The sequence below is a fragment of the Ochotona princeps genome, chromosome 13, assembly GCF_030435755.1.
Source record: "Ochotona princeps isolate mOchPri1 chromosome 13, mOchPri1.hap1, whole genome shotgun sequence".
Lineage (NCBI taxonomy): Eukaryota > Metazoa > Chordata > Mammalia > Lagomorpha > Ochotonidae > Ochotona > Ochotona princeps.
The window spans coordinates 46,206,632-46,487,106 of NC_080844.1; the positions used below are offsets into that span (position 1 = coordinate 46,206,632).

General features: G+C 51.0%; 9 protein-coding genes across 18 annotated transcripts; 7 read left to right on the top strand and 2 right to left on the bottom strand.

Moving 5' to 3' along the window:
• Positions 1-52,207: 52,207 nt before the first annotated feature.
• On the top strand, positions 52,208-98,523 carry SLF2 (SMC5-SMC6 complex localization factor 2). Its single transcript, XM_004579954.3, has 20 exons — positions 52,208-52,655; positions 55,422-55,465; positions 56,304-57,034; positions 59,130-59,187; positions 61,478-62,463; positions 63,657-63,727; positions 68,094-68,216; positions 69,606-69,773; positions 70,942-71,044; positions 73,893-73,968; positions 74,849-74,990; positions 77,074-77,176; positions 78,921-79,097; positions 81,557-81,654; positions 82,201-82,288; positions 84,837-84,968; positions 85,923-86,000; positions 88,941-89,027; positions 92,663-92,731; positions 95,281-98,523. The coding sequence occupies exons 1-20, from the start codon at positions 52,516-52,518 to the stop codon at positions 95,314-95,316; spliced, it is 3,510 nt and encodes a 1,169-aa protein (XP_004580011.2). The 5' UTR covers positions 52,208-52,515; the 3' UTR covers positions 95,317-98,523.
• A 4,359-nt stretch (positions 98,524-102,882) lies between these two features.
• On the top strand, positions 102,883-114,731 carry SEMA4G (semaphorin 4G). 4 transcript variants are annotated; one of them, XR_009246545.1, is made up of 17 exons: positions 102,883-103,009; positions 103,144-103,349; positions 105,790-106,286; positions 106,393-106,541; positions 106,778-106,840; positions 108,643-108,741; positions 108,833-108,926; positions 109,072-109,185; positions 109,326-109,498; positions 109,590-109,759; positions 109,959-110,103; positions 110,224-110,446; positions 110,657-110,772; positions 110,887-111,047; positions 111,184-111,245; positions 112,843-113,899; positions 113,988-114,731. XR_009246545.1 is itself a non-coding variant. In XM_058671924.1 (16 exons), exons 3-16 carry the CDS (start codon positions 106,163-106,165, stop codon positions 113,673-113,675), a joined length of 2,526 nt encoding a protein of 841 aa, XP_058527907.1. In that variant the 5' UTR covers positions 102,883-103,009; positions 103,144-103,349; positions 105,790-106,162; the 3' UTR covers positions 113,676-114,731. The 4 variants fall into 4 exon arrangements, 1 of the variants encoding a protein (XP_058527907.1); XR_009246547.1 differs by lacking the exon at positions 103,144-103,349; XM_058671924.1 differs by having other exon boundaries at positions 112,843-114,731.
• Positions 114,732-116,084: 1,353 nt separating this feature from the next.
• On the bottom strand, positions 116,085-116,778 carry MRPL43 (mitochondrial ribosomal protein L43). Its single transcript, XM_004580240.2, has 3 exons — positions 116,627-116,778; positions 116,443-116,549; positions 116,085-116,332 (listed from the first exon to the last, which is right to left on the bottom strand). Exons 1-3 carry the CDS (start codon positions 116,755-116,757, stop codon positions 116,112-116,114), a joined length of 459 nt encoding a protein of 152 aa, XP_004580297.2. The 5' UTR covers positions 116,758-116,778; the 3' UTR covers positions 116,085-116,111.
• A 75-nt stretch (positions 116,779-116,853) lies between these two features.
• On the top strand, positions 116,854-121,575 carry TWNK (twinkle mtDNA helicase). The gene is made up of 5 exons (XM_004579952.2): positions 116,854-118,634; positions 118,795-119,035; positions 119,204-119,311; positions 119,594-119,735; positions 120,439-121,575. Exons 1-5 carry the CDS (start codon positions 117,392-117,394, stop codon positions 120,703-120,705), a joined length of 2,001 nt encoding a protein of 666 aa, XP_004580009.2. The 5' UTR covers positions 116,854-117,391; the 3' UTR covers positions 120,706-121,575.
• Positions 121,576-124,131: 2,556 nt separating this feature from the next.
• LZTS2 (leucine zipper tumor suppressor 2) lies at positions 124,132-133,851 on the top strand. Of its 6 annotated transcripts, none has more exons than XM_058671929.1 (6): positions 124,698-124,757; positions 129,683-129,808; positions 129,902-130,132; positions 130,599-131,261; positions 131,645-131,893; positions 132,499-133,851. In XM_058671929.1, exons 2-6 carry the CDS (start codon positions 129,725-129,727, stop codon positions 133,180-133,182), a joined length of 1,911 nt encoding a protein of 636 aa, XP_058527912.1. In that variant the 5' UTR covers positions 124,698-124,757; positions 129,683-129,724; the 3' UTR covers positions 133,183-133,851. The 6 variants fall into 6 exon arrangements, with proteins under 6 accessions (XP_058527908.1, XP_058527912.1, XP_058527909.1 ...); XM_058671928.1 differs by lacking the exon at positions 124,698-124,757 and adding an exon at positions 126,712-127,410; XM_058671925.1 differs by lacking the exon at positions 124,698-124,757 and adding an exon at positions 124,132-124,276 and having other exon boundaries at positions 129,683-130,132.
• A 241-nt stretch (positions 133,852-134,092) lies between these two features.
• PDZD7 (PDZ domain containing 7) lies at positions 134,093-149,812 on the bottom strand. Of its 2 annotated transcripts, none has more exons than XM_058671923.1 (16): positions 149,458-149,812; positions 145,567-145,707; positions 145,125-145,299; positions 144,423-144,599; positions 144,186-144,333; positions 143,135-143,195; positions 142,417-142,812; positions 141,762-141,959; positions 140,709-140,756; positions 140,046-140,221; positions 136,748-136,839; positions 136,555-136,646; positions 136,393-136,464; positions 135,373-135,945; positions 135,149-135,249; positions 134,093-134,749 (listed from the first exon to the last, which is right to left on the bottom strand). In XM_058671923.1, the coding sequence occupies exons 1-16, from the start codon at positions 149,681-149,683 to the stop codon at positions 134,387-134,389; spliced, it is 3,039 nt and encodes a 1,012-aa protein (XP_058527906.1). In that variant the 5' UTR covers positions 149,684-149,812; the 3' UTR covers positions 134,093-134,386. The 2 variants fall into 2 exon arrangements, with proteins under 2 accessions (XP_058527906.1, XP_058527905.1); XM_058671922.1 differs by having other exon boundaries at positions 140,709-140,759.
• A 697-nt stretch (positions 149,813-150,509) lies between these two features.
• On the top strand, positions 150,510-158,727 carry SFXN3 (sideroflexin 3). The gene is made up of 11 exons (XM_058671930.1): positions 150,510-151,330; positions 152,634-152,797; positions 153,333-153,507; positions 153,758-153,852; positions 154,176-154,251; positions 154,408-154,493; positions 154,707-154,834; positions 154,990-155,039; positions 155,942-155,991; positions 157,297-157,344; positions 157,514-158,727. The coding sequence occupies exons 2-11, from the start codon at positions 152,637-152,639 to the stop codon at positions 157,608-157,610; spliced, it is 966 nt and encodes a 321-aa protein (XP_058527913.1). The 5' UTR covers positions 150,510-151,330; positions 152,634-152,636; the 3' UTR covers positions 157,611-158,727.
• Positions 158,728-177,568: 18,841 nt separating this feature from the next.
• Positions 177,569-181,542, top strand: KAZALD1 (Kazal type serine peptidase inhibitor domain 1). Its single transcript, XM_004579945.2, has 5 exons — positions 177,569-178,843; positions 179,237-179,791; positions 180,892-181,052; positions 181,132-181,279; positions 181,437-181,542. Exons 2-5 carry the CDS (start codon positions 179,290-179,292, stop codon positions 181,526-181,528), a joined length of 903 nt encoding a protein of 300 aa, XP_004580002.2. The 5' UTR covers positions 177,569-178,843; positions 179,237-179,289; the 3' UTR covers positions 181,529-181,542.
• Positions 181,543-236,287: 54,745 nt separating this feature from the next.
• Positions 236,288-241,560, top strand: TLX1 (T cell leukemia homeobox 1). The gene is made up of 3 exons (XM_004579944.3): positions 236,288-237,126; positions 239,001-239,202; positions 241,338-241,560. Exons 1-3 carry the CDS (start codon positions 236,532-236,534, stop codon positions 241,558-241,560), a joined length of 1,020 nt encoding a protein of 339 aa, XP_004580001.2. The 5' UTR covers positions 236,288-236,531.
• The last annotated feature ends 38,915 nt before the right edge of the window (positions 241,561-280,475 follow it).

Consider the following 280,475-nt stretch of genomic DNA (forward strand, 5'->3'; position numbering starts at 1 on the left):
CCCTTGTCTCCCAGCCATGAAGAACCTTGCTGTTTGGGGACAGAGTAAGAGTAGAGGACCACCCAGGGTGCCAGGCACTGTCTCTGCCCTGTTCTGTACCTTCATCAACCCTCAAAGGTGTACCCAGGGACCACTGTTGCAGCACAGATGGTAAAGCTGCCACCTACAATGATGGCATTCTTTATGGAAACTGGTTCAAGTTCCAGCTGAACTCGGTCAACATGGAGGGGCGATGCAACTCCCTGCTTGTGTGCCTGGGAAAGCAGAAGATGGTCCATGCACTTGAGTCCCTGCATACACGTGGGAAGAAGCTCCCGTCTCGTGACTTCAGCCTGACACAGCCCTGGCTATTATAGCCATTTGAGAATTGGTGAGTGGAAGATCTCTTTCTGATTCTGTAACTCTGTCTTTCAAATAAAATAAATAAATCTTTTTTTAAAAATACCATAAAATGTTCCCAGAGGCACAAGGAGAGAAAGACAGGGGCAGGGAGCCGAACTGTGGCAGGAAGTTAGACGTTGAGTGGCCAAGGGCAGGTGCCTCATGAGGACACAGAAAGGGCAGAAGAACAATGAGAGCCCAAGCACTGCCCAGGAGCCTCAACACACATGGAGCCCACAGCTGGGATTAGGGGGTAGGGTCTTGGAGAGGTGGGAGAAGACATCCATCTTCCTACCCTCTGCAGGTGCCAGGCCCCCATCCTGGGCAGGCATCCCAGCCCAGGCTGTAGCCAGCATGCGGCACCCAGCAGGGGGCAGATGAGGCTGCGAGATGTGAGTGCTGGGCACCAATCTGGGCCCAGATTCACAGCATTTGTGGGGGCGGGCTTAGTTTTGAGACTGGGTAGGAGGGCAGGCAGCGCCATGGGGAAGGTGTCTCCGTAGAGAGGCAACTGTCTTTTCTGGGCTTCCAGCACAGTTTAGGTGAACAGTGACTGGGAACTGCAGCCGGAGGGAGGGACCTGGAGACCGGACCCTGTGCAGGGCCTAGGCATGCACACACACACACACACACACACACTCCAGCCTGCATGCACTCTTTCAGCCAACACTAAGCAACTAGTATGTTTCTCTCTCAGTCACTGCTCATGCAACCCTCAAGCCATAACCCACTCCACCACCCTCAACCCTAACTCACACACCCACATCCTAACGTGCCCACTCCACCCTCATACTGGCTCGCAGTTTCCAATAGCCAGTGGCCCTCTGTCACCCCCTCAGCTCAAAGCGCAAGACAGGTGATTTTGCACAGATGACATCCATTCTTGTGGTTTACCAGACATCCCTATGCAGAGACCCACGCAAGGTAAGCATCCACGCAGGCACCTAGGAGCCCAAGCACAAGGTGCTAAGTCTGACAAAAGCAAAGTGCCAGTCCAAAGTCTTGCTTTGGTCCCTGGGCTTGTGGAGGCAGATCTGATCCGCAGCTCTCCCCGCACCCAGTGAGGTCAGCCACAAGCCCCAGCTCTCTTGGGGACACTGGGCCACTGAGGCTGACTCAGGCCCCACCCACACCGTCTCCAGACATCCTCCATCCACCCTGCCAGGGTCCAGTCCCCTTCATCTCTCCAGTCAGCCCCTCCCTGGCCCCCTCCTGTCAGCTCATTCCCTTTCCATCTGCATCCCTTCTCCTCCCCCCCAACCCTCCATCCCCTCCCCGCCCCCAGCCTGGGTGATAAAAGAGCCAGATTGGAGCGGGTGCCACGCAGCTTCATTCCCCACCATATGGGCCCAAAAGCCAAATCGTCAGCTAAGCGATTAAATCAAGTATGTCGAACAAAATGTTATGAACTGACATTATGGGTATATAATTTTATGCCATTTGTTGCCATCTGTTTATCTAAACAGCCCCCGTTCCACGCAGACATACAGACTCACACCTTCCCTCCAGTCCTCCGCCCCTATCCCCACCAGGGCTGGAGGTCGGGGACCTGGAAGCTAAGGAATGGAGAGCTCTGGGGTCCACAAGAATCAGAAGGGATTTGGGGAGCAGGAGTCCCTGATTTGGCAGAGAGAACAGGAAAGTGGAAGTCAGGGGTGACCCACTGGCCTAGGGGGGAACAAGGTCCTCAGGGTGGGGTGCAGGTAGTCAGGGAATCAAGCATCCTGGCATGGAGACCATGGCTGGAGCCCAGCGCAGGGCCGTGGACCAGGGCCAGAGGCGCCTTCTTGGCAAGCCTCCAGCCTGACACGTGGCACAGACATGTAGGGGCAGGCAGGAGGGCGGCAGCTGTGCACATCCGTGGCTGTAAGGGCTCTCTCCTCTAACCCCTGTCTGTCCCGGTTAGGGGAGGGTACTGAGGCTGTCAGAGCCTAGGAGGGGAGTGCTGGCTCCTCTTGAGGCTACAAACTGGGGCCAGGGGTCCAGAGGCGTAGCCTGGAGTGACCCAGGTCTCCTCCTCAGGATGAAATTAAATAGCAGATGCCCCTCCAAACCCCAAGGCTGGGGAGCTCCTCCTTACACTCCCCGTGCCCCAACAGCTTCACTGCAGGGAAGGCCCCCCACCCCCATGCTGGGCCTGCCACCTGGTTGAGTATGAGGGCGAGCTCGCATTCGCAGGTGCTCAGCCTCCCACCCTGCTTGGCTCCAAGCCCTGCCTGGCACTGTGTATCTGCAACCCTCTGCCATGGTGAGTCCCTCTGTGTCTTTCCCCTCCAGGGGAGGTTTTGGTCTCTATTTGGAGCACAGGAAGGTGCAAGCATGGGCTTCCTGGATGTCTAACAGAGAGCTGGGGTGGATCCCACAGAAGGGCCCAGACTGCTGCAGCAGCTAGGCTAGCACAGAGAGCAGAGAAACTTTCAGGGACTCTGTTGGTGGACAACCATGTAAGCCCAGAACAGTCACCACCTGGAAGCCCTCCAGGAGCTGGAAAGGGAGAGGCCTGCAGGTAAGGAAGTAAAATGAAAGTGCAAGAATCCTCAGCCCAGAAGAGGCTGACCTGCAGGCCAAGGCCAAGGAGCAGGAAGCCCCAGTTGAACTGTGCACTGAGCTGAGTGAGCAACCTCTTACAGGGCCCTACGCCACAACATACACATACATATACACCTATACACACACACACGTGCACACATGCACGCACACACACAATCACAGGGTCACAGTGCCACTTCCCACAACAACGTATCACCTACTGACACTGTCAATCAGGGAAGCCCACAGCATGCAGGTGCCAGCCGGATACTCTGAGGCCAGCCTCTTGCAGGGTGTATCCAGGCCTGGGCTGCCTGTCCACCAGACAGCCTTGCCCACCAACCTGTCTCTCTGGTCCTTCTCTATGGCAGGAAGAGACTGAGTGACACATAGGAGCTAGAAGGGAGTGACAGAATCCTAAGTAGGAGCAGGAGCAGGTGGCCTGCAAGACTCTCAAGAAAACTGAGGCCATGGGAGAAAGAGAGAGAGAATGGTCAAAGGACACAGAGAGAATGAAAAGGACAGAGAAGAAAGTTAAATGAAGGTGGCCAGGGAGGAAGCGGGACAGCCAGTCCTGCAAAGGGGACACTGCGGGCAGGCAGTGGGGGGGGCGCACGGGCCACCAGAGCCAGGCAGGCGCGGGTGGCGGTGGCGGCCAGGCTAGAAAAGCTCATTTTGCTGGTAATTTACTCTCCTGCTTTTGGGCCGCTCCGCCTGCCGCTGCCGCCCGCCCGGGCTGCCTGTTCCAATATTAGATATAAACAAGTAAACTGTGTAATGGATCACATTAAGCAGGCCTTGCGTCTTGAGGCAGGATTTAATTTGCATGCCAGATTAGCTTGTCTACCCAGCAAGGCACCCCGGGGCACCCCGAGCTGTAATAGGATCCCGCCTCTTAGAGCCCATTAAGGCAATTGAGAGTGCCTCCTAATCTCTCTCCCCGCCCCACACCCGGCACCCTCTCCTGCCAGGCCACTACAGACTGGGGTGGTCAGACCCCATCCTCCCACCCTCAGTGGTACTCAGCTGGGTTGCTCCGTCCCCACCTCTTGCCTCAGCACCCAGTCCTAGAGAACTTTCTTGTTATACACCCCAGTGGTGCCTCAGAGTCCCCATTCACCTTGACCCAGGACCCCCAGGCCTCGGAAACTTCTGTAAACTCTAGGCCAGTACCCCAACCTTCCCAACTTTCTAGGCCTGATGGCCTAGAACTTTGCACCGCTCAGGGAGCCACCTCTTAGCTGAGGTTAGGACTAACGACGTGCCCCCTGCTTTCTTCAATGATTCATTTCACAGGATGCTTTCGGAGCTCCCTGTGCCCTTAACAAGATCATTGCCAGGATAGGAGGCCAAGCTGGACTTCAAACCTTCAGAGACAACAATGTGCCTGTCAAAATTTGGCTGCAAGTTGCAGCTGAGCAGAGGGGTTCTAAGGTCTCTGGTCTGCGGAACACTTGAGCTTGTCAGTGTTGTGCCTGTTAGATCATCAGTACTCAAACAGCACGTTTAAATCAGCCCCTTTACAGACAAGGAAAGCGGGGAACACAGGGGAGCGATGGCTCAAGTGGAACAAGTGCAAATGGCAGCTCTAGGCTCCAGCCCTCGTCTTCCCAATACCACCAGCTGGCTCTCTGCTGGTCAGCATCAGCCTCGGGAGGGGAGCAGGATCATCTGTAGGGAAGGACCACCACAGGGCCTGTCTCTGTAGAAGGCCAGCCAGGGACACACATGCCCTGACCCTCTGCTGACCATGGCCCAGTTTCCTCCTTCATCTAACAGAACTGCTCCTGCCCTTACCAGATGAGTACCTGCTAGAGGATCAAACAGCCAAAGACTGACAGCGCAGGGAAGCAAGGAAAATAGAAGGAGACCAGGACTGTCCACCGTAGGAGCATCAGGCAGGGTCCCCTCTATGCTGGAGACCACCCTGAGCCAGGTTGGACCAGGACAGAAGCCCTGGAGCCCGTGAGCAGGGACATGGGGCCCGAGCTGGTGGGGAAGGGACAGCTCAGCCCTGCTTAGCTCACAAAGGGTCCTTGTTGTGGGTAATGGGACTCTCCTGGCAGCTTTATTTGCTGTCAGTGGCTTTTATTAAAGTCTCCAGTTTCAGGCCCTCCAACCTCCAGCCATTGTGTATGCTTCCCCTGGGCCCTGCCCCCAACCCCTAGCTAGGCTGACTCTGAAGGCCACCTCCTCATGTCGCCCCGGGGTCCCTGGGGCCCCAGGGCCCCCTGGCCACCAGCCTTCCACCTCTACCTCCCAGCAAGAGGGCAGACAGGCAATGCACTTCTGGGAGGGGGTTGCATTTCAGCCTTGGCCTCAACACCCTGTAGTCCCTGACCTCCCAGATGACAGGGGCTGGTGCCGGGGACTGACGGCAGGTGATGAGTCAGCCCGAGCAGAAATCACCGAGTGGTACACACATGTGCACATGCATGTGCAGCCATGTGTGTCCTTGAGGAGTGTGCACCCCATCTGTTCCTTCAGAATGTTTGCGATGGGGAGTTGAGGAGGGTTGGCAGCTATGGTTTGATTCCAACGATATTTAGGGCCACTCTCCACTCCCAATAGGCACCAGGTCCATGCGCTGGGGTGGGAAGATGGAGGAATATCTCCTTCACCTGGAGTATTGGCTCCCTAAACCACCCCCCTTCTACAAACAGGAGAAATGATGTGACCACTGACCTAGGGGGAACACTGCAAACTAGCCTGAGCCTTGTCCCTGCTTAGGAAGGACACTTGCAAAGGAATTGAATTTCAGCAAGAAGTTTGACCTCGCTTCATCCAGATGCCAGCCCATCCAAGGCCTGGAGCCCTGGTGCCGAGCTCGCAGCCCAGGGACAAGTGGCCAAGGCCTAGCCCTTTACACACTTCCTCCTTACACAGCATATCTTTGGCCGGGAATGCAAACACCAGACTTGGTTCTTCAGAGCAAACCCCAAAAGATAGCAGTTTTGAATGAATACAGGGCTACATTCCAGGAAATCTTTGTGGGTTTCCCTGCATTACCCAAACACATGAGCTTTTTCCTAGACATAAGTGCAAATGCATGGCCAGTGACAGTGAACATGAGCAATGGGCCATGGGCCATGCAGAATCTGTAAATATATGTGTATGTGTGCATGATAGAGAGTGATTGGAGTCCTTGTGAGTGAGAACATTTGGAATTGGGGTCAGCATTGTGGTGCAGACAGTTAAGCCATTGACTGCAAACCTATGTTCCATGTGAACACCAGTTCCAGTCTCCACTGCTCTACTTTCCATTCAGTTCCCTACTAATGTTCCTGGGAAAGCAACAGAGGATGGCCCAGGTACTTGGGCCCCTGCCACCCATGTGGGAGACCCTGGTAGAGTTCTAGGCTCCTGGCTTCAGCCTGGCTCAGCGCTGACCACTTCAGGATGACTCAGTGGATGGATGATCTCTCTGTGTTCGCCCGAACACACATAACTCTGTGTTTCAAATAAATAAATAAGTCTTAAAAAATAATAATAATATTCGGAATCCAGCAGGGTTTCCACTGGTGTGCGTCTGCCAGTGCAGGGGGTGGGGCCCTATTTTGGGGCTTACTCTGTGGTGTGTGAGAGAAAACAGAGTGGTGGCAGGTGATTTCTTGCATTTTCTGGAAGGTGGCACATAACAGAGGGAGACCAGGGTGTCCCACAGCCTCCCGGGGTTCCCGGAGCTCCTCACTTGGCCTGTGTCAGGCCATTTGGGGAGCGCCCGTGCTTTATGGTGCGCGGGTGAAAAATGGAAATGCTAATAAGCAGTCGTTAAGTTGTCTTGCAAAAATGTTAGATGATAAATTGGGTAATGTTATTGTTGAAATGAAATATGTAAAATAAATGAGTTATTTATTTCTAATAAATATTTTGTTTACGATATATTTGTAGGGGTGTTAATTATTTTCCCCCTCAATCGGGGCAACCTATAAATTCTAATAAAGTGCAGGCTGGGGGGAGGCAGTGGTGACAGGGGTGGCTCCTGCTGAAGGACCTCGGCTTGGGAAACACGTGCTGCAGGCGCCCGTCCTTGCTGCGCTTGCTGCTGCACCACACACTCAGATGTGGCCTGACTGCTTCTAAAACTCAAAACAGAACAGAAGGAAGGGAGGAGGGTGTGTGGGATAAATAGAGGGTCCCCCAGACCAGGGTCTCCATTGTGAACTAAGTTCCTGGCGGCTGGGTCTTGCTCCTCAGCCATTAGCATGGGCCCTTGGGCACTGTTCCTGTGCAGACCTCGCTCCTAGGAGGAAGCAATAAATACATAAACAAACCAAGCAGCCAAGAGAGGTCACATCCCCTGGCCCCTCCAGCGGCCTCCAGCACCCTAGGCCCAGCACCCTCCATTGGTCCTGCCCTCCTAGGAGCAGACACCCCACTTCCCATTGCTTCTGACCCTGACCAACCACGCCCTCAGTCCTCTGCCCTGCAAGGGAAGCCCCATGCATGCAGTGTCATGAGCCTGCCCCTTCTCTCTCCACTGCCTGCCCTCCTCTCCTCATGGCCCTTGTGGGATCCCCAGGACTGCACAGACAGCCTCTACAAGAACCACCCTCATTCACTCCACTTGGGATCCTAAATACGGGTCCAAGCTTGGGCTGGCTCAGAGGCTGGCAGGGTCATTTCCCCTTCAGGATAGGCTCATCCCCCACCTCCCCAGGGCATTATCTCTCATGGATAATAAAACTATTGAGGCAGGCTGGCCTGGTGGGCAGGGACAAGCAGCTTGGCCATGGGCACAGGAGAGACGCAGTGTCCCTGCCCCAGGCACCCTCCAGCCCCTCTCAGCCACACTTGTCCACTCAGGCTGAGCAAAGCTATGAGTTCCCACAATGCAGGCTGTCAAGCACTGTGTGTGCTGCTGCAAGCCACAGTGAGTACAGGGGTCCTGTGAGGCCTTTAGAGTTGGGCCTGGGGAACCATTTCTCCTAGGAGGGAACCCCGAAAGTCCATCAGAAGGGTGGGTTTGCACCTCTCCCACCTCTTCCCACCACTGGCGTTGTCTCTGAGAAAGCATCCCTGCACTGGTGTGCCTTGTACATGTGTGCATGTGTGTGTGTGTGGGTGCCAGTGTGTGTGCAAGAGTAGCAGCAGTCAGCCCCATTGTAGCATGGGGATTAACAGGAACCAACAGAATCACATCCACATGCACTGCATTGCACACTTCCAACTGGAAAACCTCCCCAAGGCCAAAGTTGCATCGGTACACTTGAGGAAAGTGTGACTCAGGTCCAGTAGAGGGGAGGAAAGACCACACACAAAAAGAGCTTGGAACTCCTTGTCTGTCCACCAGACTTTGCTTAGATGGAGGGAGCAGGGATCAACCCTGGGTGAGGACACCCCCTGCTGGCTGGAACAGGTGTTACCGCCGCCACCTCAGTCATTCAGGTCTGCTGTCTTATCCCCTTTGTACCAAGACCTGGAACTGTGGGTAAGTCCCAGCCAGGCTGCATAATTCTGAGCTCTTTTCAAAACATATAAAAATCTTTGACAGTCATTTGTTTAAACTATATAAATAATCTACCCGGTTTTAATAGGATTTTTCTATGAATCGGCAACAAAGCATGAAATGTGATATTTTCACCATGAGTAGTTGGGAAATTAGTCACCTATGTCCGTGGCTCTCTGCTGGCTGGAGACCTCCTGGCGGCCTGGTCTTTCTCTCCCCTCTCACTCAGGCCATCCAGGGCCTTACTACACATGCTACTCTTTTCAATTCTGCCTTTCTGGGTTGGTGAAGAGGGGCAGGATTCTGTGGCATAGCCCTGCTGGTCATCTCCTGGTCTGAGGGCCTTGAGCAGACTGCCCTGGTCCCATTTGTCAGAATCCTCATCTAGGATCTCTGTCAATATGGGCTCCAGGGCTGGGCTGGGTGAGGCTCGAGGATGCGTAGTGGGTTTAGGAATAGTTATTTAGGGCAGGGTGGTGATCTAAGGGCAGAGAGTTGGGGTGACTCAGCATTTCTCTTCCAGAAAGATCCCACATTTGCTCGTCCCCAGGCTGCTTCACATCCACCGGCTATCCCATACATGCATGTGCTGTTCCGTGCACACACGTGCTACTCCACACCATAGAGCTAGGACCATTGCATGCATCTCTCCACAGGTGCTGGGGGAAGTCACTGATGCTGAGAGGGGGGCCGTGGTGGAGTGGGCAGGGAAATAGAGCCATCAGAGGTGGGCTTCAGCGATGGGAGCTGACCAGGGAGCCAAACTCAGGCAATAGGAGATGAGGTCGGTGTCAGGGAGTTCAGGAATTGAGGGGAGATCACCCCCAGTGTTCAGGAGATGCCTTCCACCACATTTCCAAATGGCTCCTAACCCCAATCCCTGCCACCAAGGACAGCAGCCCCGGAGCACTCCTCCTGGTCTCAGGGTCCCACAGGTAAAAGCCAGCAGCCCACACCAGTGACTAAGAGCCTAGGAAGAGGAGCAGGCCCGGGTCACCCCACCAGGCTCTGGGCCTCCCAGGTCTCAGGCCAGATCTTGGTGAGGTGTGGCCTCAGAGATGGGCACAGGGGGATGGGGTGCCCTCAGAGCCTGAACCACAGACCACGTGCTCCCAGCCTAGTGGGCCCCCTTCCTTTCTGCCCCCTGCCCCTGGCCCTAGATGAATACAAGTGGGGGGGGGGAGGAACTATTCATGGAGGCAGAGAATGCACAAGCTGCCCAGCAGCCCCCTCTCATTATGGGACCCCCGTCAGGTGGCGCTCATTAACTTCAAGTTGTCTCTTGTTTTAAAACTCGGGTGAGGGGGGCAGGGTGGCCAGGCACATTGTCTGGCTGCTGCCCCAGAGAGATTAGGCGCCCAGGAGGAGGGGGCAGGCAAAGGCCCTTTAATTAGTTACTTTCAAAGGCTCCCTGTCCCCTTTCTCTCGGGTCCCCCTCCAAAACCCCCGGCTGGGCCTGGCTTCGAGGGGGGCGGTCTTTTCTGCTTGGCAGAGCCGCCTGGTCACTCGGCTTAAATCCGCAGCCTTTGTTCCTGCCTGGACAATGGGCCCAGCACATCGGCCCTGGAAGCCATGCAGGAAGCCAGACCTTCTACAGGGCCTGGAGCATGTGCAAAGGGGTGCAGCCAGGGTGGCAGGGGGACGGGCAGGGGACTGGCTGGGCACCATGGATCCTTTCCAGGCTACAAGGAAAAGGGCATGAATACAGGAGCACACCCAGCTTGGCACCTCCCACCCCGTGGGGGCAGCAGAGGGGCTACATCTCAGGTCGGGGTCTCCTTCACACAGGGTCTTTCTGAGGACAGGAGTGGGGGCTGTCTAGAACCTGGCTGGAGGTTGGGGCTTCTCTTCCATCTTGCTCCTGCTCTAGTATGACCAAAAGAATGGCAGATGTGGCTCCTAATTCCGCCCACGCTGCTCAAGAACAAGTAACTCATCGCTCAGTTTACCTCATCATTAAAATGGTGGAGATGGCGTGGTAATGTGGCCTGCCTCTAAGGTTGTGTGGATTGAATAACCCGAGTACCAGCATATAACAGTGCCTGGCATGCGGGAAGCACTTGGGTGTGTTTCCTTCCTCTGGCACAGTTCCTGCAGGCAGACTGGCGCCCCATGTTCTGCCACCACAAATCAGGTGTGTCTGGCCCTTCCTGCTTCATGGGTGCCCTGGGCAGGCAGGCCTAGGTACCGGGAAGGACACGTGGTTTGGGAAGTGGTAGGGATGTGAATGAAATGGAAGGAGCATCCCAAATTGGGCGTGATGGGTGCCGGAGGAAGGGGGGTAGGCGTCTAGCAGAAAGGGCAAGGGGGAGCAGGCAGGAGTGAGCCAGGGCCAGGCGGGTGGCCCAGGGGGGCAGTCCAAGAGGCCTAGTGGCAGAAACAGTGGCTGATTTGCCTGGGTCAGCAGATTAATGGCGCTAACGAAGTTTCCGCAAGCATGGGGAGTTGGGGGCTCGAGGGCGTCCATGTGGAAAGGCACATGACTAGGGATTGATCAGGCTGAAGATGAAACAGAGAAAGCTTCCCGGGCAGCAGAGGTAGGAAACGCCAAAACCAATTACTGCCCAGCCTCTCTGACCTCCTGCGCCCTCCCCCAGCCAGGAGAGAGAGGGCTGTGACCTCTCTCGGAGGGTGCGTGCATTTCCAGGCACACACACGGGGCTGGGACACTCACATGGGTAGGTGGCATGGTATGCATACAGCAGAAGGCCTGCATGCCGGGACGGGCGACATTGTAAGCACTGATCTGTATGCTCTCCTGCAGCGTTGGGCCAGCAGGGTGGGGGTCTCCTGATTCTTCACCAATGCCCTCACATCTCCCCTAAGTGTTCCTGTCTACTCAGCACATGGGTCAGCTGGAGGAGCTTAGAGCCGGTGGGTAGCTCAGGACTCAGAGCCAAAATGGATCAAAGTATATTGTCAACCTTCCAAGTCTGCCAGGTTCTCAATCCGCTTTGGCCTTGAGCTTCCTTCCACCTCCACAACTTTGTTGGCTTAGACTTAGCCCTCGTTTCCAGCCAGAGGATGCCTCGATAGTCATTCAAATGGCTGGCTCCCCTTGCCGACAACTGACAACTCATCAGCATCTAGGAGGTAACCAGCACTGCACCCCACTTAGGGAAAACCCACCTTTTCGGAAATAATCAATTACACCCTGTTCCTTTTAGCAGCCTCTGATGTTTGTTGAACGAATAAGCATGACAGATTGGGTAGCCCTCTCCCTCTTCCACGTTAAAGAATTCACAAAGGATATCAAAGAACCAGATCAAAGGGCGAGCAAACATCCCTTAGAGAACCCAGAGAAGCTCTTGGTTAAAAATCAACAGTGAAGAGGTGATTGAACCTGAGATAAGGGCCCTTGGGAGTGACTCCCAGTGCTAATCCAGGAGTTGCCTGCCTTAGGGGTGTGTCAGGGAGGAGCCAGGAGCTGGGGTGGAGGAGGCAGGGAGCCCTGAGTTCAGCTGTTGCAGCTGAAGGGGCCCGCAGTGAGTGCTGTGCAGTATTTGTACTTTGGAGACAGGGCAGAATTTGTGTTTCATGCCATATGTCGAATGGTGTTATTATAGTTATTAGCAATTACGGTTTATCATAAAATCACTTTTCCTTTAAATATGTGAGTTTAAAAAAAATCAGCTATTCTTAGAGTGACTTGTACTCTATCTGCTGCTCTTGGAAATTGCTTCTAGCGCTGTAATACAAACAGGAGGGACACACTACTAACATACACAGGCACAGGGTCCACACCTGTGTCCACCCAGGCTCCTGCCTGGGTCCACACACTTGTATGGGAGTCGTGCCTGCCCCTCCTCCACTCTACAACCCCACCATGCAGTCAGTCACCAGGGTGCCTGACCAAGGATGCCTCCCCCACTCCCTAGGCGCCTCCCATCCCCACCCGTGCCCTTGCAGTGTCTACCAGAGAGACTGGCTCCTTCGGGGCCTGCAAGCTTTTGTCGGCGTTATGTGAGCTGCAAGTGACAAGGGCCCTGAAACCCAACTCGGCCACACTCATAAAAGGGGTCACTGTCTCTTTAATTAAAGTTCCCTGTTTGGAGGTTAAAGACAAACCCGTTTGAAGGTGCAGGTGCGTGGAGGCGGGGCGGGGAGCAGGGTGGAAGGGGCTGGGCAGAAATGGAATTCTATCCTCAGAGAGAGCAGGCAGAGGCCTCACCGGGGCAGACTGGCTGACCTACGGGGAGGTCCAGCAGAGGGTCTCAGGGTCCCCAGTGTAGTGAGGGTGGCCAAGGGGGAAAGTGGGCATGATCAGAGTGCCCAGGGATAGGCACATGACTTGGTCTCCTCTGAAAGGCACTCACTCTGAGCCCCCAACCCTGCCCCCGCCACTCCAGACCTACTCTGTGACTACTCCCCAGGGTTGTCTACTTACCCCAACCCCTACCCCTACCCCGCGGCTCCATCTCCAAAAATTCTCAGTTAAAAGAGGGCCTGGGGCCTAATCTCATCTTCACACAGAAGCAACTTCATCACAGTTTAACATAAAAAGATCAGCTGGTATCGACCCGTAATTTGGACCCGTGCCACGCTATTGGCAGGAAGACAGAATAAGTTAGGGTGGCCATGTTTCAAAAATTCTCTGTGTGCACTCAATCACGGGCCAGGGAAGGCGGGCGGGTGCGTAATAACCCAGCCGCGCTCTCCATTTCCCCTGTAGATCAATGCTAATACCAGGAGGCCCCGGAAGATGGATGGAACCGACAGGAACCTTGAAATCCCGACACGGGGTGGGGGGGAGGCTGCCTCCACCGATAAAAGATTTCGTCGCTGCTGGGGCAGGGACACAGAAATCCCAGGGGCCAGGGAAAGCCAGGCTGGTGGGCAGCGAGGGGCTGGGGCTAGGAAGCAGCCTCTTTCGCTCATGTACATGGACCCTGACATCCGTAAGCTGATTCCTGGCACCTGCTATTACTTGCACACAACCCAGTCCCCAGCACCAGCACCTCTCCCCCAGGGAGAGCTTGATTCTGCGGGGTGCTCCTGTGGGCCCAGGCAAGCACATATACACATGTCCTCAAGTCCACATGGCAGGAGCTGCATGCCATCCTGCAAAGAAACCCACATACTTGCCACGGCCCTTCACACACTACCACAGTCACACACCCCTGCCTCTGTTTCCTGTCCCTCCAGCCAATTTCCACTCCCATTCTGCTCAGAACCTTGCTGGCTGGCAGTCAGCTGGGGAACTTTCAGAATCTACTAAAAGTCAATTGCTGAGACAGAGGCATAGCAGACACCTGAGCATGAGGACACACACAACGCTGGCTGGGCTTGCAGGCAGGAAGCTGGGGCTAACTAGCCCACAGATCCACTATGCGGTAAAGCAGAAATTGCACTGGGACATGGCTAGGGTCCCCAGGCAGGTCCCAGCAGGAGTGGCTCCTGGCCACACACCAACATAGACAACTCTGGGTGCCCAGCCTGTGGGACCTGAAATCATCTACAGCAAGCTCTTGCATTCTCTCTCCCTCTCTCTCTCTCTCTCTCTTCCTCCCTCTGCCCCCCAGCCCTATCTCTTCTCTCTTACACACAGAAAAGCACCTGCTGCAGCATGCTCTACCCAGCAAGGGTACCTCAGCAGAGACAGCAGCTCCCCCTTTATCTCCCAGAACTGGCTCTCAGGAAGTCTAAACCCACTCTTCTGGAAGCAGAGAGTTGAGGACAGAGTGAGAGATAAACTTGTCGTTAGTTAAGGAGACTGAGGGAGAAGCCGAGCTGAGGCCACTTGGCAGTGCTGCCCTGGGGCCAATCCCTTGTCTGCCTCTTAAACCAAGCCCCAGGACAGGAGCCATTTCCACGGCCTCACACTGACATCTTGTGGCCATCTCTAAGATTGCAGGTATGGAGTGGAGCCACTGGTTCCCCAGAGAAGCCAGAGAAGTCTGTCCCCTTGTACCCTGTGCAAGCCTGTGGATCTGACCCCTGGAGGCCCTGCCTGCACTGTCAGGAGGGACACAGGGCCTGGACCTCCCACTGAAACAGGTGAATGACACGAAGCTGCCTTGGGAAACTTTCAGTGTCACCTGGTGACAAAGAGGACTAGGAAAGAACGCAGGCTGCAGGGAGTTTTGGTCCAGATCTAGCCCTGGGTGCCACAGCCTCAGTCTAAAATACAAAAGGATGAACTTAACTCAGGAGACTGCAGATGAGAGAGAAGCTACAGCCTGTCCAGGGGAACCACAACAAAGCACTTTGTGGTCCTAGCCTCAGAAAGGAAGGTAGGGAGCAAGGGATGCGCCAGGGCATACCCTAAAGCAGCTGATAATCTTGCAGAGGAAAGCCCATGCCCCTTTAGGGCTGAAGGACAGTGGCAGGCCTTATCTCTCCTGCCAAACCCTCAACTGAAAGTTGAGAGAGCCAGACCTTGGTCTGAATTCATAGTCTGAGGCTGGGTGGAAGGCTGGGAGGGGAGACAGGACCCTCCAGAATCAGCCTTGTGCCTTCTGGGGTGTGGGTAACACACCTCCTGGATCCTCTCCAAGGCAATGGTACACACCCAGGAAGTCCTGGGCTGAGTTCTTGCCTCTGCTAGGTAGTCTCCTGCTGCCTCCTGCAAGGTGACCCAGCATACCCAAGGCACAGGCCATGGGATCCAGCCTGGAGCGGGGAACCCCTGGAGGTCCTGAGCTTGGGAGTCTGTTATAAATTAGGGACTTGTTAAGACAAAGTGAGAAGAACTCAGTAACAGCTTTCTGGGCCCATCTTTTCGATTTCTTGTTCGGTTTGTTTATTGCGATTGTTCCTGTCTCATAAGCTTATTGCAAAACCAATAAAAATGATCTATTCTGAGAGGAGGAGCTGCTCTTCGGACTAGGAAGCTGCCGCTTGGTCCTGGGCCCCATGCCTCCCCCTCCCGGTGGCTGCAGCCCTAGCCTGGTTGACCAGCTGTCTCCCGCCGCAGGGTCAGCAGAGGGTGCCAGATTCCTGCTTGTCAAAAACTGTGTCCACCTGCCATACAGCCACCCTGGGCAGGCCACAGGCCTCCAACCTGACACCATCACACCAATGACCCTTGTACCCCAGCCCTCTAGCTCACTTCCGATGGACATACTAGGGTCAGTCCTGGAAGCCAGGAGGCAAGGGTAGGAGCCAAGGATGGTTACTGAGGCCTGGAAGTTCAGATGGGATATACGCTCAGTTTTTGGCCAGCACCAGTGAGTCTGTGCTCTTAGCCCAAGGGTTCCCTGCCCTGACAGCTCCTGAGGGGGTCAGTGGATAAAGCAGAGAGGCTCTTGGGCATCCCCACAGCTGGAGTCCTGGCTTTGATCTTGAGGAAAAAGCCTCTTGCCCTTTGGAGCAGCTAGCTAGTCACAGTAGGCTTGGAGACCCAGGAAGCCCCAGCTCCAGGAGCCTACTGTCATAGCCTCACTGCTCTCAGTGGCTCTCAGCTTGCCTTGGGCAGCTGCTGTTGGTTTCAAGACTTTCAGGAACTGCAGCGGGGAGCAAAGGACTGAAAGGGGGTTTGGGAGTAGCCAACAGAGTCTTTCACTGACTCAGAATTCAGAACATCAGACCCAGGAGGGACTTCCAACAACATCCTGTCCCACCCCTGCTGGTCCCAAAGACAGAGTCAGGCTCACACTTCCAAAGTACAATAGCTGAAGTTGCAGAGCTGGCAGATCTGGAGCCCACGGCTCTGTTCATCATCCTGCTGTGTGTCTCCCTCTGTCCTGCTGGGGCAGAGAGCTCGGCCAGCTTCCTCAAGCCTCAGTCCCTACAGCTAACCCAAGAGCCAGCCAAGCCCTGGCTGCCCACTAGCACCAGCAGATGCCATTTCTGTGAAGCAGAGCAGGTGTCTTGCCTCAAGGCCGCTGCACAGCCCTGCCTGACGCCCGGGAAGCAGCTCTCCAGAGAGGAAACTCCAGGGGCTCTCGCTTTATCTGTTGACTTTGGTCTAGGGAGACAGGGGTGAAGGTGAACTAGAGACAGCACAGCCCCTGGGGAGCAAAGCCTCTCGAGGACCTGGCACCCCTTCAGAGAACCACCCAGCCCTTCTCTTGGATGTCTTTGGATGGATTTACGTTAACAAGCACTCAAGCTAGCACTGGGCATGGTTCTAAGCACTTTTTATATCTTATTAACTTATTAACTTATTTTTAAAAAAATTTTTTTTGAGATTTATTTATTCATTTGAAAGGCAGTGAGAGAGAGAGATTTTTCAGTCCCTGGCTCACTCTCCAAGGCCCCGACAGCTGGGAGGGGACCAGGCTGAAATTAGAAGCCAGGGACTCCATTTGGGTCTCGCTCATGGGTGGCAGGGACCTAAGGATTTGGGGCCTTCTTTTGCTGCCTTCTCAGACACCTTAGCATGGTTCTGGATGGCAAGTAGAGCAGCCAGGACTCAAAACAGTGCTTTGATATGGGATGCCAGAGGAGCAGGAGGGCAGATTAATCCACTGTGCCATAAGAGTGGCTCTCTAACTTAATTTCATAGTTTATTATATGTCAGTTAATTGACTAACTATTCTTAATAATAATCTATGAAGTAGATGCTGATATTAGCCCCACTATACAAAAGAGAAAGCTAAGTCACAGAGAGGAAAGCCACTTGTCCAAGGCATCACAGCAGCAAAGTCAAACAATCTGAGTGTTGTCCACCCTGTCAGAGGAAGGGTCAAGGACACTTCCTTCCTTGCCCAAAGCCAGGAAGGCACGCAGGTCTATTCTATGTGTGCGTACAGGACTTTTGTAAGATAGACGATTACCCTGTGACTAGAGTTTCTCAACCACACAGCAAAGGTTAGGAGCTTGGGTGCTCCTGCAGGGTGGACATGAACTTGGGGAGAGGGGCAAAAGTTGTTAAACACAGTGGCTTAACAGGCTAACCTCCCACCTTCAAGTGCTGGCATCCCATATGGGCACTTGTTCGTGTCCCAGCTGTTTCACTTCCCATCCAGCTCACTGTGTATAGCCTGAAACAGCAATGGAGGATGACCCAAAGCCTTGGGACCCTGTACCTGTGTGGGAGACTCAGAAGGAGCTCCTGGCTCCCAGCTTTGGACTGGCCCACCTCTGGCTCTAATGACCATCTGGGGAGTGAACCAATTGATAGCAAATCTCAGTCTCTCTGACTGCCTCTGTGTAAGTTTTTCAAGTGCAACAAACATTTATTTTAAAAAATAAATAAATAAAACAGAAAAAAGATAAATAAATAACTAAAAAAAATGCACATCAGGTATGGCTTAATGGCTAAACCTTCACCTTGCAAGCGCCGGCCTCCCACATGGGCTCCATTTTGTGTCCCAGCTGCTCCACTTCCCATCCAGCTCCCTGTTTGTGGCCTGAGAAAGCAGTAGAGCATGGCCCAAAGCCTGGGACCCTGTACCCACGTGAGACACCCAGAAAAAGTTCCAGGCTTCAAATCAGCTCAGTTCTGGCTATTGTGGCCATTTGAGAAGTGAACCAGCGGATGGAAGATATTTCTATCTCTCCCTCTCTCTGTAAATCTGACCTGCCTTTTCAATAAAAATAAATAAATCTTTAAAAACACACACGCCACAATCAGTAATTGCAAAAACATGGAAGCAGCCAAAATGCCCAACAGCAGAGGATTGGATAAGAAAGCTATGGTTCATCTACTCCATGGAATACTACTCAGCTATTAAAAAAAACAAAATGCAGTTCTTTGTGGCCAAATGGGCCAAACTGGAAACCATAATGCTAAGGGAAATGAGCCAATCCCAAAAGGTTAAATACCACATGTTTGCCTTAATTTAAGATGATATGATGTTATGTATAACATGTTATGTTATGTATGTTATATGTTATATGTTGTGTATAAACTAAAATTGAAATGTCAATGAGGTGGTCACAGAAGGTGGTTAAGAACTAGCATTTATTTTTAACATATTGGCTACTCATTACTATGTCAATTAATTCCATAATGATGTAAATTTTTACTGATGGTATGTTGGAGCTTTTAATTGATCGGGATGATACTCTGCTGGCTCTGTCTTCAAACCAGAGAGGGTATACCTAAGAAGCCATTGAACTTGACTGGACAATAAGATGCTGGACTCTATGTTTGGTATATGCTTGCAATGAGGGAATCTCAACTGAACTTGAACTGTGGTTATGCAACAAGGTGGAGGAATCCACCATGGTGGGAGGGTTTGGGGAGGGGTGGGGAGAATCCCAGTACCTATGAAACTGTGACACATAATACAATGTAATTAATGAATTAAATAAATAAATAAATAAATAAATAAATAAATAAATAAATAAAAACACACACGTCAGCATGGATTCACTTATAACTTACTAGGTGGGACACAAAGATTAGTTACTCCTCACTAGGGTATTGAAGATTTCTCTGCATACCCCTGCTAAAACTGTTCTGCACCTGAACTGTTGACACACATCTTGTTAGAGTTATAGAGTTAGACTACCCAAAAAACAACCAGGTTCAGCAAAATTATGCTTCAACGCTATAAATGCTAAATACTATAATGAAAATAGACATGAGACAGCTGAATAGTAATCCATAGCCATTTTAAGGTGTATAGAACCCGGTTGTATAAAAAAATTGAAATGTCGGGCCCGGCGGCATGGCCTAGCGGCTAAAGTCCTCGCCTTGAAAGCCCCGGGGTCCCATATGGGCGCCGGTTCTAATCCCGGCAGCTCCACTTCCCATCCAGCTCCCTGCTTGTGGCCCGGGGAAGCAGTCGAGGACGGCCCAAGGCTTTGGGACCCTGCACCCGCGTGGGAGACCTGGAAGAGGTTTCAGGTTCCCTGCATCGGATCGGCGCGTACCGGCCCATTGCGGCTCACTTGGGGAGTGAAACATCGGATGGAGGATCTTCCTCTCTGTCTCTCCTCCTCTCTGTATATCCGGCTTTCCAATAACAATAAAATCTTAAAAAAAAAAAAATTGAAATGTCAATGAGGTGGTCACAGGATGTGGTTAAGAACTTGCATTTTTTTAACACATTGGTTACTCAATAGTATGTCAATTAATTCCATAACATTATAAATTGTTGCTGATGTTATGTTAGGGCTTTTAATGGATCGGGATGATACTCTGCCGGCTCTACCTTCAGACCAGAGATGGTCTCCCCAAGAAGCCGTTGAACTTATCTGGACAATAAGATGCTGGACTCTATGCTTGGTATATGCTTGCAATGAAAGAATCTCAACTGGACTTGAACTGTGGTAATGCAATATGGTGGAGGAATCCACCATGGGGGAAGGGTTTGGGGAGGGGTGGGAGGAATCCCAGTGCCTATAAAACTGTGTCACATAATGCAATGTAATTAATAAAACACACACACACACACACACACACGTGCCTGGCGTGGTAAGCCTAGTGGCTAAAGTCATCACTTTGCATGCACCAGGATCCCATATGGGCACCGGTTTGGTTCCTAGCTGCTCTATTTCCCATCCAGCTCCCTGCTTGTGGCCTGGGAAAGAGTAGAGCATGGCCCACATGGGAGGCCTGGAAGAAGCTCCTGGCTTCAAATCGGCTCAGCTCCTGTTGTTGTGGCCACTTGGGGAGTGAATCAGCACACAGAAGATCTTCCTCTCTGTCTCTCTTCTCTGTATATCCGAGTTTCCAATTTTAAAAATCTAAAAACACAACACACATCTCAGGGTGGACTATTTTTTATTAACTTTAGAGATAGACAGAGCTGTCCCCCTCCACCTCCACTCCCTGCATTCACAACCACTGCCTCATGCACCAGTTACCAACAGCCAGAACTGGGCCAGAACCAGAGCCAGGAGCTGGAGCCAAGCCCTTCAGGGTGGCATCTTAGCTGCTCCAGGCTGGAACACCTTAAGCACTGCCCTGAGGGGGAGAGGGCAGGCTTTAATCTCCCACACTACAGACCTTCTCTGTGCAGAACCAGCAAAGCAAGGGCTGGTTCGTCCATTCTAACTCTTGCTAACCACCCTCTGTGTCTCCCTGCTCCAAGTCTCTCTGAAGGTCAATATTCTAAGATTGGGGTGACCTAAGTAAACACAGGGGGCCTGAAAGTGGGCCCTCCTGTACAGGCACACCTCACTCGGCAGGGCTGGGGCGGGGAGCTGCTGAGTTCGGGCAGCCAGGGGTGTGGTGCTGAGCGCCCACCGCCTGGTGGCTCACACAGCCCTCCTCCCTCCTCCCATGCAGCTGTACATTCCCTGACATCTCTGAGAGGCCCTTTGATTAAAGAGACAAGTGACTTTGCCCATTCTATTGATCAGAATAAATTACTAGAAACTAATTTATGGGCCTCCCCACGGCCGATGACATGGTGGATTGTGCGCTATTGGTCAGTAAATTGGATTGTCAGGCTAGATTATTGGTTCGTATACAGTTATCTCTCATAGCAATATCAGGCAGCCCAGGTAGAGGAGTGAAATCCCTTTTTCTGCTGCCAGATGCCAGGATGTCAGGGAGGCCTTTTCCAGGGCTGTTGGGGAGGGGACAGGAGAGGGGAGGTGAGGAGAGAGGAGAGGGGAGGCGAGGCGAGGCCTCCGTGCAGTATGCTTATTAATTAGTGCAGCATCACAGCATTAAAAGAACATTAGTGTGGCGGCGGCAGAGGGCTGGGCAAACGACGCTGTGGGCCTCCTTCTGGTTCTCCAGCTAGGGCTCCGCTGGGTGGAGGCAGGGAAGGGTTGATGAGCAGATGTGGGGGGGTGGGATAAAGATGGAGGGTGGGGTGGGGAGTTTCTACGGGACCTCCAGGCAGGGAGGGGAGAAGAGAGGCCACATTTGCTGGGAACTGCAAGCTGAGCAAGCTTGCTAAGTGCTAGTGTCGCTGAGCTCTGTGCACGGGGAAATGGAGCAGCCGTTCTGCTCGGTACATCACAGCCAACGATGAAAAGTTCTAGAGCTGGGATTTCTCAGGCAATTTGGCCAGTGATGCATGGGGCAGTAGATCCTTGCGCTCTCTCCCGTGCTTCTGCCAAGCCAGCAATAACAAAAACTTATTTTTTTGCCAGGGAAACGGATATGAGTCAGGCAGCCCATCAGGAGCAGCGGGTGTAGGGGGGACGGCTTCACCACGCCGCTGCAATTTGTACCGCTCTGCTGTTTCCCCCTAGCTCTAAAGACCTGCCAGGAGGTGACAAAGGCGGGACAATTTCGAGTTCACAGTCCTGCGTCCTGGAAGCACAGCAGAATGCCGGGGAGACAGGGACCCTGGGGCAATGGGCCGCAAAGTCAGCCATCTCTTCCCCGCCTCCCCTCCCACACACACTCCCCTGGGGCCCACTGGGGAGAAGAAGCCTGCAGGTTGAGGAGGAGAGTCTAGCAGAGGCCATAACACCCCAGTTCCATCCTTGCAGGGGTGTGGCCAAAAAGGGGAGAGTCAGGTGCCTTTAGTCAGTAACCCCAACAAACTGGGTCCCTTGAGGGCCTGCAGAAACCTTACCTGAGGACTTTCTCTGAGTTAGAGTCTGGAGCATACCTGGCCTGTCCCTCGGGCCACAGGCCTCAGGGAGATATTAGGCCAGAACAAGGAGCCCTCTGATTGCAGCCATTGTTCAGCCAACACTGCCAGCAGCCCAGCAAGCAAACACCCACCATCAGGGCCTCGCTGATGCAGCTGGCCTGAGCGGCCACCAAGAACAGCAGCTAAGAGGACTCCTCAGCATCTGTAGAGACACCAAGATCACTGTCCCCTCCCCCGAGCCCTTGGTGTCATTCCATACACAGGGGACTGGCAAGACAGCACCAGGTACTAGAAACAGTCCACATGTGCCAAGGGTGCATAGCTCTTCCTCCAACCTCCAGCCCAGGGAACTCAACTCTGCAGAAGTTAAACTCTGACCTTTGACCATTTCAACATGAGCATTCATCCTGGGCGCTTTCTTCTTGCCTGCCTCTATTTGTCTATATGAAACCGAAAGGGTCAGACTCTCAAAGTCGCAGGAAAGAGGCCCAAGGCAGGACTCCCTCCTCCAGCCTGGCTCAGCTGTGGGTGGGCTACCCCTGCAAGCTACTCTGCAAACGAGCACACCATGAACACGCAAGCCCCCCAAACACCCAGGTCTCCAACATGGAAAAGTTGGCAAAGCTTCGAAAAAGAAAAGTGGGCCTGCTAGGTGGTCTATAAATTAGAGACTCATTAAGAAGAGGCGGGAAGGGCTTTGGGGGCCTCTGCTTTCGATTTCTTGTTGAGCTATTTTATTGCTATTGTTTCTATTTCATACGTTTATTGCAAAACCAATAAAAATTATCTATTAAGAGCAGGAAGCTCATCTTGTGACTTGTTGGTAGAGGTTTCTACAGAATAACCTTTAACTGGTCTGAGAGCCTGCAGAATAGGAGCAGGCCCCTATAGTGACTTGCCGAGGCCCATCCAGAGCCGAGGAGGAGGGCACAGACACAGAGACAAGAACACCCCATCTGGAACTGCCACCACCGGGGAGTGAGCACCTAAGACAGAGCCTGGAATAACTGGGTTCAGTTCCTGGCTGAAGCTGTGCGTGTCAGCCTTCCAGGAATGCAGATCCTGGGAGCAGCAGCAACAGCTCAGATAACTAGGTTCCTGCTACCTGCATGGGAGACCTGGCTCACAGCTCTAGCCCTGGGTATTGTAAGCATCTAGGGAGTGAACCAGTGGATGGAAATTCTTCTTTCAAACAAACAAAAATTAAAAAAAAATGTTTAAAGGTAGCTGCCAAGAGCGGAGGTCATGACTAACCAGTGAGAGCCAGCTCATGCTTCACTAATTCCACATGAAAAAATGTTTCATTTTTGAAAGCATTTCAAATTTGAGACAAATGGACTGGCACTGGAATGCAATTGGTTTAACCTCTGCTTGCAATGCTGGCATCCCATATCAGGGCACCAATTCAAGTCCCAACTTCTGCTTCCAGTCCAGCTTCCTGCTAACGTGCCTGCAAAGGCTGAGGAAGAGGACCCACATATGAGACCAGGATGGAGCTCCTGGTTCCTGGCTTCTGCTCAGCCCAGACTAGCTGTTTTTGCCGTTTGAGGGGTGAGGTAACAGATGGAAGGTCTCTCTCTCTCCCTCTCTCTCTCTCCTTTCTCTTTTTCTCTAATTCTGTCCTTTCTATTTTTACTTTTTAATTTATTTGTTTGAAAGGCAGAATTACACAGAGAGGAGAAACAGAGGTTTTCCATTCTCTGGTTTACTTCCCAGAAGGCAGCAATGGCTTGAGCTAGACCAAGGTAGAGCCAGGACCTTCCTTTGGGTCTTCTATATGGATTCAGGGAACCAAGCGTTTGGGCCATCTTCTGCTGTTTTCCAGGTGCATCAGCAGGCAGCTGGATCAGAAGTGGAGCAACCCAAAGAAGAACCAGCACCTCTACAGGACGCCATCATTATAGGTGGCAACTTAACTCATTGAGTCACAATACCAGCCCCACTGCTCTGCTGTTCAAGTAAACACATGTTGAAAAAAAAAACTAAGATTTTCCATGTAAACATGCTGATATCTGCCTTCTCTTTAACATGGAAGGAGCACATAGACCTTATTCTTGCCTTAAAATTATGATTTTCCAGGAAAGAGGCAATGATTTCCTTTTAGCAGGGCATGTGCTCTCTGTCCTCACAGTACCCAGTCAGCTTGCCCTGTGCCACCTGCACAGCTCCAGCACCATCTCTGCTTGTAGCCTTGCTTCAAAGGACAAGGACAAGGTTGGGCTGAGGAGTAAAACATGGAATGTGCCCAAGGATTCCCGAAAGAATTTGCAAGAATGTTTCTAAATCCAACAAGCAGAATTTCTTTTCTCAAAATGCCAGAGGGAAGGCCTGGGTCTTGTCATATCAAAAAAGAAGGAAGCAGACATTTGCTGCATGCTTGTGTCAGGCTCAGTACTCCACACTTAACCTGTGTGAGCCTCATTTCACCAACAGGAAAACTGAAGTCAGAGATGTGCCTGGAGCAAAGCATAATATGACCCGAGAGGAGACAGCACCCATCTTCCAGTTCAGAAGAAAGAACAGCAGGTGCCTGGGGTTGTTCTCCCAGGCCTCTACGATGCCCTTAGGGAAGATTCACAGCCAATTGACAGAAAATTCACCCAACTGTGACCCAAGTTAGAACTTGCCTCCAGAGTTACCAACACCCCTAAATCTAGTGCAAGGGAGCCACAGGGTATTTAATAACCATTCTGTCAGGTCACAGGATGGTGACTAATGGGCCTAGAGGAGGAGACGGTGAAAAACACTCTAGGAAATAAATTTGGGTGATTAAATTTCAAGGCAGTTCATGGAACAGCAACCTGAAGCCTAAACTAAGCCATCAAGTTACCAAGAGAATCAAGATTTCAATTTAACTGCTGCTGCCCAGGAACCAAACCCAAATCTACGAAATCCTAGTGGGTTAGGAAAAAGCACCCCAAAAAACTTTCTGAATAACTGACACCTTCCTCATCTCAGGCATTCCTTCTCAAGGGCCAGCCAGCAATAAATCAAGTCATTATGATCTTTCTCTAGTTGCTACCTATTTCCAAGTCTGTAAGGAAAAAAAAAATCATGGCTCACCCAGTGAGGGGAGGGCCTCCAACCAGACCCAGGCCAGAGCTGTGCACAAACCTCCGAGAGACTCTCAGCTTACTGAGCTAGCCAAAGAGGCCCAAGCCAATCCAAATCCATGCTATTCCAACAGAATGCATGGACGTTGATTGAGTCTTGTTGCCAAATCATCCCTGGTCTGGAGCCTGGGCCATCAGCCCCCTCTGGCTGAATCACAGCCCAGGTGCTAAGAAACAGCATTGTGTTCTTCCAACTCAAGGCTTTAAGGTGAGAGCAGATCTGATTTCCCATCAGATCCTGTCCCTGTTCACTGTCCCCTAGGTCCGGAGGCATCACTTCAAAACTTGTTTGTGAGTACAGCCAGGGTGGGTGTAGGAAGAGCTGGAGGCCCAGTGGGCCTCTGATGGGGGAGCCAGGCAGGAAGAGCTTAGCAACTGCAGCTGTTCCCATCCCTCTCTTTCTCAATCTTCCTCTCTTGAGATTTCACCTCCATCTGCCCTGGCTCCCCCAGCTGTTTCCTGCAAATCCAGCTGAGACAGCTGCTAGCTCTACCATGCTAAATTTCCAGGGGCCCTGGAACCCTTTGACTGCTTTGGCCCAAAAGTGGGCAAATATCAGGCATCAGACAAAGCTGAGATTGTTCAAAATGTATTTTGCTTGGGAAACTGGGGGAAAAGCCAAAAGCAGAAATTACAAAAGCAGAAACAGACAACTTACAGCATACAGATGCTTTCCCCAGAGTAATTCATGTGTAGTGCCAGAAAAGCTCATTGCAAGAACAGGAAAATAGGGACCAGCATTGCAACATGCAGGTTAAGCTGCTGTTTATGGTGCTGGCATCCCATATCTGAGCGCTGGTTTAAGACTCAGTTGCTCTGCCTCTGATCCAGCTAATATGACTGGGAAGGCAGTGGATAGTGGTCCAAGCACTTGGACTCTGTAACCCATATGGGAAGTTCTGGACTCCTGATTTCAGTGTGGCCCAGCCTGGTCCAGCTCGGCTGTTACAATCATTTGGGGAGTGAAACAGTGGCTGGAAGAGCTCTCTGTCTCTCCCTGTTGCTCTGCTTTTCAAATAAACAAAGCTTTAAAACAAGAAATCTCTTCCTATCTGCTTCTGTGTTTCTGTTTCCCTCCCTTTCAGACAAAAATGAAGCAGTAAATTTTAATTTTAAAATAATAATAATAAGCAAATGAGAAAGGGGTTGCAGGAGATTCAGCCTGGCAAACTCTCAGACCTCACTACCCTCATTCTTCCTTGGGCCTTCAGGGCATGCAGCACGAAGATGCTCACACTTTAGCCCCAACCAGGACCTAACCATTGGCATGCTACCTCTCCCTAAAGCAAAGGTCTTGGTCCCTTGGTCTGCATAACTGCGGGGCTCTTGGAATGATAGCTGCCTGGCAAGGAGTGATAAAGCCATTATACCAGGAGTTTTCCTCATTGACCATCTCCTTGGTGCCCTGTTCTAGCCTATCTGGTTGCCTACTCTTCCCGAGGTATCTGTCCGTCTTTCATCACCACACTCTCGGCCAGAATTCAGAAGCTGTGATCTTCAAGCACCTTCTGAAGAGGGGATGCATATGCCAAATCAAGCTTCCACTTGCCATCTCCAGATTGTAGCTTGGCCAAACTCCACTTCCACAAGTCCCATCATTTGCCAGGAATTTCCATATGATTGATCCATGAACACTCCAATATCCATTATGCAACTTGCCCCCAACCCACCATCTTATTACATGGCCAGGCAGCCATGACTTTGGGTTCACTGTCACTTGTTAGCTGATCTGCTTTCTCTGTAGAGACCAGTGATTTGCAGCTACCTCTCATGACTGTAAGCCATCTAGCACTTTTCCAGAAAGTTCATCTGCACAGAGCAAAGGTGACACCTGTAGGATCATTCTGGGTCCATGGAGTAGACTTCGAGCTTCATTAATACATGTTTGCCACCAGGACAAGGATCTATTTCTAGTTGCACAGAAAATGGGTTTCTGTGCCTATGAGGGTTAAGCTCAGACTTCGGATGGGAGAAAGTTCTCCAAATGGATGGTTGTCCCCTGAGAAAGCCCCGAGGAGAGGGCCTGTTCATTAACCCCATAGCAATTGGTCACTTCTGTATCTGCCAGCCCTGGATTTGCTGCCTCTTCCCGGTTGGAATTGCTTTGTGCTGGGGACAGGCTTCCACATACAGCTGGTGCTTAGCGTCTGCTAGCTTTGTCATAGGGTGGGAGGGTGGACAGTTGAGCGGGTCACCCAGGAAGAAGCAGTGGTGGCCTAGCAACCAGGGAATCTGCCTAGCAACAAGGGAGGGAGGGAGGGAGGGAGGGGGAGGGAGAGAGAGGGAGAGGGAGAGAGAGAGAGAGAGAGAGAGAGAGAGAGAGAGAGAGAGAGAGAATATGGCAGAGCCTGCTGGATCCCTATTGCCAATGACTAACAATCAGGCAGATGGAAAGGGGACCTTTCTGGATTTTATCAACCTGGGATCTCAGGGCCAAAAGAGAAGGAAGAGCCTACAGAACCAGAAGTGTAGCAGGCAGGGCAGGTGCAAAATCAGCCTCTAGGGAAAATGTTACAAACCCCAGGCAGCCTTCTCAACGTGGGTGTCAAAGAAGCAACAAGAAGGAGCCGCCCTTGCCCCCAGAGTGGGGCACCAGCCAAAGCACCCACCTTTTCAACTCTCTTTCTTGCGGGGATGTGCAGGACACACTTTCATGTCTGGCACATGTGACGCTCACACAGCAACAACCTCCTGGAAAGGATAAAAACCTAGTGTCACTCCAGAGGAGTCTAGAGACAGACTAAGCAGAGATCCACAACACAGGCAATGAAGCCTTAAGAACTCAGGGCTGGGGTAGCTTAAATCAGTTCCCTTCCTCCCACCTTTCTACCCAACCCAGGATAAGGGCTTGGACATCCTCTCCTGCGAACTCTCAAGACCCTCCCCTGACGAGAAGAAAAATTGTCACCGGTCTTTGACCTGATTAATAATTAAAACTGCTGAGTTCGAGCTGCCCGCAACAGCGAGGTGCCCCCAAACCCACACAACCTTTAACAAATAAGCAGCTCGCTCAGGGGCAAGAGGAAGCTGTTTTCACTAGACAAACTGACAATTAGCCGCTATTCAAATCCCCCTCTAGTGTTAGCATATTGGTTCTCCTTTGAAAGTGGCTCAGCATGGGGTAGAATTTTTGGCCTTGAGTTTGGAACTACTGTGCATAAAATCAAAGTGAGAAAGCCAGCAGTTGAGAGAATAGAGGCTGTTTGGGGGGATCAGTGATTTCAGAGTTCTAATAATTTGGTGAGCAGTGGGTTAGGAATGTCCTCCAGGAGCATTAGGCAGTCAGCACTGTGGGACATGTCCTCACACTGAACTGGAAAGCAGTGAGTCATTGCCCTAGAGAGTGGAAATACAAAATGACATGAAATAACTGTACTCAGCAGTGTGGCATCCTAATCTTTCTGTCACCACTGCAGGCTACAACCAGTGCTTGCCATCTCTGGGTTACATGTGAGGCTCCGAGTTTGGCTCAAAGTTTTCTCCCAAAAGAGCCACAACGATGGGCAATTCCCACCTTCCCAGGCTTGCCCCCCACACCACCACTGCCGACCTCCTCACTTCAGGCAACACATTTATGGAGAACAAAGGGAGGAGAGTGGATGAGATGCGAGAAGGCAGGAGGAGGGGGCAGGCATTCAAACTGCTCATTTCCCCCTAGGAAGCATAAGGCCCAGCCACTACGGTGGGTGAGCAGAGCAAATTGGTAATGGGTGATCCAGATTGCAGTGCAGAGTCTTGCCTGTTTCCCAGGCACTTACTGAACTTTATAACTCTTCTGGGGGTAACATACACAACCCAGGCTCTTATTGACCAGTTGGAGAGATGGAGTCTGAGTGAGCTGGTGCAGGCCTGCAGCTTCTCCACAAGACTGTACAACAGCTCATCAAGAGATCACTTGATGAATTCTTCTAAAGTGGAGGAGGGCTGGAAAACTATGACATCAGCAGCTGCAGAAGCTGCGGCAGTTTCAAGACTTCAATAGCCCCACGTAGAAAGTACTAGAAAATTCTGATTGTTGAGACAGAGAAGGCAGAGGCCCAAGATGGCCGCTCATCCTAGGCACTCTCCAGGAGGCTGTTGGTAGGAATTTCTCTTTCATTGCTTTTGTCTAGACTCAAGTATCACTTACAAACAGGAAGACTCAAGGCCTCTGAGGGTGTGGCTTGAGGAATATCTGTAAGGACTCCTCTGATCACTGGCCAGGTCAAATGTGAAGCATGACCACCACCCAAAGGCCCCCTTGTATCCACGCAGTCAGTTTGCATCCACCTGACATCAGTGGCCACTGTTCTGCCCTCGCTCTGAGTAGAGGTCTCCTGCTGTTGAACTTGTTATGAATGGACTCACTCAGTATGTGCTCTTTTGAGCAACCCTTCTTATGCTCAGCATAATCTCTAAAAGGTCCATGTGTGTGGTTGGGCTATCAACGGTTCATTCTTCCTCATGGCTGTGTGACTTTTCATTGTATAAATACACCACAATTTATGCAACCTTTCTTCTGTGGGGACAGTTGCATCACTTGGTGCTCATCTGTGATGCATCAAACTGCTCTGAATTGTCTTAGGAGTGTCTTTGTGGTGGATATCCACATCAATCTCTGTTAGGCATGCACCCAACGGTGAAACTACTGGGCCATTTATTTGTAAACAAAATAACCTGGATTCAGAGAACAGAGACCACGTCTGTCTTCCTCATTGCTACATCCTCAGAGCTTGCTGAATGGAAAGAATGAAGGAGCACGATAAAGAATGGCAATGCTCCAAAATCAAGGTACATAGCTGATGCAATTCTAATTGGACAGCAAGGCAGTTTTTATTTGGAAGGAAAATTGAATACACTTATCTTAAGGTTACAGAGAGGAAAACATGTTTTAGAATGACAAATACAAATGTAAAAAAAAAAAACAAAAAGTGAGCCTGTTCTTCTCAAATATCAGAATGTACTACTATAAAACCACTGTAATTAAATCGATTTGGTATTGGCACAAGAATTAATAAATGGATCCATGGAATAAAATCTAGAGCCCAGAAACAGAGCAAGTATACATGTGAGAATTTACTGTATGACATAGTTGGTATTTCAACTCCATGAAAAAAAATGGATTATTTAATAAACAGTGCCAAGACAACTTCCATCTAGAAGAAAATAAAGCTGGACTCCTATTTTATATCACAAATATAAACTCCACACAGATTAAAGACAAATGTAGGAAAATAAAGTACGACAATAACAATTTTGAAAATTTAGAAGGCTACATGTTCAATACAGAAGCAGAGAGGGCGTGCTTTGTAAACCAAGGCTGGAAATCCAAAAGCCATAACACAAAATACAGACACATTTAATTTAGTAACAATTAAAAAAAACTTACGAATGGTGAAAGATGAAAACAGTGGACAAAAAAATAGGTGTGAAGGAAAATCTTTATAATATACAAGGTTAGACGGAAAACTGAAAACAACAACAAAAAGCCTTATAAATGAACCACGGGAACCAACAGGAAAATGAGCAAAGGTTACTAGAAGGCATCTCCACCTCGCCAATGAGCATGTGAAGTAAAAGAAGCTCACGAACCTAAGCATTCGGGTAAATACAAATTAAAATATAGTGAGATATTATTTTATACTCTTTGAACTAAGTAAAGCCAACTTTAGGGTATATCCATGGCTGGTAGGGATACAGGCAAAGCAGTTTTCATATTGTTTGTAGAAAAGTAGATTTCTGTTCTTGATTTTCTTTTTCATTTCTTCAGTTACACATAAGGCATTCAGAAGCATGTTACTTAACTTCATGGCATTTTTATTTCTTTTTTGCTTGCTGTTGTTGATTTTGTGTTGTGGCTTTTCATTTAAGGAGATGTACAGTAACTGTGTAATAGAAACTGTTATATCCAGTAGTATGTTATTTAACTTCATGGCATTGTAAATTTCTTTTTCTTCCTGTTGTTGATATTATATTATGACTTTTCATTTAAAGGGATGTATAGTAATTGTGCAACAGAGACTATCATATCAAGATGTGAGGATACAATGTAGTATGCATCTTTACTTCCAGATCAAAGATGGACTCCCAATGAAACTGTTAACTATATCTCGACAATAGGATGCTGGACTCTCTGCCATTGTCCATGCCTGCAATGATGGACATATGACTGTTTATGAAGAACTGTACTATAGTCATAATATAGGGGAACTCACTGGAGAGTGGAGGGAACTTGGGGAGGGGGTAAAGAAAATCCCAGGGCTTATGAAACTGTATCATAAAATGGTAATAATAATTTAAAAAATTTTTAAAGGAAAAGTACATGTCTACAACTCTTTTTCTTATACAGCATTATCTTTAGAAACTGAAAATATGCATTCTCTGACCCTTCAATCCCACTCTCATATCCCACAGAAACACAAACAGTGGGACAGCAGGATACATGTCAGCACTGCCATTCTCCCCACTTTCATCCTGGGTGGGGAGTGCAGAAAACAAAATAGCAGTCAAGTGTTGTGCTAGTAAGCATCTGGTTTACAACAGTTTTCAGATTACTAGGCTTCAGCTACTCCCAACATGGCAATTTTAAGTTACCAACCTAATGTCAACCTAATGGCTGGGAAACGATTGAACAAAAAGCTGAGTGCTTGGGTCTATTGTGCAGCTGCAATGCTGGCATTCCTTGTGCAAGCACTGGTTCTAGTCCTGGCTGCTCCACTTCTTTTTTTTTTTTTTTAAGATTTTTTTTCACTTTTTAAAAATTATTATTATCATTTTATAATACAGTTCCATAGGCCCTGGGATTTTCCTTACCCCTTCCTTTTAACTTTTCTTGACTGTGGAAGAATTTTATTTCATTTCCAGAGACAAAGGAAAGCTTTGCTGGGTATATAATCCTGGCCTGACAATTTTTTGCTTTTAGAATCTGGAATATGTCGCTCCATTCTTTTTTGGCCTGTAGAGTTTCCTGCGAGAGGTCTCCTGTGAATTTAACTGACATTCCTTTGTATGTCAATTGATTTTTTTTCACGTGTACATTTAAGGATCTTTTCCTTATGTTTGATTGAAAAGAGCTTAATTATTATGTGTCTTGGTGAAGATCACTTTTGGTCAACCCTGTTGGGAGTTCTGTGCCCCTCTTGGATGTTGTTTCCCAATTCTTTCTCTAGATTAGGGAAATTCTCCCTTATTATTTCATTAAGTACATTTTTAAACCTAGCTTCTCTTTCTGCACCTTCTGGGACTCCCATAACTCTTATATTTGGCCTTTTAACAGTGTCTTTCAATTCTTGAATACTTTTTTTTTACATTGACCCAGATCTTTTCCAGCTTTTTGTTTGTTTCCCCCTGGTGACAGGAAATATCTTCCAATTCTGAGATCTTTTTTTCTGCTTCCTTCATTCTATTTTGGAGACTTTCCACTGTACTTTTAATTTGCTCCATTGTATTCTTAATTTCTGATATATCAGCTTTCATTTGATTCATTTCTTGTGTGACATATTCCTTAAATTTCTTAAACTCCTGTACTAGGTGCTTCTCATTGTTGATAAGAAACTTTATAACAAGTGTTTTGAATTCTGTATCCCTCATGTTTCAATGTCTTCCTCAGATAACTGTGAGGTTGGCAAAGGCTTCTGCACCTTTTCAGGGGAGTCTTCAGTAATATTCATTGTGCCTTTGTCTTTTTTGCTCTTGGTCATTGTACTTCTGGTTAGCAGATTCTTCTCCTTGGGGCAGGTTTCTAAGCTGTGTCACCCACAGGCCTACAATTTGATTTTACTTACTGTGGTTGGTACATGGCTCTTTCCAGTCACTTGTGCCACTCCCTCCAGCAAGATCCAGATCTGGGTTCTTTTTTTTTTAAAAAAAAGGTTTATTTTATTTTTATTGGACGTCAGATATACAGAGAGGAGGAGAGACAGAGAAGAAGATCTTCCTTCTGTTCGATGATTCAATCCCCAAGTGACCACAACAGCCACTGCTGCGCTGATCTGAATCCAGGAGCCAGGAACTTCCTTCAGGTCTCCCACGTGTGTGCAGGAACCCGAGGCTTTGGGCCGTCCTCGACCACTTTCCCAGGCCACAAGCAGGGAGCTGGATGCGAAGTGGAACCACAGGGACCAGAACTGGTGTCCATATGGGATCCCAGCATGTTCAAGGAGAGGACTTTAGCCACTAGGCCACCAAGCCAGGCCCCAGATCTGGGTTCTTATGTTAGACTTCCACCCTGCTTTCCATAACCCCAGCTCCTGGCTCACCACTCTACCTCCTGTGACTTCACACTGAGGCTGCACTACTGTCTGTACAACCTTTCTCCCACTTCAGGTTTGAGCAGTTCCCAGGATTAGGAAGACATCAGGTGTCCTAGATAGCTAGGTTGTTGGGTTGGTGGTGGTGCTGATCTTGCCAGAACCTGTTGGCCATTAGGTCTGGGGGCCACACGGACCTATTTTGACCTATACAATGCCAAAGTTGGTATTATTTTTCCTGTGGGACCAGTGCAATATACTGAGCTCAGTGAGTTCTCACCCAGCTCAGTGCATGTTGTCCCTGTAGTCTTAAAGCTTTTGTCACACTGTACAAGATGGCACCTGATGTACCACTGCTAGAGTTCTTGATCTGCTGGCCGTCAGGTCTGAGGGCTACCCAGACTTGTCTTCGGTAAAACCTATAGGATGTCACGCTCTTGCAGTTCACTGAGCCAGAAATGAGTTCACTCCCAGCTCAGTGCATGCCCAGTACTGTCCCACAGCCTTTGTCTCTCTACACAAAATGGTGCCCGATTGGGCTCTAGGGGGTGGGCTGTGCTGTGAAATTCATGCTATTCTCACACTGCTCATCTGGGACCTGATGCTCTGTCTCTGCTTTTGGTCAAATCAAACAGACGAGCAGAACGCGCAGTTCTTTGTATTCACTTCCTGAACTCCCGGTGAACGTCACTTCCCACGTTGTTGCTAGTGGAGTTCTGGCTGCAGGTGCAGTTCTGATTGCGGCTCACTGAATGTCACTGGGTTATCAGTCACTGCAACACCACACCATGGTGTCTGGGCTTTCTGGTGTCTGTCAGTCTCCAGGTGCCCCTCTGCTGTCATTTTGTCCTCTTCTATTTTCTGGAATGTGCTCTCACTGATTCACACTGGCTAATGTTTCTCTGTGTGTTTAAATGTATCCTTATCCTATTCTGTCATCTTGATCCCACTCTGCTCAATTTATTTATTTTTTTGGAAAGTCAGATATACAGAAAGGACGAAAGACAGAAAGATCTTCCATCCGTTGATTCACTCCCTAAGTGGCTGCAATGGTTGGTGCTGCGCCAATCCAAAACCAGGAATCAGGAGCCTCCTCTGGGTCTCCCATGTGTATGCAGGGTCCCAAAGCTTTGGACTGTCCTTGACTGATTTTCCAGGCCACAAGCAGGGAGCTGGATAGAAAGTGGGGCTGCTAGGATTAGAACCGGTGCCCATATAGGATCCTGGCACATGCAATGTGAGGACTTCAGCCACTAGGCTTACCATGCCAGGCCCTTGTTGCTCCACTTCTGATCCAGCTCCTTGCTAATCGTCCTGGGAAAGCAACAGAGGACAGCCCCACATGGGAGATTCTTACGGAGTTCTGAACTCCTGACTTCAGCCTAGCCCAGCTTCAGTCATTGTGGCTATAGAGTGTGAACCAGTGGATTAAAGAGCTTTCTGCTTCACTGTAGCTCTGCTTTGTCAACTAAGTAAGATAAATTTTAAGAAAGAAAGAGAGAGAGAGAGAAACAGAGAGAGAGAAAGGAAGGAAGGAAGAGAGAGAAGAGAAAAGATGGAAGGAAGGAAAGGAAGGAAAAGAAGGAAAGACTCTAGCGTAACCGCACTTTGAATAAACACAGCTGCATAACCTCTACTGTTATGTAGCCATTGAAGAGAATAAGATGAAGATGGAAGGCAGGTGTGGTGGCACAGGAGTTAAGGTGCTGCCTAGGACATCACATCTCATGTAGGAGTGTCTGGGATCAAGTCCCACCTTCACCTATGATCCAGCTTCTGGCTAACACACACCCCGGGAGGCAGCAGATGATGGCTCAAGTACTTGGGTCTCCACCACCCACGTGGGAAACTTGGATGGAGCCCCTGGCTCTTGGCTTCTGTCTGGCTCATTCCTGAATTCTGTGGACATTTTCGAAGTAAACTAGTGGACGGAAGATTGATCTCTTTCCCTCTAACCGCTCATCCTCCTTCTGCCTTTCCAATAAAAGTCAATAAATAAAAAGAATAAACGTCCCTTGAATTTCTTTTTTTTTTTTTTTAAAGATTTATTTTATTTTTATTACAAAGTCAGATATACTGAGAGGAGGATAGAGAGGAAGTGGAGCTGCCGGGATTAGAACCAGTGGCCATATGGGATCAAGGCGAGGACCTTAGCCACTAGGCCACGCTGCCGAGCCCATCCCTTGAATTTCTAAAAGGTATTGGCTTTTTAAAATATTTTCTTCTTTTTCTTTGGCAAGAGCTATTGTTGAAGTTTTTTTTAAGGCAAGAAGTAGAAAAATGTGTAACAATGATTTTTTGTTAAGATTTATTTTGTTCATGTAAAAGGCAGAGTTACAGAAAGAGAGCATAAAAGATAAAGAGCTAGATCTTGGGCCCGGCACAATAGTCTAGCAGCTAGGTTCCTCGCCTTGCACACACCAGGATCCCATATGGGCATCAGTTCTAATCCTGGCAGCCCTGCTTTCTATCCAGCTCCTTACTTGTGCCTTGGAAAAGCAGTCGAGGACAGCCCAAAGCCTTGGGACCCTGCACACACGTGGGAGGCCCAGAGTTGGCTCCTGGCTCCTGGCTTCAGATGAGCGCTGCTCCAGCTGTTGCATCCACTTGGGGAGTGAACCAACAGATGGAAGATCCTTCTCTTTGTCTCTCTTCCTCTCTATATCTGACTTTCCAATAAAAATAAATAAATCTTAAAAAAAAAAAAAAGACCTAGCTCTTCCAGCTACTTGTTCACTCCCCAAATGGCCACAAGAGCCAGTGCTGGGCCAGGCCAAAGCCAGGGTTCCAGAATTCCCTACCAGTCTTCCAAACAGAAGCCAGCAACCCATGTACTTAGTTCATCATCCACTGCCTTTACAGAAGTATTAGCAGGAAGCTAGATTGGAAACTAATGTGCAGTAACTGGGACTTGAACCAGGCACTCTGATATGGGACACAAGCATCCCAAGCAGCAGTTTAACTGTCTGTACCACAATGCCACCCAACATTTATGTTAAAGCTTTTACAGTGTTTCTGCTGATTCACTACCAATCACCATGGAAATAGACATGGAAAATAAGAATCCAATTGAGGAAGCCATATGCCATTAAGAACTTGCAGGTGTCACAAGGTTTGGTTCCCATATCTGGCTCTTGGCTTCTAATACACTTAGCAGAAGCTTTTGCTGCCCCCCTCTCTCTCTCTCTCCTTGGGTGGCCAACTAAATGTTCATCAAACAAAACCTACTCTGAGATGCCATCAGCGTTACCTGGGCAGGGTCCCAGAGGAGCTCCATGCTCTCAGGCCTCTCCTTTGTCGGATGTTACTCTCTGTATAACACACCAACAAACAGGCCAGACAGGTAATCTGTGTGTCTCCAAGCTAAGGATTAGCTAAAGCCCTCTAAATCCCAGCTGGTCCCAGCAGCCTTTGTTTTCAGGAAGCTCCAGCCCCTGATGACTTCTCCATGTAGGGAAGTGTCCCAGTCCACTAAAGTCCCCCATCCCTCCTGAGAGTCTTATTCCCCAAGCATTGGGATCTCTTCACTGCCAGCTGTCCCTTTTGTCCAGCTTCAACGATACAGCCTTCATCTCTACACGGTCAGAAAATCTGTGAGTTTCCCCTGCCTGGGAGGGGCTGGCCTGAGCCCATGTCACTGTCAGCTCCCATGAGACACAGCTTTGTGCTAAGCATTTCTAATCACTCACACCAACATTTTACATTTATCTAGCTTGCCAGGATGTTTACAAAAGGTTCTGGATCACACGAGAAAATAGCCAGAAAGTCCATTTATAGGGGAAACAGAAATGAGGACTTTTATGAGGAGATCTGGACTGGAATTTTAAGAATCAAATGAATGTCCGCCGAAGCCATGAGGGGGCCCAGTAGAGAGTGTGGCTGGAGGTCAGAGGCGGCAAGGAGGAAGGCAGGATGTTGCAATGATGCAGGGATGAGCCTTCAGGCTGAGCTTGGGGAAAGATTTTCACCCCCTTGGCCTGGCAACACTATCTCCACAGTCTAAACTAAAAGGGAGATCTCACACAGCTAACTATATGACCGATAAGCAATATTTCCTCGACAAAGCCTGTACTTTTTGTCTTATTTTTTATCTTCATTGTTTTCTAGACTTTGTAGTCACTGTAAAATGTCAAAAATTACAGAAATAGTGTAAGGTAGAAATTACAATGGTAGCCCTTAGGGATATAACACTGGTGGAGTTGAGATGCATGTATCCAGATTAGTTTCCCTGCATCTATGAACATTTCCTATACATGAAAATATCTATAAATTTTTATAAAATTACTATCACAAAATCATAGCCAGGCTTACAACTTAGACAACCTTAAGCCTAAAAATAGTTATCATGTCTTCTCCTGCTCATGTGTGATTCAAAATAAAAATATTGAACGATAAAATAAGCAAAAAGTCTACATTGACTTTTTCTCTAATAATTGTTTTGATATATATATATATTTTTTTAAAAAATCGATAAATACCCATTTTTATTTCTTGGTGCTTCAAGCATGTTCCTGGCTTACAAATTAGATAACAATGCATACAATATATATTTTCTTGCAACTCTTTTTTTAACATAAGATCTATCTTGAGCATCTGCATATGTCAATCTTGCTAAACATTATTGTGCCTGGCAGATGTGGGCTGCCCTCCAAAGAATAGCCAAATCCTTTCAAGGCCAGTGCCTGGAGCCAAGAGTCTGGGTCACATAGGCATTTCCATGGCTTTGACAGTCGTGTGACATGCACTGCCAAGGAGCCCTGGCCCAGAAACAAGCAACTGGACTGTTTTCAAACCTGTACGGGAAGAGATGAGCTATGAACTAACTTGTTCACTGATTCACAGGTAGTTCAAATCAGGAACAGACAAAGGTCTTATCACAGAAGTTGGCATTGTGGTGCACTGAGTTAAACTGCTGCTTGCAACGTCAGCATCTCATAGGAATCCCTGGTTCAAGTCCCGAATGCTCTGTTTCCAATCCAGTTTCCTGCTATTGTGCTCAAGTTCTTGGGTCCCTGCCTCCTACATGGGAAATTTGGGTGAGGTTCTGGGCTCCTGGTCTGAGCTTTTGGATTCAGGTTAAAATCAGCCCAGCTGTGGTAGCTATCTCAGGAGTGAATCAGCATACAGATTTCTCTCCCTGTCTTCCCATTTTGTCATTCTGCCTTTCAAATAAGACAGATGAATACAATGTCAACAGATGTTCCTACCATAATTAGGGGTAAAAGTAAAATCCTGAATTCATCACTGTAAGTTTTTCTTTTATTTGTGTTAGAGAGTTTAGAATTGGACTGTGTCTTAAATTGGTTTATTTATTACTTAAATATGATACTTTTGGCACTGAGATTCAATTTTATTGCATTTTGGAAAAAAAGTGGATACCAGTGTATTAGCATTTCGTTGAATTTTGCTGTTGCCTCACACATGGTAATTCTCTGTAATTATTCATGCTCATATCAGTAGCACATATACTAAAATGGTTTGTAAATATTCTGCATGTGAATGAAAAGAACATATATCAACACTGTAGTTTTGTCCACGATCCTGGGTTAAGAAAAAATCAGAATATTAAACTCATATTCCTGTTTGAAACTGAGTAACAAGTCATCCCTTGGTATCCACAGGGGATTGGCTCCAGTACCTGCAGACCCAAATCTGCAGGTCAAGTATAAAATGCTTAAAAGGGCATAATATTTGCACATAATCTATGTACCTCCTCTCCTACATGCATCTTTTAAAGATTTCACTTATTTGAAAGGCAAAATGACACAGTAAGAGGAACTGACAGAGAGAGAGAGACAGGGAGACCTACCATTTTCTTGTTCACACTCCTCAACAGCTGTGGCTGAGCCAGGCCAAAGCCAAGAGTCAGAAACTTCAACTGCGTCTCCCACGTGGGTGGTGGGGCTCAAGCTCTAAGATTACCCTCCCCTGCTTCCCAAGAGCAATAGGAAGAAGCTGGACTTGAAGCAGAGCAGGCAGGACTTGAACTGGTACCCTGAAGCAGGAGTCAACAGCTTACCTGACTGCGCCAAACAAAATGCCAGCCCCTCCGCAAACTTTCGGAAGTACCCCCATATACCTTCCTCCCCACCTGGAAGTATCTTTTTTTTTAAGTGAGCGATGTGCACGGAGAATCCCAATTCACCAGATCTCAGGACAGATTAACTCTGTCCTGTCAGTCACAGTGGCCCCCGAGCGTTTGTTTCAACCAACTTGCAGTTTTTAATTATGGAAGTAGGGAGGCTGCAACATACTATGACTAACAAACAGCCTGAAAATATCAGAAATTTGAGTCCTAAAGCCAGCTAATCCTGAGTGAGTCACACATGACCTGTAACATAAAGCTAGTAGAAGGCATAATTTTCTGAGCTTTGCAGAGATTGGTGTGGGGTAGGGAGAAGGGAAGAGGCTGAACAAAGAGGAGGCAGAGTTCATGACAGAATTCAATCCCAAAGTGAGCTTTGGGTATGAATGCCTTGCGGGTGGGTACATCTGTGGACACCTGTTGTTTTGCCATTTGTTCTGTGGAATTGGAGACACTCAGAATCCCCCAGGCCGATCCCTTGACTTTCACACCTGTCCACAGCTGAATTTTTCATTTGTGATCTAAGCCAGCAGCACTCTCAAGGCCTCTAGAAAATCAGGGGTGGTGCTTGTAGGCTGTGCTCCACAAAACAACAACAATGCATGTTTTCCTGTTCCTGATGACACAGCACAAGTCTGTTTCTGCTCTGGTCATGAGAAGAACACAGAGTGAAATTTTTATGCTTGGAAGAGTTCAGAAGAGAACATTAAGAGCGATTAAGAGCGTGTGAGGCCCCACACGGGAAACCAGATTCTGAGGGAATCTTGGCTCAGAAGGTTTGAGCTTTCCACATGTTGAGACCTCAGACTGTAGCCTGCTTCGAGGAAGAAGAGACGAGGGAAAACGCAGATTTGGTGAGTGGCCTGGCAAGGATGGGATGGCCTGTCCAGGTGTTGAAAATGCAAAGTATGTTCTCAGGTTCATGTAATGTCATGCATTTTTCTTTTACCTCCAGTTGTTTCTGGTGGGGAAGCTAAGTGCTGGGATAGCAGGGCTGGGGAAAGAGGGAGGTAATACGGGCATTACTGATGAAGACTGGAGCCAGAATAAGTAGCCAATAATTGACTTCTGAAACTTCATATGGGAGATAACCAAACATCACCTGGGCTAAGTAACTGGGAAGTTAAGTAACTTCCCAAGAGTAACAGAGCTCTGATTCAAAACCAGCCCATCTGCCTTTGGGGTTCACACTCCCAACCACACTGCTATACTGCTTCATGAAACAGACAGCACTCTGTCCACATGAATCTTTCAAGCTACAGAAAAGTCATAATAAATAATTTCAGTGCAAATTCGTGATTACAGTGGACTCACAGTGTTTTGGGGTTTTAGTAAGTAGCCAGCAGGCCTCTTTTTAGGATGACAGGGAAATTTTTAGTAGAAAAACAAGTGACACTAAAAATGGCTGGTATAAAAGTCCAGAAGCATGAGGGAGCTGATACATTCAAAGATTGGCCATTACCATTACTCTGATCGGTTCCATGTAAGATTCTCAGGGAGAAATTGTGTGATGACACAGCCCAGAGCAGGGCTCCATCAGGGAGCACTTGGGACAGCAAGATGTAAAATGTGTTTGGAGGTTTTGTGACATTTCATGATTGATGATGTTTTTGCTCTGTTTTGTTTTCCGGTGGATAATGAGTTTGGGAGTGCCATGTTCAGATTTGCTTATTATAAAGACAGTTGAGGCTGTGCTGTAGAAAATGAATGAGGAAGAACAAAAGCGAAGACAGAGTCCAACTGGAAGCTGTTGCAAAAGACTGTAGGAGGGACAGACAGGGATTCTCAGTATTCAAAATATGTTTTCAAAAAAAAAATTCAAATCAATCAGAAAAATATAAACAGCTTAGAAAATGAATGGAGGGCTAGGTGGTGTGGCCTGGTGGCTAAGGTCCTCGCCTTGATCCCATATGGCTGCTGGTTCTAGTCCCGGCAGCTCCACTTCCTCTCTATCTCTCCTCCTCTCAGTATATCTGACTTTGTAATAAAAATAAAAAATAAATCTTTAAAAAAAAAAAAAAAAGAAAAGAAAATGAATGGAATACGGAAATAGGCAGTTAACAAAAGAATCCAAGTAACTTTCCCCCCCGCCAAAAAAAAAAAAAAAAAAGCATGGCAAGCCATTCAATCTAGTAATCAAGAAGTTCAAAATAAACCAATAAGAAACTATTTTCAGCCTTCATATTGGCAAAAATGAAAAAGAATGATGATGTCAAATTGGAGTGGACAGGAGGAAAATGGTGTTCTCACACATTGCCAGTGAGACTGTAAGCCAAGCCACTATTTATGGAAAGCGACTGACAGCATACGGTGCGGGTGGTGATGCAAAGAGCCTGTGACCCAGTAATTTCCCTTCTGAGGGAGCTCACAGAAATTCTTCTGTATGGGCACTAAGCAGCAGGTACAGAGGAGTCCATGATGCGCTGTTTGCGTTGAACCAGTAGAATGTGACCTATTAATGGCATCCATTACATAGTCAACATTCGAATATCCTTTAAATATATACAAGATCATCATACACATTTTCATGACTAAATTCTCATATGTATATATGTAAAAAAATGTTTAGTGAACTTGAATGCCTTGGTAGTAAGGGGGAGGGAGCTAATCCGAGTATGACAGTTTAAAAAGAACAATAATGTCTTACTGGAGATATAAAAAGACCAAATAAGAGAACAAATGACAAAGTCTTGAGTCATGAGATTGAAGTGGTGAATGTGTATTTGTAATCTTAATTTTTGTGTTTCTTTGCAATTCTCAAAAAAAAAAAAAAAAAACCAATCAAATAGGCGGTGGATGTGTTCGTCAAAGAGAGAAGAAAGAGCTACTCAAGAACAAAGTCAGTGTGCCCGGTGTGATAGCGTAGTGGTTAAGGTCCTCGCCTTGTAAGCACCAAGATCCCATATGGTCACCGGGTCTCCGGTTCTAATCCCGGCGGTCCCGCTTCCCATCCAGCTCCCTGCTTGTGGCCTGGGAAAGCAGTCAAGGACGGCCCAAAGCCTTGGGACCCTGCACCCATGTGGGAGACCAGGGAGAGCTCCTGGCTGCTGGTTTCAGATTGGCTCAGCTCCAGCTGTTGTGGTCCCTTGGGGAGTAAACCATTGGACAGAAGATCTTCCTCTCTGTCTCTCCTCCTCCCTGTATATCTGACTTTGTAATAAAAATAAATAAATCTTAAAAAAAAAGTCAGCAAGACTTCATGACTAATAACAGTGGGGACCAGGGTGATAGAGGAAGGGGTTATCTGGCTTCAAGGTTTTTGGCTTGGGTGACAGGTTCAAAAAGGAAATGATGAAACTAATCAATGAGATAAAAATTACAGGCGAGGGCATCCTACTTGGAAATGGGGGAGTAAAGATAATGAGGACTTCTTCAGACACACTGACTTAACAAGCCCAGCAGCAAATATTTATGCCACCAAATCCTTGGTCACGCAGCATCGTGGCTGCCACGCTGCCCACAAGCAGCAGGAAGAACAAGGAAGTCAGTGGTGAGCGCTGAGGAAGGGGACAGAGAGGTGAGAGAGGCTACCTGCAAAGTCTTCCCTGAAAGTGTGGACATTTAGCATAACTTTTTAGCCACATCACTGGTCCCTCTTTTTTAAAAATATTTATTTATTTTTATTGAAGTCAGATTTTTTTACGAGATAAGCACAGGTAGGTATTTGTGTATTTCTTTGGAAAAGCAAGGAATGCACCTAGTCAAATATAAACACACATAAAGGGAAACCTCTCTCTGCAGGTAACTATTAAGCTTGTTTTACCTACGAGCAAACTCGACTTTCAAAAGGACCAGTGGTCGGCATCTACCAAAAACATAAAATAGGGGCTGGCATTGTAGTACAGTGGGTTAAATCACAGGTTACGATGACCACATCCCAACCAACGCATTGAAGTTCCAGCTGCTCTGTTTCCAATCCAGCTTCATGCTAATGTCCCTGGAAAGGCAGGGGAAGGTGGCCCAAATTTGGGGGCCTTGCTACCCACATGGGAGACACAGACGGAAATCCAGACTCCTGCCTTCAGCCTTGCCCACCCCCAGCTATTGTAACCAGTTGAAACATGAACTGGGGGATGGAAGCTCTCTATTTCTCTATGTCATACTGCCTTTTGAATAAATAATTCTTAAAAATATACATGTCCTTTGACTCAATAATTTCTCTTCTAATGTGTCTTAGATATATAGTTCTGTGTTCACAAATATGGATATATAAAGGCATCCATTGCAATATTAACAGAACAATTAGGAAACCCAGACTGAGACCTCAGCTCCTGGCTTTCATCTAGCCCAGTTCCAGCTTTTGTAGGCCCTGAAGGAGTGTCTGTGTCTCCGTCTCTCTCTACACACACACATATATCATAGTATTCCACATCAGTTTACGTTATAAATGACTAGCTATAATTACCATGTCAAGCACTGTTCTAAGCACTTCATAACTCATTTAAAACTCACAAGCATTTAGAAGGGAGGTCCTACCATCATCCCCCTTTACACAGGAACACAGAGGCACGGAGCACAAAGACCTGCACATTTAACTATAACACGTCTTTCATCTACTTCAGATTTCTTAACAATAGTCTAGTCTCCAACTGTGTTACTATGCTATCATTTGTGTAACTAGTTCTCCATTCCTGGACTGCTTGTTCCCTTTAGGACTTTTGCTACTATAATGCTGCAACACCCAATCTTTTTGAATATTGAAGTACATATCAAAGATACATTAGAAGAGGAATTACTGGGTCAAAGGACATGTGTCTTTTATATTTTTTGAGAAGGCCCTTTTAAATGTCCATAGGTATTGATAGTAGGTAAAGTCAGGCAGTTTCTCTAAGAACCCCTGAGTGAGAATCAACTATGCTACATAATACTTCTCTGCATACCTAAAGCATTCACTTGCTTCCTTCTCTTCTTGTCTCCAAGAAACATTTGCTTTAAGAGAACATAATCACAATCTCATGGTAGCATAGAAAAAAATGTTAGGGAATGTGTCAAAGCATTGGGGCTGCACATTTTCCTGGCAGATCTGCCCTATCTCTCCCCTCTCTCTCACCTCCCCTTCTCTTCCCCTTCCCCCAGGCCTTGACACTGAGAAGGGTAATACTGATCCTGCATTCCCACGGGAAATTGTGGCATGCAGTGGGGGGAATGTGCCCTCTGCTTCTCCCCCAGTCCCACCTCTCTCCTCCTCAGGGCCGAGTACCAGGTGCCATTTATCATCGTGTTGTGCAGACAACACACAAAGGGCAGTGTGTTCTAATTTGGAGGAATGCAGAGCAGATGAAACGGGTCTTAGAACAAACAGTGCCTGACCCGTAGTTCTCAGTGTCATGGCTGAGAAATATTTCTCTGATCCCATCTCTCTGAAAGTTAGGAAGATGGCCCTGAGGCACTTCTATTATCTTGTGGAAATGCTGGGAGAAGCTGACCCTTCACCATGCCTCTGGAGAGGCAAAAAGGTCCAGGCAAGCTGGAGTCAAGCAGCCACTCACTGGCTAGACGTCCAAACCACGCTTCCCTGCTCCACATGCCTGGAACAGCACCATATAGCCCACCCAGACATATGACTGTTTCAACCAGAGATGAGTGGCCTTCTAGAAACCCCATCTGGCCATCCAGACCTCAGCAATGAATGGTGATCTGAGGTCAGTTTTAAAAATCAGCCCATCAGGCCTGAGTGTTCTTCCTGCAAGCTTGCATCCTAAGTTGCTAGCAGGATAGAGTGGAAACCTGGGCAGGAATATTCTGCATATAAGTCAGGCCTTCTCTCTGCTCCTTTGAAACATACTTTAATTTTTATAAAAAAGGCTGCCCCCTCCCTGGCTTGCAAGCTGGATCTAGAAATAAAGTCTTTCATTTATCCAAAAATCCTTTTTAGTGAATTTTTGCTGACACAAAATGCCATCTTATCTTGTTGAAGCATAAAGCTTAAGGGTAGTGATGGCAAGGCATGACTCTTACAGAGGCTAAAGACAAGAGCCAAGACAGATGTGCTGAACTCTGGGAAGAGCATCACAGAGAAGCAAGATTAGTCTCCCACAGTTCCAGGATGTTGGGATTTTAGTAAGGGACTGGTTGGACAAGAGATGCAAGAGCTTTCTGCCTCTTAGGCAGTATTTTCCCTTCCTCCTCATTTCTTACCTGCAGTCACTAATTATAAGACAGGTCAACGAGTAGTGGTGTGAGCTCAGCCACCCTTCCCATCTAGAGACCAATGCAACTTGAGCAGGGTCAAGGCAAACCAGGAAGAAAAATCACTCTCCTACTAGTCTGTCACAACCCAGAACACTTCTGTTGGCCCAGAAGTTGCAGGGGGCTCTGCCCTCTGGCAGTTCTGCAGCAAGCATCAGCTCGGTCCTCTACAGCTGACACTGTATCATTATCCCAGTAGTTTGAGAGTTCATCTCATGACTCCCACTACCTCAACAAACACCCGCATTCACACACTAGAGATGCCAAATTGCAAGCCCCGGCCTCGGTAACTTCTGACTGACTGGCTATAAATCAGGATTCCCACAACCCCCTTCCTTTTTAGTCAGCTAATGGGCTAGAGTGGCTTACAGAACTCAGAGAAACACATTTCCTGGCTTAGTGTAAAGAATATATTAAAGGATACCTGCAGTGAGATGAGCAGATGCCCCCCAAGTTCTGAAGCCTCAGTCATTGTGGAGCTGGGCTATGTTAACCTCCTGGCATGGGGATGTGTCTTCTTGAAAGCTTCCATGTATCTGGCTCTCCGCAAGCTCCTTGCACCCAGTCCCTTCGACGATGTTATGCAAGCTTCATTCTGTAGCATGGTTGATTAAAGCACTGGCCGTCAGCATTGGCTCAATCTTCAGCCCCTCTCCTGAATCTGGAATCAGAGGTATAAGCTGAAAATTCCAACTCTCAGAGTACAGGGTTGGTTTCTCCCCCAGCAAGGAACTCCCCATCCCACAGCTTAATAAGGTTATGCTAATGAGGTAATTACTTATCAACATAAATGCAGATGTGGTTGGATAGAGTGTTAAGATAAACTCAGATACAGATGAATAATGGTGCTTTAACAAGGTCATCGTATCAACATAAACTCAGGTTTAAAAAAATTGTTACAAAGTTTTAAAAAGGCTTTCACCTTCGTTGTTCTGGCCACACGTAAGAGTTGTGAGCTAGGAACCATAAATGAAAACCTAAGTATACGACTACCAGTTGTTCTGTGGCATCCAGAGGGGATTGGCCGGCTCCAAGCCTCCCAGCTGAAGTCCCTTATATAAAAGGGTATCATATTGCTTGTAACCTGTGTATTTTCTTCCATATACTGCAGATCATCTCTCGATTAGTCACGATACCTAATACAATGTAAATGCTATGTGAATTACCATTACATTGCACTGTTCAGGGAGCAAGAAAGTCTGTACATATACAGAACAGACACAAGCATTGTGGGTCTGACCACATGGTACACAAACAGGGCTTGAGGCAAACCATGCTCAGGCAACTTGTATGACAGTGACCAACGCACTATGCAAGCACTGAAGGCTATGGCAAGGGCTACCTACCCACCTGCTGCATGACACAGCAGGGCACCCCAAGCACAACAAACTGAAGCTTTGCCTTTTGGAATTTTGTGGATTTGTTTTTCCCAACCAGTCAATTTTATCCAAGAATGTGAATGTATGGATATGCTAGGTTGAATGAGTATCATAAAGTCACAGCAAGCTTCTTGGGAAAGATCATCTGGATGTTCATGGTACCCCCTTCATAAGTCTTTCCCACTTCCATAGTGTAGTCACAGAAGAGTAGAAAGAGCACCCAAGTTGGGCCTCTACTGCCTTACCTCCCACAGCAACTAAGGACTCTCATCCCTTTCCCCTCAACAGCTTCTGTTCTTCAAGTGCCAGCCACAAATACCTAGAAGCAAGAAACATGAATACAGGCCATAGCAACAACTTCCAAACATTTCAAAGGCTTTGGGTCACACTGTGGACTGCTGGGATACCTTTAACATCACCTCCACCATGTAAGATGTACATATAATTAAAGAAGTAAAAATTGGGCCCGGCGGCGTGGCCTAGCGGCTAAAAGTTCTCGCCTCAAATGCACCAGGATACCGTATGGGCACCGGTTCTAATCCTGGCAGCTCCACTTCCCATCCAGCTCCCTGCTTGTGGCCTGGGAAAGCAGTGAAGGACGGCTCAAAGCCTTGGGACCCTGCACCCATGTGGGAGCCCCAGAAGAGGTCCCTGGTTCGTGGCTTCAGATTGGCACAGCACCGGCTGTTGTGCTTACTTGGGGAGTGAATCATCGGACGGAAGATCTCCCTCTCTATCTCTCCTCCTCTCTGTATATCTGACTTCGTAATAAAAATAAATAAATCTTAAAAAAAAAAAAAGTAAAAATTTTGCATAAAAGCACATGCTTTTTAAAAAGATTTATTTTTTTTTTTATTGGAAAGGCAGATCAGATTTAAAGAGAGAAAGAGAGACAGGAAAGATCTTACATCCACTGGTTCACTCTCCAAGTAGCCACAATGTTCACAGCTGAGCTGATTGGAAGCCAGGAGCAAGGAGCCTCCTCTGGGGCTCCCACTCAGGTGCAGGGTCCCAAGGCTTTAGGCCATCCCCTACTGCTTTCCTAGGTCACAAGCAAGGGGCTGGATGGGAAATGAAGCAGCGAGGACATGAACTGACACTTATATAGGATCCCAGTACTTGCAAGGTGAGGATTTAGTCACTGAGCCATCATGCCAGGCCCAATAGCACAGGCTCTTATACTATGAGCAGTGTACTGAAATTATCCATTTCATTGTTTTGCTGTTGTTGTTTTTAACATGCTCTGTGACCCATTATGTCAACTCTAAGATCCTTTAACGGGCTTCTGAGTAACAGACACCTGACCATAGACTGGAGTCCCTATCCCAAACAATGTCTTACATTTCAATGTAAATGTAGTGTCTCTGCCTTCCACTATTAGCAAACAAGATAACTGCATAAGAAACTTGTACATATTTCATTTGTATTTGAAAGGCAGAGAGCCAGTGATCTTTCATCTGTTAGCTCACTCAAATGCCAGCAACATCCAGGGCAGGACCAGGCTGTAGAAAGGAGCCTAGAACTCTCCCTCAAGGATGGGCCCAAGAATTTAGGCCACTAATTGCTGCCTTGCAGGGTGCACATTAGCAGGAAGCTGGATGGGAAGCAAAAAAGCCAGAATCAACCAGGCACATGCTCTGATGTGAGCTACAGACATCCTAAGCAACATCTCTTAAAAAAAAATTATTGGAAAGGCAGATATACAGAGAGAAAGATCTTCCATCCACTGGTTCACTACCCACATGGTCACAATGGCCACAACTGGACCGACTGGAAGCCAGGAGTCAGAAGCTTTTTTGGGTTTCCTCAGAGTCCTAAGGCTTTGGGCCATCCTGCTTTCTCAGGCCATAAGCAGGGAGCTGGATCAAAAGTGGAGCAGCCAAGACACAAACCAGTGACCATATAGGATGCCAGGGTTGGCAAATGATTGGCCAGTTGAGCCATCACACCAGTCCCTATTGAAGTGATTTAAAGCTTTCTTCTAAAGTTGAAGAAAAATCACATAAAGAAAAATGACATAAAGAAAAATGTTAAGCAAATAATAAGAAATATTAGATCTTTTAAAAGTCCATGGAAAATGATAACTGTCTTTTAATGTACCTTTTCTCCTACTTTCTAAGGTACCCTTGTATGTTCGACTATGCCAAAAATCACCAGTACGTTTCTCATGCGTCTCAAGTGTGGGAAATCATCTCGCACCATTCCCTAATGAAGTAACAAGAAACTGACTTTGCTTAACACCAGAACGGCATAGGCTATAGCAGAGTTTTATGAATTACTCCCAGGAAGTGTAGGTTACATGAGAGTACATTTGGCATTTATCCAGGAGCCCCTGAAACTCAGCCAGGCGTTTCTCCAGAAGGCCCTGAAACTCCCAGCATTTGTGGAGCAGTTCTGAATTCAGCATCATTTGCAAAGTGATTTGTGTGACTCTTGAGCCTTCATTCCTGCAGACCACCACATGGTCTTTATGTCAGGCCTTAAAGCTAATTATTTCTTGTTTTCCAAGTCTGCTTCTTGTCCCCTTTCTCAAACCAGCCTCACTGCCAAACACACAACCTTGGCTTCCAGCTGCTCTTTGAGTTAACAGGTCTTTCTCATAGCCTGCTCAAGAGAGTCCTCCAACAAGAACCTTGGGATTCATTCCACAGGGTAGTGATTTCAGAGCACAACTTCTTCATAATCAGAGAATCATAAGTTACTTTGAGAGTAGCCTGTAACATTCTACATAGCTTCCTGACCTTTTGTTCCTGTAGTCCCTGGCCCAGAAGGTACAGTGTGAGCTGTCTGCCCAGGCTGTCCTTGCCGATTGCTTAGCATTTCTGCTATCAGTTACACAAAGGACTCCCACGTTCAGCTCAACTAGATTCTCTCAGCAGACTGGCTAGATAGCTCCCACAACAGCTTCCTCTGATCTCCCATCCCTTCCTGTCAAGGCCACAGCCTGCTCTCCTCCCTTTGTCTTCAGCAACTCCAGGGTGGGAAATTGGGCCCAGCTACATCCCCTGGAAGCTTCACACAAAGAAACAATTTCATTCCCATGGTCTTTGGGTCCTCATCCCCAAGCCTGGAAGTTGTCCCAAATTAGCCTTTCAAAGTCACCCAGCCTTAACTTCATCCAATTATTTTTCCAATTCTGGCTGTTTCATCTTAAATCTCTCCCTCAGTCTTACTTATGTGATTCATCGTCCTTTCCCCTTCAGCCTCATCTGCTTTTCTCTACTCTCACTTTCCATACACACACCCCTTCTGGACTCCCACTCCAACAATCATTTTAGTTGCACATGGTATATATACACACATACTGCAAGTGACATAAGGGTTCCAAACACCAAATAGACTGTCCAACACCAACCTGTGGGCAAGAAATGCATTAGAGACTCCCAGCATTCTTCTTAGTATGTTGAACCTGTTTCACCCTGCATCTCAAACCTGTATCACTTTCCAACACATGACTTAAAAAAGGACCTAGATGTTTATTGAGGATTTAGATAACCACTTCCCTGTTAAGAAGAGATTTTTTAAATTGTGTTTTCATTATGACTCCATCTCCATTTATTGATCAAGGGATTTCTTGCCTCACTAAACTCTATAATCTGTTGTTCAGATTAAGAAAATGTAAAAACTATTGTTTGTGGAGTCAGTACAGACTTTCAAGGGATGCCTTAGAGGTTGAGTGATTCAAATACTACCATCCAAGGAAAGCAACTAGCTGATCATGCAGAACATGTTTTCTGTGCATTACCCTTTTTATGGACTGAACATGCAATGAAACAAATCAGATTAAACGTTTTGGAGATGTGCTCTGTTATACACGCAAGCACTATCTGGTGTAGAAATAGCCACAAGAAAGTACTAAGAGCCAGGAAATAATACATATGAGAGAAGCCTCTTTACACAAACATATAAATCATGATTCAACACATCTCAGCACCTAGTTGGCTCTTTTTGCAATACTAGCAGCTGTAGAGTGTCCTTTTATTGTGATATTTCCTTTTCTTGCACTACCATATCCAGCATACAGCTGTGCAAATGTGCTTTATGGATGAGCATCACCTGCACGTTCAGTTCACTTCTATCCTCTATTTGGCCAGCCTGCTGGTCACTTCAGTCCTCATGAATTCCTCCTTGACAGGGATAACTGGAAAGGAAAAGCAGGTGAACTTCAGGTCAGTCAGTCCTGCTTAGCAATTGACCAAAGCAGTTCAATCTCAGTATCACAAACTTGAAAGACCAGTACCAATTCTTTTACATCACTGAAGATTCTGTTCCATCCAATGTGATTGAACAGCCCTGGCAGTTGAAACGAGGACATCCCGTTCCTCTGGTTGCTAAGGGTTAGAGGAACAGTATTTAACCCATGTCTGGAAGATTTTGTAGGAAGTTAATTTCACTCAAACAGTTTAGAGAACAAAAGAAAGGAAATGGAGTCACTCAGTGCAGAGTACATAAAGAGAGTATGAACTGCATGGCTTACAAGGCATATTTCCTGTGTGGTTAGTACTTAACCAGAAAAATGAGTCAAAGACCCATTGTACAGATATGGAAAGTGAGGTTCAAAAACACTCTGATCGCTTAAGTAGTCGACTATCAGCCCCCAAAGCACAAGTCCTTTACTAAGAATGTCCACAGATTGCTGGCAGCTTGCATTAATCCATTAATATGGTCCCTTAAAGTTGATCCCATGTGCCTTCCAAAAATCTCTGAGAGGCCAGCTGCAGAGACTGCATGGAGAACTCGTGTGAAATGAGATGCTTCTATGGCCTAAAAACTGTGCATTCTCCAATGGAGAGTTTCAATGAGGGTGTTGTCCTCAAAAGACAGAGAATAAGCAAACAAGGCTTGGCACGATGGCTCAATGGCTCAATCCTCAACTTGCAAGCACTGGAATCCCATAGGGTATCGGTTAATGTCCCAGCTGCTCCACTTCCCATTCAGCTCCCTGTTTATGGGCTGGGAAAGCAGTGGAGAACAGTCCAAAGCCTTGGGACCCTACACCTGAGTTGGAGCCCCAGAGGAGGCTCCTTCCTCCTGGCTTTCAATCAACTCAGTTGTGGCCACTGTGGCTACTTGGTGAGTGAACCAGCGGATGTAAGATCTTTCCTGTCTGCAAATCTGATCTGCCTTTCAAGCAAAAATAATACATAAGGGACATTTTCAGACCCGGTTGTGCAGACTGAGGGGACGGTGACAGCATCAGGACACTTTGGCAGAAAAGGTTCAAGCGACCATGTCAAGAGCAGCTGGGGTTGCTGAAGCATAAATGTATGACCCGAGAAGCCCAGCTGCCTGCGTTTGCTTTGCAGTCCTCGATGAGAGGCGGCTGTCACCAGCTGCCGCAGCGCCCGCAGCCACCCGCCTCCTCCGCCCCCGCGCGCCTGCCAAGGCCGCCTGGCCCCCGAGACAGAGGCGTGCGCCCCCGGCGCACGTGACACCGCGGGCGAGCAGTTTTCTCTCTCCCCACCCCGTTTCCGAGATCCCGCCTTCTCCGGAGGCTGCATCTTTGTATTGCACCACGATAGGAGTGACTGCCAGGCCAGCCAATCGGGATGCGAATCCTCTGGCAAAGGCCCGCCCCCAGCTGAATCTCAGGATCCTTCCCGCTCACGCCGGAGTCACTTCCGAAGAGAGAACCGCCATGAAGAGAGAAGGGGGTGCCGCCCACCTCTGCTCCGACAGCTTCCCCGAGTCGCAGCAGCAAGACGGCCACCACGCACCCAGCTTCTCCAGCCACAGCTCATGCCGCCGTCGTCAGCGGCGCCGACATGACAAGGCGCTGCATGCCCGCTAGGCCAGGTTTCCCCTCATCCCCAGCCCCGGGGTCGTCGCCCCCGCGCTGCCATCTGAGACCCGATAGTACCGCCCCTGCTGCAGCGGGAAAGAGAACAGAGAGTCCCGGGGACAGGTACCGTGCAAGGGCTTAAGAAGGGGCCGGGTCGTGGGGGCGAGGGGACGTGAAGGGAGGACTGCGGATGGCCGCTTTTCCAGTTCCCGCCATCCTCTGCGAGCTCGGGCCTTGGCGGCCAGGGACCGGCGAGGCTTCGCCCTACCTCCGCGCGGGGGCTGCTGGGAGTTGTAGTTTTCTTTTCTGTAGTTGGGAAGCGGCTCCCGGTCTAGTGGCCAGCAGCCTGGATGTTAGTGGACAACACGCCTTAGATAGGGCTGTGTTTTTGACCTTCACGAGAGCTGGACCCAGGACCCTGACTGCTTAATGGACGTTCAGGTCGTTTTCTGTACGTTCTCACTTCCGATCCTAGTGGTTTTATAGTATAAGCCTTTTCTAAATTGTGGGTGAAATGACCTAATAGTGTACCCGGTGATTCGTTCTTAAAGAGAACATTAGATTTGGAATGTGATGTGTTTTCCAGTAATTTGATGCCTCTCCAAAGAGGGCACTTTTTTTTTGTAAAGATGTTGTGGAAGCTATGTAATGAAATGACAAGTTTCATCAAATGACGTCTGATGACAATAAAATATGTTTAAATTGTTTACGAACTTGGTACTGTCTTTTTATTTTAAGTGTACAGTAAATTTATGTTCTTGTGATATGGTTTAGGTCCACAATCCCTTATCTTCTTTCTGGAAGCCAAAAAATGGTGATGGCTACAGTCTGGGACCACACCAGACCAGAAACTGGCCTGTTTATGGCCTTTATCCCCTGAGTATTAATAGTCATAAATTTCTCTTGAGAGTGATAAACGTGTTGGATTACAGGTGGCAACACAAGACCCCAGTAGGGCCTCAATCTATCCCCTTTCAAGGTCTCCTACGTTCAGTTTACTGAGGCACATTTGGCCTCAGAAGTTTCAGATAAGGGTTGTGAAGTTGTTAGTTTTTTTTTTAATTGATTGTGCTCTGGGCTTGTACATGGAGTTATGTACAAGCCCAGAGAACAACTTAAAGTCATAACACTATTATAGATTTTTTGTGTTTTAGCCAATGGCATTTTTCTGGAGTCTTAATGGAAAAGCAGCTTGGATTGTAATATTTTAGAGAAAGATGGTATTACATTTAGTAATTACTGCAAAAATGCATTTAGTATTATCTTGTTTTGAATGAACTAGCTGCCATTGTTATTCTTTCCCAGCTCTGTTCAGTCAGTATCAAGATGTTTTCCTCCTTTTTGCACTCACTGACTTTTCTTTGCTTTGTGGTAGAGTTAATTTGTCTAATATGATTTATTTTGTGTAAACAATTGTGCATATTCTTTCTAACCTGTCACTTAAATTCATCTCATAACCACTTAGTTTTTCTAGAAATATCTCAAACATGGCAGACTCTCAGTAACCACTAAAGACATGTGCTGCCAAAGTGAACACAGCCACTACAGATGTGTATTGTGCCTCTAACAACAAGGCATAAAAGATGTAGAAGTTTAACCTTCAAGCAACTTGGTTTGTTTAAGTTTCCAACCTTGTGGTAAATAAAATATATATGGAAGGTGGTAATGCACAGCTTACTTTTTGCAAAATGAGAATGTTTTAATATACTTAGAAAATTACGTTTTTGCCTTGCATATGTTGACATTCTGTTTTCTGCAGCTGACAGCTCTAAACATGAGCAAATCCGAATACAAATTCTGGTAATAGCCTTCGTGTCTACATAACAATTTAAGAATTCTTAAAAATTAAATTAAGTGCTTTTTGGCCTAGGAAGTGTGGGGTTTTTTGTTTTGTTTTTTTGCTTTTGTTTTTTAGTAAATATCTAAAAGACTCAAATAAAAATTTTAAATGTGTAGTATCATTTAGTTGTGAAGGTTTACTCTAATTTCAGCTGTTAACTTAGATAAACATTTGCTGTAGTTATATAAAGAGGCTAGGATGAGTTTACTACTTGAACCTTCTGCCTTTACCTTGTACATTCTTTGGTTACCTCCCCAAATCAGCCAAACCATCTGTATTGCCATTAGACTCTTGTTGTGGTGCCCATCCAGGTTTTTTTCTGTTTTTGTAATCTTTTACTCATTCAGCAAATTTTAATTCAGTGTGTAGACCAGTCCATGACTGCAGGTGTCTACACTTAGAATCAGATACTTATCCCCGAGACGTTCCATGCTACCATGTTTACAGTGAGTGTGTCAGTACTAAAAAGCACTTAGTACCAGTTCCTTGGCTCTACATTCCAATCTTATTTTATTTAAAGATTTATCTTCTTGGAAAGGCAGATTACATAGAGAAGGAGAGACAGAGAGAAAAATTTTCTGTCCACTGGTTCACTCCCCAAATGACCACAATGGTCAGAGCTGAGCCAATCCAGAATCAGGAGCTTTCTTCAGGTCTCCCACATGGCTTACAGGGTCCCAAGGTCTTGGGCCATCCTCCACTGCTGTCCCAGACCATAAGAAGGGAAATGGGGCAGCCGAGACACAAGCCAGCACCTATATGGGAATCCCAGCACTTGCAAGGGAAACATTAGCCATCTGAGCCATCATGCCAGACCCTCCAATCTTGTTTTAATAGTACACCTCAGTTATAAATTACTGGAAGTTTTGAATTGTAATTTTCAATTTTTTCATGACCAACTAGTAAAGTGTGATTGCTGTTGTGAGAGCTTCATAAAGGAATGACTTCCAGCTGATATTCTGTAAATCTAACGTTTACATTTAAGCCAGGTTATTAAGATCTTAATGTTTGCTTATGTGATACCATATTGGTTATGCTTTTATTTTCAGGAAACAGTCAATTATAGATTTCTTCAAACGAGCCTCAAAGCAAGGTATGTTGCTCTAATGCTTCTCTCTAACAGGTTTATTTTGGGGACGAGGAGATGAATTCAGTTTTTTAACCTTCTCTAAACTCCTTATTAATTTGATGAAACATAATATTCAGAATAAAATATGGTATAATTTTGTTTTAAGAAAAAGGTAACTTCAAGTTCTAAACATAATTGTCTTTTGGCTATTGTGCTTTATTACATTTTAAGGTAATACTCCAGTCAGTGATTCAATGCTTTAATGTTTATAATGCATACTGGGTTTTTTTATTAGCTTATTTTATTATTGTTTTTATCCTTGTGTCGAGGGCTGACTTTCAATAGATTGCAGCGAGGAAGCTGCTCTGCTGCATATGAAACCCCGACCCAGAAGCAGGTCGTCTACGAATGGTTTAGCGCCAGGTTCCCCACGAACGTGCGTTGCATGACAGGCGAGAAGATGGCCCTTTCCGGCTGTGCCCCATTTCCCAGGACGAAGGACTCTCCGCACCGGACCTCGATCCCAACACACAGCGGGGTTGTGTTGCACACTGCCAAGAACGCATACTGTTTTGATTCTGTAGCACAGTAACTTAGAAATGGAGCCGTAAAGAGGTCACATAATACGGCAAATGGGGAATTTATGAAAGTATGGCTATTAAATAAAACACATCTTTATTTCTCTTATTCTTCCAATAAAACGTGTGTCATTATCCAGATAGCATGAATTTGCAGTTTTGTGCTAGCTTTAAATGAGTAATTTTATTTTGTATATTAAATGCTGATGATAATTAAGTGGTTTAAAACATTTGTATTGTTTTTAGTAATTTGCAAATTGTATGTGCTTTAATTGGCTGTTTAGACAGACCTATGTTGGATTCTCAAAAATCAAGCATCAAATATGGAGGAAGTGGATTATCCGTTACTGGGACAGAGCAGTTTGAAAGGAAATTCTCCTCACCGAAAAAGGCCAAACCCAAAAGGGTGCCATCGGAAAAGAGCCCTATCTTAGAAGCTTTCATGAACGGAGTGAAAGAGCACCGGAAAGACCGTGATGTCCCGGAGTCCCGGCGGCCTCGTGTGTCACTAGCCTCCAAATACTTACCCAAAGGAACAAACATCTACGCTCCTTCTTCATACCGCCTGTCCAAAGAGATGAAAGCACTCAAGAAAAAACACCGATCTCCAGAGAGCAGGAAGTCCGTGTTCCTTCAGGGGAACAGCCGAGAGAAGGATGATAGAGATCGAGGCAAGAGCAGTGCAGACTCCAGAAAGCAGGCCCGGGTCTCAGAAGCTGAAGTCTTCAAGAGCAGCTCCAGGAGTCTCAGTAGCAGGAGCAGCCTGTCCAGGCACCACCCAGGAGAAAGCCCACTGGGAGCCAAGTTCCAATTGTCACTAGCCTCTTACTGCAGAGAACGCGAACTGAAGAAGTTAAGAAGGGAACAAATGGAACAGAGAATCCACTCAGAAAATTCTTTCTCCGAAACGAGCAATCTTGCCATAAAATCCTCTGATATCGGAAGAAAATGCCAACAAAGCAAGGAACAAAGTAAACAGAATGATGTGCCTGGAAAGAAGAATCCTTCAAACCTGGTATGTGCAGTGATTCCTGAATTGGCCTTGCAACTGCTGTATTATATCTAGGGTAGTAAATCTGGAACTGTTTAATGATTGCTAGAATACAGTACCTTTCTTTAAGGAAATATCGATACCTGGTTTATTTAAAAGCTGATTTCATTGAATTTCTTCCAACTGCCCGTCATTGAATTTAGTGAAGAGGTGTTTCTTAACTCTGAAATTTCAGAGTAGTAACAAAGAACTTCTTAATCCTTTTTTGATTAATTACTACTTGAACATTGGAGTGATTGGACAGAAATCTTTTATCCACTGGCAGCCAATCTGAAGCCAAGAGCCAGGAGCTTCTTCCAGGTCTCCCATGCGGGTACAGGGTGCCAAGGCTTTGACTGCTCTCCTAGGCCTCAAGCAGGGCGCTGGATGGGAAATGAAGCAGCTGGACACAAACTGGTACGCATATGGGATCCTGGCTTGTGCAAGGCGAGATTTTAACCACTAAGCTTTCATTTGAAAAATAGGCTCTGCTGGGACCAGGGTTGGGGAAGATCAGGTTAAGTCACTGCCTGTGATGCCAGCATCCCGTATAAGCTCAGGTTTAAGTCCTGGCTGTATATTTCCTTTCCAGCTCCCTGTTAATGTGCCTGGGGAAGATGATGATCTAAAACTTGGGGCTCTGGCCACCCATATGGGAGCTTCTGATTGGCCTGGCCCAGGCCTGGTCTTATAACCATGGAGGGAGTGAACCAACAGGTGGGAGATCTCTCTCTTGCTTCTTCTCTTAACTCTCCCTTTCAAATAAATAAATCAAATTTTTTTAAAGTCCAAACAGATTAGTATAGAAATTATCTCCATCATAGATGTCAAGATGTTAATTTCAAAGCACTTCTGTACATAGCAAGTAAAAGAAAATGAGATGTCAAGAAAACACAAAGATGATCCTATGAAATTTTAAAGATAGATGAAAAACAAGGTAAATGACATTTTAGGAGTGAACAGATTGTTGTATTCCGTATAACTGGAAGATACATGCAGAAGACTTAAAATTTTAAGAAGTTTGGTTGCCCTTACTGGTGAGATTTGTGAGTGTGAGTATTATTTGGTCCATTTTGTAGGATTTCAATGGTGTTACAGCAGACCTTAAGAGTCTTAAAAGTGTGGGCCCAGTGTGGTAGTGTACCAGCTAAAGTCCTCGCCTTGCACAGGCCAGGATCCCATGTGGGTGCTGGTTTGTGTCCCAGCTGCTCTACTTCCCATCCAGTTCCCTGCTTGTGGCCTGGGGAAACAGTTGAGGACGGCCCAAGGGACCCTGTATCCGCATGGGATACCAGGAAGAAGCTCCTGGCTCCTGGCTTTGGAACTGCTCAACTCCAGCCGTTGTGGCTATTTGGGGAATAAATCAATGGACGGAAGATCTTCCTCTCTGTCTTCCTCCTCTCTCTATATTTGGCTTTCCAATACAATTTTTAAAAATATATATTTCTTTAAAAAAAAAAAGAGTCTTAAAGTGTGAGTCACATTTATTTCATGGGTAAATATTAGGTTTTTGTTTTGTTTTTTAAGATTGATTTCTTTGAAAGACAGAGTTAGGGGAGAAGGTGCTTTTCCCTCTGCTGGTTCACTCCCCAGATGGCTTCAATACTCTTTTAACTGGCCAGACATAGCCAAGAGCCAGGAACTCTGTCCAAGTCTGTCATATGGGTACAGGGACCCAAGCATTCCTGCCACCTTCTGATACTTTCCCAGGTTCATTAGCAGGGAACTGGATTGGAAGTAGAATAGCTGGGGCTTGAACCAGTGCTCATATGGGATGCTGGCATTGAAGGTAATGGTTTAACCTACTGTACCACAATGCCAGCCCCGTCTGCTATTTCTTACAAGGATAAAATAGTGTTTAGTAAGATATTAATCTTGAGTTATAAATCTAATATAAAAACTGCCTAAATACGTGACATTTTAACATTTAATCGTATAAATACACTTAATTTTTATGATAAAATTTAAGATCTTTAAATGTTATTTTGGAAGTTAGTTCATTTTAGAAATCCATGTTTGAATGTTATGAAAGATAAATTCAGATTCTTCACTACCTTAATTTTTCTTATTTTCCTGGTAGGAAAATGGACATTTGTCAAGAAAAAGATCCTCTTCTGATTCATGGGAACCTACTTCAGGTAGGATCAAAATTAACTTTATTTCTAAATAGATTTGCGTCTTAAAAACACATTTGCTTACATTTTCCTTTCTAAAGGTGAATTGTGTTTCTCAGGTTAGAGTTTGGTAAAGGGCCCAGTGCAGTAGCCTAGTGGCTAAAGTCCTTGCCTTGCACATGCCAGGATCCCATATGAGCACCAGTTCTAATCCTGGTGGCCCCACTTCCCATCCAGCTCCCTGCTTGTTGCCTGGGAAAGCAGTTAAGGACAGCCCAGGACCCTGCACCTGTGTGGGAGACCTGGAAAAAGCTCCTGGCTCCTGGCTTCAGATTGGCTCAGCTCCAGCCATTGTGGCCACCGGGGAGTGAATTAACGGACAGAAGATCTTCCTCTCTGTCTCTCCTCTCTGTATATCTGACTTTCCAATTAAAAAAAAAAATGTGTGTGTGTGTGTATACACACACATATATATATATATCTTTTTTAAAAACAGTTTGGTAAAATTACATTGACAAAGAATGGGCCTTGGATTTAGTATGTGTACTGTATATGATTGATATTGACTCTGTTCTGCTGCCTTCAAGAGTGCTGAACAATGTGTCTCTTACACTGGTAGTCAGTGTTCCTCTTCTGAATTCTTAAGAAGTGTTACCTTTTATGTGAATTGTAGACTATCTGTGGTCCTGGCATTCTGCTGAAGATGTTTTGTATTAAGTGGAAACTGTTATCAGAACCTAACACAATGTTCCATAATTTTGCAAAGTTACCTTTCTATATCAAATTGCAAGGACAGGTATATGATAATAGCTTGTGCTTTTATATTGTGTTAGTTGAGAAGATACATAGTAACGGATGCTGTAAAGTCAGCAATTCTGGTTTTTGTTTTGTTTTGTTTTTCTTTTTAAGATGTATTTCTCTTTATTTGAAAGGCAGATTTTACAGAGAGATAAGGTCTTCCATCTGTTGGCTCACTCCCCAAATCTGGCCACATCAACCAGAGCTGGATGAAATCTTGACTTTGTTTCTCATCTGTGCATGTCTGTCTCAGCGTCTAAATTTCTCTTATGACGGTTATATTTATATTGCATTGGGTCACACCTTAATGATCTTATTTCAGTTTGATCATGTTTATAAAGACCATATTTCCATACGGTCACATTCTGAATTACTGGGGTTTAAGACTTCATATCATTTTGTGGGACACAATTCAGCATACCTGAAGATATCATACATAAATGATATCTAAATACTAGGGAGAAAGACTTGATTTAAATTTTATTTATTTTTATTGGAACACTAGATCAGATTCACAGAGAGGCAGAGACAGAAAGGTCTTCCATCCTCAAGTTCACTCCCCAAACGATTGCAAGAGCTGGAGGAGCTAAGCCAATCTGAAGCCAGGAGCTTCTTTCAGGTTTCCCATTCAGATGCAGGATCCCAAGGCTTTAGGCCATCCTCTGTTGCCTTTCCAGCTATGAACAGAGCTGGAAGGGAAGCGGAGCAGCTGGGACATGAACTGGCACCCATATGGGATCCTGGCGCTTGCAAGGTGAGGGTTGAGCCATTGAGCCATTGCACCAGGCCCAACTTGGTTAAATTTATTTTTAAATGGAAAATTGTAAATGTTTCCTGCTAGGACTGGTACTATGGTGTAATGGTGCCAGTTTGAGTCCTAACTACTCCTCTTCCAGTCTAGCTCCCTGCTGATAATATCTGGGAAAGCAACAGAGGATGCACCAAGTCCTTGAGCCCCTACACCCATGTGAGAGTCCAGTAGGAGGCTCTAGGTTCCGATCAGCTCCGCTTCAGCTGTTACCACCTTTTAGGAAGTGAACTAGCAAATGGAAGATCTTTTTCTCTGTGTTTTTCCCTCTCTGTTTCTGTAACTCTACCTTTCAAAAAGTAAATTTTTTTTAAAATAAACGTCTGCCTTTCATTTCCAGTTATCCTGTTTTTTATGGTATTGTACATATAAGTCCAGAAGTGTTTAATTTCTGGAACCAGTAGTGCTAGGTTTAAAAGAATTATGTATCTGAAGATTCCATTTGGAGCCACTTAATCATCTTTGTTTTGGAGAGTGACCTCTAATTCTGTTTAGGTAGTCAAATTATAATAGCTTAGGAATGAAAATGAGTGCTTGTTATTATGTTTAAACTTAAGTTACACAACTATTTCCTCATTCCATATGTAGTGAATAGTCAGCCTAAATTTTTAAATATTTCATCCAGTGTTCTAGAGATACGCTGAATAAGCTTTATTAAAATAGGAAAGTATACTTCTCACTAATCTGACAAAAATTAAATTTTACCAGGCTCTAAGCAGAATAAATTCCCTGACAAAAGAAAAAGGAGCTCTGTAGACTCAGATATGAGAAGCACAAGAGAATCCATAATACCAAAAGCAAAAGAGTACTTTGAGAAGCGTCCTGACGGACCACATCAGAAAGAGAAATTTATAAAGCATATTGCTCTGAAGACACCTGGTGGTGTGTTACGCTTGGAAGACATAACCAAGGAACCACACGACGAAGCTGATCACTTCTCTGCAAACTTGGCACCTGCAAGTTCTGGCCACCATTCTTCTAAGAGTAGTGACCAAATCCGTGCAGCAAGTACCAAAGACATTAAGATGCATAAACCCCACTCACCTTTACCTCAGGAAAAATCTACAGTTAAAAAAGCTAGCAGCCTTCAAAAAAATAAAACTGCTAGTTCTATGACATCAAAAGAGACAAAATCTCTACCTTTACCTTCGCATGTTCCAAGTGCTGTTTCCTCTCTGGTACCATTAGATACTAAAAATTGCACTGTTCCAGTTCCCAAAAAAGATAAAGAGCGTTTGTCATCTAAAGAATGTTCTGGGCATTCTGCAGAATCCTCCAAGCACAAGGAACACAAAGCAAGGACTAATAAGGTTGATACTAATGTATCTTCAGGAACAGTGTCTGGGGAATCTTTGCATTCAGAATGTGGCGCTCCTGCAAAGTCTCCCCAAGTGGCTTTGGAAGTTGTGCCATGTGTCCCAAGCCTTCCAGCACCTTCAGATAAAGCCCCTGCAGATAAAGAGAGTTCAGGAAATTATAATACAGGTAGCAGTGCACTGAAAAGAAAGCTAAGGGGTGATTTTGACGATAGTGATAATGAAAGTTTAGGTTATAACCTAGACAGTGATGAGGAAGAGGAAACATTAAAATCACTGGAAGAAATAATGGCTATGAACTTCAAACAGACAACTACAACTACAGGAAAACCTCCAGCTCTTGCCAAGGGGCTCAGGTCGGAGTCATCAGACTATACAGTAAGTACTTCCATGACTGTTCCTTGACTTTGAAGAGGGAAAGATGGATTGAAAAATGAAAGAGATTATTAGAACTTGTTTTAAAGATAGTATTTATTGCAACTGATAGTGAACTGAAAAAGATATAATTCTTGTATGATGAGTTTCCTGTAAAATCAGTGGTCTCCAAACTTTTTTGGTCACACACACTTCTGTTAGTTAAAAAAATTTGAGCATGCACCCCAGTATATATGTATACTTATAGATAATATACATGTGCCACTAAAATGCTGTGTACTTGCTAAAGCATATGCAGAAACAGGATTTAAAAGGAAGAAGATAAAATAAGTATTTTCATATAGAAGTTATGTAGAAGTTACTATAGACTAAGTTCTGCTGGAGTTCCTATAGAAGTTCCATATAAATAGAAGTTCTATTATTTTCTTCCTGCACCCCATCGGATCACCTTGCACACCCCCTGCTTTGGAGACCACTGCTGTAAATGAAGGTAGAGTGTAGAAATGTTGTTAATTGTGGTGTGCAATTTTTTTATTTATGAAGTGCTTCATTCTATCTTGGGAATAGTTGAGTTAAATTCTAAGATGTCCATATGTCTGTAAAAGTTGGTGGGGGCATATTAGTATTCTGTGGTAAGACTTAAAAATCGGTAGTTTGAGTCCACCAAAATAGAACTTAAAAGTAAAAACAGGGTAGCCACAGAGCCTTGGGTGATTTCAGTTAGATTCTAAAGCTAGCAGGATTTTTATAAGTAATACTTTTGCTAGTAGATGGCAAAAATCAAATTGCCTGTAGTGTAACATATTAGAGTTAAAGCATGATGATGAAAATTATGTTTTAAGAAAAGTATTCTCCTTGCCCAGGTTATTGAAATAGAAAATAGTCTTTTGTACTGTGAATATTTAACATTCCCAGTTCTATATCATACAGTAGGATGCTGAACTCTCTGCCATTGTCCATGACCACAATGATGGACATATGCTGTTTATGAAGAACTGTACTATATTAATAATACAGGGGAACTCAGAGGGGGGAAAGGGTCTTGGGGAGGGGGTAAGAGAAATCCCAGGGCCTATGGAACTGTATCATAAAATGATAATAATAACTTAAGAAAGACAGTTACAGAGGGAAAAAAAATCCCAGTTCTTGTGCTAATGTATATTGCAAAATATTTCTAAATGTTCTTATTGTTTTAGGAACATGTTCACAGTGGGACTTACTCAAATACTTTAGAGCGTCTCGTGAAGGAGATGGAAGACACACAAAGGTTAGTTATCATCATGATTACTTTGCTAAACTTAATGTTCTGCTTGTTTGTGTGGCTTAGTTTCAATTTACATTTCATACAAACCACACAAAGCTAGCCTGCATTTTGCATTAGTACCATTGACAGTTCTGTTGTCAACTATGTTAGAAATAAGAAGTGCTGTCTTTCATAGACAAGATCAGAATATCCAGGTTTTCATAATACACAGCATAAGTTAAGTTCCTTTCTGCTTATTACAAGTTTAATTCTTGATCTAAAGTGCAGGTTGAAATTTTTATTATGATAAAATGAATCAGTTTAACCATTTTTGTGTATATAAACTCCTTTTTCTCCCCTTACCTCAATTCTTGACTTTACTAGGTACCTTATATAATTATAATCATATAACACTTTTTCTTTTACTACAGGCTTATAGCAAAATGTGTTAAAATACTCATCCTTTTTAAGGCCGATTGATTATTCCATTGTACTTTGTATATACTGCATTGAGTTTATTCATCCATCAGTGGAACCTTGGTTGGCTTCCACTTTCTGTCTGCTGTGAACATTAATGTACAAGTATTTCTTCCAGTCCCTGATATCAGTTTTGAGGGTTTGTGCCCTTAAGTAGACTTCCATAGAATTCTGCTTAATTTTTTGAAGTACCACCGTGCTGTTATTCCACAGCAGCTCCACCGTTCCCACAGTTCCCATGGTTAGTGCATAAGGATTCTAATTTCTCCACTTCCTCACCAACGTTGATTGTTTTCTTTTAATAACCATCCCAGTGTGGTTTTGATTTGCATTCCACAATGACTACTGATGCTGAGCATCTTTTCATGTACCATTTGAATAGTTGCTTTGTGGATATGTGTATTCAGATCCCTTGCCTATTTTTAATAATTAAAAGTGTATGTATACTGCATCAAAGTTTTGTTCAGCCTAACCAGATTTTTTTTTAGATATCTTTATTTGATTTGATTTGATTTGAGAGACAGATTTTTTTTAAGAGCTATTTACTTTCATTGGAAAGTCTATACAGAGAGAAGGAGATGCAGAGAAAGAGCTTCCATCCGCTGGTTCATTCCCTAAGTGGCTGCAACAGCTGGAGCTGAGTCAATCTGAAGCCAGGAACCAGGAGCCCTTCCGGGTCTTCCACGTGGGTGCAGGGTCCCAAAGCTTTGGGCCATCCTCCACTGCTTTCCCAGGCCACAAGCAGGGAACTGGATGGGAAGTGGTGCAGCTGGGACATGAACTGGTGCCCATATGTGATCCTTGTGCATACAAGGTGAAGACTTTAGCTACTAGGTTACCACGCCGGGCCCCGAAAGGCAGATTTTACAGAGAGAGAAGGAGAAACAGAGATCTTCCATCCACTGATTCACTCCCCAAGTGGCTGCAGTGGCTGGGGCTGAATCAATCTGAAGCCTGGAGCCAGAGCTTCTCTGAATCTCACATGGATGCTGGGGTCCAAGGACTTGAGCCATTATCTGCTGCTTTCCCAGACCATAGGCAAGGAGCTGGGTTGGAAGTGGAGTGGCCAGGATATAAACCCATGCCCATATGGTGTGTCAGTGCTATAGGCAGAAGATTACCCTGTTACACCACTGCACCTGCCCCAAGAAATGATACTTATACATTGAGTTACTCTTTTGAGGACTATGCTTTTAGAATGGTGATGAGCATCCCTACACATAACACACTCACACAAAAATCAGGAAGCTGAGGATCATGGTGATCCTAATGAAATCTCTATGACTAGTTGCAGATTACCTTTGCTAATGAGATAGGAAGAATACTTCCTTGTTGATTCAAGAAATATCTGTGAAACTAATCCAGAGAATTTAAGAACCCGGCTGACTTGATGACATAGAAGTTGTGTATGTAGTTCAGACTTGATAACTGAATAGATAACTGTGGGAATTTTATAGACAATTAGTATGTCAAAAGTTTTTCCCTTTCTGAATTTACTTTGAGAAATTATCTCTATTGTTAAATTCTGATCTGGGATATTTAATCTGAAGTTGTTTATTTAAAGCTCATACCAAAGGCAAAAGTACTGGTTTGAACTGATGACTTAACTTTTTCCAATAATGACAAGGCAATACATGTGCTAGCTGTTTACTGTTCTTCACTCATTTGTTTGAGCTGGTGCTGGTTACAAGAATATTGGTTAAAATAGCTTAATTTGGAGATAGGCGTTACAGTGCAGCAGGATAAGCTGCTGCCTGTGGTGCCAGCATCCCCTATGTGTGCTGGTTTGAATCCCAGTGTTCTGCCTTCTATCCAGCTCCTTGCCAGTGTGCTTGGGAGAACAGTAGAGGACGGGCCAAGTGTTTGGGCCCCTGTGACTCTGTGGGAGACAAAGATAGAATCCAAGCTTTAGACCTTAGCCTAAACTAGCTCCAGCCAATGCAACCATTTAGGTGGGAATCAGCAGATGGAAGATGTGTTTCTCTCTGCTTCTTTCTTTGTCTGTAATTCTGTCTTTCAAATAAAAAAATAAATTTTTTTTTCTTAAAAAAAGAATCAATCTTGAAGAGACAGCATAAGCAAGCGCCTCGGGTTCAGCCTGGATGTTGCATTGTGAATTAAATTCAGAAAATGTTAGCTGTTATGATGATAATGGCAAACACTATAGGTTGATGACACCACCAGACGTCAAATGATCGTTAAGGATTTGAGGGTTAGGCCCAGTGCGGTAGCCTACTGGCTAAAGTCCTCGCCTTACACACGTTGGGATCCCAGTTCTAATGGGCACCAGTTCTAATCCTGGTGGCTCCACTTCCCATACAGCACCCTGATTGTAGCCTGGGAAAGCAGTCAAGAATAGCCCAAAGCCGTGGAACTCAGCACCCATGTGGCAGACCCAGAAAAGGCATCCGTCTTTGGATCGGTTCAACTCCAGCTGTTGCAGCCACTTGGGGGAGTGAATCAGTTGGCAGAAGAGCTTCTTTGTTTCTCTTCCTCTCTGTATATCTGCCTTTCCAATAAAAAATAAATAAATCTTTAAAAATAAAAGATTTGGGGCCGGCGCGACAGCATGGTGGTTAAAATCCTCGCCTTGCACTCCCGGGATCCCATATGGGCACTGGTCCTAATCCCGGCGGCCCTACTTCCAATCCAGCTTCCTGCTTGTGGCCTGGGAAAAGCAGTTGAGGATGGCCCAAAGCTTTGGGACCCTGCACCCACGTGGAAGACCCGGAAGGGCTCCTGGTTCCTGGCTTCTGATCGGCTCAGCTCCAGCCGTTGCAGTCACTTGGGGAGTGAATCATTGGACAGAAGATCTTCCTCTCTGTCTCTCCTCCGCTCTGTATATCTGCCTTTCAATAAAAATTTAAAAAATAAATAAGTAAAAATAAAAGAATTTGAGGGTTAGTAAATCAGTGATGTTTATTGTTACCTTTTTTAAAAAAAATAACTTTCATTTTATTCTTGCCATTTTTGTTTCTCTGTTATCTAAATGACTTGGGCAGGACATGTTTTGAAGTCTTTCAACTGTAAAGAAATATTTGAGGATTTTATGTAAAGGAACACAATTTTTTTTTTCCTAAGATGTGAGTTATATTTTTTATTTAAAAGGCAGTGTTTAGGCCCGGTGCAGTAGCCTACTGGCTAAAGTCCTCGCCTTGCATACGCTGAGATCCCATATGGGTGCCAGTTCATATCCCAGCTGCTCTACTTCCCAACCAGCTTCCTGCTTGTGGCCTTGGAAAGCAATAGAGGATGGCCCAAAGCCTTGGGACCCTGCACCCATGTTGGAGACCCAGAAGAAGCTCCTGGCTTCTGGCTTTGGATCTGCTCAGCTCCGGCCACTTAGGGAGTGAACCAGTGGTTGGAAGACCTCTCTTCTCTTACATCTATTCTCTTTCTCGTAGCTGGACCTCTCTATCTCTTCTCTGTAAATCTGACTTTCCAATAAAAAAAATAAATGATAAAAGGCGCTGTTACAGAGAAGGAAAGACAGATAAAGATCTTCTGTCTGCTGTTGCTGATTCACTCCACTAATGACCACAGCAAGCAGAGCTAGGTCAGTCCAAACCCAGGAGCTTCTTGCAGGTCTCTCACATAGATGCTGGGGCCCAAGGACTTGAGCCATACTCTGCTGCCTTCCCAGGTCGTTAGCAGGGAGCTGGATGGAAAGTGAAGTAACTCGTACTTGAATCATCACCCATGTGGGATGCCAGAGCAGCAGGCAAGGGCTTAGTCTTCTATGCCATACTGCTGGGCCAAATGGAACACTATTCTGATACAGTACTAGTACCCTAGTAAAAGCAGATTTTCCTGTATTTTAGTGAAAATGATATGGTCCATATATTGTTGAGACATTTGACCTATGGAAGTTTTTAGAGTAAACTACGTATTATAACTTTCTTTGAATTCTCAGGCTAGATGAACTGCAGAAGCAACTACAAGAAGATATAAGGCAGGGACGAGGCATTAAGTCCCCAATCAGAATTGGAGATCAGGATAGTACAGATGATGAGGATGGCCTCTTGGAAGAACACAGGTACAGTGTTTTTCATAATGTATATGTATACTATTAAGTTTCTATATTTCTTCCTTTGTTTTATAAAATAAATGGGCCATTGAAGGTTATTTACTTAGTGAATAATCTTTGCTGCTTTGCTGTTTGTAATCTCTGTGTGATCCTGTTAAAAGGCAAATGTTAATTAGAGCCAAGTTACACCTTTTCTTTTGTCTTGGGTACTGTTCCTTTGTAAAAGATACCTTTGGTGGCTTTTGCCTAACTACTAGCAACACAATGCAAGAAGCAAATCATACTCTTTCTCAAGTTAGTCTTCTAACCTGGGATTGACTTTTGGACATAAAGTCTCCTTTGTTGGGGCCAGTGCTGTAATGTAGTGGGCTAATCTTCTGCCTGTGGGTACTGGTTTGTGTCCCAGCTGCTCCACTTTTGATCCAGTTCCCTACCTTGAAAAGTAAGGAGGGTAGGACCTGGCGGTGTGGCCTAGCGGCTGAAGTCCTTGCCTTGAATGCACCAGGATCCCATTTGGGCGCCAGTTCTAATCCCAGCAGCTCTGCTTCCCATCCAGCTCCCTGCTTGTAGCCTGGGAAAGCAGGAGAGGACAGCCCAGCTTTGGGATCCTGCACCTGTGTGGGAGACCTGGAGGAGGTTCCTGGCTCCTGGCTTCAGATCGGCACCGCACCACCGGCCATTGCACTCACTTGGGGAGTGAATCATAGGACAGAAGATCTTCCTCTCTATCTCTCCCCCTCTCTGTATATCTGACTTTATTATAAAAAACAAATTAAAAAAAAAAATCAAGAAAGGTGTCCCAAATCCTTGGGCCCTTGGACCCACTAGGAAGACCTGGTAAAAGCTCCTGGCTCCCATACTTAGACTGGCAGTCTGTTTATAGTGGCCATTTGGGGAGTGAACCAGTGGGTGAAACATCTCTCTTTGTCTCCCTGTTATATAATTCTGACTTTGAAGTAAAATAGCTTAGAATTCTTTTTTTTTTTTTTAAGATTTATTTATTTTATTACAAAGTCAGATATACGGAGGAGGAGAGACAGAGAGGAAGATCTTCCGTCCGATGATTCACTCCCCAAGTGAACCGCAACGGCCGGTGCGCGCCGATCCGATGCCAGGAACCTGGAACCTCTTCCGGGTCTCCCATGTGGGTGCAGGGTCCCAAAGCTTTGGGCCGTCCTCGACTGCTTTCCCAGGCCACAAGCAGGGAGCTGGATGGAAAGTGGAGCTGCCGGGATTAGAACTGGCGCCCCATATGGGATCCCGGGGCTTTCAAGGCGAGGACTTTAGCTGCTAGGCCACGCCGCCGGGCCCTTAAAATTCTTTTTAAAGAATAGTTTAAATAGTTTGTTTGCTGTGGTGTAACTATTTGGTATTCGATTAACATTTTTTGTGTTTCAGGGAATTTCTGAAGAAATTTTCAGTTACGGTTGATGCTATTCCTGATCATCATCCAGGTGAAGAAATATTTAACTTCCTTAATTCTGGAAAAATTTTCAGTCAGTATACCTTGGATTTAAGAGACTCTGGTTTTATCGGACAAAGTGCAGTAGAAAAGCTAATTCTTAAGTAAGTAGAAATTAATATTGTGACTTTTTAAGTATAAAAATACTTCTGACCATTATAATCTTCTAGTTGCGTTATCTTTTTGTTTATTGCCTTTTGCATTTTCTTATTATAAGAAACAGCATAGGAAAGTTGTTTACCTCCCTTTATTAGTTAGGATTACAATCTGAAAAGCAGTGACTGTCAAACAAAAGTGGATTCATTTTGTAAAATTAAAAATTGTAAGAAGGGCCCGGCGTAGTAGCCTAGTGACTGAAGTCCTCTCCTTGCATACACTGGGATCCCTTATGGACACTGGTTCAGGTCCTGGCTGCTCCACTGCCATAAGCTCCCTGCTTATGGCTTGAGGAAACAGTAGAGGATGGCCCAAAGCCATGTGGGAGACCCGGAAGAAGCTCCTGGCTCCTGGCTTCAGATTGGCTCAGCTCTGGCCATTGCAGCCACTTGAAGACTGAAACAGTGGAGAGAAGATCTTTCTCTCTGTATCTGTGCCTTTCCGATAAAAATAATTTTTTTTTAAATGTAAAGTATAAAGTCTAGGGCTGCTGGGTTGGTTTCACTATACAGTTCGTTTTCTCCATCATTCTTTGTCCCTCATTGCTCTGGTGGCTACTGGAGCTCTATTCCTATATGTTCAAATTCCCGGAAATTGTACACATTTCTGCTAAGAGTTAGTTGGATAGAACTTGGTGTGGCCACACCTGGCTATATGGGAGGCAGCCAAAGTGCCCAACTAAAATTGAGATTTGGTTACCAAAAAGAACTGCAAGACCAGATGTTAGTATGGACAACGAGTAATGTCTACCATATGCCCTAACAAATCTGATTTTTCTAGGTGCTTGAAATCTCAGGTCTAGACATTCTATTAGTTGTGGTGCAATTTTATGAAGTAACATTCTGTAAGCTAGCAGTGGCAGTGGAGGTCCTGAAATTCTGCAGGCTCCTATCAACACTGCCAGCAAATGTAGCACTGACTACCAGACAGGTGTGCAGCTGAGCGTGTATCAGCTGAGAGCCATTGCTTGAATTTGTTTTGTGAGTAACCCATCTATATTGGTGTGGAGTGTATCTACATAGCAGGATTTGCTTGTTACCATTTTGAATTGGTGGAAGTAGAAAATATTTGGTGTGAAAGTAATAGTCCTTGATTTCACTTTTTTTTTTTTTTCAGATCTGGAAAAACAGATCAGATTTTTTTGACAACACAAGGCTTCCTGACCTCTGCTTATCATTATGTCCAGTGTCCTGTACCTGTATTAAAGTGGCTGTTTCGGGTAAGAGCAGTGTTTTGGGAGGGTTATGGTTGCCTTCTATATTTCTCAGGCAATATCCAAATTTTTACATGTAATTCTAATCACATATTACTAGGGAGAAAAAAAACAATATACCAAATTCATGATTTCATAGGATTAGAATGATGCAAATGGAGTCTCAGTGCATTATAAAGGAATTGTTAATACAGGTAGTATGCAGGAGAGTTAGTAGTTATTTGTGTCTGAGACATTTCATTACACCACTAGATCACTGCTATAGTTAACAAAAGGAGTCTTCATATGTGTTTATGACATAATGGGTGAAACCACTGCCTGCACTGCTGGCCTCCCATATAGGTGCCATTGTGTCCCAGTGCTCCACTTCTGATTGAACTTCTTGCTGGTGGCCCTGGAAAAGCATCAGAAGATGGTGGTTACTCCACTGCCACCTGCATGGGAGAACTAGATGAAGCTCCTGCTACCTGGCCCCGCCCAGACCATTGCAGCCATGTGAGGAGTGAACCAGCGAATAGGTCTCTGTTCCCTACAGTCACCGTAACCCCAAAACTACGCCTTTCCAAAAAAATGAATCTTTTTTTTAAGAAAAAATTACTGTCTGATATTACATAGCCCACGTTCTATATAGGAGATATGCAATAATATGTGTGTGTGTATATGTAAAAATATATTAGGTCATAAGTGCTGTGAAAAAAATAAAGTAGACTAAAGTAAATATAGTGAGTACCAAGGTGGGAGATAAAGTATCTGTTTAAAATAAAGACATAGTATGGGAGCAAAAGAGAGATGTTTGACTCAATGAGTCACCCTCTATATGGCCACAACAGCTGATTCTGGGCCAGGCGGAAGCCCCTCGTTTCACTTTTAAATAATATGGTGGTTGACAGTGACATCAAATGACTGTCTCCATCCCCAGGCACTGATGTAATCAGTCAGCAAGGAGCGCTTGTGTAGCCTCCTTTGGACACAGGAGGGAAAACTGAAACTGAAAACTAAAACATTGATCTTCCCTACCATATCCCCTACCCTGATCTCCATCCGAATGGAGCCCTACATGGGTCTACAACCCCCTCACCTCTTAAATACTAAAATAAAATTTTTAAATTATTTTAAAAATAGGGGCTCGGCACTGTGGCCTAGTGGCTAAGGTCCTCGTCTTGATCCCATATGGCCGCTGGTTCTAATCCCGGCAGCTCCACTTCCTCTCTATCTCGCCTCTCAGTATATCTGACTTTGTAATAAAAACAAAATAAAAAAAAAAAAAACATTATTTTAAAAATAATGAGATCGTAGATAAAGGCCTTTCTTTGGAGGTGAGATCTGAAGAAGTAACCAGTCAGTATCATTTTCAATTGACACATATTCACATGCGTCTTTTAAGCTCTGTCTTTCCAGCAATTTTTAGTGAGATTTTGCCCACCTGAGGAGAGTGATGTGGCAGAGCCTTGCTGCCAGGTGAGAGAAGAACACTTAGGCTGAGGGGAGCAGCATTTGCTCCCAGTGGCTAGGGAGTTATTATTTGTAGTCCAGTTTAAAGAAAAAAATCTTCCTAGTCCTAATTAAATTAAAATATGCCTTCCTATGGTTTGTCTAATGTTGCTGATTGTCTTCTCCATAGTTTCCCGTAATAAGCCCTAGCCAACAATTTTCCAGTTATTTGAAAATAATTGTCATGACCCTTACCCTTCTCCACATTAAACATTCCCCAGTGCCCTACTATCCTGAATCTCCAAAGGACTTTTAGTTTGTCAGTGTTACTTCTAAACTGTTCCACTTAGCCCCATAAATGGCCATATGTTCCCAAATCTATCTGACAAGCAGAACTTCCAGTGACACTGATACATGTGTATACCACCCACATGTTTCCATTTCTACTACTTGAAATTTCTGAATCACACTTGGGGCTGGTGCAGTAGCCTAGTGGCTAAAGTCCTCTCATTGCAGGTACCAAGATCCCATGTATGGGCACCAGTTCGTATCCTAGCAGCCCCACTTCCCATCCAGACCCCTGCTTGTGACCTGGGAAAGCAGTCGAGGATGGTCCAAAGCCTCGGGACTATGCACCCACATAGGAAACCTGGAAGAGGCTCGAGGCTCCTGACTTCAGATGGCTCAGCTCTGGCTGTTGTGGCCATTTGGGGAGTGAATTGACAAACAGGAGATCTTCCTCTCTGCATATCTGACTTTCCAATAAAATTAAATAAATAAATATTTTTAAAAACTCAAATATTTTTACTAGTTTGCGCAATTTTATTTTTGCCTTGATATGATCCTTTATAATTTTTTGCTTTCATACCATATATATCAGAAAGGCGTTTTTTTAAAGATTTATTTATTTTTATTGCAAAGTCAGATATATACAGAGAGGAGGAGATACAGAGAGAAATATCTTCCATCCGATGATTCACTCCCCAAGTGACGGCAACGGCCAGTGCTGTGCCGATCCAAAGCCAGGAGCCCAGATCCTCTTCCGGGTCTCCCACGTGGGTTTAGAACCAGCGTCCATATGGGATCCTGGCGTGTTCAAGACGAGGACCTCAGCTGCTAGGCCACGGCACCGGGCGCAGAAAGGCATTTTTAAATACATTTAAATGTTAAATTTGTCTAATTATAAATGAAAGTTGTAAAATGTAATAGGAAAAAATCCTAGTTTAGGAATCAGACCTGGATTTAAATTTTTCTCCAAGTATCAACATTTGTCACACCGAGTCCGGCATTTAATCTTATGTGTGATGAATACTACTTTCAAGCCTATTGTGAGGTCTAAATGAAATGCACAGAAAATACTTTTGTGTAGCAGTTGCTCATGTTTTCTTTTTAATGTTTTATGTTATTTGTGTACTTTTGACAGATGATGTCAGTTCATAAAGACTGTATCGTGTCAGTGCAAATTTTAAGTACATTGATGGAAATAACAATTAGAAATGGTGAGTCTGTAAATTTGCTGTGATGTACAGCATGTATTATCAATTGCTAATATGCAGCCTGGCATACTGCTGAATGCTAGTGTATTTGCAAACAGAAAAAATTATTTTTGTAACCAGAAATCCTAAATAAGGAAACTCCAATCAAAATTATGTATCTGTATTTCTCTAGTTGTAAGTGGCAACTTTTGTTAGCAATCGTGGTTTAATTTGGAGGTAAGTAGTCATTGACTTTCTTAGTTTATTTATGTATTGATTTATCCAATTCATTTTAATTGGCTTATTGGTAACCAACTTAATTGGTAAGTGTTGATAATGCACTACAGTAAACTGAAAGTGCTCATTGCAAAACGTAAGTTTTTCACCTCTCAAAGACTGTTGTGATAGCACCAGCTTTAATTTAGCTTGATATCATTGTGCTCTCATTGGCTAAAGCATTAGAAGCATCAAATATGCAGGATTGATTTCCGAGTATTTAATGGCAAATATAGCAGAGAATTTTTTAAAAAGAGCCTTTATAGTAAAAAACAGCTCTGTTTCACTTATGCTGCAGATTGGAGAAAAAGGCACCAAAATTGCACATCTCCTTGTGTTGGCAGTAGTCAAGATTTTGACATCATTATTATTTCAAAATGTATTATTTTCTCCTGAATTACACTCTTTTATCCATCACTCAGCTGTTTTCTTTACTTGTGTCATTTCCTTCACACTTATTTTGAAAAGTTATTGTTTCAGTGATCACCCCCATATATTACTATTGTGTTAGCATGTCATTAACTGTCTTGTATAAACTCATTTTAAGAATATTTCACATGCGATCACCTTGCAAATGTGAGTTTGTGCATCAGTGGTTTTGAGTAATGTGTTTTGTTCTTTTAACCAGATATCTTCAGTGACTCGCCAATTTGGCCCTGGATTCCATCATTATCTGATATCGCAGCTGTGTTTTTCAATATGGGAATTGATTTTAGGTCTTTGTTTCCTCTGGAGAATCTTCAGCCAGACTTCAATGAAAACAGTCTAATGTAAGTTGTCATAATTAACTCCAAAAGCATAAGTTTAAATAATTGACATGTAAAAGTTAACATTAATTTAGTGACTTTCATGCTCTTGATTTAAAAAAAAGTCTCTTAAAGTTGAGATCAGTTTGAATTAGACTATGTCTTAATCTAAAAACCACCATCATGTTTAACATGGAAATAATAGAAATAGTCCCTTACATTGTTTTAGTTTTTTGCTTGTTTGAAAAGGCAGAAAAAGTGCTCCTATCCTGTCCTAGATGCTCACAACAACCGTGGCTTGGCCAGGGCCAGAGCTAGGAACACAATCCAGATCTTCCATGTGAGTGATAGGAACCCCATCTGTCCCAGGATATACATTATCAGAAAACTGGAATGGAGCCCAGAATCAACCCAGGCTGAAATGTAAGAGAGGCATAATAACCACTAGACTAAATGCCTTCTTAAAAATATATATATATATGTAAGATTTATTTTTATTGGAAAGTCAAATTCACAGAGAGAAGAAGAGACAAAAAGATCTCCCATCCTCTGGTTCACTCCCCAAGTGGCCACAGTGGCTGATTGCCTAGGCTGAATTCAGGAGTCAGGAACTACATCCAGGTCTCCCACATGAGTGATAGGACTTGAGCAATCTTCTGCTGTTTTCCCAGGTGCATTAAGAGGGGGCTGGAGTGTCTGGCGCCATAGCTTAGTGGCTAAATCCTTGCCTTGCATGTGCCAGGATCCCATATGAGTGTTAATTTGTGTCCCAGCTGCTCCACTTCCCTTCCAGCTTCCTGCTTGGGACCTGGGAAAGCAGTTGAGAATAGCCTAAAGCCTTGGGACTGTGTACCTATGTGGGAGACCTGGAAGAAGCTTCTGGTTCTTGGCTTCAGATCAGCTCAGTTCTGGCCATTTGGCCACTTGGGGAATGAGCCAGCGGAGGGAAGATCTTTCTCTCTGTGTGTCTTTCTCCATGTAAAATCTGCGTTTCCAATCAAAATAAATAAATCTTTAAAAAAAAAAAAAAAAGAGGGAGCTGGATCAGAAGCGTAACAGCTGACACCAGTGTCCATGTTGAATGCCAGCACTGCAAGATTTTACTTGCTATAACCATTGCCAGCCTCTTTAACTCTGCATTTAAAATAGATAAATCTTTAAAAAAAAAAAAAAAAAGGCAACTACATCACAGGCATCCCATATAGGTGCCAGTTCTAGTCCTGGCTGCTCCACTTCCCATCCAGTTTCCTGCTTGTAACCTGGGAAACCAACAGAGGTTTACCCAGGTCCTTGGACTCCTGTACCTGCATGAGAGACCTGGATGAGGCTACTGGCTCCTGGCTTCAGATCTGCTCAGCTTCCCACTGTTGTAGTCATTTGAGGGGATGAACCAATGGATGGAGGATCTCTGTCTCCTTCTCTCTGTAAATCTGCCTTTCAAATAAAAATAAATCTTTATAAAAAGGGGGGAGGTAAAAATATTAACTTCTGTATTTGAACTGACTTTTTTAAATTAATTTTTTTCAGCTATTTGAGAGACCTAGAACATGTGCCTGGGAAAGAAGTAGAGCCCCCTATCTGCTGTTCCCTTCCCAAATGGCCTGTAGCCAGGAATCTGGTCATATCTTACAAATGAGTGGTAGCACCCCTAAGACTTAAGCTGCTCCCTGCTGCCTCCAAAGGTTACTATTAACAGTGCAATGAAATGCCTGTTGCAATAGAACCTACTCGCTGTTTTTTCAATCAGGGCTCCAGAAACAACTTGTCTAGTTTTGCTGGTGTACATACACTTATACTTTATAGCAAGTTTTCTACACAGGTGGATTTGAAATAAAAATGTTTGCACATGGTTCAGAGTCCATATTCAGGAAGCGAGAATTCAGGTGCTAAGGGATGCTAATAGAACTCTCTTCTTGACCATTGTTCCACTAGAAATACAAAGTTTTAGTCCCAAATCCAAGACATCTTCAAAACTTCATGGAAAGTACATATTATGAAAAATTTGTTTTACAAATTTTCTGCACCAAATTTTCATCAGTTTTTAAACTGAATAATTATTTTGCATCAAATTTCCTAACCATGCATTGCTTTATTCACTTCCCAATAGTTCTGAAACTCAGACAACATCAGCAGAAAAAGATAATGAAGACTCATCTTGTAAGCCAATTTTCTCAACTCTTCCTGAAACCAACATTTTAAATGTCGTTAAGGTAAGAAAAAACTTTTTTGTATTTCTTTAACCCAGAGCTAGAACCATTTTAGTTTTGGCGTAGTAATTAAACAAAAAATCACTAGAGTCTTACTGTATGATTTTACTAATAGCTTACCAAGTGAAAATTATGAGTAAGTATCTTAGTATTAAAGCTTTTAGTTGGTTTTGTTTTTGTTCTGATATTAAGAGTAGAAGGCAACTTTAGGTTATATTTCCTTTTTTTGTTGTTAAGATTTATTTTATTTTAATTGGAAAGGCAGATATACAGAGCGGAGAAGGGACAGAGAGGAAGATCTTCCATCCACTGATTGACTCCCCAAGTCGTAACAATGGCCAGAACTGCACTGATCCGAAGCCAGGAAATAGGAGCCTCTTCTGGGTCTCTCACATGGGTGCAGGGCCTTAAGGCTTTGGGCCATCCTCGACTGCTTTCCCAGGCCACAAACAGGGAGCAGAATGGGAAGTGGGGCCGCCAGGATAAAAAATGGCACCTGTATGGGATACTGGTGTGTGCAAGGCAAGGACTTCAGCTGTTAGGCTACCATACCAGGCCTGTTAGATTTCATTTTAAAGCCAATTTTTTTCCCTAGAGTGGCTGTCTTTTATGCCTGCTTGGTCTTTTTAAATTATTATTTATATGAGATCAAGACAGGGGGAATGTGAACTCTCAACAACTGGTTATTCCCCAAACATTGGCAGTGGGACTGAGGAAAAGGAGCAAAGCCAGGAAGGAACTGGAATTCAATCCAGGTCTCTCCTGTGGGTGGCAGGAGCTCCGTCTCTATAGAGTTATCACTGTTGCTTCACAGGGTCTGCATGGCCAGCAAGCTGGAATCGGGACTGGAGGTTTACAGTGGACCCAGGCATTCTGATATGGGACACAGTTGCCCAGTGGACAGCCTCACTGTTAGGCCAAATGCAATATAACTTAGTGATCAAGAATTCATAAAAATGTTAAGATATTTATTTGCTAAATCAGTGATACTGAACCATCAAAATCTTGAAAGTGGAAAGTATTTTTATTTTTTTAGAATTATTTGAAATGCAGAGTCGTAGAGAGAAGGAGAGATATTTAGAGATATTTTATTTGTTGTTTCACTCCCTAAATGACCATAGCAACTGGGGCCGCACCAGGCCAACACCAGGAGTCAGAAGCTGCTTTTCCTGAACCATCAGCAGGAAGCTGGTAGAGCACCCAGGGCTCAAACCTGCATGCACATGGATGCCAACATTGCACACAGCGGCTGGAAATAGAAAATATTTAACTGAGCTTTAGACATCATGAGCGCTTCTTGCTGCTCGTTTTTATACATCTGATACTTATTTTCTAAATTTTCTTTTGCATCCTGTGCCAGATTTTTTTTTTTTACTCATTTGAAAGAAGAGAAGGAGATAACTTCTATTTGCTGATTCACTCCCACTTTTCTACTCCTAAATGGCCACAATGGGTATGGTTGGCCTAGGCTGAAATGAAGAGTCAGATACTCCATCCAGGTCTCCCACTTCGACAGGGCAAGAGCCCAGATAATTGGGCCATCTTCTGCTGCCTTTCCAGGCACATTAGCAAAGAGCTGGAATGGAAGTGAAACAGGCAGGACTGCAACTGGTACACAGAGTTGGAATGCAGGGATACCAGACAGTGATTTAACCTACTGTGCTAGCCCCGTCAAAAGATTTTTAAGTTAAAATTCCTCAAGTAAAACGTATCTTCTGAAGTTGTCTTGTCTGCATTTGTGTTCAAGTTTCTAGGCTTGTGTACATCCATACATCCAGAAGGTTACCAGGATCGTGAGATAATGTTGCTGATTCTGATGTTGTTTAAAATGAGTTTGGAGAAGCAGCTGAAGCAGATTCCCCTCGTCGACTTTCAGAGCCTACTGATAAATCTGATGAAAAACATCAGAGATTGGAACACAAAGGTAACATTATGTAAAACCTTTGTATAGGCTTTTTGTATAGCATCATGATTTGACTCACCATGTATACAAAAGTCATAATGTTTCTTAGCTCAGTTAATGTCTTTGCCAAATCAAAAGTGGATTGGGGAATGGATTGTTTGCTAGAACTGTATTTAAATTCATACCAGAATCCTTTCAGAAACTGTTCATTCAGCAAAATTGTGTTTATTAGGGTTTTTTGATTAATTAACAGCTGAAATTTTTGAAAGATTTGTTGTCATGAATTTAAATACAATTCTAGCAAATGGTTCATTTCTTTATCTAACATAGGTACTAGAGATTTGGCTGTGAAAAAAAGACCAATGCTCTTATCCTCAGGGGCTTTGTACTTGTTAGAGGTGAAAAGTAATGTGGATTGAATTATCATGTCAATTTATAGTTTGTTTATTTTTAAGGTGTATGTATTTGAAAGAGTGACAGAAAGGTTCACTTCCAGATAGCCTCAAGAGTCAGGGCTGGGCCAGCCACCCAAAGCAAGGAGTTTCTTCCAGGTCTCCCACATGGGTGGAAAGAGTCCCAAGCACTGGGTCGTCTTCTGCTGCTTTCCCCAGGCCATTAGCAGGAAGCTGGATTGGATGGAACAGCCAGGATTCAAACTGGTGCCCAGATTGGATGCAGGCATCACAGATAGCAGCCATCCCCATCAAGCTGTATTGTACTGTAATTTAGAGGGCAGCATGAGTAACAGGGCTGGGGAACCTTTCTTCTACCGAGGAACATTTATTTGTTTTAGCATGATGTGCAGACCATACCAAATTATCAACTTAAAAATATTAACCTGCTAGGGTTTTTTGCTTTGACAGGGCCAGAGCAAATGATTCTGTGGGGTTTATCAGTCAGTCAAAAGCTCCCTATCCTGAACGACAGGCAGTAGCAAGACCAGTATTATGCTGTTGTGTTTGGTGTGAAGCATTGGAAGAAAGCCTTTCTGACACGACCTTAGAGCAGAGACCTAACTGAAGTGATGGATAGAGATCTGCAGCAGGAATTTAAGTTGAACATCTGCAGCCATAGAGAGCAAACATGCATCATCTTTGTTAGATCTTCCTGAAAATCATGTTTCTCAACTTTCTTTGATGGGACATTTAAAACATGTCCATGTTCTCTCAAGAAGAACTAATTAGAGGAGAAGATATGCTGGAGCACAAAATAGGAAAGCCAGGTGGAATTCTGACAAGCGTATCTGTGTGGTCTGTATAAGACCTGTTAGAGGTTGGCATGGTAGCCTAGCAGCTAGTCCTCCACCTGCAAGTGCTGGCATTCCCTCATGGGCACTAATTCAAGTCCCAGCTTTCTGCTTGTGCCCTGGGAAAGCAGCAGAAGATGATTCAAGTCCCCCCGTACCCATGTGGAAGGCCCAAAAGAAGGTACTGGCTCTTGGCTTCAGATTGGCTCAGTTCTGGCCATTGCTGCCTAATTTAGGGAATGAACCAGCAGGTGAAAGATCTCCTTCTCTATCTCTGCCTCTCTGAGGGTCTTCCTTTCAAATAAAAATAATCTTTTTTAAAAAAAATGACCCGGGCCTGGTGCCGTGGCCTAGTGGCTAAAGTCCTCGCCCTGAACGCACCGGGATCCCATATGGGTACCGGTTCTAATCCCGGCAGCTCCACTTCCCATCCAGCTCCCTGCTTGTGGCCTGGGAAAGCAGTTGAGGACGGCCCAAAGCCTTGGGTTCCTGCACCCACGTGGGAGACCTGGAGGAGGTTCCAGGTTCCTGGCTTCAGATCGGCGCGCACCAGCCGTTGCGGCTCACTTGGGGAGTGAATCATCGGATGGAAGATCTTCCTCTCTGTCTCTCCTCCTCTATGTATATATCCGCCTTTCCAATAAAAATACTAAATATTTAAAATAAATAAATAAATAAAAGAAAATTAAAAAAAAAATGACCCATTTAAAACAATCTGTGGGCCCAGTGCGGTGGCCTAGCAGCTAAAGTCCTCGCCTTGAATCCGCCGAATCCCATATGGGCGCTGGTTCTAATCCCGGCAGCACCACTTCCCATCCTGCTTCCTGCTTGTGCCCTGAGAAAGCAGTAAAGGACAGCACAAAGTCTTGGGACCCTGCACCTGCGTGGGAGACCTGGAGGGGGTTCCTGGCTCCTGGTTTTGGATCGGCACAGTACCGACCATTAGTGGTCATTTGGGGAGTGAATCATCGGACGGATGATCTTTGTCTCTCCTGCTCCTCTCTGTATATCTGACTTTCCAATAAAAATAAATAAATCTTAAAAAAATAAAACTGAATCTGTATCTTGTGTACATTTTAGCAGGTTCTAGACTCCATACTATTACTGAAAGTGAGGGCCCTGTATTTTATAATAGTCTTTGTATTAGGACAGGAAGAAATATAAATGATCTATTGGATGCTTGATCCTGCTGTACTGTTTGAAAAAGAAATCTCACTTGTTCTTTTTGGGTCAGGTGCCTGAACTCTGTCGGGGCATAAATGAGCTCTCAAGTCATCCTCACAACCTACTGTGGATGGTACAGCTGGTCCCCAACTGGACTTCCCGTGGAAGGTATTGAAAAGTGAAAAATACTAAGAAAATGTATAAAGGTTACATTAATGAACTACTTTAAAAGTGTTTATTTTCATTCATTCTTTATGAAATCAAAGCCTTTTATTTCATATTCAGTTCATACTTATGGAAAAAAGGCACTAGTGGGCTGATTGTTAACTTGGATCATTCTGTACAATAGTCTTGATTTTTAATTTAGCTGATGACATAATACATGTGACACAAATAAAAACAAATGTACTAACTTGCTTGCTTTAATGCAAAGATTATTCCACTAATAGTATGGTTTTTCTTTCAGTGAATCAACACAAAGATAAAGCCTTTTACTGACTTGTTAAGCTTCAGGCAGCTCTTCCTAACTTTAAATGCAAATATTTTACATAAAATATTTTACTGTTCATTAATAACTTGTGTTCTTACATAGTCTTCTCTTGAAACACTACCTGTGTTTCCAATTAGAACTAGAAGTCTCTTTGGCTTATTGATTTGCTTCTCAGGCAGTATTGATTAAGATACATTCTAACAACTTTTGAATTCTAATTCTAGGCAACTGAGACAGTGCCTCAGTCTGGTGATTATTTCAAAGCTTTTGGATGAGAAACCTGAAGATGTCCCTAATGCCAATAACCTGCAGGTATAAATGCATTTTTTGTTTTGAATAAATGAGAGAGATACTGAAGTATAGAGAAAGTAGCAACTTGTACACTTTTAGATCCTATGGTTTAATATGGATTCGTTCAAGTACTAGTTCCGTAGTGAATATTTCACATATAAACATGTTGTGTGGAAGCTAATGGGAGTCTTTTTTTTTTTTACAGTGATACCGCTAATTGGGATACCCTTTACTAAATTTCAAAACTCACCATAGACTGTGATCCTGTTTAAATTGTAGTTCAAGTTTAAATTGTAGTACTTGGTATTTTCCCAGGTCTTAAGGATTTTATTTTTTAAGGTTTATTTATCTACCTGATGGGCTAGAATTCCAAACAGGTTTCCCATGTTGATGGCAAGGACCCAAATACCAGCCATCCCCTGCTGCTTTCTTGAGTGCGTTGGCAAGGAGCTAGATCCAAAGTAGAGCAGCCAAGACTTGAACCGGCACTCAAATAGAATGCCAGCATCACAGGTGGCGGCTTAACTTGCTGTACCACCACACTGGCTTCAGTCTTCGAGATTAAAAAATGAATGAAGTGAAGACATGCTCTATGAATGAGCTATTGTAAATTAGTCTGATAAAAACAGTGATGGAAGTATGTATACGGTGCTCTGAAGCAATGAATAATGGTGACAGCTGGTTTCTACTTTACTAAAGGTTTTATTCTAGAGCTGAACTACCAGGTTACATAGCAAATAACAATCAGTCCTTTCAGTGACATTTACTGCTATCAAAAAAGATCCAAAGATAGAACTTCTACTGTTTGCCAGTTAGTTGTGTGTTCTTTCCTTTAAAAAAAAAAAAAAGAGAGATTTTTATTGGAAAAGCAGATTTACAGAGAAGTAGAGACAGAGAGAAAGATCTTCCATCCACTAGTTTACTCCCTAAATGGCCTCAACAGCTGGAGCTGATCTGATCCGAAACCAGGAGCCAGGAGCTTCTCTCAGGTCTCCCACATGGGTGTAGGGTTCCAAGGCTTTGGGCCATTCTCCACTGCTTTCTCAGGCCACAAGCGGGGAGCTGGATGAGCAAGCGGGGCCACCAGGATTAGAACAGGTGTCCATATGGGATCCCAGCACTTTCAAGGGGAGGATTAGCCAGTGCAGCCATCGCCCCAGGCTCTCCTGTTTTGTTCATATAAAACAAAACTATATGAATAATTAACCCTCAGTCTCATAATTGATTTAACTTATACAGTATAGTTATGATTTTCACAAAACTTTTTTGTAATGCTTTTTAAATTTTTTTAAATCTATTTCACTTATTTGAAAGGTAGATAAGGCTCTCCATCTGATAGTTCATACTCTAAATTCCCCAACTCAGTCTAGGCCAAGCTGAAATCGGGAGCCACAAGCTGAATCCAAATCTTCCACGTGAGTGACAGGGAACACCACTACCTGCTGCCTGCCAGGGTGCACATCAGCAGGCAGCCAGAAACAGAAGCAAAGCTGGGACTCAAACCAAAACAAACTAACAGGGATATAGGCATCCAAAGCAACATCTTAACTGCTGTACCAAACACCTGCCTGTGTAATGCTCCTCCCCAAAACTGGGCCTGGTGTGGTGGCCTAGTGGCTAAAGTCCTCATTTTGAACATGCCGGGATCCCATATGGACACCGGTTCTAATCCCGGTGGCCCTGCTTGCTCATCCAACTCCCTGCTTGTGGCCTGGGAAAATAGTTGAGGACAGCCCAAAGCCTTGGGACCCTGCACCCATGTGGGAGACCTAAAGGAATTTCTTGGCTCCCAGCTTCAGATCAGTGCAACACCAGCCATTGTAGTCACTTGGAGCACTTGGGGAGTGAATGTGAATCATCAGATGGAAGATCTTCCTCTGTCTCTCCTCCTCTCTGTATATCTGACTTTCCAATAAAAATGAATCTTTAAAAAAAAAAAAAACCTAAGTATTTCTTATCCTTGAAGAGGTTCAGCATTGCTGATTTTCAGATAATTTTACAGAGAAGTCATTTTCTGTCATCTTCCGTCATTTGGTCTCCTAAGCATTTATCCTAAATTACAGATGTTAGATCTCTAATAAATTCATTTTTAAGCAATTCAAACTTGATTTTTTTTGTTTTTGTTTTTGAGGTTTATTTATTTATGTAATTGAAGGAATTAGTGAAAAGGGAGAGAAAGAGATCTTCCCTCCACTGGTTCACTTCCAAACTGGCTGCAATATCCAGTGTTGGGCCAAGTCAAAGATAGGAACAGCTTCTGAGTCTCCCACATGGGTGCAGGGGCCCAAGGACTTGAATCATCCTCTTTTCGTTTTCCAGACACATTAGCAGGGAGCTGGATGTGGGTCTCAAACCACACCCATGTGGGATGCAAGCATTACTGGTAACAGTTTAACTGTGCCACAATGCCGGCCCTGAAATTAAAGACTTAGGTAAAAAGGAAATGGACATTATTGTACTACTAAGAAAACTAAAAGGCATAATGAACAGAGGAGACACTGGAAAACATTGGCAAGAAAGAACTGTACTGCTTAGTATTTACTGTTCTTTGTCTACTTTCTTCTAATAGATATCAGTCCTACATCGCTATCTTGTGCAAATGAAGCCTTCTAATTTGTTAAAGAAAATGGTCTTGAAGAAAAAGGCTGAACAACCAAATGGCACTGTTGATGACGGTCTTCATTTAGAACTTGAAAAGCAGGTATGTAAGACTAAATATCAACAAGTACGTAAGAAAAGAACTGATACCAACTTTAAAATTTTAAGATTTATTTGAGAGTCTTAACAACAGATTTTCCATTTGCTCATTTACTCCCCAAATGGCTTGCAACGTCCAGAGCAGGACCAGACCAAACCCAGGAGCCTCAGATCCCATCGGGTCTCCCATGTGGGTGACAGAGGCCCAAGTAGTTGGGCCATCTCCAGTGCTTTCCCAGACATAGTAGTAGGAAGCTGCGTCAGAACTGGAACAGCTGGGACTCAGCTGGCACTCAGCTGGCACTCATGGGAATGCTGGTATTGCAGGCAGTAGTTGAACTCATTGCGCCACGATGTAGGACCATTGTGAAATTCTTCAGTAATCTTGAAAGTCAATAATTTAGGTAAAAATAGTGGTAATTTAATACTGGGTGGTTTTTGGGGGAGTTTCTTGTTTGTTTTTGTAGCCATTGTGCTACGGAGTGTTGAGGTGGCAGATGGCAGAAAGGATGGATTTCAATTAGAAATCAAAGCCTAGATTAAATGACTGTGTGAAATCAATTTTTATTTGAAAGGCAGATTTACAGAAAGAGAGACAGATCTCCAATCTGCTGGCTCACTTCCCAAATGGCCGCAACAGCTGGAGCTGTGTTGATTCAAAGCTGGGAGCGAAGAACTTCCTCTGGGTCTCCCACCTGTGTACAGGGTGCCTAGGACTTGAATCATCCTCCACTGCTTTTCCAGGCCATAAGCAGGACACTGAATGGGAAGTAGAGCAGCCAAGACATGAACCAGTGCCCATGTAGAATGCCGGCCCTTGGTTAAATGCTTGTCTTTTCCTTCTCTTCCTGGTTACCTTTAGCAAATCCTTTATGTTTCCTGGGCAACATTTGTAATGTATGAACTGGAATAATGTTTACCTATTTCATTGATATTGTTTTATTCATTTCTCTAACAGGCATATTACTTGACCTACATCCTTCTTCATTTAGTCGGCGAAGTCAGTTGTTCTCATTCTTTTTCCTCCGGACAACGGGTAGGTAATCTTTATTGTTGTTATTTTTAAGTAAGTGTCGTTATTGATGGAATGAATGGACATATTTGATTCATTTCTTAATTATTCCATTTCCTACTTTAACACTTAGGGTTAACAAACTATGACCCACAGCCAGATCCCCTTCACAATCTCATGTGACCTATGAACTAGGAGTTGTTTAAATATTTTTTAATCTTTGGAAGAAAATTAAAAGAACAATATTTTTAAGATTCAGTCAGTCCTTTCAGTGACATTTGCTGCTATCAAAAGAGATATGAAGATAGAACTTTAACTATTGACCTAATTTGCTAATCTTCCCTTGAAAGTGCTTATTTTTCATTGACAAGTCAAGTATACAGAGAGGAGAAGAAACAGAAAGGTCTTCCATCTGCTAATTCATTCCCAAAGTAGCCACAACGACTGGAGCTGAGCCGATCCAGAGCCAGGAGCTTCTCCTGGGTCCCCGATGCTGGTGCAGGATCCCAAGGTGTTGGGGTATCCTCTAATGCTTTCGCAGGCCACAAGCAGGGAGCTGGTTGGGAAATGGAGCAGCCGGGATACTAACCGGAGGCCATATCAGATCCTGGGTGTGCTAGGCGAGGGCTTTAGCCACTAGGCTGCTGCTCAGGGCTTAAGAATAGGTTTTAATGACAAGAAGATTATGTGAAATTTTAATTTTGATGTTTAGAAATAAAATTTTATTGGACCTTCTACCCAGTGAAAAACTTACTGTTCAACATGGTAGGAAGGACATAAGATTGGTTTTGCACTTTTATAGATGCTACTGTACTTAGCAAATGCTTTTTTGCTCTTGTGAATAGAAGCTAATATGGTCATTCATTTGGAGTGATCTTTTATAAAGATTTATTATTTTTATTGGAAAGGTAGATTTACTGAGAGAAAGAGAGAGACAGATAGGTCTTGGATCTTCTGATTCACTCCCCAAGTGGCTGCAACAGCCAAAGTTAAGTCTATCCAGAGCCAGGAGCTTCTTCTGGGTCTCCCATGAAGGTGCAGGGTCCCAAGGCATTGGGCTGTCCTCCACTGTTTTCCCAGGCCACAAGCAGGGAACTGAATGAGAAGTAGAGCAACCAGGACACAAACTGGCACCCATATTGGAATCCCAGCACTTGAAAGAGGAAGATGAGCCAATTGAACCATTGAGCCAGGCCCTTGTAGTGAATTTTTTTCTTTATTTTTGACAGTCTTTACATAGTTAATTAGGGCAAAAAGGTTTAAAGACTACAGGAAAATGGGTAAGATTATTATTTCCACTTTTTTTTTCATGTATCTGGGGTAAAGGGGGTGATAAAGGGAGAAGCCCCACCCAGTCTCCCACCCATCCCAGGTTCCTGATGTGGGTCATGCTCTGAGGGTCTTGCTCAAGTGGTTTTGATAGTTCAACAGTTATGAATTGCTGCCAAGCTCGCCATTCCAAGCACGATGAGGTCGTTGAAGAATCCACTAATTGACATAATCCATCTTAGAGTCTCTGTTTGCCCAGTTTTTCACTGCCAACATATGGCTGACGTAATTGACTGACTTCTTGTGTCCTCTGTTTTTTCATGGTTAGGTTAGGTTCTGAGTCCGGCAGTTCGATTGATATGTTCCCATACCAGATTCTTGTGTGTACTTGCAAGTACAGTACTTGGCCCGGTACAGTCCGTCGCCCCAATCAACTGGTGGTTGCAATTGCTGGATTGGTTCTGTTCCTGGCGCTGTCTTCCACTGCAACCAGTGGGTATTGCAGTCCAGCCTGATTCTGTCCAGCACACACTCGGCCCTCACATAAACCAGTGGGAGCTGCAGCCTAGTCGGAACGACCCATAATAACCCCCACCAGGCCCGCCCCCTACCCTGGTTTCTGTGCTTGCCAGTATGTACAGCAGACTAGTCCAGTCTGTCCCACATCCCATTCACTCTCATACATGTCAATGGGCATTGAAGCCTAGTTCAACCCAACGAGCCCGACTATCCAGCCCTCACACATGCTGTTGGGTGCCTTTCTGTCTAGCCACCCCAGCCCCTGTCCTGGTTTTTGTGCCCTCCCGTGGGTGTGGTGACCCAAGAGGGAGGAACTCACTATTTCCCTCCCAGGCCACCCCCACTCCCGGATTATGCACTGTCCAGGTGGTTCTGCAGTTTAACTTGACAGAATTAGTCCCCAGTGCCAGCTTCTGCCAGCTGATGCTGTGGCTAAGCCCAATCAACCCTCGCCCACTCTAATTTTTGTTCCTTGCAGTGATCTTAAATAGCCTTTAATTTTATTTTGTTCACCACAGACTTTTTAAAGTGGCCTCATGGGGCCCCTCACAATAGTCTAGTGGTTAAACCTCGCCTTGTAAGCATTGGGATCACATATGGGCACTGGCTCATGTCCCAACTTCTCCACTTTCCATGCAGCTCCTTGCTTGTGGGCTGGTAAACCAGTAGGGGATGACCGAAAGCATTAGGACCCTGCACCCACCTAGGAGACGAGAAGAAGCTCCTGGCTCATGGCGTTGGATTGACTAGGCTCCAGAGGTTGCAGCCACTTAGGGAGTAAACCAGCAGATGGAAGATTTTTTTTTTTAAAGTGTGCTCATTGGTTTTTTTAAATAAGTGTGATCCACTATTAGTAAAAACTTACTTTGTTAATAAAGGAAAGGTGTTATTTCATTATTCTTCTAGAGAATGTGTAAAAGCAACAGCCTCTTCACATTTCTGAGTATTACAATATCACCTAGTCTGAATTAAGCAACTTGTATTTTGTACTTTTTTAAACTTTAGACCAATAAACCCAACAACCTTATGTAACTGTTTTCACTGATAACAGCTCCTTGTGTGTTGGCTGAGTAGCATCAGAAATCGTTAAATGATAGATTTTTTTAATGACTTAGTTGTTCAAACTGTCATGTTTGTTAGTTTGCTATTTTCATCTGTTGTACTTATTTTACACAGAAACACTTTGTGCTACTCTGTGGGGCTTTGGAAAAGCACGTCAAGTGTGATATTAGGGAAGATGCAAGGCTTTTTTACAGAACTAAGGTAAGTTCCTGTTTAATTTTGGTGACGGTAATATTTGAAGAACAGAAACTTGTGAGCCTCTAAAAGTACATAGTGAGATTGGGGGGCTGGCATCCCATGTTGTAGTGCTTCAGTTTTAGTCACAGCTCTACTCTGAATTTCATATGAGCACCCTGGAAGACAGTAGGTGATGGCTCCAGGACCTGATTCATATCTGGTCCAGCCCTAGAGGGTATTTGGGAAGTTTAACCAGTTTATTGGAGATTCCTCACCCTCTCTGCCTTTCAAATAGTAAAATAAATAACAAAAATTTAAAGATTAGAAATACACATTTGGGCCTGGCGGCATGGCCTAGCAGCTAAAGTCCTTGCCTTGAACGCGCCAGGATCCCATATGGGCACCAGTTCTAATTCCGGCAATCCCGCTTCCCATCCAGCTCCCTGCTTGTGGCCTGGGAAAGCAGTTGAGGACAGCCCAATGCTTTGAAACCCTGCACCCGTGTAGGAAACCTGGAAGAGGTTCCTGGTTCCTGGCTTTGGATAGGCGCACACCGGCCCGTTGCGGCTCACTTGGGGAGTGAATCATCGGACGGAAGATCTTCCTCTCTGTCTCTCCTCCACACTGTATATCTGACTTTACAACAACAAAATAAAGAAAGAAAGAAATCTTTTTTTTTTTTTTAAGATTTTATTTTTATTACAAAGTCAGATATACAGAGAAGAGGAGAGACAAAGAGGAAGATCTTCCGTCCCATGACTCACTCCCCATGTGATCGCAATGGCCAGTGGTGCTGTGCCGATCTGAAACCAGGAGCCAGGAACTTTTTCCAGGTCTCTCATGCGGGTGCAGGATCCCAAGGCTTTGCGCCGTCCTCCACTGCTTTCAGGCCACAAGCAGGGAGCTGGATGGGAAGTGGAGCTGCCGGGATTAGAACTGGCGCCCATATGGGATCCCGGTGCGTTCAGGGCGAGGACTTTAGCCGCTAGGCCACGCTGCCGGGTCCGAAAGAAAGAAATCTTAAAAAAAAAAAAAAAAAAAAAAGGTGAAAGGAAAGGGCCCAACACAACAGGCTATTGGCTAAGATCCTCGCCTTGCATGGGCCAAGATCCCATATGGACACCGGTTCATGTCCTGGCAGCTCCACTTCCCATCCAGCTCCCTGCTTGTGGCCTGGGAAAGCACTGGAGGACGGCCCAAAGCCTTGGGATCCTGCACCTGTGTGGAAGACTTGCAGGAAGCTCCTGGCTCCTGTCATCAGATTGGCTCAGCTCCAACCATTACAGCCACTTGGCCAGTTAACCAGTCAATGGAAGATCTTTCTCTCTGTCTCTGCTCTCCATAAAACCTGCCTTTCCAATAAAAAATAAATAATTTATTAAAAAGATTCATTTTAGGGGCCCGGCGGCGTGGTCTAGCAGCTAAAGTCCTCGCCTTGAACGCACCGGGATCCCATATGGGCGCCGGTTCTAATCCCGGCAGCTCCACTTCCCATCCAGCTCCCTGCTTGTGGCCTGGGAAGGCAGTCGAGGACGGCCCAATGCTTTGGGACCCTGCACCCGTGTGGGAGACCCGGAAGAGGTTCCTGGTCCCGGCATCGGATTGGCACGTACCGGCCCGTTGCAGCTCACTTGGGGAGTGAATCATCGGACGGAAGATCTTCCTCTCTGTCTCTCCTCCACACTGTATATCGGACTTTGTAGTAAAACAAATAAATCTTAAAAAAAAAAAAGATTCATTTTATTTTTATTGCAAAGTCAGATATACAGAGAGGAGGAGAGATAGAGAGGGAGATCTTCTTTCTATCCGATGATTAACCCCCCAAGTGACCACTGTGGCCGGTGCTGCACTGATCCAAGGCCAGGATCCAGAAACTTCATTCAGATCTCCCACAGGGGTGCAGGGACCCAAGACCTTGGGCTGTCCTTGGCTGCTTTCCCAGGCCACAAGAAGGGAGCAGGATGGGAAGTGGACCTGCCGGGATTAGAACTGGCACCTGTATGGGATCCTGGCGCGCTCAAGGTGAGGACTTTAGCCGCTAGGCCACTGCGCCAGGCCCAAAACAAATATTTTTAAAAAGAAAGAAAATGAAAGGAAAAGTCTCAATGCAAATACATCTTTCTTTGTTTTGTGGTTTTAGTTGTATTTATCTTTCTATTTGAAAGGTAGATTTACAGAAAGGAGAGACATAGAGAGGTCTTACTGGTTCACTTCCCAAATGGCCACAATGGGCAGAGCTGAGCTGACTTGAAGCTGGGAGCCAGGAACTTCTCCCAGGTCTCCCACATAGGTGCAGGGGTCCAAACATTTGGTCCATTTTTCTCTACTTTCCCAGGCCAGGGAAAGTAGGCAGGGAGCTGGATCGGAAGTGGAGCAGCCAGGACTTGAATCGGTGCCCATATGAGATGCTGGTACTGCGAACATAGAATTAGCCCACTGAGCTATTGCACCAGCCCCAGCTTGTTTTTTTCTTAAAGGTTTTACATTCTCAAAAAAATAATAGAAAAGCCAAATATATGAGGCTGGAGTAGGGAAACCTCCTTAGTATAAATTAGATATGAAAAGAACTAGTTTTTCCTGAAACATTAAAATGAATCAATAATTCTGAACAACTTTTTTTTAAGTCTCTATTTTGGCTTTTGTAATACCCAGCTGATACTTCGTGACTCTTATGTTTGCATAGTCAGTGAATGTAAAACTCAACTTTGTAACTTAATATCTTAACATAGATTAGTTATAAACATTAATCATTGGCACAATGCCTATTTGCATTTGGCATATGTATGTATCTACGCACATCTTAGCCAGTGGATGGAAGGCCTCTATCTCTCCCTCTGTAATTCTACCTTTCAAATAATAAATCTTTGAAAGAAAATGTATTCTTTTGAAGGCAGGGAATGTTCTTCTGGATGATCTTTAACAGCTATCAGGAAAATTGAGTTCTAAGCAGTCAGTATTTTAGATGATGATGATAGAGGAAAGTTTCATTAATTGCTGTTATTTGAAAGCCCCTCCAGAGACCCCAGCGCGATAGTGTAACACTTAAGTCCTCACCTGGAATGCACCAGGATCCCATATGGGTGCTGGTTCTAATCCTGGCAGCTCCACTTCCAATCCTGCTCCTTGCTTGTGGCCTGGGAAAGGAGTCAAGGACGGCCCAGAGCATTGGGACCCTGCACCCATGTGGGAGACCTGGGAGAAGTTCCTGGTTCCTGGCTTCAGATCGGCACAGAACTGGCCATTGCGCTCACTTGGGGAGTGAATCATGGGATGGAAGATCTTCCTCTTTGTATCACCTCCTCTCTGTATATCTGAATTTCCAATAAAAATAAAATAAATCTTTAAAAAAAAAAAAGTTCCTGGCTTCTGATTGGCGCAACACCGGCCATTGCGGCCACATGGGGAGTGAATCATCAGACGGAAGATCTTCCTCTCTGTCTCTCCTCTCTGTATATCTGCCTTTCCAATAAAAATAAATAAATCTTTAAAATAAATATGAAAGCCCCTTCAAATGATAAATGATGTGTTTTCTCTTTCCTGACAAAAGCCAAATTGAATGTGGGCCTGTCACAGCTCTCAGATTTTCTGAATGCAGTGTTACATTGATGATGATGGAAATGTTTTGATCTGATCCCTTTCCCCTTTTTGATATTTTTAAGGTGAAAGACTTGGTTGCCAGAATACATGGAAAATGGCAGGAAATAATCCAGAACTGCCGGCCTATTCAGGTGTCATTAAGTTCTTTTATTTATTCTTAATAGTTTTGATAATGATACTCTTTGCACTGTTTGAAACTAAGTTTAACAGGACACTTGCTTCTAGTTTTAAGATGAACCGGAAATGCCAGCATAAGGTACATATATCGTTTGTTTTTCAGTTTTGTTTGCTTTGTTTCCAGAAGTGACTGAATACAATTTAAAATGTTACATTTCATCAGGTGGAGGTTATTTATGGGAAATACTCCTCTTAAAAGCACTATTAAGATATAATTAAATAATATCATACTTTTCACCCAGTTAAAGTATATAGTAATTTTGAATATAATCAGAGTTGTGAATGCCATCACATTTAGAACATTATGTCACCCAGAAAGAAGTCACATTTGCCCTCCTGATTCTCGCCAAGCCCTGGGCAAGCACTGTTCTCCTTGCTCTGTCTAGATTTGCCTAATCAAGATATTTCCTGTAACTGAGATGTACCTTTTATGACCAGCAGCTGTCATTTAATGTGATTGATAAGTGAATACATGTAATACATATGTGCTTTTCATTGTCAAAAAATATCTCATCATATGGCTATGTCACATTATCCATTTATTAGATAGATGTGTAAGTTTCCATGCTGGCTTTTACAAATAGTGCCTTCGTGAATATTTGAACACCAGTATTTATGTGAGTAAAAATTTTCCAATGAAAGTATTGAGCATACACTTGAGAGTGAAATTGCTGAATCATACGGTAATTGTGTTTTCTGTGTTTTAAGGAACTGACAGATGTATGAATATTATAATTTCTTCACATTGTTCTTAGCACGTACTGTGGTTTCAGTTTGCATTTTTTTACTGTTTAATGATACTAGATATCTTCTAATGTGCTAGTCGCTATTTGTAAGGCTTTGTATTGTAGTGTTTATAAACTCCAAGTTTTTTTTTTTAAGACATTTTATTTTTATTGCAAAGTCAGATACACAGAGAGGAGAGACAGAGAGGAAGATCTTCTGTCCCATGATTCACTCCCCAAGTAGCTGCGATGGCCAGAGCTGCACCAATCTGAAACCAGGAGCCTGGAGCCTCTTCCAGGTCTCCCACGAAGGTGCAGGGTTTCAAGGCCTTGTGCCGTCCTTGACTGCTTTCCCAGGAGCTGGATGGGAAGCAGAGCTGTCGAGATTAGAACTGGCTCCCTTATAGGATCCCAGTATATGCAAGGCAAGGACTTTAGCCACTAGGCTACCGCACCAGGCCCTCTCTAGGTTCTAATTACAAGTTCCTTATAAGGCAAATAATTAGCAAATGTTTGTTTCCCATTCTGTATGTTGTATTTTCATTGTCTTGATGGCATCATTTGTAGGCATCATTTATAGTACAAGTTTTTAGTTGTAATGGAATTCACTTTATCACCTTGTTTTTTGTTTTGTTTTGTTTTGTTTTTGTTTTATTTTTGTCAGTTACATCTTTGGTGTTACATCTAAGGAAGAACCTTTGCCTGAGAGGTATTTTTAACATATGCAGAATCAGTTTGCCATCCTGTTTACGAACCAGCTAGTGTGTGACTGTCTAAGATGATGCTTGCTACAGGCATCAAGTATGGACTTGCAGACATGCAGGTTCTGACTACTGAGGACGCACTTGGGACTTGTGGCACTGTGCATCTCTGACAAGTCCTCCAGCTGATGCCAGCATTGCTAGTCCAGTGACCCAGCTTTGAATAGCCAGGCCTTGGAAGTTGCCTCTGCATATAGCAAAATAACAGGGGCACTTAATATTAACTAGGAATCATAACCTCCCTATAACTCTTGCTGTGGGTGACCTTCACAAGATACACACATATAACCTTATAGAGGCTTCTTAGAGAAAGCACAAAATTATGTGTTATTTTCTTAGTTTCTATTGTCAATAGATGTTTTTAGGCTGATCATCTGTATTGAGATGGCGTCAAAACTGAAAAAAAAAACAATGACAAAACTTGGCACTGATCAGTTTAAAATTTTACTTAAGGGCCTAGCGCTGTGGCCTAGCAGCTAAAGTCCTCACCTTGCATGCACCAGGATTCCATAAGGGCACCAGTTCTAATTCCGGCAGCCCTACTTCCCATCCAGCTCCCTGCTTATGGCCTGGGAAAGCAGTTGAGGACGGCACAAAGCCTTGGAACCCTGCACCTGCGTGGGAGACTTGGAGGAGGCTACAGGCTCCTAGCTTCGGATTGGCTCAGCTCTGGCTGTTGTGGCCACTTGGGGAGTGAATCAACAAATGGAAGATCTTCCTCTCTGTGTATCTGAATTTGCAATAAAAATAAAATACATCTTTTAAAAAATGTATATATTTTTTAAATTATATTTACATGTGTTTAAGTGTACCCTGTTTGAGCAGGTGAGAAAAGCTTGCTGTACTTATTGGTTAATTGTTAACCACAAAATGTGAAGTTTTAGTCAGATTTTTAGAAGTATATAATATTGTATTACTTTCATTATCGAGGCCAGATTTGTCTGTTTATTAGTTTCATAAGGATTCATAAATCAATTAAATTTTCCTTTATCCTGTTTTCCTCCTTTCTTTTTCTAGGGGCAGCTTCATGACTTCTGGGTACCAGATTCCTAACAGGAGTTGTAGCAGCCAAAATGTGAACCAAGAGAAATTCAAAAGAGCCTTTCTGAAAGGAGTAGAAAGGATTGCTACAGAATCCAAAGGGATGCTACAAAAACGTACAGCACATGTGCCATATGAAAAGCTGGTAATGAAGAAACTGCCATTTCTGAAGCAGATATGAATTGGTTCTGCTTAATTTTTAAGGCAGCTGACCCTTTGGAAGAACAGTTCTATACGAAGAGGGTCAGTGTTGCAGTAAATAGTCACTTACCTAACCTGCCTTTAATAACTTCTCTTGTTATATTGGAAACCTGTCATCTCCTTTTAGATAGTATGGTAGCACTTGGATAATCACAGGAAATGTGGATGAAATGAATTTGAACCAACCTGAGTTGGACTCGAAAACCAAGATTAAGTACCAGTTGGGTTTAATTTTCCCACCTGGCTATTTCAGAATACAAGGGAAAGCGTAGACAAAGTTTAGTAATAAAATATAAATCTCTCCTGTAATTCTGGTAAATCGCAGAGAGGTTTGACTCCATGCATTTTATCCACTATTCAAGACTATAAATGATAGGTTTTTAAAATGCATTTAAACAGGCTGAAGCAGAAGTTTGGTATATTGTCAGATTCCTTTAAGGGAAAAAGTTACTCTATAAAGTAATGGCTGTTTTTATGCCAAAACATCCTTACCACATTTGTTTTATATTTCTTTTAAGTGCATATATATATTTTTTCCTAATACTGGTTAAATTTTAAATTTTGTTTTAGCATTCTGGCCCTTGCAAACCATATTACAGAAGTCTATATTGTAGATGTTTAAAAATCTGGGGAAGTTCAAAAAAAAAAAAAACTTTGTTCCATTGAGTATGTAATATTGGCAGAAACCTGGGCTAGGTAGTGTTTATTCTTTGGGATTGTGTGTGTGTGTGTGCGTGCATGCGTATGTGTGCAGTCGTGTGCTTGTGTCTTGGAATTGTTGCACTTGAATACCACAGCTGCTCTAAATTCTTAAACACTGGAAAGCCATCCTTTGGTTTCAATGGCGGTTGGTTAGAGGTGCACCTGGTCTTAGGCCAAGGGACCTTCAGAGCCTTTGGCTATAGCAGACTCTTCCCAGCCAACTGAAAACATTTCTCTTATTGACCACCCTTTTGAGGGGGATTTGTTGCCTGAAAGAATGCCACCTGTTGTTGCTGTTGTGTTGTTCTTTGAGTGTTGGCTGTGGTGCCCTGCTTTCTTGAGCATTCTCATGTCTCCAGGGGGCAAAGATCGTGGAGAAAGGAGGAGCCAGATCTGATGCTTATGATTTGAGAGGGGGAAAAATAAATTTTGAAAACTCACTTTCTACCTCTAAATTGAGGCTTAAGAGTAAAAAACTTTTTATCTTAAGTTTATCATTTAAAATAGTATCAGTAATTTTTGAGCTCATGTTAAGCATTGGGCAGTTAGAGATTTTATAGGGAAGACTAATGAAGTTTCCAAGAGCCCAGGCCCAACTAAAGAGGCTCCAAGAGTCAGCCCAACAAAAGATTTTTATTCTGTGCTGAGTTTACTGGTAAGAATATTATCTTGATACTACCTCTCAAGGGTATTGTTACAAAATGCCACTTAAGGTTAAATAGATAGATCCAAAGAGTTGTATTTGACAGTTGCTTGAAACTCTGGCATCTATCTGCCCAGCAATGGGAGCTTTCACGCTGTAATTTAAGACTTTGTAGATACATTATTTGTGTGTAATTTTGTAAGTGTTCATATTTTTCTCGTTTTGCATTGTGTAAAGTGTACAAAATCTCAAAGTATAAAATACTGCTTATATTGCTTATAATTACAGTGTGTAAATATTTTCTAATCCTGTACATTAATGGGGGACAAGTGGGTTATGCAGGTTTTTTTTTTTAAGTGACCCTTTTGTATTGCAGTTTCCAGAGGTAACTGCCCATCAGTTTAAAACCACTTTGATACATTTTTATTTAACAATTCCAGTAAGAAAAAAGAATCTATTTTTACTTGTCTTCATCAAAGAAAAATCTCCATCTGTCCCTTTAAAGCCAACGGCCAGACATCAGGTTAGGCCTTTGCATTTCTGACTTGCGGGTGGAAAGTTCCAGTCTCCAGGTCATAGTCCAGTCAGTATTTACATTTGAGTTCTCATGAAAATTACGTGATTCTCTGTTAGCACAAATAAGCCCATGTTTTTCCTCCCAAATCAAGTATTTTCCTTCTCCCTCTTGAGCCCCCATTTTTGTCTCCCTTCCGCTGTTGTTGCCCAGTGAATGGGACAATGGAGGGGGAGAAAATGTCCATTGCACAGAAAATGTCAGGCCCACTTTTAGGACTTGGCAAACAAAGCTTGCACTGAGCGGTTGTGTGTTTGGCAGTGTTACTGTGCCAAAATATCACCTTGTCTAATTTTTTGGAGCTGTATGTCAAGCTTATTACCCTTACTGCAAGCTAAAAATTAAGGTACTTGTGCTTATACTTTTGTATGTAACTGTTTGCCTTTTTGAAACTGCTTTTCTTGTATCCGAAAATAGAATTCTCTTAGTGATACCAAGTTAAGAGGCTCTTCATGCACAAAATGCATCTAGGAAGCAGCAGAGTGACAGCATTTGTCCATTTTCCATCAATCTCCTGATGGCACAGGTGCCTTTGTCACCTTTTTGAAGGCTGGCATTTTAGGTGCAAGTAGTATCTTCCTTTGAACTTTACAGAAATCTCCCCAGATTTAGAAGCTAGAAAACAGCATGTTGTCATCCAGGCTTTTGGGTTTTTTTTATCAAAACAAATAATAGTTGGTGGGAACTGGCCAGTAGTAATTATGTGTGGAATCTTTAAAGAAAGAATAATTCCAAACTTTAAAACCTAAACAACTGTAAATGCTCCGTGGATGAGGGTCTCAGTTGGGGAATTCGAGGCTGACAGTCCTGGTTTGTCTCCTGGGAGACAGTGGGGTCCAGGCGCTGGGTGTGTAGAGAGCCAGCATGATCTGTGGTGGTGATTTCTTACTCATCAGCAGTGTTGGTGCGCCTTCTCGTCCATGTGTTCATTTTCCCTGAGCAGTTCTATCAGCCATTTAATCCACCAGCGCGCTTCAACAGCCAGTAATTGCAGATTTCCTTCCTCGTTCCTTTTTTTTTTTAAGATTTTACACTACATCTTGTTGAAAGTCCTATGAATGTACGCGTGTGTTATTAAACTGCTTTTTCTCAGTTTGAACATGTGTTTGGTAATATTCGTTGGGAAGGGAGATGAGAAACTACTGGAATGTCTTACTCTTCTCTTACCCCATGCCCTAGTTCTAAAACAGATTTTCTTCTTTGTTCCTATTGCTGTTGATTCTCCGGTTTCCAGCTTATTGTCTTTTATTGCTGGAAAACATAAAGCCACAGTTGCACACAGCTCACTTTTACATAACCACTTAGTTTATTGTATACCTTGCAGTCAGAAATTGAGTATTCTCATTCTTACCTCATTTGCTATGTCAATTAGACACTGGTTAAGTGCCTGCTGCATGCTAGGCACTCTTTATTTTTACTTTTTAAGGGTTTTTTGTTTTGTTTTGTTTTTAAGATAGATTTACAAAGGGAGATGGAGAGACAGAAGGACTAGTCTTCCATCTACTGGTTAATTCCCCTAGTGACCAGAGCTGAACCAAATCCAAAGGAGCTTGGAGCTTCTTCCAGGTCTCCCACATAGGTGGAGCCACCCAAGGACCCATCTTTCACTGCTTTCCTAGGCACGTTAGCAGGGAGCTGGACTGGAAATGGAGCAACCAGGATTCAAATCAGCACTGTTAACGGGATGTTGGCATCACACACACACCACATTAACTTTGCCGTGGCGCCTGCCCCCAAAGCACTCTGTTAGGTTTCAACAGATTCATGGTGAATGAGAACACAGAGCTCATGTGAATCTACCTGTTTCTATCCAAAGTAAAATACCTTGTTGCTGAGGCAGCCCTAATGGGTAAAGTATTCTTGGGCTGAGTCCTTTGTTCTGAAGTCCCCAGTCAAGAGGAGGGCTTGGGGACACATCCACTCTCAGGCAGATATGGTCCTGGCCACACCATCCTTGAGGAGACACAGGTTGCCATCCGCTCAAAGGACAAAATGCTCAGCGCTCATGGAAGGGGTAGACACCATTGCCAGAGTCCTCAGCTTCCACAACCACATCGGTATTTGTCTCTTCTGACAGGCTGGTTAGGAGCAGATGACATGTGACACATTTTTCTCCAGCATTGGGATGGTGGAATGGGGCAACTCGGGCCAGGCACAAGCGGAGATGTTGCTATAAGTAGATAATGGAGAGCAGGCAGAATAGTCTTGAACAAGTTGAGAAAGCATAGTGCTGGGCCCAGCACAATAGAGTAGCGGTTAAAGTCCTCGCCTTGCACGCACCGGGATCCCATATGGGCACCGGTTCTAATCCCAGTGACCCCACTTCCCATCCAGCTCCTTGCCTGTGGCCTGGGAGAGCAGTCGAGGACAGCCCAAATCTTGGGACCCTGCATCGCGTGGGAGACTCGGAAGAGCTCCTGGCTTCAGATTGGCTCAGCTCTAGCCATAATGGCCATTTGGGGAGTGAACCATCGGACAGAAGATCTTCCTCTGTCTCTCCTCCTCTCTGTATATCCGCCTTTCCGATAAAAATAAATATTAAAAAAAAAAAGAAAGCATAGTGCTTAGCCTATAGCAAGAAACCAATAAATGCTAGCTGTTCCTAGTTAGCCCTAACCTGGTTCCGCAGATAACAAAACTTAAGCAGGCACTTTGGAATATACTGACATTTCTTCAGACACACAGAGTTCCAGAGGTTTCTCTGTTCACCTCTGTCTCTGCCAACAAATTAAAAATTTGGTTTTAGACTTTTTTTTTGAAACCCAGAATACTGAAGCTGAGAAAGCAGTGGTAGGTGGTGGTTTGCCAGCATTGCGGACAAGTCCTGACACTTCCTTTGCCTTGCCAGCCATTCCTCAGGCTGGAGTCAAGAGAGGGCAAACCGGAAGGGCCAGCTTTGGGTTGAGCTGGCTGGGAGGGAAACTTCAACAGGGAAAACTGGCTTCTGAGGCACAGTGGAGCAGCGAGACTGCAGCACTGGTGATGATCCATTGAGAACAAGCACTTCCACTTTCCAGCTAAAATAAAAACCACACCACCTGACATGCTGGGCAAGGCAGAGGTGGAGAGGGCACAACCCAGACAGAAATGCTGCACAATGAACAGGAAGCAGGAGAAGTCAGGTTTTCTCACCTCAGGTTCCAGTCCATGCCTTCCCCCTTCCCCTAAGATCTCAGCTACAGTGCAAAGGCTAGAGCCCCCAAACCCTGAACTATCGGAGGTTGCAATCTGGTGCCAAGTAGCCAGCAGTACTACCCTCAGCCACTCCCTGAGTGTTATGAGAAAATCAGTTTGCAAAAATGAAACCTGCTTGTGTTCTCTTTGCATGAAGTACAGCAGAGGTTTCCAAATAGGCTCTGCCTAGAGCCACCCTGAAAAGCAGCCAGATAGTGCCTTTACAGGGTGACAGACATCCTGCTCCAAGAATGACCTGCCAGGATCTCGGGCACAAGATCATAGCTGGCTTACAATTCACTTCTTGGTTTGACTTTCTGAATCTTTTCTGTTGCCAGTATTGTCCTCATAAATATTGTGACAGTTTGATTTGTAGAAAAGAGTATGTCAATGGGACTTCCTCTGACACCTTTGTGGAGGACAGCAGAGAGAAGTAGATTGTGTTTTGAATCTTTACTGTCAGAAGTAGCTGCCCAGTCACAGTTTAGCAAGTGCCATATTGGTAGTTGGCATGGACATGAGAAATTTTAGAAATGTGTGAGGTCCTCCATCTGCCAGCGGAGAAGGGCTTGCCTCAGAGGGTGGTCGGGTGAGATGCAGAGCCTGCCTTGACAGCTGACCTGCTGGTCACTCGTTCAGTACCTGAAGTCACTGGGGCCACTGGGCCCCTGCAGCTTGATGTCCTGGCTAGCACTGTGTAGCCATCAGTCAGCTACTCCAGCTCATTTTCCCACAGCAACTCTAGCTGGATCTTTCTCAGCCATGTCTGCTGGTCTTCCAGCTCAGACTTCCTTAGTCTGTCAGCTCATTCAGATTGGTATTGTCTTCCCAGCTGTTAACCCACTGTTGTGTTGTTTCCTGCTTGAAACCCTCTTGACTCATCAGCCTGAAAACATTCTCCATGCCCTTTCCCTACCAACCCTTCTGCCCCACCCCCCAGTACAAGTCTGTGTACAAAGTTGTACCGTGTTTGAAGGTTTATTTATTAATTTGAAAGAGAAAGATAAATATTTCAGTTGCTAGGGTCATTTCCCCAAACGTCTACAACAGCTGGGGGCAGGACCAGACTGAAGTCAGGAGCCAGACTTCATGTAAGCCTCCAGTGGGGGTAGCAGCAACCACCCAGGTACTTGAGCCACCACCTGCGGCTTCCCAGGAGCCTTAGCAGGGTGCCAGATCAGAAGCAAGGGAGCCATGACCTAAACCGACAGATCGAGGCATCTTCCCCAGCAGCGGTTCCACATTCGCCACAGTGCCGGCTCTAAACTTGGCCATGTCTGACTGGCAACGTCATCCCTTCAGGCTTAGTCTGCTTCCTTCTTAGATTTCCAATCTTGATTGTCCTTTCTGTGAACACAACAATGATTTTCAAAGCAGATTCCTTTAACCTCTCAGACCCTGCTGTGCCATCTATAAAATGGGGCTATTGATTCCTCAGGGTGGGATGAGGGTACAAGAAAAAGAAGCTGAGCAGAATGTATACAATGTAAGCATTTTTCCCAGGCTACTTGCCTCCCCCTCTACACACACACACAATTTGCAGAGTGCTGGAGGAGGTGGAAGTGTGATGTGGGCCCTGCTGTCTAGCAGCCTGCAGTCACACACGGCAGTCCAAACTACGAGATTGTATATGATAACGTGCCAACTTGTGTAAACTCTGGGGAATCCAGAGACGTGGCCCCCTCAGTTAAGGATGCTACTGAAATGCTGTTGTGATTCCTAGATTCATGCCTCAGTCAGTTACATACGTGGCCCTGGTCACTTTCTTGCTTCTCAGAACATAATGCTTCTCAAAACTTAATAGGTGGTGAGGAGGATCAACCACGGTCACAGCCAGAGCTCAGATTTCGTTCAGACCCTAATGCTGGGTTCCCTGTAACCCACTCACCTGAACAGTTAGGCTGCAGGAACCTTTCAGGTGGAAATCAAGATCCAGTCTTGCTCCTGCGCTGCCCAACGCGTGGTCTCCACCTGTAGCCCCACCCCCGCCTCGTCATCCTAGGCCGATGGCAGCAAGAAGTGAGGCGGTCAGAGAAAGACCCCGGAGCAGGCTTGTTAGAGGAGAGGAGCTTGGAGGGGCAGGTGGGTTCTGAACCTGTGGAGGGCGCTTCTGGCAGTGAGGCCACCACCAGAGGGCGTTGCCACAGCGGGAGGAGGCGGGACCCCCAGACGTCCAAGGGCTGGGTACGAGCCTCGCCCTCAGCCATCTCTATTGTGCTAGGGTGGGGGGCGCGGAAGCAGTGCCCTTCTCTGCGCCCCGCACTGCCGGTCCCGCCTTCCAAGCCCCCGCCCCCGGCTCCTCCTCCACCCCTGCCCCGCCTCCGGCCGCGGCCCCTTTCTCCCGCAGCTGTTGCCGTAAGGCGGAGGAGTCCAGCATCGCCGTCTCTATGGCCCCGGATCCCAGCGCGAAGGTGAGAGGAGGCAGGGAGTGCGGGCGGTGGTGGAACCGGGGGGTCGAGGCAGGGCCCGGGCCGGAGGCCAGGCAAGGCCTTCCCCACATCTATTCCACCCTCCCAACTGAGCCAGGCCTTTTCTCCCTGCCAAGTCCCCCGGCCCCGCATATCGGCTCTAAAGGGGCGCGGGCCAGGCCTCGGGCCGCGCTGGGCGCAGACCCCCCGCCGCGGAGCCGGTGGCCAGCGCGGGGCGGGGACCGGCGTGGCAAACAGCGTTGCCCGGGATCTGGGTCATGTCTCCCAGCGACAGCGGTATGGAAGGAGAGCCTGTCCTCGAGCTGCAGCAGTAGAAACTAAGGTTAGACCTGAAGGAGGGGGACAGCCGCGGGCCGCCTGGGGTTAATGGAGGAAGGGGATGGCGGGGGAGACGCCCTCTCAAGCAGGTGGACGTCTGGGATGAAGGTCGAGAGAGCGGGCCAATTTTCCATCGATCCTGTTTGGGGGGGTCTCTCTGCCCCAGGTCCCTTCACCCCAAGATATGAGAGAGAGAAGGCGGTCAGAGTTCACTGGGCTGGCCCTGGGGAGAAATCCGAACTATGGAGCTCCGGGTGAAGAGTGGGGTGTGAACTGGAGACCTTGAACCCGCTTTACCACTGGGGGAAAGGGATAGCATGCCTCGCCCCGCCCATCTAGCTCCACCCTCCCTCCCAACAGGTTAAATAGGGGCCCAGCCCGCCAGCCCAATTCCCACATCTAGAACTGCACAGGAGGGCTATGCTACCCATTTCACTCCATCTTCCCTTTGCTGAAACTAAAGACTACAACTGCCTGACTTGGTTATTCCCTCCCTCCATCACAGCATAGCCTGGGTTCATGTGCCCATGACATGTGAAAATCCTAGCTTGGAAGCCCCCCCCTCCTCTCCCTACCTCTTTTCCACTCCACCACCCTACACGCACACACACACTCCCTTGGAATCTGGCCTTAGAATTGGCACTTCCTGAAAGGGAGGCAGGGCCCTGCTCTGCATCTCACCCCAGTGGCCACTTGCTCCAAGCCTGCAGCAAGAGCAGACTGCTGTGTGCATGTGTGTTTTGGTTTCTGCATGCACATAATTGTGTTGGGGACTCCATCAGCATGTGAGTCCTGAACCATTTGTTCAACAGGTTTGGGTGTGTGTCTCTGTACACACAGGGGTAAGCTCAGGGCACTTCTGTTGAATAGATGTGTAGTCCTTCATATAAATATGCATGTATGACTTCATAGCCCTCTGTGTCAACCTTTGAGGCCATATGACCTGAGTATGTGTAGCTGTGTGTGGCCATGACCAACCCTGTGCACATGTGTGCACAAACCTACCTGTGTGTATATGTACAACTCTCCTGGGAACACATATGCTCACAACTCTCTTTGTGAGCTCATGTGTGTGTGCACCTGTGCGCATGCATGTCAACTTCCTCCATATCATGTGACTCATAAAGTAAACCTGTGGAAGAGTGCCATATGCTACACACTGAGTGGCACCTTGAATCAGGTGTGTGTTCCTTCTGCCCAATGCCAAGGACTGGTCCCTCCTGGTGATAGGGCTTCCCTCCACCCCCCACCTTCCATGCTAAGCAAATAGGAGGCCCCAAAAGTAAACAGGTGTGCCTCCCAGTGAGAGGTGGGGCATGGGCAGCTTGCCTGGATCCTCCTGCTGCCCTGGCCCCCTCGCCAGGAGCTGATGGCTTGGCTGTGGCCCGAGAACCCTTGTCTCTCCACTTACTCCTCTGCCTGCCCCTCTGGCATCTGCCTACCATAGTGCTGACCTTCACCTCTGCTCTTAAATGACTTCTCCAAATCCCTCTCATCCCTCTGGCCAGCTCCTGATCCCTCCTCTCCCTTCAAGGCCAAAGTGTTAATGTTTAACTTGGAAGGGAGAGGAGACGGCTTGTGACACTGCCTATGGGTGTCTAATGAGATGGCTCGGGTCAGGCCTCCTCCAGCCTTCAGGAGCTCTATCCAGAGGTCAAGAGGCCTGCCCCCTGCCAAGCCCCCGCGGGTTAGCTTCCAAGAGGGTCTTGGTGTGGTAGTGGTCTCCCAAGATGTATCCGGCGAGGCAGCTGAGAACTCAAGCTGTTGCTTACATCTCCATGAGTTGACTTTGCCCACATGCTGCTTTACAGGTGTGACATCTCCTGTGCAGACCCAGGTCCCCAGCCCTCTCCCCTCTCCCCAGCAGGGTCTATGAGTACCTGCTAGCAGGTAGAGGCACAAGCGCATGTCTTGCCAGAAGGTGCAGTACAGACTCGCATGGGCAGCGCAGAGATATGCAGAGGAATGCTGAGGAGGAGCCGTGTCTAATTAAGGAGAAATTCCAGAGGGAGTTCTCAGGCCAGCGAGACGAAAAAACAAAGGGAAAACAGGACCAAGTTAACAGAGGTCTGTTAACCACCTCTGCCGGGGCCTACCTGAAGGAGACACCCCCACAGGCAGTGAGCAAGGGCTCCCTGTAGACAGGAACAAGCTCAGAACCTCAGCTCACCCCAAAGCAGGACCCTTCCAACTGGCCCAGGGGACTCACGTTGCCTGGGTGTGGGAAGGAGGATGAGTTCCACCCCAGCCCCATGCGTCAGAGGAGAAAGCTGACCGGAAGGATGGAGTCCGGGTAGGCAGGCGTGGAAGCCCTGGGGACACCAGCTTCTACCTTTGAACCCACCCCCACCCCCGCCGAAGTCTGAGCTTTGCTGCCAGTCTTCCACCCATACACAGGTCCATTAGCTTCCCTTCCCCCTCTGTATGTTTTTTTTTTTCTTCAGAAAAGTGACCTTAGAGAACACACTGGCCCTGCTGTGGGAGTCAGGACAACCCCATCTGGAACCTATACAACTCTCCCCGGATGGAATCCGCATTTCCTGCAGACTGGCCTGTGACCTGTCCATCCCTCTGACCTCTTGGCTGGGATTCCATGGCCAGACCACCCTGTGACTCCATGTCCCCCCCATTCCAGGACCCCCCCTGGCCCCATGACTCTGTGACTTCCATGGCCTCATGACCCCTGACCTCCCATGTGACCTCCCTGAACTGTGATCCCCGTGACAGTCTTCCCTTCACCTCCACCCTCCCCTGCCCCCAGGGACTTGGGTCCTGGCTCCCCTGTGGGGTCCTGTTGGTCTGGGCCTCCTCAAGAAGATGTTGGGCACGCTCTGGCCCTTTGTTCTGAGCTTCCTCATATCACCTGCCATCTCTGGACCCTCAATGCGACGTCCATCCAGAGAACTGGATGCCACCCCTCGGATGACCATCCCCTATGAAGGTTAGATCCTCAGCCTTGATGGCAGTGGGAGCCAGAGCTGGGGGCAGGGAGGCAGGGAGGCAGGGAGGCAGCCCTGGAGCTGGGTTCTCTGTCCCACCCTCTGCAGAGCTCTCCGGGACCCGGCACTTCAAGGGCCAAGCCCAGAACTACTCCACACTGTTGCTGGAGGAGGCCTCGGGGAGGCTGCTGGTGGGAGCCCGTGGCGCCCTGTTCTCGCTCAGTGCCCAGGACATAGCAGATGGTGCTCACAAAGAGGTCAGCCTCTGGAACCTGGGTCACATCAGGGTCTGCAGCCTCAGTCAGCTTCCCTCAAACCCTATCAGCCTTCCATGGGCAGTGCTGCTTGGCACGGAACAGGCCTCCCTTGCACCCAAGGATCCTCCTGATGACCGCCCCCCCCGCACTGTCCCTGTTCCCTGGGGTCTTGGCACCTGGGCCTAGCTGTAACAGCTGGAGTCAGTGCGTCAGCCCACTCTTTCTATCCTCTCTAGATCCACTGGGAAGCCTCCCCAGAGATGCAAAATAAATGCCATCAGAAAGGGAAAAACAACCAGGTATGTGGTCTACCCTGTTCTCTGCCCCTTTCTTCCTCTTCTTCCTCATTTTTGGCTACTGGGCTTGGTGAGGTCCCAGATGGGGTGGTGCAGACCAGGTAACTACAGCAACCTTCAGTGCCTAGTTGAGGGGCCCCCTTTGACCCTTTAGAGACTTTCAAACTTTAATGTACACTTGAATCATTTTGGTATGCCCTAAAGGGAAGCCTGCAGGAGGGTGTGGAACTGTGTAGTTCTTAGGAGTTCCCAGGGGAAGCCAATGCCACTGGTGCCTGGAGCACACTGGGTGGCAAGACTTTAGGAAAACGTTTCCCAGAGAGAGTCCTGAGAAATGTTCATTTTCAAAGGAGGGATATTGATGGGAATATTGATCTGGCCCCAGACACTAGGTGGAAGGAAAACAGGGTGAGTCTGAAGGCAGAAAAAGCCATGGGGAGGTTGACAGCATCATATGGTTGAATGGAAGGAGCCTGAGCAGCTGGTAGAAGGGACAGAGGCTGGATGCTACAGCAGGTGGAGGAGAGGACTCTGTGGATCCAAACTCTCAGTGGCAGGAGGGGGAATCATTAACAAGGCAGAGAAGTAAAGAAAGCCGTAGGTTGGGGCATTTGAGGGACAGAGAAGGCCCAGGCTAGAGTGAAGTGAAAGAGGTCAGAGAAAGGGGCAGGCAGAGCCCAAGTGCGCAGCACCTGGGGACTCTGTACATGGCACTGGTGCTTTGCATTTGTTGGCAGGGAGCAAGAGTCTATTGACTGATACAGTATGAAGGGAAACTGCAAACCATTCTAACAATAGCTGACCTGGGAGACAGGGATGAATAGGAAACCCTTTGCTGACAACATATTCCTTTGTACTTTTAAAGCTGTTTTACAGATTTATTTACTTGAAAAGCAAAGTAGCAGAAAAGGATCTTCCATCTGCTGGTTCATTCCCCAAATGCCTGTAATAGCCAAGGCCGGGCCAGGCTGAAACCGAGAGTCAGGAATTGCATCTAGATGTCCCACTCTGGCAGGAACTTAAGTCCTTTAGCCATTACCCATTGCCTCCCAGGCAGGAAGCTTGATAGGAAACACAGGCTAACTGAGACTTGAACTAGATGGTCAAATATGGGAGCTTGGCATCCCAAGCAGTGGCTTGATTCATCATAATACCTGCCACATAGGTTTTGAAATTTATACTGCAGGCATGGACTCTATCCACTGAGTAGTTTTTATCAAGAGTGGCAGAGGGCTGTAAGGCTGTCAGGTGGCTGCTGCAGCTGAGGGAGGAGGCAGTGCAGAAGGTGAAATGGATCAAGGTACAAACCATTTAGGACAAATGAGTCATAGAGAGGGACTTGATTGTGGGGGCGAAGGAGAGAGAAGCACAGGATGACTCCTGGTTTCTGGACTCAACATTAGGATGAACAGAGGGGTGAGGTGGGACACACTGGATGAGCAGGTGTGGGAGGAGGTGAGTTTGAAGGGTCTGCAGCTGTCAGGTGGAGACAGAGCTGGGCCTGAGGAAGGATTGGGGAGGATCCCCCGGTAGGGAGGAGCAGGGGGCAGGAGCAGGAGTAGGAAGGAGCTCAAAGGAAGGGAGGGAAGCATTTCAGGGTGATTCAGGAAGCCCCCGGAGCTCCTGGACTAGGAGGTGGGGATTTTCAGGAGATGCAAGAGAGGCTGATAAAGCAGAGTAGGGTCCCCTGAGGAGTACAGGAGAAAAGTGGGCTGTGTCCCTGGGTAATAGCCATATTACAAAATATGGCAATAGCCATATTACAAAAATAGACTGATGGAGGCTTCCCCTACCTTGTCCCACAGACAGAGTGCTTCAACCATGTGCGATTCCTCCAGCGCCTCAATGCCACCCACCTTTATGTATGCGGGACACATGCCTTTCAGCCTCTTTGTGCAGCCATTGTGAGTATGCTTTCCTGGTCCAGACTTGGTCTGCAGCCCCTGTGTGTGCTCGGGCCCACTGACTGACAGCTGGCCCCTCACCCCTCCCTAGGATGCTGAGGCCTTCACCTTGCCAGCCAGTTTTGAGGAGGGGAAGGAGAAGTGTCCTTACGACCCTGCCCGTGGCTTCACAGGCCTCATCATTGGTGAGCAAGCAGGCCCTCCTTTCAGCCCCATGCCCCTGAGCTGCATCACAGTTCTTAGGACGAGGTTCTCAGCACTGAGACTTGCTGCCTGGGGTATCATATGCCCTGCTGTGTATACCATGTGCCTGGCACATCCCTGCTCTAGACGGAGGCCTCTACACCGCCACACGCTATGAATTCCGGAGCATTCCTGACATCCGCCGGAGTCGCCACCCACACTCACTCAGAACTGAGGAGGCGCCCATGCACTGGCTCAATGGTTAGGAGAATGAAGGGGAGGGACTATTTCATTTTTACCTCTTTGGCCAGCCTACCACCCCATCCCCATGGCTCCCAGTGAGGGGCAGAGGGGCACAATCCCAGCCAGTCTCATGATGCTCTGACCTGCCCGACCTGCAGATGCTGAGTTTGTGTTCTCTGTACTGGTGCGGGAAAGCGAGGCCAGCGCTGTGGGCGACGATGACAAGGTTTACTACTTCTTCACGGAGCGGACCGCTGAGGAGGCCTCCAGCAGCAGCTTCACTCAGAGCCGCAGTAACCACCGGGTGGCCCGTGTGGCCCGTGTGTGCAAGGTGGAAAAGGGCACAGATGGGGCTAGGGAATGAGGGGAGACAGAGAGGACTTCTGCTCCTGGCTCCTGACCCCGTGCCTTTGCCTCCCCAGGGAGACCTGGGTGGAAAGAAGATCCTGCAGAAGAAGTGGACGTCCTTCTTGAAGGCTCGCCTCATCTGCCACATCCCTCAGTATGAGACCCTGAGGGCCGTCTGCAGCCTGGATGCTGATGCCTCCACCCACACGCACTTCTACGCAGCCTTCATACTCACCACACAGTGGTCAGTGCCAGACTGGTGGGGAGGCGAGGGAGCTGGGACAGCACAGGCACTTTGAAAGAGGTCAAAGCAGATGAGACAGGACAGGTGTAGGGGGTGGGTAAGACTGGCGGGCTGACCTAGGACCAGAAGCCACTGAGGGCCATAGTCACCCCAGGCTCACTTGGGGTAACCCAGCCCCCTCCATATGTGTCATTCCTAGGAAGACCCTGGAGGCCTCAGCCATCTGCCGCTATGACCTGGCCGAGGTGCAGGCTGTCTTCGCGGGTCCTTACATGGAGTACCAGGATGGGGCCCGGCGCTGGGGCCGCTACGAGGGTGGAGTACCTGAGCCCCGGCCTGGCTCAGTGAGTGCCCAGGCTTGGGGCTAGTGCTAAGCCAGCAGAGGCCTGGGAGGGGCAGGAGGGGCAGACAGGAGGCAGGACCCTGGGGCTCACCTGCCCTTCCCCACCACACCCTTGTCCCAGTGTATCACAGATTCACTACGAAGCAAAGGCTACAACTCATCCCAAGACCTGCCATCCCTGGTCCTGGACTTCGTGAAGTTGCACCCCCTGATGGCTCGGCCCGTGGTACCCACGCGTGGCCGGCCCCTGCTGCTCAAACGCAATGTGCGCTACACACACCTCACAGCAATAGCCGTGATGACACCTACTGGCCCCACCTATGACCTGCTCTTTCTGGGCACAGGTGCTTCTGACCTGCATCCTCATTGTTGTTGACCTTGATGAGTAATGAAAACCAGCAATTCCTGCTGTGATTCCCCCAATCCCTGCTGCTGCGGACTAAGTCCTTGTCTCTGAACCTATGACTCCTGGGCTGTCTCCTCATGGTCCCTCCTGTGGGTGCAGGGAGCAAAGCCCCTCGTTACAGTCTGACCCTCTGCCTTCTCCATGTCAGCTGATGGCTGGATCCATAAAGCTGTGGTCCTTGGTTCTGGAATGCACATTATTGAGGAGATCCAAGTGCTCAGGGAGCCCCAGTCTGTGGAGAACCTGGTCATCTCTCCAATACAGGTAGCTCTTGATTATGGACCCTTAGTATGACCTGGGAAGCGGGAGGGAGCAAGGAGGCTGGGCAGAGGCTGGGAGAGGGGTCATTGCCAACTGGTTGTCCTCTCTGGCTCCCAGCACAGCCTCTATGTGGGGACCCCTAGTGGAGTCATTCAGCTTCCGCTGTCCAGCTGTTCCCGCTACCGTACCTGCTATGATTGCATCCTGGCCCGGGATCCCTACTGTGGCTGGGACCCCAGCAACCATGCCTGCACAGCAGCCACCGCCACAGCCAACAGGTCCCAGGGCTGCAAGGGTGGAGGAGGGATGCCTGCCAGGCAAGGGGCTGAGTAGGGGCTAGTTAATGCTGGCAAACTGGTGGACACTTGCTCTGGGGAGACTGAAGCCCAGTTCCCTCTAATCTTCCTTCTCCAGGACAGCACTGATACAGGATATCGAGAGAGGAAATCGAGGCTGTGAGGGCAGCATGGAGACAGGTGAGGGACATTTCAGGGTGTGGCCTCCTCCTTACTGCTAGTGTCCTCTGTGTGTCGTGTTTGTGTCTGAGTAGTTGTGTCCATGTGCTCCTGGCAAGGATGACCCAGTCCAGAGCCCAGCACCAGGTGCATAGAGGACATTCATTGCCCAAAGGAAATACAGGTAAGTAACAGGGTCAAGATGGGAAGTGTGTTACTTGTGGGTGTGCGTCTGTCCACACAAGCCAGGAGCACTGCTCCCAGCGGTGGGCGGGCAGCCAGGTAACTGATTATAAATATTAACAACAACTCAGAGGTTGAGGGGTGAGTTCAGCCAGGTTCAGGGAGGTCAGATGACCCAGCTGACACCTGAAAGAAGAACAAAAGTTCATAACCCTCGCCGAGTAGATTACCGTGTGCCAGCAGGGACCTACACACTTGCTCGCACCATCTCCAGGATTCATGCAGCATGCCTATGAGAGAGAGGTCATTGTTATCCCCATGTGGCACAAGCTCTCAGAGGCAGGGCTGCATTCAGTTACCAGCTCACTCTGCTATAGAGCCATAGAGGCAGAATTCAAACCTGACCCCAAGCAGGCTGATCCAAGTTTGCTGTACTGCCTTTGCACAAGTCAGCCAGGCAAGAGGAGGACAGTGTGGTCAGGGACACCACCCAGGCAGAAGGAACATCAGTCAAAGCCTGCCTGAGCCTGGGCCACAGAACAGGCTGGTGAAGTGGGGAGGGCCGTGTATTCACCAGACATTCAGTGAGAAGCAGGGGAAGATCTCTGAAGAGTTCTGGTCAGGGAGTGGCATGACCTGAGTTATGGGTTTTTCTCTTTAGTCTTTCTTTTCTTTCTTTCTTTTTTTTTTTACAGGTAGATAGACAGAGACAGAAATCTTTTAAATACCTGCAATAGCCAGGGCTGGGCCACCAAAACCAGGAGCTGCGATCCCAGGATGAACATCCGCAGAAAGCTCATGACCAGGCACTCTGAAATGGCAAGCAGACACTCAGACAGCAACTTTACCTGCCATGCCAAATACCCACACCCTGATTGGTGGTCTTAAAACATCATCCTCCTATCATGTGAAGAGCAGAATCCATAGGGGCCAGTGTGGACTGACCATGGTGGAAAGAGGCTTGGGCAGGTGTGAGACAGACTCTGGCAGCAGACTTTTGTGCGGGCTGGATAAAAGAGAAGGCCAGAGGAGACTTCCCAGCTTCTGACTGCAGCAGTGAAGTAGCTGGTGGTGCCATGGGTGGTGGGTGGGGGGCGTTCAAGGAAAGGACCTGATATGCCTGGCTTACATAAGGTAGCCACAGAGCTCGCATGGAGAGGCCCAGCAAATGGCAGATATTCAAGTCTGGACAGAGGTCCATGTTGCAGGTAGATTGGAAGGCAGTGGCAGATGGCAGGAAGTGAAAACCCAGGAGAGGCTGAGGGCACTGCCTGGCCTGGCAGGGTCCCCTGTGACTGTTGTGGGAGCATGAGTGCCTGGTCAGCTATCACAGGATTCCAGATCCTGTGCTGGATGCCAAGGACTTAGTAGTTACCGGGCTGATCTGCCATCTCCAATACCCTCTGACAGTGACCAGCTGCCTCCTTCCCCCCAGGGTCACCACCACCTCTGAAGATCCGTTCTGTGCTCCGGGGTGATGATGTCCTCTTGCCGTGTGACCAGCCATCCAACCTGGCCCGAGCCTTGTGGCTGCTCAACGGGAGCAAGGGCCTGAGCGATGGGCAATTTGGCTACCGTGTCGGGGTGGATGGACTGCTGGTGACGGACATACAGCCACAGCACAGCGGCAACTATGGCTGCTACGCCGAGGAAAATGGCCTGCGCACACTGCTGGCGTCCTACAGCCTCACTGTGCGGCCCGCCACCCCTTCCCCAGTGCCCCAAGTTCCTGCCACACCCAGGGCACAGCTGGCACCCGATGTCAGGCTGCTCTACGTGCTGGCCATCGCCACACTCGGTGGCCTCTGCCTTATCCTGGCCTTCTCCCTCCTGTATGTGGCCTGTCTGCAAGGAGGCAGAGGAGGGCGCCGGCGGAAGTACTCGCTGGGTCGGGCTGGACGGGCGGGGGGCTCTGCTGTGCAGTTGCAGACAGTCTCAGGCCAGTGTCCAGGAGAGGAAGATGAGGGCGACGATGACAGGGAAGGAGCTGGGGGCCTGGAGGGAGGCTGCCTCCAGATCATCCCCGGAGAAGGAGCACCGGCACCCCCGCCCCCACCCCCGCCCCCGCCGCCGGCAGAACTGACCAATGGACTGGCAGCCCTGCCCAGCCGGCTGCGAAGGATGAATGGCAATAACTACGTGCTCCTGAGGCAGAGCAACAACGGAGCGCCCGCTGGGCCCTGCTCCTTCGCAGAGGAGCTCAGCCGCATCCTGGAGAAGAGGAAGCACACGCAGCTCATCGAGCAGCTCGACGAGAGCTCCGTCTGAGCCCAGGCCCCCACGAGGCTTCTCCCAGCCGGCCTGTCTGCCCTGGGCCGGGCCGCTGTCTCCAAGACGCCCCTCTTCCCCAGTCTACTCTTCGGCAACATACTCTCCTCCCCCCAAGTTCCCAGGTCTCTGTTGGGCTGGCCCGTCACGCCCAGCCAAAGCCCCCTCGCAGTCTCCAAGCCCCTCACCTGTGAGCAGCCCAGGCCCACCAGTGCTCCTCCGAGGTAGGTGCTGCCCTGGGACCAGGTGCTCTAAACCCACACATTCGGGAGGAGAGGCCTCCTCCTCCCGTCCCATTCCTCTTTCTCCCAGGCAGGGCTCTGCAGGTCCAGATGGCCTCCCTGTCACCACCCCAAGCATGGCCCAGAGGCCAGACGAGACCTCAGCAGCCCCACCTGGGCCCCGAAGACTGATACACGCAAGAACGTCTATCAGCTGGGCTCCTGCGCCCCATCCCTGCTCCATCTTCTCCTGGTGCATTTCAGCCCTTCTTCTGGACTTGGGCTACCTTCCCAATTCCCACGTCCCCAGGCTCTGCCTGCCCTGTCGTGACCTCCATGGCTCGAGCTTGGGCACAGGCCCACTTAGGGGAGACTGCACCATCCCCCTTTCCTCGTCCTCTCCAGCGCCCTTGTTTGCCAGCCTCCTCTTGGTCCCACTCCAGTGACAGAGCTCCAGGTAGGCCCCTTCCCTCACGTGCACCTTCTGAGCCGCCCCTCGTTGCCTCGGACCCACGTTGGCCTGTCAGGTTTGGTCCGTGGACATTTCTGAGGGAGACCCTTCCCTGGGACGGGTGACCAACACTGCACTCAATGAGCCAGCCTCCCCTTTGGGGGAGCAAGCATTTTTTTCCCCCTGGCCCACAGCAGGCAGAGGAGAACTGAAGTCTCACCTGGCACATGAAGCCCGTTCTTGGAACTATGCAAAGGGTAGAGGCTGGGAGCTGGAATGCTCAGCCCCCATCCCCTGTCCTACCTCAACGGGGCACTTTCAGGGCTCAGGGGCCTCTGAAGTCTCCAGGCCTGTAAGGGACAGTCCAGTCCTGACAGCTCCCCCAGCCCCCTTGGGTGAGGATGACTGTTATTTTTGTAGCTGAGAACGTGGAATTCCACGCATTTTTACTGCCCTTCACCCACTCTCCCACCTCCACCCCACAATGAATGTATTTATTGTGAGATTGGCTACACTTCTGTAGGAATGCTCCCACTCATTGCCTAGGTGGGCGGAACAGGCATGAGACCTAATGGGGAGCCCTGGCTCAGCTCCTCCCCCCTGTGGGTTAATAAACACCCTCTGACCCCCTGGTGTCCAGTGTCTGCTTGGTCGGGAGGGGTGATTCTGCATCCATGCACCCAGGTTAAGCTCCATGGTTCATCCTGGCTATGCCGGGCAGGCACGCAGGACCTCTTATCACTAAGCCACATTAGTCCTTGGTCATTGTGATTATGGGATGACAGCCAAGAAAATTACAATGGTTCAGGAATTCATAGGGTTTGCAGGTTTTCATTTCCCACTTTTTCTTTTAATTCTCCCCCCAGACTTTATGCCTAGAATTATTTCTCAGCTCCTCAGGAATCTCAGAATCCTCCACCCCTAACCCAAGGAATGTCTGCACAAGGGGTTATGTGTGTGTACATTGGGAAGCTGGGCAATACTCCCTCTCAGAGGCCATGGACAGAATTACCACATGACCTCTGACACTAACCACTCTGTCTGCTCCTGGCTTTGGTCTTTTAAGATTTACTTATGTGAAAGATAGACACAAGGAGAAATCAAAAGCTCTTCCCATCTGCCGGTATGGCACATTTTCTCAAATAGCCCAACTGAGGCTGGGCTGGACAGCAGCCCTGGAACTCAATCCAGGTCTCCACATGTATGGCAAGGACCCAAGGACCTGGACCACTCTCTGATGCTTTCCCAGTTAAGTGGGGTAGCCAGGACTGGAACCCAAGTTCAGACAGGATGCCAGGGTCACAGGCAGCTGCTCAACTGGCTGTGCTGCAACACCAGCCCTACACTTCCGGGTTGGAATAAAACATGAGGCTTAAAATATGCATGTTTTGAAGTCAGACCTCAAGTGTGATCTGGGGTATGTTTATGCACCGCACTAAAATCTTCACAAAGGGTCAGAGTCTGTACAAAGTGCCCAGCCCAGACAGCCGCCAAGGAGATGGCAGACAACAGGCCCTGGGTCCATGGATGGAGCAACTTGGCACCATAGCGTCTTCAGGTGCCAGCCTGAAGCCCCTGACAGTGGCTGTGAGCAGCACCAGCATCAATTCAGATTTCAAAAAACAGGGATCCTTTGAAAAACCCTTGAAGTTCTTCACGTCTCCTATTTCAGCAGGCCAATCAGGGACTCCAAGTGAAACGAGAGGCCCAGAGGCCCAGAGGCCCAGAGGCCGAGAGGCCTGCCGTGCTCGCCTGGGGCCATGCTCACTGTGCAGGGTCTTGGACTTCTCGGGGCCGCACCTCCAGCAGGGTGGGCTTGTTGGTGAAGGGGTGCCACTGGCCCTGGATGCTGGGGCTGTCCGTGTGGAAGGGCTTGCGGATGCGGATCACGTCCAAGCCCGACTGGTCGGCTAGCTTCTGCACCAGCGTCGCGATCTCCTCCGCGGACTTGCAGTGCATGCTCTCCTCGCGCACGGCTCCATTCACTGGCAGGAGGAAGCGGGGCAGTGAGGGGCAGCAGGGGGCCTCGTATGGGGAACACGAGGGAGGCTGGCGAGCGGGCCGCCCTCCCACCCACCCCCGGCCCCCAACTCACGGTACTCTGCCACCACTCTCGGGACGTTACAAGGCCGCGAGTTCACATAGATTACGACCCCTGGGTTCCGTCGGGCGAAGTCCGTCACCTCCCGTTCCACGAAATCCCTAAAGGGAACCCCCACAAGGTGAGCCTGGTGACACCCCGAGCCCTCTCCCAGCCGCTCTCCTCTCGCGCGCTGCACCTGGCGCCGCGGGACGATGGCGAGTCGCGGCTGAGCGTGAAGCTGAGCCGCTGCAGCTGCTGCACGTAGCGGCCGAGGCCGTTGTGGAGGACGCTGGTCAAGAAGCGGCTAGCCGTGCCGCGACCCGTCATGGCTAGAGTTGGCAGGTCGCGGAGCCGGTGAGGTCTGGGAAGGACAGGGCGGGATTACGCGCGGAGGCTTCCGGTTCCTGTGGCTTAGGACCTCCGTGCTCAATGAGTTTTGGTTCCGGGGTCAAAGCATACTGGGGACCCACGTTGCGTAAGGAGGGCGTGAGGGGAGAGCGGTACCGCTAGCACGGGCAAGCAGAACTCTGCAGCCCCGCAGTGAAGGCAAGGACACGAGGAGGGCTGAGGTGGGGGCGTCCCTCCACGCCTGGAGTTCTGCCGTTTGGAGTGTGCCGGGTGTGTGTGGGAGGGACCGCGAGCATGAGACGGGCGGCCGGAGAAGGACCCGGAGAATGTGTGGAGGGGTCGTGGATGGGAGAAGATGACAAAGCAACCGTGGCTGTGAGGGCTGGGTAGAGGGTCCCAGAGCTTAGGTAGTGCGAGGAGAAGCGGTGAAGGCACCCCGGTGGTCAGGGAGCCGCTGTAGGAGGACTGAGAAATCTGAGGGGTGAGGGAGCCACGAAGGAGGTACCGGGGTGGTGGACGAGGGAGAAGTGCCCCCAGAGCGAGCAAGCTGTAGTCTGTGGGCTGGGAAAGTTACCCAAACTAGGGATCCAGGACTTTTCCTGCTCCGTCAGCAATGTGGGGCCGCCTCCGAGGGGCATACCCCCTCCGTGTCCTGCTGCCCCTGCGTGGGGAGTGGATGGCTCGGAGGGGCCTGCCACGAAGCTTGGGCCCCGGCCCTCCTCGGCGGCGGTACCGGAAGGAGGCTCTCCCAGCCACCGATGTGCCAGTGTTGCCCATAACCACGACCGAGATCCGCCAGTATTTGCGGACGCGCGGGATCCCCTTCCAGGATGGCCACAGCTGCCTGCGGGCACCAAGCCCTTTTGTGGGGTCCTCGCAGGCCATGGACCAGCCGGGCGCAACCCCTTCCTTCAGCCTCTTCATCGACAAGACCACGGGTCGATTCCTGTGCACCGCCAGCCTGGCAGAGGGCAGCTGGGAAGACTTCCAGGCCAGCGTGGAGGGTAGAGGGGATGGGGCCAGAGAAGGGACCCTGTTGAGTGAGCCCCTGGAGGCTGAGGACAGCGAGGAGGTCCGCAGGATCTGGGACCGAGCGGTCCCTCTCTGGGAGCTGCCAGACCAAGAGGAGGCCCAGCTGACTCGGGTGATGTTCGGCCTTAACAAGGTGACAGATGACACGTTGAGGTGCTTCAGTGTGCGCTACCTACGGCCAGCTCGCAGCCTGGTCTTTCCTTGGTTCTGCCCAGGGGGCTCCGGATTAAGGGGCCTGAAGTTGCTGAGGGCCGAAGGCCAGGGGGATGCGGTGAATTACGTGGAAACCACCATTCCCCGGCCTGGGGCCTACCATAACCTGTTCGGGTTACCACTGATTACTCGCCGCGATGTGGAGGTGGTCCTGACCAGTCGGGAGCTGGACAGCCTGGCCTTGTACCAGTCCACAGGCCTGCCCACCCTAACCCTCCCCCGAGGCACGGCCTGCCTACCACCTGCCCTGCTCCCTTACCTCGAACAATTCCGGCGCATCTTCTTCTGGTTGGGGGATGACCTGCGCTCCTGGGAAGCCGCCAAGCTGTTTTCCCGAAAGCTTAACTCCAAGCGCTGCTCATTAGTGCGGCCTGGGGAGCAGCAGCCCCGACCCCTGGAAGCCCTGAACCGAGGCTTGAATCTTTCTCGAATTCTGCGCACTGCCCTGCCAGCCTGGCACAAGTCCATCGTGTCCTTCCGGCAGCTGCGGGAGGAGGTGCTAGGAGAACTCTCCAACGTGGAGCAGGTGGCTGGTGTCTGCTGGAGCCGCTTTCCAGACCTCAACCGCCTGCTCAAAGGGCATCGGAAGGGCGAGTTGACTGTCTTCACAGGTAATGCCGAGGAGCCACCGCCCAGGGAGGGAAGGAATGATGGCTCAGCGTGCATGGGGGCCGCTGGTGCTGGTAAAAAGGAGACATCTGAGCATCTGTCTGGGGACACATTTCAAATGTGGGATCCTCCTCCTGACACGGGGCTCTGGCCTTGGCACAGGGCCGACTGGCAGCGGGAAAACGACGTTCATCAGTGAGTACGCCCTGGACCTGTGTACACAAGGCGTGAACACGCTGTGGGGCAGCTTCGAGATCAGTAACGTAAGGCTGGCCCGGGTCATGCTCACGCAGTTTGCTGTGGGGCGGCTGGAGGATCAACTGGACAAGTATGACGAGTGGGCTGACCGCTTCGAAGACCTGCCCCTCTACTTCATGACTTTCCACGGGCAGCAGAGCATCAAGTGAGGGCCCTCCACTTTCTTCTCTAGCTCCCCTGTGAACTTCTGGGTCTCCTTAGCCAGGCATTGGGTTTTTCAGAGAATAGGAGGGCGGGTAGTGAGGTAGGCAGCCTTCTGCGGGTGGTACTGTGCCTCTTGTGGACTTAATTTTTCACCTGTCCCTCCTCCCAGGTCTGTGATTGACACAATGCAACACGCAGTCTACGTGTATGATGTATGTCACGTGGTCATCGACAACCTGCAGTTCATGATGGGTCATGAACAGCTGTCCACAGACAGGTGACAACCTCCTCTTACTGAGCCTGATCTCCTTTAAGTCGCTTCCGTGTCTGCTCATGCAGCTGGCCTCTAGCACACTCTCCCACTTCCTGAGATGTGTGCAGGGTGCAGCACTGTATGACAGAGGTATGGGTGTGGCAGCAGGAGGTATGGAGGGACTCCTGAGTGGAGGTCCACAGGGAGCTGGAATGGGCTTGTAGTCGTCTGTGGGGAGATGTGAATGAATCCATGTGTGCGTATTCTGGTCCAAATCAATTCTCTGTGGTGTTGGGGTCGGGGTAGGATTGCAGCTCAGGACTACATCGTCGGGGCCTTTCGGAAGTTCGCCACAGACAATAGCTGCCATGTGACCCTGGTCATTCACCCCCGGAAGGAGGACGATGACAAGGAACTACAGACAGCCTCCATTTTTGGCTCAGCCAAAGTGAGTGGCCTTTAGGGATACCAGGGCTTCAGAGAGCTGGGGGCAGGTGTGAGGGCAAGATGGCAAGTCGCGTTGACTGGAGGGATGTGTGTGTGACAGAGGGGCTACTGTCGGTCAGGGCTGTGGGGCAGAAACACCAAGACAGCGATTGCAGCTCAGAAGGTGAAGAGCAGCCACAGGCAGCACAGGCATTCGGGGGGAAGAGATGACATCTGAATTAGCCTAGGACATCTGGGGACTCTTACAGGAGTCAAGCATGAAGATGAGGATGAGATCAGGCAGACAGTGGGCTTCAGTGAAATCGGTGAGACAGGTAGATGGGAGGACCTTCTGGCAGCAGGACCAACCTGATCCTGGAGTGTCCACTGGTACACTGAGTGGCCCTGAGGTGCCAGGCCTGCACTGGGCCTGGAGCATTCAGGACAAAGAGCACACACTGAGTGCTGTGAGGAGACAGAACTGAAGCTGGGAAAGAAGCATTAAGGTGTGGAAAACAGCTGTACTTTCCTTAAGAGACTCACAAGTGGCCTGTAAGCGTGTGTTCAGGGAACTGAAAGACATGGGGACCCTGGCCTGGCAGCCATGGCGATGCAGGGATCCCTTTCCCCCAGTCTTCCCCTCCTCCCTGCACACTGAAGCTTTCTGACCGCTGTGCTCCTGTGTCTTCTTCTTCCCGCTTTTCCCTCCTGCCCCTGTCCTGCAGGCCAGCCAGGAGGCAGACAATGTTCTGATCTTGCAAGACAGGAAGCTGGTGACCGGGCCAGGGAAACGGTATCTACAGGTGTCCAAGAACCGCTTCGATGGAGACGTGGGTGTTTTCCCGCTTGAGTTCAATAAGAGTTCTCTGACTTTTTCCATCCCCCCGAAGAGCAAGGCCCGGCTCAAGAAAATCAAGGATGACAATGGCCTTGTAGCCAAAAAGTCCTCTTCTGGCAAAAAAGGTGCTGTGACCCAGAGCTCTGAGACTTGAGCCTCAGCCCCCTGGTCCCTACAAGCCAGAGTCCTCCAAGCCAGGGAGGTGAAGGTGGTGTCAAGGTGGCCAGATGGACGGCCTGGGGCGCAGGCTCTGTCTCGGGCCTCTGCCCTGCTGTCCTGAGCTCTGGACCCTCCTCCATTTGGCAGGGTTCTGTAGTGAGAAAATGCAGCTGAACGGATATTTGAGACCTCCCCATGTGCCAGGCTTTGTTTGCAGTCTTGTTTATGCGTCACTGAGAAGATAGATATGGCCTCTGCTCCTGGTGGGGAGACCAGACACGCAGTGAATAAACAGAAAGCAGTTCCAAACAGAGAAAAACACCAGGAAGAAAATGCTAATGCAACAGTGTGCCGGTGGCCTAGTTTAGATTAAGTGATCTGAGCAGGGGCATCTAGCCTGGGGCCTGCAGAACCAGAAAGTGAGTCACATGTGCATGTGGAGAAAGAGATCCAAACAAGGAAGGTCATGGCAGAGCCCTCCAGTGGCGATGACCAAGTTGAGTGGAAGGCAGTGAGGTCAGGCACCTGGAACCTAGATAGAAATGCGGGAGTTCCTGCCCCTTTTGCCCAGGCTTTTGGAGCCAGAGGATGGCATGGTGGGTGTCAAGCCACTCTGCCTCCTGCCGTGTAGAGCCTGGCATGAGGGGAGAACTCAGTAGAATTCGGTCCTGGGCTGCTCAGGGCCTCTGGTGGCAGCTACCTCCCAAGAGACTGCATGGCCACAGAACCTTAGGAGGAAGCTGTGAGCCCACAAAACTTGCCCCTCATTACTGATTCCTTTGTCTGCTGTACCATGCAGCTAGCATTAGAACTTTTTGTAGCATCTTTTCCAATTTTACTGGGGAAAAAAAGATTTTGTCATCAATGCCTTTTTTCTGTGCTTTTTCTTTTTTGTCCACCAGGTGTCTCCCTAGTCTGTAAGGGCTGCCTCTCTGGGTGGCTGGGCCCCTCCAATTGCAGCCTCTTCGCCTAGGGAGTGCAGAATGGAGTGGTGTGTGTGTGTGTGTTCCTACTTCCCTGAGATCTGCATGTGATTCCTCAAAGAGATGTGGGTCCCTGGGCTGTGTGTCCAACCTCTGCCTGACCCGCAGCAGTCCGTGTGATATGAGCCACTCAGCACTTCATGGAAAGTCAGACTGACTCTATCCCCAATCTGCTTTGCTCCCCCATGTCTCTTATGTTAACACAAAGGTACTTGAAACAATTTGCAGAAAGAAGGAGTTAAAAGGGAAATTTACTTGGGTGTAAAATAATTAAATCCATGCCTAGTTTTTTCCTAATATGCATTGCCCATGAACTTTTTTTTAAAGATTTATTTTTACTGGAAAGTCAGATATACAGAGAGGAGGAGAGACAAACAGGAAGATCTTCTGTCCGCTGGTTTGTTCGTAAGTGGCCACAACTGCCAGTGCAGAGCTGATCTGGAGCCAGGAGCTTCTTCCAGTTTGGCCGCACAGGTGCAGGGTCCCAAGGCTTTGGGCTGTCCTGGTCTGCTTTCTCAGGCCACAAGCAGGGAGCTGGATGGGAAGCAGGACCACTGGGACATGTGCTAGGCCCATTTCCTATGAACTTTTTTTTTCCCCATGAACTTTAAAAAGACCCCCTTATGCATATGTTTCAAAATATATTCACATCAGAATAAACATTTTAATTCCATTTCCCATAGGCTTTTTGAAATACCCTTATATGTACTAGCATGCCTGGAAATTGGTTTTTTAAAATGTAAGATGGGTCCAGCATGGTAGCCTAGTGGCTAAATTCCTCGCCTTGCACATGCTGGGATCCCATATGGGTGCCAGTTCTAATTCCAGCAGCCCTGCTTTCCATCCAGCTCCCTGCTTGTGGCCTGGGAAAGCAGTCGAGGATGGCCTGAAGCCTTGGGACTCTGCACCCGCAAGAGAGACCCAGAAGAGACTCTAGGCTCCTGGCTTCAGATTGGCACAGCTCTGTTGTGGCCGCTTGGGGAGTTGAATCAACAGACGGAAGATCTTTCTGTCTCTTTGTATATACAACTTCCCAATAAAAACAAATCTTTTTAAAAAAATATAAAGGCAGGTGTTATGGGGCATCAGGTTAATCTGCTGTTTGGGACACCTGCCCCCTATATCTTGCCACCTCTGTTTCCAATCCATATCGGCTAATGCATTTGGGAAGCAGGAAGTGAGTCCCGCCACCCGTGTGGAGGACCCAGATGGAGTTCCTGGCTCTTAGCTTTGACCTGGCCCCTGCTGCCAGAGTGGCCATTTGGGGAGTAAACCCATGGATGGAGAAGTGCTCTCTGCCTTTGTCATTCTTTCAAATAAGTAATTTTTAAGATTAAAATACAGAACCTAGACCCTATTCTCACCTTCCCAGTCTACAGCAAATCCCAAACGCACACGTACATTTTTAATTCTAGGGGTAAAGGAATCGTTCTCATCTCCCTCTGATGAAGGTCTCAAGTGCTTTGGATTTGTCTGAGTAGTGAAAAGGCAGAGATGTTTGGAAGGATACGGGGAGACCCCTTTGGCAAGGTGGGGGTGGGCTTCCTGCTCCTTGAAGCAGGCTGCCTTGTCAAGGTCTTCCTGGTCTGCTGGGGCTTGGTGTGTGAGAGTTGAACCCTGGAGCTAGCCTGCTGCAAAGCTGTTCTCTGTGGGGGTGGGGGAGCTCTTCCAGGGCCTGCCTCCTTGGGGGTCTCTCCCAGACTGGCTGGAGCCAGGCCTCCCTAATCCTGTAGTAATCATTCCCAGACGGGCCAGCTGCTCTAGGCCTCTTCTAGGGTCTACAACATTGAACCCGAGCCATACCTTCCAGATGCACAATTCCAGATCAGACCCACCCAGGGGGATGCGAGTGCCACAGTCTGTTCTCAGGAAAGCCTTCAGGAACTCCTAGAAGGGGATCTGGGGGAGACAGCACACCGAGATAGACGTGTGCTTTCCTGGCTTGCCACACCCTCCTAGCAGGCACTTCACACAACACGAACCAGAATGACCAGGGGGAGGGGAAGCTAACACCCCCAACTCCTTTCGTAGACACCCACTCCACACAGGAATCCCTGGGGCCTCAAACGCTGGAGGGAGGGTTCTGTGGGAGGTCCTTGGGGGCCAGTGTCCATGTTTTCAGCCGAAGGGGGCTGGAAGGGCTTGGACAAAGCCACATCAAAGTGGCTGCTAAGCTTCTTGGTTCAGAAAGCACCTGGCCAAGACCGCTTGTGTCCCTCCCCATAAAGGGGAGGCCTGGGTCCCCCAGCAGCTTCCTCCCTACTGTTGACAGGTCTGAGGAAAGACTAAACTGGCTGGAATCATCTGCAGCCCACCTAAGCCTGCAAATATTGCCCAAATACCTGCAGACCCCAGACTTCTGCGGCTGCCTACAGCACTTCTTGGAGGCAGGGAGGCAGTCCTTGGTGCCTGCTGCCATGCAGACCGACTTCCTGTTTGTGCCTGTGGGTGGGACTTTATGAGCCTAAGGGGACGCCTAGCCATGGCCTGTGGGGGCCAGCACGGGCAGCCGGCTCGCCTAGCCAAACACCTACTCCAGGGAAGGGCGCCCACGTGGTTCAGCTCCTGCAGCTCTGAACTGAGGTGGGTTTGTGCGTGGGTGGCTGGGTGGGGTGCCTGCGTGAAGCCCTCTGCCTTCCCAGGGGTTTTCCCTTTGTGTGGGGGGGTGGCCTGAGCGTTGCGTTCCTGTGGAGCAGAGGAGGGCGGCAGATCAAGCACTATAGCCAGTTCAGGTACCCAGGTAATTGGCTCTGGTCACACCCTGGCGGCCCATTTCCCAGGGTCGAAAGCCAACCGCAGCGGGCTGTACAGTCAGGGGCCACCGTCCAACTACTGCCTGGCTGGGTACTGGGTCGGCTGTTGAGGGGTGCTGGGTAGACCACTCCCCTCCTTGGGTGGGGGGCGCGGTCTCAGCCGCCCCGCCCCGCTCCACCGGCCGGCCAGGCAGCCTGCCGGCGTCCGGCGTCTGGAACCCGGAGCCGGGAGCCCGGAGCCGGAGCGAGCTGAGGAGGTGGGCGCGCTGGAGCAGGAGACGCCGCTGGAGCGGCGGCGCAGGTGGCGCTGGGTGAGTGGTGACGCGGAGGAGGTGCAGGAACTCCCGCCCTCCGCACCTCGCAGCTCCGGAGCGAACTTTCCGCGGCAGCCGTGAAAGCTGGGAGTTGGGCTGAAAGGAGGGGGTCCCCACTCTGTGGGACGCAGGCGACGAATGCAAACAGGAAAGCAACAGCGGAACTCATATGCAGGGCTCCCCCACGCCTGCACTTAGGGACACACGAGCACACGTGCACTAGGAAAGGACGCGCCTGTGGGTTATGCTAGCAGCTCGTGAGCTGCTCCACCGGCCCGCACGGACCCCCGGCAGTCAGGGCGCCCCGCTGTGGAGGCGGGGGGGGAGGGGGTGGTAGGGAAAAGGGGCTGTCCTTTGACCGCCGACGGGGGCGGGCCGGGTGGGACGCATCCGGAGGTTCCTGCTTCCCGGCCGCCTGCAGGTGAAAGCTAAGACGTAAACAGGCACGTAGCACGTGATTGCTCCGCTGACGAGTGGTCTGTGACTCCCCCTCAACCTGCTCCAACGCTGCCCCTGGAGAAGCCCCCCCACCCCAGCCTAGGTCGAGTTTGCGTGGACCCATGCTTGGCTGGCTTGCTTTCTCCCACCAGAGCTGTGATAACACACCCAGAAAGGGGAGCACACCGCCCCCTGGAGCGGGAATGGGGGCGGGAGGTCGGTGAACTGGAGAACTGGAACCGTGGGCCAGGGCGCTAGGGTTCCATGGATTCCTCGCCCGCTTCTCTCCCTAACAACCTTGGTATCCAGAAGGTATTGGAGAACACCTTGGTGGCCCCAGGACAGTACCCCCATAGCGGAGACCCCAGCTCTGGGAGCACCGGTGTCCATTAGTCCCTGTCATAACGATCCCAAAGCTCATCCAGTCAACAGGGGTAGTCCCTCCCCACCACTGTGTCAATGACCCCTCAGAACCAAAGTGGGCCTGCCTCTTCCCCTCTGGGAAGCAGGGGAGCAGGGGGTGGGCTGCAATCCCAACCCTCCCTCCTTGCCCCACCCCCAGCCCTCCTAGCATGCTGAGCCCAGCTGCTGCCTAAGCTGCAGGCAGGCTGCCAGAAAGGGGAGGGCGCTATCAGGGCACAACCAGCGGAGGGGGTCACCACTGGGGAAGGGGCTCAGGCTGTTCTGGGGAGGCCAAGAGTCTGGGGTGAGCCCGAGGTTGGCCAGGCTGTTTCCCTTTCCAGGGAAAAAGAAAGAAAAACAACCCGTTCCATCGAGCTAAAAATAGAGCGGAGAGCCGGCCAAGGCTGCGGCCTGGAAGGGGGGGATGCTCCTTCCTGGGGCTGAGCCTTCTGGCAGGGAGGATGGGAGAAGGGGGTGCCCTTGCCTAGCCCAGGGACATCAGCTGACCTGGCTAAGTCACAGAGACCCGTAAGGGAAGGTGTGTGAGATGCAAGCCTTGGGAAATGCTGTGTGTCTGTAAGAAGTTGTGGACCTCTTGGAAGCTGTTGACATGTAGGAGAGGAGGTGCCAGGGTCTCAAGTTGTGGTCCAAAACTGTGCATCCACCTGGGTGACACCCAGCAGGTGTGTGTGTGTGTGTGCGCGCACACACTCCTGTGAAGATCCAGGTTGGCCTGGAGGATTAGGGAAAGCAGGATCTGAGAACCACGTGATGTATGAGACTGTGTGATGGTAGATGGCCAGACTGAATGTGGGAAAGGTCGTGTGGGTGTGAAGATTGTTGTTTCCAAGAGGGTGAGGATTTGCCTGTGACCCTAGAAGACACTGGAATGTGGTCTGATGGGAAGCTGGTGTAGGCTTGTGCTTTACGCTTCTACTGGATCGCCCCATTGGTGGTTAAAGGGCAGAGGCCGCCCCTCAATGTGCTTTTTGTTAGCCGACGACTTTCCAAGGGAAGGTTGGGGAGCAGGAGCCGCACCAGGGCAGGCCTGGGCAGGCGGCCTGGAGTCGGGGACACCTCTAGGCTGGTGGGGGGCAATGGGTGTGCTCCCCGAACCGACCGCCAGGTGGCACCGCCATCTCCAAATCCTCGTGCGCCGCCTCCTGCTTGCTTGGAGGGGACGAGGGTAGGGAGGATAGGCAGGGACCCCGCCCCGGCCCCCGACTTGCACAGGGGCGCAGAGCTCTGGCAGCCGAGGAGCAGGCGACAGCTGACCCTCTGCCTCCCCCTCTGGACTCCTGAGGCCGGAGAGTGTCCGGAGAAGGCTTCGATTTATGAAGCGAGGGGGGGAGGGGCCACCGCGCCTTGCCTTGGCCCTTTGTGCTCGAACAATGACCAGCTGCCGCTGGCCCTGGGGCCCCGGCTCGGGTAGGGGGTGACCCAGCCGACCGAGCCGTCCGACACTCAAGTCACCTTGCCTTGGCTAGACGAGTTCCCGGCTCGCTGCCTCGCAGCCCCTGCGTGCGGCCCGGATCATACGCGATTCGTGGGGTGCCTGCGCGCGTGTCCGCGCCCCGAGACGGGGGCGCCCCGAGGCGGGGACGCCCCTCGGACCCCACCCCCGCGTCGTACCGCACCGCCCACTCGGGCCAGGAAGGGGCCGGCCAGGGCCGGGGGGCGCCTGCGAGGCGGAGGCGGAGCCCGGCCGGGTCGGGCCGCTCCGAGTGGCCGCGCGCGGGCTGGAGCCGGGCGGAGCGCCTGTGGAGCGTCGGGGGCGGCCCGGGGCTGAGCATGGAGCAGCGCGGCGGAGGTGAGGGGAGGGCCGGGACCGGGAGGAGACCTGGGGGCGCCTGCAACTTGTACGCGGTGGCGTGCGGAGCAGAGGCGTTTCCCCTCCACTGCCCTGCTGAGGAAAGGTGGTGGTGCGGGGGCAGTGGGGCGAAGGGAGAGGGGAGCGGATGGGGGGGGGTGCCGGCTTCTAGCCTTCGGAATAGGAAATCGGAATCCTAGGCTTGAGCTTGAGTGACTGTTGTTGGAGTTGAGCTGGGAGGGCGACTTTCCCCAACTCTTCAGCCTCCAAAATAGGCCTGTTAGTTCTGGGCCTGCGGCGGAGCCACGGCCTCAGCTCCCCGCCCAGCGAGCACACTGGGGGTGGCGGGGTAGAGGAGGGAGGAGCTGTGCCTGGGTGATCATCCCGGGGAGAGAGCGAGGAGGGGTTCCTTCTGCCCATAGCCACTACGCATTTCTCAAAATGGAGCCTGCACTTGCCCCTCCTTCTCAGTCTGGCTCCAAGAGCGGGAGCCTGGCCGGCTGGCTGGGCCTGACTGACTCCTAAGCCACCTTTGTGTCACTCTGGACCCAAGGCCCCTTGGCTGCTGGAGGCTGGGGGACATGGCACGTTAGGTCAGCCAGCCCAACTCCTTCCTTGGCTGTCTGAGCCCCCGGGCCTCTTCGAGCCTTTGTTCGGAGTTTGGATCTCTTCCCCCAGTGCGCGCCCAACGCCTGCCTTCGGTTTTCACTTCCTGAGGTGGGGAAATGGAGACAGCGGTGTTGGCTGGCATTACCCGCCTACAAGAAGCCCCTCCCTGCCTCACTGTCCTTGGCGCCCGGCCTGCGTGGTGCTGCCGGACCTCTTGCAGACCCGCTTTGCAGTGGGCTGGAGCTTGGGGAGTTGTCAGGCCCCAGCCCTGCAGAAGCCTAGGGTTGCTGCCTTCACCCCTGCAGCTGCCAGCACCTCCTCCTACACTGGGAACCCACAAGCGACCTGGTTCCTGGTGTCTTTTTCACTTGGGTAGAGAGGAAAGGGACAGACTTGCTGGAGTCTTGGCATTAAAAAAGCAAGAAAGCGGGCTGTAGCAAACAGAGGTGCCTCCTACCACTCCCCGCCCTCCAGAGGGTGCCAGCCCCAAGAGGCTGCTGTGCAGGGAATCAGTTGGCCACCCCCTTCCCTCAGGCGCACACCAGCTCACACACACTTCACGTGTTTGTGAGTGAACACATCTCGAACATCATAACACAAACTCATCTGTTAGAGATGCACTTACAACTTTTACATACTTTCTAGCAGTGACTCCATTGCATACTTAAGCATGTGAGGTGGACATAGTCTCACTCGTGTGGGTATTAAATGTGTCCAAGGGCACACACATTTGCACACATACACACACATATGCAGAGGCACACTGCACTCACTCTGCTGCTCCTAGGCATGGAGTTCCACATTGCACACATTCCCACTCTGGTGAAATGCTCTGGCCACCTTCTGGCCACCACTCGACATGATGACTTCAGCATATGCCTAAGTCCCCAGCAGCTTCGGCAGGATTGGGAGGGAGTTCCGGCTGGAAGCCCGCTCTTCCCTTCCAGGAAGGAGAGGGCGAGGGTAGGGAGGCGGAGCCCTCTTGCCTGGGATCAGGGAAGTGTGGGCTTGGAGAAGCTGCCAGAGGTGATGAGGACCCGTGGTGTCTGCCTCCTTCAAGGCTCCTCTCAGGATGTACCAGGCTTGGTGGTGGGCAGGGCCCGGGATCCTGACTGCTGTGGAGAGGCTGTGGTTGTCATAGAGACAAGCAAGGCCTCAGCCACCTCTGGGAGGCAGGAGACCCCTTGAGGGCACCTGTGTGTGGCCTGAGGGCTGCAGGCTTCTTGCTTGGTTGTCTCCACCCTTGCCGCCTGTCTGTCTGGGAGAAACTGAGGCCAAGTAGGGAGAGCAGGGCCCTGCCTGGCTTTAGCTCTTTGTTCCCTAATTACTGTCTGAGTTACTGGTTGTGTCCCTAAGATTGCTTCTGCCCAGACTGCCCTGTAATGAGGCCAGTTGTCCCAGGGGACTGGGCACCAGTGCCGGGTGCTGGTGCAGAGGGCATCTCTTGTGACCTGAGCCCTGGCCTCCACTGCTGAGTTACCCTGCAACAGCTCCCTGTCCCTCCATTCCCTTACCACCTCCACTGGATGGGCTCAGTCTTGGGACCTAGAGGGTATCAAGCTTGGTCTGGATGGGGGAAGCGGGCAGCAGAGGGTCTCAAGGACTTGTGTAGTCGGAGGGTCGGGGAGAATGGGGGTCTCTGATCCCACTGCCCTGTTGGCAGGTTGCTCTGGAGGCCCTTGGCCAGGCCTGAGCTCTCCTCGCCATGGCCATTGTACACACACTACCAGTGCCCCTGGAGGCTGCGCCTGAAGCCGCCACCGCCCCCCAAGCTCCAGCCATGGGCAGCGTGAGTAGCCTCATCTCTGGCCGGCCCTGCCCTGGGGGAGCTGCTCCACCCCGCCACCATGGCCCCCCAGGGCCCACCTTCTTCCGCCAGCAGGATGGGCTGCTCCGGGGCAGCTATGAGGCTCAGGAGCCACTGTGCCCAGCCGTGCCTCCCAGGAAGACCGTGCCAGCCACCACCTTCACCTACATCAATGAGGACTTCCGGACTGAGTCACCTCCCAGCCCAAGCAGTGACGGCGAGGATGCCCGAGAGCAGCGGGCACGCAATGCCCATCTCCGTGGGCCCCCACCAAAGCTCATTCCCGTCTCTGGAAAGTTGGAGAAGGTGAGTTCCAATCCTGCCTTGGGAACCTGGGTGGGGTCCGGAGCTGTCCCTACTCCCAGCACCTGGGAGCCTGGCAGAGCTGCGGATTTCTACATCTCTCATGGCCAGGCAGTAGGTCAGCCTCCCAGGGTTGTTAGGAGTAACTCAGGTAATGTCAAGTGCAGGGCAGCGCCTAGCAGGTGTGTGGCCAGTGTGTTGTCTGAAAAGCCATCACACTGCTGCCCGTGTGGCTCTGGGTGAGGCCTTTAGCCATGTGGGGCCCCTGGTTGCTCATGCGGCCTTGGAGGGTGGCAGTAAGGTTGGCAGCGGTGATGAGGAAGGAACCTGCCAAGGCACTTGATGTGAAGTGGACACTTGGAAGGCCTGCATGGCAGGCCCTGCTGTCAGAAATGCATGGGGGACATTGGAGAGTGGGATGAGGGCTTTGCAATATCATGCACCAGGGTCACTTGGTGCCTGTTTTCAGAACATGGAGAAAATCCTGATCCGCCCAACAGCCTTCAAGCCAGTGCTGCCCAAACCTCGAGGGGCGCCGTCCCTGCCCAGCTTCCTGGGGCCACGGGCTGCTGGGCTGTCTGGGAGCCAAGGCAGCCTGACACAACTGTTTGGTGGCCCTGCTTCCTGCTCCTCCTCCTCCTCGTCCTCTTCGGCTGCCGACAAACCCCTGGCCCTGAGCGGCTGGGCCAGTGGCTGCCCATCAGGAACGCTGTCTGACTCTGGCCGAAACTCACTGTCCAGCCTGCCCACCTACAGCACCGGGGGTGCTGAGCCAGCTGCCAGCTCACCGGGCGGGCACCTGTCCTCCCATGGCCTTGCCCGGGGAGCACTGCCTGGGCCAGCCCGGGGGGCCCCTGCTGGGCCCTCTCACTCGGACAGTGGCCGGTCCTCCTCCAGCAAGAGCACAGGCTCTCTGGGAGGTCGTGTGGCCGGGGGGCTCTTGGGCAGCGGGGCCCGGGCCTCCCCTGACAGCAGCTCCTGTGGTGAACGCTCCCCTCCGCCCCTGCCACCTCCACCCCCTTCGGACGAGGCTCTGCTGCACTGTGTTCTGGAAGGAAAGCTCCGTGACCGGGGGGCAGAGCTGCAGCAGCTGCGGGACAGCCTGGATGAAGGAGACGTGACCGGGTGCCAGGTGTGGCCAGTAGCAGAATGGGGCCCCGGGGGTAGTGGGGCTGTTCAAGGGCCTGGGAATGGGCTGGGAGTTAGACAGCTGCAATGAGGCTCCTTAAGCTTCCAGAACTGTGAGGTCTCTCTGAATGGGGATTGCTCTGGTTTTGTGGAGGTAATTAAGTAAGGCGAGGAGTAGAAAGTGCCTGCCACCTAATACGTGTGGCTTGTTACTGTACTGTTACTATAGTGGTCATCTCTGTTGGCATGGAGTTCTCTGTCATGGTTGATGTCATCACTGCTGTGGTTTAGTGCTGCTCTGAGCAGTCAGCTGATGGGGAGCTGGGAGCGCCGTCGCTCATTACTTGGGGGACCCACTAAGACCCAGTTCTGCCTGCTCACCCACAGGTGCTGGAGGAGCGGCAGCGACCGCGACCCTGGGAGCGGGAGGCCCAGGCACAGCAAGCCGCCCAGCGGGCCCAGCGGGCACAGCAGCTGCTGCAGCTGCAGGTGTTCCAGCTGCAGCAGGAGAAGCGGCAGCTGCAGGATGACTTTGCACAGCTGCTGCAGGAGCGGGAGCAGCTGGAGCGGCGCTGTGCCACCTTCGAACGGGAGCAGCGGGAGCTCGGGCCACGCCTCGAGGAGACCAAGTGGGAGGTGGGCCCAGCAGCGAGGGCAGGGTGGGAGCGCCAGGAACAGAGCCTCTTAGTCGGCCACTTGCAGAGGGCCTGCCCTTCCTTGCTGTGAAGTGGAGGATCCCTCCACAACACATATACACACCATGTTCCCTTCTGGGTCGGTGGGTGGGGGGTCTCTTGGCTGGTCTAGTGTCTGTATAGCCAGCAGTCGTCCCATTCCACTGTCTGCCCTGTGCGGTCAGTACTGCTGGCCTACCCATCTTACAGATGAGGTAAATGAGACCCAGCAAGGTTAGGAGTAACACATGGCAGTAAACTGGAGGACAAGAGAGTCTGGCTCTGACGGCCTGTCCTCTTCCCCAAGCCACGGGAGAGCCTCTCACCAGCAGTGCTGCTGCTGCCCAGTCCCAGGTTAGGTGGTACTGCCGTGTTGTCTCCCTGATGACTTCAATGCAGGAGACAGGTCCAGGATACAGTCCTCTGCAGCAGCTGCTTTTCAGCTGTCTGACCTTGGACACATCTGTGTAAAATAGGGTCATGACTGGAACTTCCCTCACAGTACTCAGTGTGTTGTCACTGCAAGAGAACCTTTCTCACTGCCTCTCCTGACCACCCCCACCCTAGGTATGCCAGAAGTCGGGCGAGATCTCTCTGCTGAAGCAACAACTGAAGGAATCTCAGGCAGAGCTGGTGCAGAAAGGCAGCGAGCTGGTAGCCCTGCGGGTGGCACTGCGGGAGGCCCGGGCTGCGCTGCGGGTCAGTGAGGGCCGGGCACGGGGCCTGCAGGAGGCGGCCCGGGCACGAGAGTTGGAGTTGGAGACCTGCTCCCAGGAGCTTCAGCGGCACCGCATGGAAGCCGAGCGGCTGCGGGAGAAGGCTGGGCAGCTGGACGCCGAGGCAGCTGGACTCCGGGAGCTCCCTGCGCCATCTGCTGCCGCTGACCCCTTCCTGCTGGCAGAGAGCGATGAGGCCAAGGTGCAGCGGGCGGCAGCCGGTGTCGGGGGCAGCCTGCGGGCACAGGTTGAGCGGCTACGTGCAGAGCTGCAGCGGGAACGACGGCGTGGAGAGGAGCAGCGGGACAGCTTCGATGGGGAGCGGCTGGCCTGGCAGGCGGAGAAGGAGCAGGTGATCCGCTACCAGAAGCAACTGCAGCACAACTACATCCAGATGTGCCGGCGTAACCGGCAGCTGGAGCAGGAGCTACAACAGCTCAGCCTGGAGCTGGAGGCCCGGGAGCTGGCTGACCTGGGTTTGGCCGAGCCGGCCCCCTGCATCTGCCTGGAGGAGATCACAGCCACTGAGATCTAGGGCTCAGGGCATCCCGCTGTGCAGGGGCCATCACCACAGATCACTCAGGCTCCAGGGTCCACTGAGGCTCCCCATGACAGAGGACCCCAGAGCTGCCCTCTCCCTCCAGTCCCAGCCTCTGGGCCTCTGCCAAGCCCTCGCCTGGCCCTGGGACTTGGAGGAGCCAAGTCAGACCCCTCAAGGGTCCCTGTGTCCACTGTCACTCGGAGCTCCCATTCACTCTATCCCTGTCACTCCCTAACCGCTGTCAGTGCCACTGCCAACACTTTTGACCCCAGATGCCCACCAGCCCACCCTAGCCAGAGGGCCTAGAGGGGAAGGAGTCCCTCATCTCCACTTTCTCCCCACTCCCCCGAAGCCAGAGAGAGCCAGATGGTGCCAGCTGCTCCAGATGTGCCTGCCCCGACCCTACCCGGTGCTAGGGGACAGGGCTGGTACTGGGATCCGACTCCCAGGTTCCAGCCCTATTGCCCCCTACTCGGGGAAGGGGGCTGAAGCCAGACCAAAGGAAGAACCCAGAAATGTCTTGTTTATTTGTGTTTGTGACCAAGCAGTCCCTTCCCCACACCCAGGTTTATGGTCTCATTTTCACATGTATATTTTTCACACTGTAAATTTCTTGTACAAACCCAAAGAAAAAAATTAAAATTTTTTTTGTTTTGTTTTTTTAAAAGGAACGAACTAGATACATATGTACTTGCCGGGGGAAGTCGTTTGACCCTCTATCCTGGCAGCTCTATCCTAGTTCCTCCCCTACCCACAAGCGCACTTAAGGACAGAAAGGATGAAGAGGAGGGGCAAACCTAGCGGAAAGTCCAGGGGCTCTTGGTGGCCCACCACCTGAAATGATCTCTTGGGGTCTGAGGAACTGGAGCAGCAGCCTATCCCTTGCACATGGGACATCCCTGTCCCTCAGTGCTGGGGGGATGGGGGAGCAGAAGGAGAAACTAATAGCACTCGGTTCTTTGATGCCCTCCCTATGTTGAGAAGTTGGGGAGCAGTGCATGCAGGTGACACGGGCTGCCCGTTTGTGCTCTATCCAGGGAAAGGACAGAGCTTTACAGACATCCGGGGTAGGGGGAGATGGTGGTAAGATCAGAGGCACCCATTGGTATGCAGCTCAAGCAGGCAGGTGGAGCGGGAGGGGAGGTTTCTGGGAGCTGCAGAGAACCTGGGCTCCGTGGAAAGATGTCAGCGTACAGGGTTATGGGCTAAGTGGGAAGAGGCTGGGGTTAGAATCAGGGTAGAGAGCTGAAGAAGGGACTGGGCTGGCAGCCGGCCATGGGGAAGCTGACCTTGGTAGGGGTGACTCAGGGAGGCTGGGACCAGAAACCTGAGTAGCATCAGGGGGTAGGGGAGTAGAGAAGTGGTTAACAGGAAGGCGACCTCCAGTGAGAGCTGATGAGTCACAGGGTAAGGAGGGTGGGCCAGGCCCAGGGACCCTAACCACAAACTCCATGGGCTCACGGGCTTTGTTCCGGTAGGCCCTGCGGATGGTGTCCACTGCTCGCTGGTGAGTCACTTGCTCCAGGCTCTCACCATCCACAGCCACAAGCTCAAAGCCAGCCTAGGAGCGAGGTGGGAGAGTCAGCTTCCTCTTCAGGCCCCTTCCACCCTACTTGCCCTCTCACCTCCACCAGCCGGGGCACTCCTCCCCACTGCTGGGTGCAGGGGTGGACAATGGGACTTTGTGCCTAGAACTGCTGGGGGCAGGGTGGGGTGCATACAATAGCCCTTTGTCCCTTGGGGCTCTGGGTGGAGAACCAGCTGTCTTCAGTCCCTGGGAATACAGAAGTGCAAGGGGACCAAATTTGGGGCTTGCCCATCCTACTGTCTTGACCTTGTGCCCGAGCTATCCATGCTTGGTCTAGGCCTTATTGGGTGGGAAATAAGTGTGTGGATCCCCCACTGTGCCCCATGGCATGCAGCTCTGGGCCCAGGGAACTGTATGGTGGCCTTTACCCACCTGCAGGGCTCCGCTGAGAAAGGCTGCGCCCCCAGGGAAAATCTTCTCTATCTTCACCATGGGCTGCACCCTGGACTCGATGCCCCCCGAGATGCTGATGCCTGGTGAGGCAGATACACCCCAAAATTTAGAGCTCTTGGAATATAGCATAGCACCCTGAATCTTGCCCTAGGTCCAGGCCCCTTAAACCACAACATCCCCAAACCAAGTCCCCGGGGACTCACCCAAGGACTGCTTCATCTTAGACAGCATGACGGTCCTCAGCTCCCCTCTAGGGGTGTCCGGGGGTGCCTCACCAGCCTTGTCCTCGGGGCCTGTCCCAGTCCTGGCTCCCTGCTCCTCGGGAGGTCCGGGCAGAGGGGGCCTGGCCCGCCGAGGTTTGTGGTAGCGCCCACTGGTGGCGTGGAGGGCAGGGATGGGTGCCGGGGAAGGGGAGCGCCTGCGCCCGGGGGACTTGCCAGGACCCCGGCTGCGGCTGCGGCTCTGGGCCAGGCCCTGGCCATGGCTCTGGCTTGGCCGAGGGTCCTCTCGGATAGGGGGTTCTGTCAGCAGCCAGTTGGGCCGTGGAGGTCGGGGAGCGACAGGGGGTGGTTGGGGAGGAGGGGTGCAGGCACTGCGGCGAAGCACAAAGGCATCTACTGGCACGTCTTGGAGCCGGGGTATCCCCTCATGAGGGTGGCAGGGGATAGAGGCACCCTGAGAGACCTTGAGACTCCCCAGCCTGTCCCTCAGCTCCCTGTCGGCGGGGTCCTCCGAGAAGCCATTCACAGGCAGCAAGTAGAAGCCCCCACGGCTGTCTGGCAGGGGGTGGGGGTGTGGAGAGCCAAGGTCAGGCTGGCCTCTCCCCTCCTCTCAGCCTGGCCAAGCCCTTGCCTTTGACTAAGGGGGTGGGGGAACTTGTCTGGGCAGGGCCCTGCAGAAGGTGGATGCTTGCTGACAGACCTGTTCTATTGTCCCTGTATCCAACAACTTCTACTGTAATTGGCCTCGTTCTATCTGGACAATACAACTAGCACACCAGAGCCATCATTTCTCAGTCTACTGCCTAGAACAAGAATCAATTCAAAATGCAAGTGGGATAGAAGCTGGGAGTGAAGGGAGTGACGGGGCAAGTGGTGAACACTGGATCCAAGGGCTTGGGTGGGCGAGAGCTTGCCCTTGGGAATGTGCGACAGACAGAGTGAGTCTGTTCTACTCCCCCGCTTGACTGCCCAGTGTGTCCCTTGCTGGGCCCTGAGACTCACCAGGCACAGGGGTAATGAGGTGACGCTTGGGCGGCGTGTCCTGCCTGGTCGGGCGTAAAGGAGGAGGCCGCGCTGGTTGGAGAGAGGCACAGGTCAGAGATCAGGCTACTCGAGTCTCCAGCCTCCCATTCCTCCTCCCAGGATCCTGGCCGAGCTGCTGACCTGCCCTGCCCTGGAGGGCCTCAAAGGCTTCCAGCTCCACGGGCATCACCATGCTGTCGAAGTGACCCAGGTCTGTAGGTGCCACCACACTCCTGAGGCAGGGTGAGAAGAGAATGAGCAGGAGCTCAGTTCTGGAGGTGAGGGGGCCGCTTCGGCCCTGGGAAGGTGCTAGGGAACCCCAGCCCTGCCCCACCTGATGTCCCGAAGCAGCAGCAGTTTCTCAGGCCTGTCCAGGATGGCCAGCAGGGGCCTCACCAGGTCCTCCACACCGCCCTCATGCACGTACTATGGGAAGAGAGTGCCACAGGCCCCCTTGCAGCAGGCAAGCTGAGGGGGAGCGCCAGGACCCTGCACACTTCAGACAAGGCTCTCCGCACCCTCCAACTGTCCACTCAGCAGAAGTTGGTCACAGCCCTCAGTGGCAACAGCCACAAAGCACAGCCTGGAGACACACAGGCTCTCATCTTAGCCTTGCACGTTTCGTCTGTCCTTTGGCATCTATACCTGCTTGCCAGATAAGGGAACCAGGGGCTGGGAAAGGAGCAGGACTTTGCTTACAGCCACACAGAGGAGTGTCTGTAGGGACTGGGACCTGAGAAGGCCAGCTCACACCTGCTCTGCTGCCAGGAAAGAATGTGAGAGCAGAGGATGCTCCTCCCAACCCTAACCAACCCGCAGGCACAAGGGAAGGGCCTGAGGCCAAACACTGGGCGCTGGCCAGAGGTGCATACACACAGCCTGAAGTGAGTCAGGCTCTACACAGGGTCAGGCAAAGGGTTGCTTTGGAGTAAAGCCTGTCCCGTCAGAACCCTGGGAGTGGAAGCCCCTCTTTCTGGCACTGCAGGTCACTGCAGGACACACCCTGGTCATTCTGGGAGTCACCCTCCCTGGACAGCACACCTCCCTCTAGTGGCAAGATGGAGCCTGTGTCCAAACATTCACCGGGCCTAGAGACAGAGCCTGGGGCCTGGCAGGGAAAGCAAGCTGCTTGGAAACATTTGGAATCAAATAAAATACAAAAAGCAGTGCATATGGCCCCCAAATCACACACAATGTTACCAGGAATCACACTCTCACCCCCCTCCTAACACACCCCTTTGGACTAGGAAGAGATGGTCCTCCAAAAAGTTCATGCCTTGCAAATGCTCTTCCAGTCCCCTCTGCACACTCTGCACGGAACCAGCTACCCAGCTGCATGCACACACCTGTACGGGATAGCCATGGAGTGCTGGGCTCTGCACTGGGGCAGAGGCAGTGGACACAGAAATGAAGACCCTGTCTCTGGCACCAATACCCCTAGGTATCTAGGATAATGGGGGTGAGGGAGTCTCCCAGGAGGGCAGGAGGGTCAGAGCAGGCTTCACAGAGCCAACAGCCTTTACAGGGTAGACACAGGGAACAGTATGAAAAATGGGAGTGCAGTGCTCCACATGGGTAGTGTGGAATAATGGGTAGATGGAGGATTTAATTCATCCATGGGGTCCAAAATCCTGGACCATTGGGACCAATGGAGCATTGGACAGGCTGTGACTTCCAAGTCATGCAGCTCGCAGTCCGAATAAGCCTGCACACTGGCCAGGTGAGGTGAAGGGCAAACTGGGGTTAGTGGGTGGGAGGTCAAACCAGGGAGGACCTTCAACTGGGGGTCTGCAGTTTGCACTCTACCTTGCCTAACAGAGGGAGTCCCGAGGTGGCTAGGGCAGCAGCCAGTGATTGGACAGGTGCTGTGTGATCCCAGGTCTGGTGACTGCGGAGAAAGGACTCAAAGTGGGAGAGGATGGCAGCTGGGGGTTCAGACTATACACTGGTCATGCTCAGCCAAGCCTCAACTCCAGAGGGTCTGATACCTGGGTGTGTGGAGGGGACTTGGCTTGCATGGAAAGGTGCAGACTATCCAGCAGCTGATTTAGGGACTCTGCAAGAGGGGATCCTGAGCACCCAGGGTCCAGAGGATGGAGGGTTGAAGGGATAAGGAACCAGCACAATAGTGTAGTGGTTAAAGCTCTCTCCTTGAAAGCACCAGGATCCCATATGGGTGTCGGTTCTAATCCCGGCAGCTCCACTTCCCATCTAGCTCCCTGCTTGTGGCCTGGGAAAGCAGACGGCCCAAAGCTTTGGGACCCTGCACCCACGCGGGAGACCTGGAAAAAGCTCCTGGCTTTGGATTAGCTCAGCTCCAGGTGTTGCGGTCACTTGGGGAGTGAACCACTGGACAAAAGATCTTCCTCTCTGTCTCTCCTCCTCTCTGTATATCTGCCTTTCCAATAAAAATAAATAAATCTAAGAAAGAAAGAAAGAAAGAAAGAAAGAAAGAAAGAGAGAAAGAAAGAAAGAAAGAAAGAAAGAAAGAAAGAAAGAAAGAAAGAAAGAAAGAAAGAAAGAAAGAAAGAAAAAAGGAAGGAAAGAGAGAAAGAAAGGAAGGAAGGAAGGAAGGAAAAAAGGAAGAAAAGAAAGAAAGAAAGAAAGGAAGGGAAGGAAATAAAAGAAATAAACAGACACAGAGAGCCTCCTAGTGGCCAGATCCCAGAGTTGCAGGGTCACTGCAGGCAGGTCACAGGGCTCAGAGCCGCACAGGGTTAAGGACTAGGGCGTAAAAGGCTGTAGTTGCTCCCCAGCCTTCTGCTCATCTTCTGCTCTGCTGTGATCCTTGGTACAGAGAAGCATCATGACCCTATCTAAGGCTGTCACATAGTGTGACAATGCAGGGTCACACACATACACCAGCCAGGCCGGGGCATACCCACACACAGGTGCAAAGGCAGAGTGCCACAGACCAACACAAGCACAGCCACACCCTCAGCAAGCTGAGGGCGGGACATTTCTGTAAATGATTTCCTGAAACCCCTCTGCTTGCTCTTGCCCTGCATGTGATACCAAGGCATGCTCCTCTGGGGAGCTGGTCATGGGACCCCTGGATTTCCCCGAGATGGGGGGGGGTGGGGCTGAAGGAGGCAGTAGGAGGGGTGGGCCACACCTTGGCTTCCTCCCTAGTGCTCCCCTACAAATCTCAGCCATTCTGTGGTTACCTGGTTCTGTTCCAAGTGACAGGGATCAGAGGATAGAGTGTAGGTATTGGGGGTTGAGGTGTGTGGGGAAGTGGGTTGGCAGGTCAGGCCTGCTGGCTGATCAATCAGCAGAAGGAGGTATGGAGGCCAGGCCTGGGGCTTAGAGAGGCCAGAGGTAGATGACTGCAGGGACGCTCTCCTACTCCTGCTCCTTCTCACCTCAGGGAAGTCCTCCCAGACTACGCCATTGAAAGTGCACAGCTTCTGAGTTATTAACTCCTACGGATCACACTTTATAGAGCCTTCATGATTTGTGGATCAGGTTGTAGTTTGTGTGTATATAACAGAGAGGGAAGGGTGTGTTACTGCTGCTGTTACTCCTGGCCTCCCATCATGGAGCCTGGAGACTGTCAGTGTTCTGAATCAGGAGGGGTTGGGGACCCAAGTGGCCACGTGTCAGGGGCTGGGGATGGGCGGGGGGCTTACCCGGGAGCAGTGGCGAGTGACAGCCAGCACCTCATCATCAGTCAGCAGCCTCCGGGCCAGGTCCTGAATGAGGGGCCGTCGGCTCTCCCAGGCCTGCACTAGCTCTTCTCCATTGGGCAGCTGGCCAGCGGGGCTCCCGGACCTGGCAGAGAGTAGGGCGCGCCCCCTGTCCCGCTCTGTGGGGCAGGAAAGAGACAGTGATGTAGGAGTCTGAGGCCGTCTGGGGAGGGGCAGGAGGGGCTCCCAGGCCAGCCAGGACGCCGCCAGCCTGGTCTTCCCCATACACCTGCCCACCTCTCACTGCCTAACACCCACCTCATACCAGTCATTTCTTGACTGCAGCCTCATCCCAGGGTCCCCATAAACCCTAAAAATGCACTGTGTGTTCCCCACTCAAGTCCTAACAGAGGCTACTGAAACCTGTCTTGGCGAGTCCCCACAGAAGCCCCCAAGTGCACTCTGAAAGCTGGCCACAACCTTCTCTCCACTTTCCTAACCTGAGGCCAATTCTTCGAGCTGTCCCCATACAACACATAACTGCCTGGTTTCCCCATGTTGGCCCCAACTGAGGTGAATCCAAAGCTACTGCACACACCCCCAAGCATGCTCCCTCAGCGGCCAGGTGGTGTCCACCAGGCCTACCAGAAGTGACAAGTGAATTACCCCGCTTCAGCCTCCAGGTGACGAACTTCTGCACCGGGCCCACGCTGCCTGCTGGAGAAGGGAGGGTCTCAGCCCCAGGACCCCAGAACCCCAGGATGAAAGTCGGGGTGCAATGGGCTTGGGGCTGGCTGGAAAAGAGGTCCACGTTCCAAGTGGGCAGGGCAGGGACAATAGGAGCCTGGCCCCAAGGGGCTGGAAAGGCAGGCTCCAGGAGCCAGGGACTTCTTTTCCAGATAGTGGGGAGTCAGAGGTGGCTGGAGTCAAGTCTAGACTCTCTATAGCAGTTCACTCAGAAACCAGAGGGCAGAGGCTCGTGGGTGGAGTACAGGTTCACCTACCTTCAGGGGACAGAGGGGGAAAGAAGAGCCAGAGAGGAAGGAGGACAGCTGGGAGGGAACAGGGCCCTGGGAGCTGTGGGAGAGAGGGGGTTGAGGGAAGGGCTGGTGAGCCCCCACTTGAAGCACTTGTCTCTCTTCAGCAGGGACCTGCATCTGGAGCCTCAGGGTCCAGCCCAGGCTGGCAGAGGGTGCCCTCTCTCAGCCACATTGTAGTGACAGCCAACAGTCCCCAGACTACCCCGCTACCATGCCCACTGGGGTTTCCTCTAGGACAGCAGCCTCTGACCTCCCTAGTGGGCCCAGGGAGGTACCTAAGGATTGTGCCCAGCCCCTAGACTCGTGGATGGCAGCACCGGGTCCACTGTTATATGTGTGTGAGATGAGCTCATGCCTGCCGCACTAGAGAACCTAACTCACTCACGTGCAGGTAGTCTCACAGATCCTAGGACAGGCCCTTCTTTCCAAGCCCTGACCTAAAACTGGCCTTGCTGGAGGATGATTCTAGAACTCAGAGGCGCCTGTGGCACTTGGGCAAGGGGAGGTGAAGCCAAACGCCCTAACAAAGCATGCATTCCACCTGCTAGGGCACTGCCCCTACACCCCATTCTCCTGCCCAGCAGACTGAGGCTCACAAGTAGGAGTGAGGGTTGACTCAGGCAGACTGGGGTCAGTGCAGAATGTCCACCCCAAGCTGGCCCATCCATTCTGTATGTACCTTTGTCCAGATCCAGACGTGGTCGGGTCTTGGCTGGGCTGCTGTGGTCCAAAGTCCAGGCCTCCCTATGCCCATCCCCTGCCGGCCGCCCCTGCCGGCCGCCCTTGAAGAAGAGGTTCATCAGAGTCTTGGAGCGCTGCAGGGCGCCCTTCTCCCCAGGGGCCCCTGGCTTCTCCTTCTTCCGCTGCTTCTTTTCCTCTGCAGACACGAGGGAGCACCCAGGGGGCTGGAAGGATGGGCAAGAGAAGGCGGGGGCAAAGGGCAGGGGTGCAGCCTGGGGCAGAGAGAAGGGAGAGAGCAGGAGGCAGACAGGATCCGCAGTAGTGCAGGAAGTGGGCCTCCATCTCCCCCACCTCAGGGCTACAGCACAATGAGTGTGCACAGGCATGTACATGAGTGTGTGTGTGTGTGTGTGTGTGTGCGCGTGTGTGTTTGTGCACAGGAGCCCTGGGGACTCCAGCCCCATCAGATGCGGGGCTGGGACTGATTTACAATGGAGCCTAGGACAGGGTCTGAGTAGGCACCGGGGCTGGGGCTTAGGCTAGGTGAAGGCCTAAGGTGAATAGAAATTGGGGGCCCAGGACAGAGTGTGAGCCTGGCTTTGGACCGCAGGCTGTGGAGCGAGCAACAGAGCAACAGTCACCCTACCACATACCCCATAAGGTCAGGTGACTCTGGGAGCGTGTGATGGGCGGCCGGGGCCGGCTGAGGGCCAGCAGCAGCGCTGTCTTGGGGGACTCTGAGAGGGCAGAGTCCAGGCGGCGGGTGGGCAGGGGTCCGTCGGAGCGGATGGCCGTGTCTCTGAGGATAACCGTGGGCCGCACGCTGCACCAGGTCTCCACGCGGCCCCCCACCTCGGGCTCCGTCTGCATGGCGATGTCTGCCCGCCCCCAGCCAGGGCTTTGGCTGCTAGGCTCCTCCGGCCCCAGGCAGACGTCCATGTGGTCTGACGGTAGGGAGCCCGGGCTGTAGGGGGCGCTGGAGGCATAGGAGGAGACGCTGGAGCTGCTCTCGGAGGCTGCGGACAGCTGCTGCAACATGCCATTACTCACTGCAGGGAGGGGAGATGTGGGGGTATTCGGGGATCTGACCCATTGGTTCTGCGGCCCCGCTAGGCTTGCAGACTGCCCCCTGGGCTGGGAGGGACGATGGTTAGGTAGCTGCTTCACCACCTGCCCTGCTCAGCCTTGTTGCCAGACCATAGTGGCTCCGGGTCTCTTTACCCTCTGAAGAGTCCAGGTGCCAAGGGGCCTATAGCTTTTCAGCAGGGAGCCAGAAAAGGCTCTGAGCTGTGTGAAGGTCCTGCTCTTTCAGTCTTTGGGAACCCCAGCCCCAGCCCACTCCCTGCACCCTTGGGTGCGTGCTCCACTCACGTCGGTCCAGCCAGCAGTACTCTGAAACCATTTCCTTATAGGCAGGATATCGGCCAGTCTCCTGGGAGGGCGTGGAGAGCAGGAGGGAGGGAGGGTACAAATGTGGAGGGATGGGACAGGTAAATTTTCAAGCCCTGAAAGTCACCAGGCCCACTGCATTCCTGAATTCCCCAAGTGCCTCGGGACTCTGGCACCTGTGGGTTCCCTCTGCCTATATCCTCTTCACACAGCTCAGCATGTAGCTAGTTCCATCTTGTTCTCCAAGTGTTACCTCCTTAGGAGGGCCTGCCCTGCCCCCAGCTACAGGGGCCTTCTGGAATGACTCCAGCCAATGTCTTACTCCCTGCACGGCAGTGGTTACACACCATCTGCAAGGAGCACCCCATTCCATCAGCCCTGTCGCAGCCCCTCTAGTGGCCAACACGTGGCAGGTGCTCAGGGCTCCTGTTGAACAGATGCAGGAGGGGTGGAGTGGAGTTTCTGAGACAATGTGAGACTAAGGAGAGGGAGAAATGGGATATGGGACAGGTGGGAAATCGAGGGGCTGGGGTATGTGGCAGATGAGGCACTGCACAGTGAGACAGGTGCAGGTCTGGGGAGGAACTGCTGAGCAGGTCTGGGCTCCAGGGGAGGACCAGGCCTCACCTCCTCTGGCAGCCAGAGTAAGAAGGACCTAACCCATAGGCAAGTGGGACAGTGACATGAGTAACAACTCCAGAGGCCTTCTGTGAAATCTGATCGTGGTCACAACCCAAGCTTCTTGCCCTTTACCCGGTCCTGCCTGGCCCTCTGGCAGGACATCTGCTTCTCTGACCCTGGGCACCACCCTAGCCACTGGGAACAGCAGCGGACTCAAGCCTAGGGGCTGCTGCTTGAGTTGCTCTGCCTGTTTCCTCTGCTGCCAAATAGAGGTGAGCACAAGGCTGGCTCTCCCTCCCACATGATTATAGAAAAAACTGGTTTTGCAGAGAGAGTCAGAACCAGGTGCCACAGTGGGCAGGCAAACCCTTCTCCTGCTCGGGTGACTCCCAGCTTCCTCAGCCCTGCCCACCTTGATGGTCAGCATGATGTGCGTTTGGCCCTTCAGCACCTCCACGGCTTGGCTGTGGCTGATGTCATCGAACCTGACACCGTTGGCTGCCAGCACCTGGTCCCCCACCTTGATGCCATTCTCCTCTGCCAGCCCGCCATGGTCCACTCTAGGGGCAGACAGGCATCCATCCGTGGCATTGCTTGCCCGCCTGCTCTCTCCCCAGCCAGGCTCCCCGGCCCAAGCCCCAGCCCTCACTTGGACACGTAGATGCCCAGGCCAAACTCCTTGCCACCACGGATGTTGAAGCCCAGGCAGAAGTCGTCTGAGGTGGTGTACAGGTGTACAATGCGCCTCACGCCATCCTCAGAGCTGCTGTCAGATGGTGTGGAACCACACTTCTCCACCACCAGGCGCCGGTTCACCACGTCCACCCTAGGGTGGCAGCAAGGAGCCCTCAGCCAGAAACCCCCTAGCCACAATCCCACCCCTGCCTCCAGCCACCCTGACAACCCATGGGCATTGGGTGGGGGTAGGAAATGGACTAGAAATCTGCCTTTGGGGGATTCCCCAGGCTGGGACCCTGCAGTGGCACCTCAGTTCCAGCAAATCTGGGAGCCATCCTCATTACCCCATTTCCAGGGCAGCTAGCTGACAGATGCCTGGGCCAAGTTCTCATCCTTAAAGTGCCCCCCCTGCAGGTCATGTGCTATCATGTGCCCAGGCTGCACAATAGTAGCAGTTAGCAAGTTGGTATGGATAGGCCCACTGCGATCTAGGAGAGTTGTTTTGGGGTGGGTTGAGGAGGGGGCAGACTTCCTCATTTCCAGGTCAAGCCCCAGCCTCCCTCTGCTGCCATGAATTTTGTGTGGGGCTGGTGCTGGGCTGGGCTGGGTTGAGACCAGGCCAGGCTTCTGTGGTGCGGTAGGGAAGATGGTAGAACTGGCAGGTACTGCTCACCATGTAGTCTTCTCCTTGGAGAACTTGATGCCCGGCACACGGCCCATGCGCCTCACCATCATGTGAAGGCGGCTGCTGCCTGTCAGGACCTTCACTGCACTGCCCATGGTGGTACTCTCCAGGCTTAGCCCGTTCACCTCCGTGATCTTGTCCCCGACACACAGGCCAGCTCTCTCTGCTCCAGAGCAATGGGGGAAGACACAGCACGTGGAAGAAGGGGCCCCATGGCAAGGCCTCCCCCTGCAAGCTTGTTGCTCTGAGTGCTCCTGTTCAAGCAGGGGTCTGTCCCCAGCCCGCCCTGCCCTGTCTACCCCCCCACCCCGCAGGGGACCAGACTCCCAGAGCTGAGGATCCTCTCCCAACTTCCTAATCCCAGCAGCCTCTGCACCGCACTTGGGTCATGTCCCAAGCCAGTGCCCTGCTCCCTACCCGGCCCTCTCACCTGCACTGCTGCCCTCCTCCACTTTGCTGACGAAGATGCCCAGGCCGTGCTCAGAGCCCCCACGCACACTGAATCCCAGCCTCCCTGCTGGGCTCTTCTCCACCCGGACAGCATGGATAATGTCACTTTCATCACTGTTGGCTGCGGGAACAGGGACTTAGGCATGACCCCCACGCTCACTCTGGACATACAGAGTGATCCCCTCTCACTGGGTTCCCCCAGCTTGGGACTTGCAAAAGGCTGAGTTGCTGGGCACAATCACACAGGTCCCTGGTTGGGGGGACAGTCTATTCCTAAGGTCTTTGGGGGTTTCTCCGAGGACACAGTCAGGCAGAGGGAAGGGGAGACCCAGAGGACAGGACAGAGTAGGCAAGCTCAGGGTGAAGGTTTCCAGGGAGAGAAAAGCCAGGGGTTGGCAGGAAGCGGCTGGTGGGGAAGAGTGGGTCCTGGGAAGGTTTCTTTCTGGACAAGGCTTCCTTTAGAGGTGTGTGAGAGGGAGAAATCTCACAGCCTGCCCATGAGCACACTTCCATTTGATCTAGGAGAAATCAGGTTACAGGGCACAGTCAGGACAGCTGGGAAATTCCTCAGTGCAGTCCGTGGGCACGGCAAGTGCAGGCTGGACGCTGGGGCAACCGGGGTTTCCCAGTGACTACAATTACCAAGGGCTCAGCCTCTGCCACAAAGCTCTGACTCCCCTGCCCCCAGCCTGCTGTCTCCTCGGTCCCTTCTGGGTCTTTCTACGATCCTCAGTCCAGTGGATGAATGTCAGCTCTGAGTGGATCTGGGCAACCTGCTGACTGTGCCTCCACTTCCACTGCTGCCCACTCCACCCACTCTTGCCACGGTGACCTTCTAGGTGGTACCCTTCTGTCTGAACACAGCCACATCTGCCCCTTTGCCTACTTAAACTCATCCCAAGCCCTGTAAGGCTCCACAAGGCCTTCTCTGCCCACTTCTCTGCCCTCACCGCTGGCCACTCTCAGCTTTGTCACCAGCATCCCCACCATCCCCCATACAGCCCACGCCGTCTGTGTCCCTTCTGCATCACTCTTATCCAGTCCTTTGGAAGGCCAGCCCTGTTCCTCCCTCCCCTTTGGGATCAAATTCTCCTTCCTCAAAAGCCTCCAGGATTACCCATCATCTTTTTCCAGTTAAGTAGTCTCCTAAGTGACATGTGCACCTGCACCTGCAGCAGCATCTCTTGGGAAGGTGTTCAAAATGCAAGTTCCAAATCAATCAACCATCTCAGCTATATGGTGGCAGTGAAAAACTGAGCAAACGGAGACTCTATGATGGACTATGTCAATCAGTGGATTCTTCAATGACCTCATCGTATTTGGAATGGCAAGATTGGCAGCAATTCATAACTGTTGAACTATCAAAACCACTTGAGCAAGACCCTCGGAGACTGGGTGGGGCTTCTCCCTTAAAATCCCCCTTTATCTCAGATACATGAAGGAAACAATATGGAAATAATAATCTTATCCATTTTCCTGTAGCCCTTGAACCTTTTTACCCTAATTAGCTATGTAAAGATTGTAAAAACTATAATAAAACAGAAAAAAAACAAGCCAAAACAAAACAAAACAAAAAAACAAAATGTAAGTTCCTGGGTGTCACCATAGACTAAATGGATCAGGGGGTCTAGGAGTGAGCCCACCAATCTCAATCTCTCTCTCTCTTTCTCTCTCTCTTACTTTCTTACTTTTCTTAGAGGCAGGGAAAAAAGCTCCCATTCGCTGGTTGCCTCCCCAAATGCCTACAATAGCAGCCCCAAGTTAAGGCACAAACTGGGAGTCAAACACTCAATCCTGGTTTCCCATATGGGCAGCAGGAACCCAACCATTTCACAGCCATCATTGCTGCTTCCTGTGGTTCACATTAGCAGGAAGCCAGAGTAAGGAGCAGAGCAGGGACTCGAACCCAGGTACTCCGATGTGGGACATAGACATCTTAGCCATTAGACTAATCACTGGCACCAATCAGTCTTTTAATACGTATTGCAGGCAATTCTGGCTGGCATGATTCATGTAGTGGTTTAAGCAACCACCTGCCACACATCAGAGTGCTAGTAGGAGCCCCAGTTGCTCTGTTTCTGATCCAGCTTCTTGCCAATGTGCCTGGAAAGGCAACAAATAATGGCCCAAGCACAAGAATCCCTGGCCACCCATGTGGGAGACCTGAGTGTAGTTCCTGACTCATGGTCCCATTCTGGTCCAGTTCTGGCTGTTGTAAGCATTTGGGAGTGGGGGAATGAATCAGACAATGAAACATCTCTGTTTTCCTCTCTCTGATGCTCTGCTTGGCAAATAAGTCTTTGATAGAAGTTTGAGAGAAATTATTGTATCACACAAAACGATCACTTCAGAATTCTCACCATCCTTTGTTATTTGCTGATATGTCACCTGTCTCCTTTGAGCAGACTGTAAGCTCAGTCACAATAGGACTTTATAATTCTTTTCTACCATGATAGTATAAGGTATTTGATAAGACTTAATTAAATCAAAGACTAAATGGCTGGCTGACTAGCTGGAGGAACTGGGAGAGGTAAGGAGAATGGCTGAAGTGGTGTAAAGAGAATGTATTTCACTGGGACAAAAGGAGTTGAAGGGGCTGCTGGGAGGTCCTGGGAGTGACCTGCAGCAGTGCAGCCCTATTCAGCTACTTTATCCCTTTAAACAACTTGAGGCAGGGATTTCTGCCTGTGGTGAGCCAGGGGGTGTTGTGCCCAGGAAGAGGGCAAGGTTTTGGACACAGCCCCCCGCCCCCCATCGCCCAGTGTAGGCAGTCAGAGCCATGCTGCCCACAGTCCTAGGCCTGCTAGGGGACGCTGCCAACTTGGCTGCATAGCACAGGGGGACAAGGCAGGGGAGATCGCAGGGGTGGAGCTTCTGGAAGAGGTCACCAGAGGGACAGTGTGAGCAGCCCTGGCATCACAGGTGGACCCAGTGAATGCATATAGGATGGACTGGCACTGAGCAGGGAGATGCTGTAGTGCCCCCCCCACCCCATGCCTCCCAGCTTGCTGGGGACTCATGCCTCCCACCAGAAAGAGAGTGCTGGGTGACCATGTACTGGGCCACTACAACATGCCTTACCCTGCCAATGCCAAGGGAGGGGCACAGAGCTGTCCCTGATGGGTGGGAGTGGGGAGCAGGGCCCGCAATGGACAGTCTGGGATGCAGCCAGGGAGCCATGCTGGCTATGAAAGAGGAGAAGAGCTGCAGATACTCATCTGCGCCTGCCCACAGAAAGCCCATGTCTGGGGTCCCCTCCCCCATCACGCAACGTCCTGTGTTGCCTGCTGCCTCCCACCTGTCACTGCAGCCAGGTTGTCTCCTGAGCCTCCACCTCACCTGGCTCCCTGCTTCCCAACTCCAGCCTTGGTGAGGGACGACACCCACTCCACTACCTATGACAATGGCAGTTTTTACAAGGTGAGGATGGAGCCTCACTTCCCTCTGGGTGCCTGGCAGCCCTAAGCAAGGCCATTGCAGCATCGGTTCATCCTGAAGGGGCACCAGGCAAACCATGTGAGCTTGAATCCTCCCTCCTTCAGGGCTCACTCTTGGCCCCCCTCCACCCCACACCCTTCTGTTGTGCTCTCTTGTCTGACTATGTGTATTTCACACACAGTCCCTTCCTCCTGTGCCTGAATCCTGGACTGAGCTGACCCCTAAGTGGGCTGACCCTTCTCCACGCTACCCTACTCCAGACAAAGCAGATTCAAGTGGATACACATAGGAAGAGGCCCAATCCAGTACCCCGCTTTGCTCACTTAGGAGCCAACACGTGACTTCTTCCATGCCCTTATCCACTACATCTGGGCCTGCAACGATCATGGAACCCTAAAAGACCAATGTGGAAGAGGGCCTGCCCCACACCCACCTTCAATGGGGGAGTTGATGAGAATGACTCGGCCCATGGGCGATGAGGCTCGGATTCCACGAGGGGGCCCATTCAGCAGCCGCTGCTGCTTCTTCAGCAGGTATCGTGTTGCGGTGGAGCCTGAGTCGCTGCCCAGGTGGCCTCGGGAGGAGAGGGAGCTCAAAGAGCTGGAGCTGAGGTCTCCCAGGCCCGGCGGGTCAAAGCCCACGGTAAACCGGTGCGCCATGGCGTCCTGGCGCAGCCCAAGCCCAGCATATCCAGCAGGAACCCACTAGCCCTCCCTGGTGCTCCGGGTTGTATGAGCCTTCTGTGTGTCCCGCGGAGACCCTCACTGCACAACCTCCAGAAGAGGGGCTTCAGGCCTGGGCGGAGAGGGCAGCTCTGTAAGGAGGGATGTGAGTTTTGGCACTCCTGCCTTCCCTCTGGGTTGTGCATCCTCCTCTCTCACATTTTAGGTCCCCCAGTTTTCTCCCTTCAGGCCTGGATAGTGTGGTCCTTACACAAGCCGGCAGGTAGGAACCGCACTCTCACCCCTTATTGCTGCTCCTGGCTGCTATCCGACTCACCCCACTCAAGAAAGACTGAGGCTGCGGCTGGGATTTTCTGGGAGCCATCCAGTCCCTGCGGTGTAGATACACTGGGGACCAGGGCAGTTCTCTGCAGCACTTGTGTGGTGTATGTGGGTGGAGGATCGGCCTTCGGCCTTCCTGCGAGTATCAGGGACCGCCGGGGTGGAGGACCCCTTGAGACTATTGGGTCTGGGGAGCAGGGTCAGGGTCCTCCCCCCATAGGCTGGCAGAGAGCCCACAACATCCCTCGCAAACCCTGGGGCAGCTCTGAGGCCCAGGACGCCTCACCTCACCTCGGGTTCGACCCTCCCGGACCCCCACCAGTCTGGCCTGGCCTGCTCACCTGCACGCATGTGGGTTGCTGTCCGCTCCAGTCGCCTGCGGGCGCCTCCACTGCAGCCACCGGGAATCCCGCCCACGCTGCGGGAGCCGAGCAGCTCCGGGTTTCCATTGGCTGCGGGGACCGCCAGTCACTCCGTCCGGTGCCTCCCTCTGACGCCCGCCGCAGACGCTGGCCAACTGGCCCGGAGGTGGCTGAGTTCTGCGCGTTCCGAGATTGCCTGCACCCCTCGCATCTTGAGAATTTGCGTTTCCGCCTGCCTCTTCCCGCTAGAACCGTGTCTTCTGCGGGTTAAGCTAACTGCCTACGTTTTGGAATTGCCACCTCTCCGTGACCACCCCTGAAGGCTAAATGGGGTATGTCACCTGGCTGAGCCGGGAGCTTTTGGGTCCCGGGGAAGAAACCCTGGGGGCCAAGCTGACCCAGGCCGTTGCTAAGGCTGCTGTTAAGTAAACAAGCCCGCGGTTCCCAAGTCCTTCCAGGCGCACCGCCAGAGGGCAGCCCCTCGACGCCGCCCGCGGGCGCCCTGTGTTCAGACAACTCCTCTCCTCCCTCTTAGGGCACCTGGACCGCTAGCTGCGGGCCCGGGGCCTCCTAGGATCCACCAGGGGCTGCAGCTCCAAGGGACGGCATCCGCAACACCCCATTCCCTCTGCCTGGCTGGGGACGGGGACTGGACTGAATCCCGCATCGCGGTTGACTCAGGGAAACCGCGCAGGACCTGCCCCGTTGGTCCCAATGACACCCACAGTTCTCAGGCTCTGCCAATCCCCAGGCCCGCGGGCAGACGCGCTCTGGGAGCCCCTGCCCCTCCCCGCAGCTCAGCGTCACGCGTGACGTCCCGCGTGTTGGCTGGGAGGGCGGCGGCGACGCGCGGAGAGAAAGGTCTGAGAGCTGCGGAAGCCGAGAGTCCTGCAGGGCGTGAGTGCTCGTGGTGCCTAGCGGGTTCGGGAGCTAAGCGCAGGTGAGGGCTGCAGGTTGTGGGTGGGAGACGGAGGCTGCCCCATGAATCCAGTTTCCCTCTCTGTAGTGGCCCGGGAGGTGCGGGGGAGATGGAGCCGGGGGAGGATTGTGGGAGTGGGGCTGTGAGTGCTCTCGGATGGTGATAGTGTGGGGGAGGGCAGAGGGAGAAGCTAAAGGTCTTCTGGAGCTGGTGTGCACAGGAAGTATCCACCCTGGTGTATGTCTGGGTGGGGCGTGCATGATGGTACATGGGTATGTGAATGTGAGTGTGTGAGAGGGGAGGGTGTGTCCTCCTGGGAGGGAGGAAGTGGGGTTGGAGAGGATTAGTCATTCTGCAGGATTTTACCCAGCACAGTCAGATGGCTGCTGTGGGCTTTGCTGTCTGTGCTGCGTGGAGGGGCATTCGCTGAATGGGGCTCTGATCTGAAGGCCAGGAGCTGTTAGAGGATGGGAGCGTGTGCCAGTCCTGCCCAGCACTGAGAGCTTGGGTGCATGGGTGGTGGGGGTGTGGAATGCTGGGGAAGATGGGTCTGGATAGGGGATTTGTGCATGCCCCTGGGCAGATACATGACTGTGGGCAGGAGTTCAGGGTTGGAGATCTAGAGCAGATAAGCCCTGGGGTGACCCGTGAGCCCGTGCTGTCTTCCAATCACGAGTGTGTACTGGAAGGTGGCGTGTCTTTTACCATCTTCTCAAACCGCCTTAGGCGTCTGTATCCAGGTCTCAGGGCAGCTGGGGGTCTAGAGCTGACAAAAACCTGGGCTTGCAATGCTGCGTATTTTTGTGCAGCCAGAGAACACAAGTGGGTACACGTGATTAGCTGCTGCTTACGCACCAACCACATTCTTTTTTTTTTTTTTAAGGGTGAAAATATTTTTTTTTTCATTTTATTGTATTGTTGTTGACAATCTTTACATAGTTAACTATAGTTGAAGGAAAAACAAGAAAAAGAAAGAAAGAAAAAAAAAGGTTCAGGGGGATAGGGAGGTGGGCAATGCTATTATGTCCATATTGACCAACCACATTCTTGTAAGTCCCTGCTCACCAACATCAGGAAAAGCTCGTGGAAATCTGAGTTCCTGGTGCAGCTCTTCTCCTCCCCCTCTCCAAAGGCTGCAGGTGCCTGGCCAAGACTTTGCTTAGGACACGACTTCTCTTCCACCCTTGCTTACCTTCCCAGAGTCACCTTGAGCTCTTCAATGTCCCTGTGACCAGTAGGGAACAGGTCAGGGCCACCAAAGTCTCCCCAGGCAGAGTTTTCAGACCCCTTCCTGGAGCCTTCTGACCATGTCCTTGCCCTGCAGAAAATGGGTGAACTGCCCTTAAATATCAATATCCAAGAGCCTCGCTGGGACCAAAGCACGTTCCTGGGCAGAGCCCGGCATTTCTTCACTGTAACTGATCCCCGGAATCTCCTACTGTCCGGGGCACAGCTGGAAGCTTCCCGGAACATCGTACAGAACTACAGGTGACTCTTCCAATCTGACCTTGTACCCCAGGGGTTCCACCCCCTCCCCACTGATAGGGTACTTGCCTCCCTAAGCTTGAAAGTCAGCTGGGCCTATTCCTCTACCCCCTGTGCAGCCCTGTGTTCTGGCATCACAGACCCTGTGGGTGGCATAGAGCTTGACCCACTAGGATGAAAGGGTACTTGGCTGAAGCAGGTGGGAGGCTGCTCTATGCTTTGCAGACCCTGCTTTAGGACCTTCCCCGCTGCTGGACCACCCTCAGCAGGGGTGGTGGGGCTCAGAGAGAGAGCCAGAGAGGCCAGAGGACATCCCTCTCTCTGTCTTCAGGAGGAAAAGATCTTGTAGCACCTCCTGTTGTTTGGGACTCACTGAGAACCCCTATTTCTTAAGATTTAGCACTTGATCAACAGAAGGGTAACCTTTGTGTGTGTGCCCAGAAGGAGAATGGAAAGGGGAAGCTTTGGCTCTCCCCCAAAGACAAGGAGTTCCTTGGTGCCCGAGGTGGGGGATACAGTTGCTTCCCAACTCCTGCAGGGCTGGCGTGCTCACTCCGGGGCTCACCGAAGACCAGCTGTGGAGGGCCAAGTATGTGTACGACTCTGCTTTCCACCCAGACACAGGAGAGAAAGTGGTCCTGATTGGTCGCATGTCAGCCCAGGTCCCCATGAACATGACCATCACTGGCTGCATGCTCACCTTCTACAGGCAGGTCTTAGCCCATGCCTCTCCCTGAGTGTGCTAAGGCTTGGTGAGTAGGTGCTCCGCTCTGGCACTCTCTGGACAGAAGATGGTTGGAGCCAATCTCTCCAGGCCTGGGTATAGTGGGTGTGTTTTTGTAACTGGGTATGTTGGGGGCGCATGCAGGGCTAAGGGCTTCTCCTGGAGGGTTTCATCGCAGACTGCAAGATGAGGGATAGTGTAAAAGGGGTGGAAGTAAATGTCTTTGTTCTTCCAGGAAGACGCCAACTGTGGTATTCTGGCAGTGGGTCAATCAGTCCTTCAATGCTGTTGTCAACTACTCCAACCGCAGTGGCGATGCTCCCATCACTGTGGGGTAAGAACACACACCCCAGGATGATTGCAAGCCTCTTGGAATGCTCCTCTGTTTCCTGGGGCTCTGTTCCTGTCTTTAGTTCCCTGGGGGTGCAGCAGCCAGATGTGCTTAGCTTGACCCCAGCTACCTGCCTGCCAGCCAGGGGTTCCTCCAGGACATGCTTTGGGAGCTTCCTAACAAGCCTAAGCTGGAGCTAGGGCAAAGCTTTCTCTGCAAGGAAGCTACCAAGGTCACACATGGAGGCTCTGACTTGTCCCTGAAGGAGAGAGTCGTAGACCTGCCTCTTCACTGCTCCCTCGTGACCTTGGTCTTTCCATCCACAGGCAGCTGGGAACAGCCTATGTGAGCGCTACCACTGGGGCAGTAGCCACGGCTTTGGGACTCAAGTCCCTCACCAAGGTAAAGGTGCCCTGCCTTGCTGGGCCCCATTCATGTTATATGCCCTGCCTTCCCATCACTGCTTAATCCTGACCTCGTCCTAACCACACAGCTCTCCACAGAGACTCTCACCAGCTCAGAGCTACTGAATGATGCATATCTTTTCTCCTCCACCAGCACCTGCCTGCCTTGGTGGGCAGATTCGTGCCTTTTGCGGCTGTGGCAGCTGCCAACTGCATCAACATCCCCCTGATGAGGCAGAGGTGAGTGACCTCCAGCTTATGTCTGGGGCACACTGTCCAGCCATACACTCACCAGCCCTGTGTGAGGGCACTCCTCTCCCTCCCCAGACATGAGCTGCTATCTCAGTTCAAGTCTGGAATCCTTGGTCAGACAGGTGAACCAGTCTGGGAAGTGTGATGGCCTGGGGCCCCTCCCACAATCTGACCCCTGTCCCCTCCCCTGTTCCTTCCTAGGGAGCTGCAGGTGGGCATCCCGGTAACTGATGAGGCAGGGCAGAGGCTTGGGCACTCAGTGACTGCAGCCAAGCAGGGCATCTTCCAAGTGGTGGTGTCGAGAATTTGCATGGCCATCCCTGCCATGGGTGAGGCAGGGGGAAGCACAGCAGGCTCGGGTGTTGGGGGAGGTTTTGGGTAAGACTGTAGGGAGGGTAGGGGGGCTGTAAATGGGGTCTCCTTCTTTAGGGTTCTCCACTTTCATTCTACTAACAGCCTCCTTCCCTGCCTTCTCTCCCCTCAGCCATCCCCCCTGTGATTATGAACACTCTGGAAAAGAAAGACTTCCTGAAGGTAGGCGGCCTTGGCTCACCATGCCCGGGAGGGGAGGGGCGCAGGCTCCAGCCCTCTCTCCAATCTGGCCTGAATTCAAGACCAGACACCCTGCTTCCTGCCCTGGTCTGCCTTTATCCATTCAAGAAGAATGAATTTGACTGGGGGACGAAGGAGCATAGCAGATCAGGCGAAGACAAGGGAAGAAAAGAAGTTGATGTCACTCTGGGGGTCTCTGTCACACAGGTGTGGACTGTGATAGTCACATTTGACACCATCGTCTAGTCATCAGCACCCTCAACGTGCACACATACACACATACACAGAAATGTAAGGTACAGGCAATTGGCAGAAGCATTTATTCATATTCAGTGAGCAACCAACTATGTATAACGCATATTTTAGCATGGGGTGCATGGAAAGGGGAGGGCTGGGCAGAGTACAGAGAAGAACATTTCAGGCACAGAGAAAATCACGTGAAGAGCCTGAAGCAGGAACATCTGAGGAACCCTGTGGGTGGTCTTTAGTACATGGAGATCAGCATGCAGAGCAGATGCATCTGGGAAGGGACAGAGTCATGCCACTGGGATGAGGGCAGGCAGGGGGGCTCAGAGAGGAGGCTTGGACAAGGATGCAGTGCCCAGAGGAGTTGAGGGAAGAGAAGAGGTCAGCAGGTGCCCTGGAACCAACCCTGAGAGGTGACAGTGAGTGGTGGGATGGCAGGGATGGTGTCAACGCACAGGTCTGGCTGGGGTGGGTGGTGTCATGTGGAAGTCCCAGCCCTTTGTTGAGCTTGGGAAACAGAAAAACCATATACCCAAAGACCCCCAGGCAGGCCCTGATGAATGGAGGCACTGTGGATGGAATGGGGGTCAGGAGGTAGGACCACCAGCCATTCCATTGTCTCTTTGTCTTCCCCACAGCGTCGGTCCTGGCTGGGGGCGCCTCTGCAGGTGGGACTGGTGGGCTTCTGGTAAGTGTCAGAGTTAGCTGGGGTATGTGGGAGCATCACTTCCACAGTGGCCTTGAAGATCTTTCTTTCCTTCTTTTTTTCTTTCTTTCTCTCTCTCTTTGTCTTTCTTTCTTCCTTCCTTCCTTCCTCTTTCTTTCCTTCTTTCTTTCTTTCTTTCCTTCTTTCCTTCTTTCCTTCTATTTATTTATTTTTGCACCCAGCACAGTAATCTAGTGGCTACAGTCCTCACCTTGCATGCACCAGGATTCCTACAGGTGCTGATTCGAGTCCAGGTGGGCCCGCTTCCCATCCAGCTCCCTGCTTGTGGCCTGGGAAAACAGTCAAGGACGGCCCAAAGCTTTAGGACCCTGCACCTGTGTGAGGGACCAGGAAGAGGCCCCTGGCTTTAAGCTTCGGAATGGCTCAGCTCTGGCCACTTGGGGAGTGAATCAGCGCAAGGAAAATATTCCTTTCTAGCTCTCCTCCTTTTTTAAAAAAAGATTTGTTTATTTTTATTGGGAAGGCAATTTTTTTCTTTTTTAATTTTATATCATTTTATGACACAGTTTCATAGGCTCTGGGATTCCCCCAACCCTCCCCCAAGCCCTCCCCCCATATTGAATTCCTCCATATTGTTACAGTAGTACAGTTCATATCCAGTCATGATTGGGAAGGCAAATTTACAGAGAGGAGTAGAGACAAAGAGAAGAATCTTCCATCTGCTAGTTCACTTCTCAAATGGTTGTAACGGCTGGAGGTGAGCCAATCCAAAGCCAGGAGGCAGGAGCTTCTTCTGGATCTGCCACGTGGTTCAGGGTCCTAAGGCTTTGGACCATCCTTGATTGCTTTCGCAGGTCACAAGCAGGGATCTAGATGGGAGGTGGAGCAGCTGGGATACAAACCAATGCCCATGGGAGATCCTGGCATTTGCAAGGGGAAGAGTAACTAATTAAGCCATTCTGCCAGGCCCAAAGATGTTTCTATTCAGTATGCATTCCTGCATCTTGCTTGTTTGTGTCTGGGAATACTGGACAGTCTTGCTGTATATCTAAAGGAGTAGTCCCAACAGTGAAGACTTCACCTTCTGGTGTCACTGGGGACACCAGAGCTATCCTACGCATTTCATTCCTGGTCCTTCTCTAGGCTCTAGATGCCTGCACTGCAGGGTCTGCCATTGGCCGGATCCTAGAGTCAGGGTTAGTCTTCCTGTTCCTCAGAGATCCTTTGTTTTTCATCAGTCTCCACCCCCAGGGAGTGGTGGGTGTGGGGGAGGCAGCAGCGTTGGATAAAGGTGTCTCCAACTTTCCCAATATGTTTCCTTTCCAGCCTGGTCTTCGCCACGCCCCTGTGCTGTGCCCTGTTTCCCCAGAGGAGGTAAGTGCTGCCCCTGGCCTTGGCTGGGGGCTCTGGACAGGTTTCTGCATCTCTGGCCCTTTCCACCTGATTCTGGGGGTGGGAGAATGCCCTCCGGCAGTGGGAGAGGGAGAGGGAAGGAGAGGTGGCCCTGGGCCCAAGTCAGCCCACCTGTGCTGTTCTGTTGCAGCTCCATACAAGTGAGCAGGCTGGAGCCGGAGCTGAGAGCTCAGATCAGCGAGCAAGCGCCCAGCATCCAAGTGGTTTACTACAACAAGGGGCTCTGAGGGCAGGGATGGGGTCAGAGTGCCTCATTCCTCACTGCCCCGGGCTACTGCTTCCCCAGCACCTTGCTATCCCTGCCACTTGCCTAGCTGCCTAGTACAGGGTGGGAGGCCGGGGTGAGTGGGTTAGGGGAGCAGCCAGACACCAGCAACCCATTAGGCTGGGGGAGGTGCTCACAAAAACCCCTTTGTCTCCTGTCTTGTTTCAGAGAGCCAGGCCCCACAGCTCCTCCTCCCCGTGCTTGTGTATCCACATCTATATCTGTGATACATGTATGTGCTTGTGCACTTGGTCCTGGAAGCCAGCAGTAGGCATCCTCTCCAGGGACCAAGGGCACCAAGAGGCCAAAGTTGAATCCTTCAGGTTTCTGAGACTTGGCTCCCAAAGCTGACTCTGGAAATGGGCTGGCATAGGAAGCCACATTGGGGTGAGGGAGGCAGGGGCACTCCCACACCTGGGGACAGCTCTGCATGCCTCTTCTGTACTAGAGCAAAGTGGTGCCAGCAGCCTCTGCTGTCCTTGCTGTGTGGCATCTTTAAGTGCCACCCGACAAGTCCTTGATCTGCATTGACTCCATGACCAGCAAGTTGGAATCCTGCAATTCCAACCCTTTCTCCAACCCTGCAGGAAAAGTATTTCCCTTGAAGAGCTGCCACCACACCCTCTCACAGAGGGACACAGCTGTGGGCATGGTGCTCAAACCCCACAGCTATCCAAGTGGATGCAGCCAGGACACCCTCATGGGTGTCCCAAGTGTGTAAGCCTAACATGAAGTTTTGTGTCCCACTGACCTTTGTCATAGGATTAGTAGAGCCCTTGCCTTAGCTCCTTCTTTGTTGAGGTTTGGCCCTGTTCCTACCTCCACCTGCACCCCAGGAAAGAAGGGTCCAGGCATCACAGGGTGGTCTAGGTGGAAGCCAGGCTTGGGGAGTAGAGACTGGGGTAAGTTTAGAGTTAATTCTGGACTGCAACTCCCATGACCACTGGCTAAAGTCAGGAGTTGGGGAAGAGGGCAACGGCAGGCCCCCCAGGATCCTCTGGAGCACTTCCCAGGCAACCCCCACCTGGGACGACAGCTGTGATGTCACTGGTTTTCAATAAACTAAATACCTGCCTTCATCTCCTGAGTGTGGGAAGCCCTTCCTGCCCGGGCCAGGTCACCAGCGCCTGCCTCCTCTTCTGTCTCATTTCCCAGCAGGGGGCGCTCTGCTATTAGAGGAGGCAATCTCATTCCCCGACTCCTGGCAGCACACTGACTACTGGAATGGAGGGGCTTCTGTGGCCCCTGGATGGCACAGCCGCGGTACCCTCGTGTCCTTAGCTGGGGGCTGAGCACCTAGTTACCCACCAGTGCAGTCTCCTTGGAGTGGGGAGGGGTTTGGGGAGGAGGCTGATCTAGGTCTCTGGAGAGAAGAGTGTGTGTGGTGTGTGTATGTGCGTGTGTGTGTGTGTGGGGGTGGGTATGTTCTGAGAACTGCCCAGCTCCATCCAAGAAGCTGCCAGGTCAACAGCATGACCTCCATGCCCTTTCAAGTCACCACTGGAACAGGCTAAAATCACTTGCCAGGTAATTTGTTTTCTATTTTTTTTTTTTTAAGATGTATTTATTTTTGTTACAAAGTCAGATATACAAAGAAGAGGAGAGACAGAGGGGAAGATCTTCCGTCCGATGATTCACTCCCCAAGTGAGCCACAACAGCTGGTGCTGCGCCGATCCAAAGCTGGGAACCAGGAACCTCTTCCAGGTCTCCCACGCGGGTGCAGGGTCCCAAAGCTTTGGGCAGTCCTGGACTGCTTTCCCAGGCCACAAGCAGGGAGCTGGCTGGGAAGTGGAGCTGCCGGGATTAGAACCGGCACCTATATGGGATCCCGGGGCATTCAAGGCGAGGACTTTAGTCGCTAGGCCACACGGCCAGGCCCAAGGTAATTTGTTTTCAAGCAAATTTCCTCTCCTTAGCAAAAATCTACCTTTCATAAAATTGTATTTGTTTACTTTCATATTTGAAAGGTAGGGTGGGAGGAGAATGAGAAGGGCTGGTGTTGAGGTATAGTGAGTCAAGCAGCCACCGCAACGCTAGCATCCCATATTAGGACACTTTTTAAAGTTTCGGTACTCCATTTTTTAAAAATTTATTTATTTTTATTTGAAAATCAGATATATATATATAGGAGGAGAGACAGAAAGGAAGATCTTCCGTCTGATGATTCACTCCCCAAGTGAGCCGCAACGGCTGGTGCTGTGCCGATCCAAAGCCAGAACCAGGAACCTGCTCCGGGTCTCCCATGTGGGTGCAGTGTCCCAAAGCTTTGGGCCATCCTTAACTGCTTTCCCAGGCCACAAGCAGGGAGCTGGATGGGAAGTGGAGCTGCCGGGATTAGAACTGGCACCTATATGGGATCCCGGGGCATTCAAGGCGAGGACTTTAACCGCTAGGCCACGCCACCAGGCCCTATTGCGTCAGTCTTTAGAACCACACCTGAGAGACGTCACACGCAATGCTCCTTCTTAGTGATGCCCCAGACTTTGAGATGGGAAGAAAGTTGCCTACAGCTACACCGTGAGGAGGCGGTACAGCCAGGATTGAAGTTGAGGTCTGTGTGTCTTCAAGGGCGCCATGTTAGACTTCTCAGCTGCCAGCTGCCAGCTGCCAGCCAAGCCTGAGGTCATTGTTCTGGTCCCTTGTACATTCCAGGACATCATCTTTGTGAACAGCTTTTTTTTTTTTTTTAACACCCCTGTAAAACATGCAGGTCAACAGTGCACAGAAACCTTTTACTAACGCCATTAAGGGATTTCCAAACTTGGGAGTGTCAGGGTTGGGGTAGAAGCAAAGATCCTCAGTGTAGATTACATGCAGAGCAGCCCTTGGAGATGCAGTTTCAACTCCACCACAGCCTGCCAGTCAGATCAGCATCTCCCACTGTGCCCCCTGGAGTCCTTCTGTGGTTACAGTTGTGCCTTTGGTAATCTTAAAAAGAGGCCTTGCATGTCATTGGATAATTTATATAAGATAAACCTCGCTGGGGCGTGAGGTGCAGGAATCTGTACAAAACAAAACCACTAAGAACATTATACAACGGAGTTGTCTGGGGCAGGCATTCTAACGCAGCGAGTTAAGCCCACATCCCATATTGGAGTGCTTGTTCAAGTCCCAACTGCTCTGCCTCTGACGCAGCTTCCCGTACAAAGCATCTTGGGAGGCGGCAGAGGAAGGCTCCAGTGCTTGGACTTCTGCTACACAATCAGAGAGCCAGATGGAGTTCCAGGTTCAAGCTTTGGCATAGTCCAGCCCTGGTTGTTGCAGGCATTGGGGGAGTGAACCAATGGGTGAAAGAGCTGTGTCTTTCAAGTAGATGGGAAATACATGCAGAAACATTAAAAGCAAACAAACAAACAAACAAACTGTGCTCTGCAGGTAGTGCTAAACCGTGTCAGAGAGAAGAGTGCCCAGACACTGGTGGGCAGGGCAGGAAGCAGTGCTTTCTGGCTGCCTCCCCTCCCTGCTTACACCACTTCCTTAAGCACACTAGACTATGTACAGGGCACTCCACAGCCTCTCCAGGGACAAATCCAGCCAGGAAGACTTTCCAAGCTGCCTCCATAGAAGTGCCATTTTCATGGAAGTTAGCATGTGTATATGGGATGGGGCAGGCACTGTCGTCACTGCTCTGCCCAGCTCTACATCTCTCTCCTTGGCCTTCCCTCCCCGGCTGCTGCCCCTCACCTGGCCTCATCTACTCCAGGGCCTCCCTGCTCCCCATTAGAACTGTGCACACACGGTCTAAGGGGGAAAATGGCTCCAGTCTGGCACCCCAGTCTAGCCTAGCCACAGGAAGTGGGCCAAGTGAGAGATCCTGCCGCTTTGTGGGATCGCTGGAAATGATGAAGCCACCATCCTAGGGACAGGCGTTTAGGGCCAATTTCTGTACCAGCCTTGTGATGTTAGTCTGACCAGGCTGCAGCTTGGGCTAGTCAGGTCCCTCCCAAAGCGAAGCCCAATTTCCTCCCACTCAGACCTGGCAGTTTCAAGCCCCGCCCCCGGATCCTAGCTGTCATCGAAGTAAGCCACGCCCACCAGACTCGGCCAACCGGCAGCAGAGTCCCGCCCCGGCTTCAATCCTGTCCGTCAAAGCTAGGCCAGGCCCCACCCTCTTCCTGTTTCCAGGGCAACGGCTTTAGCGGCTGCCGGTAGCCTTTCCTTTCCGAGTCTGGATCCTGCGTCTGGGCTCTGCTTCCTTGCTGCTCCCTGTCTCGGAATAACATACTCGCCAAATCAACCTCCCCTTCTGTACAGTTTCGAAATCTACGAGCTTCCCTGTGCCCGCCCTTGGACTTCCTGCCCGGAAATCCGCGAGGTTTGGAGGATTCACGCGAGGCCTGATCCTAAGCCGCCGCTCGGGGGTTTGGCCATTCCTCCCGCGCCGATGGTCCCTTCCCCGGTTTCCCCGTCCCACCCAGCCGTACAAGAAGCGTTTGCTGAACCCTGTCAGCTTAGACTCTGCGCCTGGCCGAGGGAGCCCAGAGCACCTTCCTGCCTGCGGGGACACAGTCCCTACCCCACAGACGTCGGGTGCCTCCTCCTCTCCCCCATCTCCGTGCGCTGCAGCCATCCCGTCCTGAGGCTGGGACCACCCTTGGCCAGACGTGGGGGTGGAATCTGACCCAGAAGGAGCACCCTCCTCCCCCCCCCCCCCCAGAACAGAGCTTCTGGGATTCTCCCTTCTCTCTCTTCCTTGACCTACTTCTCCCTCACTGAGACCCAGCTCCAGTCCCAGCCCAGGCTGCCGGAGAGCCACTGGCAGCCCCCGCTCCGGGCTGTAATCCTCTGTAACGTTCTCCTTTCCAGCTTCTCAGACCCAGGAGGTTGTGCAGCTTTACTGAGAGGCCTGGAATGTGCGTGTGGGTGGACCCCGCAGAGCTTTGGCTCAAGGCTTCGCTATGTTCCTGTCTAAATTGACCAGCTAAGCTGCTGGGCTATTTTCCTTCTGGTTAAAGACCTTCTTCCCCCTCACCAGCAAATCCTCACTGTACAGATGCATTTTCCCCCAGAAGGAGCACTTCTGGTTCGGACTGTAATTGAAGTTGGAAAGTGTTCAGAATCCGAAAGCAATGATTTGTGACCAATGCACACTTTCCATGACCTTTTTCAAGCCCCTCTTATATAAGCCCAAAGCACCTGAAAGGGTGCCTCATTCACGGTAGACCCTCAGTTCTTGCTTGCTGGACTAAATGAGTATGGAATCCCAGAGTGCCCTAACTCTGTCCCTGCACTGATCCTAGGCAAGCTCACAGTGGTTCTATCTGCTTGACACCTCAATGAACCTGAAAACTGTGAGGTGGTCTCAACCCAAAGAGCAGCTAGAGCTTCAGTGATATGGGGAAACATGTTCCTCAGGCGTGACAGACACCTACGGGTGGAAACATTCCCAGTTCCTGGGAGGCGTGACCAACTCCTCTGGGCCGTCTGATTTGGAAAGTACCCTGGACACAGTGAAGCTCGCCCCTGGATAGGAAACCCATCAAGAGGACAAGTTCAGCCCTGCCCCTTGTCCCTCTCCAGGAGTACCAAGCACAGGGGAGGAGGTGGAGGAGAAAGCACCTCATGTGATCAAAGCCACCTCTCCCAGGCAAGTTCCCTGTGCCTGCCAATGCCACTCCTTTTGGCAGCTCCACCAGGCGTAACCCCCCTTCCTCTTTGGCACCTTCTTGGGGTTGGCACCAAGTTGCCATCACTTAAGGCAATCTAGAAGGAGACAGCTTCCATTTTTTTTAAGATTTATTTTTTATTGGAAAGGCAGATATGTACAGAGAGGAGGAGAGACAGAGAGGAAGATCTTCCGTCTACTGATTCACTCCCCAAGTGGCTGCAATGGCCGGAGCTGCGCCGATCCGAAGCCAGGAGCCTCTTCTAGATCTACTACACAGGTGCAGGGTCCCGAGGCTTTGGGCTGTCCTCAACTGCTTTCCCAGGCCACAAGCAGGGAGCTGGATGTGAAGCAGGGCTGCCAGGATTAGAACCGGCACCTACGTAGGATCCCAGCACATGCAAGACGAGAACTTTGGACACTAGGCTACCACTCCAGGCCCACTAATTTTTTTTTTTAAATAATTCTTTTTTTTTTTTAAAGATTTATTTTATTTTTATTACAAAGTCAGATATACTGAGAGGAGGAGAGATAGAGAGGAAGTGGAGCTGCCGGGATTAGAACCAGCGGCCATATGGGATCAAGGCAAGGACCTTAGCCACTAGGCCACGCTGCCGAGCCCCCACTAATTTTTGTTTTTAAAGATGTATTTATTTTACTTGAAAGAGTTATGCAGAGAGATGGAGAGAGAGATCTTCCATCCATTGGTTCAATCCCCAAATAGCTGTAATGGCCAAGCTGGGCCAGTCTGAGGATAGGAGCCAGGAGCCTACTCTAGGTGTCTCATGTGGATGCAGAGGCCCAAGGACTTGGATCATCCTGTACTGCATTCCCAGTCCACAAGCAGGCAGCTGGATCATAAGTGGAACAGCCAGGACTAGAACTGGCACCCATATGGAATACTGGCAGAGGATTAGCCTGTTACATTGTTACACTGGCCTCTCCATTTACTTTTTAAAAATATTCATTTGAAAGGCAGAATGAGAAAGAGAGAGATTCTCTGGTTTCCCACAAGGCCATCTTCCACTGCCTTCCCAGGAGCATTTGTGCCTGTAGTGATGGCATCCCATATGGATTCCAGTTTTTGCCCCAACTGCTCCACTTCTGGATCAGCTCCCTGCCCATGGACTGGGAAAGCAGCAGATATTAGCTCAGGTTCTTGGGCCCCTGCACCCACATAGAAAACCCAGGAAAACCTCCTGGCTTTGGATCAGCTCAGCTCTGGCCACTGTGACTACTTGGGGAGTGAGCCAGCAGTTAGTTAATTTTTCTTTCTGTCTCTCCTTTCTGTAGATTTGACTTTTCAATAAAAGTAATTATTTTTTTTTAAAGAAAGCTGTTAGATATGTTGATCAAGGATGTTGTGCAAAATTACTTAAAAAAAAATCTAAGAATTCAATGAACCTGTCAAGTTTGGGGACCTCTGTCCTAGATGAAGAAAGGAAGGGATCTGGTGTGCTGTGTTGGGTCTCAGCCCTGCCTTCTCTCAACTCAACAAGTACCCTGACTTCCTAATGGATTCTTCACCATTCTTTCTGGGAAGCTCCAACATTATTTTAGTAGTCCAGGGTGGTCCATATGGGTTCACAAGCTGTTAGGGAGCCTGTAGGGACAGGGCACAATGGTTAGGGTTGGTGGCAGAAGCTTGGAAGAGAGGTCAGCAGAGGAGGGAATGGTGGCTGCGGACAGCAGGGTTCCTTCCAGGTTGCCTCCTAGGTGCACCTGCATCTCCCGCTGGGCCAGCTTGATGCTCACAGACTCGCGTCGGCAAGCCCCCCGGAGGCCACACCGGGTCTGCCGGACTGGGCAGACGTCTCCTGGTCACTAGATCCCCCGGGGTGAGAGTGGGCAGGTACAGCTAGGGCCCCTCGCAGCTCCAAGTCCCGCCTGATTTCTTCCCCGCCCCTCCCGGCCCGCATTCTAAGTGTAGGCAGGCGCCGCCCGCCGAATGAATAGTGCAGAACCCGTGGGTCCCTGGCTCCCTGGCTCATGCATTAAAGATGTGTAGGCTCCGGGACTGTGGTGCCACAAACATGAAGACAAATTTTTAATCCCGAGTAGGAAGGCGCCGGGAGATGGGGGGCCGCCGGAGAAAAATGAATTAGGTTTTTATTATGTGTTTTATTATGCTGTAATTGAACAGGATTAGGTAAGAATACAATATATTTCTGATGCGGCTGGAGGCGGCGGGGGCAGGAGAGAGAACCCATACAGAAGCCGGACCCGCGGAACGCAGGGGCTCTTGGGGGAGGGCGGAAGAGGTTGAGGGGGATCCAGCTCTCCCTGTAGAGCCCCGCCCACCCAGTCCCTCGACAATGTGGGTCAGAATGGGGGCGGAAGTGGGAGTGACCGCACTGAGACCATGGGGTTAGCCTCAGGTCTTGGTAGCATAGCCTGGAGTTTGGGGCATCCGCGTAAGTAGGAGGGTTGTGGGGATGGCGTGGGTGAGCTTAGAAACCCATCTCAGAAGGAAAACTGAGTCAATAGAGAAGGCAGAGGATGCTGACTGGACACTCTAGATGGTGAAGCCCAAGGAGCTCACACTTGATGCGGGCATCTCTGCCCTGCACACGTGGGCACAGGCCTTGGAGGTTAGCAGACATTTCGGAACGCCCACTTTGTGCTGGGGGCCCTGGGATCTCAGACCCTCCTCCCATTCCATCCGATGCCTCCCACCCCTTGAAAGATCTGAGTCTAAGCAGGCCTGAGTGGACACCCTCAGCACTGTGCCCTCCAGAGACCTCCGGAGATACCTGGCACCATGTGGGCTCGCAGCTGAGAGGGGTCGAGGGGGCGCAGTTCCCTCTGGTCCTGGCACTGCCTTCCTCTTGGCGCTCGCAGCTCGGGTTGGCTGGGGCCCGTAGGCTTCATTAGAGGGCCGCCAACAGTTCCGCCCCTCACCTGCCGCGACGCCCAGCGCTCTCTCTCTCCGCCGGGGACCGGCTCCTGGCGGTGATGAAGAGGCCCATTAGCCGCTTCTACCTTTAGGGCGGACTGGGCCACTCTCTCCACCTCTCAATTAGGACAGTAGAACCCGTCAACGAAGATTAATAGTTGCCCAGCTCCGGGGCAGGGAGATGAGCCCAGATTTGGCAGCGGCGCCGCTGGCTCGGCACAGGCCAGCCCCACCCGGGCAGGCGCGCCACCTGCGGCCTTTCCACCCTGCCCCCTCGGTTGCTCTCAGGTGAATCCGGGAGAATTGGGGAGACTCACTCAGTGCTACCCGCTGAGTCTCCACTCTGGGTGCGCGCTGAGAGGTCAGGCCAGGTCCCAGTGCAAGTGAAGCAAGGTGCCCCTTCCCCTCCCCTTCCCTCCCCGCGTTTTACCAAAGGCTTCAGACCTGAAATCACGAAAGGCCCACTGCTTCCTCCCATAGGCTTCCTTGACCCCACCTGCCTCAAGACGCCTCCTCCTCTCTATCTCATCCAGTCTCACTGCAGCGTATAAACCATCTTTATGAGTTGGCCTTAATTCGTAGCAGCCTATCCCTGCGATCCTTCCCGGCCATGGGGCTGTGGGCTCCAGGGCCAAGCGGCCAGCGTTTTACTTACTCACCTGGGCTCTGGTGTACTTCTCTGCCTGTGGACAGAAGCAGCTGCTTCCTGGGCAAGCTCCTCCCCCTCCCACCCTTATTAAGCAACACCTGCACTCCGTCTTCTAATTTATAATCGGGATTTATTATTTCTGGGATTACCAGCTCCATGTCTTGTCCCCTCTGAGGTGGCCAGCTCCTGGGGGTGGGGGCAGGTGGATTGGGACACTCAACTGCACACCCAAGAGCTCCCCTGCCCCCAGTTGGGTGCTTGACTGTTGAATCTGTAGGGCCGTTCCACCCCCATTCTTTGGAGGACTCTGTGGCCTAGGGAAGCAAGTGACTTGCCTACAATCACACAGCCAGCTAGAAGCAGAGCCAGGGTGAATACTGACACCCAAGAAAGTGCCTGTGGTTTCTGAAGTTTTTAAGTCCCATCTGTAGGTAGAGTGGTCCCAGGTAGCTCTAGCTTTAGGGATAGCAGTGAAACAGATTCAAACCTTTCCCTTCTCTTCTGGGTGCGGTGTTGGGGCCAAGGCAAACTCTTCAACAGGCGAGAATCCCACTCCCTTTCTTTTCCTCTCCTGTCTGAGAAGTGAACAGTCTCTCTGATCGCCTGCTTCCTCTGAAGAAAGCATCAGGTGAAAAGACTGGGGGCCAGAAGGAAAGATAAAGTCCTCGGGGTGGGGGAAGAGCGCTTTTGCTTTATTTGACACACCCCTGGCGTGGCCTCCCTCAAACACGCTTAGTCTGGAGGAGAGGGGTGGAGGCGAGATCGATACATCACCGGGCTTCGACGACGGCAGGTTTCACCTTGCAAATAATGGGGTGAGCAGCGGCAAACCCCTCCCCGACAGGGCGGGCTCCCCGGCCTTAATGAGATAATCAATACTTGTTCACGGCTTAATTTCCATCTAATTGCTCTTTAACGACGCCGGATAATGGGCCGCCTCCTGTGAGGAGGGAGCTGGCTGGGAATCCGACCCGCCTCGGACTCCCGTGTTCCCTCCCGCGGGCGGCGCGCCCTGGAGCAGGTGGGAAGGGGGAGCCTGGCGCGCGCGCTCACCAGCGTGGCTGCGGCTTCCTCCACCATCTTCCCGACCCGGCCCCGCCGCCTGCCTGCTGAACTCTCCGACTCCACATGAGGGCGCTCCAGGCCTTTGATGCGGGCTCCTGGCCAAGGCTCCCATACTTCGGGCTCTGGAGCTTCTCACTGGATGGGCTGAGTGGAACTGCGCGCTTTTGGCAAAGTTCTTTCTCTTCTCCCCTCCCTCACTGCGCACTGCAGTTCCCGAGCGGAGGACTCAAAGAGCCACCTAATCTCCACTCACCACACCTCCAGCTACCCTTAGCCAGACAGGTCCGTGCCAACAGCGTTAGCCCTTGTTTCATTGCCCACCTGTGCCCCTCTCAGCACAGATGTGGGTAGAGGTTCTCTCCCAGAGGGTCTGGAATGGCCTGTCCCCAATTAATCTCTCTTTCTCCTCCCCTCGAGGACAATCCGGGCACATTTAAGCCTCAGATGACCGGGTGCTCCATTTCCCCCATCACTTCCCACCTTCTGCTCTGTTGCCATCTGGGTGGGCACACACCTGCGTGCTGGTTCTGGAACGTGGAGCAGCTTCTGTAGTGCTGACTCCAGCTGCAGTAAAGTGAACCTTACAATACCCTAGTCATGGTTCTGGGACAGCTTGATGGTTGCAATCCTGCTTTGCACCTCCGTGGTGTCAGGGTCAAATCTTACCCGGGGTGGCCCTGGGCAAACATGCCTGCAGGTCTGAACCTTAGTAATCTCAGTTCAAATATAAGGTGAGGGCTGGGCAACTGTTGCAGCAATTAAGGCCTTGGCCCAGCTCAGCACCTTAACATCCACATCCACATTAGAGTGCTCAGGTTTTGCCCCAGCTCCACTTCTGGTCTCAGCTTCCTGCCAGTGCACACCCTGGGAGGCAGGTGATGGACAGTTGCCACCTACCTAGGTAGCTCAGAATGAATTCCTACCTTCTGGCTTCAGCCTGGCCCAGCCTCGCCTGTAGGAATTTACAGAGTGAATCAGCACATGGAACTACTCTTTTTCATATTTCTTCTCCGCCTTTCAAATAAGAAATCAAAATTTCAAAGTTTTATTTAAAAAAAAAAAAGCCTATTTATAAGAATATGTGAGCCTGGGCCTGGCACGATAGCATAGTGGTTAAAGTCCTTGCCTTGAACACAGCAGGATCCCATATGGGCACCGATTCTAATCCCGGCAGCTCCTTTTCCCATCCAGCTCCTTGCCTGTGGCCTGGGAAAGCAGCCAAGGATGGCCCAAAGCCTTGGGACCCTGCACCCGCGTGGGAGACCCAGATGAATCTCCTGGCTCCTGGCTTTGGATCAGCTCGGCTCTGGCCATTATGGCCACTTGGGGTGTGAGTCAACAGATGGAAGATCTTCCTCTCTGTCTCTGCTCCTCTCTGTATATCTGCCTTTCCAATAAAAATAAAAATAAATCTTTTTAAAAAATATATTAAAAAAAGAATATGTGAGCCTAAAATGAGCTCTCATGTGTACACTCTGGCAGCACCTTGTAGACAGTGGTATTGAGAAGGAGCTGTTAGGACAAAGCAGGAATTACATAATCAAGGGACCATGGCAGGCAGGAAGCTGAAGGGAGGGAAGCAGGCCAGGCGGGGACAGCAGTGGGTAAGCTGCCAGCTCTATCAAAAGAGCAGCCAGTGCTCACGGTTGAATTTGGCTAGGTGACCAGATGCTCTGTTTCTATAGGTTACTTGCTTTCAGAAGCCTGCCAGATTGGCATGATGGCTCAATTGGCTAAACCTCCCCCCTTCAAGTGCTGGGATACCATATGGGTGCCAGTTCATGTCCCACCTGCTCCACTTCCCTTCCAGCTCCCTGCTTGTGGCCTGGGAAAGCAGTAGAAGCTGGCTCAAAGCCTTGGGACCCTGCATCTGCATGGGAGACCCAGAGGAGGCTCCTGCCTTCCGATCAGCTCAGCTTCAGCCATTGAAACCACTTGGGAAGTGAACCAGCAGATAGAGAATATTTCTCTCTATTTCTCTTTCTCTCTGTTAATCTGCCTTTCCAATAAAAATAAATAATTTAAGGAAAAAAAAGCAACAGCAGCAGCCTGTCAACATCAGGCGTATTCCTGATTTTTTTTCACTTCCCACCATTCTATTGCAACACTAGGAGAAGCTTGGGCCCTGTCAAGGCCTCTCTAAACAACTTGGCTTGATCATTCTTGGCCCCAATTTTAGATTTTTATATAAAACTTCTCAGCATTTAAACATTGGCCATGAGTGAAAAATCTAAAAAAACGTTGTGCCAAAAAACTACATGTCTGAAGGCTGAATCCTGCCTTGTTTCCCAGAAGCAGATGAAGTGCAGCTGGGTTGTGGCCCTGGTTAAGCTGAGAATGCAAACCTGGATTTTAAGTCAAACCAAGAATGTCTCCTGGGCTGTGTCACAGTAGCTGGCACTGTGGCAGGTATGGCACCTCACACAGATGGTGCTTGTGGGTAGGTTGGTGTTACCAGCACATGGCATGTAAGAGCTGGGTCACAGCAGCCTGCGAAACATTCAAGGTTTTTGTTTGTTTTAATAATTATCTTGAGAGACACAGAGTTCCCATCTGCTATTTCACTCCCCCAGAGGCCTGCATGTGGCTGGGGCAGAGCTGAAGTGAGAAGCAGGGAGCTCACCCCTGTTCTCCCACGTGGGTGACAGGAGCCAGCTACTTGCATCCTTACCTGGTGTCTCCTTCCACATCAGCAGGAAGCTGGAGTCAGAGGCGTAGCTGGAGTTGAACCCAGGAACTTGCGTGTGGAACATAAGTGTCTTAGCTGCTGGCCCAAACCCCCAACCCAGTCCTTTCTCAGTGCTCCAGAAGGAGTGTCACAACAGGTTAAGTCCCAAGACCCAGCAGATCTCAATACCTAGTTTGTAGTTTCATATTTATTTTTTGAGATGTATTTCTTATTTATTTTTATTGGAAAGGTAGAATTACAGAAAGAAAGAGATGCAGAAAAAAAGATCTTCCATCTGCTAGTTCACTGCCCAAGTGGTCACAATGGCAGGAGCTGAACCAATCCAACGCCAGGAGCCGGGAGCCTGCTCTGTGTCGCCCATGTGGGTACAGGGTCCCAAAGCTTTGGGCCGTCTTCCACTACTTTCCCAGGTCACAAGCAGGGAGCTGGATGGGAAGTAGAGCAGCCAGAACCTGAACTGGCACCCATATGGGATCCCAGCATGTGTAAGGCGAGGATTTAGCCAATGAGCCATTGCACCGGGTCCCCATATTTCTTATCTTTTCTTTTCTTTCTTTCTTTCTTTCTTTCTTTCTTTCTTTCTTTCTTTCTTTCTTTCTTTCTTCCTTCCTTCCTTCCTTCCTTCCTTCCTTCCTTCCTTCCTTCCTTTCTTTCTTTCTTTCTTTCCTTCTTTTTCTTTTTCTTTTCTTTTCTTTTCTTTTAATAAATGCCACAGCCTGTGATACCAGCATCCCCTATGGGTGCCAGTTTGTGTTAGGCTGCTCCACTTCTTTTGTTTTTAAAGATTAATTTATTTTTATTGCAAAGTCAGATATACATATAGAGAGAGGAGAAGAGACAGAAATATCTTCCGTTCAATGATTCACTCCCCAAGTGACCACAATGGCTGGAGCTGCGCCGATCCAAAGCCAGGAGCCAGGAGCTCTTCTGGGATTCCACATGGGTGCAGGGTACCAAGGCTTTGGGCCATCCTCAACTGCTTTCCCAGGCCACAAGTAGAGAGCTGGATGGCAAACAGGGCTGCCAGGATTAGAACCAGTACCCATATGGGATCCTGGCGTTCAGGGTGAGGATTTTAGCTGCTAGGCCATGACGCCAGCACCCCTCCCCCTCATTTCTTTATAAATTAAAAAAAAAAGGTAGTTACTTGAAAGGGAGAGAAAGAATTTCCCATGTATTGGTTCAGTCCTCAAATGCCTGAAATCGTTAGGACTTGGACAAGTTGAAGCCAAGAGTAAGGAAGACAATCCAAGTCTCCCATGGACACATGGGTGGCAGAGCCCCAACTACTTGAACTACCTACCACCTGTTGCCTTCCAGGATGGGCGTTAACAGGAAGCTGCAGCCGAAGAAGAATCATTGTGCCTTTAAATTCCCACACCCATGTGGGATCCGTATGTTCCAAGAGGTGACAATTGCTATGTTAAACACCCGCCCCTACCCTGTGTTCTAAGAGCTAAGGATTAAAAATGAGATGTGAGCAAGGATACTTTTCACTGCAAACATGGTTTAGAGGTCCAGATCTCTTTCTGTTTGTTTGTTTTAATAATTATCTTGAGAGACACAAGGTCTTGCTGGGGCTCTCTAGAAGATAACTTTTTCTCTTAAGAGAGGTGTCTCTTAAGGTGTTTCTCCTGTGAGGCAAAGGCTTGGGTACAGGTAGTGTATTTGGGAGGTTGTCCCCAGAAGACATGGTGAGAGGGAGCAGAAACATAAAGGGTGCATTAGAGAATGAAGCGAGGAAATTGCGGTTTCCTCTCACTGGACTCCTCTGCAAATCTTTGTAGACTATGCTTCACAATTATCTTGTTGAAAGACAAGGTGGGGCCTGGTGCCATGACCTAGTGGCTAAAGTCCTTGCCCTGAACGTGCCGGGATCCCATATGGGTGCCGGTTCTGGTCCCGGCAGCTCCACTTCCCATCCAGCTCCCTGCTTGTGGTCTGGGAAAGCAGTTGAGGACGGCCCAAAACCTTGGTACCCTGCACCCGCATGGGAGACCTGGAGAAGGTTCCTAGCTCCTGGCTTCAGATCAGCGCAGTACCGGCCGTTGTGCTCAATTGGGGAGTGAAGCATCGGACGGAAGATCTTCCTCTCTGTCTCTTCTCCTCTCTGTATATCTGACTTCGTAATAAAAAAAAAAAAAAAAAATCTTTTAAAAAAGAAAGAAAGACAAGGCAGCCAGGATGTCTCCACCAACTTCATCCCCAAGGATGGGCCTCGCTCCTGAGCTCTGTGGCACAAGGATGGGCCTCGCTCCTGAGCTCTGTGGCAGTTCTGGCCCATCCTGCATGCCAGCCAAGCTCATTCTGGGGGCCAGACAACCGCCCAAGGCTGTGAAACTTATGGATTGGCATGGGCACCATCTGCAGGTAGCCTTAGTGAGAACCCAGAAAAGTGATGGGCACTTCCCCTGTGTGCTGTGGATAGACTCATGGCCCAGGGTGACCACTCCTTGGTTATGGGATTAACTCCCAAGCCGAGGCAATGAAAGGTTTCTTTGGGATGTGAGGCATATAGATGCCTTGCTGGGAGCTGTTTGCATGGCCTTCTTCCCTGGCTGCTTGGAAGAGGACTGTCAGGCTTGGAGATTCTGGAGTGAGGTTCAGGAGCGGGTCTAGAGCAGAGACAGGAACCTGGGTGGCAGCCGGAAGGCAGGAGCAGTCACTGCATAGGTGTGAGCAGAAGTCATTTCAGCAACCTTACTTACAGAGGCCTGTCAGCAAGTAGCAAGTGCAAGGAAGGATAAGGTGGGATCACATCTTCCTTATGAGTCTGCCTACTGAGAAGTGGACTTGGACTTCAATCAGTGGCTCTCTACCCATGCCCACAGCTTTCCCAGCATGGAGACGCCCAGGGTGCCAAGATGAGAGTGTATTCAGCTATTACAACTGGCTGCTTTTCCAATCACTGCCTTTTGATCATAGTAACTTAAAAACAAACTCATGTATTACATGACATTCTGTATCAGTACCGATTCTGCTGGCTTTTTTTTGGTGTCTGCCTTAGCCTGTCTAACCCACAAAAGACCCATTTACTCACCTTGTGGTTACACAAACCCATATGTGTTATACATTAGTTACACAAATACACAAGTGACACAAAAACTGGTGAAATTGGAGTATGAGCCACTGTTTACTTAATAATATAATAGTAATATGGTTTTCTTGGTTTTGCAAGATGATATCAATCAGTTGGGTGAGGGGTACATGGGAAATTTCTATTAGTTTTTGCAACTTTTTTGCAAGTCTAAAGTTATTTCAATAAAAGGTTTAAGAATCCCAGGGAGAGGGCCCGGTGGCGTGGCCTAGCGGCTAAAGTCCTCGCCTTGAACGCCCCGGGATCCCATATGGGCGCTGGTTCTAATCCCGGCAGCTCCACTTCCCATCCAGCTCCCTGCTTGTGGCCTGGGAAAGCAGTTGAGGACGGCCCAATGCATTGGGACACTGCACCCGCGTGGGAGACCTGGAAGAGGTTCCAGGTTCCCAGCTTCGGATCAGCGCGCATACCGGCCCGTTGCGGATCATTTGGGGAGCGAAGCATCAGATGGAAGATCTTCCTCTCTGTCTCTCCTCCTCTGTGTATATCTGGCTGTAATAAAATGAATAAATCTTTAACAAAAAAAAAAAAAAAAGAATCCCAGGGAAAAAGGCTGGTGCTGTGGTGCCACAGGTTAACCTGCCACCTGTAGCACTGGCATCCCACATGAGTACTAGGCTGCAGTCTTGGCCACTCCATTTTTCATCCAGCTCCTTGCCTAAGCAGAAGACGGTCCAAGTGCCTGCCTGAGCCCCTGCCACCCACATGGGAGGCCAAAATGGAACTCTTGGCCCCTGGATACCAAGTGTTTGGAAGAATGTGGCATAATGAGAACTCTCATATCTGCTGGTGATTAAGTAAATCGATACAGTCACTTTGGGAAAAAGGTTTGGTACTATCTTCTGAAGTTGTTTGATTCATATGGCATGAAGAACCCATTTCGCTTCTAGGTATGCCCCAGTGTAAGTGTTACAAACAGGTGAAATGAGGGCACAGAGATGGAAGGAGCTGCCTACATGGGGTGAGAGAGAATAGCCGAGAAGGATGAAAATACAGTTTATGGGCCTGACACCATAGCCTAGTGGCTAAAGTCCTTGCCTTGCATGCTCCAGGATCTCATTTGGGCACCGATTCTAACCCCACTTCCCATCCAGCTTCCTGCTTGTGGCCCGGGAAAGCAGTTGAGGACGGTCCAAAGCCTTGGAACCCTGCACCCGCATGGGAGATCTGTAAGAGGCTCCTGGCTCCTGGCTTTGGATGGGCTCAGTTCTGGCCATTGTGGCCGCCTGGGAGTGAATCAGCACACGGAGGATCTTCCTCTCTGTCTCTCTTCATCTCTGTATATCTGCTTTTCCAATAAAAAGAAATCTTTAAAAAAAAATACAATTTGTAACAATCAATTGAGGTAAGTATCCACGCTGTGTGGCTTTCTTCCTGTTTACTTCATAAGAAAAAATCTTTAGAAAGATACTACCTATAGCATGATTTAAACATCCTTCTATTAATGCAATGTTTCCCAACTCATCAGGTTGGATGGAGCGAGCATCCTCACCTGAAGCGCAGATGGGATGCTGGGGGTTGGCAGGATTAAGAGGGAGGTGTTGCCTCCTGAAATACTTGCTTAGTGTTTCATCTTACCTGCCTATTCCAGCTTTCTCCTTTTGCCTCCACATTCTCACTTATCTGCCAAAAAGAGCCTTTATGTACTCTTTATTATGAAAAACAATTTTTACAAAATAAAGGAATCGTGAACATTATTCTCAACCCTCACATTCCCATGGGATGCTTATTGATGATTGTAGTTGCGATCCAAATCTGAATAATTCTCCTCCTAACCTTGTTTGCCTACACGTATTTTTCATTTGGCCTGAGTTTACCTATTTATCAAAGTGGGTAGCTATAGCACACTCCATCTTCATTATCCACACAGAGCCTTCTCAATTGAGTCGATTTTAGCATCCACAGGAAGCACCATGGCTCTGTGTCTGTCTCTACAGGTCAGTATGGACCATTTTTTAATTTTTTTTTAATTGGAAAGGTGTATATGCAGATAGGAGGAGAGACAGAGAGGAAGATCTTCTGTCCAATGGTTCACTCCCCAAGTGACTGGGACGGCTGGAGTTGAGCCAATCTGAAGCCAGGAGCCAGGAGCTCTTCCAGGTCTCCCACACAGGTGCAGCGTCCCAAGGTTTTGGGCTGTCCTCGACTGCTTTTCCAGGCCACAGGCAGGGAGCTGGACAGGGTTGCCGGGATTAGAACCGGCACCCATATGGGATCCTGGCGCATGCAAGGTGAGGATTTTAACCACTAGGCCATGGCGCCAGGGCCTGGACCATTTGTTTTGCTTCAAGGTTACACACTGCACTGCTTTCAGAAGCTGTGTGACAACAGGGTTTCTCAAACAACAAAATGGCCTTTTTCATCCTGTCACTACACTGCCCAGCTATTTCTTGGATCAAGGGCTGAAAGAAAGTAAATATGTGACAATCCGAGCACTCCAGCCTGATTGCTAGTGGAAAGCATACAGCATTCTACACCTTCTGTGATCATCGGATAGAAGAGCTTTCTCTTTCTCTCCTTCTCTCTGTATATGATTTTCCAATACAAAAAAAGATTTGGGGCCCGGCGGCGTGGCCTAGCGGCTAGGGTCCTCGCCTTGAAAGCCCCGGGATCCCATATGGGCGCTGGTTCTAATCCCAGCAGCTCCACTTCCCATCCAGCTCCCTGCTTGTGGCCTGGGGAAGCAGTCGAGGACGGCACAAGGCTTTGGGACCCTGCACCCGCGTGGGAGACCCGAAGAGGTTCCTGGTTCCCGGCTTCGGATCGGCGCATACCGGCCCGTTGCGGCTCACTTGGGGAGTGAAGCATCGGATGGAGGATTTGATCCCCAAAGTCTTATGCAGAAGGTTCTGTGGATGGAAACAATCCAGCTGAAAGGTGGAATTCCTGAGAAGCGATGCAACTGGGTTAGGTTCTGAAGGTGGAGCCCATGATGGAATCATCGTGGATAGGTAACGCAGGACACACAGTTCCTCTTGCCCCATGATGTTCTGCCTCAGTGCATTTGAAGATATGGGAATGTGTCCAGATTTCATATATTTTTTAATATTCCATTTTATTTATTTGGACTGCAGAGTTAGGAAGAGAACTTTCACCTGATCTGCTGGTACACTCCCCAGATGGACTTCATGGTGGGGAAGTGGGAGTAGGGCCAGGCCAAAGCCAGGAGCTTCTTTCAGGCTTCCCACATAGATGGCAGGGACCTAAGCACTTGCCCATTTACAGGGAGCTGGATCAGAAGTGGTGCCCACGTGGGATGCCTGTATCTTCCTAGGGTAAAATCTCTACTTAATAAAAGCAGAGCCCCATACAGGGTCAGCATCCCTGGCCTGGGGTCCCAGGTTTGCACGGAGTGTCGGGTCATCAGCCGCATGCCCGCCAGAGGGCGCTCGTCCCCTGTCTATACCGCTCATTCCATCAACAACTCAGAAGAAAACCCAAGTTAAACAGGGACACTCAGGAAACGTCTTTCACATTTAATCCACAAATATTGACGGAGAATTTACTGTGCCTCCAGTCGCGGGGCTGGGACCATAAGATAAAGTGGAGAGTTAGGCACGATTCCCGCTTCTCCAAAGCCAAGACAGAAAGCAAACAACTGGCTATAATCAAGTGGGATAAGGATCGGCTGCGGGTCCTAAGACCCCCGTCGCTTCCACTCGGCCTCAGGGCGGCCATCTCGGCCCTAGGGCGTCTGGCCGGTCAGCGCCAGGGACTTCCCCTCCCGCGCCTGTTCTAAGCTTTCAGCGGCTGCTTCCCGCCGCAGGCCGACCCTTCAGGGTCCCTCGAGGCCAACGACGCGGGGTGACCCGCGGCGGGCGGCCGCAGCAGGTTTCTGCCAGCGTCTCCCCCGCCCCGGTTTAAAGCCCGCGGGCTTTTCCTGCTCTGCATTCCTAGATTTCCTGTTCCAACTCTCGCGACAGTTTGAGGATTCGCGTGAAGTGCCCGTTTCGTCGCACTTTGGTTTAAGCCGCCGAACACGGTTTTTTGCCCTGGCCCGTCTCGTCAGTGATCTTCCGGCCAGAATGGGGTCTCTGCAGCTCAGGAACCCCCAAATGCCTGGGCTCGGCCGAGTTCAGGGGCGGAGTTGGCGGGGAGGGAGGTGTTTGTTCTGGAAGGACCAGTGCGCATGCGGCAGCGGCCCGGCTGAGCTGGACCGAGCCTGACTTAGAACCGCCGCCTCCCTGGCTGCCAATGGCGGTTTCCGTTTCCTTACCAACTTGACCGCGGCTCGGCTTCCTCGAGCCTTGGAGATAGGCGGACGGGCAGGCCGGGGCGGGGCCTCCAGCAAGTCTCCTCTCCGCCCCCGGAGTGCCACGGTGGCGCTGGGGGCGGCTGCGGAGACCGAGTGCCCCGGGCCCTGCAAGCCTCGCCAGCACAACCCTGTAATCCCGACCCTGCGCGACGGCCGCCCGAAAGGCGCCCCGCCTGCTTCTCGGCTGCGGCCGCCGGCCGGCTCCCACCTCTAATCACCCGGCCGTCTGGGGGCTGGAGCTCCTGCCAGATGTGGGGTGGGAGGGAAGAAGCTGGTGCGACCGGGAAAGGCAGACGCAAACGCTGGGTCTCTGGGCCTTGGCCAAGGAGCAGGGGGCCGGGGGCAAGGCTTGCAGGGGCCCCCTTTTCCTCCTCGGAAAGCCTGCCCTGGGCTTCTGGGCGACACCACCAGTGGTTAGCCCTGCCCTCCCTCCCCCTCCCAGGAGCGCCCATATGTCAACAAAATGACTTGGCACCGGATCTCCAACCGCCTTCCCATTATGCAGCCACTCTAGCTGGCCCCAGGGACTGTGAAGTCAGATGGACGGGCCTAGCCTCTCAGCCAACCTCGAAGCTCCCCAGCCACCCCTGCTCCGGTCTCCGCTCCTCAGCCCTTCCCTCCCTCCCTCCCTCACAGTGGCTGCTCCTCCGGTTAGGGCTCCAGAGCTCTCCTTGGGATTTTGAGATTTTGGGTCAGGGGAAATGGCCAGAAAAGGGTCCCCTGCGGCTGCATAAAACCCGCAGCCTCTCAACTAGGGGAAGGCGGGTGCGACCTCGAGGGGCGGGGAGAGGGGGCGGAGGCACCGTCGAGTGACTCCAAGTTGTGGGTTCTCGCCTAGAGCCTCCGGCCAGCCCCCTTCGCACACAGGGTGCCTCTACATTTTTCGCCACCGCCTGCTGGGCACCGCAATCAGGGGTCTATTCCTGCCCGGATATCAGGTGAGCGCCCTGGCATCCAGGCTATACAGGAGAGGCACCACTGCCCACCTTCTCCATTAGCCAACTTTCCCTGGATTTGTCCACTCCCATGCATCTCTGGGGGCTAGGAGGGTCAGAACCGGGTGACATCCGTGGTTGTTGGTATGTTAGTGTGGGCTTGAACGTGGTCTCTGTGTCTTCCAAGCTCCCATCCCCAATAGCCCAATCAATTGCCAATCGCATCACAGGATAATCCTGAGTGACTCTGGGGGTTTTAATGTTAAGGGTGGGAGTGAGAAGGCTGCTTAACTCCAAGATCTTGGAGAAGAGGGGGCTGTGCTAAGGCCGAGCAATGAGGGTGGTCTTAAGGCCCTGGCATTGTTTCTGACCGCTGGGTCTGGCCTCCCTTCCTAGCTGGACGCCGCTGATGCTCCACGCGCTGGCTCGCAGGGACTCCTGGTGAAGCCATGCCGCAGCCGCCTGCTGCTCTAGCCTTGACATTGCCCCTGCTGCTCCTGGTAGTGCTGGTGCAGATTCTGTCCCCGGCAGGCGGGAGACCATCCCCTAGCCCGGACTACCTGCAGCGCGGCTGGCTGCGGCTGCTGGCTGAGGGCGAGGGATGTGCGCTCTGCCGGCCGGAGGAGTGCGCCGAGCCGCGGGGCTGCCTGGCGGGCCGGGTGCTGGACGCGTGCGGCTGCTGCTGGGAATGCGCCAACCTGGAAGGCCAGCTCTGCGACCTAGACCCCGGCGCTCATTTCTACGGGCGCTGCGGGGAGCAGCTCGAGTGCCGGCTGGACGGTGACCTGAGCCGCGGAGAGATGCTGGAGCCGCTGTGTGCCTGCCGCTCGCAGCGGCCGCTTTGCGGCTCCGACGGCCGCACCTACGCCCAGATCTGCCGCCTTCAAGAGGCTGCCCGCGCTCAGCCGGACGCCAACCTCACCGTGGCGCACCCAGGGCCCTGCGAATCGGGTATGCGCGGCTTGGGGGTCACTCTCCCCAGCACCCGGACTTCCTAACGCCGGACAGTATTGAATTCTGGCCTGCAGAACGACTATAATGTGGCCAGGAAGGGTCTTGCCTCGGGCATACAACGCTGTGCTGTACTTTGAGGGCCCTCAAAGGCCGCCCTCTGAAGGTGTATGGCCACCTGCTGGCGCTGAGCCCCGGGAAAGCACTAGAACCAGCGAGCAGGGGCCAGCTTTCTGAGGCAGCAGGCATATAGTCAAGGGAGAGAGGGAAAATACCCCCAGATTTCGCCCGGGGCAGCAGGTTCCTATGCGACGCAATCAGGCTGTGTGTGTGTGTGAAGGGGGAGGGAGATTCTGAGCAAGATCAGCCAACCCAGCAGCTCTTTTCTCTAGCGTCTGGGGGACCAGAGAAGGGGGCAGTTGTTCCAGCTCTCCCTCCCCACATCCCAGGGGCCCGGGGCATTCAGATCTCCAGTTCTCTCTGGCAGCTTTAGTAGCTTTCACTTCCTGAGCCCCAGTTCCAAGTCTGGCTTGGCTGAGGCTTCCAGGAAAACAAACCCTTCCATCCCCACGGGGGTCCCAACAAACTCACCACCCCTACCGGCTTCAGGTTTCCTGCTGGCTTTCCAGATCTGGTTTCAGGTTCTCCTCAGTTGCCCTGTGGATTCCCCAGGGGTGGGTGTGTGTGTGTGTGTGTGTGTGTGGTGGGGGAGGGCCTGGTTAGAGAAGGGGGTGTTGGTTAAAAACACAGCAGGGAAGGGGCCCCTCTGGGGGGGTGGAATAGGGATAGAGGAGCAGTCTGGGACAGAGTGTGGCAGCCAAGCCAGGGTGTAGGTGCCCATGCTTGCTTGTTTGTGCACCGTGTCCTCATGGCGTGTGTGCATGTGCATGCATGTGTAATCCCCCCCCCCCGTGTCTGTGCTCACACCCTGTGTGTGTGGAGAGCCCTGTTTGGGTGTGCACAAGTGTATCTGTTGTAGCTTGTCCAGGGACGTGCCTTTCCCTCCGTGTGCCTTGTGTCCCCTCACAGGCTCCTATGTCTTGCTGTGCAACGCCCCCCCATGCCATCCTGCCTCAGGCCTCCTGCCTCTGTTCCCCTAGAGCCCCAGATCGTGTCGCAGCCACACAACATCTGGAACGTCACCGGGCAGGACGTGATCTTCGGCTGCGAGGTGTTTGCCTATCCCATGGCCTCCATCGAGTGGCGGAAGGATGGCTTGGACGTCCAGCTGCCAGGGGATGACCCCCATGTCTCCGTGCAGGTAGGCGCAGGCAGCAGAGACCTGCTTCTGGCAACCCCCTTGCCCCAAAGGCCTTTTCTGATGCCTCATCTGGCTCCAGTTTAGGGGAGGCCCCCAGAGGTTTGAGGTGACTGGCTGGCTGCAGATCCAGGCTGTGCGCCCCAGTGATGAGGGCGTGTACAGGTGTCTCGCCCGAAACGCCCTGGGTCAGACTGAGGCCCAGGCTATGCTGACAGTGCTCACACCAGGTAAGGGGTCCTGGGGCTTCAGGGAGGGTCTGGCTAAGGGCCCTTGAGTGTGTGTGTGCGTGCACGCGTGTGTGCACATGAGTGCTGCAAGTGCTGCCCCATGGAGGGGGACGTGGGCGCTCCAGCCTCTCTCTCCTGCTCCCTCTTCTCTGTGCAGACCAGCTGAACTCCACAGGCTTCTCCCAGCTGCCACCACTGAGCCTGCTCCCTGAGGAGGCCGCCGAGAGTGAAGAGAGCGATTACTACTAAGTGCAGAGCCCGGGGGTGGCGGGTGGGAGTGGGTGTGGGGGTCAGCTCTGTTCTGGAAGAGATTCAGAAATGGGGTGTAGGTTCCTGCACAGCTTGCTGTGAGACTCTTCCTAAAAGGCAGTCCTGAAGTGGCAGCAGGGGAGGAAGGCTGCAAAGGGTCCTGGCAGGAGATCTCACCTAGTCTCAGTTTACTTCTTTCCCCAAGTTTCCCCTGTCTCTGGAGTCCCAGCTGTGCTGACACTGCAGTGTGCTTGGCTGCGGTCCCTGCAAGACAGCAGGGAGCTGGTGGGGGCCAACACAGGGGCAGCTCTGTCCTGCGCAGCTAGGCGCAGGAGAACGCACCAATAAAACAAATGAACAAGCGAAACTGCATTTCTATACAGACAGTTCCAGGCACTTGCTGGCCAGAGGCACAGAGAGCCTGGAGCCCACCCTGCTCTACCTGTTTCCCATCAGAGTGGGAGGCTGGTGGAGGGAGTGTCAGTGGGGAACCAGGCTGAGACCTGAATTTGAAAGCATAAAACAGATAGGGTGGCAGAGAAGCTTGGCTAGCTATGTGGGAGACCCCCCTTCCCAACTCGCCCAGGAGTCTACTCACTTCCCAAACGAACCCCAGGCCAGCACTGGCCCCCAAAGTGCCGAGTCCTGTGGCTTGGCCCCTCACAGAACTGCATGCTTTGGCACCCCGCCTCTGTCCCCACAGTCTCCTTCCCTGGCCCAAGACCCAGATGGAAGGAGAGACTAGAACTTGACTGCCTCCCGCACCCAGCCTCGCCCGGAGCCCGGTGCCAGGCGGGAGGAACCATTCTTGGCTCAGCGTCTGCATTTGTCCTCGGGGAGGGGGGTGCCCACGCAGGAGGGGAGTGGCCAGGAACCCCAGCCGCCCTTCCCACCACCACTCACCCCTCCTCCATCTCCTGCCGCCCAGTCCCGGGCCCCAGAGACCAGTTCTGTGACCTAACTCAGGAGGCGCTAGCGGGTGGAGTACCAGAAGGCATCCCAAGCCGACCACAGCGGCGGAGCGGAGCAGGGGGCGTGCTGCGGGACGGGGGACGTGGGGGACGCCGCATCCACCAGTCATGCTCCCGGCGGGCTCCTGGATGCGACCGCACCCATTTGCAGGCAAAGTGGAGGCTCCACGCCCCAAAGCCCCTCAACCCCGGAACGTCTCGCCGCTCCCAGTGGAATCCGAGGTCCTTTAGGAAGCAGCCTCAGTTTCCCGCCCCGCGTCCCGGCCCGGCGTGGGAGAACCCGCACCATCTCCGCTCTCCCCGCACCCCGCCTGGGCTGCGGCGGACGGCTTTAATAACGTCGCTGGAAAGTGACACGCGATTTATTATTAAAGTAATGCGGGCGCGGGGACGGGAAAGGTTTAATAAACGCGCCGAGATGCCGAGGATTATTCACCGCAAATAAATGAGAGCGCGGGCGGCGTTTTAATAAATAATTTCCCACCGCTCCCTGGGGAGAATCGGGAGGGGCGGGGCGGGGGAAGCCAGGCCGCGGCCGCCGGTCGACTTTCGCCCTCCCCTCCCCACGGGTGTCCTGCCCTTCCCAGCGGTTCCCGTCCTCGGTATCTCCCAGCCGAAGGGTGAGGCTTCGGGAGAGCTCACCCAGATCCGGGCCGGGAAGGGGCCCATCACGACCAGCCCCTCTCAGGTTTCGGAGTCTAGCGGCCTTGAGGGGATGCCGGCTGTGCGGCTACTCCTCAGTCCAGGTGCAAGGGAGTGAGCCGGCGACAACGTCAGCGCTGGTCAGTCTGCCTCTGACTGCCACTCCCTCCGGCTGATGGTCACTACCAAGGCTCCCAAGAAGCGTCCCCCAGCCGCACTGGTCTGACCAGAGGGCAGCCTCGCCAAGCCCAACTCTTGGCTAGCTGATGACCCGAGACCTGTAGCCCGGCTTCGGAGAGGGTCTAGATTGCACGCGTTGGAGAGCCGGGACAGGCTCTTGGCGTGGGCCGTGGTGGCAGGGTGTGCCTGGGACACACCTGGCGCCACAAGTTTTGTCCCTGGCTGTAAAGGAACGACATCTCCGGCAGCACACAAGAAGTAGCGAAGAGTGCCATCTGGTGGGCATTTTTCGTAGTGGCAGATGACGGGGGTTGGGGGCCTTGAGCCTAAAAAGACACTTTCCTTTGTATTCCTAGTGTTTACTAACTGCACATGTATGTGAAACACATGTGCGATTTCTTCATATCATATTTATCATTGCTTTCAGGTGTCTATAGAAGTTATATATGCGTGTGCGTGTTTCCATGCACATGTGAGCCTGTATACCACACTGTTACAGATATAGACTCTAAACGTACATTTTTTGGACACACATGTAGGTTTATCTAGGTATGTGTATACATACGTGTCGTACATGAGGATGTACTGTTATATATTGGTGCGTACACACCTTAATTTGCAAGTGTAGATGCGTCGTGTGTCATTCTTCCCACATTTGCTCCAGATCAGCACTGTTGTAGAGTATGCTGTGTGCACACATGTGTGACACTGTGCACGTGTGAGGACTGCAGACAGACTCTGGTGGGTCTTTTTTTTAAAGATTTATTTATTTTTATTGGAAACGCAGATCTACAGAGAAGGAGAAATGACCATCAGGGTCGCTCCGGAGCCCCCAAAATTAGATCAGATAGACAGAGACCAATAAGGAAAGCTTAGAACAGACAGGAAAAAGTCAGCTTGGATTACCATATACCTTACTAGGTAGGACACAAAGATCAGTTACTCCTCACGAAGGTATTGAAATTGTTCTGCTTCTCAATCGTTAACATTTGTCTTGTTAGAGTCATAAGCCTGTTTGGACTATCCTAAAATTCATAAAGTTCAGTAAAAATCACACTTCAATACTATAAGCTGCTAAATATAAACATGAAAATAGACAGGAGACAGCTGAATAGTAAGTACCCAGTTGTATTTATACTAAAATTGATATGTCAATCAAGTAGTTAAGAACTTGCATTTTCTAACACATTGGCTACCCAATACCATGTCAATTAACTTCATGATGTTGTAAATTTCCATGTTTCTTCCTGTTGTTGATGTTGTGTTGTGGCTTTTCATTGGAAGGGGTGATATTCTGTCAGCTCTACTTTTAGACCAGGGATGGTATCCCAATGAAACTGTTGAATTTGTCTGGACAATCAGATGTTGGCCTCTCCGCATGGTCCATGCCCGAAATGAAGGAATCATGACTGGTTATGAACTGTACTACTGTAACAATATGGAGGAATTCAATATGGGGGGATGGCTTAGGGAAGAGTTGGGGGAATCCCAGGGCCTATGAAACTGTGTCATAAAATGAAATAATAAAATATATGTTCCATTGTTTTCCCAGCTCTCCACAGGAGATTCTAAACAGGGAGCAGCTGTGGAGGTTTGCCGATGGCAATGCAGTGTTAGTGGCATCCAGTCTCACCTGGTGCCCAGTGCAGGGATGGGCAGGGGTCTGGGAGGCAGGTGGTGGGAGTAGGTTCTCTGAGGACAGTGATAGGGACACTTGGAGACAGCAGAATTCCTTCTGAGAGGTAGTGGGCTCTGTGGGCAGCTGCAGAGAAGGGGGGAGGGACCCTTAGTGCTAGACTGGGTGATGAGATCAGGACCAGACACTGAGGCAGGATGGGAGGGCAGAGCTGCAGGTGGCGGGGTGGCCCCAGCTTCCAGGAGGCCTCTCTCTCCACCACCTTCCCTTCATACCAGAACCCCTACCCTCTGCTGGTCCTTCCTCTGCTCCACCTGAGCCAGAGGTGCTGGGGGCAGAAGAGACTAAATACAAACTTTCGTGACTCCATGGTGGGTGAGGTAGATGGGGCAGGGCTCACTCAAACATCAGCATCCCAACCACCTGGCTCACTGCTGGCCCAGCCGGCTCAGCCTGGGGATTCAAACAAGAGGAAAGGTCACAGAGCAGCCCCTTCCTTATCTCTCCCCATCACCCTCGCCTTCTCTTCAGGTTGCACGGGGGAAGAAGCATCAGTTTTGCGCTTTCCTGTCCATTTTGGTGATAAGGCTTCCCCCACAGTCAGATGTTTTCTCCCATTGCCTTCGCGGAGAGCAGGTGGGAGGCAGGGTGCACTGGAGGCTGCTGCAGCCACACCCGTAGCCCCTTGGAAAGACAAGGTGCCCATGACTGTGCTAGAGCCTGGGGGGTAGTGACAGTCTCCCCAGTGAAGATTAGGACTCATAGGATGATTGATTCTTGTGGTCCCACCATGGATAACTGAAGCAGTCCCAGAGCTGACCCAGCCCTGACCTTAAGGTTCTGAGTGTGTTAGGGGCTAGGAGCTTAAGGGTAAACTGAAGTGGGAGTGAGGCTTTGCAGTGTGGGTTTGAGTTCCAGGTCACTGCTGCTGTTATAGAAAGAGAGAGAGAGAGAGCCTGGCGCCATGGCCTACTGGCTAAATGCTTGCCTGGCAAGTGCTGGGATCCTATATGAGTGCTCATTCATGTCCTAGCTGTTCCACTTCCTACCCAGCTCCCTGTTTGTGGCCTGGGAAGGCAGTCGAGGATTGCCTAAACCCTTGGGACTCTGCACCCACATGGGAGACCTAGAAGCTCTTGGCTCCTGGCTTTGAATGGGCTCAACTCCAGTCATTGTGGTTACTTGGGGAGTGAACCAGCAGATGGAAGATCTTTCTCTGTGTTTTTCCTTCTTTCTGAAAATCTGCTTTTTTGATTAAAAAAAAAAAAAACAAACAAGTAAATCTTAAAAAAAAAAAAAAGGAGAGATAATCTTTCGTCTGCTAGTTGACTCCTCAAATGACCACAAGAGCCAGGGCGGGGCTAGTCTAATGCAAGGAGCCAGGAACTCATCCCGGTTTCCCAGGTGAGTGGCTTGGGTTCCAGCACTATTGCCTTCCCAGGAGCATTAGCAAGGAACTGCCTCAGAAGCAGAGCAGTCAGCACTTCGTTGTGGGAAGCGGATGTCACCAGCGGCTGCCTAATCAGCCCTGCCACAGCACCGGCCCCGTGGGCAGGTTTCCTAGCTTCCTTTTTGGCAAAAATTGCTATGCAGGAGCTGCAACCAGGATGAATACAGAAGGGACTCTGTGAATGGTGGAATTTCCTGTAGCTGCTTTCCTGATGTGCAGCATGGGGGACCAGGGACAGAGCCTCCTGTTGTAGCACAAAAGGTGCTGTGTGTGGGAGAACTGGGTGATGGCAGTCTTGGCACCTGCCTGGAGGAGGCCTGAAGAGGTGGGGAAGGCTGAGACAGGATGGGGGTGCTGGTTGCAGCCTTCACATTCACCCCAACCCTCCTCCGGGAACCCCTGTCAGAGCCCAGGACTCTGGTTCTAGGGTCCTGTGGGAAGGGACGCCCCCACCTCGCCTCCATCCATCTCCTTTATCTGGACTGCTGAAGGCGGGAGCTCCAGTGGGGCCTTTGATGAGGAACAGATACAGACCAGGCGGAAGCAGCCGGAACTGTGTTGAGTGGGAGCACAGAGCAGGGCCAGGGGGTCAGAGAAGACAGATAAAGCTCATAGCAGCTGGGGCACAGGGGACCCCAAGGCAGGGGGAGCACAGGGGCTGCAGGCCTGAGAGAAGGCATGATTGGAAGGAGCTTCTGAAGGGGGCCCTTGGAGGACCCTGTGGGAGGAGGGACATGTGTGCAGGAAGGCCAGGGTCCCCCAGGGAAGCCTTGACTTGAAATGGCAGGGTGACCCTCAAGGTGCAGCCCAGGGCTGGGCTTCTGTGGGCACCGGACCTGTGAGGCAGAAGTGGGGTGGGGTGGGGTGGGCAGTGAGGCTGCACTCTCAGATCCTGTTTTAATTAACTGTGAGGGGCTGGGGGCCTCCCTGAGTGCCAGGGAGGGGAGCGGAGCAGACATTTATTTTCCTCTTTTCCCTTTTAAAGACAATTTTATTAAATCACTTTGTTTTCATTCTGGCTTGAACATGGGGTGTTTAAACAGGGAAGTAATTATTTCACCTTGTTTGCTTACAGAGAAAGGACAGCCAGGAAAGAGAGGGGAGCCGTGGTGACAGCAGGCACCCACACAGATACACATGCACACACTACCACACACACCCACAACAGCATCGACATCCACAAGCCCCTCACACCGACACACACTTTGTTTCCAATTTCCCCGGTATAGTCTGTCTCATCTGTGCGCATGCACACCCACAGTCTCCTGAAGACACACTCCTACACTGCTCGCATCCTGGAGAAAGCTCTCTCCTGCACAAAACACAGCACACTGTGCTCGCATACAGGCCCCTGGCAAGGCCTCAGACACCAGCTTTGGGCTCCTCTGGCTGGGGCTGCACACTGATACACACACACCTACTCCCTCACATACACACACCTGCATGCACACTGACACACACACACACACACACACACGCATAGGCACACCAGCATATTGCAGCATCCTCATCCCAGGGACCCATAAGTTCAGTCACACAATCTTACCCTGTCAGTCTCAAACATAAGTATACACACACACACACACACACACACCATGTTACAAGGACTCCAGGGCCAGGTTAGTATGAGGGAGCCATTGGCCCGGAAAGGCAGATCAGTATTGGGATTTTAATTCAAGCCAGGGGTCTTGCACCCCCAAGCCTATGTGGGTTACTCCATGAACCCCTTTATGGGTACCTGTGACATTGCTCTTGACCTTGGTGTTGTGGCCTAGGTGTCTCCCACGCCCTCCACCCCAGATACCTGGCACAGGGCAGCAGGAAGCCCCTCAGGGGTTTGGGACTCAGTCTGATCTGGCCACAGGCACCCGCGACCCAGCTGGGTGCTGCGGTGAGAGCCGGCGGCGGAGGGGTTAAGGCTTCAGGCGCACTCCCCCTCCGCCCCTACCCAGGCTGGAACGTGGAGGGCCGGTTCGCGGGAGGGAGCTGTACCTGTACTTTGTCTTCATCTGTCACCCCTTTTGACAGTCAGATACATCTTGTAGGGGGGGCGAGGGGGCGGGGGAGCAATAATTAACCTCTCCCGCCTGGGCCCCCAAATGCCGCTGCCGCTGCCTCGGCTGCGTGCTCGCAGCGCGGTCTGCGGGCGGAGAAAGCGGGAGAGGCGGTGGTGGTGGAGGGGGGAGATGGAGTCGGGAGGGGGCACAGGGAGAGGCTGCAGCGTCAGCCGAGGGGAGAGGAGAGAGAGGGCTCTGACATTCTTTATTGTCCTGCCAACCTATTTCTACAGACTTCCAGGGAACTCACAGGGTGGGATGGGGGGTTTGAACAGATGGAGAGGCGAGGAGGAGAGCCCTGGGGGACTTGAATGGGCCAGCACTTCCGAGGGTGCAGGGGTGGAGGGGGCAGCGCGGTGCTAGGCTACCTGTTGGTGATCACGATGTGAGCACGTGTTAAGGACCAATTTTTCTTTCCACCAATGGTGAGAGAGGGATCTTGGGTTCTTGGAGAAGGCAAGTGACTCCCATGGCCCAAAGGGAACTACAGATTTCTCCATGGGAGAGAGTTCACTTCAGGAAAGGCTGCAAAACGGCGGCAGATGGCTGCCATCAGAGCCTAGATAACAAGGGAGCAGAGCGAAGCATCAGACTGCTTGGGTCATCCTCATCTCACCGGGCAGTATGGAGCTGGGGCTGAGCTTGGCCCCAATCCTGCTTCAGATTTCAGCTTCCTGCTAGCACGAACCTTGGGAGGCAGCAGGTGATAGCTCAAGAACTTGGGTCCCTTCCACCCATGTTGGAAACTGGATTAATTTTCTGGCTTCTGGCTTCAGCTTGGCCTAATCCATTATATATATATATATGAAGCATGCTTATCATGGGCTGTAGAAACATCCAGCCAAAGAGCTAAACTCAAATTTGGAATGTTCCTAGCCAGCTGCTCCCTGATCTTGGGGTGTCCTGATCCTGCTGCCTGATTCAGGAGAGCTGCTTGTGGGGTCTCATCCTTCATGGCTGTTGCTGCAGGGCCTGTGTCCTGCGCAGCCTGAGACCAGAAGATTCCAGCTGTTTCCACAGCTTTGAGAAATTGTTGATCAAATCTGGATACTTTGGGTCCAGCAAAGTAGCCTAGTGGCTAAAGTCCTTGCCTTGCATGTGCTGGTATCCCACATGGGTGCTAGTTCTGATCCTGGCTGCCTTGCTTCCCATCCAGCTCCCTGCTTGTGGCCTGGGAAAGCAGTTGAGGATGGCCCAAAGCCTTGGGACCCTGTACCCGCGTGGGAGACCTGGAAGGAGTGCCAGACTCCTGGCTTCAGAATGGCTCAGCTCCAGCCGCTGTGACCACCGGGGGAGTGAATCGATCAAAGATCTTCCTCTCTGTCTCTCTTCCTCTCTGTATATCTGACTTTCCAATAAAAATAAATAAATCTTTAAAAAGAGAGTACTACATCAAATAATGATAGTGGTAGAGATAACTGATACAGATTTTAAAAATCTAGATACTTCAAAAAGTTTGTGCAAAATCACATTGAATCTGTTAAATAGTAATTACAAATTAAAATTAAAAATAAGCTATTTTGTACAACGATCCATAAAAGCCTTCCAATAGTAATTCTTATATAAAAAAGTGTGTGGGCAATGGAATTAAAAGATAAATGCATTCTAGGGCAAAGTCATGTGTGGAGCCCATGGGTGGCTTTTCCACCATCCGTACTTCCCGTGAGCTGTTTGCAGTGGCCTGTCATCCTGGTCACAAAGGTCTAAGCGTCCAGGACACAGTTCCTCCCAAGTCACACTCCTCGGGTTCTTCTTCTTCTTTTTTTTTTTTTTAAGATTTATTTTTATTGGAAAATCAGATATACAGAGGGAAGGAGGAGCGATAGAGAGGAAGATCTTCCGTCTGATGATTCACTCCCCAAGTGCCCACAACAGCCAGAGCTGAGTTAATTCAAGGCCAGGAGCCAGGAGCTTCTTCAGGGTCTCCCACATGGGTGCAGGGTCCCAAGGCTTTGGGCTGTCCTCAACTGCTCTCCCAGGCCACAAGCAGGGAGCTGGATGGGAAGCAAGGCAGCCAGGATTAAAACCAGTGCCCATATGGGATACTGGCATGTGCAAGGTGAGGACTTTAGCCACTAGCCTATGGTACTGGGCCCAGACACTCCCTGGGTTCTAACCCTGGCTGGGCTGTGAGCTGGCTGGGAGGTGCAGTGGGGTAAGGAATGAGTACCTGAGCTTCAAATAGATGATGTTTGCTGGTGAAATGGACTCTAAAGACATGGCGGAGCCTCCCGCCCCCATCCCATCATCTTCCGAGACTTGAGGAGGATGGTGTTCAGGGCCAACTGTACTCTCCTCTAGTGCGCACACACGCCCCCCCCCCCCCACACACACACTCTGAACCCTGTCACGGCTGAGCAGCACAGGTGTGGATGTGAAGGTTTGCTCTGCCTCCCCTCTGCCCCCTCCCCCACCCTGCATGCAGTCTGCTTACCCCTTGTTTGTGCCGTGTGCATTCCTGGACTCCCAATCATCTGTAAAATGTGCTGTGCTCAGGAAGGAGTCAGGGGCCAGGGTACCCCAACAGGAAAGCTGACTCCACTTGTTTCCATTTAAAGAAGATGAGGAAGTAAACCTCCCCAAGCTGGAAAGTGGGACTCAGAGCCAGGAAGTGAGCCTGGACCGGCCTTGGGATGGGAAGGTCAGCTGGGGAGTGGGGAGAGCAAGCAGGAGAAGCCGCAGCTGGACGCTGAGTGGGGAGTGTAACCTGCTGACAGTCTTGGCAGGGTGTCCCCTCAGTGGGACCCCAAGGCCATCCATCAGGTTCTGTCTCTACAGGGAGCAGCCCCTGGGAGCCACACTGTTCCTTTCTTGTGGTCCTTGTATCCCAACCCCAACACACGCACACAGCCCTGCTCCAGGTAATGGGATTCATTTTTGGTCTATTTAATTTGAAAGGTGGAGTTACAGAGAGAGAAGGAAAGACAAAATAAGACCTTCCATCTGCAAGTTCACTCCCTAAATGACCACAACGACTGGGCCTGTGCCAGGTCAAAGTCAGGAGACTGGAGCTTCTGGGTCTCCCACATGGGTGCAGGTCACTAGCATGGAGCTGGAAGAGAAGTGGAGCAGCCCATAACTTGAATTGCACACATATGGGATCCTGGTGTGGAGGTAGAGGCAGCAACTGGGCTCACCTAGGACCCATCAGGACCCCTGGGACAAAGCTGAGCTGTTATGCAGGCTCCGCTCTCCTGAGGGGAGGGTTTGGAGTGTGGGGTCTGGACAGAGTGGTCCAGACAGCATCATTTGCAGAGTGGAGTTTTCATCCCCTGACCTGAGGGGTTAGAGAGCATGACCACACTTGGGGTCTTTTCCTTGGCCCTGCCTCCTCCTGCCTCTGAGATTCCCTGCCCATGATTCTGCCGCAACCTCTGCTTCCCAACTCCCAGCGGCTCACCCTCAGCCTCAGGTGACACCATTTTGTCTTTAAAACCCTTTCCTTGTCCTTTCCTTCCTGTTCTTCACTTTCTTTTTTGTTTTCTTTTTAAAATGGTTTTATTTTTCTTGGAAAGGCACATTTACAGAGAGGAGAGACAAAGATCTTCTGTCGTTGGTTCACTCCCCAAGTGGCCACAATGGCCAGAGCTGAGCCGATCTGAAACCAGGAGCCGGGAACCTCCTCTGGGTCTCCCACACAGGTGCAGGGTCCCAAGGCTTTGGGTCATCCTCGTCTGTTTTCTCAGGCACAAGCAGGGAGCTGGATGGGAAGTGGAGTAGCCGGGACACTAATTGGTGCCCATCCCAGTGCTTGCAAGCTGAGGATGCAACCACTAGGCTATCACACCAGGCCCTGCCTTTCACATTCAAAGTGTGAGGAGTGACTCGACCATCACCCCCAAAGATGATAAGACCCCCACCATTTTAAACACAGTGTCATTTTAAAGATTTATTTTATTTTTATTGGAAAGAGATACACAGAGAGGGAGATCTTCTTTCCATTGATTCACTCACCAAGCAGCTGCAATGACTGAAACTGTGCTGATCCAAAGCCAGGAGCCAAGAGCCTCTTCTGGGTCTCCCACACGGGTGCAGGATCCCAAGGTTTTTGGGCCATCCTCACCTGCTTTCCCAGGCTGAAAGCAGGGAGCTGGATGGGAAGCGGGGGTTGCTGGGATTAAAACCAGCGCCTATATGGGATCCTGGAGCGTTCAAGGCGAGGACTTTAGCTACTAGGCTACAGTGCCAGACCCCACAGTGCCATTTTAAATATCAGCTTCCTATAGGTGTTGGTTTCCTTATGGTTCACTCTGTAAGTTTCACATCCTTTGGGTTCAGATTTTGTTCTCGAGCAATCTGCTGTAACCTCATGACACCATGCCTGATGACCCTATCCATCAATCCCTTGGGCCTGTACTCCTGGTACCCACCCATGGCCCTGTTCATATCAGTCCCTCCTGGCACTGTTTTCCCACTACCTGTCCTGCTCTGTTTTCCCTCCCTTGTCTGCGGATGCCTCTCCCACCAGAATAAAGACCTTCTGTGTGACTCGCTGTGTCTGGCATCTTGGGTTTTTGGTGGAAATTCCTAACACAAAGTACAGTTTAGAAATTCCTAGAGTTATATGATTTCAGAAGAATCAGAAGTGCGCAGAGAAATGGAAGCCTTAATGTTTCCCCTGCTCCATAAGGAGCTGTGGCTAGCAAATCTATATATCTTCCCAGGCTCCCGTGGATTTGTTACACGATGGCACATGCAAACACACACACACACACACACACACACACACACACACACACACAGAGTTTGGAGACCGTGATTATATAGATACATTCTGGCATATTATTATTTTGGAATTTGCCATCTTCCCCTAACAATAGAGGCCTTTTCCATGTGGATGTCTGGATGTGAATGGAACTACTTGGCACATCCCTCCCTGATGGATTAATTCCTTATTGGAGGGACTTTTACATTGTTTCCAAGTGTCACCAACAATGCCACAGTGAGGCTGCTTACGCAGATGTCATTTTGCACGAGAATGAACACATCTGAGATTTGGATGCCTAGGCAGCCTCACTGGGTCACTATGCATTTAATGCTGGGTTCTCCTTCTAGTCAGAAATAACATTTCCATGAAAGCACCCAGGAATGCTTGGGAGAAACTGGCTTACTGGCTATTTCCAGGCAAGCCCAAGATTGAGATCCTTGTCCCTTCTTCCTCCATCCTGTCCCCTGCCTCTCAATGTCCTCTCTAGGCAACATCCCTACACACGCTGTTGCCCAGGCACCACACATTGCATCATGTCTGATCAAGGTGTTTGTGTGTACATGTCTGTCCAGGACTGTAGAGTTTATGCTAATTGTCCTGCTCAGGTTACTGAGAGATCATTAATGTTCAGAGTTGTCCTGTATTGGACAATAAATTACATGATCATCTTATTCCTCTTCACCTTTGAGTGTTGTTCAGTCCATCACCAATTCGCACCAAGGTTTCCTTCACTCTTGCCTCTGTTCCTTTCCCATGGATGGCTCAGGATCCTGTGTCATCCTTGAGTGGCAGCACTGGGCTCATCAGCGCCTCCTCTTCACTTCTCTCTTACCTTCCACTCCACTGTCGTCTTGTCTTTTACACTGTGACTTTTACTTCAATCATGTGACTCTCTTGCTTTCTGCTTTCTAGAGAACTGAGTTCATTCATCATAATGCCAGGACTTACCAGGGCACACATTGCCTATGCCACCCGCTAGACTCAGCATCTCATCCAGAACTGGGGCCATAGTTAGGTATGGGAAAACTGTCCTGGATGTGTGTATAATAGTCTGGCATGAGAAAAACAAATCCCTAACTGAAGGAAAGATGCAAAGAAATCTGAATGAATCCCAGCAGACAGCTTAGGATGCTCCTGGATTCACATCTCGGCCACCCCTAGAGAGCAGCCCCCTTGGCGACACTCATCCCAGCACCTGCTTTTTCCCTTTGCTACCCTGCCTTGTTCCCTGTTCCACAGCAAATCCAGCCTGTTTATCTCCCACTTCTTATTCCAGGGCTGTCTTCTGCAAGGACACCCTGTGTCAGAAAGTTTCTGAGAGTTCTCATCCAGCTGCAAGCCACCTGCACTTCACACTAACTGGGCAGTGCCAGGAGTGATCAAAGATCAAGGGAAGGCCAATACAGGGATCAGAGGAAGAGTGGTCATGAAGAGCTCTGTAGCATTACAAGAATATACCCTCTGTGGCGTGGCCTAGTGGCTAAAGTCCTCGCCTTGCATGTGCCAGTATCCCATATGGGCGCCGGTTCTAATCCCAGCAGCTCCACTTCCCATCCAGCTCCCTGCTTGTGGCCTGGGAAAGCAGTCGAGGACGGCCCAATGCATTGGGACCCTGCACCCGCGTGGGAGACCCAGAAGAGGTTCCTGGTTCCCAGCTTCAGATCGGCACAGCACCGGCCATTGCAGTCACTTGGGGAGTGAATCATGGGACGGAAGATCTTTCTGTCTGTCTCTCCTCCTCTCTGTATATCTGACTTTGTCATAAAAATAAATAAATCTTTTTAAAAAAAGAATGCAACGTGGAATCATTAAAAAAAAAGAATATGCCCTCAAGTCACTTTCAGCTGTAGCCTAGAGAGGAATACCCTAGGAATAGTCAGGGAGAGCCTCACTATTCCTGGCCAGAACTCCCTATCCCTCCCCCACCATGAAACCCTCACTCCAGTCTTGCAGAAGAGACTCTGAAGCTCTTTGCCAAACCTAAGGGCACCTGCAGCCTCCTCTCTCCCTTCCCTGGCATCCCCTCCTCTCGCTCAGACATTGCCAAATGGATGGTAAGCCTGGACGGGTCCTGGTGGCCGAACTCCAAACAGAGGAGGAGGCATCCTGGCCCCTCGCCAGTGTTCCGTCCGTGGTAATTTGGCAGGGAAGCTCCAGCTGCATATATCTGCACATCTGTTTATGCCTCTGGCTTGTTATTTATTCTCTGCCTTTCAGGGGCAGCAGAGCCAACACACACCTCAACTCTTCCCAAGTTAGATTAACCGGGAAGGAAGGCTGGGACACTCAGTCACTACAATTGTTGATGTTCGGTGAAAGGAAAGCCTTCTGCAACAGCTGCTGCCACTTTTCTTGGAGAAGTAGGGAGGAGTGGGGAAGGGGAAGGTGAAAGAGAGGGGAGGGGAGGCTGTGGACTTAGGGCCACAGTCCATGCTGGGAGTTCTCTGCTCAGGTGGGCTGGTCCTGGGTCCTACTGAGCAGCAGGAGATCGGGCCAGTCTTTCAAGAACAATGTCGTTGATCTTCCCTCTCTCCTGCCGAACAGTCGACTTCTCATTCTGTGTGTGTGAAAGTGTGTTTGTGTGGCATGAGTAAAAGCCAATGATGGAATGGTGAGATTGGCAGCAATTCATAACTGTTGAATTATCAAAACCACTTGAGCAAGACCCTCGGAGCATGACCCACATCAGGGACCTGGGATGGGTGGGAGACTGGGTGGGGTTTCTCCCATTACCTCAGATACAGGGAAAAAAATGTGGAAATAGTAGTCTTACCCATTTTCCTGTAGCTCTTGAAACTTTGTGCCCTAATTAACTATGTAAAGATTTTTAAAAAGCCAATGATGGGAAGAAGGCATTTAACAGAGGCTGGGTAGGATAGGCATATATAGCTTTTCTCTTTCTTTCTTTAAAGATTTATGTATTTGTATTTCAAAGGCAGTTAGAGAGAGAGGAGAGATATATTCCATCCACTAGTTCACTCCCCAAATGGCCACAACAGCTGGAATTGGGCCTGGTCAGAAACCAGGAGCTTCTTCTGGATATCCCATGTAGGTGCAGGAGTCCAGGGACTTGGGCCATTCTCTGCTGCTTTCCCAGGCCATTAGTAGGAGACTGGATCAAGTGGAGCAGTTAAGACTTGAACCAGTGCCTACCGGGGATGTTGGTGTGTTGGCAAAGGCCCAACCTACTATGCCATGATGCTGATACCTCAAAGCTTTTACTTAAGTGGTTTCTGGGATGATGTACCTAGTATGATAAACCAGAATCCAGGTGCCCTCCCTGGGAGAAGGCTGGGGAGGAAGTAGAAGAGAAGGAGGAGGAGGAGGAGGAGGAGGAGGAGGAGAGAAGGGACAAAAGGAAGGGGAGGGAAAGAGGAAAGAGTGAGCTGGAGAACATAGAAGTAGAGTTTGTGGCAGGAAGAAGGTGAGCCATGGGCACAGGGGCCTGGAGGCTTAGAAAACCTTGAAATGGCATGACCGCTGTCCTTGGTCCTGACCAGCAAAGGAGCTAGAACCAACAGCTACTCTTGATGGGGCCGCCAACTCCCTGTGATTCTCTTTGAAGTTGAAGAAGGTTTTGGGGGGGTGGGCATATGGAGAGTAGGAACTGCAGCTGATGGGGACTAAATCCACAGATGGAATTTCTGCTGCCCTTCTCCCTTTCCTACCCTTCTCCCAAGCAACACCTTGGCTAATCAGTGCTGCTTATAGGAGACAGATAGGTATGGTCTCGGTGAAATTCTGGTCTGGGCTCTGGAAGAGGCACAAGTACCTGAGCCTGGGGAGGCCCTTGGCCTGGGGCCAACCTCATGAAGCTGATTGACTGGAAAGAAGAAGGTGCCCATGGGTATGGAGGGCTGATGTGGCATAAGTTTAGGCAGCCAGACCCCTGCCCTAAGCCTGGACAGGCATTTGGCTCCCACTTTGGCCCCTGCTCCTGCTCCTTCACAGAGCTTGGATACCAACATCATGCTCCTCTCCTTTGAAAATTACACATAACGAATTGTTCACAGGCAGGCGTTGCACAGATGGAGTTTTAATCAGAGCCTAAACTCACAGGCATTCCAGCCTAATCCAATTCCCGCCCATTCATTAAGGGAAATATTCATCACCCAGAGATTATGGCGGGGTCGGAGCTCTGAATGGATTCTAAAGAGCTGTCAGAGAAGGCGTAACTGTGCTGGCTTCTCCTGGAGCCTCATGTGGTGGGAGGCTGCCAGCTCTGCCATGCGTGGATACCCTGATCCTACCAGCACTCCCACAGGTCGGCTTTGTGTTTGTTTAGAGAATCACCATGGACCTCAGCATCAGACAGTGAGCAGAGAGTTAGATGAGAAATGCCTGGTATCCTTTGAGAGTCCCTGTGGAGAGGGTTGATGTACATTACCCTTACTTCCAGGAAGCCTCTAGTCGGAGCAGGAGGCACCATCTAGACTGCTGTTTAAGCTCCCTGAGAAGTATTGAGTTATGTGTGATCAGACTTCTTTGTCCCAGGATTCCTAGCAGGATTCCTGCAGTCACTGCTGTGGTGCTGTAAGTTAAGCTGCTGCTAATAAGGCCTGAATCCCACGAAAGCATCAGATGTATGGGAAAGTGGCAAATGACAGCCCACGCACTTGGGATCATGCCACTTATGTGGCAGGTTAGGATGGAGTTTCTGACTTGTTTTCATTTTTTAAAGATTTATTTATTTTTATTTGAGAGGCAGATTTACAGAGAGAGAAAGAGGTCTTCCTTCCACTGATTCACTTCCCAAATGACTGCAATAGCCAAAGCTGAGCTGATTTGGAGTCAGGGGCTTACTCTGGTGGGAGCAGGGTTCCAAGAACTTGAGCCAGGCCATTGGCAGGGAGCTGGATAGGAAGCGAAGTAGCCAAGACTCCAGTTGGTACTAATATGGGATACCGGTGCTGCAGGCAGGGGATTAGCCTGATATGCCATTGCCCTGGTCCTAGTTCTTGGCTTCTAACCTTGGCATGGCCCAGACCTGGCAATCGTGATCATTTGAGGAGTGGACTGGCAGATTGATTCTCTCTCTCTCTCTCTGTGTCACTGTGCCATTTTATTTTTATTATTTTAAATTTTTTTTTAAAGGAGCATGACTCTCAGTTCCTGCAGCAAATCAGAAGCAAACACTGGGAATAGAGGTGGGGCACAAACTTTGACCCTGGGACACCACATCTCTTCTCCCATGGAGGATGGGACATGTGAAGCTGGGGGTGGAGAAAGGTGATCTCCAAGGTCAGCTTTTTCCAAATACAGGAGATCCTTGCCCTTCATTCCAGGAGTCTTGCTCCTCCTCTTCCCCACCCCTTGCCCAGCACCCTCTTCCCTAGGCAGCCTTCAAATCTGAGGTTACATCAGGGCAGCATCCAGCAAGGGCTCGGGTGGGAGACTGGATCCAGAGCCAGGGATGTAGATGTTCTACGGGGAGAATACCTGGCGCCTACACGGGCTCCAGCATTGTCAGCCACATCCTCGGCAGGAAGTAGAGAGCAGCAAGAACTCAGGACAGAGGCTGGGAGCCGATGGAAGGGATGAGATCTGGTGGAGAAGTGCTGGTTCCTGAACCACAAGGATCCTGGAGAATCATAAATGGGGAAAGGGGAGATACATACACACCTTCCCACCCAGGTACAGGTGCAACATGCTTGCAGTCAGGTCCTGCCACTAAATGGGCCATGGTGATATAGCAGCGGACTTGCCTCAATCGTTGCTTTGTCACTTACTAGACATGAATCTTTGAGAAGGGCAGAACCCAGACATGCTTAAAATCTCAAGGAAATTCGTCAGAAGGAACTGGCTTGAAATATTGAGCAGGTTGGCTGAGCAAGTCTGAGATCTGTAGGGTGGACAGTCAGAAAGGAAAGATCAGGACAGGCAGGAGGCCCTGAGCCCTGCTGGCCACAGGCAGTCAGATGAAGAACATCTGGGAAGGGGTAAGCAACAGAGCTGGATACTGCTTGAAGGAGCCCAGACCTTTGAAGAGCTCACATGATGTGGGCAGGCCCACAGAGCATGCTTTCTTTGGCTCAGAGGCAACCAACCGATTAGGACCTTCAACTGCATTTTCCAAATCCCTTCACAGTACTGAAAGAAGATTGTGTAAGTCAAAAACACCTCCTGCCTTTTCCCTCTCTCATAGACTTTCACCCAACTGAATATATACACAAAAACTCCAGAAGGAGAAATGACTGTTAGAACTATTAGTATTCATATTCTCTTGGGAAGGTTCCTGGCACATGGGAACCTTTCAGTATAGGTGACCTCAGAGGATTCCTACCCTCGAAGAAGTTGGGGTGCCTCTTCCCCTGGCCAAGGTCGGCAGCTGGGCACCTTGCTTTTCCTCCACAGATGCCGGGGTATCTCTGTGCAGTACCCGGGGTTAGTTGTCTTGGTACAGGACAGGGAGGAATTCAAGATGAACTAACACTCTGGGGAACCCCCTACTCTGGCTATTGGGGTCACAAGGCTGGGGCTTCAGCAGCAGGTGATGGGAACGGAGCTCAGTGGCTGGAGGGACTTGAACAGGTAATTTCCCCGCAGGAGCTGGAAACTGACAGGGTAATGATTAGCTTCTAATTGCAGGGCAACCCCAGGCCAGGATCCTCCTCTCCAAAGCAAAGGGCATCGCTATTTGCATAGCAATTAATTACTTTGGGAGCTACGGAATTTAATTACCCACTACTTTGCAGGAGCCAATAATTAAATTACTCTCAGAAACGGTATTTATTTCCCAGTTAGGCTGAGCAGGTAGCTCCTACCTTGGGGAGTGTGCTTGGGTGGTAATTCCTGGACAGATAGTGTGTGTTTGGCCTGAGTAGGCAGCTCCAGTGGCCGAAGGGGACGGTGTCCACTCTGATGCAGACATCCAAGTACCCAGGCACAGGAACCTTTGTGGAACACATGGACACCTGGTCACATCTTCTACGGGGGCACCTTCCCCCAACACACATGCAGAAAGCTTCATATGCAGCTAAGAAAAAGCAGAGACCAAAGAGGGCATTTTGGTTCAGTCTCTTTGCCACAGTTCTTCTGCCCAACTTGTGTCAACATGTAAAAGTACCTCCTTGTTACCATAGAGCTCGGTCAACTGCTGTGATTTTTTTTTTAAGTTAATTTTATTTTTATTACAAAGTCAGATATACAGAGGAGGAGAGAAAGAGAGGAAGTGGAGCTGCCGGGATTAGAACCGGCGGCCATATGGGATCCTGGCAAGTTCAAGGCAAGGACCTTAGCCACTAGGCCACGCCGCCAGGCCCTGCTGTGATTTTTTTTAAAGATTTGTTTTATTTTTGTTGCAAAGTTGGATATACAGAGAGGGTGAGAGAGAGCAAGATCTTCCGTCTGATGATTCAATCCCAAAGTGACCCTAACAACTGGTGCTGCGCCGATCCGAAGCCAGGAGCCAGGAACTTCCTCCAGGGAATGTAGATGTTCCACAGGGAGAATACCTGGCACCCACATGGGCTCTGGCATTGTCAGCCACATGCAGGCATGTAGGGTCCCAAGGCTTTGGGCTGTCTTCAACTCCTTTCCCAGGCCACAAGCAGGGAGCTGGATGGGAAGTGGAGCTGCCCGGATTAGAACCAATGCCCATATGGGATCCCGGTGCTTTCAAGGCAAGGACTTTAGCCGTTAGGCCACTGTGCCAGGCCCATGTTTGCTTGTTTTTGTTTGTTTGTTTGTTTTTAAGGCAAGAGATCCAGAGAGAGGCAAGGAGAGAGAAAGAAATCTTCCATCTGCTGATTCACTCCCCAAATGCCCACAACAATTGGCATTGGGCCAGACCAAAGCACGAACCAGGGTCTCCCACATGGGTGACAGGAACTCAAGTTCTTGAGCCACCATCTGCTGCCTCCCAGGGCATGTATTAACAATTGCAAGCAGAGCTGGGACTGGATCCCAAGCATCGTGAAGTGGGCTATGGGTGTCTCAAGCAGTGGCTTAGCCATCACACTAAACACTCAGGCCACCAGGCTGTGATTCTGGGCACATCTTGGAGTTCATCTCATCCTTGGAGCCTCCCCAGGAGGAGTCTGGGTTGGAAGGGGCTGAGAAGTGTCTGTTTTCAACATCATTTGATAATAAAATGTTTCAGTAGTCTTCTAAGTGGCCCACTCTAAGTGGGTGGGCATTGTAGCACTGCAGATTAAGCTTCTACTTAGGACACTGGCATCCTACATGGGTGCCAATTCATATCTTGGCTGTGCCACTTCTGATCCTGCTCCCTGATTATGCTGGATCAGAAAAGTAGCAGAAGACGGCCCAAGTGTTTGGACTCTTGCTGTCTCTATGGGAGATCCAGATGAAGCTTTTGTCTCCTGGTTGCAGCCTGGCCTGGTGTTGGCCATTGTGGCTGTTTAGTGAGTGAACCAGCAGATTTGTCTCACCTCTTCTCTGTAATTATTTTAAAAATAAATAAGCCTATGAGGCTGGATTGGTGCAGGCTAATCCTCTGCCTGTGGCACCAGCATTCCATATGGGCATTGGTTCTAGTCCTGGCTGCTTCACTTCTTTTTTTTTTTTTTTCAAAATTTATTTATTTTTATTGAAAAGTCAGATTTACAGAAAGAAGAAGAGACAGAGAGAAAGATCTTTCAAGTGCTAATTCACTCCCCCAAATAGCTGCAAAGGCTGGAGCTGAGCTAATCCAAAGCCAGGAGCTTCTTCCCCGGTCTCCCACATGGGTACAGGATCACAAGGCCTCAGGCTGTCCTCGACTGCTTCCCCAGGCCACAAGCAAGGAGCTGCAAGGGAAGCAGGGCTGCTGGGATTAGAACTGGTGCCCATGTGGGTTCCTAGTGATTGCAAGGCGAGGACTTTAGCCACTGAGACGGCTATTGTGCTGGGTCCACTGCTTCACTTCTGATCCAGCTCTCTGCTGATGGCCTGGGAAAGCAGCAGAGGATGGTCCAAATCCTTGGAACCTTGCATCTACATAGGAGATCCAGAAGAAATCCTTGGCTTCTAGCTTTGGATTGGCCTTGCTCTGGCAGTAGCAACTTTTTGATGAGTGACCTAGTTGATGAAGATCTATCTCCCCTCAACTGATTTCCAAATAAAATAAAATAAAATAAAATAAAATAAAATAAAATAAAATAAAATAAAAATAAATCATCTTCTTTAAAAGGGCCATGCCAGAAGTTACAGACTCTGGAGAGATATGAATTCACAAAGATCTTAAGGTCTGGAGTCTCCTATAGGGTTCCACATGGAAAGTGGTGGCCAGGTCTGGACTGCCTGGCTCCAGTCCTCATGTCTTTTTTTGATAGAAAACAAGATCAAGAAGATAGAGAAGATGGGCCCAGCATGGTAGCCTAGTGGCTAAAATCCTCACCTTGCACACACCAGTATCCCATACAGATGCCGGTTCGTGTCCCAGCAGCCCTGCTTCCCATCCAGCTCCCTGCTTGTGGCCTAGCAGAGCAGTTGAGGATGGCCCAAAACCCTGGGACCCTGCACCCCGTATGGGAGACCTGGGGGAAGCTCCTGGCTCCTGGCCAGTATAGCTTGGGACATTGTGACCCCTTGGGGAATGAATCAACAGACGGAAGATCTTCCTCTCTGTCTCTCCTCCTCTTGAATATCTGACTTTCCAATAAAAATAAAATAAATCTAAAAATAAAAAAAAAAATAAAAGAATATAGGGAGGAGCAGAGAGGATGAGGTCTAGGCCCTGGAGGGCCTAGAGGCTGGACAGTGTGTGCCCTCTGCCCTGTCCCATCTCCAGGCTCTACCCCCCAGCCACAAGCATCTCTCTCTGAATCTTTGGCTGCCCATTGACCACCTGGGGTCAGCAGCTGAGGCACTGTCAAGACTTGCAGGGCAAGCATCCCCTGGCCCAGGGTGCTCCCTGAGGACAAAAGGACTTTATTTCCCTTGCTCTCTGCTGCCTGCACCCCAACAGTCTCAGATAGGTAGGGTCCTGGGTCTTCCACCTCCCTCCCCTGCTCCAGGAGACCACAGAGCCCCTGCAGTGAGCAAGCCCAGCCCCCATCTCTGTCCCTTCCAGCCCCCTACTCCCAACCCCTTTATGTTCCCTTCCAAAGCCTCAAGCCACATTCCCTGCCCACAGCCCGCCCCAGTAGAACCACATCGATGCTCTAATGAAGTTCTCCCTGCCTGTGTCCGGGGCACCCAGTACCGAGGAGAGGCCCGGACCGCCCTCAGCCCAGCCGCTGACAGCAGCAATCCGTCTCCATCACAGTAATGGCGTCCCCATTAATCGGCCATAAACTAATAAAGCAAGCACTTTCCACCCCCTCACACCCCCCCCCCCCCGCAACTTCATTAAGTCTTTAGTACATTAATACGTCTTACTTAGTGTCAACCAGGCCTCTTTCTCCATTTGAGGTGGAGCATATAGGGTGGGCACCTCACCGGGTGGGTGGGGGCATGACCCCTCCACTGGCCTGGGCAGACGGGCTGCTGACTCAGGTACACCCACTCCCCTCCCTCCCTTCTCTTCCTCCTCCTCTTCTGCCCATTGCCCCTCTGGAGGCTGCAATGGGAGAAAGAGCAGGTGGAGCAGAAAACCGTGATGCAGGGGAGGTGGGAGCAAGAGGAGGCAGGAAAGGGAAAGGAAGGAGGAAGAAGAGGATGGATAGAGGATGGGGGGTGGGAGCTGGAAGGAAGGGGAGGAGACCAATGGGGGGAGGAGCTGTACACCTCCAAATTAAATTTGTGATTCAGGCATCAGATGGGCCGACAGCCAGAGATTAATTCAACTGATCGAGTTATAAAGAGCGGGAGGCCTTGGTAATCAATCTTGCAGCTGTCAGGCCGACAGGCAGGAGTATTAACCTGGCGAGACGGCAAGTACTGAGGACTTTTTCATTTCACTCACCCCAAGCACGTCCCTGACCACCCTGGCCATCTCTCCAAATAATAATAATTGTGGCTGTTAACGATGACAGGAACAGGATGGGGGCGGCTCTACGGGGTGTCTCTGCTGGAGCTCCGGCCACCCCTTGTGGCTTGACCACTCCCAGAAAGCAGAGAGCAGGTGGGACCCCTGTTCTCTTCCGGGAAGAGGAAAAGCAGGGTCTCTGATAAGAACTCCAGACAAGCTTGAGGGGGCACTGGGCCCAGACCAGGGCCTGTTTCAGATCCTTCTCCCTTGTCTCCCTCCACCTCTGGGAGGAGTTGCTTCCCCCTCCAGCCATTGGCTCAGTCTCAGACACTTTCAGCTTTGGTCAAGGAAGCAAGAATGAAGATCAGATGCAGACAAGCATTGCCACAGCAGGCAGGTTACTGCTTCAGATGTCCGTGTTTCAGAGTGCCTCGTTCAAATCCCAGCTTCTCTGCTTTCAATCCAACTTCTTACTTAAACAACTGGTTCTCAGCTGTCCACAAAGACAAAGCTGAACAGAGTTCAGGGTCCAGGCTTTGGCCTGGTACAGCCCAGGCTGTTGAATGTATCTGGGGAGTAAACCAGCATACAGAAGACTTCTTCCTTCCTTTTTTAAAAGAAGATTTATTTATTATTTTTATTGGAAAGTCAGATATACAGAGGAAACAGAGAGGAAGATCTTCCATCTACTGATTCACTCCCCAAGTGGCTGCAACAGCCACAGCTGAGCTGATCCAATCTGAAGCCAGGAGCCAAGAACCAGGAGCCTCTTCCAGGTCTCCCGCATGGGTGCAGGGTCCCAAGGCGTTGGACCATCCTTGACTGCTCTCCTAGGCCACAAGCAGGGAACTAGATGGGAAGCAGGGCTGCTGGGACACGAACCAACAGCAGTATGGGATATTGGTGTATGCAAGGCGAGGATTTTAGCCATTAGGCTACTGTGACAGACCCTCTCTGCCTTTTCAATAAAATGAAAATGAATAAAATTTTTAATCAAATATTTGTTGATGTATTTGAAGGCAAAGAGAGAGAAGGAGAAACAGAAAGAAAAATCTCTCCCACTTGCTGATGCACTTCCAAAATGGCTGCAATCAAAGTCAGCAGCCAGGAGCTTCTAGGTCCCCCACACAAGTGGCAGGATCCCAGGGACTTGGACAATCTTCCATTGCTTTCCCAGGCCATTAGCATGGAGCTGAATGGAAAGTAGAATGCCTACATGGGCATTGTGGCTGATGGTTTAACCCACTGTGCCATGGCCTCCAGTTCCTCAACAAAAATGTGGTGAGAGAAGGATGGACTGATCTGCTTCTCTAAACTCTCCCTTTCTGGCCACAAACCCAAGGCCTGAGGCTGGGGGCAGCTGCTGGGGGCTGCGCTGCGGGCAGCTGCTCTCTGTGCAGTGGCCTCCTCTCCCCTCACTCTCCTCCCACCTGTCAGTGTCAGTTCACACCCCTGGGGCGGGGTTCTCCCTGTAGAGACTTGTGGGAACATCCTCCTTAAGGCAAGAGGAGGGGTGGGGCCGAGGCACTGCCTTGAAGTTGACACCTCACTCAGCTCCAGCTAATTTTCTTATCCTTCACCTTCTGCTATCTCCTCTCTCTCTACGCTCCAGGGAAAGGAAGGGGAAGAAAAAACATGGCAGGGAGATGGGGAGAGGTAGGTGTGGCACGCGGACCCTCAGGGTTTCCTGGGAGTGAGCCAGGCCCTGGCCAGTACCCTGAAATAGTCACAGGCGTGTGGGCAATGGGGGACTTGACAGTTAAAGTGCAAGTCCCTCTCTCATTTCAGAGTAAGAAGGGGGAGAGGGTTAGCAGTAGAGGCTGCAGTGCACCCCAACACGTTGTCTTTCCTGTTGGCATTATTACTGCTAGTCTGTGGTGCCCTGGCTAAAACCCATCCCTGCCTTAAGGTTCATGATTAGCCCAATGCAATAGCACACCCATTATATAGATGAAAAACTGGAATTCACAGAGGTTGGGAAACTTGCTCGGGCTCAAAGAGCCAGAAACAAGGCAAGCCAATGGTTTGCTAGCCGGAGTCTCCGCCTGGACCCTTATATCCACTCCCTCACCCCTTCCCCAACACCAGATCCCTGCCAACTAACTCAGGATGGCTCTGACTGAGCCTACCCAGGCACCAGGTCCCTCTGGGCATGAGCCGTGACCCAGACCAGGAGGGTGGTGCTACTGTTTGTTCAGAGGGTGGGGTTGGGGGCACTGGTGTCAGAGAACACTCATCCAGGGCAAAGAAGAGAGTAGGGGCCCCACCCTGGGAGGAGGCCCCCAGCACAGTGCCCTGGAGTAACCCCAGGGAGTAGAGTCTGTCTTCCCCGGGTCCCATGGCCTCCTGGGAATGGAGAGGGCACTGACTTGCCTGCACCAGCCGCCTCGCCAGGGACAGAGCAAAGGGAAGATCGCCTTGCAAGGCCTGTGGGGTGCGTCCTGACATGGACGACCATGGAGAGACAGAGAGCTCTCCCACTCACCTCCTGACCCCAGCAGGGACTGGGCTTAAGAGGAATGAGCAATTACACCAGACTGGGGGGTGGGAACCAGGCCAGCCCCTCTCCCAGGCTCCTTGGGATCCATTTCAAGTGGCTGCTTCCAGGCTAGGCCAGCCAGCTGGAAGGGAAGTGGGAACAGGGAACCTCCTTCCAAGCAAAGGGTCAGGGGTCAGTTGGCCTGAGTCCCCATCGCCCTGCTTCCGGCAGCCAATCTGCTGGTCATCTTCCCTGGGATCAAGGTCAGGAGGAGGGCTTGCATTCCTGGGGATGTGTACTGGCCACCACTGCCCTGTCTGTGGGGCTGGGTGGGGAGCCCTATGGCAGACCCCAAGAGCCATCGACCCCACGTCTTCAGGTTTGGGTCACAGGTGTCTGGGAGTGGGGGTGGGGTCTCACCTTCATCATACTTTTCTAGGCCTGAGTCTGCCGTGTCCTGCCAGCCTTCTTATCTGGGCAGGACCCAGCAGACAAGCTCCCCTCCCCACCCAATCAAGGGCTGTCTGGCCACCAGCACTTGCTGGCCCCTCATGGCCTCTCCGAACCTCAGCTTTTCTTGTAAATAGTGCCAAGACTTCTATGATCTCTGTAATCTCCTGTCCACGGAAGGGGCTCAGGGGTTGTTGGGGAAAGGAGAGAAGGAGAGCACCTAAGGTTAACTCTTACAAAGCCTATGTTTAAAAGATCTGATCAGCCGAGTGCTGGCATTGTGGTACAGCAGGTTAAGCCACTGTCTGTTATGTTGGCATTCCACAGAAGTGACGGCTGCTCTATTTTCCATCCAGCTCCCTGCTACTGTGTCTGGGAAAGCAGCAGAAGATGGCCCAACTACTTGGGCCCTGCACCATGTGATAGTCCCAGAAGGAGTTCCAGGTTTCTGATTTCAACCTGTCCCAATTTCAGACATTGCAGCCATTGGGGAGTGAACTGCAGCTGGAAGTGTCTCCATGTGTCTGTCACACTCGGTGACTCTGCCTTTCAAGTAAATAAAATAATTTAGAAAAACAAATCCCTCTCTGTGCTTCAGTTTCTGCATCTGTAAGTTGTGGGCAGTAGCATCTATGTGTCAGAAGACAGCATTGTTCAGGAGAGAAGGCAGAGGGGCTCCATGTACTGTGGGAGCCAACACCCAAAGCCAGGCGGAGTGGGAAGGTCATGGGCTTCAGGGGGTGCGTGCTGTCCTTGCTGTCTTCCCTCTCTGTCCTCCCATCTCCCGCTCTGTGACAAGTCCAGGCAGAGACCTTCAACTTGAACATCTCCAGCCCTGAAGGGCTGTTGGACACGACTGGACAGCGTTGGTGCCCTGGGTGGGGGCGGATGCTTGCGGGCTATGTTTCCACATCTCTGTTTTGAGAAAGAAGCTATTTGGACACCAGCCAGGCTGTGTGTGTGTGTGTGTGTGTGTGTGTGTGTGTGTGTATGTATGTGTGTGGGCTCTATGGTTGGCACCAAAATACTTGCTGATTAATCTTTGTCTGCACCCAGTCCTGCTCTCCAGCAAGCTCTGAGGCCTAAGCTGGGGTCCAAGGGGCCTGAGGGGGCAGAAGGCGGCCCAGGAAGATGAATTTCCTTGCCCCTTCATCCTCTGCTCAGCAGGGGAGGGGGAAAGCTGCTTCATTATGTTTTAATGGGATTATTGGGGGGGACAGTAGTCATGGGGCATTAGCTGCTAATTGGGTCCATAATAAAGTTAATAAAGCTCTTATAGTCTTTGCCATTAAGTGTAATTAAGGGGGTACTCTGCAGTGAGGAGGGGGTGTTGGCGGGGGTTGGGTACAGGGCTCTGGCTGGCAGGAAGGATCCAGAACAGGAGCAGGTGACTCGGAAGCTGGCAGCCACGCCAAGGCCGGGAGCTGTGCTAGCTCCTGTGGCCCACCCATGCCGGGCTTCCTAGCAAGTCCTCTGGTTGCCAGAGTGGGTGGGAGGCATGGATAGGGAAGTGCTTCACTACATGCTGCTCTAGGAGTATGAGAAAGTCGGGGTTGGGGGAGATGACCTACTCCACCCAGGCGCCTGCATCCTTGCAGGGGCTCAGAGCACAACAAAAATGTCCCGGAGTCCAGCTGGCTTGGACAGACTATGCGCTTTGGAGCAGGACTTGGGTTTGTGCTTGCTGTGTGGGAAGTTGCACAACCTCGCCCAGTCCTGGATTCCCACTCCATGACAGGAGGGCGATAAGTGCAGGTCCTGGGGAGCCTGGCAGTGGTAGAAGATGAGTGGCCATCATGCTGCTTATTCCTTCAAAAGGCTTTTGTTTGATCTTGTTACTACATGAGAAATATTTTCTTTTTAAAATTTATTTTTTTAATTGAAAAGGCATATCTACAGAGAGGAGAGACAGAAAGATCTTCCATCTTGCTGATTCACTCCCCATATGGCTGTAACAGCCAGAGCTGAGCTGATCTGATGCCAGGAGTCAGGAGCTTCTTCCAGGTTTCCAAATAGAGGATGGCTCTGAGCTCCTCCTTTGCCTTTCCAGGCCACAAGCAGGGAGCTGGATGGGAGGTGGAACAGCCGGGACATGAACTGATGTCTATATGGAATCCCAGCCATTGTGGTGGAGGATTAGCCTGAGATTTCACCAGTGCTGAGACGGGATGGCAGTATTGCAGGTGTCAGCATAACCCATGTGCTACAATGCAGCCCCTGTTCAAGGAGTATTTGATGATGTCTCCCTGTGAATATGAAAGCATGTGAAATGCTGCTTCCGGCTGGCTGTCTCCCACATCAGTGGTCCGGTGATCACTTTCCCAGAGTTTTGGAGACGCATGAATGTCATGCGAGGGAAATTCGAAAAGTCTGTGGAAATAAAGGACAAGTTTATTTTGGTGCAAAAAGTCTTGAAATCTGTGATTTAGTTTTTCATAATATGTATTGTTCATGGAGCTCTTGCAGGCTGCTCTTGAGTATGTACTTGGAGAAACATTTTATTTTCTTGTTTTCCAGAAATGGAATGGTGTGTTTGAATTGCTTGAGATCTGCTAGTTTTCTCTGATCCTTGGGGTCCTGCATTCTTTGCACCACTGCTCCATATTGTGTAGCATGGAGCACCATCATCGACTTAATCGCTGGTGATCAACACTTCAATGAATATTTGTCACTGAAACAATAGGCCATTGTTTCTGTATTATCTTTGTGCACACATGTATTTCTGCAAGCTAGACCTCTAGAAACCAAAGACCTAGGTTTAAGTACATGCATTTTAACTTTTTTTTATGTATAGAAAGTCTGGTTTTTTGGAAAGGTAAAATATGTACAAAGTTTGACAGGTCATAAAGTAGACAGAGGTCAGTGTTGTGGTGCAGTGTTAACTTGCCACCTATGACTACTACCATCCCATATAAGTGCCAGTTTGAGTCCTGGCTGCTCTACTTCTGGTCCAGCTCCCTGCTAATCCACCTGGAGAGTGGCAGAAAATGGCTCAAGCGCTTGGGTCCCTCATAGGACCCCAACCACCTCTGTGGGAGACTTGGTTGGAGTTTCAGGTTCTCGACGTCATAAGGCCTTTCAAGGAGTGAGCCAGTGGATAGAAGCTCTCTCTGTCTCTCCTCTCTCTAACTCTGCCTTTCACACAAACAAACCTCTAAAACAGTTCATAAAGTACAAGAGTGTAACAGCTCTACTTGGTCTTCTCCCAGAACCCTCAGTTCCTCTTCACACAGGCTCCCGGTGGTGTTTCTGGAAGATTGTTTCCAAGGATGTTTCCCAAGACAGACAAACCTTTCCTTGTGTACTTTCTTTGCTCCCCAAGTGACAGCAGTCTCAACACTCTGGTCTGAACCTTGGCTTTTAAATCTGTGCTTTGCCTCACTCGTGTTTTGAAGATATTTTAGTTGGAACGTGCACATTGCACTACAGAATGGCTGTGTAGTGTCCTGCTGCATGACCGGTTTTATTGAATTCACCCCTAAATAGAATCCTGGATTGCTTCTGATCTTCTGCTCTTACAATGCTGCAAAAACCTACCTATTTCTTTGAGCATGGCTGTAAGAAACACATGGGACAATTTTAGAAGTGGAATTGCTGCATCAAATGATACATTCTTTAAGAATTTTCTTGCTTCAGCCTGACCCAGAGCTGGCCGTAGTGGCTATTTGGGGAGTGATCTCTCTCTCTCTGCCATCCTAACTTCAAATAAATAAATAAATGTCTAAAAAAAAAAAAAAGCCCATAGCTATTGCCAGATTACCCTTTGAGGTGGTCACAGCATCCTCAAACCAAAATGGGTGCTGCCTGCCAGGCTCCTGGTGCTGCCTTACCCGTTGTGCCAGGGCACACTCCCAGGGTCCTGGAGCTCCAAGGACAACTTGTGGGACCAGGAGCTAGCGGCAGGCAGAAGGGAAAAGGAGACAGTAAGGGTATGCTCTGTTGCCAGAGGGGAGGGAGAGTTACAGGCGGGGTCAGGGGTTAATGCAGATGGAGCTACTGGGACAAGAACAATCTAGAATGGGGGAAGGGAGAGAGTCAGGGGAGGGGGCATGTCCTAGCCAGGAAGGCCCTGGCTTGGCCCTGGGCAGGGGCCCTCAGGGCAAGTGAGCTGGGTTGTGGAGAATCCTGTGGCCTGCTGTCAGGCTCTGAGGCCAGGGCAGGGGTGGTTGGGGGTTGGGACGAGTATCCTGCTTCCTGAGCCCTTCTCAGCCCAGGGCTGGCAGGGTGGGCTTGCTGAGCAGCTCTGCCCACCTTGAGGGCCTCCCACTCCGTAATCCCCCTGGAGCCCTGTCTGGGAGGCTGTACAAGGTATTAGAGGTGAGCCAGGCAGGCGGCCCCTGGAGCCAGTCAGAGCCCTGAGAGCATTCCTGGGTATTAGGCTCCTTGTCACAGCCCCGCCTTCCACCAACCCCAGGGGCTGCTCGGCACAGCCAAGACCTCCCCCCCCAGCCTAATTACAGGTGTCCTTGTCCCGGTCAGCAGTGAGGTTAATTTGGGGCTTGTCCTGGGGTGGCCGGGGCTTATTAATGGAGTCCCAAGAAGTCCAGGGGATGAGCTGGGCAAACAGGGGATTAGGGATCGGGAGGACCGTGATGGGGAGGAATGGTTTAGGCAGGCCTGGGAGTGGGGCCTGAGGAGGGGGTGGGATTTGAGAACTCATCTGCAGGTGCTTGAAGAGAGACATCTTCGGTCCACTGCACACGCAGGCACATGTAGGCCACGGCCTGACGTTAGGCAGGGCTTTCCCACTCTCACCATGAGGAGGTTTCCCTGGCAGCCTCGTGGCTCCAGGGCCGAGGCCTGGGGAACCACGGTGGGCTCTCTCTCCAGCAGAGACTGCCACCCTGGTGTTGTTTCCTCCTCAGCCTTCCCTCTGGGGCCTGCGGGTTGAGCCTCAGCTCTCGGTCAGACCTCTTCTTGAACATCACCCTGTCCAGCCTAACCCAGAGGGTCCCTGGCCCCAGCTGTCTGCCTAGTTTTCACAAGAAAGCCCCTTGGGTTCTGAGGGGAGGAAGGGTCACACGGTTTGGAGGCTGCCAAAGAGGAGGAGAAGGAAGAAAGAGAAGGAGGAGGAAAAGGAGGAAGGCGACCAGGAGGAAGGAGCCAGCAGGACTGGGAGGAGCTCAGCAGTGGGAAATCGCTTAACCCCAAAGCCACCACTGCTTTTTGGCACCCACAGCAGTGATGGGGGCCAGCTGGAGCTGGCTGAGCAGGGGCCTCAGTGTGGGAACCAAGGGAGGGGCCCTCTCGGTGCTGAGGCAGCCCAGAGGAGACTAGCCAGAGCTTTGCTCCCCAGCCAGGCCCTGCCACCACTGTCGTCCTTCCCTTGGGTGTGCAATGGGGACCTGGCCTCCCGGGACTGTTACTCTCAGGACTTTTCCCCAGCAGTGCCCACTCTCACTGACTGGCCTCAGCAGGATGGCAGTGGCAACACCTACTGGGTAGCCCGGCAACTGGAACTGACACTGGTGACAATGAATGCTGGAAGATTCCAGTTCTCTCAAGCTTGTGCTTTCCCAAGGTGACTCCTTAAGCTGCAAGGCCATTGTTCCACCGCACAGACCAGGATGGGGGTCCCAGGACCAGGCTGCCACCTGCTGTCACCTCACCCTTGCTCCTAGGCATTAAATACCCCCTCCTTGGCCCCCAATCTCCCCGCCATACCCAGGACCCCCCCACACACACACATATTCTAGATCTGTAATTGAATATCTAAACCCAAAAGCCAATGCGAGCAACCACATTCATCAGCGGCAACCGGGCAGTCTCCTGCCATAGGTCTTTCTCACGTGCAAAACAGCTCATGTTAATCATGGCTGCTGATTTATGGTCTTCCCCGCCTTGTACATAAATTATTCACCATTGCCCGATGCGTGACAGAATCTCATAATGAGGGCTGTCCTTGCTGCTCTGAGACAGCAGGTGGAACCCAGACCAAAGGAACTGATAGGCACGGGGGTGAGAGGGTTAGGAAACGGGGTCATGGCTTTTGGCCCCTCTCCAAGTCTGGACAAGAAGGACAGAGCAGAATGGGTTGGGGGAGGCTGCTAGGGGCTTCTCTGCTGAAGTAGGTCAGGGGAGACTGGACACACCTCACCCCAAGACTCTCCCAGCCCGCAGAAGTTCCCCACCCCAGGAAACAGCAGGTGAATGTGTTCACAGGTGTGGACACCAGCCTGCCCCTGCACACCTTCCCACCCTAAGGTCTGAGCTACTCTGAGGACTCTGAAAGTGATGACAGCAGTTACAATAATGGCCACCAGATGGCAGCTCTGAAACCCTGTGGGCAGCTATAGAAGTCCGGGCAGCCCCCTAGGAAAGGTGCTTGTGCCAGAGGGGCGGGTGTGGAGTGGCAGAGCTGGGGTGTTGCTGAAGTCAGGGCCCCTGGTCTCTGTGGACCTGAGCAAGGACCCATTTCATATGAGGAATCACTCACTGTGACACCTGTCAAGGGAATCATCTCAGGGAAGAATAGGTGTCCTGGTAGGGAGGCCACAACAATCCAGGATTCATTGGTTTGGCCCACTTGCCCTGCAAAGCAGCCGGGCTGAACTGTCTCCTCCTCAGGTTCCAACCCACCACTTCCTGACCTCCCAATCCCTTTCTCTTGGCTGGGACATGCCTGGAAGCAGCCAAGGCAGGAGCCATGGTCAGTGGGGCCCAGCCCAGCCAGCCCACAGGACCCCATGGCAAATTTGTTAGGCTGACAAGATTAGGCTCTGGGCACCCTAGGACTCTCTCCCACCCCCGAATGCCTGCTTCTCCCTCCCTTGTTCAGACATGCATTCGGGAGCTGCCTGAGCCACTCATCCCCAACCTGCAGCTTGAGGGTGTGTTGTCACAGCAGCCGCTGAATGGGCCGTGGATGCACAGAAGGATGGAGCACCTAGAGTTGCACTGCCGTCTGACTCTTTCCAATCTCCTGAGCCCCAGAGGGGAAGCTAAGGGAATTAGGCTTCTAAGGAAATGTCTGGAGATTCCTACATCCTTGGCAACTATTGCCCATGTGTTCCTGTTGTCAGCCCGTCCCCCAAGCACTCAGGTGGCACCAGCTGGGATTCTGGCCTTTGGGTGCTGCGGGGAGCTCCCAGACCTGGGCAGAGTGCTCTGTCATATTTTCAGGATCTGTGACAGCAATGGTTCAGGCATCCCTAAGAGTGATGACCACAGCTTTCGTCCAAGCATGACTCCTGTGCCTGCTTGGGACCCTCTAAGATGGACTCTAGGGAACTGAATTGCTCCCGAGCTGATGAAGTCTTGAAAACCAGTACTGACGGCTTCCTGCTGGGCCAGGAGAACACCCTCACTCCCTGAGAATACCCCCAGACTGTGACAAGTGGGCGGGGAGGCCGTCCTAGCTGGCATCGGAGCACTCTGCAGCCTCGGCCCTGAAGGGGCCATACCATGGGCCTCTGGTGTCCTTGGCCTAGTCCCCATCCATCCTCCAGCCCCTCCAGCTGTCTGCCCTCCACTTGCCTGGCTTCCCTGGGCCCCGCTGTCTTCATGTCTGTCTTCACGTCTGTTCCAGGCCTTCCCTGGCCCAGCTTGTTTATCCTTTAGGGGGTCCGAGTGGGTGTTTCAGCCCCAATTATGCTTTGACCACAGCCACTGCAGATTCCAAAACAAATGTCCCTGGGCGGCGGAGGTAGGGAAGGCTCAGACAGGCTGGTGCCAGGGGGCCTGATAAAGGGGGATCCGCTGGAACTTGGAGGTGATGAGAGCTGTTGCTTGTGATGGGACCCTGGGGAACAGGGGCTCGTGGGTAATTGGCCTCCTCAGCTAGGTCCAAGCCACAGCAGGGACAGTGTTTGGTCTCAAGATTTTCCCCCTCCAATTCCCCCCTTTCTGCAGTCTCATCTAGCAGAGGCTGGGGTGGGGCGGGGGTGGGCAGGATGCCTCTAGAGAATGAGGATCCCACCTCATCAGCCCTGCCTGGCCCACAGCTCAGCCTCGGGTACGGCTCTGTGGACAGAAGTGAAAGCCAGGGACTTTAGAGCTGGCTCAGCTGACCTCATCCTGTGACTTGGGCTGTGGTCCATGCTTTGGTCTGCAAGGGACCAGGCCTACAAGCACCTTCAGGAGTAATGACAGCAGGATGAATGCTCCCCACGGGTTCTGCTGGATGCCTGCTCATCTGGTCTTTTCATCTATCCTGGGAGGCAGGTGGGTGGTGTAGTAGCCACGCTCTCATAATCGGGGAGGCAGCTGAGACTTGGAGTGATGCGCTGTCCAAGGCCATGCTGTTGGGAGCTGGACTCAGAGTCGACAGGCTGTGTCTCTTGCATCTGGATGTTCCAGGCAGAGTGGGATTTGCTCTGCGTTTGCAGTACCAGCCCCTGCAAAGTTCAACATCACAGCTTCTGCGGGGGCTAATTCATCTCTGGCTCTGACACTCAGGGTTGAAGAGACCCTTTGGCCACTCGGAAACCCCAGCACCCAGCTGGAGATGGGAGGGGGCACAGACTCAGTCTTCAGGCTTGGACTCCCTTGAGGGGTCTGGGTGACCGTGGGGTGAAGGTGCTCTCTCTTTTGGCCTCTGTTGACCACAGCCCAAACACTAGGGCTGCTGTCTTAGGGCTGGAGCCACGGTGGGGCAAGTGGAGGGAGGGGGGAGCTGCTGGAGCAGACAGCTGCTTCCCAGCCCCCGGCCAAGCACACTATAGCTTTCAATGAGGAGAGGCAGGGCATGCAGCCTATGGGAAGAAAGGAGGGGCCTTAGGGGCTTACAGGACTATTGATCTGTGCATGTGACTACACACATGTGTACCCTTGAGGTGTGAGCCAGGATGGGTGTGTGCACCAGTTAAGAGTATGACCATGTGGGCCTGGCACGGTAGCTTAGCAGCTAGTCTTCACCTTGCACATGCCAGGATCCCATATGGGCACCGGTTCTAATTCCAGTAGCCCCGCTTGCCATCCAGCTCCCTGCTTGTGGCCTGGGAAAGCAGTCGAGGACGGCCCAAAGCCTTGGGACCCTGCATCTGTATGGGAGACCTGGAAGAAGCTCAGGGCTCCTGGCTTTGGGTTGGTGCAGCTCCAGTCATTGCAGCCACTTGGGGAGTGAATCAATGGATGGAAGATCTTCCTCTCTGTCTCTCCTCCTCCTCCTCTGTGTATATCTGACTTTCCCATGAAAATACACAAATCTTAAAAAAAAAAAAAAAAGAAAAGAAAAGAAAAACAGCAACAAGCACAAACACAGAGATGATGAATCCTAAGAAACCAGAGAGGAAAGTGGTGACTTTGTTGGCTGACCTTGACCCTAGGGTGATGAAATACTGAAGGGTTGAAACCAGGAGATTATCAGACTTATCATTTGCCCTCTGAATAGCTGACTGCATGTTAGCCCTCTGCTGCACTTCCAGACAAGGAAGCCCAGATGCAGGGATACTCAGGCCCCAAGAAGCCCCGTGGATCTTGGATCCCACCTGGCTGACTCTCAGGACTCCCAAAGGACCTCCCAGGACCTGCACCAGATTGCTGTTCTCAGCATCTCTGCTTGGTACGCTTGGCCTGGCCCTGCCCTTGACCACAGTCCCACTTCCCCACACGGAGCTCTGCTTCCAGGGAGCCTCTGCCTGCTTTCCTGTCTGGGACCTCATTGCCCCCTCTGCAGTTTTCTTCCACAGTGTAAGTGTGAACACAGCCAAAGTGCAAGTCATGCCCCCTAGGGTGCGAGAGCCCGCCCTTCTCTGAATGTCTTCAGTGTCTAGTGAGAGCCAGTGACACACTAAGCAGAAAACTGAACTTGGCATGCCTGTTCTTCCCAGGGCAGAGTGAGAGAGAAAGAGAGAAAGAGAGAAAGAGAGAAAGAGAGAGAGAGAGAGAGAGAGAGAGAGAGAGAGAGAGACCTCAGAGAGAAAGATCTTCTATCTGCTGGTTTACTCCCCAGCTCAAAGCCAGGAGCCTGGAGCTCCACTCAAGTCTTCCACGTGGGTGGCAAGGGCGCAAGCAGTTGGACCATCTGTTGCTGCCTTCACAAGAGCATTGTAGGGAAATGCATTGGAAGTGGAGCAGCCAGGACTCGAATGAATGCTCTAGTATGGGATGAGGACGACTCAGATGGCAGGCAAGGCAAGTCCCCAAGGCTTGGGCTAAAGCAGAACTGCACCAAAGAGGGGCCCCTTTCTTCACCTGGGGGTAAAAAGTCATGGTGTGGGTGTTTGTGCCAGTTTTTGCTTCTGAACCTTTGTCAGTTCATTCAAACATGCATTTGCCAAAATTTGTCATCAGTTTCAACATATGCCAGAGTTGAGAAAATCTCTTCTATTGGCTGAACATGTCCACCTTGGTGCATCCTCAGGCCCAGGAACATGTTGCAAAGTTTGACCAGGAGAATTCTGTTCTGGTTTCCATTCTCTGATGAGGCACTTGACATCCTCTGCTGGCCTAGATGAGCTAGCTGTCACATCCCCCATGTGCATTTAGTCATGCGATCCACTGCACACGCATCAGCGACTGAAGAGGCCTAAACTGTAAGGTCGTACTACACATGTTGTGATTTTCCCTGTGGTCAGGGTTTGAGTATATCCCCCAAGAAACCTTGCCTGGGGTGACTTCAGACTTGACTCTTGCGTGTGTCAGCTAGTGCAGGGTCAGGTGTGGTCTGTCATCTGCACTACCCAATGCACATATCACACATAGCAGTGGATGCATCTGCCTGGTCAGTTCTGCCCCAGTTCTACCCATCTCTCACATGAATTGATGGCTTAACCTAGCCTAGCCCGCTGTAGGCACTGTCTTTATGCACACCATCAGGTGCCATGGCCTAGTTGAGGCAACCTTCAATAATCTCCACCAGGTCTGCCCCTAACCCTAGTTTTTGTATGTGCCAACATGTGCCTAGCTTAGTCTTTCCAATATCCTATTTGGCTCTCATGCATACCCATGGGTGCTACAGCTTATCTCAGCCTGACGGTTCCCCAAGATCCAGCTCACACCTGTGCCAACAGGTGCTGTTGCCTTGACCAGCCTGGTCCATTCCTAACCCTGGCTCTCATGATCACTCAAACATATCTTATATGTTTGTTTTAATTTTCTTCTTTCTGTGATTGCTTTTCTCTCCTGTTAATCTATCTACCTAAATAAATTGAACAGTTTGCATGTCTGTTTTTGTGAATTTCTTGTTCATATAGTTTGCCCAATTTTCTGTTGAGTTTTTTTTTAAAGATTTTTATTATTATTATTGGAAAGCCAGATATACATAGAGGAGGAGAGACAGAGAGGAAGATCTTCCATCCGATGTTTCACTCCCCAAGTGAGCCGCAACGGGCCGGTACGCGCCGATCCGAAGCCGGGAACCAGGAACCTCTTCCAGGTCTCCCACGCGGGTGCAGGGTCCCAAAGCATTGGGCCGTCCTCGACTGCTTTCCCAGGCCACAAGCAGGGAGCTGGATGGGAAGTGGAGCTGCTGGGATTAGAACCAGCGCCCATATGGGATCCCGGGGCTTTCAAGGCGAGGACTTTAGCCGCTAGGCCACGCCGCCGGGCCCTCTGTTGAGTTTTTAAGAAAAGATTCATTTATTTTTATTGAAAACGAAGATCAACAGATAGGAGAGACAGAGACCCTTCATCTGCTGGTTCACTCTCCAAGTGGTCACAACAGCCAGAGTTGAGTTTATCCAAAGTCAGGAGCCAGAGCTGCCTTTGGGTCTAACAGCTTTGAATAATCCTCTGCTGCTTTTCCAGATCACAAGCAGGGAACTAAATAGGAAGTGGAGCAGCTGGGACATAAACTGGTGCCTGTATGGAATTCCAGCACTTGAAGGGGGAAGATTAGCCATCGGAGCCATTGCATTGGGTTCATTTTTTCTATTGAGTTCTTTTTTTTTTTTTAAGAATTATTTATTTTTATTGGAAAGGCAGATATACAAAGAAGAGGAGAGATAGAGAGGAAGATCTTCTGTCTGATGGTTTACTCCCCAAGCATCCTGGTGTGTTTAAGGCGAGGACTTTAGCCGCTAGGCTATCATGCTGGGTCCTCTATTGAGTTTTTATAAAATTTTTCTTACTTGTGTTTTGGAATTCTTTATTCTAGGTAATAATATTTGTTGTCCTTTAGTTGTTTTTTTAATATCACTTGTGATCTGTTATCATACAAAAATTTTGCATTCAGATGTTGTGTTTGTTAACATTTTGTTTTATCAGTTTTATAGTTACTGAAATATTTTTAAAAACCCTTCTCAATAAAACTAAAACCCGCCTCCAAAATTACTTCATCTTAACTTACATTATTAGCAGGAAGCTGGATCAGCAGTGGTAACAAGACTCAAAACAAAGGTGCTTGGCTGGATACAGGATGTAGGTGTCTCAGCAGCATCTTTACCGCTGTGCCAAATACCACCTCATAGGGACTTTGTGGCAAAAGTTAGAAACCATGTGCAGTTTACAATTTGCTGCATGTCGCAGTTTACAATTTGCTGCATGTACGCTGACAGTTTCTGGAAGGATCTATACAAAGACCCCACGAACAAAGGTTCCCTCTGGATGTGGTAAGACAGGAAGAAGGATGGAACTTTTGATTTTTCCCTCTATCTCCTTTTGTCTTAATTTAATTTTACCGCTAAACACACTTCCATGTTACTTAAGGAAGGATAAGAGGAGGAACCATTCCCAGCCGAACAGCCTAGCTGAGAACAGTCACCTGTTAAGTGAGCAGCCATCCCTTCTTCCCTAGGCATTGTGCCCAGGTGTGAAGTGATTTGTAAGGAAATTGCCCTGTAAGTGCTAGTTTAGATAAACACTAGGTAATGATGTCTTCCTGAACTGTGTAGGTGAGATGACTTGTCCTAAATCCCAGTTGGAGTTCACAGTGTTTTGGGGTATTTAAGCAAATATTGCAGAGCATTGGTTAGGAGCATGGGCTCAGTAGCCAGGCTTCCTGAGCCTGAATCCTGAATCTATTTGCTAGAAGGATGACTTCAGCCAAACTCTCTAGCCATGTCTCAGTCTATCTGTCATGAAACTGGGGATACAGACTGTGTCTGCCCCACAGGATTGTTCTGAAGGTTAAAATGAAAGTCATAGGACTTTCAAAACAGTCCCTGATGTCCAGAACATGTTCAATTAATGCCTTTTAAAAGACAAGTTTGAATACTTGTGTTCGTGTTTGAGTTTCTCATTCCTTTAAATGGAGGAACACTGGGGTACATATTTCACTAGGAATGAAGATGCTGTGTGGAGGGTGGACATTGAGGCACAGTGAGTTAAGGCTCTGGGATACCTGCATCCCATTTTGAGGTGCCAGTTTGAGTGCTGGATAGTCCACTTCTGATCCAGCTTTTTGCTAATGTTGCTGGGAAGGCAGCAGATGACAGCCTAAGTATTTTAGTCTCTGTCACCCATGTAGGACTTTGTCCTGCTCCTACCTTGGCTGTTGTGGGCATTTGGGAAGTGAATCGGTGTATGGAAGATCTCTCTTGTGTATGTGTGTCTCCCTCTCTGTCATTCTGCCTTGCAATTAAGTAAAAACCTAAGACGTGCCACTTGGGACATCCACATCCCACATTGGGAAGCATGGGTTGGCACCATGGCTCTGCTTATGATCCAGCTTTCTGCCGAAGCACACTCTGAATGGCAGCAGGTGCTGGCCAAGGCAGTTGAGTTCCTAGTCAGTCTGAAACGGTTGAAAGCCCTCAGAGGAGACACAGAGACAAGCAGTAAGCAAACTGCTAAAGCCTAATGAGGGTTATGTTGACCAACCAGGCAGGCAGCAGGTCCCCTGTTAGTCACAGGGGAAACCTGGATTGGGTTTGGGGCTCCAGAATTTGGCCTGGGCCAACCCCAGCCCTTGGGGGATGTTTGGGGAGTGAGCCAGCAGATGGGAATGTGTTTTTTTTCTCTCTCTCTCTGTCTAAATAAATAAAACAAAGAAACAGAAGAAAGGAACAGAGGAACAGTGTCTCGATCCTTCTTCCAATGAGGAGAGTAACATGGCTTGGAGGTTTGGTTGAGGTGTAGACCCTTCTCATGGGACCTAGAGAACTTAAGTAACCAGGGAAGGCTCCTTGCTGAGGGTCTGGCTTCAGATCCCATCCTCACAGGGAGCCTAATGGGGAGGGGGAGACTCAGCAGCTGGGCTGGAAGAGGTCATCAAGCAAGGGGATGGAGTAAGGAACTGAGGTCAGAGGCAGGTGGAATAGCCTCAGGGCACTGGGGCAGCAGCAAGCTGGGGCTCTTGTGGCCTGCTGCATGGGCCACCTCTCCTGTCCATGTCCAATTCTGCTGAGGAGGCCCATCTTCATGCAACCCACCTCTGGGCGGCACCTCTGGAAGATGCTGGGTCTTCAAGCAGGTTGAGCAGGTTTGGGAGACAGTAGGAGGGAGGGGCTCTGACCTGGGAGGACAGATCTTGGCATGGAGGAGGGTGCCAAGGCAGGTGCCACCTAAGAGAGGGAGTGATTGTGATCAGAATCAAAGCCCAGCCGGGGCAGGTGGAAGAGCTGAGGCAGGCTGACCTTCAACCCTGGGGAGCAAGCCCCATTCCAAGTATAGATCTTGCATTCTGGAGACCCAGAGATTCTGAGTTCCACTCAGTGGCATGTGGGCAGGCGGGTGTTTGGGACACCCCAGTCCCAAGGGCTGTGCAGCAGGTGTAGTCTGCCTCCACCAGGCAGCTGAGTCCATACACCCGTGACATCACACATATGGACTCAGTTATATGTGTGAAGACACAGACACAAGCACACACCTATCACATACCTCACCTGCTACACACGCACATACTCACATCCACTCAGAGACACGCAGTCACAATCACACAGGGAACCCAGACACAATGTGCCCACCTCCAGTACTTTATGATCTGCTACTCTGTAGGAATATGGAGCCCCAATAATTTTTGTAATTAATTTTTTTATTGGATAGGCAGATATACAAAGAGAAGGAGAGACAGAGAGAAAGATCTTCCATCTGCTGGTTCATTCCCCAAGTGGCTACCATGTCCAGAGCTGAGCCAATCCGAAGCCAAGAGTCAGGAGCCTCCTCTGGGTTTCCCATACAGATACAGGGTCCCAAGACTTTGGGCCATCCTCAACTGCTTTCCCAGGCCACAAGTTGGGAGCTGGATGAGAAGTGGAGCAGCCAGGATACGAACCGGTGCCCACATGAAATCCCAGTGCATGCAAGGCGAGGACTTTAGCCACTAGGCTACTGCATCAGGCCCGGAGCCCCAAGAATTTTTATGAAGGACACACACAGATAAAAGAACCCCATACATGCCCCCTTCTAGGACCAGCTCCAGGCTACTGTCTTTGTTGCCCTCCCAATTAGTTGGCCTGTTTGGATGCTTTAGATACATGGAATCACAGAGAACAAATGTGAGCTTTGTGTGAAACTTCTACTTAAGCAACATTTCTGTATATCAGATCTGCACACACTTATAGGAGCTCACACCCCAGCAGGTAACATGTGTGTGGTGTTTCCACAAGAAGGCACGTTTACCCCCTGCTCACACATAGGCTTAAATATGCCTACTCTCGTCACACTCCGCTTTGTCTGCATCATCCACACTCACGCACAAATTCTCAAACACAGCCTCAGGTGCTCGGCAATTCTCACATACGTGTGCACCCACACACATGTGTATCCTTCATGTGGCCAACAGCTGTCATGGCTGTACATGCAATTTGTATGTAGACGTGCTTGCGTTTGGACACTCAGGCTTGTGCTCACATCGCACATACCCTGCTTTCCACGCACACTGGCTCCCACTGGCTCCCCTGCTTGCCTGCCTGTGCCTGTCTCAGCGCTGGCCATTCCCAGCCTCTCTGGCCCAGCCCAGGTCAGGCAGCCGAATGCAATCAAATCGACAGCTGAAAGCTGTCCTGAGAGCAAAGCTGTACTTTGCTGAGAAATCTGAGCCCTTATTAAAGGGGTACAAGTGTCTGCATCTGGGGGCTGGGGGGGAGGGGCATCTCCCAGGGCACCCGTGGCCATTGGGCTGTTTCCATTACAGACGATGATGAAAGTAGCAAGAACATGGCTGTGAGTAAATAAAGCTGCCACCTTTGTCCCTTGGAGTCCCCAGCACATCCCAGAAGGAGCACTCATTAGGGTGGAGCTGCTGAGGCCCAAAGCCAGACTCTCAAGGCATGGGGGTGTTTAGAGGGGAGGAGGAGAGGCATGAAAACGTGTAGAGGAAGCAGGGCCAGAGCAAGGAGTAATAGACGTGGGAAGGGACGGGGGTGCGGCTACACCAAGGTTCTGACTTCCGGTTCCCCCTCTCTGGGCCCCTCCCTGGGCAGCCATTTAATGTACCTTCTGCCTCTGGGTTCAGAAACAAGCAGGCCCCACCCCCCTTCTGTTGAAGGTTTGGTTTGCTTGTTTTTCTAATCACCAGGAACTACAGGCAAACAGGAGTGAGCAAAAAACAACAAACACAGGGCAAACTGCAAAGTCACCAGCAGTCCCAGAGAGAGGGAGATGGCAGTGCCTCTGGCTGATTCCCAAGGGAGAGTGTGCAGGCCTGGGCTTGGAGCAAAGTTCACTAAAGGAATGGACAAAGAAGTTAACAAGTGCCTGGTGGCAAAGCCAGGACCTGTGTGGGAACCAAGCTATCTGGCAACAGAGGTGCGCTAGACTCCTGGCTCAGTCAGGGAGAACCTTGTTGCCTCCTTCTCCTCCTGCTCACTGATGCTCACCCCGAACCTCTCCCCAGGACAGACACACGTTTTACTCTGTAGCCACTTTGGCTCCTGAAGGTTGGACAAGTCCAGTCCCTGGGAGAAGAAAGTACCTGGCAGCGTGCCCTGGGTGTCTCTCCATCCTTCACGGTCCCAGCAGCCACTCCCTCTGTTTGTCCCAAAGGCCACCAAGTGGCTGCTGAATAGCAGCAGATCTGTGCAGCCAGGCCCATGTCTGACCAAGAGCAAGGGCAGCCGGGCCCTGCTGCTACCAGCGCGAGGTCTCCTCTGTGTTGCTGACTGTGTTTTGTTGAACTGCCACTTTCCCAGCAGCAAGGATTTTTCCCTCAGTCTGAAACAACAGCTATTCGCATCCATTGCATTTCATCCCTTCGGTCTTTGTCAAGGTTAGAAGCTGAGTTTATCTGAGTGGTAATCTGAAAGAGTATGCCCTGCCCCTTGAAGTTTTTAATTTCACTTTGTATGACCCCTCCACTTCTGTGTAACCACACATCATCTTACTCATCATTTTTTAAAAGATTTTTAAATAATTTTTATTTGAAATGCAGAGTTATACAGAGAGAAGGAGACAGATAGAGAGGAATCTTCATCTGCTGGTTCACTCCCCAAATGATCACAATAGCTGGAACTGGATTGATTTGAAGCCAGAAGTCAGGAGCTTCTTCCAGAGCTCCCATGTGAGTGAAGGGGCCCAGGGACTTTTGCTATCTTGCTCTGCTTTCCCAGGCCACAAGTTGGAGAGCTGGATTAAAAGTGGAGCAGCCAGGATAGGAACCAGTGCCCAGATGGGATGCCAGCACCACAGGTGTAGGCTTAGCCTACTACACTATGGTGCTGACCCCCACTTCTCTTCCCATAATCATCATTTTAACCCTTCAATCCATGTTATATCTGTTTTTTATGTATTAAAAACTAGATTTATTTTTTAGTTACAAAGCTCTTCTCAACCTATCTTTCCCCCATTGTTAAATTTTATTTTGAGGCCCATTTCCAGCCGTGTGGTTTCAAAACATTGGCATTTACCGCATATGGCTTCAACAACTCTTTAATAATAACATATTTTAACATTGGGCCAAAATTGCTTTTCTTCTACTTGCTCTTTGATATGAACCTAGAATCATGTTTTGGGTTGGTTCTGAGGCAATTTCTAGTAGGGACTGTAGTCTATAGATTGTGCTGGGGAATACCAACACCGTTCCAGGCTTGGCATCTTCCTCTGCAAGTGCAGCTCATGCCACTGTCACTCTGAGTCGTAGCCAGCAGTTTAGTGGCTATGCGTGTATGCACTGTTCCCTCTGCTGGTGTTCGCTGCTGCCTTTGCTGTGTTCCTAGTGTTGGGCTCTTTGGGTGAATGGTACTGTCTTAACCAGCTCTGCTCACATAGATTTTTAAAAGGTTTCTTTGGGACAGTAGGTCCCAAAAGTGGGATTATCTGATCAAAGCAAGCCAACAGTGTTGTGGCTCCTGTTACATAACCCAGGGAGGATGGGACCAATTCACTACCGGCAGCAGTCCAGGAAACAGCCACTTCTCTCTGAGCAACCCCGGGAGCAACCTGATGACTTGAAAGGGTAACTTGTTCCTAAGATAAACAAACTACAGCTATTGGGAGAACAGGCAGAGCCTGGGCATGCAGGAGGTGTCCCAGGAGCAGGGATGTGCAGCCAGCAAGGTGGCTGCCTGCCCCCTCCCTCCCCTGAACTGCTCTGTCCTCCACAGGGGTCAGCCATCACATGAAGTCTGCCTTATTTCTATCAGGTTAGCTTAATTTACACAGCATGCACAAAGTGGTGGACTCTATGCCAGGCACTCTACGAATGGCAACTCATTTGCTTCCCATTGTAGATTCACAAGGTGGAGCCTACTGTAATAATCATTCCCATTTTATTGGCAAGGAAATCAAGTCATAAAGAAATCCAAATCCTAAAGTAGTATTTAAACTCGGGCAGTCTGATCACATCATTAACTCCTGTGTGTTGTACCACAGACTAGCAGGCATGCCAGCTTCTAGCTGCCCTTCTCTTTCTGGGTCCTGCCTGCCCAGCAGCCCCATTCTGAGAAAGGAAGACTGCTAAGTCTCCTTGTTCTGGGTCATGGACTTTCTGACCTTTGCCTTCTAGTTACATTGTGCCCCTGTCCTGGCCATGTGTCAGCCAGTGGGCTGAGCACCTTTTCATCTCTTCATCCTTTCAGTCTTCACAATCCTACGAAACAGGCAGCAAATATTCCTTTTGTAGAAGAGGGACTGGAGGATCAGAGAGGTTATGCATGTTGCCTAAGGCCACACAGCCCCTGGAGTAGCAAACAGAATTCAAACCCAGCTGGTCAAACATCCCTGCCTCTGGTCTTTCCCTTATACTTGGCTGAAACCTCACCCTTCACCCCAGTCTGCTTCTCTTGGCCCTGCTTGATTTGCTTGAAGTACACACAGTTGGACTCAAATTCAGTGGGTCTCACTCAGCTCCTCCTCCCAGCTACTCTCTCAGCCTGGCTTTACTAGGGCTCCAGCAGCTGCCCGTGAGGTAAGCACTGCTTTCTGCTTCTTGGAACTGGGGGCCACTCCAGGTCTAGATAGCTCCTCGCTTTCCTGTGTCACACACCCCTCTGTGGCCTGCCCACAAGCTTTCTACTTCCCGTCCTGGGATCTGCACAGTGTGCACACTGGGCAGGCTCAGAATCCAAGGAGGAGACCACGCCTGCAGCTCAGTGCTGCTCTGCCTACTTCTCCAGGTCCTCTGGGATGACTCATAGCTCTGGAACCTTCCGGGGAGTGGTTTGTCCCAACCCTGTCATGCAACCTCACAAGCCCTGATACCCTGAGCATGCGTCTTGCTCACAGAGCTCCCGCCAAGAAGAAGAGCTGCCCTCCTGGTCCCTGGCAAACTCTGGCAGCTATTTGCTGGCCAACTTTGGAACCTGTGTATTCAGCGTGCTGACTGCTTGTATGTGTGTGTTTGTGTCCTTCAGTGTGAACCTGTATGCCTGCGAGGTTGTGTGCATCTGGGAGTATAGGCTTCGGGTGGGAGGGAAGGCGTAGAGTCCTGTTTGTCTGGGTTGACCCAGGACTTCATGGATGGACTGGCATGCTGCCCTCACTCTGAAGGTGAGGGGTCAGTTGTAGACCTCAGAATTGTGTTTGTATCTGTGCACACACAGTCCACAAGCTGTGTTTAAAGGCTGGCTGAGGTAGTTTTCCATACCCAGAGCACTAAGACAAGTTGCAGGAGGGAGACGGGCTGGGAGAAGTAGCGTGGAAAGAAAGGAGGTAAAACAGGCTAACATCCCATATATAAGCAAAAGGATGCTGTGTTAGGTAGAAGTGACTCTAGACAAATTCACCTAGCTGTGCAGCCTACAACCAAGTCATCTGGGGCCCAGGGAAGAATGCTGGGTGGTAGTTGGGAATGAGTTGGCCTGCCAAGGTTTAGCCTTGAATTCAAGAGGTAAGAAATAGGAGAATGGGGTAAAGCATTTCTGTTACCTCTGCCCTCTGCCACACACACCAGGCCCTGACCCTATCCTGACCTCCCTGCCCAAGACCCTACAGGTGCAGCCCCTCTGTGGCCAGGACAGCAGGCCTTGGGAGAGGTGAGGGTGGCTCCAGGAGGCCTCCCTAGTGCTCCTTGCCCTTCCTGCTGCCCCAAGGCAAAACAACCTCCCACTTCTAGAAGCCCCTTGCAGGTTGCAAATTTTGCTGACTTCAGAGGAGTGAGGGGCGGGGGAAGAGGTGAGGTCTCTACTGCATGGGGCTGGTGGGGAGGTGGGTGAAGCTTTTGCTGAGATGGCAGGCTCCCTGGCCCCTCCCAAGCTCCTCATTAAGGAGGACCCAGGACAGGAAACTTCTTATCTGGAGGCCAAGAAGCCCCGAGGGCTGTGCCGGAGACGGGCAGCACTGGTGGGGCCCAGGCTACTCTTGACCCTAAGCGTCTGGCTGCATTTCCATGCTATGTGCTGTCCTCTTTTCCCAGAGCCTGTCTCCATTGCCTCAGCCCTGACCTCTCAGGGGGACCCTCAAGGGGCCCCAACCAGAGGGAGGCGGGTGGGCAAGAAAGGTACCTGGCACACTGGACCACTTTCACTTCCAGAGATGCCTAGGTAGGTGGGGACGGCAAGTGTTATACACAAAACTGAATTCAAGGCTAAGAGAGACAGGCAACCAGAAACGCTGGCATCCTTGGATCAGGTGGTTTTTACAAATTGCAGCTTTATGACAATTCTGCCTCAAGTAAGCATAGGGTGCTACTTTGCTGATATTTCAGAATGTTTTTGGCATTTCTTAGGAATAAACTATCTGTAAAGGTTGGTATGTACTTGATTTTGTAGACATAATGCTATTACACATTTAATCAACTACAAGCATTGTGCAAAATAGCCTTTATATGCACTGGGAAGTCAGAACATTAACACTGCTGACTTTATGACTGCGGTCTGGAACCTACCCCATCTGTTCATACACCCAAAGGAGCAAGAAACCTTCCCAGTGTTTCAGAGGCAGTGTGGCTGGGACCCCAGCCCTGGTCTCTGAGACGTAATAATTATGATTTTAAAAAGAAGTTTCTACAGCATGTGTGCTATTTTTTCACTGGAGGTTGAACTGCTGAATTCGTCTAGAGAATGTTAGGGATGGAGAGCTATGAGTTGGTTTTGTAAGTAGGAGCAGGAATTCTTTCTTTGGGGGTTGGGGATAGGTAAGGGTGGTCGGGACTCTACAAGCAAAGGATGGAAAGAAAAGGTATGTTTAATGGTTGGTAGGAAAATGGCTATTGGAAGCCAGTGACTGGGGGAGGATAGAACAGATGAAGCAGAAATAAGCAAAGGGCCGAAGGGCCAAGGAGGCAGGAATAAGAGGTATAATCGCCCCCCTGTGAGCCTGTAGGCAAGGAACAGCCGTGAACACTTTCTGAGCCAGGGAAGAACATGTTCTGGACGCCCCTTAGGGGAGGAAAGTGGGCCCCTCCCTGCAGAGGGTGGGGCACCAGTTGAGACTTCACTGCTGCAGAAATAGAAGATAAATGGAGGAGGAGAGGGTGTTGAGGAGGCTCCCGGTTTGGGACTTGGGCGAGGCTGCCTGCAAAGCAGGGGCTCAGAAAGGGAGTGCGCAGTCAAGAAGCCCAGACAGGCAGGTGATCCGGCAGCTCAAGACTGTAGGGGGCGCAGGCTGTCCGAGGTGCCCAGCAGGAGTGACCACATTGTGGCCAGTCCTCCAGAGCGCTGGGCTAAGCATCCCTGGTCTGGGTATCGAGCCCCATGCCTCATTGAGAGGTTATTAATAGGGAGTTTGTCTGGTGTCAGAGCGCAGACATAAACTGCATTAGCATTACCCCATAATCTTATTTAGTAAACGTTCATGCCGTTCCATCTCCTGTAATTGTATTGGGAATATGCAATATTTATGAAAGGGGAGAGGGGAATGTCACTGCTCATCTCAACACTGCAGTAAAAGTCCCAGGAAGTGTGGGGCCTGGGGAAGTGGATACTGGTGTTGCCCTCACTGGCTGGCCCCAGCCCAGAGGTTCTCCCCAACTTCTCCGAAGCCATGGGCAGCCGTCGAGGAGGTGCAAGCAGAGGCAGCAGCCCTTCTCTTGTGGCCACTCCTCCTTCCCAGGTGAGCCCTAGGGACTCCCACTGGCTCTCACCCTGTTTGTTTGTTTGTTTTTTCAGGGGCAAACATGCCTCAGAAACAGCACACCAGCAAAGGACAGAGGGTAGAAGTGGGGGTTACCAAAACAGAGATGGCAACACAGGGCCAGGGTCCCCCACCACTGCCACTGTGATCCTGAAGTTCAGTACAGCTGCAGCTCCTGGAATAGCAACCCAGTGGCATCCCACAGCCACACTCACCAAGGCACCTGGCCAGTCTAATTTCAGCAGCAGCCTGCTTCTTCTCTGGCCCTGGCTTCCCCACTGGGGCTGGGTAGGGGCACGAGAACCCCTGGGCAGCTGAGAACCAGTAAGAGAAGGATGGGCGGAAAAGGGCCATGGCCCCTCCCGGTGTCAGCTCCCTCGTCGCTGCCGCATTAATCACAACCTCGCAGTCCAGTTGGGGATCACCAGCGTCCAGTGCAGCATGCAGACTGCGGGACAATGGGATTATTTCCGGGCGGAGAGGCTGCCTCGGGCCGGGGCTCAGGCGGCGGTGCCTCCTTCCCTCAATTCGTCCCTCGGCACCCAGCGAACGCCTGCGGCTGCCAGGAGCGGGTGGCAAAGCGGTCGCGGGTGGCGGCCGGGTGGCAGGCCCTGGCCGACCTAATTCAATTAGCTGCGCGGCCACCGCCTTCTTCTGACTCGGGGCCCGCGGGGGTTCGGACTCCTGGCAGCTGCTCTTTGTGTGCGGTACCCATGCATATGGATATGGCCCTTCCTGGCCGCCCTCCCCCACCGGCTGGCACCTGCGGCTCGCCCCGCCCCTGCGATGGGTCCTGGTCTCCGGTAACAGTTGGGCAACGTTGGTGTGGTGACTTTAGGGGCGCAGTAGTGGAGTGAGTGTCTCGGAAGTCGCAAGGCAGTGCTTTCTGGAGCGTCTGTACGCCCACAGTAACCTGCAGGGTTGTGTGTGCACAAGACATGGGGTTTCCTGCGGGATCTGGACTTGTGTCTGTAGGTGCCTGGGCACAATGCACGGAAGAGTCCCTGAGAGCTACAGGGGTTTGCACACGGGCAGGAGTCTTCGTGTCGGTGGGCAAGGGCGACTGTGGGTCTGCGCGACGGGCTCTACGCGGACGCGCTTGGAAGCTTTCTGCCCTCAGGCGCGCCAGCATGGAGGTGCATTTGAAGCGCCGCGTGCAGTCAGGACTTGGTGCAGGACACGTGTCCAGCGTACCATCACCGCCACGGACGGTTGCTGGGCCTCCTGGCACTCCGTCTAGGCTTTTCCGATGGAGGAACCGGAGTTGACTCAAACCCGAACTCTTATTCAACTAATTCATTCGAAGGACGAAGAACACTTCCTTGATCCACTAGGCTCGGGGACAGAAGCTGCAGCTGGAGAGGGCTGGCAATCTCAGTCCGCAGCACTCCCGAATCTGCAGGGTTGTCCCTTCCTGGTGCTACTCCCCAGGCGCCCATGGCTTCCAACGTGTGGAGTGGGTCCCAAAAGCCCCGGACCTGAGTAACCACACCTACCCACGCCAAAGTGGCCAGAATACGTGGGGTAGGGCACCTGGGAAGTCAGGTTTTCCGGGTGCTTGGGGCACGCCATTCCCCTGGTTGGAGTTCGAATCAGTGCTCTGGCAGGGGACAAGGGACTGAGGGGAAAATTCAGTACCCAGTACCACTCTGGTCAGGCTGGAAATTTTTCCTGAGTTTGGTGGTTCTACACCACCGCAGCCCACAACGGAGGCTCCCTGTCCTCGCGCCTGAGGTAGAGGTGGGGCAAGCAGAGCGGCTCCTGGGAGGCAGTGGGGGTACTGGTTTGCTACCTTTCTCAATACTCCCTCTCCCTCCCTTAGCCCCAAACCCCTTGAAGGGGCACAGTGCCTTCCTACCCAGCAGGATGAGGGCCAAGGGTAGGAGAAGTGGGGCCACTCCGTGAAGCTATCACACTGGCGGTGGAAGAGGGGGGACCCCAGAGAAAAGGCACAGGGGAGAAGTCTGGGAGCTGTCCATCCAGGGCACGGCTATGAGGAAGCGGGTGTCTGTCCAGCCCTAAGCCTTCTTGCAGTGCATATCCAGCCTGAGCCTTCCTGGGGTTCTGGCAACCAGGGAGGGGACTTGAAAGTCAAGGGTGGCAGGTGCACACTACGATATGGGTGGGAAAGAATTTGCCAGTCTCTGGAGTTGTGAGCCAGAGGCCCGAGGCCCTAGCTGGCTGCCCATCCACCTGGCAGCTCTGACTGGGGATAGGGTTGCCTAGCCCCTCCACCAGGTGGGAGCTGAGCCCTGACCTAAAGACAGGGCAAGAGTCTGTCTGCTGTCCCCAGGTTCCCCCACAGATGGTAACATGGGTACCTGTTAGCCAGGTCCTCTGGAGCTGGCCCGGGGAACTCCTGTCACCCAGCCCTGAGAACTGATCCAGAAGTGGAGTTGGAGCAGCCTAACCGGTTCCCTCTCTTCTCTATTGGGGATCCTAGAGGGGCACCCTAGGATCCCTCAGTGCCCCAGACCAGGTCTTTGAGTCCTTAAATCACCAGTTGTCCTTGCTTCCCTCAGGGAAGGCTCAATTTGCTGCCCTATTTACTGAGACTGGCAGTCAATGCAGAGGGCATGAGCTCAGTATGGGAGATGCAGTTCTCCCACAGCCCTGGGAGGGACTGCTCCATGTAACTCTGCCCTTACTTATTCCCCAGCCTGCTCCTCCTGTCCTGTGCTAGATACCTATTGGGCACAGCCCTGTGTCCTCCTCCGCACACCCACAGGCCCATGTGAGGCCAATTTCCTGACACTGAAAGATAACACCCTTCCATGGACACGTGCACACACACACACATCACTAACATGACACCCTTCCGTGGATACACACACATACCACACTAATATGGCCCCCATGGACACACGCGCACACAACTCACTAATATGAAAGAAACCCTCCCATGGATACACACACACACACACACACACACACATACACGCAATGCTGTGACACTGTCACACATCTGCACAGGGATATCCTCAGCCTCTCCCATGTGCTCACCTGGGGACCACTTGAGGTACACACAATCATCTGTGGTGGAAAATACATATTTGCTTGCCCTCTTGCATTTGTACAAACACACACAAATCCACTTGTAAAAACAACCCAGACTCTTTGGTCTTTCCCAACACTCTTATGCAGTTGTGTCTCCACAGCCCAAGACCATGCCTGATATAGAACCCGACACTCAATAAATATTCATTGGACATATTTTAAAAATTACTCCTTTGAGGCATGTCCTGGACATCTGCATAGCCTTTTCAGCTCTCACTGTCAGGCACACATTCATGTCCCAGTGTTCCCCTCATGGACATACTGTCCTGCCAACACAAAGTAATTAAGTTACCACATATACCCCTAAGCTAAAGAACAACCCCTGGCCCAGGAGTCTCTGGGGGTGGGGGAGGGAGCTGTGTGGGATCCAAAAAGGCCTTCCCCTGGGGCCAAACCCTTCCTTTTCTCTGCCCCTGTCCCAGCCTCAGCCCCAGCTGCTCCTCTTCTAATTGAAGACCCTTCTGCGTTCTACAGGCTAGTGGGGAGATGGTACTGGAAGCAGAGGGGAATATCAGGTAGTCTTGGGACCTGGGATAAGATTTTATAACTCACCTATCTGTATGCAAAACCCTCCTGCAATGTTAGAGTCAAATTTAGGGAGGAGTGAGCACTTGCAATAAGTAGAGTTGGGAAAACAGTGCTAGTGTCCATCTCTGCTGCTTTCCAACCTTCCAAGGTTCCATTCACTTGAAAAATCCTCAGACAGAGGCTGTGCGGTGGAAGGATCCAAGGCCAAGTGCAAGGCTTTGCATGTCCTGCCTTGCTGCCTCCCTTTCGTTTCCTAGCAGGGCCTCATGGAAATACAGAACCTGCACGGAATCAGCTGTGGGATTCTCCTCCCTCCTGCAGAAGTGTCCAACCTGTGCAGGCTGCACCAGGTAGCTCTGCTTCCGGGAGTAGGGGTGGGACCAGAGCCCAACAAATCTGGACCCCTCTAGTCTTGCCTTTCTAAGCAAGGCAGGGCCTGGAGAGCATAGTCCAGCTTCTGAACAATTAGGCCATTGTAAGACAAAGGCCTGCCAAGGTCAAATGGGCTCCCAGAAGCCCAGCACCTCAGAACTGGGTTGAGATAGAAAGAAGTTGATTCTGCCAAGCCAGAGAGGTGGTGGGAAAGTAAGGAAGAGTTCTGTCTGCTCCGGGCTAGCAGCTATTGGAGGCAAAGCCAGCACATCCCCTGAGTCACTGGATTTTGGTGAGAAAGTGGCTATGACCTCTACCATCCTTAGACTGGGTCATAGGGTAAACACATCCCCTTGATACCTTGTATAATGGGTGCCAATCTGAGGGGTCTGGCAATTCCCAAAGAGGTAGAAGAGGCAGGGTGGGAAAACCTCGGGTGCGAGAGAGGTACCTGTAAGGGGGGAGAAAGGAGGACAGAGGGAGGGTCAGGAGGTAGAGTGGCAAAGAGGAGCTCGGAGGGTATTCCAGAAAGGCAGCAGGCAGAACTGGAGCTAAACAGAAAGGAGTAGAGCCATGGGGTCCCAGCCTGGAAAGAAACTGCAGTGTCTCTCTCAGCCCCAGACCCCAGTTCCAGTCTGGGGGTCTGAGGATCCCAGACGAATCCTCTCTGTGGGGCTTCAGGCAAGTTTACTCACTTCACTGAATCTCAAGCATCTTCCTTTCTTTCTTCCTAGATCTAATTCGTAGGCCACAACATTCAGCCTTTAAAATATACATTTTGGTTGTACATTTCACAAAGCCATGCAACCATTACCACTACATAATCCAGAATATTTTCATCACTCCAAAAAGAAACTCTGTTCCTGCTAATACTTATCCCCAATCTCTGGTCATCACAAATCTACTCTTTACCTTTATGGATTTGTCTCTTAAAGATATTTCAAAGAAATGGAATCATGCCAAGTGTGGCATTTTATTCCTGGCTTTTTCCATTCAGCCTAATATTTCCCAGGTTCACCCACGTTGTATCATGTAGTTCTTCCTTTCCATTCCTTCTAAAAGCTGGATAATACTCCAATGCATAGACATACCACAGACCATCCATTCACCAGTTGATGTACATTTGAGTTGTTTCCACTTTAGACTGCTACAAGGAACACTGCCATGAACATTACCTTTGTTTTCTGAATTATACAATACTGGAGAACTACTACCCTCACAGGGTTGTCACGCATCTTCTATGAGATGTGAGATCCCTGCATCTGATAGTTTTTCAGTAAATATCCCTGTTTATTTCTGCTTTGGTTCCCTCAAGATAAGAGGCGGGAAAGAGACCTAGTTTTCCACAACTTGCCAACATCTGGTGTCTCCTGGGCCAGTGTGTCATACTCACATTGGGTGGGGAAAGAATCAGTCATGGATTCTGCTTCTGCTCTGACTTCTGCTTGACTTTGCCAATAACTACCTACCTCACATCTGGCACCAACTTAGAAGGCATTGGTTGGTCTACCTAAAGCTCAGATAAGGCTTACACACACACACACACACACACACACACACACACACCCCAGCCCCCCACTGTAAGTGAGCTTTCAACCAGTGACCAGACATCCAGGCTAACACACAAGTTCCATCTGACTCCTGCATCTTGATTATACCAACCCGTTCCCAGGGAGACTTAGGACTGGATTATTGAATGGTCTTTTGTCTAATCCTCTCTATAGCAGGTCAGGAACTTCGATTCCCACTGCTGGGGCTCCAGCGCCAAGCACATAGTAAGAATTTCCCCCCCCCCCCATCAAGCTGGGGTGAGCATATTTTGTTCATGGGGTCAGTATTTCAGTTAGGAGCCAAGGATAAGTCACTTCCTGCCTTCTAGATGAGCTTTCTAAAATGGAGGTGACAGACACAGTGAAACCAAGGACATTTTTGAGCCACCCCTCCCCAACACCCCAAGGGTGGAAGGCTCACCTTCACAGTCCCTGGAATCTGAAACTGACCTGAAACAGGTAGCTACTCCTTCCCCAGAAAGAAAAGGGGGGAAACAGAGAAAGGGAGTTTCCTACCCCCTCTCTTTCACTCTTTCAGCCAAGCAGTCACAGGCAAAACTTTAAAAAGGCCTAAATTTGTTCTGGACTCACGCTTTTCTCCTTCCTAGTCCCTCAGCCCCAGCCCCCCACTGCCTTAAGCCTTCAGGCCTTTCTCCCAAGATTCCAAAACTAAAAAGACAACTCCTCCCCTCACCATAGTGCAGAAGCTTCTTGCCTGGAACAGCAAGAAGGCTTAGTGGCAGGCAGGCGGGTGGCAGGCAATCTGGTGGAATTTCATGTGGGAACGGCTTCTGGAGGCGTCTAATTCTATAAGGGAGGCGAAGTAGCAGTGGTAGCATTGTGAGGTACCCTGGCAGCAAGCCCCCCAGTCAGACTCCCTCCATCAGACCTCGCCGGAAACCCGCCATTCCTTCAGTTTTCTAAAAGCGGCTGAGTTGGGGTGGCTGTGGATTTTTGTAACAACACAACACATAGCCAGTGGTTCGCAGGCCTGTGTTTTCCAGAAAGACAAGCCTGGACTCACCGTCCTGCCTCAGGGCCTGGGCTCCATACCTGGGGAGCAGACAGTCTTCTACTTTCTAACAAGCCGGACTTGAAGTTGAGAGTAAATCGCCTGCTTGAGTGACAGGTGTTTCCCGGCTCAGCCCTTGGGGAGATTCTCCAGTAGGGTAGGGACAGCCTGTCCTGTCCGGGGAGGCCTGGTGGGCTGGACTTCTCTGGTCCAGTTCAAAACAAGGGGCGACTCCCGCCAGGTGAGGGAGAGAGTCTGTCCTCCCTCCTTGGTGCCCCTGTCTGGCCGTCCCTCCGTCAATGGCAATGTTCACTTTGCTTTTGCCCTTTAAGCGCCTGTCTCTCCCTTCCGCGAGCTACTCCGAGCCTCGGTCTGCGTCCCTCGATCTCTGGCTCCTGCATCTGTCTCGGCTCCTGGCCTCGCTCTTCCCCTCCTCCCTCCCCCACGCTGTCATTCACCCCGCTCCTCGCTGCGCACAGCCAATGGAGAGACCCGGCCGAAGCGGCGAGGCTCGCGTGCACCGGGCTTTTTCGCCCGGTGATTGATGTCCCAGAGTCAACAACCAGCAAGCAGCCGGAGAGGGGAAGGAGAAGCCGGAGAGGGAAAGAATACGGCGCCCCCTCTCTCCCTCCCCTCCCCTCCTACTTGAGTCCTTCTGCGCACTTCGCTTCCAAGTCTCCGCGCAGCCAGGAGCCACCGTTGCCTCCGCAGCCCCCGGAGCCCAGCACAGCGAGCACTGCCGCCCGGGCCCCCCGTGGGGCCAGGGCCCCCAAGGCAAGGGACCGGCATGGAGCACCTGGGTCCTCCACACCACCTCCACCCCGGCCACGCGGAGCCCATCAGCTTCGGCATCGACCAGATCCTCAACAGCCCGGACCAGAGCGGTTGCATGGGGCCCGCTTCACGCCTGCAGGACGCGGAATACGGTCTTGGTTGTTTGGTCGGAGGCGCCTACACTTACGGCGGCGGGGGCTCCTCCGGTGGAGCAGGGGCCGGGGGCGCGGGGGCCTACGGTGGCGGCGCCAGCGGCCCTGGCGGCTCCGGCGGCCCAGCGGGCGGCAGTGGCGGTGGCGCCTGCAGCATGGGCCCGCTGGCCGGCTCCTACAACGTGAACATGGCCTTGGCGGGCGGCCCCGGTCCAGGTGGCGGCGGCAGTGGCGGGGGCGGCGGCGGGGGCGGCGGTGGGGCGCTGAGCGCAGCAGGAGTGATCCGGGTGCCGGCTCACAGGCCGCTAGCGGGAGCCGTGGCCCACCCCCAGCCCCTGGCCACCGGTTTGCCTACCGTGCCCTCTGTGCCTGCCGTGCCAGGCGTCAACAACCTCACCGGCCTCACCTTCCCCTGGATGGAGAGTAACCGCAGATACACCAAGGACAGGTTCACAGGTGAGTCCGGCCCCGCCTGGCCGCGGCCCCTGGCTCTCTCTCTGGCTGCCCCGATGGCTCCCGGCAGCCCGTTCCAAGAGCACCGGCCGCCCAGCTCCTCTCTCAGCTGCTCAAGTGCAGTTCCTCACCTGGTTCCATGATCCAAGACAGGGCCGTGTTCCGAGAGGTCTCCCAGCCGGGGCCCCAGACTCGCGCCCGCAGGAAGCCTACTCCAAGAGGCTTTCCCTCGGCCCCTCTCCCGGTCCCGGGCCCAGTAATGCATAGGGTAGGGGGCTTCAGGACTACCTCCTCCGGGCAGCATTCGCAGCTCCAGGGAAAACCGTGTGAACAAACTGCTTCTGGCGTCCAGGCTGCTGCTCTCTGCTCAGGGTGGCGGGCAAGCGCTAGAATCAAACACAAGAAAAGAACAGGTTCCTCCAAATCGTCCCCCGTCCCCCACCCCATACACTCGCCCCGGCTCGGAGCTCGGGCCAGCCCGGGTCCAGCGGCAGAGCTGGCAGACCCTTCCTGGATCCTTCGTCCAAGTCCCTGGCTGCCCGGAGCAGAGCCTCCAGGGACGGTGCCCTCCTCCTCCTTCTGTCCCGAAGGGGCTTCTTCTCCCTGGCACCCCATCCCTAATACCTTCGGCATGAATAAAGCCCTGTCTAGCAATCCAGCGGCAATGGGCAGCGGGAGGACTGGCGCTCGGTGGCTACCGGCCGCCGCCGCCCTCTACGCTCCTTCCCGGCTCCACCCCGGCTCCCTCCGCGCCTGCTTCCGCTCTCACTCTCCACACTCAGTCCTCTCCAGGGCCTTGCTTTTTTTTTTGCCGCCTCTTACCCTTGGCCTTAAGATCCTATCCAGCCCTACTCTTTCTGTCTAGTCCAAATCTCCAAACCCTAGGCGGAAAGCTGAGTCTGAAATTTCTGCAGCTGGACCTTGGAAAGAGAAGTTAGGAAGCTGTAGGCCGCTGCGCACTGCCACAGGGAGTCCAGGGCGCACGGGTGGGAGAGGCAAAGGGGCACAGGCGAGAGAAAAAGGTGTGGCGTGAGGCCCTGGGCTGAGGGACCCCCTGCGGTACCCCAGACCCCTGCTCCTAGCAGCACAGGCAGAGAGGCCCCTGTAGCCCCCGAGGGCTGGGGGAGGGTGAAGGTGCTGGGGCGTCAGGCACTACTGTTGGTGGAGTGGATTTAGAGGAGGACCCTCACTCAGGCGACCACAGTGCTCTGACACAAGCCTGGATCCCAGGCAGGAGATCGCTGGTCCCCATCCTGTGAGGGAAAGGAAGCCATAGCCAGCCGATTTCCCAGCCGAGGAGGTTCAGAGGCGGTGGTGGACAGCTGTGACTTCGTGTGGCCCTGTGCCTTGTGTGCTGGCCTGGGGGGCTGTGTAGATGTTATTAGTTTGAGCCTGTTCTGTCTGGGTGTGCCGCTGTGCGGTGGATGCTGGGGTGGGGACTGAGGTAGGGGCCTGCACTAGTTCGGCCCGGGGGTGGGGGTGGGGGCCTGTGGAGCACCTTGCTCTGAGCCCTGAGGTCTGAGGCTGCTGCGACCTTCAACTCCACCGAGGAAATCGGGCGGGAGGGGGCGGGGGACCGGGCAGGGCTGGGAAGCAGGCAAGGGCCTAGGGCTAGGAAAGCCTGGGGCACTGGCGGAGGTGGCTGCGTCGCCCTGGCGGGCGGGAGAGAACCATTTTCCGCCCAGAGCTCTTTGCTGAGGACTTTCCGCTGGCTCTGGGCCCCTCACGCATGCCGGGGTCACGCCGCTGCGCTGTGCTCGCTGACTCGCGGGGTGTCGGGCCTGGGACGCCTCCTGACGCTCTGCCGCTTGCCTCTGCCGTCTGTCTGTCTCCCGCTCCAGTGGCCCTCTCACCCTTCACTGTAACACGCCGTATAGGTCACCCCTATCAGAACCGGACACCCCCCAAGAAGAAGAAGCCGCGCACGTCTTTCACGCGCCTGCAGATCTGCGAGCTGGAGAAGCGCTTCCACCGCCAGAAGTACCTGGCCTCCGCCGAGCGCGCCGCCCTGGCCAAGGCACTTAAAATGACCGACGCGCAGGTCAAAACCTGGTTTCAGAACCGGAGGACGAAGTGGAGGTGAGCACGCGGGGCGACCCGGCCGCAGGCGGTGCAGGGTCCTGCCGTTACTTAGCGCTCTCTGGCAGCCTCTGCAGGCAATGCTGCCCACAGGTTTGCGGAGTGCGGGCTTCCACCGGGGTCGCGGGGACCTGGGAGCATGGAAGCTCAGGGCCGCGATGGGGCTGTGGAGCCTCGGATTTATGTGGCGGCTCAGAGGGCTCTACCTGGACAGCCCTCCGTGCGCACCTATACGCAGCTGAAGTCCCGCGCACTTGGGCAAACTGGCTAGACGCGTGGTGGACTTTCGAGCTCAGTCAATCCTCCGGGGACTTTCTGATGACTAACACTAATCTTTATGGGGAGGGTCACTGCCTCTGTCGCCCAAGACTGAAGGTGGAACGGCCCACGCCTTGTTTCTGCGCACCAGCCGGACTCTGGGCAGTGGCTGGGGCCCCAGACAGCGAGCTGGGTCCTACTGACCGCCTGGTCCCCAGGCGCCTCTACCCACTGGATTCGGGCCTGCGAGGCGAAAAATCAATCCGCACCGGCTGTGGCGGGCTTCCCGCGGCTCCAGACCAGGGGGGATCAATTAGGAGCAGATGGGGGTGTGTGAGAAAGAGAGCCGTTTCCCGCTGCTGTCACACACGGACAGCTACGCACTACACACTTTTTCACATGCACAATACTGACTTCTGGTTTTCGCTCTTCCGTCTGCCCTGAGCGCCCCCTCCACGCACACACTCCTGGCAACCTTAGTCGGCACACAGTTAGTCTTTCTCTCGCTCCACCCTCCCGCAGGTCTGACCCCAACCCTCCCTTCCACACGAACCGCCCCAGCCGGGATTTTGTCTCCAGCTTAGGCCCTGGGTGGAGGGAGCTAGAAAGAGAGTTGGGCGCAGTCGGCGCCGCGCCGGGCGGGCCTGAGCTCAGGAGGAAGGAATTGGAGTTTCCTCTTTTTCTGAACGAAGGCGAGGAATCTGCCCAGGATTCCGCCTTCAGGGCCACAAAGGAAGCAGAGGCCCCCGCCCCAGAGGCTACCGCCCCCCACCCACATTCCTGCAGCTGGAGAAGGGGTGGAGGACCTCTGGAGTCCCGGCTTGGTGGTGGAGGAGGGGTGACACTGGTGTTTTTCAGGCACTACTGTTGGCAATAGATTGGGGCAGAGGAGGGAGTCCCTGTCCCCTAGAAGGTGCAGTGGGGGTCTAGGGAGACCCAGGCCGGCAGAAAGTGAAAACTGAAAACAAAGAAGAGGAACAACAACTCCATTGCACGGGGGACAAGAAGCCCAACCGGCAACCTGGCAAATTCATTTATAATGGAAGAGCCCTTGACTGCGATGCCCGTTTTGCTTTCTAGACTCCCCCCATTTCAAAGAGAAGGCTGGGAGTTGGAGAGATGAGAGCAACAGCGAGACACAAAGACAGAAAAGCTTCAGGCGATTGGAGAGGCAGAAAGGGGAAGGGCAGAACCCCAAGGATTCATAGAGGGAAAAGCCAGGACGGTGCGGCCGTGGCTGCAAGAGGCTCTCGCAGGCTGCAGGCTTTGCGGGGCTTCATCGATCGCCTACAAATTGCTTCGGGAGGCCCCGGGGACTCCCATTAGGTCTGTCCACCTTAGAGACAGACGTTTGATCTCAGTTGACAGGGCAGAGGGGCGGCATTAAACGGAGTGAGTCATCGCCTCCCAGGACCGCCTCGGAGACAGCCTGCGGTCCGGTGGGAGCCCTTGGGGGCCCAAGGCTGGTGGGGCGGGGGAGGTCTGGAGAGACTGGTGGGCAGGAAGCAGAGAAGGGTCGGCCTTGAGTCCTCGCCTGGCTGCCCTGTGATCTCAGGGAGGGTGGGCCTATTGGGACCTGGGACCCGCCTGGTCTCCCTGCGGGCGCAGGCCAGACCAGCTGTCCTCTTAGCCGGGCGTGGTGGTAGTGCGCTTCATACTCCTAGTCCGGGAGTGCCAGCTGTTGGGGGCCTCGCAGACTTTCCCATTGATCCTCGCCATACCTACATCCATGGAAGGGGTGGGGGGGAGGAGAGGGAGGTTTCCCAGGTCTTGGCCAAGTAGACGCCAGTGCATCGACGGGGCCCTAAACTGGAGTCCGCGCAAGCGTCGGAGCCGGGTTGGTGCTCGCATTGGATAACAGCTTGTTCCCGGGGCAGGCGACAGACCGCCGAGGAACGCGAGGCTGAGAGGCAGCAGGCGAACCGCATCCTCCTGCAGCTGCAGCAGGAGGCCTTCCAGAAGAGCCTGGCGCAGCCGCTGCCTGCCGACCCCCTGTGTGTGCACAACTCGTCACTCTTCGCCCTGCAGAACCTGCAGCCGTGGTCTGATGACTCCACCAAGATCACCAGCGTCACGTCTGTGGCGTCGGCCTGCGAGTGAGCCTGCCTGTGCTGCCCTGGGAGCCCCCAGGCCGGGGTGAGGCTGGCTCAGAGTCAGGACTTTGCCCCATCCCTCCCTGCTTTGGACTGCACAGCACAGCGGGAGCGCCACGTCCCTGCCGGGTTTCCCTGAACTCCAGCCTGCGTTGGCCTCTGTGCTCCCTTCCATGGAAGGAAAGACAAGAGAGGGCCCATCCCAGAAACCGATGCGGATGGGATCCCCATGCCCACTGGAATTGTTCTAAGTCCTCCCAGTTGTCTATTTCATTTTATTCCGTTTTTTTCTTTTTAACATGGAACAGAAAGGCTAGGGAAGGGGAATTATGAGAAAGAGCTTTTGGGGATCCCAGCACCGCCATCTGTTAAGTGCCCTGGGAGTCCCCCTCAAGTCCCACTCCTCATCACACAGAGGTGATGTCATTGTCCCTCCTGATGGCACTCCAGAGCCCACACACAGGGACCCACGAGCCACCCACAGCACAGAGTGGCACACACAGGGTCAGAGCATTCACACTTTGACCCTCACCCTCAGACATGGGCCAGGGGTGACCAAGACTCATTTTGAACGGCATAGTGCCCCCACCCACATACAAAGCTAGGTGGCCCCGTGACACCAGCCCACGCGCAACAGCTTCATGCAACCTCTCTAGGTTCCTAACCGCCCCCAGGTACACACAGCCTGAGTTTCACCCAGGCTCAGACCATTTCCCCAGATTCTGTTTGGAGTGCGGTGGGGAGTTTTAAGTGACACACTTACAAAGTGTTTTCTGTGTAACCATTTTATAAAGTGCTTGTGTAATTTATGTGGAAAAAATAATAAAGCCCTCCGGATCTGGAGTTGGGCTGCTGCTCCTCGCTGAGCCCGAGTCTCCCAGCTCTTTGCGTTTGGTGCAAACTGAGGAGGCAGCTGCTGGTGTTCGACCCTGAGGAGGGGCGCTGGAGAGAAAGATAGGAGGGAGGCAGGAGAACCAGGTGTTGCTGGCACAGCCAGTGCTGCAGAGAACTTATCTTTGGGTGTGCAATTGTGTAAAATTGTGAATGTGTGGGCCATCAGCTGGTTCCTCTGCCTGAATGTTTGTAATTTAGCGTTTGCATTGCTTGCATGTAAATGCTTGTTTCTGCTTAAGTTTCAAACCGAAACTATCATGGCACATGCAGGCTTATCGTAGCAAACCATGTGTGAGTGTGACTGTGTGTAATTGTGTGTTCATTCATTTTTGGGGAGTGTGAACTGTGTTATTTGAGTGTGAATTCATTTTTTGTGGTGCTTTTGCATTGTATGTCTGTATCATGCTTAATGTTCTGATTGTATGTGAGATGAAATCGTGAGTTGTGTGGGCAACACATGCTTGCCTGGGACAGTGTGTAAGTGAGGGAGTGAGTGCAAGGGGGGTGTAGATCACAGGGGAGACCTCCTCAGGGGTGGTCAGGTACACGTGGATTGGCGAGCCGTGTGTGTGTGTGTGTGTGTGTGTGTGTGTGTGTGTGTGTTTGCTGGAAGGACCAGCATCTGCTGGGGAGCTGCAGGCACTGGGACACACTGAAACAGGAGTCAGGGACCTGGTCTTCTCCCGCCCTTTCTGGAGACTGGGATTTCCAGTCTGCGGGCTCTAGCCTGGCCCCGGAAGGGATCTGGAAAATGACTTCTTAGGAACCCATAGGGAGACCCCCGCCCCATCTAGCCAGAAAAGTAGCCAAGGTACCCACTCAGAATCCATAATATCCAGTCCCCAACCTGCCAGTCCAATTGCAAGTGAACAAACTGACCTGGGCGGGCTTTTCTGGAAGAAAACTGGATGGTGGAAGGGTTAACTTACTGTCCTGGCACAGTGAGCTGAAGTAGATGGGGAATTGGGGGATTTGGAGACTTTTCTTGGGATAGGAGAGTGCAACAATTTTGCAGCTGGTGGGTGCTGGGCAGGCACAGTTCTGCAAGAGCCCTGTACATCTCCACAGCAGGTAAGGGCAACTACCAAAACTGAGAGCCACTGGATTACTACTCTGCCCTGGCCCGGTAGCTGGTAGCCAGGGTAGCCATTGTGATTGCAAAACAGGGACAAAGGAAGCTGCAGGGGAAATGTGTCAGGTGTGTGTTGGGGGGTGGGGGTGGGGTGGGGGTAGGGAAGTTGATCCACCCTTTCACCTGCAGCCTCCTTGGAATAGATCTCGGTGAGAAAGAAAGGTTCTGGATGCAAAGGGCTTGGCCAGCCTCCCTGCTCGTGCTCATTCCTATTAGCCATTTGGGCCCCACTCCGACAAGCTGGTGCTGGGTCCAGAACAAGGGTTCTGGCGCAGCACTAGTGTGCAGTGTGTCTCTTGCACACCTTGGTAGCAGCTCAGGGCTGCAAGCTGCGTGAAATGTGGAAAACAAAAACAGTCTCCTAGAACCACAAGGTCAACTTCCTCCCAGCTGGCCAGGTCTGATTGTCCCCTCCACTCCCAGTGAGTCTGAAGCCGCAAAGCCCATGCATTCTTACTGAGGTGTGGCTTCTCTTCATCTGTGTCTTGCAGAGGGCCGCAGGATCCCAGAGCTACTTGACCCTAGGGGAGACTGGGCCTTCCTGCCACCTCTCTGATTCTCCAGGACCACCTCAAAAGGTTGCTGTGTCTGCGTTCTGGTGGTGGGGGGAGGCGCCGGTATTTTCTGGGCATAGAAACTACTCCCAGGGAATGGGATGGGAGTGGGGAGGAGCAGCTGCCAGGTCCAAACACAACAGCCCCCAACTGGCTCAGAGACTGCCTTGTCACCACCACACCGCCCTGCTGTCTTGTGTGAGACACTGCTGAGCAAGTTGGGTGCAGCGCTGACCCCCTCAAATTCTTTCTACATCTCCTCCCTTCAAAAGCAACCCAGCACTGGCACTCATAAACACACAAAAAGACACGAGGCAAGAGCCGACAGTCTCCAGCCCCGCTGCTTAGGGACCCTGTGCCGTTCAGCCGGGACTCCGGCAGAAGTGAATTCTCTGCACATCTAGATCACCCCCGCTGCAGGACTGCAGTGGCCACCCCACCTCCCTCCAACACTCCCAGACCCTGGGTGGGGTGCCCCAGAGGTGCCAGACTCCCAAGGGTGCTAGGATCCTTGGCACGGAAGGACCGTGGGGAACTCCCCGCTCTCGGACCAAAATTCGTTGGGACCGAATTTCAGCGAATCCCGCATGCACCGAGCAAGGCGCTCAGGGCGGCAGTATGACTAGCCGGCCGCCTGCTAGGCATGCAGGGCGGGGGCTCAGGGCAGCCTGACCACACTCTGGAGGGAGCAAGGAGGGGGTAGAGGAGAGGGGGCTGTGAGGGTCACAATCAAGGCCAACTGCTGGCTCGCTGGCCACCGCTGGAGGAAGCTGGAAACTGCTGAACTTCCACGGCGCCTGCAGGAAATGGTCTGTGATCGAAACCAGAAAAGGAACACGGCACAAGCAGAGCTGGAGGAAGAGAGGAGGAATTAACCAACCTGTGTGGGGAGCAAGGCCCCTTCCCTGCCTGGTGTGACACTGACCAAGGTCCCGCAGTCCGCCAGACCCGAGAGCCGTTTTGGAACTGGCACAGCCCCATGCAGTGGCTGAGTGAGCTGCTGCCTTAGGGTTCCAGACACTCAGGCAGGGCCTGGGTCCCAAGGGCCCCCTGCAGTGCAGTGGGTGGCACACAGGGAGGATCTGGCTCAACCTGTTAGCTATAATAGCGGCTTTGTGTGGCTGCTGCTTGGCTTGGGGGCCATCTGGGCACTGAGTGCTGACTGCCTGGGGGAGGGGGAGGCCAATTGCAGCGGCAGGTGTGAAGTTGGCCCTGGGTTCTCCAAGCTCCTGTGAGGGCTGGTGGCGCTGTGAATCACCTGCAGGTGATGTCTGTTCCAGGTGCAGGAGGCAACAGGAGGCAACCCAGCAGGGACCTTCCTCTGGACTGTGCCCAGTCGAAGCAGCTGGGAGCCAACAGGCACATCACAGTACAGCTGGGTTGCGATGTGGCCCCTGGCTGCCCTGAGCCCCTCAGTTCACTAACACAGGATGGGACCCTCTGCCCAGGTGGCTCACAGCAAGTCTGATACACTTGCTGCCCCTACTTGGCCAGCCCAGATCCTGGTGCCCCCCACCACCACACGGCACCCCACACCCCACGGGACAGCCAGCCCCTCACCTTGCCAGCAGCTCCAGGATGGGCTCACAGTTTGGCATCCAGGGCCGGTCTTTCCCTAGCCAAAGACCCCATTGACCGGCCCGGTCTTGCTCACCTACGCCCTCCCAGGGATTTCTTATTCTTGGGAGATCTAATAGGAAGAGGCTGAGCCAACACCGGAGCCAGGTCGGGTTTTCCACGGAGCTCGGAGCGGATTCCAAAGACGCGGTGTGTGCGGTGGTTGTGGGGGAGGGCGGGGAGGTGAGAGGAAGCTGGTGGTGTAGGGGGCGAGGAGGGCGAATCCAAACCCACATTCCCCTCCCGCCCCCCCAGCCTGTCCTTCCAGCCAAGGGTCTGCAACGCGACACCCGGGAGCTACAGGTGTGCGTGCCTGGCACATTCATACATAACCTTCCCGCCTGCTGCTTGCTTTTACTCTCACAAGCTCATGCCTGCCTGTAGGCTCCCCGTCCGCAGATTCCTGATGGGGAGCCTTCCTTTCTATCCCTCTCCTCCCCTGCCGGCTGGAGACCCCAGGCGGCCGGCCTGCGGCGGGGGATTCCCTTGGGCTCGTGCAGCAGCAGCTTCCAGGCCAATTACACCTTCCTGCAAGAGGCCCTGGACTCGGGGACAGAGGGCTGCCGTTGCAGGATCCTAGGGAGGCGCAGAGGCTGCCTCCACGAAGCTTGAGGATATCCGTGTTCCGTGGTGCGGGAGAAGGTTGGCAGCGGCGTAGTGGGTAGGAGTGGGGAGACACGAGGGAGGGGTGCGAGGACCCCGCGGCCGTGCACATCCAGAAGGCAGAGGCCTTGGCGGGAGCTGCGGCCGCCCCGTCGCGAGTTCTTCTCCAGGGCCTCAGAGCGCGCGTTGTTACCGGCTGCTGCGGGAGGAGCTGCAAGACCCTCCAGCGGGATGCTCGCGGGGGCGGCGACGACCCCGCGGCTGTCCCTGGAGGAACCCAGCGGAACAAGTGAGTTCCGGGCGCCCTCTAGGGGCCGCGCGGGGAGAGGCGCCCGAGCGGGGCCCTGGGGAGCTCGGCTTGCCCGAGCAGGCTAAGCAGGGCAGTCGAGGCGCATTGTAACCGGGATCACTCTGCAGCAACGTGAAGGATCGCTTGCTGCGTGCCGGGCACCACCGCACGCTTTGCAAGTCCGAATGCACCCCTAACCACCACCCCATGCGGGAGGAAGGAGTGTTTTGGCTCCCACTTTACAGGCTAGAAAAACCAGAGTTCAGAGATGCTAAGCAACCCGCCTAAAAGGCGGGCGGCTGGTCCACGTTGGGGCTTCGCTTTGCGACTCAGCTCTAACGCTGGAGCCTCGGGTTCGTTTTAAAGAGATGGATGGGTGTGGGTGGATTTAGGCAGGCTTGGAGGTGGGGCCCTCACCAACCTCCCCACACACCCTCAATGGCCAGTGTAGACGGAGGGCGCTCTCAATCTCCTGGAGATGATGTCTAGGAAAATGCCACCCACTCCTTTCCACCCAGCTTGCTGTCCATGCCAATTCTCTGAGGCCACCTCCTCTCCCACCCCTTGCTCAAGCCCATCCTCTGGGCCTTCTCAGTCTGAATTTGCCTCCTTCCAGAGATTTCTGGGATAGGAAGGGGGGTTCTCTGCATTCCCACCCCCTTCTCCTCTCCCCAGTTTGGGCGGTGGAGAAGGAGGACTCAAACAAGCAGCAAGTTACAAGAAATCAAATGTATGATACAGTATCAGCCCAAGGAAGCGGGAAGTGGGAAGAACAGCTTATTGTGTAGCATGCCTGCCACTAGGGGCACCGCTCTGGCAGGCGCACCCCAGAGTGTGTTGGGGTAGGTAGGGGGTTGAGGCCGGTGGAGGGTGGGAGTTGGCTGGTCTTTCCTCCTTGTCCCGCCTTCTGCATGGTGGCAGAGGAGGTGGGGATAAGAGAGATGTGGGGCAGGGAGCGCAAACTTGCCTGACAAGTACCACCTGCCATCTAGTCTTATTAAGAGGGTTGCTTTTCCATTCCAAGCAGTTGTTATCTGCTCCTGATAGCCTGCTGAACGTTCCAGCACACCCCAGGCCCCACCCCTCCCTGCTGTTCTGCTACTGTACAGTTACCTGCAAGGCCTTTTCAGACCTGGGGTTCCCTCTCTTGCACCTGTTTCCTCCCAGAAGCCTTTGCTCCTGGGCAGTGGTTTGAGTCTCTGGATGTTAGCCTGCATGTTGGGCCCTGGGGCCAACTAATTATGTTTTAGGAGCCTGCAATTTCCTGGTCCGTTTTATAGAGCCAACCATGCCCTGGATTGCCCAGGCAATTATGGAGAGAATTTGTCTTTTCATGGGTGCTCTGGGATTGTGGAAGGCACCCTAGGGTGGCAAGGCCTGGGTTTCCCTGCACTCCAGGCTGGGTGGGGTTGGAGGAGTGCATCCTACAGCCCTCAGGGACTATGCCCTCCCTACTTCACCACAGAGAGAAAGATCTTCATCTGCTGGTTCACTCCCCAAGCATCCACAACAGCCAGAGCTGAGCCCATTCAAAGCCAGGAACCAGATGTTTCTTCAGGGTCTACCACATGGGTACAGGGTCCCAAGGCTCTGAGTCATTCTCCACTGCTTTCCCAGGCCACAGAGCTGAAAGGGAAATGGAGTAGCCAGAATATGAGCTGGCACCCATATGGGATCCCAGCTGTTGTGAGGTGAGGACTTAGCCACTAGACTACCACACTGGACCTGGCAGCTTTTCTTTCATGGTGTGGAGGGTGCCTCTTTGCCTGCTGGGAGCTTTGCTTGCTGGGAGCTGTTAACATAGCTTGTTCCATATTTAGATGTCACCCTTTGATCCCACCTCAAGCAGGGGGTAGGTTAGGGAGTTTCTCCTTATGGGGGAGGCAGGGCCAGAGGAAAGCAGGTGAAGCCCGGAGGCGGTGGGTGGAGAGCAGAGGGGAGAGCAAGAGCCGCTGGCACTGGTCAGGGTGTGGCTGCTGTAGGGTGGTGCCTAGCATGGCCCAGGATGCTCCTCCAACCCTACCTGGGTGCCTAAACCTGGGGACAATGATGGCTTGCCCAGTCATTCCATCTGAGAACCCCCAGCTCTCACCATAGTTAGGTCCAGTGATGGGGAAGGTAGGAGTACTGCACCCCCAGCAGCTTCAGCTACCTGTATAGGCACAGATTCCAAGGCGGGTCCCACAGGTGCACAGAAACACCTGGTGTCCTGGCTCCCTTCTCTCACCACCAGGTGAAGCAACAGCCCCTCCGCCACCCCTGTACTCACAGGGTCTTGGAACCTCCTGCTTACAGCCCTGCAGCCGGTTCCCAGATTGATGGCTTGCCTTCATTTCCCTCCTTTTCCTACTTCAGGCCAGAATTGTGAGCTGGGGGATTACTGCCCTGGGGCAAATCCTTGCAGCGCCGCAGGTGGACAGCAAAGCCAGGGGTAAGTAGATGAGCCCCACAGAAACTCCAAGTCCCTAGCCTACCGGATTTCCAACCGCAGGACACACCCTGTGTCTAGCAAAGGAAGAGAAAGTGAGGGTGGGGTGGAGGCTGGGCAGCGGCGGGCAGGGGCAGGCAGGGGCGCACTCCTTGCGAGGCCAAGGCCATTGATTGCAAAAGTATAAGAATCTCCGGGTTGGAGCTGGCGCCCGAGTGATCCTTGAGAGCCTTCCACGATGCAGTGAATTCTACCGTCCCCTGCAGAGCCTGAAACTTTCCCGCGCGTCCACGCACTGAGCTCCATCTGCATCTGCCTACCTACGCTCTCAGGGCGCTGGAGATACCCTGGAGCCCAGCAACAGCCCCACGGAGGGACTTGGGTTCTACCCACGAAGGTGACGCTCAGTGGACAGCCCAGAAGCACTGGGACACAGGGACAGGACACAGGATGAGAATCCACGAAGAGCATTAGAAGGTGAGTGGTGGATTGATGCAGAGCAGCGCCTCAGTCAGAGAAGCACTCACGCCTCACTCCTGAGCTGCTCCCAGCAGCCGGGCCTTGTTTGAGGTCTGTAATCCCATTGTCAGGGACTTGAACCTCGCTGGAACCGGGACGGGGCCGCAGGGGATCCTCTAGGCAGGAGGCAAAGTGTGCTCCGCCTCCGCTTCTCTGTGATCTCCCCGGTTCTCCCCGTCTGCAGAAACTGGGGGCTACGCCTGCCTGCGCCCACCCCACCGAAGCACCAAGGGCGCCAGCTAGGGAGCCAGCCACTTCCCAACCCAGTTTCCCGACCTCTCCTTGAGTTCGCAGCAGCTGATTTGCTCCTGTGAGTTGCACGGCGGATGCTGAGCCTGCGCACGAGAGTTAATCGCTGGGAGCCGTGTGGAAGAGGTGAAGGGTTCCAAGGCGAGAATCCAGCTAAGAGGACTTTGCTGCAGCGCCACATTAGCCCCTTCTGCCACAATTCCATCCCATCCTGGGGACTCTGACAGCCCAGTGTCCAGTTCACCGCACCCCCAAGAGGATCTGGGCGTCCAGGTGCTGTCTCCGTCCCTTTGGAAGCTGCTGCACACCTGTCGCTGTGCTGTGGACTTCATCACGCGGAGCCCTGTCTTTGCACTGCTGGGATCAGGCAGGAATGGGAAGACGAGTAAGAGCCCACCTAGGACTGTGTGTTCCACCCCAGGGATCTGACCCTTCCCTGTACTGCTGTCCTCAGGGGCCTTGGAGGTAGGGTTGGGTAGGGTAGGGCTCAGAGCCTGAGTCCTTGCACCTCTGGCCCACAGCCTGACAGCTGTCCGGAGCCACACTAGTTGTCTTGCCTAGGGGTCTTTTGGGGGAGCAGATCCCATAAAAGGGAAGGACAGGAACTGTGTCCTTCTCCAGCTGATAGAAGTCTTTCTGGAAGAACACTTCTCCACCGGCTGCCGAGTGCGCCCCCTCCTGCAATCCTGGTTTGCCTCACATTGCTCTGCATGGAAACCTGGGCTTGGTTACCCCAAAAGAAAAATTGATCCCAAGGATCCCAGTGGGGTACAGGAGTGGCTGGAAGGCTGGGGGCCAGAATGAAGATCAGTTTCAGAAGCCGCAACCAGGGTCACACCCCAGGGAAGCCTGGCTAGCGCACTGCTGCTGGCAGCTGGATTCCTAACAGCCTGTCCTGGACATCACTTTGTAGCATGTGCCACTGCCTTGTGAGTCATTTCTCAACTCTCCCTCTGTCTTTGCTTTTTTTTTTCAAGTTGTATAATTCACAAGGAGTTATTCAACTACAAGTCTAAAAATCTTCCCAACCAGCAACAGTGTTCATATACAAGGCCAAAAACAAAACAGAAAAAGGAAAATGGTTGCTGCTGGCTTCGGACGACCACCTCGTTGTGTGCCCAGTGTGCCCATCCATCTTTCTCAAAGTCGCCAGCCACACAGAAGGCTTCTTTCCCAAAGTCCCCAGTCCCACACAAGGCTTCCGTGGAAACATGGTTTCTTTGTGGGACTGTGCTTCCCTTGGGTTCTGCAACCTGAATCTCAAAGAATCCAGAGTTGCAGACAAAAGGGCCCCCTCTCTGTGGGCCTGTATAATTGGGAGAAACAGCATGAGCTCACAGCACGTGTCTTGTCTTCCACCACAATGCCACAAAGCACAGAATAAGCAATTCTGACAAGGCAGTCATGATATAACGGTTTCAAATAAGATAGATGTTTAGGGGTGGGTGTGATGCTATAGCTGGTAAAATCGCCACCATCCTACATTGGAGTGCCTGATTCAAGTCCCAGCTGCTCTGCTTCTGAGCCAGCTTCCTGCAAACGTATATCCTGGTAGGAAGCAAATGATGCTTCAAGTGCTTGTGTCTCTGGCACCCTGTGGGAGACTCAGTGGAGTTCTGGGTTCCTGGTTCTGACCCCTGCTGTTGGAGGCATTTGGGGAAGTGAACCAATGCATGGGAAGATTGGGAGATCTCTCTCTCTCTCTCTCTTGTTCTGCCTTTTAAGTAAACTTTTCTTTCAGTAGAGAAGGTAGAAATTCATTTTCGCTTTCCATCTGGGAGAAGAAGTGACCCACATTACAAGTCCCAGACAAATGAGAAAACTAACTTGTGTGAGTCCTTGCCAGCAGGAAGAAAAGGGTACAGCAAACAGATGACCCGAGATTTGGTTGTACACATCAATTTCATTCCTTTGTCTCTGAGGAGAGCTAGCTGCGAGAGAGGCTGGAAATCTAAGCTCTGGAGGAGTCATATGGACATTAACCTATTTTTAAACTTCAAAGCAAATTAGTTTTGATTGTAATATTAGATGGGGAACCAGATAATTACAAGACATAGAAGAAGTCCATGGGTGAAGGTACTTGCAGAAGTCTTTTGCTTTAGAAAAGACAGAGTCAAGCCTGCCACCATGCACCTCACTGGATCTCCAGAGATGTAGGAGTAGACATTTTAGGGGACTTGATCACCACTGCTGAAGATTGAGCACTTTGCTCTAGTGCTACCCAGGCTTTCCCTGGGGAGATGCTGAGTCCATGCCTGGATTTCCTCTTGATCTGGGAGCCATTTGTTAGAGTGTACTGGGCATGTCTGCCTAGCTCCAGACAGGTCAGCTGGATTCTACAATGAGTTACCTTGTCCACCAGCTTATGAAGATCTTTTGAAATGGGATTTGGGATGATCATTCCTATGAGGCAAACGTTTTCATACATTAAGTCCACTCCCAGATGATTGTTCTTTATGCTTTTCCTTTCTACTGGTATGCCCCAAGTGCCAAGCCTACAGAGAACAGGCGACCAGAGCACCTGTTAGTGACTGTGTCATTGTATCGCACAAAATATCTTCCAAGTTTTTCTTTTTCTTCTGGGGCCGTTCCCAGGGTCACAGAGGCTGGAGGATTGTGTGGCCAGAGATCAGCTCTGTCTTGTTTTTCCTGTTTTTAGGAGTGTTCAGAACCCTTTCCGGTTATGCTGCTTCTGACACTGTTGGATTCAGTGGTGGAAGAGAGGCTGTCAGCCTGAAAATCCAGGTTTCCACATGTTCTCTGCTCCTCCCAGCAGAGCTACTGCCAGCTGCTTGGGCACGGCTCCCACGGGGCCTTCTTCCCAAGGTCTCCCTCTCCCAGTTGGAGCACTCCCATACATTCCCCACACTTAAAATTCTGCATCTATCCAAAAACTGTGAAATCCCTTTCCACCCAAGTTCTTTGAGCTAGGCCTACCTGAATTTGACATATCTGAAGAAGACATTGGGTGGGGCATTGTGAGGAAGACCCGAGAAAAGTCACAGCATCACCAGACAAGTGGCCACGCAGGGTCTGCCTGTGGTGGGCTGTGATTTGTCTCATGGTGTAAGGACTTTTAGGTTTGACTTTTGAGATTGGTTTTCATTTTTTTGAGTGCCCTAATACCACAGAGATAGTGTATTTTCAGCAGCCAGATAAAATCCACGGGCTTGATTTATTACTTTGAGCTGAGCATTTATAGGCCTGATGTTGAGATTCAATTTTTGTAAACTTTCTTGTAGTTTTAGAAGCAGACACCCCTTCTTATATGGTCTCCCCAACCCTTGGTCACCTCCAGGTGACCTAGGGCCAGGAGCAGGGAGTCTTTCTTCTGCCAAGGGACATTTGGATATTTATAACATCACTTGTGACCATATAAAATCACCAAGTTAAACATTGGTCCGCTATAGATTGGTTGGATTTCAAGTTCTGCCTCTGGTTGCCTTGGCAGGACCATACCAAGTGACTGCTGACCTTATTCGGCCTTCCTCACTCCTATCATAGGCAATCATTTAATTAGCCAGATAGCATTGTGTGGCACACACAACTGAATAGTCACGGCGTTCAGGACTCCTGAACCCTGAGATCTTTAGCCTTAATTAACAATGGTAAATTGATTCATATTTCTCTGATAATCTTTCACCTGCCACCATTTGGTAGAATTTAAATGCCAGTTGGGATTTGGGGTAAAAAAGCACAAAAATAATTTTGGCTACTCTAAAGACAAAAAACGGGGGGGAGTCTGGGGATAAATTTGGGGTCGCTCACAGAAATCACGCAAATAAGGCTGCAGCCAACTGTAGGTCAAATCACGAGGGTGTTCCTGCTGGGACTCGCCGCTGAGGGCGCTGTCAGTGCGTACTCGGTGCGGCTGACGGTTCCCAAACTCCGAGCTCCCTCCCTCCCTAACAGTTTCCCAGGGGCCCCCACAGGTGTTCAGCTGTAGTGTAGACGTACCCGGGCACGCACGCACATGCACACACGACTCTTCTGCAGTCGGGAGCGTCCGGGCTTCCGTTTAAACCACGCAGTCAGAGCCCCTAGCCAGCCATAGCCTTGTACTGGACCCACCAACAAACCCCACCCACAGCGGCATCACCGCACCGGCCTCGCCCTCCATGCCAGGAGGTAGACCACTGCTGGAGCCGTGTCACAGCCTCCAACCTCGGCTGGATAGCACCAGAGCCTTGAATCCCTTGAAATCCTTCTATATCGGGGCCTGGCACGGTAGCCTAGAGGCTAACGTCTTTGTCTTGCATGCACCAGAATCCCATATGGGCGTGGTTCATGTCCCGGCTGCTCCCCTTCCTTTCCCTGCTTGTGGCCTGGGAAAGCAGTACAGGATGACCCAAAGCCTTGGGATCCTGTTCCCGTGTGGGAGACCCAGAGAAAACTCCCGTTTCCTGGCTTCAGATTAGCTCAGCTCCCTTGTGGCCACTTTGGGAATGAACCAGTGGACAGAAGATCTTTCTTTCTGTCACTCTCCTTCTCTCTGCAAACCCAACTTTCCAATAAAAATTAGCGAATCTTAAAAATAAAGAGGAATCCTTCTGTATCAAATATACCATTCATCTCTAAACACCAAGAACCTTTTTCTGAGTAGCCAACATGAAAACTATTTTTTAAAATTAATCAATTAATTATTGTTTTTAATTTGAAAGAGCTACAGAAAGCAGAGATAGAGGGGGCGGTTCCATCTACTGATTCACTGCCCAGGTGTCTGCAGCAGCAAGGCTGGGCTGCTGCAAAGTTGGGAGCCAAAAGTTTCTTCTGGATCTTCCACATGGGTTCAGGGTTCCAAGGCTTTGAGCCGTCCTCTACTGCTTTCCCAGGCCACAAGCAGGGAGCTGCATGGGAAGTGGAGCAGCCAGGACTCCAACAGGCACCTTATGGGATGCGAGCGCTGAAGGCAGAGGCTCGGTTTGCTATACCACGGCTCCAGGTCCCAACATTAACTCTTCAATAGTATCTCACAACCCAGCCCGTGTTTATGCCCTTTCCTCAGTCCATGGGAGGACATTTTCCCTTCAGGGGTATATGGCTGCATGACTTCTTTCCTAGAACCACCTTAACATGTGGGTACTGTGAGATCTGCCAAGTGCGAACAGCAAAGGTACTGCAGCTCCCTTGCCTCCCGCCTCTCCTTCCTAGCTTGTTCTGTCTCTCCACAAGTCGCTGATTTCCTGTTTTCTTCCAGTCTCCCTCTAGACTTCATGTGGAGCCCCTCCAGCTCCCTCCTACCCAGGGCCTGTTGAGAGGGTGGACATGTTGGTAACAGTATTGAGAGACCTGGTAACAATGACCCCAAGCCCACCAACATGACCTAGGCATTCCTGAATTACTGAGCTCTGGCACTACCTGGAGAACAAGGTCATGTGGGCCCCTGCCAGGAAAGACAGCTCTCCAGTGGGTGGGAGGGGAGACCTCCAGGCTGGGAGTGGGGCAGCTGGGCCTGCTGGCTGGCCTTGTGTGGTCCCTGGAAAGGAGGATGCCCTCCCTGGCTCTGGTATGGGGGCCTCTGTCCAAATTGCAAAGATGTGAGGGAGGGGCAGGGCTTCTGGGACCTCACCAAGACCCAGGCCCTGGAGAATGTGGAAAGGATAGCCTCTGTCGTTTCCCCTAAGGGTGTCCTCAGGCCCCCTTATTCCCTCTCCAATGCTCATTTTCATGTCAGCAAGGGGCAGCAGAGTTCTCATTGCTGCCCTGAGCCTGTTAGGGAGAGGAGTGGTCTGAGTGCCCTCAGCACCAGAGGACCCAGGAGTGGTGGGCAATCTTAGCTCTTCCCAGCCTGCACCCTCAGAACTCCACAAGAGGGCGCTCTTTCCCCTGCTGCACCTGCTCTTAAGCATCTCCAAACAGAAACCTCCAGAAGCTAGCAGAATGGAGCCTGACAGGGCAGGAAACTGCCATGCGTAGAAAGGCTGGGGCAGTCTACGGCCACACCACCCTGAACGCGCCCGATCTCGTCTGATCTCGGAAGCTAAGCAGGGTCGGGCCTGGTTAGTACTTGGATGGGAGAAAGACTTGGGCAGGGCATAGTACAGTATGTAGAAGAGCGTGGCCTCCGTGAGAAGGTAGAGAAGGTCAAATGCTTCCATGCCCACTCACCATTGCCCCTAATGCCACAGGGCCCAGAGAGGAGGCTGGGCACTGTTCATCCTTGTGTTCTCAGGGCCCAGAGAGAAATGATCAAACCAAAGAACAAATAACAGGTAGATCCCTAATCCTTGAGAAATGGATATACATGCACATGAATGAAATGACGTATGTTCACACATGGGCTTGGCGCATTGTTTGTAATTTCCAAAAGATCAGAAACAACTTCAGTGGCCACCAGTAAGGGGCTGGAGAACAACCACAGGCTGCCTCTCTTGGTGTTATATCGGGCAGTCATTAAAACAATGTCGCCATCCAAACTCAGCGATGTGGCACAAACTCTTGGGCATATGAGGACGGTTAGGCGTGCAGACCAGATACAGAGCGACCTGCATGATAGTATGCTGGGAGAAAGAGCCTGGGGGAGGAAGACGCTTCAAAAAGTCCATGGAATTCTATCACAAAAACACCTACACACTCATTTCAAACAACTGGCACCCATATAAGGTTATCTTTTTTTTTTTTCATGAACTTCTTTTTGAAAAGCAGAGAGACAGAGAGAGAGAGAGAGAGAGAGAGCAAGCTTGCATCTTCTGGTTTATTCTTCAAGTGGCTCTGCTAAAGCCAGGAGCTGGGAGTTTCATCCTTCATCTCCCACTATTGGTGGCAGGGACTGAAGCCCTCAGGCCAGCCTCCACTGCTTTCCCAGGCACGTGAGCAGGGAACTGAATCAGAAGTGGCACAACCTGGACTGGAAGCAGAACTCATGTGGGATGCCAGCATCACAGATGGTGGCTTAACCTACTATGCCACAATGCCGGCCCCTATGGAGACTTCTAGTTTCCATTTCTGGAAAGGTGGACTGCCGGATGTCTTTCCACTTCCCTGCGAGTGTATTTCTGTGACACATTTGGAGGTCTGACACGGGGCATCTATTAAAAAATCCCGAGCATTAACAGGGTACCCCTGACTACCTACCTTGACACACCGCCCCCTGCCGTGTAGAACACTGGCTTAAATATCCCTTTGGGGTTCTCTCCTGGGTGGATGGTGTTGGGGCCGCACTTCTTCCACTTAGGTGACCAACCAGGCTCACATCCAAGCTGCAGGGACTCCGTCCCAGCACTAGACAGCTTTGGGAGGTTGAGTGAGGGTGGAGAAATGCAGGCAGCTCTGCGGATAGAGATGCTTCACTTCGCTGCTGTGAGGATGCAGGGCCCAGCATGACGCTCGCCTCCCCGCGGTCCAGCAGCGCCCAGGAAGCCGTCTCGCCATACCCGAACGTGCCACTAGGGCGCGCTCCTCCCTCGTTATTGGTTATTCCGGCACCTGCACCGCCAGCAGTGGCTTCACCAGACCATTGACCACACCCTGTGAAACTGTTGTTAATCACACCCTGCGAAGCTGTTGAAAAGCATCGCGGGGTGTGCCGGAGCGAAAAGGGTCCCTTCAGCTCTATCCTGCTGTTTCTTCTTAAAACTCAAGCTTGATGTTCCAGGAAGAAGATACCACACCCCTTCCTCTGGAGGCCCTGGGAACACACATGGAGACCAACACACACAGGGAGCTGCCGAGAGCCAGATGGCTGAACCTGGGCTCAGGTTAGGGTGGGCAGGAGTCCCTCGCTCCCTTCCAAGCTGTCTCCCCAGTAGCAATGGGCTGAAGCGGAAATCTGCTGACAGGTGCAACGGGGCAGGGCTGCAAAGCTCAGGGAAGGGACAGGGGAGTTATTTCCTGAGGAGAAAGTGCAGACTTTGGTGAGTAGCCACAGGGTTATTCTCTGTCCCTCCAGGGAGCAGGGACGGGGGCGGGGCAGCCCTGAGCCCGGCTCAGCACTTGGCACTCAGAGGACAGGCTCAGGGCCAAGAGTGACCAGGCCTCCACCCCTTGGTGCTGGTTGCACGAGGACCCTTTTCAGCGCGATGAAGATTCATCTGCACTGCAAGGTGGTAAAGGCCAGCCCAGTGTCAGTGCTTGGGCTTGTTGCGGCTTGGTCTTCAGGGAGACAGAAATTGGGTCATATTAATGGTGTCCAACTGTGTTCCCCAGAAACCTTCAGGGACCAGGAGGGGCAGGGAATGAGGTGGGCAACAGGTGTTCCAAGTCCTCTGTCCCCATTCATTTGGAGAGCCTAAGAAGAGGTCATGTTAAAAAAAGAGAGAAGTTGGGGGTAACTAAAAAGCAATGAAGGGTGGGCCCGGTGCAATAGCCTAGTAGCTAAATCCTCACCTTGAATACACTAGGATCACATGTGTGTGTTGGTTTGTGTCCCAGCTGCTCTGCATCCCATCCAGCTTCCTGCTTGTGGCCTGGGAAAGCAGTCAAGGATGGTCCAAAGCCTTGGGACCCTGCATCCGCGTGAGAGACCTGGAAGAAGCTCCAGGCTCCTGGCTTCAGATCAGCTTAGCTCCAGGCATTGCAGCCACTTGGTGGACAGCAGGTAGAAGATCTTTCTCTCTACCTCCTTCTCTCTATATATCGGCCTTTCCAATAAGAATAAATAGATCTTAAAAAAAAAAAAAAAAAAAAAGAACAACGAAGGGTAGTTTGTCCCACTTACCAGTCAGGTCTGGAGACCACACTGCCCTCAGGGAGTCCCTGTTGGCTCTAGCTTTCCCACCCCATCCACTCAGGCTACACGGAGCCTTGTCCTGCTTTGCTGTACAGCTCCACTATCTTTTTAAAGATTTATTTATATTGGAAATGCATATCTTAAAGAGAAAGAAGGAGAGAGAAAGGTCTTCCATCTGCAGGTTTACTCTCCAAATGGCCTAGTAGCTAACTCCTTGCCAATGGCTAGAGTTAAGCTGATCCAAAATCAGGAACCAGGTGCTTCTCCAAGTCTCCCATATGGTTGAGGGGTTTCCCAGGCACGTTAGCAAGGAGTTGGATCAGAAGTGGATCAGCCAGGACAGCATCCATACAGGATGCTGGCACCAGAGGGCAGAGGATTAGCCTGCCATGATGCGTCTCTTTCCAACACCCGTGCTTCTGAAACCTGAGTCGCTTTTAGGGCTTACATCTCTCCTGTAATGTTGCGGGCTTTTCAAGGTCTTTTCATTGTAGTAAACCACACACAGCACAAGGCTTTGGCGAACTTGTACACTGTTGAAATGATCACCTTGATCAAGTGAACTGCCATCCACCAGCTCAGCCAGTTACCATGTGTGCATGTGGGTGTGTTGTATGCAGTGTGTGTGTTCATGTGTGAGGTGTATGTGTGCGTGCATGCTGAGGACACTCAGGATCTACCCTCGCCGAGCACTCCATGCACTGTGTCTGCACTGCTGTGCATTCCGTGGCCAGAACTTGGTCAGCTCAAGGAACCCAAATTCCCTCCTACTACCACCCTTCTCCGTCTCCACTGTCCCCTGGTAACACGGCTCCGCTCTTCACTTCTAGGAGTCTGCCTCTTTGACATTCCACACCTAAGACTGTACAATATTTGTGTTGCTGTGGGCCTGGCTTACCTCACTCTTATTCTCCAGGTTCATCCTTGTTACCATGGATGGCAGGCTCTCGTTCTCACAGGCTGAGCAGCCCCCGTTCTCTGCATGGCACCATGCTTCCTGACCCCTTCTGAACTGCACAGCCTAATGGCGGTCCATGCAGTCACGATGCTGTATGACACTGCCCCGCCTCCAGTACACATCCATCGCTGCCCACAAGCGACCCAGTCCCCCCTTGCACCCTGGGTAGCCCCTGTGCATTCTCTCTGAAGTCGCCTCTTCTAGGCCCCTCAGCGGAATGACTTCATCATTCCCTGGGCTTGCTTCACTTCGGCGTAACATCCTGTAGGCTCCAGCAGGATGCCCGTGTCCACTCCCCTCCCCTCAAGGCTAGGTACTTGTCTTCTCATCCTGTCTGCTGATGGGCACCGGAGCTGGGGTGTCCATCTTTGTTATTGTGACTCATGCCGCTGTGCATGCTGAGAGCTTTTTATTCTTTGGGAAAGTGCTAAGTTGAATGACAATTCTGCTCCAACGATGGGGCACTTCCTGACTTCCCAGAGCTGCTGCATTAGCAATGCTATCTCCATGTCCTTGCCAAGACTTTCTAGTTTCTGCCATAAGCCAAGCAAGCATCCTAATGCACGTGAACATTGTGATTCAGCTTTCTTAATAGTGTTTGTACTTATCCATTTTATTGCTGATGGACAGCTGGGTGATTCCGTGAACACACAGCTGATTTACGAGCCCTAACACACACAAGCACACAGTTACCAAGAATGCATAGCAGTGAGGAGAACTGGGGGCTGTGGGATGAGCTTGAAGATGTTCAGCTTTTTTAGAGGATGTCAAATTATTTTTCCAAATAACGAGCGAGAGGGCTGGTTTCTTCATATCCACACCAGCGCTGGGCCTTGTTGCACACTTGTCACATTATGTAACACTGATTGTAGTGATTTTTTTTTTCAGTAGACACACTGGTAGGTATGTCCTGGGGTCTCCCCATGACTTTATTTTGCATTTTCCTGTTTACTTCATAAGACTGAGTAGTCTCCTTTTATACTGAGTAACTTCTGCTGTGGGCCGTTAGGCCGCCCTGCTCCTATTTCTAATTCAAATGTCACTTTAGAGATTGGTGATGTCCCCAACCCAATCATAATTCATCAAAGAAACCTACAAATATTACCACACTTTAGTTCTTCCAGCCCATAATTCAGTGTCTAATATTTATATATTAACTATGACAGTAAAATGTTAAAACATGAAAACCACACAGGATAACTAGCTACTTCTTTAACATAATTTATTTCTTGGTTGTCTTTTCTTTATATTGTCACAGTCTGGTTAGCTTTTTTTTATAAGCCAGAAATCAAGCTGATGATGTGTTGGTATAATCCCTTAAAAAGGGGATAACTAACAGGATTCTAATACAATAACTGATAATGACCATGTTGGGAGACGGAATGGAATCCAGGCGGGAATTGTGGGGTGCCCTGTGACCCTTCTATGTGGGGAGGAATGAGCCGCTGCCAGGGTTGCCAGAGCTCAGGGAAGCGGGGGGGGGGGGGGGTCATGAACTTGGAGCCAGCTAGATGGGTGTGGTGGCCTCATAGTGGGCTGGTGGGCGGGAATGAGGCAAACACACTGAGCTCCCCCTGGCTCCTCCTTCGGTTCTGCGGCCATTTCTCTTGAGTACACTCAGCATGAAGTCGGAGAGTATGGGCCATGACCAGCAAGGGACACGCGAGTCAATATTCTGGCAGTAGGTACGTGGTACAAGTCAGAGAAGCAAGAACCAGTGCAGTCCGTTGCAACATTGGGGTGTGCTCAACTCTTGGCTCTCCGTCCCTGGAGAGATGGCCTGGCTGTGGGCTCCCACAAGCCTGGCTTCTTGGGCTGGCTTTACACTGTGTCCCCTCAACTCAGCTGGAACCAGTTTCCTGAACACACTTCCCTGAGTGGCTCAGGGTTGGGCGTTGGCCCAAGGAAACCTCATCAAGATCTGTGCCAGCGCAGCCACGCTGAAGGACGCTGCCTCTGGAGCGTTTCATGCTGGAGGCAGCGAGAGACAGGTGCAAAGTGTCGGAAAGTTCCGGTTTGGTCATAACTCTTCTTGCCTGCTTTTGCCCAGCTCTTCGACCTCGTTGCCAGTCCTGCTCGCCAGCAGAGACCCCAGGCCCGGCACTGCATACCAGGAGAGAATCCACAGCAGTGTCCACGAGGACCAACTGCACCTGCCCCCTTCTCTGTCCTGTCACAGGAAGTGAAATACGCCACTTCCTGGTTTTCCAGCAAGCGCTAGCTTGTCTGTCTCCGCCTCCAGCTGCAGTTTCCACAGAACTGAGTCAGGACTTATGTGTGTGTGTTTGAAGATTTATTTATTTTTTAAAATTGAAATGTCAATGAAGCAGACACGAGATGTGGTTAAGAACTCGCATTTATTTTTAACATATTGGTTACTCAATACTATGTCAATTACTTCCATAACGTTATAAATTGTTGCTGATGGTATGTTGGGAGCTTTTAATTGATCGGGATGATACTCTGCTGGCTCTACCTTCAGACCAAAGAAGGTCTCCTTAAGAAGCCGTTGAACTTAACTGGACAATAAGATGCTGGACTCTATGCTTGGCATATGCTTGCAATGAAGGAATCTCAACTGAACCTGAACTGTGGTAATGCAACAAGGTGGAGGAATCCACCATGGGGGGAGGGTTTGGGGAGCGGGTGGGGAGAATCCCAGCACCTATAAAACTGTGTCACATAATACAATGTAATTAAGAAATAAATTTATTTTTAAAAAGATTTATTTATTTTTATTGGAAAGGCAGATATACAGAGGGGAGGAGAGACAGAAAGGAAGATCTTCCATCCACTGATTTACTCCCCAAGTGGCCACATCTGCTGGTGCTGAGCTGATCTGAAGCCAGGAGCTTCTTCCAGGTGCAGGGTCCCAAGACTTTGGGACGTCCTCGACTACTTTCCCAGGCCACAAGCAGGGAGCTGGATGGGAAGCAAGGCAGCCAGGATTAAAACCAGTGCCCATATGGGATACTGGTAGGAAGAAGGTGAGGACTTTGGCCGCTAAGCTATGGCGCCAGGCCCTTTCCTGCGTTCTTTCCACCCCCCTTTGTGACCTGTACTTCTTCTTCACCATTGCAGACAAGTTGGATTCCTCCAGTGAACAGCTCACCCCATGATTGTTCAGTGTACTTCCCTGAGTGATTCCCCCGGGAAGACACACCCCCTAGAGACCTCACAGGACAGTTTCAGCACCGAAGTAGTCCTCTCAAACCCTTAGCCTTTGCATGGGAGAGAAACGCACATTCGTCTCTTGTTTAATCCACTGCCTCTTGGGACTGGCTTTGTGCAGCTGAGTCACCTGCTGGTGTGGCTCCTCTCTGGGTCCACTCAAGGTGAAATCTCCATCTTTACTGAACACATTGCATATAGTTCCTTGCTAACAGGAGACTGGCCTGGAGCTCACACACATTCCTCTTCACCTACCCTGCCTCTGTTTTCATCAGACTGAATCCTGCCCACTCTTTGGTTTTCCAACGGAATCACACCACTGACTGTAACAGCTTTCTCCCCATGCAGAGGTGCCCACCTTCATAGCACCTGCTGCTTTGTAAGTACTGATGCACGACCATCTCCCACTCCAGTGCAGGCTGACTCTCTTCTTCCTGATCTGCCCTGGCCCAGCCCACAGCACAGGCTGACGTAGCCATTGGTTGGATGAATGGAACTGCTTCCGGTCGCTGCAGAGGAAACTCCTCCCACGGCTCTGGCTGGGAGTGGCCTATGCAATGGCTCCGAGTGTGTTCTGTGGGACCAGGTACGTCTGCAGCCCACTTTCTCTCCTAGACTGTCTCATGCTAAAGCTTTGAACTTTGAATGTCAGGCACCTCACAGCAGTTACTGCACGGTATGGGGGGGTTGGCACACATGTTCCAGACATCAAGCCTGCAGAACCCCACTCTTGCATGAAGCACACTGGGGCATTCCCAGGTGGTGTTGTCTTCTCTAACAACTGCCTGCTGGGAATGGGGTGGGGTGTAGCAGGTTACGTGACCGCAGGGGGCACCTGCATCCCATATCCGAGCACTAATTTGTACCCACACACCCCCTCTCCCTATCCAGCTTCCTGCTGCTGCATCTGGGCAACAGCTCATGTGCTTGGGCCTCTGCCACATATGTGGAAGACCCAGATGGAGTTCCTGGTTCCTGATTTTGGCCCTGCCCAGCCCCAGCTGTTAGGAGTATTTGGTAAATAGACCAGGGGATAGAAAATCTATCTCTGTCTCTCTGCCTTTCAGATAAATTTTAAAAATTGAAAATAAAAAAACTGAAGGAATGCTAACTGACCAGCAGAAGAAAAGGCACCCAGAGTTTCCTCTTGGCTCACATCCCTCTGATGTTGCACAGAGAACAGAATGCCCACATTGAGAACCCCAGCACTCTCTGGGTGTTAGTGAAGCTCCTGGGATAGGTGTGTGCACATGCATGCATAGGTGTGTGTGTGTGTAAATTTAAAAAGGGGGCATTTATTTACTTGAAAGGCAGAATGACACAGAAAGAGATCCCTGGTTCATTCCTCAAAATGGCCACATCACAAAGCTTGGGTCAAAGCCAGGAGCCCAGAATTCTATCCGAGTCTCCCACGTGGGTGGCAGGAGCCAAAGCACCTGAGCCATCGCCTACTGCCTCTCAGGTGCATTTGGAGCAAGCTGGGCAGGAAGAGGTAGTGAAGGTGGGACTTGAGCCCAAGCCCTTGGAGACAAGATGCAGGCATCCCTGGCAGCAGCTTAGTCTTTACACCATGACTGCTACCCTCAAATTAACTTTCAGGGGCAGTCAGACATCTCCCAAACCGGCGGCCTTAACACCCCTGAGAACAAGCAGGCCACAGGTGCGCGTGAGGTTAGAGAAGCCAGTTAGAAGGGGCACAAATGCTGAGTAGCCCCCGAATGATGAAGATCTTCCTCCGGGGGCAGTGGGAAGCAGATAAAGCCACACATGTGGGGAAATCTGGGGGGAGCCTGGGGGTAGGCACCCAGGTTGTCACTGTTTTCAGGACCGTGGCCCCTGGAAGACTGCTCCAGTCTTGGCACCTATAATCTGTGACGTCCCCATTTACTCCCAATAAACACAAGTCCAAGTACACTTTATTTTTGTGATCAAAAATAAAATATAAATAAAATATATACATTTCGTTAAAATTAAATATAAATAAAACAAAAATAAAAATATTTTTGTGATCAAGTCCAAGTACACTTTATTTAAAAAAATTTTTTTTTGAATTTTATTGGAAAGTTGGATATGTAGAGTGAAGGAGAGACAGAGAGATCTGTCCACAGGTTCATTCCCCAAGTGGCCACAATGGCCAGAGCTGAGCCAATTCGAAGCCTGAAGCCAGGAGCTAGGTCTCTCAAGTGGGTGCAGGGTCTCCAGGCTTTGGGCTGTCCTCTACTACTTTCCCAGGCCACAAACAGGGAGCTGGATGGGAAATGAAGCAGCTGGGACACAAACCATTTCCCATATGGGATCCTGAGGGCTACAAGGTGAGGATTTAGCCACTAGGTTACCACACCGGGCCCCCAAGTACACCTTCATTCATTCTCCCCACCCTGTAGGAAGTGCCTGTGGCCAGCGGTGGGGACAGGCACCTCCAGGGCCCTCAGTCCAAAGACCAGCTGTGCCAGCTGTCTCCAGCACCTGCGCTGCTTCTCTTCCCACCCGGCCACCTCCCTGACCTCGTGGTGGGCTTTCGTCTGCACAGCAGGGAGCAGGGGATCCTCAAAGCAGAGAGGACCACTGCTGACCCCCACCCCTCCTCTATACAGTGTAGCCCGAGGTGGAGGAAGCTGGCTTCCCAGCTCCATGTCACGCACCCTCCCTTTCCTGCGGGCCCTTCTTGCTTTACCATTCTAGCCTGCCCCGCAGCTCTGGCTTTCAGGCACTGTCATCATCGTGTTTCATCCTGCCTGGGGGAGCCTGCTCTACCTCCCTCAATGGATGGTGTCCCATTACACGGTAAGTGCCTGCAAGGGGCTGCCAGTGTGACAGAGCCTGTCAGAGCTGAAAGGGACCTGCCAAAACTTGGTGCGCCACCGGACAGACAGTCAACGTGCCTCCAAAGGAAACCTGAGCGGGGGGGGGGCCCAGACTGGGCAAGTCAGGATGTTCAAGGTGAGAGGCAGGAAGTGTGGAGGAGGGGTGCACAGAGCTCTGCTGGGCAGCAGGACAAAAGAAGGGCCTGGAGTGGGGACCACAGAGATGCCTCTTGGCCTTAGGTGGGGTGGGTGGTGCCCACTTCGTGTAGGTGGAGGTAGGGGGTGTCAAGGGAGGTGATAGGGAACTGGATTTCTCTAACAAGTGTTCCAGTGTGTCATTGCAACCTGAGACCCTTGGACCTGAGGGGGCCACTCTGACTGGATCCATTACAGAGCCCCTTACACCTTGGTCCACACACCCAACAGGTGCAGCAAGCCACTCCCTGGAGTGGGGAGGCTAAAGGAACTGGAGTTTCTGGCAGAATATAAACTCCTACTTCATTCCTGACTGCCTGAGGGCTTACTGTAGGCATTTCCACAGATGGGAGCTGGAAGTGAGAGGTGCGGGGCAGCGGGCAGCTTGTGTGCAGGTCCCAGGCTGGCGAAAAGTGCTGGAGATCATCCTATATTACTCAGTGAGATCAGATTGTCAAGGGAACTGTGATGATAGCCAAGTGGGTTCCAGCCAGTCACATGGTAGCTGCCAGCTAGCTCCTCCTTGTTCTGAGCCTGAGGTTCCTGGAAAACCCCGAGGACAAGACCAGACATTGAGATGCTATCTGCAGGAGTTAGTCATGCTGTCTGGGACCCTGTAGGGTGGCAACCCCAAACCCTCAGCTCACTGAGTCAGTAAGAGGTTGACCTGAAGCATAAAAGCAGAGCCAGGAAACTTTAAGCTAAGGAGGGATTGCAAGGTGGGAACCTGATGGCATCTAGAAGCTTTCGTCAGGAACTCCATGGGTAGAGGCACACAGGGACTGGCCACAGATGTCAAACAGGCTCATCTGAGCCCAACGGCGGCAGCCGGCTGAGTGGAGGCTGAGAATTTCCCAGACCTCGGCCCATTCAAACCCCTTCTCAGTGTCCCAGTCCCCTCACTGCATTCCCATTTGACCTGGAGACACCCAAGCAGACAGCCCCACTGTCTGGCCCAGAGACAGATGCCAGGGTCCTGCTCAGCCCCCCTTCTGTCCTGCACCCCACCCCTTCTCACATCTTCCATACTGCACCCTGCAAAAGTCTGCACTCCTCAGCCCTCCATGAGCCCAACACCCACAAAGATGTGCCAGCCTCACCCAAACCACCCTCCAGCTGGTATTCCATGGTCTTTCCTGCCTCAACAGGCACAGCTTTTAGCCAGGAGCCACTTCAAAGCTTTTCTGGAAGCAAGTGAAAGACAAAGTGTAAACAAGAAGGAGTGACTCATCCTGTCCCCTCCAGAGCTCTCCTGCTCTGCATCTTCCAGACATCCTACAAGGCTCCAGCACCCCCTCTCCCCCATCACTGACACCCCACCCACCATCACTGACAGGTTACCCATCAATTGATGTCCCACCCCATCACTGATGCCCCCACCCCATCATCACCGCTACCCCACCCACCATCACTGACAGCTCCCCATCACTGACCACCCCCCAAGCCCCACCACTGACGCCACCTTCCTCTTGTACGTGTCCTAAGGGTGGCTGGGCACTTACTGGGCAAAGCACAACTCATTTCTTCCCACAACACCCCATGAGGTAGATACTCTAATGTCCATTTTACAGGAGACAAGCCAGGCATGGAAAGGTGCAGGGATTGGTGGTGGACATAGGTTCAAATCCCAGTTTGCCCACTAGGAACAGTTTTTTGAATCCTTCTAGAACTCCCAACTATACTCACACTTGCCTGTTCATGTGCACACTGCATTCCCAGAATCTCTTGTCTGGCTCTCCTCCAGCCACACCCACTTGTCAGTGGCACGGCAAAATCCATCCCATAGTAGCCGCAGTTGGGCTTTTCCCTGCCTGCTGGGTCAGATCTGGTGTGAGTGTGATAGGTGGTGTAAGGAGGAAAGGCAGGATAATGGAAGGGCCCCTGGATGAGACTTCTACTCTGGGTATCAGAGTTTGGAAGTTTCTTGAGACGACTAGAGAGGAAGGCTGGGGGTGGCAAGTTGCAAAAAGGACCTGCAGTCTGTTTCTTTCCCCCTCTGTTGTGGCCTCCCGTGCAGGGAGGGGGTGGCAGAGAGGAAGATGGTGGTGGGAGGCCATTTCACACCTCCCAAGTGCCAGGCAGTATGACTGTGTGACCGTGGCTCTGTGTCCCATGCCACTGCTGAATCTCACTGCCTTGTGGCTTTGGGCAAGTTGCTTAACCTTTCTAAGCTTCAGTGAGTTAATCTGGAAAATGAAGTAATACGTGGCAGCTGATTCCAGTGTTGAGAGAACTTGGCTCCATTTTCCAGTCATCACAATAGTGACTGATTCAGGAAAAACATTGTCAGTAAGGGCTGGCTCTGTGGAGTAGTGAGTGAAGCTGCCACCTGCAGTGCTGGCATCCCATAGGGGCAATGGTTCATGTCCCAGCTGCTCCATTTATTTTTTTTAAAGATTTTTATTTTATTTTCATTACAAATTCAGATATACAGAGAGGAGGAGAGACAGAGAGGAAGATCTTCCGTCCGATGATTCACTCCCTAAGTGACTGCAACGGCTGGTGCTGAGCTGATCCAAAGCCAGGAACCAGGAACTTACTCCAGGTCTCCCACAGGGGTGCAGGGTCCCAAGGCTTTGGGCCGTCCCCGACTGCTTTCCCAGGCCACAAGCAGGCAGCTGGATGGGAAGTGGAGCAGCTGGGACATGAACCAGCGCCTACATGGCAAGGATTTAGCCCCTAGGCTATCATGCCAGGCCCAGATGTTCCACTTCTGATCCAGCTCCTTTCTGATGATCCTGGGAAAGCAGCAGATGATGGCCCAAATGCTTGAGTTCCTGCACCCATGTAACAGATCCCAAGGAAGCTTCTGGCTTATAACTTCGGACAGCCCACCTCTGACTGGTAGCCATTTGGGGCATGAGCCCACAGATAGAAGATCCCCGTTTCTTCTTTCTCTTTCTGTTAATCTGTCTTCCAAATAAATATATCTTAAAAAAAAAAAGGAGTTGTCAGTAGGCACTTGTGGTGTTGGGTCCAGGGGGCTTTGGGCGCAGAGCTAACTTGCTGCTTGGGGCACCCTCATCTCATCTGAGTGTCCGGGCAAATCCAAGTTCTTCTGCTTCCAGTCCTTCCTCCTGCTCCTGCACACTGGAGGGCAGCAGTGATGGGCCAAGTACTCAGAGCCCTGCCACCCACATGGGAAACCCGAATGAAGCGCCAAGCTCCTTGCTGTGGCCAGGCTGCTTCAAGCATCTGGGGAATGAATCAGCAAATGGAAGATTCTCTGCTTTCTGCCTTGCAAATGCAATGCAAGTATGAAAGTAAATAACCTTTTGTTTTTTTTAAACATATAAAGGTTTTATTTTATTTTTATTGGAGAACAGATTTACAGAGAAGGAGGAACAGAAAGAAGTATCTTCCATCATTGGTTTACTCCCCAAGAGGCTGCAACAGCCACAGTCAAGCCGATCTGAAGCCAGGAGCCTCTTCTGAGTTTCCCATGTGGTGGTACAGGGTCCCAAAATTTTGAGCCATCCTCGACTGCTTTCCCAGGCCACAAGTAGGGAGCTGGATGGGAAGTGCAGTAGCCAGGACGTGAACTGGCATCCAAATGGGATCTCAGTGCTTGAAGGGGGAGGATTAGCCAATTAAGCTGTTGTGCAGGGCCCACAAACAAATTATCTTTAAACACTAGTATTATGTAAGAGGTCCTTGAGGGAATGTCTCATGTTCATCTTCACAGAGGACTGGTAAATTTCCAAGTGAAAAAGGAACCCTTCCCATCAACAGGTCTGACAGGTACTATGTTCACCCCATGAGCACAGCTAGTGCTGCCGGCGAGGTGAGGGTCCGGCTGACACCCTGGGCTTCCTGCTCGAGCTGGCGGAGACCAGCATTGACTGCGTAACACCCTCATCCTACTGAGGCCAGCAGGGAGGGAGTGGCCGCCAGCCCAGTGCTGCAGAGAGACCGCGTCCACAAAGGTGAAAACAGTTGAGAAGACTTTTCCGGGTTAAAGAAAACAAAAGCAGCATCAGAACAAACTGTAGTACAGAACACTGGGTGGGAGGAGGATGCTGCCGTAAAGACAGTAGGAGCACAAAGGGCACACTTCAGATGCGGATTCTAGATGAGGCAATAGCATCATGTCGGTGGCATGGCCTTCATTTGGCAACTGTCCTGAGAAGGTGTGAGAGCGCTGGTGTGGAGGAAGGAAGGCTTAGGATGTGTGAAATAGCCTCAAATGGCTCACACAACGCATGCTAAAATAATCCTATCCTGGTGTAGGGAAAGAATAAAACAAATGTAAAGTAATGGATACCAGAGAAAAGTTACTTAAGAGTTTATCAGACTGTTTTCTGTCTGCTCAAATATTTTTTCCAAAACAAAAAGGTTGTATAGGCCCAAAGTGATAGCTTAGTGGCTAAATCCTAGCTTTGCAACCACCAGGCTTCCATATGGGCACCAGTTCATGTCCTGGCTGTTCTACTTCCCACTCAGCTCCCTGCTTGTGGCCTGGGAAAGCAGTAGGGAATGACCCAAAACCTTGAGACCCTATGCCCACGTGGGAGACCTGGAAGAAGTTCCTGGCTTCAGATCAGCTCAGCTCTGGCCATTGTGGCCACTTGGGGAGTGAACTGGCAGAAGGAAGATATTTCTCTCTATTTCTCCTTCTCTCTGTAGAGCTGCCTTATCAATAATGACAAAAAATGTTTTTGAAAAATAAAACATTTTGGTAAGGGAATGTTGGTGAGGGGCTAGTTGTATACTAGAGGGTTAAGCACCCAGCATCCCATATCGGCATCAAGTCCCAGCTGCATCCCTTCTGACCCAGCTCCCTGCCACTGTCCCTGCGAACACAGCAAAAGATGGTCCAAGCAGCTGGAACCCTCCCACCTATATGGGGGACCTGGATAGGGTTCTGCTTCCTGGCTGCAGTCTGGCCCAGTCTGAGATGTTGCAGCCATTTGGGGAGTGAACATGTGTGTGTAAGATCTCTTTCTCTCCCCCTCTCTCTCTGCCACCCTGCCTTTCAAATAAATGTGATAAATTCTTTTTTTTTTTTTTAATACGGGGGTCGAGGCAGGGGTAGGGAGTTAGTGAATTCACACCAGTGGATGTTCAGCCAGGCATGCTTCACACCATTCACACCTCTATGAGACTGGGTGCAAGGTCAACACAGCCCCAGGTAGTGCAGTAGGTAGAGTCAAGTCCTCGCCCATCATCTGCTGCCTCCCTGTCTGAACTTAGAATTAGAGCAGCACAAAGCAGTGGGGAGCAGGACGCAGGTGCTGGCCGCTGAGAGGGGGCACAGCCCTTCCTCTGCCCTCACTTTCACCAAGTGTGCCTTAAAGCATGCCTTGTAGTCTGGGCAGAGCTGCCCACGGGTGTCAGGCAGTTATCACAGGAGAGGCTCCCGCTGGTCCCCTACCTCTAGGGGATGGCTAGTCCCCCAACCCCCAAGCTGCTGCGCTCCACCCTGGTGTTGACACTCAGGCCAGGAAGGCATCTCCGCAGACAAGTCTGAGTGACAGCTGAGGGCTGGGCGGTAATCCCGACGCCTTCACGGTGTCTCTGTGGCTGCCCGCGGGTCTCTGACCGCTCTTGGCCTCACTGCTGTCATCCTTAGCTTTCTACCATCTTTGCTTAAGGCCTGGGGATGACAGAAGTCAATATAGACAGGAGCTTCTAATTGCTCCTGGAAGGGCCACCCTGCCCCTCCCTAGGACAGAAACCCCGCTCAGCCTAAAATCCCACAGGCCCAACGCCTGGGTCAGGACCACTGCACCAAAGGCAAACGGGGTGCCCCAACAGCCCCTGGGGCAGTACTGAACTATGTGGGACAGAAGACAGAGTTGTCTATTCCTGAGCCCCAGGGTGCTTCCTGCCCTGCCCTTCTGTGACAGTTTCCGAATCCCTCCAATACACCCGCCATAGGATATAACTGACAGAAATCCACGGGGGCTAACTCGGCACAAAACGTAATCATTATATAAGGACACGAGTTCTTTCTGGTACCCGGGGACAGATGTCTTGTGAGGACTATAGGACCTGGGAGCCAGGTAGACCCTCTCTTGCTGAGCCTCCTGGTCTCAGCTACCTTGCACCTGCCTGCAGTTCGCTTTGTGTTCACTGGCCAACGGCCCTCTCAGGGATGGTGGGGGTTGGGGTCACAGCCCCAGCATGTTCCAGTTCAAGTGACCACCACAGAGACGTCCTGGTCAGTCTCTAGTCTTTCTGCAAGCACCCAGGACAACAACTCTGGCAGTCTCAGGGTAGGTCAGTATCTGCTCGGCCAGGCCTGGCGGAGTAGGGGTCCCATCCAACTCTGTGGGCCACAGCCCTCCTCCAGAGCTGGGAAGAAGGGGAACCTGCCACTCCTCCGTGAGGTCAGGGTTGTCGTGCTCTGCCCTGGAACAGATGTGACCACAGCAATCGCTGTTGGCCTGGGACACCTGTGGGCCCCTCCCCTACCCCTACTCAATGTGTGAGCCTCGGGGATCTAGCCACCTGGACCAAGGGGCTGAGTGTGTCTTCCTAGATGGTACCAAAACCATCCTTCCACATGGAGCTCATGTCCCCGCCTGTCCCCCAACCCCCACCATCCCTGAGAGGGCCGTTGGCCAGTGACACAACATCCAGACCCGACATGTGTCCTGTGAGTAGTGAGGACACCAAGAACGCCTCCAGAACATTCCCATCAACCCTCCTCCCTCACCAACACACATTCCTGCACTTGGTTATCTAAAAGCCTTCGCACCATCCGGCTCCAGGGTGCTCCACTGGGGAGTGGGAGCACTTCTGCTTCTCTCCCTCCTGTGATTACCTGGTGACAACACGTGGCCCTGGACCTGAGGTGTGGCTGAGGCTGCCTCCAGGAGCACAGGCAGACTGAAGGGTCCATTCATTGCTGCTGCACTAAGGTGCCAGTGCAACCGGCTGACAGGCTCTAACAGAGGACAGCCCGGAGCTGCCAAGAGGAACACTTCAGCCGGTGAAACAAATCCAAGGGCGTGCGCATATTAGGCTTTTACTCAACCCACCCCCACCCTGACCCCCACCCAACATAGCCCGACACCTCAGCCCTGATTTCTTGAGAACATGTTTACCTTGAGGGGACGTATCTTCCGGCACCATCCCTAAAGTGCCCAGGCTTGCTTTGATGCCTCCAGGCCCGGAGGCAGCTCGCACTCATCTTTGAGCCCACAGGAGACACCTGACACCAGGGACGCTGCCGCTGCCTGGGGGAGGGGAAGAAGCATGGTGTTCCAGCCCCCCTCCCCCCCTGCATTGCTTCTCAGAGGCTGACTGGGAGCACGGGAGCCATGCAGGAGCAGGGAGGAGATGCGGCTGCACAGTCATGGGACGTGCTGCAGGTGTGATGGAAAACACAGCGGCTTAGGGAAGAGAAGAAAGGCAAATGTAAAGATAAGGCAGGACCTTGGCTGGGCGATCAAGTTCAAAGTCGCCAGTGGTGAGTCCCATCCAGTGACAGCTGACACGGGCATTTCATCTTCATTGTCGTCTTTCTCCCTGGACTCATAAACCTAGGCCAGCCATGAGGCCCCAGCAGTCATCCCGGCTTGAGAGATGTCGGATGAAGGGCCTGACCTGTGTGCTCTTTTCCACTGCTAGAACCGGGGCAGTCAGAGGCTGTCAGTGACAGAGACCAAGAATAGGAGCCACCTACCTGCGTTGTGGCCTCCTGGAACAGGAAATGATGCGAGCGGGAAGATCAGTGCGATGGGACATTTAGGTAACAGCAAGGGCACCTGCTGTGGTGATACAGATGGCAAACAGACCGTGCTGGGGAGAGGCACGGTGGGAGCTCTGCTTTCTGTGCAGTTTTTCTAGGCATTTCTAGAAATTCAATGATATTGTAGCTTATTTTCAACATCCTTGAGATATTACTTCTTTTCAATGTATTTCAAAGACAGTGAGTTCCCTAGGGAGTGTGGCAGGGAAGAGAGAAGTTCTATCTGCTGGTTCATTGCTCAAATACCTGAACAGCCAGAATCGGACATGACCCTCAGTACCTGAGCCACCCTTTGCTGCCTCTGGGGGAGTGTTACCAGAAAGCCAGAAATGCAAGCAGTCCCAGACTCCAACCCAGGCACCCTGCTATGGGGTGTGTGGTATCTTAACATAGTGCCTGCCCCAAAGAGTTTTTTTGATTCCTTTATTTTACACAATGGTCAGGCTGGCAGGGTGGGTTAGCCTGCGGTGCCAGCATCCCACAAGGAAGCTAGTTTGACTCCTGAATGCTCCATTTCTGATCTGTCTCCTTGTCTGTAGTTTAGGAAAGCAGCAAAAGATGGCTCAGGTCCTTGGGCCCCTGCACCCACGTGGGAGACCCAGAACCAGCTCTGGCTCCAGCCATTGTGGCCATGTGGTTAATGAAACAGCGGATGGAGGGTCGTTCTATCTTTCCTCCTGTCTCTGTAAATTTGCTCTTAAATAAAAATGAATAAATCTAAAAAAATGGTTGGGACTAGCACTATGGCATAGTGGGTAATGTCACTGCCCACAGTACTAGCATCCCATTTGGGCACCAGTTCAAGTCCCAGATACTCCACTTCCAATCCAGCTCCATGCTTATGACCTGGAAAAGCAGCAAATAATGGCCCAAGTGCTTGGACCCCTGCACCCATGTAGGAGGTCTGAAAGAAGGTCCTGGCTTTGGATCAGTCTAACTCTGGCTGTTGTGGCCATTTTAGGGAATGAACCAGAAGATGAAAGATTTCTCTTTCTCTCTCTCTGTAACTCTTTCAAATACAAAATAAACAAATGTGGTTTTGTTTTGTTTAAAGATTTATTTATTTTTACTGGAAAGGCAGATATATACAGAGAAGGAGACATAGAAAGATCTTCCATCTGCTGGTTCACTGCCCAAGTGGCTACAACAGCCAGAGCTGAGCCAATCAGAAGCCAGGAGCCAGGAGCTTCTTCCAGGTCCCGAGGCTTTGGGCCATCCTCGACTGCTTTCCCAGACCACAAGCAGGAAGCTGGATGGGAAGTAAGGGATCCTGGCACATGCAAGTCAAGGACCCCAGCCACCAGGCTACTGTTCCTTGGCCCGGTTTTTGTTAAACATTGCTGTGATCCCCAGTGGCCCCTTGGAGTCCATTTTTCAATGGCTTGGTAAATTGGGAAGGGAGGTTGGTGGTGTGACTACCTAGAGACCATAACAGACATACACTTGATCTCCTTAAAGTAAATTCAATGCTTTTTCTTAGCATTATGGCTTGTTAGAAAAGTATAGAGGCAGACAGACAGACAGACAGAGATCTTCCATCCAGTGATTCATTCCCCTAAAGTCTGAGAGAGCAGGGCAGGGCCCAGCTAAAACCAGAAGCCCAGACTGCAATTGGGTTTGCTCTCGAGTGCAAATACCCTGGTCCCTGGGCTGTCATCTGCTGCCTCCAAGGGGCTGCAGTGGCAGGAGGCTAGAGAGGAACCAGGCACAAGCCATGGCTCAACTGCTATGGAAAATGCCTGTCCTTCATCCTTTGGATGTTTATCAGGCACCCTTGAACTTGGTGCATCTTTTAAACAGATTTATGCACTTACTTATATAGGAATAGCTGTAGTCATGATGCCTTACTCTATGGTCTTTCAAAGGGTAACCATGACTTAGTCAGCCATGACTAAGATTTCTCCTACTGACACAGCAAATAACCACAGGCCTCAGCAAGCTTTGGAAATGTCTCTGATAACATCCCTCCATTTAGGGCCCTGCATGGTAGCCTAGCAGCTAAAGTCCTTGCCTTGAAAGCACCGGGATTCCATATGGGCTCTGGTTCTATCCCAGTGACCCTGTTTCCCATCCAGCTCCCTGCTTAAAAAAATATATTTTATTTTTATTTGAAAGGCAGAATTACAGAGAGAAGCAGAGACAGAGAGAGAGACAACTTCCATCTGCTGCTTCACTCCCACATGGCTGTACTGGCTAGAGCTGGGCCAGTCTGAAGTCAGGAACCAGAAATTTTTTTCAGGATTCCCACATGGATGCAAGACCACTGGCAGGGAGCTGGATTGAAAGTGGAGAAACTGGAGTTTGAACCAGCACCTATATGAAATGCCAGCATGGCAGGTAGAGGCTTATCATGGTATGCCACGTCATCCCCAACCCCTGCCAAAAAAAAAAAACAAAAAAAAAAACAAACAAAAAAAACAAACCAAAACAACAACAACAACAAACACCACTTTTCTTTCTTTTTTTATTGATTACATTGCATTATGTGACACTGTCTCATAGGCTCTGGGATTCCCCCATACCCTCCCCCCATGGTGGATTCCTCCACCTTGTTGCAGTATTACAGTTCAAATTCAGTCAAGAGTCTTTCATTGCAAGCATAGAGTCCAGCATCTTATTGTCCAGATAAATTAAATGGTTTCTTGGGGAGACCATTTCTGGTCTGAAGGCAGAGCTGGCAGAATATCATCCCGATCAGGTAAAAGCCACAACATAACATCAACATCAATTTACAACATTATGGAATTAATTGACATGGTATTGAGTAACAAATATGTTAAAACAATACAAGTTCTTGGGCCCGGCGGCGTGGTCTAGCGGCTAAAGTCCTCGCCTTGAAAGCCCCGGGATCCCATATGGGCGCCGGTTCTAATCCCGGCAGCTCCACTTCCCATCCAGCTCCCTGCTTGTGGCCTGGGAAAGCAGTTGAGGACGGCCCAATGCTTTGGGACACTGCACCCGCGTGGGAGACCCGGAAGAGGTTCCAGGTTCCTGGCATCGGATCGGCGCGCATCGGCCCGTTGCGGCTCACTTGGGGAGTGAATCATCGGACGGAAGATCTTCCTCTCTGTCTCTCCTCCTCTCTGTATATCTGGCTGTAATAAAATGAATAAATCTTAAAAAAAAAAAAAAAAAAAAAAAAAAAACAATACAAGTTCTTAATCATATCCTGAGACTACTTCACTGACATTTCAATTTTAATTTATACACAGAACCAGTTGCTATACACCTTAAAATGGCTATAGGGTACTATTCAGCTGTCTTGTGTCTATTTTCATTTTAGCATTCAGCAGTTTATAGTGTTGAAGCTTAATTTTGCTGAACTTGGCAGATTTTGGGATAGTCTAAACTGGCTTACAACTCTAACAAGGCATATGCCAACTGTTGCAGTGCAGAACAGTTTTAGGAGGGGTGTGCAGAGACGTCTTCAATACCCTAGTGTGGAGTAACTAATCTTTGAGTCCTAGCTAGTAAGGCATGTGTGAGTCCACGCTGACCGTTTCCTGTCTGGTTCCAAGCTTTCCTTGTTGTTCTCTGTCCGTCTATTCCAATTTGTGTGTGTGCGTGTGTGCATGCGTGTGTGAACAAACACCACTTTTCTTACAACCAGACAAGCCCAGGTCCTTTGTGAGGAGGGTAACTGGTGTGGCTGCTCCCCTTGCTGTCCCACAGAGATCTGCATTTCTCTGGTGGGAGAGGAGGTGGAAGCAGTGTAGACACCAGAACTGAAGGCTCAGGCCTGGGCAAGTATCCCTGTATCGTCCCCATCCCTGCAGCGGGTACTGCCACCCTTGGTCCTGGGTGACAGCCAGCCTTTGCCTGGAGACACACGTTAGCTCATCTGGGCCTCAGTGCAGGACCCTGACTCGCAGGTGAGGAAGGCTGCAGAGCAGGTGAGGCTTCCCAGGGCCTCACAGGGAGCAGACACCTAGGGTCCTGCAGTGGACACGATGGTGTTGTGGACGTTAACAGCCACCATTACCAGAGTAACAGCTCAAGGCCTGGCTGTTCCACTTCCTGTCAACCCAGCTTCCTGCTGCTGCATCCTGGGAGGCAGTGGATGATCGCTCAGCACCTGTGTCCGTGCCACCCACGTGGGAGACCCAGGTGGAGCTCCTGGTTGCAGCCTGGCCCAGCTCTGGCTGTTGAGAGCATTACATGGAAGAGCTCTGTGAATTTCTGTGCTCTTCAATAAAATGAAACTGCCTCCCATTCTCTCAGCTTCTTAGCAGGTCTGCACAGGCCCTGTGCTGGAAGTATACTCTGGGTTGATTGGCTGTTGTTCTCCGGACAGGGCAAGTGGGTGGGAGGGACCTGGCTCAGAGCCCTGAAAGTCCTGCAGACACTACAGCACCCACCCGAGCTGTCACTAAACTTATGGTCCGGGGGGAACAGGAATCACGTGCTGCTTGCCTCCTGCTTCTCAGGTGCAGCTCCAAAATCGGGCCAAAGACCCCGTACGACTTAGATAGGCTGCCTCGTCCCACACTCTCCTGAAGGTCTGCCCCCGCCCCTTGTTTCTCTTGGCTGCAGGAGGGAGAGGTTAGATCAGCTAAAGAGCCAGCAGCACTGGGTCTCCTTCCTTGTGCAAACCCAGCAACGCCGACGCTCGCAGTAGTGCCCAGCAACGGCCAGCAGAGGGCACTGCTGCCTAACTTTCCGCCGCCGGGTCGGGCGCGCCAACCGGAACTTTGAGGACCGGATAAGCGGTTGGCTGCCGAGGGGCCCGGCTGGAATGCGCCTAGCGGAGACTAAAGACCCCTAACGTCGCCTTCGGGCGCTCAACCACCAGAAGTGGCCTCTTGAGACGGGCCAAGCAGGACCCTATTTTCGCTCCCTACCGGCATGAGGGTGGCCTCTGCCTCTCCCCGCACCCAACCCGTAAGCGGGCCCATCACAGCCGTTCTCCCGCGACTGCTGGCTGCAGCTCCTCTCTCCACGATGTTCTGTACTAGGAGGTGAGGGATGATGGTGCTCACAGAAGGACCTGCAGGATGGGCGTGGACCGCCTGCAGCCGGTCTCAGGGTTTCGGGGGTCGAGGAAGAAGGGGTGTGGAGGGCGCAGGCCGCTGTTGAGCGTCTCCTCGGAGGCCGCTAGGTGGCGCTCGAAGCTCGCACAGAGACGCGCGGGCCCTCAGGGCGGGAGGCCGGCTCCGACGCCCCGAAAGGCTGCAGGGAGGAGGAGCCCGGGTCCTAGGATCCTGCTTACCCGAACACATGAACAGTCGCGTGCCCGGAGGTCGAAGGTCATTCCCGGAGGCGTGGATGGGAGGGGCGAAGTGAAGAAGAGGGCGGTTGTGAGGGCCCAGTGTCCGGCCCTGATGCCCCCTGGGGATGTGCGGCTTGGGGGTGGGAGGTCCACAGCCTCTGGGTCTGCTTCTGGCCCCTCGTCTCTCTGTGCTTCTGGATACTGTTCTGAGGCTGCTAGGAAACGCATGTGGGATCTCAGCGTTGGAATTTGGTCTTGGGGTCAGATTCCTGAGAGAATGCCCGTCCACTGGCCCTCTTCTGAGGTGCGCCCGTCGCTGCGTGGGCTCCTGTGCTGGGCTTGTGAGACCCCAGCCAAGGCGCCTGGGGCGAGGAGGGACGTACCTCGTGATCTCTGGAGTCCCCGCCTTGGAACAGGACTCATGCTTGGGGAAATTGCCCAGGAGCCATAGGGAAGAGACTCTAAATGCGTCTGGCTTGGACCCAAGTCAGAATTAGTTCCTCCCGGGACACTCCCGCACCGCAGGCCTTTCTTTGCCCAAGGCCTGCCAGGGTCCTAGTCTGGCTCCCTGCCGCCTCAAAAGAAGCGTCTGATAACACTGCAACTTGTGGAGGGGGCCTCTCTCCACCCCAAGCCCACCTCCTGGGATTGGCGCACCGGTTGCAGCCCTCCCTCTGTCCCCTCGCGCTCCTGGTTCAGCCTGGGGGTGCGGAGCCAAGACGGTGCAACCCTTAGTGCAGGCGTTGACCCTGCGGGGCCGAGGAAGTGAAGACAGCTCTGCAGCAGGGGGCCTGGGGATTGCAGCTCCTGGGGGGCTGGGCAGGGAACGGGACTCGTTGGTTAGAGGGTGGTGGAGGCAGGTGCATTCTCTTGCCTGGAAGACAGAAATGGGGTGGAGACTGGGTCACCCCGAGTGCTTCCCTGACAGTGCACACGCCCCCGGGAAGGGGCAGGCAGAGCTTGCAACGGCTTTGGGTCTCCCTTTTGGAGTTCCAAAGGCCCGGCAACTCACCTGGCCACCTCGGCCACCCTACTGGGTCGGTGTGCAGGCGCTTGCCAGGCCGCCGGGATGCCGCAGGGTGTGGGGCCTGTCGAAGGGGTGCTCCGAGCTGAAACGATCCAGAGCTCCAGAAGTTGGGATGGGGAGTGTCTGCTGTCCCCCGTTCTGGAGTGTGTCCCCATCCCCACTGGGCAGCTCTGGCTCCAAATGCCGCCGGCCCGCGGGGGAAAACTGAGCCCACCCTGGGAAGTCCCCGCCGCCTCCCAGAGGCAGTAGGAGGTATTAGTGCTGCTTGATGAGACCTCATTTCCTGCGAAAATGGAAACATACCCAGGGTCCCTAATAAAGCGCATGATGAGGCTTCGGGTGGAATTGGGCTTGTGATCGGTAGCCGTTGCCTTAAACTGACAGTGGGAGAAAATGTAAACGCACAGCGCCCAGATGTGAATAGGTGATTGTCAAAAAGAGTACGGGGTGGACTGGCAGAGACCCCGGCCACGACGGGCAGTCCAGGAAATGGGCACCAACGCTTACCAACGCCAGCAGCCCGAACCAACACTGCAGCCCCGCGCCGCCTTCAGCCGCTTCCGACTCAGACCCGCCCCGCTAGCCCACTGCAGGGGATTTTATTTATATGCTGGGGCGGGGGTGGGTCTTCCTCTTCCCCTTCCCAGGAGAGGAGGAGCATCCTGCCGGACAGGGGCTGATGGGCTTAGTGCCCTGACCGCCCTTCTGGCTTCCGCACGAGCGCGCTCAAGCACGGGCTGCATATTTCTGTGCATAATCCAATTTTTTCCGTGACTATCTAGTTAAACTCTTTAACAACAGCTACATAATTAGAATTTGGATTCCCATTAATTTTCCCTGGGCCTCGAACCATTTGCGGCTCACACTGGTAATTAATGCGATACATCACTAACTTTGCCCAGCACC

Bases quoted from the DNA above. Each gene is read 5' to 3' on its own strand.
- SLF2 (XM_004579954.3), top strand. From the start codon at position 52,516: ATGACAAGGCGCTGCATGCCCGCTAGGCCAGGTTTCCCCTCATCCCCA. The intron at 63,728-68,093 runs GTTAGTTATCAT...TTGAATTCTCAG, and splicing joins GAGATGGAAGACACACAAAG to GCTAGATGAACTGCAGAAGC. The intron at 71,045-73,892 runs GTAAGAGCAGTG...TACTTTTGACAG, and splicing joins TATTAAAGTGGCTGTTTCGG to ATGATGTCAGTTCATAAAGA.
- SEMA4G (XM_058671924.1), top strand. From the start codon at position 106,163: ATGTTGGGCACGCTCTGGCCCTTTGTTCTGAGCTTCCTCATATCACCT. The intron at 109,499-109,589 runs GTGGAAAAGGGC...TTGCCTCCCCAG, and splicing joins GTGTGGCCCGTGTGTGCAAG to GGAGACCTGGGTGGAAAGAA. The intron at 110,447-110,656 runs GTGCTTCTGACC...TCTCCATGTCAG, and splicing joins CCTGCTCTTTCTGGGCACAG to CTGATGGCTGGATCCATAAA.
- MRPL43 (XM_004580240.2), bottom strand. From the start codon at position 116,757: ATGACGGGTCGCGGCACGGCTAGCCGCTTCTTGACCAGCGTCCTCCAC. The intron at 116,550-116,626 runs GTGCAGCGCGCG...GGTTCCCTTTAG, and splicing joins CCATCGTCCCGCGGCGCCAG to GGATTTCGTGGAACGGGAGG. The intron at 116,333-116,442 runs GTGAGTTGGGGG...TCCTCCTGCCAG, and splicing joins GAGAGTGGTGGCAGAGTACC to TGAATGGAGCCGTGCGCGAG.
- TWNK (XM_004579952.2), top strand. From the start codon at position 117,392: ATGTGGGGCCGCCTCCGAGGGGCATACCCCCTCCGTGTCCTGCTGCCC. The intron at 118,635-118,794 runs GTAATGCCGAGG...GCCTTGGCACAG, and splicing joins CGAGTTGACTGTCTTCACAG to GGCCGACTGGCAGCGGGAAA. The intron at 119,736-120,438 runs GTGAGTGGCCTT...CCTGTCCTGCAG, and splicing joins CCATTTTTGGCTCAGCCAAA to GCCAGCCAGGAGGCAGACAA.
- LZTS2 (XM_058671925.1), top strand. From the start codon at position 129,725: ATGGCCATTGTACACACACTACCAGTGCCCCTGGAGGCTGCGCCTGAA. The intron at 130,133-130,598 runs GTGAGTTCCAAT...GCCTGTTTTCAG, and splicing joins TCTCTGGAAAGTTGGAGAAG to AACATGGAGAAAATCCTGAT. The intron at 131,262-131,644 runs GTGTGGCCAGTA...GCTCACCCACAG, and splicing joins GAGACGTGACCGGGTGCCAG to GTGCTGGAGGAGCGGCAGCG.
- PDZD7 (XM_058671922.1), bottom strand. From the start codon at position 149,683: ATGGCGCACCGGTTTACCGTGGGCTTTGACCCGCCGGGCCTGGGAGAC. The intron at 143,196-144,185 runs GTGGGCAGGGCT...ACGCCCTCCCAG, and splicing joins ACATCATGCTGACCATCAAG to GAGACTGGCCGATATCCTGC. The intron at 134,750-135,148 runs GTGGGTAAAGGC...CCTCGCTCCTAG, and splicing joins TTCTCAGCGGAGCCCTGCAG to GCTGGCTTTGAGCTTGTGGC.
- SFXN3 (XM_058671930.1), top strand. From the start codon at position 152,637: ATGGGTGAACTGCCCTTAAATATCAATATCCAAGAGCCTCGCTGGGAC. The intron at 154,835-154,989 runs GTGAGGCAGGGG...CTCTCCCCTCAG, and splicing joins CATGGCCATCCCTGCCATGG to CCATCCCCCCTGTGATTATG. The intron at 155,040-155,941 runs GTAGGCGGCCTT...TCTTCCCCACAG, and splicing joins AAAAGAAAGACTTCCTGAAG to CGTCGGTCCTGGCTGGGGGC.
- KAZALD1 (XM_004579945.2), top strand. From the start codon at position 179,290: ATGCCGCAGCCGCCTGCTGCTCTAGCCTTGACATTGCCCCTGCTGCTC. The intron at 179,792-180,891 runs GTATGCGCGGCT...CTGTTCCCCTAG, and splicing joins CCCAGGGCCCTGCGAATCGG to AGCCCCAGATCGTGTCGCAG. The intron at 181,280-181,436 runs GTAAGGGGTCCT...TTCTCTGTGCAG, and splicing joins GCTGACAGTGCTCACACCAG to ACCAGCTGAACTCCACAGGC.
- TLX1 (XM_004579944.3), top strand. From the start codon at position 236,532: ATGGAGCACCTGGGTCCTCCACACCACCTCCACCCCGGCCACGCGGAG. The intron at 237,127-239,000 runs GTGAGTCCGGCC...CACGCCGTATAG, and splicing joins CACCAAGGACAGGTTCACAG to GTCACCCCTATCAGAACCGG. The intron at 239,203-241,337 runs GTGAGCACGCGG...TTCCCGGGGCAG, and splicing joins AACCGGAGGACGAAGTGGAG to GCGACAGACCGCCGAGGAAC.